We start from the raw sequence: 282,520 nt of genomic DNA, 5'->3' as shown, positions 1-282,520 counted from the left end.
TGGGACACATCCCTGGCCCCCTCTGTTTCATCTAACTCAGCTCTGTCTGCACCAAGGGGTGGAGGGAGGAGCAGACTGGCCAGACACACCCTTCTGGGCCCCCGCTTGCCCCTTTCTTTCCTCTTCGCGGTACTCAGGGATGAGGCTGGGCTGGTTGAGGCTATGGCTTGGTGTGGCTCCTTCCTCACTGACAGTCCCAAGCAGCGGGCTCTCGCTACGTTGACACGTGGTCCTGCTACCCAGCACCTGCCACACCAGCCCCTCCCTGCCTGCCAGACCTAGTTCCATGGAGTCAGACTGTCGTGAACACACCAGGGACCAGTGGGCACGAGGTGCTTTGAAGGTGTCCTGGGCCCTGGTGAGGGGTGAGGAGGCTGGAGAAGGCTCGACACTGTCTCCAGGAAGTGACCTGTGCAGGCTCCAGCCCTTACCTCCAGCCACGCGCCTGGGGCTTGACCGTTTTACAGGCTGCTTACACGTCCTGCTCCTGGAAGGGGTTCAGCCCCCGTCTCCAAGTGTTCCGCAGTGTCCGCCATTCAGAGACTGTGACGTGAATGGTGGTCCTGGAGCTGTGTGTGTGGTGGCTACTCATGGCTTGGTGTGTGTGTTGGGGGCAAGGGGGAGGCTGAAAATCCCTCCTTGAGGACTGAGACCAAGAAACAGTATCAGAGGCTGAAGCACTCAGCGAGCGTCTATCCCAGGACGGGCCCCTCCCAGGGCTACAAGGGTGCTGGCGTGCCCAGCGCGCCAACTTCCCGTGCTCTGATCACACGTCACACCCTATTTAATCATCAACACGCTCCATGGCGCTGGAGTGCGTACCCCGTCTCCAGATGAGAAGCCCAAGGCCCTGAGAGGGAGGTGACCGGCCCAAGGGCGTACACCCTGACGACACGGGCCTCGCGCGCCCGTCTCCGGCTCTGAGCTCTGGGCCACCCCCAGCAGCTGACCCCTCTGACCAGGTGGGAAGATGGCCCTGAGCAGGTCCACGGTAGCTTTGCACAGGGAGCAGTCTGCGGCTTGCGTGAGTCCAGGCATCACTGCAGTGTCGGAGGGTGGAGGGGTGTCAGGCTTGCTTCCTGTCTGTTTGCAGCAGCCCGGCTGGCCCAAGGAGGCCCTTGGGGACCCATGCTCTGACTCTGAGTAATGGCTTCCCAGGGCTTTCCACTGTCCCAAGAGCAACCCCTTACAAGGGACAGGGAGCAGGACCTCTGCTTGCAGGCCCCTGACCCACACACTGAGCAAGGGCTGGCACTGGGGTCCCAGGCCCAGCTGTGCCACTGCTGTTGTGCTCTGTGACCTCAGGAAGCCCCAGCCTTACTGAATCTGTGTCCCAGGAGGAGACAGACTCACGAGCCTTTTCTGTCTGGGAATTCTCACTGGAGCTCCACCCACCCCCCACCATCACCCTGTGGAACGACATTTGGTCTTAATCATTCTCCTGTGTTTTTCCAATGGTGGGGGGTGAGGGGAGTGGTGTCCCCAGTGGCGGCTGGGCCTGAGCTGTCAGCCTAGGCAGGAGGCAAACAACCCATGACTCAGGCAGGACGCGTCACAGCTGGTGGAAGGAGGGGTGCACCCTGTGGCTGGGGGTTGCTCTGGACACAGGGAACTCCAGCTCCTGGCTCTCAGCCGAACCCAGTGCCCCCAGCCCTCACGTGAAGCTTGGTCGTGGCTTCAGGGGCCTCCCAGGGCTACCTCTGATGACAAAGGCATTCTGTCCCATGTGCCGAGAGCAAACCAAAGACGGGGGTGCAGAAACACCCAGCTGGAAGGTTGAGAGCCCCACCCCCCCATAAGCCCTGCTGCACCTTCAAGCCCTCGGGGCTGAGTCCCATCACAAGTGACTGCAGCTGCACTTCAAACCAGAAGGTTATACAAATTAGTTGTTTATTTTGCCTTTTAGTATGACAATTCCAAAATTTAACTTGAAGATAAGCACAGAAGCGGCTGTGACATAAAGAGAGTCAGTTGGCAATGCCCCAAGTCCTCCGGTGCTGGCATCCAGCCTCCCGCCTGCAAGGACGGCCCCAGGCAGGCCCAGCTGCCCAGAACACATACAGGAAGGCAACACCATGCAAAGTGAGGAGCAGGGATTCGTGCAATAATATATTTAGTTTAAAAAAAAACAAAACAACATACTGGCTATTTGCCTGGAGTACTTCCTATATCAATATAATGTAGAAAGCAGAACCGTTCCCAGCCGTCAACAGTCTTGTCTGCTGCTGGACAGCTGTCAGCATGCCTGCAAGTAGCCCCGAGGCCACCTGGGGTAAGAAGTGGGCCCACACATACATAAGGGGACGTCAGGGACGGCCAAGGCCAGAGGTCAGAGATGGTGCAGAGGTGAAGAGCGATTCCAGAGGCTCAGGTTTACATAAATACAAGGGAGTCATGCACACAGAAGAACTGGTTATATAAAATAGATGTACCTCATCTAGAAAACCTTCATAAAAATAGCCTATAAAAATATAAACTGTAGTGAAAATATACAAAAATATTAACAAATGTTCAACCCACATAAGACAAAAACTCACCAACATGGATGCTGGCAATTTCCACCTGGTGTGATGAGGGCGCTGGTGTGTGTGTCTGGGAAGCAGGCTGGAGGCTGCCCCACCCCAGGCTGGTAAGGAGACAGCACCTGTCAGAAGGGCCCTCCCCATGGGGCCAGTGGGGGGGCACTGGCGGGTACAGAGCAGCTCTTTCCTCAGCAGCACACGCAGAGGGGAAAAGTTGGCTCAAAATAGTGGGACCAAACCCTACAGCTTTGGAAGGAATCTGCTCCATCTTGTCTCCAGTCTGGAATCGGGCCAAGCATTCCCTCTCCTGCCCTCTGGACACCCAGTGCCTTATTCCAGAGAGGAGAACCTCCAAACAAGTGTTCCCGGGCCCTTCCTTCATGATCTCTCTCTGCTCTCCCACACCCACCGCCTGGCCACTGATGCTAACAGCCTGGAAATGCTAACACACCACTACCGCTCAGGGCACGGCCGACACCACGGGCACTGGCCACACACGGCTAGTCCCCGGGCCCAGTTCAGGTGCTTTTAAGATGAGTCTTTTCAAGGTAAAACAGACAAAACAAGCCTATTCCTAAAGGCAGCATTTTAGCCCCGAGGATGTGGCGGTTCCAGGGGGAAATCAGCTTGGAATCGGAAGTCTCAAGGAAGCTGGAGCTGATCTGTGGGGCCCCAACCCTATTCCTGCTGCACCTCCCGGGCTGCTGCCCCCCGGGCTGACGGCAGGTGTGGGAGATGCTCCTCTGGAGGGTCTGTGCAGAGCAACGAGGCTGCGACCCAACTCACAAGGCAACTTCCTGAAGACACAGGGCCTCAAACAGCTGCTCCCAAAGACCAAAACAATGATAAAATACATGTTTGATACCTGAAAACAAAGGCTTTTGGCTACACATAGAGGCCAGCTTTCTGTACACAGTAAAAAATCAAACTAACCAACTTAACCGAAGACAGGAAAGTTCGTCTAGTATGCTGAAATGCCATCCTAGCTATGATACCACTAGAAGGTTGACAATAAGAAAAACCACGCTTATGAAAAAAGCACTTCTTCAGATTACACTGCTTCAAATAGTCTGAGTGTGTTTAATATCAACTAAGGATTATTCCCAGTTTTTTCCAGGTCGTGTCAAAAAACCCATTTAAATTTTTCTTTCCTATTTGAGTAATACTGCCCAGGAAACACATCTACACATCAGGGATAGTCCACAGAGTGATGAAGCAAAAATGACCTTCCTTGCACAAAGCCTCTTTCCAGGCTTTCAAAAAGGTAGTGCTCTAAGTCCCACAACTACCTGGGCAGCCTGACACACGGGGAACAATGGTGACCCCACAGGGGAGGACAGCTGCTGAGAACTCCGTGTGGCAGTGGGGAGGGGACACATTTGGGGGGGCTCACCAAAGCTTTAACTTCAAGGGAAGGCGTCCCAGCCCAGGCCCCGGCAGCCGGCCTCCTGCCACCCCAGCCAGGCGCACTGGCTGTTTCCAAGGAAGCCACGGTTTCCCGCTGCCCAATGGTGTCCATTCTGCAGCTGCACCATTGCTCTGAAAAGCACCCCCCAAAAAGCTTCCTCCACCCCCTCATCCAAGGCCGGCCCAGAGGCGGGCCTGCCCTGTAGGAATGAGGACCCCCAGTTTCCCTGCAATCCCATCCACACGTGTACAATGAACCACAGGTCAACTCACAGATGGAGATAAGACCTTTGCACAGAGCCTCGTGGAGCTGTGCGGGCAGCGAGTGAGTGTGTGGTGTTGGAGAGCCAGGCCCTCTCCCAGCAGGTTGGAATTTACTGTTTGAAAGGCTGTGCGTGAAAGGGCAAAAGCTAATCCAGAAATGGGGCATGGCTGCACCCTGAAGCCACCAGCAGAAGGTCTGTGGGCTTTCCATAGCCCATTTCTGGAAAAGGAATGTGCTTGCTTTCCTAAGGAAGTCCCTTTTCTCACACAAACTTTATGTTGCGCAAAGCAGTCAGACTCTGGCCCAGGAGCGTGTGAAGTGCAGTGGGCATCTTCTACAGCAGCCGTTCAGGACACTGCCCATAACTGCCCACTACATACAAGAGAGGACGCAAGGGGAGATGCCCACGTACGGTTTTCTAAGTGCAGAGACACCAACACAGCGGACAGATGCGGTAGAGAGGCTCTTGAAAACGGCCAACTATAAACCTAGCGATGCAGCGGTCAGGCGGAAAGCGTGACTTGATATGAGAAACCACATGCCACGGCATGAAGATGGCTGTAAACAGACTAGACCCCCACCCCGCGTGGAAATGAGAACGTGCAGCGTGGCTTCGGACATCTGCCCAGCAGACATCCAGAGACCACAGGTGTTACATTCTGGCGTTGGCACACTTTGGTTGTGAAGGCAAGGAGAGCAGCGTCATGGGGTAGGGGTGAGCAGCACTCAGGTGTCCTCCTCCTCGTCGCTGACCAGCTCACCCTTGTCAGGGCTGGTGTCCCGTTCACGCAGGAAGTCTTCCCGGATGGCCTCCAGCTCCGTCAGCTCCAGCCGGACCTTCTCCAAGTGGTAGGCGCGCCGGTTCCGGATCTGGCGCAGGGGAAAGGGGTTCAGGTCCCCAAAGGAGATACCGATCAGCTTCCTGGCAGGACACAGCACAGAGACAGAGGATCAGGGGAGCTGAGGCAAGAGCTCACACACAGCTCGCATTTCAGCCCAGCATGGAGGCCTGGGGGTGTGGAGAGGCGGACCCCGGACACCACACGGAGGGCCTGATGTAGGTATGTCCCTCGGAGGCCAGTGCTCACGCAGAGGCTGCAGGGGCAGGCCCTGAGTGACAGCCTGGGTCCAGACGCCAGCTCCACCACGCGCTCCCAGTGCGATGTGGAACAGCGGAAGTCACCGCCTCTCCAGCCCCCAGTTCCTCCTCTGTGCCGCCTCCTGGGCATGGGGTTACTCGACTTGCTGCACGAGGATGGGGTCTGGCACTTGCTCAGCTGTGGTGGGGGCCACGGGCCTGAGTCCTGGGAGCCAGCAGGAGGCCTGGCACAGGGCGCGCCCAGGGAGCCTCTGTCACTGGACTGACGGGGAGTGAGTGAGTGCACAGATGTCCGAGCAAACCTGAGGGTGACTGTAAGACCCCGTCGGCAGTGTGACAGGTGTCAAGACGCAGTCTACGGAGAAATGTGCAGTTTATCCCCAGGACAAGGCACCCATCGACAATAAACATTTAAAAATCATGGTACCTTGTCCCTAACCACTGGCCAGCAGTTTAATAAAAAGAGGACTAAAAGGTGCCTGAGGCCTGGCTATGGACTTTTGGCACTAATCACACAGCCAGAGCCATCTCTGGGGTCATCACAGAAGCTGGTTCCTCCCACACTAAGCCCCCGCCTCCCTTCTGCAGGCCCCAGCAGCAGGGACCTAAGGCCCGATACTCTTACCGACCCCAGGATAGGCTGTGATGAAACAGAAATGTCACAGGACTTCCACCCTGACTCTGTCAGAAAACAAATCATTTGCTCCTGTTACTCCTCAGTCACGTGGGCTGCTTTACTATAAGGTGTACATAAGTAAGAACACACATGCCCTTAGCATCCCTCACTCTTATATATTTTAATTAATTAATTTTATTTGGCTATGCCGGGTCTTAGTTGCAGCATGTGGGATCTAGTTCCCTAACCAGGGATCGAAGCTGGGCCCTCTGCATTGGGAGCGCAGAGTCTTAGCCACTGGACCCTCTTATATTTTTAAATACTCACACCTTAGACATGCCTCATTCCAAGCCAGAGGATGCCCCTGCAGGGAGGTAAAGGGTCAGAAAGGCTGGCTTTAAGAGCCATGCTCCCCAGAGCATGTTCTAGAACTTGTGAGCAGGAGAGGTCACTGTGCAACAAAGTGCTGGCTGGGGACTGGGAAGCAGGCCTGCGTGACCAGCCCCTTTCCTCCAACAGCTGTCAGTCACAGGCTCCATACGTCCGAAATCCAAGTGTCCAGGCCCTTCCTTGCTACAGAAAACACTGCATTAGACTGACGTTGTTTGCTGCCTGCGGCAGGTGGTCACTGCGGACTGAGGCCAATGAGCGCAGGCTGGGGCAGCACGGGAGACTGCGCACCACTCTGCCTCCGGCCTGGATGAGAAAGTGCCCCGTGTCAGCTAAGTTCAGAAGACAATGCCTGGCACACGAAAGGTCCTCATAAGTTCTGATTCAGAGAGCGGTCTCATCTTGTTTCACCCACGTCCCCTGACCACATCTAACTCAGAATTCCCTGCCTCCTCCTTCGTAGAACCAATCAGTACACTGCAGGGTCCAGGTTCCTTGGAACCTCTAGTCTGGGAGCCTATTAAAATACTGGGGCTCTAGCCCAGAGGTGGGGCCAGGGCATCTGCAGGCCTAACAACACCCTGAGGTGATCCTGCTGCATAAGGAACTCCAGGCCCAGTGGACTCTGACTTCCTGCAGCAAACTGTCGGGAAACTGTACGAAAGCCACTCACCAGGTGGCGCTGCTGGAGTGTGCGGGACAGACTGCGACCCAGCTCTGCCTGTGACAGCAGAGGGACTACCACCAGGCCCGCCACCCCTTGTGTCTCTGCCACCCGGCAGCACTGACAACCCGCACAAAACTGTCAGGCGCTGAGCAGGATGCCCTCCACACGCATTAGCTGTCGGAGTGAAGTTCACTTAACGCTCTTCTTGTCATCTTGACCTGCTGTGAGAGTAATAAATGCTCTCAGGGTTCACCCCAGGACTTAGCATCAATCTTTCACAGGCAAACATTACTCTCGGATATCCTATTGTTGTTGATACAGCAAAAAGCCTGAAAATATCTTAAAAATCCTCTTTCCAAGTAAAAGATCCTAACAATAGTAGTGGCATCTAAGAAAGCCAGGTATGGGCTCAGCCAGCATCTTCTCCCAACGTCCACTTCCCTGGTTCCCTGGCCTCACTCAAGAGAACCACAGGGAATGGTCCTCATTCCCCTCTCTCTGGCCCCACACGCTCTCCTGCCTCAAGAACCCCCGCAGCACTGATGCCCTCAGCCCCTCCTGGCTGACCAGAGGCCTGGACACTGCCCAACTGCCTCTCACTACATCAGCCAAGAAGAGAAGCCCTCCCTCCCCATCAGGTGAGCATCACGGGAGGAAACTGGAGTTTGTCAAGTAGTTTGTCACCCATCAGTGGATCAAGGAGTCAACTTAGTGGAATCACGATGAGCATTTTAAATACGCGCTATACAGCGTAATTAGAAACTATCAGCGGGTACCGCGCAGGCCTGTAGCGAGCACTGGAAATATTTCAACACACAAATTCTTTTGTTTCAGTTACATAGGCTCCCGTATGTGTGTCCTAGGTTGTGAGATAAAAAAATGTTATTAGTGGGATAAAAAAAAATAAGTGGGACCTAATGAAACTTCAAAGCTTCTGCACAGCAAAGGAAACGATAAGCAAGACGAAAAGACAACCCTCAGAATGGGAGAAAATATTTGCAAATGAATCAACAGACAAAGGATTAATCTCCAAAAATATATTAACAGTTCATCCAGTTCAATATCAAAAAAACAAACAACCCAATCAAAAACTGGGCAGAAGACCTAAATAGCATTTCTCCAAAGAAGACATACGGATGGCCAAGAGGCACATGAAAAGCTGCTCAACATCACTGATTATTAGAGAAATGCAAATCAAAACAACAATGAGGTATCATCTCACACCAGTTAGAATGGGCATCATCAGAAAATCTACAAACAGTAAATGCTGGAGAGGGTGTGCAGAAAAGGGAACGCTCTTGCACTGCTGGTGGGAATGTAAATTGATACAGCCACTGTGGAGAACAGTATGGAGGTTCCTTGAAAGACTAAAAATAGAGTTAACATATGACCCAGCAGTCCCACTACTGGGCATATACCCAGAGAACACCATCATTCAAAAAGACACACGCACTCCAATGTTCATTGCAGCACTATTTACAATAGCCAGGACATGGAAGCAACCTAAATGTCCATCAACAGATGAATGGATAAAGAAGATGTGGTACATACATACAATGGAATATTACTCAGCTGTAAAAAGCAATGAAACTGGGACATCTGTAGAGACATGGATGGACCTAGAAACTGTCATACAGAGTGAAGTGAGTCAGAACGAGAAAAATATATCGTATATTAACACATATATGCGGAATATAGAAAAATGGTACAAATCAACCAGTTTGCAAGGCAGAAATGAGACACAGATGTAGAGAACAAACATATGGACACCAAGTGGGGAAAGCAGGGAAGGTTGGGGGGGAATGAACTGGGAGATTGGGATACCAAATTGTACACTCTAAATATATGCAGTTTATTGGCTGTTAACTGTATCTCAATAAAAGTTCTTTAAAAAAATGTTATTATGGGTGGCAGTCAACAGAGTGTGAAAAACATTAATAAGCTCCAAATGTTTCTCAGTGAAAGGACTCCTGCGGTTGCCACGAGGCCGCAAGTCTGCTGCAGGGATCCACTCCCGTGCAGTACGGCCGGCTCCCAGCACCTCGGCAGTGAACGTTCATGCTGCCCCCACAGTTCGCAGGGATGTGTGCCCTCACTTACCCCACCAGCAGCAGGTCCACAGAAATCCCCTGGAGAACACAGCCTCGGCCGCCAGGGCCAGAGCACCTGCCAACTGTAGTTCGGGGGGTGTATGGACAACAAGGGTGGCTCAGAACAGGCAAAAACTGTGTGGCTGGGGAGCAAGCGGGCAAAGCAAGGAATTCCTGAACACTCGGCTGCCCAGGCCAGAAAGCCAGGGCCTTCCAAGCTCAAATTCCTCCCCCACTCCCTTCAATCTGCCCTCTCTTTTCTGTCTCTAGGGGCACTCTGCTCCAGGCTACCACCTCTCTCACCCAGACCCACTGGTCTCCTGCTGCCAGTCCAGCTCCAACCTGACATGCCCTTTTGGTGTCTAACCCTGCAGCAACTTCCCAAAACTCAGGATGAAGCACAAGGTCCTGGGCAGTGTCTACAAGGGCCTTAACAGTCCAGCTCTGCTCCAGCCTGCCCTCAATCCTTGCCACACCAGCCCCACCCTGGGCGAGCCACTCCGGCAGTTCCCCCAGACGCACTGTGCTCCCACAGCCCTGTGCGCATGGCTCCTGGGTTCCCTCTGCCCAGGCTGCCCACTCCCTGCCACCCCTGCCTGGCCCAGGTCACCCAGCCTTCCTCCTGCACTTGGCCCATCCCTGGGCTTCCTCCACCACAGCTCTGAGCAAACCATGCCACAACACTTCCCCACAAGTGCTTCAAGGACAGGGTCTGTTCCCCACCTACCATGCTCAATGCCTGAGCTTGCCGCATGGTTGATACTCAGTAAGTGCTCATTAGACAAATAAGAGTGTGCTTTGGTTGTTGGGATTTATGTTTGTTGGATGAAGGATAAAAGCATCTTTTATCTTAGTTTCTCCCTAGTCTCTGGAGGCCACTGGGTGTTCCCACTCCTTTCCCCCGCTTCTCTGGAAGGAAGCACCCTCTCTCACTGCTGCACACCTGGAAAGGCTCTGGGTTTGAGACGGCGGGACAGGCTGTTCTCAGGGAAGCAGAGGTCAGGATCCCTGCCCTCCTGGACATCTGGGGATTCCCCCAAGGACTCACCTAGCATCAAGGATAGTGCGAGTGAAGTAACGGAGATACTTGAATATGGACATCGAATCTTGCAATTTCAGGATCTCCTCTTCCTTATATTTAAAAAGTGCTAGGGCAAAGCGGAAGATAACCTGTGGAAAGGACAAGAAAACGTGTGAGTAGAGAAGCATCGAGGCTCCAGGCACCAGCTCCAGGGATGGAAGGCCTCCCTGGGCCCTGGAAGCAGCCTGCACAGCCCGCCCTGAGGCAGGCATTTGACCTGAGGCACAATTTCCACCAGCGCCTTTCTTAATAGAAAAAAGTTTTCAACTCTCTGGTAGTTTTTAGCAACACAAACCAAAAATTTGCTTAAGGAGTAGAATCTTTGTGGAATCTTTCCACATTCAGCTCACATTTCTAGTCAATAAGCTATACTCTACAGAACCAGAAATAATTTTTAAATTAAATCAAAATCAGGGTCCTCTGATTGTGAAACTCTTAGAAAGCTCCACCTCCAGAGGCAGTTTGTATCTCCCCTACAGAAACTAGGGTCTGAATTACTGACTTCTGAATATGGTGAAAGAAAATAATTTGTTTTTAAACTGATTTGTTTCTGGGTCACTGTGTTGAGGCCAGAGGGAATGGCCTCCTGGTGGTCCTGCAAGTTCAAGCAGCTTTGGAACAAACTGCTTCACCCACATCTAAGGGCATTGGCTGGACTGCACCAACCTGAACTTTCTCTTGTTTAAAAAATAATATTTACAGAGTTTAAATAGATTCTTTCTCTTAACATCCCTTCCTGTGGCCCAATAGGAAACACTGTTTAAGCCCTGGTTGAGAATTCTTTTTAATAATAACAGAGTAGATTAAGAAGTTGATAACGTACTATGCTGGACAGAGTGTGGGGTAATATACACAAACTCCGCCGGTGGGAGCAGAAATTGGTCAGGCCCTTCTGCAGGGCAATCTGGCATTCCTGATGAAAACTACAGGGTCCTTTGATTCTGGATTTACCCTGGACCTAGCGCTTCCACTTCTAGGACTAAACTTAATAGATGCACTTGCACCTATAGAGAGATGATTATTAAGGAGTCACTGCCGCACAGTTTGAAGTGGCGAAGAGACTGGAAGCAGTGTAACATCTGGAAACACCTGTCCATCATCAGGGGACTGTTATATAAATTTTTGGTTCATCCGTAGAAGGAGATACTATGCAGAATTAAAAAAAAAAAAAAGCCAGATCTATATGCGCTGATATGGAACTATCTCCAATATATAATCAATTTTAAAAACGTATTTTAGATATACATAACATATCTTGAAAAAAAGATATAGTACATTGGGTAAAACAGCTAGGCGACTGGGGAATCTCTTTCCTACTGCACACCCTTAGTTATATGATTTGAGTTTATCATGTATTACTTACTCACAAACTGATTTTTTTTACAACATAAAACAGACTGGGTGGGAGGCTTGTGGGCAGCGGGGCTCTGAAGTTGGCCCCGAGTTTGCCCCGATCCTCTGCTTACTCCGGGCCTCTATCTCCTCATCCACACAGTGGGGATAATACTGCCACCTGTTTGACAGAGGCTGAGGCTCAGATTGCAAAATATCAAAGCCCCCGTGCCTGGCACAGGGGCTGGCACAGACTCAACGTTTCTGATAAACGAGCAAGTGACTGCAGTTTCTTGCGACCCCGGAACAGCCTCCAGCAGCACCCAGTGCTGGGATCGCTCTGCCCCTCGGTACCCCTCACGTATCCCAGCTACGCCAGCCACGCTGCTGCCACTGCTTCCACTGCTGCTGCTCACGGAGTCATCCAGCGAGCAGACCTACCTTTGGTCCCTCATAAAGGAAAGAGTCCCATATTTTAAAGAGGATGTCACTAACGACGCTATCCACAAACACCACCAGAAACCAGTTGAACGTGATGAGGGTGTAGTCAACTTTGTACTGTTCAAAGTGGGCGTGCAGTCGAGGCAGCTTCTCGCTCATGAGGTCTCTGAACACCCGCTGGTCCACCTGCAGAGGGAGCAAAGGGGAGAAGTGTGTGGGGGCCGCCACAGCACCAAGCAGGCCATCCGGGGCTCCGGCGGGCTGCAGGCCATCCCAACGCACAGCAGTGCCACTGTTCCAAACGCGTGGCGGGCTCACCCCGGAGCGCACAGCTCTGCACCCGGGAGCAGCTGGCTTCACACACTGCAGGTGCTCACCAAGTGCCCACCGACTGTGATCCCTCCCACAGGGCATGAGGGTGAGTTCTATGGCCCGAAAGCCACTCCTATACTCAAAAGGCTGCCTGAGAACGGGCGGCAGCAGAGGTGGCGGAGGAGTCAGCCTTGCTGATCCACGTGGGATTGCAGTGGGTGCTGCTCCAAGAGGCCACAAACCCGAGGCCCGGGCCGAGGAGGAAGTGTGCTGTCACCACATCCACTCACCACACGTTTCCATGGCTGTGCAGGGCAGTGGGGGAGGAAGGACTCCAGAGTCAGCTGGACCTGAGGTTGGCTCTCAGCTCTACCACCTTCTAGCTGGGTGGCCTAGGGCAGATTATGTTCTAGAAGCTCTGTGCCTCATCTGGGAAACAGTTCATGATCTCTCTCTCCCAGGGCTACTGTGAAGATGGCATGAGACTTAGGTAAACACCTACCAAAATAGGTGGCTGTTACCTCTCCATGCTGTGTATCAGGCAGGGGCCAGTGCTGGGCAGAGAGCTGAATCAGATTCAGCCCTGACCTCTAGGAGCTAAAAGACGAGTGGGGGAGCCCGATGTATGGACTGTTATGACAGCTGTGATCAGGGCTTGGTAAAGACGTGTTCACGGAGCATTACAGAGCCCCGGACGGGTCCCAGCCACGCCTGGAGAACAGCCCTACAGCAGGAACACAGGATTCCAGGCCGAAGGGGTGTGAGGGAGGCAGCTCAGTCTGGCAGAAGCACCATGTCCCTGAGGGGTGGACCTCATCTACAAGCCGGGGGCTTTTCCAGCCTTTGTCTGTGACCCAAAGATAACATACGTCAACCATCACCTAGTCTGTGTGCACAGAACAGAAACAAATGTTTCACCAACAATACTTAATCTCACATAGTAGTACACACTTTGATGCTTCAACTCTACTCTATTCAACTTAATTTGATGAGAAAAAAAAAAGCTAGTGCCAACCGACTATATCGATGTCTCATGTCTGAAAAACACAGAAGGCAATGAAGGAGAAGCATTAAGAGGCTTTAAGCAGAAGAGTGATGCAGATGGATTTGTACTTTAGATCTGCCTCTCCACCTGCAAGAGCGGGGCTGAGCTGAATGGGAAACGAGGCCCCGTGGAGGCCCCACCACACCCAGGGCAGAGGTGATGAAAATCTGAACCAAGGAAAGGTGGTGGGAGGAGAGGAGCACCTGGATCAGAACTATGTGGAGGTAAAGTCTGGAGAACCTACGGACCCCTCTGCTGTCAGAGGTAAGCAAGAGGGGCTGCTCAGAATACACAGGCTTCCCACGGGGGCATGGAGAGGGCAGAGTGTGGTCCCTGAGGCCGAACCACAGGAATGAGGGCTGGGCTTGGGGAGACTGGGACACGCTGGTGCCCCAGGGCCACTCTAGCAGGATAGCTGCAGCTCACCGGAGACCTGAGGCTGAGGCTCTACGGCCTGGGTGGAGCGAGGTCACCACGGGTGAGTGGTGAAAAGCACGAGGAAGAAAGAGACCAGCAGAGGCAAGCAAGCCACAGGTGCACAATGGGCCAAAGCCAAGCTGTCCAGCGGTGAGGAGGAGCCAGCTGCACGGGAAGGGTGTGCACCTCATTAGCGTTCCCTGACCGGGACACTGTGATGGGGGTGTGAACCAGCCGTGTGGGAGGCCGATCAGGCACCACCAGAAAACGGGGAGACGCATCCTACAGCAAGTCTGCTCCCAGAAACGGATCCCAGGAAAACCTGCCAAACTTTCACCTGCCTATCAGTCAAGACAGAAGGTGTGATAATTCTTGGGATTATGGGATACTAAAATAACTAGAAACAACCTAGATAAATGTGAAAATGACACTTTAAATGTCCTTTTTTAGGACAATCCAAAACTTTGAAAAACTCAATTGTGTATCCTTTTGGGAAGGTTTTGTTTTTTTTTTTTTTTCCTTTTTTTAACATAGAAGCCATTATAGTCAAAAATGTTTTTTTAAAAAAGAATGTTACATAGGTTCAAGTAGGTATCATTGGTTGAAATTCTAAATTTTAAAAGGCAAAGTAACTTTGAAAAAGCTAAAAAACATTATTTTTTACAGAAATGATTCTAAAGCATTGTAAAGTCACCCTCAGGTGCAGAGGATGAAATACATGAATCATGGCTGGAAACATACATTTTTGTCCAGGTTGCTTTCTGACGAGAAGAGACAAAATTTTGAAGATCTAAATTGGCTGAAGTGAATTATAATTAAATTTTCTTAGAAGACTTAAAAAACAAAAGTACATAAGAAGTTATAAAATCACTGCAAAAAGTATCAGCCTCTCCTCTTCTCACCCACATCCACTTCCCACCCCTGTAAAATTCTGATAGGTGGACCAAACAATGAAAGGCAAGTTGTAAAAGCATCCCATGAGTGCACGTGCAGTAGCCATGATGACAAGCCATGCCTGGACGTCTTCTTTGGTCAGTTTTCCTAGAAGCCTGGCTCCTCCCACTAGGCAGGGTCAGCATCACTCACTCGTGATGGGTCTTATTTTCTGCTCGTGCTATTCCATCCCTCAACATTTAAACAACGACCACATATTTGCACACACTTCATGCTTTGCACTGGCTAGTGCTGGGCACGAGAGACAAGAGAACCAGGTGCTGCCTTTAAGGGGTTATAAATGGGCAGAGGAGATGGACAGCTGACCACTGGACCACGTGATGGCAATGTGATGCACTCTGCCCGGAGGGACTGAGCTGAAAGTGCCTGAGAGGAAGGGACCAGTCCGCTGGTCTTGAAGTGGGAAAAGACCTAGGCACACACCTCTCCTCCCAGGTAGGTGGCAGATGGTGCCTTGATCTTGAGGCTGCCCAGTGCTTGGCAGAGGGCTGGTATGGGGCAGGCTGCCAGGGGACACTTGCTCGGGCCTCTGTTCAGCCCCTCTGAGCTCAAGAGGACGTGGGATGACTGTATTCATCCCTGTGTCCTCAGCGTCTAGCAAGGTCCTGGCGCAAAGTGTGCACTCAACGTAGGGGATGGATGGAGAAGTTGCCGAGCGTCTGGACTGCAGGGCAGCGCGCGGGGCTCGGGCACTGGGCTCTGGCAGAGGCGGCTGGCGGTGATTTACAAAGCACAGCGCTGGGGGCTGACTGCACACACAAAACTATCCCCATTTTACAAGTGGCCTTACACAGTGTCCATCATGGGAGAATGGTTAAACACCTCATGCCCATTCACCCGATGGAATACTACAGCCACCAAATATGATGGTTAAAAACTATATTATGATAGGAGAAAATGCTCATGCTGCCATGTGAACCAGCCAGGACAATCAGTCTCTCAATCTGGACACCTAAATGTATTGGGAAAACATGAAAAGTAAATATATCAAAATGTTAACTGTGGTTCTCGAGCTGGCAGGATAACAGGTGATTTTTCATTTTCTTAATATATATTTCTGTATTACCTAACTTCGGTGAACATCTATTACTTTTAAAGTCGGGGGAAAATGTCTTCTTAGAGTTTACATTTATTATGTAACAATGTGAGGTAAATTTTATCTTAAATTCTCATACTTAAAACAGGTCTTCCCCGTCTGCCTATAATAACACTATTAATAATGATTTTATTGAGTTTTTACCATGTTCTAAGCATATTAAATTCTTTTACTGCATCATCATGTGAATTCAACCTCAGACACGCTATAAGAGGAGAGTATGACGCTCGCCTTACAGGTGAGGAAACAGAGGTACTAAGTGATGTGGCCAAGCCCCCACGGCCCACAGGAGAGGGCCTGGCTTCCGACTCAGCCATGCAACCCCAAACCCAAGCTCCTCACCAATGTGCTCAACTACACCTCAGTGAAATTAAGAAAAATCAATGCTTCATTTTCCTCATTCAGAAACTCTGAGTCACCTGAGATTTTGAAGCTACTAGCTTCCAGGTGTCCATGAACACATAAAACGTTCTTTACTGACCTCTTTATTCACACCTGACTGTGCCTGGAGCCTCTTCCCACTGCTGTTCATGTCCTACTAATTTACCCACGATGTTAACAAAAACTAATCTCTAGTTTAATTAGCAAAGTGAAGCGATCACGGGGAGACCAGATGGGCTCCTCCCGGGATCAGCTGACATCCATGAACCTGGGACAGGGACGCGGGGGAGGAAAGCCAATTCTACGGGAAGGCCAAAGCTCAGCCCTCCCACCATCCTCCTGGGGCACTCTAGGAGGCAGTGACAGGGCAGGGGGCGAGCTTGGACCCAGAGCCACAGAGGTCTGAGTCCAAACCCCAGCTTGGGCCCTCAGTGGTGGCACCTCAGGCAAGATGCTTAGTGGCTTTGATCCTCAGTTTTCTCCCAAGTAAAATGAGGATAGCGATACCTCCACTCACATGGCTTTGTGCAGCTGTGTGGCTGCTGGCACGCGGCTGGGGCTCCCCTTCCCTGGGCAAGAGCTCACGTAAATTCAGACACTCACTGCTGGGTGCAAGAGACACTAAAATGAACGGCAGGGCTGCAACCTTTAAGCTACAAGACAAGCAGGCACGTGGGACAATCCAGGAAGATAATCACTGTCACCAAGGCCTGGGCCAGAGCAGTAGGAATGGGAGCGGGGCCCTGAAGTTGGCCTTGGGAAGGCAGCAAAGTGTCACAGAGGAAGAGGCACACGGGTTCAGGCTGAGCAGGAGCTTTCTAGAGAGGTAAGCGGGGCAATGGGGCCTAGGTAGCAGAACTGTATTCAAAAGTACACAGAGAATGGGGCACCGCCAGAGGACAAGGGCTCGGTCACAGGGCACAGTGCTCCCAGCAGGCAGGCAAGTAGGTCAGGGTGTGGAAGGAGGCTGGGCTTTGAGAGGCCTGGGTCTGGGGCGGGGACAGGGGGAGGGTGCCGAGGACGTGGCTGAATCTGTGAGTGAGACGGATGGAAGGACTGAAGGACTGGGAGAGTGAAGGCAGGAAGAGAGGAGGCAACTGCGATGATGCAGGAGAGGGGATGGTGAGTGGACGAGGGAACAGCTGACAGCTGTCAGGCAGGTGGCAGTGATCAGAAGCAGCAACTTCAGGGACACCCTCGCAGAGGAGGGAGGAAGAGTGCAGGCGGACTCGAGTTCCTGGCCTGGGGAGACAGCGGGTGAGGGGGCAGTACAGGTGGTAACAGAAGGCAGTGATGAGGATCCCTCCAAAGGCAGAAATGCAAATACAAAGTAAAACTCAGGGCCCGAGCAGGCAAACAGAAGCCACACTAAACATTTATAACAGGGATTGACCGAGGGCAACGGTCACACTGGTGACAAGAGCTGAGAAGCCAACCAGCTGACGGTGAGGCAGCCCAGGGGCCAGGGCAGGAAGCCACCCCTAGGCTGGAGCAGGGAGGTCCCTGCTGGCATGAAAAACCTGCCAGACCAGGAGCTGGCGCCACGGAGGAGACAGTCACAGGCGGACGCAGTGCCCATGACGGAGAGGGAGAGAACTGCCTTCGGCTCCCCCTACCTCCTCCAGTCTTCCGCCAGTGCCTCTGCTGGCCGACAGGAGGGCTGGGAGACAGCCCGCGGGCCCAGCTGTCAGGACAAGAGTAGAGCAGGGAGGGCGAGCCGTAGCTGTGAGCAGGCAGGCCAAGCCAAGCACTGGCACGAACCTGGAGAAGAGGAGGCAATGGAGCACAGACGTAGGCACAGTTGCAGCAGAGACAGAAAGGCTCTTGGGCAGGACTGGACCAAAGGTCAGACACAGGAGGAGGGCTGCCAGCGGAGAAGCAGGGAAAGGCCATTACGGAAGCCAGCAACGGCAGCAGCCCCAGCCCACCACAGGGAAAAGATGCCCTGGCTGCAAGGGCCACGGGTCTGGTCCAGAGCCAGGACTGTCCCAGGAGGAGACAGAGCCCCTGGGCTCTCCCAGCCCACATCCTCCCACCCACCCCCTGGCTTCAGACTCCAGGAGCAGCGGGCGTGAACTGTGCCGCTCAGATCTCCTGCTGCGGGCGGTGCTGACAGTCCCCAGCGCTGCCCCTCTGGACCCATCACCACGTTTGTTTACAGAAACCACGTCGCCCCCACTGCTTGCAGCCAGTGAGTGAGCAGGCAGGGGCACTAATGCAGCCCATTCCCGTGAGGCGTGTGCACCTTTAACAGGTGACGTTGGCTCGAGGACTCCGCACTGGCCGGGCCAAGACTTTCTCAGAACCGCACAGCAGGCTGGGATCTTTCCCACCACCCAAACCTCCTCCCTTCCCTTGGTCGGGGGTTCTCTGGGCCTTTCCCAGTCCCTCCCCTCGATCCTTCGCGGGTGCTTCCCCTCAGAAATCTCCGGCACGTCTGCTTCTGCCTTGGCCTCTGCTTCCTGGAGAACCTGAGCAAACACACCAGTCTCCCCAGGCACTCCTGGATCATGGCTTAGCTGGCCAGGCAGGCCAAGCCCAGGGGAGACAGTGCTGAGCAGTGACCACAGAGCAGGTCTGCAGGCCTGGTCTGTTTCTCTCTGGATGTAGCAATCCCTCTGTTGGCTTCCAGGGCTCTGGGTGAGCCCAACCCGACACTCGTTCACGAGCGGCCCGGCCCAGTCTCTGGGGCAGGCCCGGCCTCAGGGTGCGCCTTGTTCAGGGGTCCACGCATATGGAGCCTCCCCACCAAGGCTTAATTCAGGTCACATTTTCAGCTATAATTCTACAAGTTGCTGACTGAAGCACAATATTCTTGGAAGTACCTGGGATCCTAAAAGAGTCTTTGTGTAGTAGTCTCGAGGCATGAAAACTTCCACTATGGTGACTAAACACCAGAAAGCGTCTTCTTGTTCTAGGTACAGGAGGGCCACTGCCACCAACCTACAAGCAAACAGAGAACAAGGTGAGCGCCAGCCCCTGGCCGGGACCGGGCAGCACAGCCCTCCTTCACAGAGCCCCTGCAGTGTGCCCTGCTCTCTCAGGGCCACCGCGACTTCCGCTTCTCCCAGTACGCGTTCCTTGGTGAGGGAGGCATTTCCTAGTTTGAGAAGCAAAGCTACATCCACCCTCCCCTTCATTTGGTTTTTGTTTAAAGAGGATGACATTGTTTCCCAATGATCAGCCAGCCTCATTTTAAAAAATGTTTTCATGATAAGATTTTTGCTAATGCAGCAAATTCTTTGAGTTTTTTTGTTCAAGAAGTTCCAACTAATCCTTTTATGCACAAAAAATCCAGGGGTGATTATAAGGGACACAGAACACATGATGATTTAAAAACAGCTTTCTTGCTACCAGTTTACTTGAAATGGGGCTTCAGACAAATGAACCACTGCAGAGGGCTTTCTCAAAGAACTGCCCCCACGGCACGCGCGTGGGGTGGGAAAGGGGACCATGTGTGTCACCTGTTATGTCGCTCACAATGGAAACTCTGGTCCGGCTATTCACAACACTGTCACCACTGAGAGGCTACTCACCCAGTAACGCCAGGTTTGGCTCTAAGTGGGCATTTAGGGCAAAAGGGCGGAAAGGAAATGGCAAGAGAAAAGCCCCTCTCTAAACATCCAAGAATCTCTGCTCATGATCTGAAGCTTCTGTGTATCACTTACAGGAAAACCCTACAGTCACTTCTCAGAATTTGTTTTTGTTTTCTTCCTTGGATAAAATTATAATGAAATCTCAAATTAAAGGGTTAAAAAAGAAAAGAACTGGGAAGGGGACACCTTGAGTAGGCATGAATGGGACGGGGAGCAGAAAAGTTACAACAGGTAGAAATGGACAACAGGAGAGAAAAACAGGACATGTACAGCACCTGAGGACACCAGAAGGGGTAGAGAGACTGAAATCAGCAGAGCCTTTGAGGACATCACTTTAAGTTAACTGATGTTCCAGATGACAGGCCTCAATCACTTAGAAAAGGCTAGCGTTCTTCTGCTAAAGTTCTGGGTTTGCAGTTCTGTTCTCATGTACAAAATAATGTGGAGAAAAAAAAATTCCAAAAAATGGTTAAAATTTAGAGGCCCTAATGGTGATGGTGCAGAAAAAGCTTTAATCTTCTGGGCAGTGTCCTTAAGTGTGGAAGAGCTGATTCCATGGCAATGTCAGATAAATGGGGTGTTACTGCACCCCTAACAGGAATGCTGAAGTCCTCGCCAAGATCCCTTAAGTTGCAGAGGTTTTTAGCTTCCAGGAATTTTTAGACTGAGTATACAATGTGAACTTTGCATGTAAGCAAAACAAGGCTGCTTTGTTAGGCAACACCTTGTTTACAGGCTTTTTTATTCTTTTTTAATGAGGACCGTCGAGGAGCAGCCCAAGTCCCTATTACTTTTAGGGCACAGAGAGGGCACACTGTCCTGACCACCACTGAGGCAATGGCTTCCTGGAAATCACTGGTTTCAGGTCTTAACCAACTAACATTCCGGTTTAAAAGCTCTTCTTCCTGCAATACTCTCATTTCAGATGCAAAGAGATAGCTGTTATCTAGAGGTCAGTATCCAGCACAGATGAGGATTAAAAAGGCCCAAGAGCTGCCAGAATAAACGTCAGCATTCAAAACTCAACGCATGCACTTGACTTACAAGAGAATTGCTAAAGATCACACATGGAGCTTCTTCATTCTCTGTCCGTATTTCTAGCAAGCTTGGTTACCTACTTTGATTACACAGACGACTACAAATGGACTCGAATGACAGCAGTGAGCAGAAACAGCAGAAGCACGCCAGCTAGGTAAGAGACAGACAGGAGGTAAGAAACAGCCACAAGCACTCAAAGTCCAGTGATGGGCAGCAGCTTCGTGGAGAACAGACCTCCGTACCTCCCGTGGCCTCATCCCGGCACAGCTCAGCTCAGAATGAGGAGCCTGGATCATTAAGAGAAAGTGAGAGGCTTTTGAGTGTCCTCTGCCTATGGAAGCAGGAAAGTATGCCAGACCTGCAGAAGGCTACAGTCCAAAAGAAAACAAGTTTGGGCTCTTCAAGGGCTAGGTTTCAACCAGCTGAAAAATTGTTTGGAGCAACCTCTTGATTGACAAAGATCCTGCATAAGCAGGGAGTGGCCTTATTTTCATATTACATGTTATAAATGAACGAAAGCAAACTTCTGATCAAAACCTGAGTGTGATGAGAACAACAAGGAATCAAAACGAGAAACCTAGTTGTTTAAATAGTTTGACTTTGGAATACCTTCCGAAAGCATGTTTGTTTCTCTTAATTATTCTAGAATTGGGGATACTGCATAATTAAAACTACCTTACTGTAGCTATTGATACATTTTTCCCTTAGAAGACTGGCTTTTCTTGGCTCACCAGGAGGGGAGGGGACTGTCAGGCAGTGCCTGAAGGTACAAGTTATCTTAACGGCAAAGGGGAGCCGTCTGTGGGCTGGGCACACACCTGTTGAGGCCCTGACAGTAGCCGATGTCTGGGTTCCGCCAGGAGAAGGCGAGCAGGACGCTGCGCAGCTTCTGGATGCCCTCCGAGGTGGGGCACGCGTAGTGCTTGTTGTTGGGCAGAGTCCTCAGCAGGTCCAGCTCGATCTGCTTGGAGGCCGGGTTCTGTTTCTCCAGCGCCTTCTGAAGCAAGGTCTGGAAGTAACCAGGCTTAGTGCTGTCCTTGAACTTCCTGGTGTGAAGGTCCACACACCACTTCCACACCTTGGAACGGTGCTCGTGGGGAATGCCCGCACGGATCAGGTTCTTCAATTCTGGAGAGCACATCATCTCCCTGTTCACTGTGCTCGCAAAATAGTTTTCCCACTTGACCCCAGTGGAAACCTCCTGGTTTTCCGTGAGGTAGAGGGTCTTCAGGTCCAACGCTCGGACTTTGGCGACCAACTTCTCCTCCTCGTCATCCTCTGGGACAGTCCTAAACCCATAAATGTCATATTCACTGTTGAGAAAAACAAAAGGAAAAAATTAAATGATGCAATCTGGCAAAAAGGGCAATGAAACAGAAAAAAGAACCTAGAGATCTACTCATGTGTAAATGGCACTTTGATATACGACCAGGCACTTCAACTCAGTGAGGAAATAATAAACTTCTCAATAAACAGGGTGAGAATAACTGGCTATCTATATGGGGAAAAAATTACATTAAAACAATAAAAAATTATGTTAAAACAATAAAAAATTATCTCTTGATACTATACAGAAAAAAAAATTCTAGAGGAAGTGCTAAATGTGAAAAGCACAGAACAAGCAATACTGCAAATACAAAGCTGATAAATTTGGCTACGTTAATATACATGTGCATGTATGTTTATATATTATACTTATACACACGCATAACACTTATGCTCGAAAAATATTCGTAAAGGACAAGGGAGAAAACATCTGTAAGATATTAGGGATGAAAAACAATTAAGAGTTTTTTAATTCTTGAAAAGAAAAAGAATTATTCTGCTGTAGTAGGCAGACGTCCCTGGAATCTGTGAACATGTCACGTTACATGGCAAAAGGAACACTGCACGAGGAATTATGGTTATAGAAATTAAGACAGGGAGATTATCCTGGGTTACCCAGATGGGACCACAGTTATCACAGAAGCCTTGAAAGTGGAAGAGGAAGGCAGAAGAGTGGACCGGAGAGATATGACAAAGGCAGAAGAGGCAGGAAGAATGTGAAGTGGGAGAGGGCCTGGACCCACAGTTGCTGGCTTTAAAGATAGAAGAAGGCAGCCAAAGCCAAGGAATGCAGGTGGCCTCCAGAAGCTGGGAATGGCCACACCTGACAGCCAGCAAGGAAACAGAGACCTAGTCCTACAACCAGAAGGAACTGTATTCTGCCAACAACTTGATAAGCAAGGACACAAACTGTCTCCTAGAACCTTCAGAAAGGAATGCAGCACTGCTAATACCCTGATTTTCATCGAACGAGACCACGCTGAGCAGCTGAGCAACAGAACTGTTAGATAATAAATATGTATCACAAACTTAGTGGCTTAAAACAATAATTTGTTATGGCAGTCATAGAAAACCAATGCAAAGGCCTTTCACACACTGCTGCTGAGTGTGTAAACCTGTACGAGCACTTTGGAAATCAGATCCAGCAGAACTGAAGCTATGCATTCCCTATAGGTCAGGAATTCCACTAACAGCCTACACCCTGGAGAAACTCTCTCACACAGACACATGGACACATGGATACACGTACCACGATGTGACACATGGATACATGTACCACGATGTTTACTGCATCACAGTTCGTAACAAGGAAAAATGGAGCCATTCTAAATGTTCACCACGAGAGAAAGGAATAAAAATGTAATACGCTCACAATGAAGTTGTGTGAGGCAGGTTAAAAAAATGCTCAGGAGCTATACATATATCAACCTGCATAATTTCATAAAACAGTGTTGAAACAAATAAGTTGCAAAAAGGTATGAATATGGTAGGATTAGCATATTAAAAAGTGTCTTCAATTAGAGGTACATATTGAAGTGTTTAAAGCTGAAATGACATGTCTGGTACTTGCTTTAAAATACTCTAGGAAAAACAAACAGACAGACAAACAAAACTCTGGAGGGGAAGGGTAAGAAGAAACAAGATTAGCAAAATGTTAATAATTGCTAAATTATTGGGTAACAGTTGCATATGGGGGTTGTCATATGGTCCTGTTACTACTTTGTATATTTGGAATTTTCCATAATGAAGAGTTAAAAGTAAATCAATATACACAGCTATTGTTCTACTTATACATAAAGCCTGAAAACATACAACATAAATAGTAAGAGCCTAAAACACCCTAGGGAAGAAGACGTGGTGCCCTCAGGGCAGACTGCTAGGCCACACTCGTGGGAGTCCCTCCACCACCTCAAACACAGCAGGAGCGCGCAGCGTGGAGACAGCGCTCCTGGCCTGGGAACCCAGCTGCCCAGACTGGGGTCCTGTCCTTGTCCCTCACCAGCTGTGTGACCTGGGTAAGTTACATCACCTCCCTAACCTCAGCTTCCACATTTGCTGAGTGAGGATAAAAACACACACCTCACTGAGTGTTAAACACGAGCCTGCATGTGAGGCCCTTGGCGCAGCTCCCGGCACCCACACCTCAGTTAAGAGATGCGGAACAGTGGTGTTGGTCGCACTCTGACAGCCTATTTTGACCCGTCATTTGAGTAACGTGGACAAGGTGGGCCAGTGCTGTAAGCACAGAGAAGGGAAAGAGCAGGTCAAGCTGAAGCCAAGCTTCCCCTGGGGCAGGGGTGGGGCAGGAGAAGCGAGTCACAGCAGCAAGCAGGGCCTCGACACAGGGCTGCCAGAGCAGCAAGGGGGCGGAGACTGGACTGAGCGGATTTGCAGATTTCTCCTGTGCTAATATTTCATGAATCTCATTTTTTAGAAACTAGGATATCCAAGACCCATCACAGGCTTCCAGACTCTGTGATCTTCTGAAAAATATACGCAATACTGTGTGTCCAACTGCATGCGTGGCCAAGTGTGTCCACGGCTTGTATCAGATCCTCAGTGAGTCCTGAACCACTGAACCAGGTTACCCAAGTGTGCTTCCCTTACAGAGAAGGCCTAATTTCCCACTTACGGGCCCCCTTTGCTATCAAACTATCCACGGGTGCAGCTGTGTCTCTGGAGAGGGTTCCACTCCTAAAAAGACTGGTTCCTCTTGCAGCAGGACTGGCTACCATCCACGCTGGGAGAAAGGTCTTGGAATCAAAAGACTTGGGCTGAACCCCAGCTCTGTTACTTGATTATTACAGGAAGACTGATGAAATTATCTGTTCTAATGACAGTCCTTGTCATGAGCATCAAATGAGACGTGGAGAATTGTGTAAAGCTCTCGGTGAATGGCTACTGCTGTTGAAAGAGGGGCTTAAGAAATGGGTCCCACTATCCCCAACAGTCACTAGCACCTTTACCTGACAAGATGAGGCTTAACAAATGCTTGCTCCGGGTGCTCCGGGCTCTCAACCTGCAGAGCGTCCTCCAGCAGCTGGGCTATGACATCCCGAGAAGGCCCCTGTTCTTCTGAGCAAACTGGGGTCTTCATTTCTTGAAGCAGTATCAAGTATTTGCTTTCTATCTGGCAGAGCTTGGCTTCCAGGCTAGAATACTGCAGAGAATGTGGTAGTTACCTCCATCCGACCGAGACACAAGAAGAGCAATCCTCGAGTATCTCAAGCAATCAATGAACGACAAGCCCAGAACCACTACAGAGTGAGCCAGAGAGAGACTATATCAAAGACAAGAGATGAATTTATGCCACAGGCCACCTGTCTTATTTAAATGGCCTGCATGGGCCCCCTTTTCCTTCTCGGGGGTAGGCACAGAAGTACTGGTAAAAAGGCCTCTGCACGTCAACACACATATCAGTTCTGGACAGGGTTGCAGTGGGCAGCAGAAACCAGGCCACACACCCATCACTGAGGTCACGCTGAGTGCCACTTGGCACACAAGCCCCAAGCAGCCATCCGACGCTACCCCAATACTTTCTTAGGACGCTGTGCCCCAGGACTAGCTCCCATCTGCTCCCTTATCAAACAAATCAATACACCCCTGGAAAACATGCAGAAACAAGGTTTGGGAAGATATTCTGAGGACTGTTCAAAAGGTATATGAGGCATATAACAGCCGTTGACACACTGTCATTGAATTTCATTTGATTGTAACTGGAATGTCTGTGATGTCTTTACACTCTGCAAAGCCTTTTCCAGCCACAATCACATCTCTCAAACCAACTCTATCGGACTCACAGAGGAGGCATCATCCTCACCATCCCCCTTTATAGATAAGAAACTGATTCACACAACTCAATGGCATAAATCAAAATCCAAATAACCTTAATTTGGGGAAGCTTAGAATTGTATTTAACTTTTTTTCTGTAAACTTCATTTTAGGTGGAATAAAAGCCACATCTCAGGGCATTTCTGTTTGTCTTCATCACAAAGTGAAATGAAACACGGTGCTGTGCACTTTACATATTTTAAATACAATTTGGTATCAGTAACCACATCCCTCCAAGCACAGGGGTTGAATTGATTTTAAAGCATGTCCATTTTTAAATGGTTTCTAAATCATACCTCCCACCAGATAATAGAATATATCCATCCTGACCCACCTTTGCCATCAGATCCCTCTCTCTTCTTTCTGCATTTCTCCGTAGAGCTGACAGTTCCAAGATTTCCTTATTTAGAAATTTATTTTGGGTTTTGTACCCCTGTAGATTATCCTATTGGAAAAAAAAAAAAAAAGGCCATCAATTCACATTGGTTGAATGTCAATTAATTATTCTATATAATTAATATTTTGCTGACCCACCAATCAAATAACCCTGCTAAGTTAGAGCAAGTTCTAAGGAACTGAAAACTGATTATTAGCAACTTTCTGATTAAACTTTGTGGTCACCCTTGGCAGGAGAAGGAAGGCAGGGACTACTGCTGTGATGAAGGAGATGGGGAAATAAATTTATTTAATGGTGGTGATTTTTTTCAACTGACCTCAAGAGAAGTACGTAGAACTGATGTTCTAAATCTATGCAAATATTTTATCTACCCATATTCATTGAGGTGGTACAAAAGGTAATGCCTTACATTAATTTTGTTTTTCAACTAAAAAACTGAACAAATTTTCTGTAGATTCTTATTTTTAGTATCCAGTTTATGTAGAAATGGCTACACATATACACAATGCCCTTAACTAAAGAATTACACTTAATAATGAACACCTATAACCTACAATGTACAAGACACTTAAAAGAACATGTTCCTCAACTTTTCTACATTAAAAAATTTCAAACTTATGGAAACACTGAAAGAAAAGTACAATAAACACAATATACCCTTCACCTAAATTTGCCAGTTGTTAGCTTTGCCACATTTACTTTGTTTTTAAGAGAACATCACAAGCTGGTGTCAAGTTCTGCCAAGTCCAACTAAAAGTTCAGGTCTGGCAGAAGTGGATGTCACATGTGAGCTTCAGCCCTTGAAATTCTGAGCAAGGAAAGTGAAAGGAAACCTTTGAGACAATTAGGGCAGTGATTTCTAAATGCTCCCTACCAAATTCAGTCTTCTACAAATGTATTTCTCCCCCTACTCTGTTTGAAGCTTCTGAGGAATTTCTCTCCCTCAATCACAGCAGAAACTGTTCACGACAGCTCTAAGGGCAGGTCAGGGGTGGTCAAGAAAGGCACTGACTCCTGTGCTGTCCCGGACAGAAACCCTGGCCACTCCCCAGAGATGTGTCCAGAGACATGCCCCAACCTCCAGACTAGAAACCACCACGGCAGTATACAATTTCCCCTGAAAATACAGAAGAACTGAAAATGTTCCAACAGTCCCTTTAATCACTAATACCTACAGAGCACTTGCTATGGGGTACAGCTGCCCAGTGCTAGGCACGTGAGAGCCTCAATCTCATTTAAACCTCACACCTCTTCGGCAGCTGCTCTTGTCATCTCCATTCCCTCGGTGAAGAGCTGAGCCACACACAGGCAGGCTGCACAACTACTAAGCGTTGGGTGGGGAGCTGGGCCTGCTGGGCTGTGGGCCCACCTGAGCTCTGATACACATCACACTTTCTCAGTCTCAGCAAGACCGCACGGCATGACAAGCACTCGAGACAGCGGCTGTCAAATCCCAAGTGAGGTCCAAAGACCTCCTCTTCCCATCTAAATCACGATGTTCTCCTTTCTGCTGGCGTCCTGAAGCTCTCATACTTGGAAACAATGAACCAACACGTTACTAAAAGGCAGGCTGTCTGAGGGAAGGTGAGCTAGAGGGCGACTGAGGAGTACCCTGGGCCATGACGGACAGAGATGGAGCGACACAAGGTAGGTCGGGGGCGCAGGACCCCACAGTCTGCCGCCTGTGTCTCTAAGCTAGCCTTTGCATTACAGTCCAAGGAAGTCCTGATAAGAATCTCAAGGACTCTTTCTTTCTCAGGAATGATGATCGCAGCAAGTTAAGACTCTACGAGGTGCCAGGTGCCCTGGGAGGACTCAACGTGGAATACCTCTGTGAACCCTTACAAGACCCTATGAGGTGAGCGCCATTTCGCAGATGAACACGGAGGCAGAGAGGTGAACCGGCCTGCCCAGGGTCAGAGGTCATGAGTGGCAAAGCTGGGTTTGAACTCAGCCAGGTCTGGCTCCAAAGCCCATGCTCAGTCTAAACCACCACCCCATACTGGGCCACATCCCCTTCCTCACTGGCGTTTATTACAGTTGTGATTCTGCTTTTTTTGTTTTTGTGCTTTCTAAACTAAACTCTGAGCTCCGGGAGGACAGAGACGCACCCTTTGTGCAGAGTGCAAAGCCCAGCACGTGGCTGACTGAATCAATGAGAGTCTGAAGAAGGAAAAGCTGTATGCATGAAGATATTCATGAAATAACAAATCACAGGAAAGAAGACAGAGGCTGGTTAAGTAAATGATGACAGAGTCAAAAGATGGACAAGCTGGAATCATTAGCGACAGTAACACAGAAAGTGCCTGGGCTCTGAGGCTGAATGAAATCAAAGTCTACTCCAAAAATGGATGAATTATGTAAACATGGAAAAGGCCTGGAAGGAAGTATGGAAAAAACATTTAAATCATTAGGGTGGTAAAATCCTAAGACCAATATTTGCTCCTGCCTTAAAATACTACAGGAATAGAAAGTAACCACGTATTAGACCAAAGAAGAAATGTTAGCATATTTTAAAAAGAAGAAATCTTTGTAGGTCATACAATGACTATAAAACAAGAAACTGGATAGTAACAGTAACAGTAAAACAGATAGCTTCTCCCCCCACCAAAACGCACAAAAAAATTTTTTTCCCCACCTAGACATTTTAAATTTGGGGTCAAACGAAGAAATCAGTATGGAAGCCATGTGGGATCTAGACATGAAGAGCAATGAGATTCTTCACTCCAGTTCTCCCAGGGCCACCGCAGAGGGCCTTCTGCGTGGCAGAAGACATTCTGACTGTGCATGTCTTCTGCGTGGCGCAGGGAATGCCCTGGCACTACCCAGCCTGGGCAGAGCAGTGTCAAAAAACACGAGGTCGCCAAGCCGGGCAGGACTGACTCAGAATGCACGGGCCACACAGAGGTCCGTTAACAACCATTCTGCCTCTCCAGAAGCTGTGTCACCACTTAGCCAGACTGCTGTGGAATTTTGGAGCCACAGACTTTATAAATTAAGTTGAGAAATGCTGGAGAGAAGAAAATGTCACCTGCTACCCTACAAAAGGAAAAGGTTGAGAACTCAGTCTAATTCTGATCAGCTCTGTCAGGTGTCTCCAAAAGGAGCTGTGTGGAGCCACAACAAACCCACACACTCTCCCACACACCCTGACTCAGCCCCCCCGGAAACCGGGCTCCCCGAGCGCCCCCACTGCTGAGCACTGGGACCTGGAAACCAACCGAACGCCCTGACGTCATTCTCCAAACACTACAAAAATCGACATGCTTGCAAAATATAAAATTCAGTTGACCTTAAATAAGTGGTCGTAAAATGTGTATCACCGATGGGATGTATATTTAGGGTCAGGTACACTCTAGGTTGTGTATATAAACAAAACTGACTTTTACTGGCAACACTAACCAAGACCTTTTTTTTAAACACAGCTATTTTTGTAGTAGGTATAATTATAAAGTAATGAGATTGAGGGTTTTGGTGGTGGTGTTGCCCTTTTGGGTTTTCTCACCAATAAATCCTTTTGGCCTCATATATCTACTGGGTGCCATCACTGAGAAGTCGTCACTATGGGAGACCACATACATATGCTGACAAAGTCTCCACTATTCCAGTGTTTTAATTTCCATTTTGGAATTATCTTTAAGGCCCAGGCATGTCCATCAGTCATCCAGTCTACTGACACTGCATGACAGGTACTGCTAGGCAGGAAGCAGGCTCAATAACAACCTCAAAAGTGGCAAACCTTTACCCTTCAAGGATAAACTGTATTTTAGGGGCAAAAGCTCCTCGGTGCCACATTATTTGCAAAAAGAGGGTAGCCAGGTGAGGAAGACTTTGGGGCCAGGTGGGACTGAGCTGCAGACCTGTGTGGGGTCAGCTGGGGTCTGGGCTATACTCAATGCCTCATGTCCTAGGGGACACTTCTCCACCTGAAACTTCTCCAAATTGAGAACTGGTGACAGCAAAACTTTTGGGACCCTCGCTGTGGCCTGACTGACAGTAGCCCAAGGCCATTCAGCTCTCCCCTCAGGACCCGCACGCTTCTCTGCGGGCACAGAGTCAGACTCCCCATGCCTCCCACCAATGCTGTGTGCTCTTCCTACCTCATCAGCTGGTCACCACCCCAGGTATGACGGGGAGAGTCACCTCTGTTCAGGAACCAGCTTCCCATCCCCAGGGCCAGCCCACAGAGGGGCAAGGAAGAGAGCTCTGCCCTCCCTTCTAAGTGTCAGGAACCTCCTGCCTTAGGCACAGGGGGCACTGACTCTGAGCAGGCCTTCTTCCCAGGCGTGCCTGGGAGCCAGGGTCTGCTTCCCACCTGACCCCACACTAGCTGTTGGGAACAGTGGTCCCTCACCTGGCCTCCATTATGTCCTGAAGCAGGCTGTGCAAATGATGCACAGAGAAGGCAAGAACAAGCCTCTGTAGGTTATACGGAATAATGAAGTTCTAAGGGTGTAAAAATAGAAAGAGAAGTTGCAGCTGCCCGAAAGCAAGGGAGGGGAAAGATCTGAAACTGTTCTGAGCTATGGCAACATCGATGGACTGAGAATTTCATTTTTCAAGGAAGCGTCTTAGAAAACTAGTAATTATCTAACTGGAAGTCCTGTGACACTTGTTTAAAAAAAGAAAAGGCACAGCTGCTCTGCTGTCATGCCAAATTAGCTCACTGAGGCTGGCAGCTCTAGAGCGACATCAACGGACAGGCTGTCAGCAGGTTCTGGATTTCTTGTCCCAATAATGGGAGCCCACACCCTGCTCTTACTTTCAGCCGGTCCAGTTCCAGCTGGTCCCTGGCTGTGGGGGCCAGGCCTGGAGGAGAGCCGGGCATGGAGGTGGGAGAGGATGCGCTGCCCTCGCACTCGCTGAGCTGCCGGGAGAGCTTCATGATGACCTCGTCCTTGGCCTGGATGGTCTCCATCAGCATCCCCAGCTGCTCGCTGAGCTCGCCCACTTTGCTCTTCAGCGTCCTCACTTCCTGCTGAAGACTCTCTTTCTCCTGGTTGAACCTCTCCAGCTGGCTAGTGAGGCCCAGGATCTGGTCATCCTTCTGGTGCAGAAGCCCCAGTGTGTCCTGTGGGACGCCCTCGCAGAGGCGGCTGCTTGTGAAGTACTTGTCATACTGGGAGGACCGCACTGTCTGCTGCAGCAGCCGCACAAGCTCCTGCGAATCAGGGGAGGATGGGGGGGGGGGCAGGGACGGGAGGGGGGAAGCAGAAATTCTGACAACTCTACATAGAGCAACCATTGGTATCTGAGCAAATGTAGAAACTTTACTGGAAATATTTTAATACCCAACTTCCTCTTGAAGGATCTCAAAAATAGAGAAGGAAAAACATTGATTCCATAAAGCCTGTCTGCAGAGAACAATAATAGGAAACAGGAAATAGTGAACAGGCAGACTGCAGTTAGCAATCGTTCCCAGTAAATCTTCACCCGTATTAAAAAATCTGAGCTCTAAATTCATTGACCTGCTGAGGAATTAAGTATAATTAGGTGTGATCCGCTCAAAAGGAAGCTGCTGTTTAACAGGATGTGGAAACTTTTAACAACTGTTCACGGGCTTTGGGCGGAAGCTCCGCTCAGAGAGATTCGATGTCAGGGCAGGAGCGGGCAAGGTGCAGACAACACCCTCCCTGACCCACTCGGAGGGGTCGTCACTCTTGTCAGAATTTCAAACGTCTGTGAACAAACGACCAAGCAGAGCAGCAGTGCCCAGGTCAGTGACCACGGCAACGTACAACCCTTAGGCAAAAAGCACCTTCTGGGAAATAACGGAGTCAGAGAAATATGCAAATTGGGTTTTGCTCTCCTGGTCCCTGGCCTGCTTACATGAGATGAGACAGAAATGCGAGGGAGAAGAATTACCTTCTGGGACTTCCCTGGTGGTCCAGTGGTTAAAAATCCACCTTCCAAGGCAGGGGATGCGGGTTCGATCCCTGGTCGGGGAACGAAGATCCCACGTGCTGCAGGGCAACTAAGCCCGTGCGCCACAACTAGAGGGCCCATGCGCTCTGGAGCCCAGGAGCCACAACTAGAGAGAAGCCCGCGTGCCACAAAGAAGAGCCCACCCACCGCAACTAAGACCTGACGCAGCCATAAATAAATAAATAAATACTTTAAAAAAAAAAAAAAAGAATTACCTTCTGACTGGATAAGTCTTTCCTTAACCTTTCCAGCTCTTCCTGCTGGTTCTGGACCTGCAGCTGCATCTCGGAGGCCGGCCTGCTGGTGTTACCACTGCCCGATGACCCCTCGGCTGAAGGGTCACCACTACTGTGGCGATTTTTGTACGATCCAATCATGTCTTTCAAAGGGCGCTTTCCTTTGTAGGGAATACGTCCAAAATCAAAGGGAAATCCTGAGCCAGTTACTCCTACATAAAAACAAAACCTGTTTAAGTTCAGGCCAAAATTTCCCTTTCAGAAATTCCAGTAAAATGCATTAACATCTCACCTATCATCCTCTAAGGAGTTCTGCAGGCGTCACTCTCTGCTCCTACTTCATTCTTGATAATAACCAAGCTCAAAACCAAAGATGACCTTTCATGTGGTCACTTTTAAAGAAAATTTTCTCTATTTGCTCAATTTTTGCATTAAGACGGACGAAAAAAGTCAGACTGTAAATTAGCACTAATGAGGAATTTATGAAAAAACTGTACTATACCTCTCTCAAGATTCTTTTGTAACGTTAAGTTTATCTTCCAAAAGATCCGCTCTAAGCCTATATGTTCACATCACCATTTTCCTATTTCAGGTACTTTGAGGAACAAAGGAAACAGAGACACAGACCAGCAAAGAACATGATTGCTCCAATTTCCTACAGCATCCTGAAAACAAAGTGTCCCCTCCTCAGGCACCTTAATGAGGACAGGTCCTGCATTTACAAAGTTAGAGGGTAGGACTTAGAGATATACTAGGGATCCCTGGCTGCTTATTTTTTGCTAATCTGTCCTTACTAAAAAAAAAAACAAACCAAAAACCCCCAAATTTTTGTTTTCTTAATTGTAAACACATTTTATTCTCTTCCTGAAAAATGAGTATTTAAAAATATTGAGGGATCCAAATAAATTTTAGTATGAATGGATTCAAATATATATTAAAAATAGAGCAGAGTACATACTATATAGATTCCATTTACATAAATTTAGAAAACAGGCAAAACAAGTCTCTGATGTTAAGGATGCAGGACAGTGGTTTCGGGGGCAGGGGGTGGGAGGTGAGGTAGTGACTGGAAGGGGTTTGGGGATGGAGGCTGACTCCCGTACTGTCCTGTTTCTTCAGGTAAGTGCTGGCTACATGGATATGTTCACTTGGTGAACATCCACTGAGCGATACATTTCTGACTGCGGGACTTTTCCGTATGTATGAAGATGAGCTTACTTCCCATGAATAACATGGATAAGAAGCTGGCAGGCTGATTCTTGGCGCTATTACAGGAAATATCCATGAATCATCAAGATAAAAATCCAGAGACATCTTTGTCCTTCCATGTCTCTCACACAGGCTCCCTCTCAAAGGGATGAGGGGCTGGGCAGAGGCTGAGAAGGCTGCTCCCAGAAGAGAAGCTGCTCTCCAAGGGTGCTGGGAGTTTCTTGCCCTGCCTGAGTCATTAAGCCTCACTGATTCTCCTTCCCAATCTTTCTACGATTCACTCTTCTATTTCATTCCCAGAGTCTCTGGGGAGAAATCAGAGCCAACAATGTTTATCTTCAACGATCCAATTCCCCAGCCCAAAATCCCTGTTCCTCTAGGAGGCAGTCCCAGTTCACAATGAGCCCCTCTCCTGGGTGCCTCCACTGGCTCCACTGGGGTCACGAGGCACGTCACCCCCATCTTCACCACGTCACGCTGGACCATAGGGTTCCACGCTACCGTCCTGTGGATCACAAGCAGACTCCCCACCAAAGCAAGTCATGGTGGTCCTTTCCCACGGGACAGAAAAAATACTTCCTTTAGTAAATATGTGCTCTCGGTAAAGATTTCCTAAAATCCTGCCTCCTCTTCCTGCCAGCTCGTGCTAGAATCAAGCATAAGGCATTTGCTGTTATTTTACATTTAAAACATCAACATTCCCTCAATGGATTTTAGGACCATGATGGATGTCGGACCATGAAGTTGCCTTTGCTTAATGCATCAGGCAAAACGCCGACGGGGAGATGTATGAATAGGTCAGGCTGACACCCTAAATCCTGACTGACCTTAATATCACAAAAAGAAGGAAAACCAGATATGATGTGGTTCCAGATGTGATGCAACTAGACATACACAGCACCCCTAGCCCCCACCCCACCCCAAAATATTCTTGTCATAATTAAAAGTCAACCGTGAATGCAGACAGGCCTCTGCTCTAGCGACAAGTGTACAGGAAATACAGGGACGGAGGAGCATATTCTGTGACCCCGCAGAAACACAATCAGCAAAATCCAGAATGTGGGCAATTCCTTGGCACGGAGACCCTGTTTCTTTGACAAGCATGGAAGGGAAATGGAAGGCAAAAAAAAAAAAACGGAGAGCCGTTCAGACTGAAAGGGACCTAAGAAGACGCACAACTAAACATACTTGGCCTTGAGGCCTCGTTAGTGCCTCATTTGCTCAGACCAAGTGAGAGCAAACATTTATGGAACAACTGGGGAAACAGAAAAGAAGGATTTACTGTAAGTGTTTAGGGAATGATAAAGCTGTGGTTCTTTTAAAGAGTCATCTCTTAGAGATACATACTAAAATGTTTACAGATGCAATGGATTAATATCTAGAATTTACTTTAAAATAACCCAGCTGGTGGTGGGTGCCAGGAGGGGCAGGAGCTTAGAGGAGATACAGAGGAAAGAAGAGAGGCCATAAGTTCAAAACTGTGGAGTATAACACTACATCTTCTACTTTTGTATGCATTAACAAATTTCTATAAATAAGAAGTTTTATTTTTTTTTACATCAGTATTTCTGTAAAGAGCATCATGACTTCTGGATCTTCTATCTCCTGCAAAAGTTTCAGAACCACAGGATTGCACAGTTATTTATTTCTTGTGACATTGCATTTTTAAGCCTTGATGTTTTATTTCCCACAAAGAGAACACAATTCCCATGGGGCCTCACGCTCCCAGCAATACCTGCTGCCAAAGGGTCTCCCACATCACCAGTGGTTAACAGATGGCAGCGGAGAGAATGACAGACAACAGGAGCCACGTCCATACCTTTGTTTCCTTCAGGGACCTGCTTCTTTCTTTCTTCTTGTACCATGGACTCCTCCAGGTCCTTAGGGCTTGGATCTAAAAGCTCCCACTCTTCATTGGTATAAAACACACTCCTCCGACTGTCGTTATGCCCTCTCCCAGGACGAAAAGAAGACATTGAATTTCTTTTGGGAAAAATCAAAAATTTTTTTTAATGGTAAAGCAAAACGTAATGTCATATACATACAATTGGCAAAAACTAAAACCTGATAATAGCAAATGTTGGTAAGGATATGGAGAAATGAGAACTCTCATACACTGCTAGTGAGAGTATAAATGGGAATTATTACCAAGGAGAAAAATTCAGCAACACACAGATAAATTGAAGAGGTTTTTGCCCTAACACCCAGCAACCCAGCATTTCTTAACTTCTTCAACATGTGCACAAGGAGACACAAACAAGAACATCCACTGCAGCACTATTTATATTAGCAAAATCCACCTAACAATCTAAACACCTATTGACAAGAGAATAAACTGTAGCATATTCACATAAATACAATACATCACTTAAAGTGAATTCATTCATTCAACAAATATTAATTGCCTACTATGTGCCAGGCACTGTTCTATGTGTTTGGGATATGCTAGTGAACAAATATTCTTGTCCTTGTGGAATGTTCATTCTATCTAAAGCTACACAGATCATATGGAAAAATATTTTTTAAATGCTGAGTAAGAAAAGAAAGAAAATTGAAGAATGACACGTACAACATGATATTTTTAACTCTTCAAGATAATACTATTAATAGATATAATTTATAGATACATACATATGTAGTAAAACTATTAAAAATCCACATAAGAATGATAATTATGAAATACAGAATACTGGTTACCTCTGTGAAGGGCAAGAAAAGAATGGGATCATGGAGACGAGAGAGGATTTAAACTGTATCTGTAATGTTTTAGTTTGTGTTTTAAAAAGTGCAGCAGAAATACAACAAAATTATATAGTTTAGTAGTGGCTACCCAGGTAATCAATGTTCTATACTCTAAACTTGCCTGTGTGCTAAAATTATTTCATTAAAACTTTTCAAAAATTGGTTGGGATTTCTACCTCCAGTGAAGATGGACTAAGAGGGACTGGATTTACAGTCAACTGAAACAACTGAAAAACTGAACAAAATATAGGAAACAATGATTTTCAGATACTGGGCATCAGGCTGCACAGGACAGTGATCCCTGCAAGGTGGAAAACAAATGAGGTGAGCCCCCTTCCTGCCCAAGCTTACTGCCTGGAGACTTTCCAGGCCATGGTGCAGGCAGGAGGAACCCAAGTGGAGCTCTCCCATGAATTGATAAGACAGAGCTGGGAATCCCAAGACAGGTGGAGTTCACAGGGCACAGTAATGGAGAGAAGAGAGCTGTACAGAGAGCTGCAGAAACATCAGAGGGTTCCCAGATCTCCAGCTGAGTACTATCAGGCTTGGGTGTAAGAAAGCTATCCAAGAATGGGGAAAGAATCTGCTGAGAGGAGCAGAGGGAACCATCCCTGGGGCTCACACATGTCTAGTCCCACTAGCCAGAGTGGAAAACCTCACACGTCATGGGACATCAGGTAGCATACTCAGAAAAAGGTTACTGACATTATCCTTAGACTAAAGGCTGCTCTCATACCACCTAAAAAAGCTTAAAAGTGAACTTCAAAAGTATCAAACTATTTGAGTAAACTACATTCTGAAACAAAGCTTAAGAATGCATGTACAGGAACATACACAAAAATCTGGCACCCAAAAAGGTAAAACTCATAATGTTGGGCATCCAATAAAAAATTATTGGATGCAAAGAAGCAGGAAAATACAACTCATTATAAGGAGAAAAATCAATAAACAGAAACAGACTCAAAAATGACAAATAATAAAATTAGTAGACAAAGATTTTAGAAGTTATTATAACTGTTTCCCCATGTTTGAGAAGCTAGAAGAAAGACTGAACATGTTAAATAGAGATATGGAAGATGCTAAAAAAAAAATCCAAATCAAAATTTCTAGAGATAGAGGAAAACATAGGCAGAACCCTCTTTGACATAAATCGCAGCAATATTTTATTAGATCCGTCTCCTAGAGTAATGGAAAGAGCAAAAATAAACAAATGGAACCTAATTAAACTTAAAATCTTTTACACCGCAAAGGAAACCAGAAATAAAATGAAAAGACAACTTACAGAATGGGAGAAAACATTTGCAAATGATGCAGCCAAGAAGAGATTAATTTTCAAAATATACAAACAGCCTACACAGCTCAATATTTAAAAAAAAAAAACAAAACCCAACACAATCAAAAAAATGGACAGAAGACCTAAATAAGACATTTCTCCAAAGAAGACATATAGAAGGCCAACAGGCATGTGAAAAGATGCTCAACATTGCTAATTATTAGAGAAAGGCAAATCAAAACTACAATGAGGTGTCACCTCACACCAGTCAGAGTGGCCATCATCAAAAAGTCTACAGATAATAAATGCTGGGGGAGGATATGGAGAAAAAGGAACCCTCCTACACTGCTGATGGAAATGTAAGCTGGTTCAGCCACTATGGGGAAAAGTATGCATGTTCCTTCAAAGACTAAAAATCGAGTTACCATACCACTCCTGGGACTATAACCAGAAAAGAAGAAAACTCTAATTCAAAAAGATACATGCACCCCAAAGTTCACTGCAGCACTATTTACAATAGCTAAGACATGCAAGCAACCTAAATGCCTGTCCACAGATGAATGGATAAAAAAGAGGTGGTACACATATACAATGGAACATTAGCCATAGAAAAAAGAATGAAATACTGCCATTTGCAGCAACATGTTTGGACCTAGAGATTACCATACTAAGAAAAGTAACTCAGACAGAGAAAGACAAATATTATATGACATCGCTTATATGCGGAATCAAAGAAACTGACACAAACGAACTTATCTATAAAATAGAAACAGACTCACAGACATAGAAAGCAAAGTTATGGTTACCAAAGGGGGAAGGCGGTGGGGAGGAATAAATTAGGAGTTTGGGATTAACATATACACACTACTATGTATAAAACAGATAAACAGCATGGACCTACTGTACAGCACAGGAAACTATATTCAATATCTTATAACAACCTATAATAGAAAAGAATCTGAAAAAGAATATATAACTGAATCACTCTGCTGTATACCTGAAACTAACATAACACTGTAAATCAACTATACTTCAATTTAAAAAATTCTAGAGATAAAACTAAATCTATGATGAAAATACACTAGATGGGATTAACAGCAGATGAGACACTGCAGAAGGAAAGATTAGTGAACTTGATGGCAGTGCGACAGAAATGATCCAAAATAAAACAAGAGAGAAGAAAGACAAAGGAAGGAAGAATCAACGAGCCATGGGACCATGCTAAGCATGTAATAATGCCAACTGATGTTCAACGAGGGTGCCAAGAAATTCAATGGGGAAAAGACAGTCTTTTCAAAACGTGGTACTACAGTTGGTTATCTGTATGGGAAAAAATGAACTTCAACCCTTACTTCACATAATACATAAAAATTAACTTAAAATATGTAAATGAGTAAGAATTAAAACCATTAAACTTCTGGAAGAACACAGGCAAGAAAATATTTATGACATTGGATTAAGCAAAAATTACCTACAAAGAACACAAAAAAGCATAATCTGTAAAAGAGTAAAGTGATAAAATGAACTTTTATCAAGATGTGAAAGTTTTCCTTTGAAAAATATTTGCAAAACCTATATCTGACAAGAGGCTTACATTCAGAAAATATAAAGAACTCTTACAACTCAAGAGAATAAACAACTCAGCTAAAAAGTGGGTGAAGGACTTGAATAGCAATTTCTCCAAAGACATACAGATGGCCAACAAGCACATGAAAAGATACTCAACGTTATTAATCATCAGGGAAACGCAACTTAAAACCAAAGCGAACCACACCCACCACAATGGCTAAGGTGAAAAATGCTGGCAATGCCAAGTGTTAGAACAACGTGAAGCAACTGCAACAGTCACGCACCGCTAACGGGAAGGCAGAATGGTGCAGCCACCGGGAGGACAGCAGAGCAGTATCTTATCAAGTTGAACATACACCTAACTAAACAGCTCAGCAATCCCAATCCCACATATTTACCCAAAGGAAATGAAAACATGTCTACACGTAGGACTTGGATGCGAATACGCAGAGCAAGCGTTATTCATAACAGCCACAAACTGGATGTAAACCAAAACTCCGTCAATTGGTGAGTGGATAACCAAATTGTGACATATCCATACTTACTGCATGAAAACACTCAACAATATAGATGAGTCTCAAAAAGATGGTGCTAAGTGAAAGAAGACAAATACAAATACAGTATGAGTCCATATGTATGAAATTCTTAAAAATTTCATGCAAAGGGGCATGAGGGAACTTTGTAGCTGGTAGAAATGCTCTATATCTTAATTATGGAGGTGTTTACATGACTACGTATAATTTCTAAACTCCATCAGCTGGTACACCTAACACAGATAAATTATACTTCAGTAAGGTTATTAAAATAAAAAAAAACAGGGACTTCCCTGATGGTGCAGTGGATAAGACTCTGCGCTCCCAATGCAGGGCGCCCGGGGTTCAATTCCTGGTCAGGGGACTAGATCCTGCATACTTACTGCAACTAAGAGTTCACATGCCACAACTAAGGAGCCTGCCTGCCGCAACTAAGGAGCCTGTGAGCTACAACTAAGGAGCCCATGTGCCACAACTAAGGAGTCAGCAAGCTGCAACTAAGGAGCCTGGCGCACCTCAACTAAGGAGTCCACGTGCTGCAACTAAGGAGCCTGTCTGCCACAATTAAGACCCAGCACAACTAACTAAATAAATATTTAAAAGTAAAGAAAGAAACAAAGAGGAGAAAAAAATGTGCATCATTTGGAGTTTCCTGAGGTAGATTAAAGGAAGGGGGGGAAGGTAGCTTCATCTCTAGTATGAATCAGATGACATTCTCATATAAAATAGTCATTTTTCAATGTTTTATGTTTTTGAAAGCATGATTTTTTTTTGCTTTAGTTGAATTCCATTAAAGTGCTTTAAGAATTTAGAAGAATGCAGAGGAATTACTTAATACACTTAAGTTCCCACATTCTAATTGTTTTAACAAGGAGTCACCCAGAACCTGGCAATTATACCTGCTTATATGTTTACACCTGATAAAAGTTTTCTTATGGTTTATCTACTGAGACCAAGAGTGAGTTGGCAAACAAACAATGTAAAACATGTTACATGTGCAATTTATTTCTTAAGTCTCCTCTAGTGCCTGGCAACCATGCTACACATCTTCCCAGACAACTGCATAGAGGAATTCCAGTAAAATCCCCAATATAACCCAATGAGCAATGTTGAAGTAAAGTCAGATTTTATAAAAATTACAGAATTGTGGAGAAAGCTGTTTCAAAATAGTTGCTCAAGAAAAAAAGAAACTTTCACAAATGCTTCATATAGTTTTGCTCGTTTCTTTGATACAATTAGCTGAGTACACTGGAACTGCTACACTATAAAGTTTCACTGGCCCTGCTTATGGCCAGGGTCTCACTGCAGACTTCACTCACATGTGGCATGTTACTACCAACACCATCGATTTGGGGAGTTAAATTCTCCTGGTCATTTGGCTGAGCCTTCAAAGTGTGCTACTCAGCCCTGGTCCTCAAAGGGTGGATGCAGGAAGCAGGAATGAGAGAAGAGGGAACAACAGAACATGCCTGGGGAGAGAGAACGGCGATTTAAATGACTCAGAACTTCCACACACCCTCTTTCTCCCCAACATGGTCTTGCCATTCCTACCTTGTCTTGAGGCCCACCTGCACAAAGGCCATGCTCTCACCTGTGGCTGAGGGACTGAGCCCTGGCTGGGGGAGGTACCACCTGCCACACCTTAGGTGATGAAGAAACCGGATTAGGCTCAAAGCGAAAGCCTCTTTAAGCTGAAACACTATAGAGCCAACCCTTGCTTTAGATCTTATGTGATGAAACCCAATTCTGTGACTGCCACACGGGGGTCAGTAAAGTACACGCTTCTCCAACTGCTCATGCTATCCACTCCGGTGAGCAGAGGCCTCTGCACTGACCAGGTGTCCTGCCCGTGTACTACTTAGAGCTCACAGCCAATTTAAATGGAGTTCTGCTGGCTGATGTTCAAGGCCATTCTCGTACAGTGCTTGCTCTTTAAAGAACCCACCGTCATCTGAAAAACCTTTGAGAGGAACTTCTGTGTCCTTCCGGGCACTGTGCTAGATGCCTGCTGTTTTGCTCAACAAACACTCAGCTATACTGATCTTAAATGAAAAGTCAGAGACCAACAGGCAGCCAAATGTCACCTTGACAGCTGCAGTGTTCAGGCTGCACTTCTAAAAACACACATCAGCAACAACACTGTGCATCAACTACACTCCAATACAAATTTAAAACCCAGCCAACCAAAACCAGCAATCTACGTAATTAATAAGAAAACCTCTGTTTCTAGGTTTACATATTTCAGTTCGATTTCTCCACATACAGTTAAAATGTCCAACTTCATTTTTTTCAACATTCATTTCAACTCTGATCATCCGCTAGAATTTTCGAAGCTGACAGGCTGGAAAACGCCCCATCAAATCCTTCAAAAGCTCACAGCTCTACCAACACCCTGCACAGCCAGGTTTTGGGCTCTACCACTACTTTGTACATGTCCGGAAGACAGGGGCAGAGGAGAGCAGGCTCCCTTCAGGGTGCCCAGTCAGCTCTGTCCCTCCTGACTACAAGCCCCATCAAGAGAAACGAAAAGCGGGGCCGGGGGGGCTCTGACTGGCAACAGCTACCCTAATAAAGATGATGCAGCGTCTCCTCTTGCACAAATCAACTCTTCAGATAGATTCTCACAAGGACACAGAGACACATGTACAAGGATACCAGGACAATGCTATTTGAAATAATTAAAAAAGAAAAAAAAAAAAAGGAGCAATAACCAAACAGGACTTGCAGATGTGATTTTATTAAGAACTTGAGATGAGATTATCCTGGATGATCTGAGAGGGCCCGAAATGTCATCACAAGTGTCCTTATAAGAGGGAGGCAGAGGAAGATATCACCATAAGAAGAGGAGCAGGCGATGTGATCTGGGAGGCAGATTAGAGTGATGTGGCCATGGGCCGAGGAATGCTGGCAGCCACCAGGAGCTGAAAGAGGCCAGGGACACATTCTCACCTGGAGCCTCTGGAAGGAACCAGCCCAGCTGACACCTTGACTTTAGCCCAGTGAGACTGATTTGGACTTCTGCCCTCCAGAACTCTAAGAGAATGAATTTGTGTTGTTTTAACCCACCAAGTTTATGGTAATTTGTCAGCAGCCAGAGCAAACAAATACAACCACTCTCCAATAAGCTACTGCCCTTCAAACCATCGGCTTTCTGCAAGACTACTTTTTGTTACAGTTCATATTTCAACAGGCATTCAAGTTTAGAGCACCATGTCTAAAGTTAAAATATAGTTATTGTTGACATAATGGGAAAGAAATGTCATCAGAAAGGCCCTTTCCAAAATATCCTATACATTTAACATGGATCATGAGTCCACCAATTCTAAAGTCATCAGAACAAACATCTAATAAAATGTGCACTGCCTCAAAAAAAAAAAAAAAAAGAATCAAAGTAAAACTAATCTCATCATAGAATTTCCAGGCAGGTACAGCTCTACCGGCTCCCTGTTACCCAAAGGACAGACACTGCCCAATCCCTTCACCCTGGGCCTCCCAGCCTCTTCAGCAACTCTTCCATCATCACCTCCACTCAGCCCCCTAAGCTCCCAGCACATGAATTTGTGAACTCATGAAACCCTGTTCTGACTTCCAAACCTTTGCATAGGTGAATCTCTGCACTCGCCTTTCCCTTTGGCAGGTCCCACCTCATACTTCAAGTCCTAAGTTAAAACTCACCTTCGCAGCACAGCCTACCCTCCCCAACCTTCCCCCCCACTACCCCCCTCAGCGCACCGGGGGAGGCATGACCTGCTGCGTTTGGCCCTCACTGCACCCTACAGTGCAGCGTGACACAACTCCTTCCCTGCCCATCTGTCTCCCCTGAGGACTGTGAGTACCTCAAAGGCAGGGAGGGACCACCTCTTATCCGCAGGAGCACCCATGGCACAGAGGAGGGGGGAGAGGAAGATGCAACAATGACTGGGGCGGGCGCGGGGGTGGCCACACAGCCAGGGGCAGCCTTCGGAGCAGTGCTTCTCAAACTGTGGGTGGCAACCCCTTAGCAGGCCAGGGGATTGAATTAAAGAGCCATGAAATCAATTTCAAGGGTCACGATGGGAATGTTTTTTAATCCATTGGAAGAGAAAATAGTACTTAGCTTTACTAGATGTAACAGTTAAAATTGTATGAAATTTCTGTTTGTTTTGTGTGCCTACAAACAGTATGCATTTATATATGAATGTATATTATTTGCTGTGGATTTCCAGTCAAAAAGGTGAACAACACTTCATTAGAAAGAAACCCCTTCCCAAGAGGCCAAACAGAAAAGATGGCACCTAAGGAACTGCAGCCCCTGCCAAGAGGGTGTGGACAGTACCACCCACACGTGTGCACACGGTGAGGACAGACAAACCCCGAGCAGCAAGAACAGAGTATTTCTGCCCTGGGAAGGGTAGTGAGCCCTTCACTCATCATTCCTTCCTCAAGCAGGCTCCAGACACCCACCACGTGCCACGTACCATGTGAGGTGCTGGGGATACACCTGGTCAGGACAGACAGGGTCCCTGCCCCCCATGGAATCCCCAGCCCCATCAGGGAGGTAGACCACAGAGAAGAACACAAAGAAACACAATAATTACAAGTGGTAGTAAGGGCTGCAAAAGAAAAGCACAGGGGTGGGTGGAACGAGGCTCCCCTGAAGGGTGACCAGGAGTCACCAGGAGGAGAGAGCCCTCCCAGCAAAAGGTCAGCTTGAGGCAGGGCCTGTAGGGAAGGCAGTGCGTTTGAAGAACTGAAAGAGGCCAAGCAGACCTGAGACAGGGGAGATGAGCCCACTGGCCCCCTAAGGCCACGTTCAGCAGCATGCCCTGTGGCCTAAGGCAATGAGATGCCTCCTGAAAGACTTGAACTAGTGGCAAGAACTGATTCGAGTCACTGAGAGTAGGGTCCCTGCCACAGGTGGGCCCAGGACTGGCAGACGGTACAGGGTGCAGGCAGCTTCCCCTTCCCAGCTCCCATCTCCAAATACGACGGCAGACATGGGCCAATCACTCCCTTCCTCGGTGGCCCTGAACAAGGCACCAGAGTTCTCTGTGCCTGTTTCGCATGCTGAGTAGGATAACCACACATCCCAGCCAGGGTTATGAGCCAAAGCCACTGCTCCTCTCAAGAATGCAGCGATTTTCATGGAGCAGTGTCACGCAGCCATGGCCCTTCTGATTCGTGGGCCCCCAGAAGTGTGTGGCCAGTGGAGGTGGAGAGGACTGCTGGGGCAGAGCTGCTGAGCACAACTGCCGCTCCCCAGGGAGCTGTCGGAGATGACTGGGTGCTAATTCAGCAAGGCGCAAGCAGCCCAGCCAACTCCCATGACCACTGAAACTCCATCAGCCAGGCAGCTGGTCACCTTTCTCTGTGGTTCCCTCTCTAGGAGGCTTGGCTATAAAACATCAGCACAGGGCAGTAGCATGACTAAATTCTTTCCTGGTACAGACAGAGCTGTGCCTTACAAGGAAAACCACAAATAAATACCATGCTACAGGTACTGGGCATGAATGACTTCCCCAAATTCACCAACTATCCACCGGCTTTGTCTGGGCTGGACCCTCTGCTACAAACTGGGGGTAAGCCACCAGGCATGGTTCCAGCCAGCAAAACCAGAACAGTCTCCTAAGAACACCAGCCATGCACACAAATAACTGTATCTACCTGGCCTGAGGGGTCAAGAGGGAAGCAAAAAAAACAAAGGGTCAGAGCAGGGCAGCGGCTAGCAGAGGCAAGCCCAGAAGGATAAGCACACCATCCCAGTCAGCCCAGGCTTCACACCCATCCTCTAGAAAGGCACCCTCTACTTTGTTTATGGATAATAAAGATCCACTTCACTTACTGGCTCGATGGAGGCAGGATAACAACAGTGGCAGCAATACCAGCAGGACTGGATAGTGTAACCACTCTTTACTGAGCACTTACAATGAGCCAGACACTGAACGAAGCAGTTCTTATTTATGACCTTAACGCTCACACCCACCCAACAGGGAAGGGTATTCATACATACACACACACACACTCACACGCCAATTTACTAACGGAGAATACAGAGCTCAGAAAAGTTAAGTTACTGGCTCACCATCACACAGCAGGGCTGTGATTTCAAAACCCAGGCTGACTACAAAAAGCACTAGCCACTGCGTGACCCCACTCCTAAAAGAGGTAGAGCTAGACCCTGGGAGCTGCGGGTGTCAGGCACAGCTGAGCACCCGGCAGTGGACTCACAGGCCAGGCCCACAGAACCACAGGGCAACGCTCACTGCCGTCACATAACCTGCAGCACGGCTGCAGCCTAAGCACACCTCCCACGCACACCCATCCTGCTCAAACTCTGCACGGGCTCCACGGCACACCTCACTCTCCCACCCCCAAGCACGCACACTCACCCATGGACCAGCCAGAACCGCACACGAGAGCTAATGCTTTTACCTGAAGTGATCTGGACTGTTAGTAGATTAATGAAAATGTTGGTTAAAGCAGGAAATCATTTAACAGTAAACTTAAACACATGTACCTACAAAGGCACAAGTAAGTGTGCACTGGTGTGCCAGCCTCCTAATGTAGGCCAGCCAAGGCTTCTTCTTGAGTCTGCTGACCACAGTTCCCTGGTATTTTTTTTTTAATAAATCACACCCATAAGACATCATCTAACTTTTCCAAATTTGTTTTGCTTCTTTTTAAAAAGTAGAATAGGAGCTTACAGTTATGAAACAATCTAAGTATAGAATCTTTACGGGTTTTGAACAATTTTTTTTTCTCCTATCTTTCACAACTGTGTCACCCACATCCTGGCAATTTTTAGTGACTCACCTTTATCAAGTTTCCCCCAAGCGTTCAACTTACTTTTCACAGAAAAAAAAGATTCATTTTAATATGTTATGGGTTTACTAAGTATTTCACTGAATTATATAATTATAATAAGTACAACAGGCACTAACTAACTAGGAACAAAGCCATCTGACTCTTGGTAAGTTTGCAGCTGGCTGGTGGGAGCAGAGGCACAGGGTGTCCCTGCAGTAGCCCATTATTCTCGTGCAGTCATTGTGGACCATGGCTCTACAGAGGGAATTTAAAATGCCAGTTATACAGGGGAGCTGGTGGAATGGAAGCTGGTTAACAGAGTTTCAACTGTATTAATAAAATAAAAGCATAGCAGACAAGCATTCAATTATCCCTTAAGCCATGACCACACTCTAATTAAAACACATAAAATATATGTAATTTTGAGCCATTAACTTATTTTTTAAAAAATACTTATTTATCTATTTGGCTGTAGCAAGTCTTAGTTGCAGAATGTGGGCTCTTTTAGTTGCAGCATGTGGGATCTAGTTCCCTGACCAGGGATCAAACCTGGGTCCCCTGCACTGGAAGCTCAGAGTCTTAACCACTGGACTGCCAGGGAAGTCCTGAGCCATTACTTTATAATATAGAAATATTATTTTAGGGACTTCCCTGGTGGCTAAGTGGTTAAGAATCCACCTGCCAGTGCAGGGGACACAGGTTCAATCCCTGGGCCAGGAAGATCCCACATGCCTCGGAGCAATTAAACCCATGTGCCACAACTACTGAGCCTGAGCTACAGAGCCTGGGAGCCACAACTACTGAGCTCACCCACCACAACTACTGAAGCCCATGCGCCTAGAGCCTGTGCTCCACAACAAGAGAAGCCACTGGATTGAGAAGCCCGCACAGCGCAATGACAAGTAGCCCCCCACTCGCCACAAGTAGAGAAAGCCACGGACAACAACGAAGACCCAACGCAGCCAAAATGGGTAAATAAATAAATAAATCTTTAAAAAAAAAGAAATATTGTTTTAATATTTCTATGGTCATTAAAATCTCTCTATGCACCTAAAGTATTTTATTTAAACCTTTGCCATAAGTAAAATAAAAAAACAAAAAACAAAAATAAAAATCATAAATGCCTAAGATCCATATGCCAATGAATAAACCTCAGGGTTTCTGCAGAAAGTGGCCCCTGGGCCTCCGTGGGGGACGGCTTTGCCATGAGCTGCGTCTCCCCCAACTATCTTCCTCGACGATGGCAACAACTAACCCTCGTCTAGTCCTTAGTGAGGGTCAGGTGCTGCCCCAAGTGGCTCATACGCATTACGTTCTCAACATCATGCTGATCTCCCAACGTACGTGTGATTATTGCCCCGCTTGACAAGGGACACTTAAGTAATCTGCCGAAGTTATCCAGCTTCCAAGTCGTAGAGCTGGGAACCGAACTCGGATACCTGGCTCTTAATCACTGGGCTACAGTGAGAAGGCACAGCTGACAGAAGATAACTCCTAGTGACCTTTAACCCTGAACGTCAACTGTCAGTTGTTACAAGCAAAGGTGACGTGCTCACTTTCCTAGGCAGGACACACTCCATGATCAGGAAGCCCCCAGTGTCATGGGTCTGTCTCCCTCGTTCCATCATCTAACTTTGAGGGCAGGTGAGACTAGTTAGTCATGAACATCTGGCAAACCAATAGTTTCTCAAATATATTCTTACAGTGAGAGGTGGAAGGAACGCTGGGCTCCAATCAAGGCACCCAGGGTACCTTTCAGATCTACCACACACCTGCTATGTTTCTTGAGCGAGTCACCTTACTGATAGGAACAGAGCAAAGGGACAAAGTAGGTGATTAAATAGTTAATTCCTCTAAAGGGTCATAAGTAAAGAAAAAAGTATGGGAGACCCCCGTAAGTTAATGATCACCCAAGAAAGCAGGCCTACCTAGCAACAAAACCACACAACAGAAGGATGAGACATGCTCCCAAAACAATAAAACAATGGTGGAATGAGACCCATAACCTGCCCAGGGATGTCAGTAAGTTTATGACCCCTAAGACATGCTCTCTGCACACATAAAAGCAATAATTTGGGAAAGGTGACATTTCAAGGTGAAAGACCCTCATTACACTGAGACCTGAAATACTTTTTCCATAGCACCATGACAGTCCCAGATGGGCCCTATAGGGTCAAAAACTCCCCGCCTGGCATGTAGGAGGAGTTAATGATGGAAGACTCAAAGAGTGAGGAAGAAGGTGGTCTTCCCCCCTCCCCTCTTTTCCTTTGATTATAAAACTGTAGCCCACTAAGTTCTTGGGGTGGTACCCTCCTGCCAGCCCACTTGTAAACCTCACAAGCATCCCATATTAATAAATCGCTTCTTATCTATCACTTTGCCTCTCACTGAATTCTTCCTGCACTGAGACATAAAGAACTGGAGCTCCTCAGAGGCCCCCAAGATGCATGTCTGTAGTTTCATTACCTCTCTTAAGCCTTAATGTTTTAACCTGTAAAATAAAGGGATAATCTCTTGGTGGCTTTATAACATCTTTAGGAGCACAGAACCCTTTCTTTAAGAAGTCCAACAGGTTGAAATCAATGAAAGCAGTGCTACTCTAGTTGCAAGCACCCAGGGAAACAGCCCCACCTTGCCTCTTCCCTCCCACCTTCCCTCCTCCCTCCCACCTTCCCTCCTCCCTCCCACCTTCCCTCCTCCCTCCCACCTTCCCTTCGGTGCTGGCTGGAGAGAGACTGAATCAGGAGAAATGGGGCAGAAGGACACACCATGAGAGAAGGTCCTGGGTGAAGAGCAAGGTACAGAATGGCTGGAACACAGCAGCTCAGGAAGTGAGAATAGGGGGAAACAGTGCGGTTCAGGGAGGGAGAATATGGGGAAACAGTGACCTAAGGAACAAGCCACTCCTTGGATACATAAGAGAGGGAAGGACACAGGGCAAGTTGCTACCCCCAATACTGGAAAGACAGGCCGATACAGGGAGTCACAGCTTCCTGGAGCAGAGAGTCGCATACGGAACCAGTGCCAGGGTAGGAAAATTCACCGCAATTGATGACTCGCTGAAGGCTCAGTACAGACAACTCTGCAAGTTAAAAACTCCAGGGGGCCCCATCATAGGGGAGCCCACAATACTGTGAGATTTACTTCCAGGATTTCAACCAGGTTCCCACAGTGAATACCAGAGAAAATCCCTCTGGCTTCTGGCAGGGAGAGGAGAAAAGGAATAATTTTTAAATACTCCAAAGCACTCCGTTCTTAACAAGGCCTACCTTCCAGAAAAACTATTCACCAGAGCCTAACCTGGGTATTATCAAAGCCTAACTGACCTGTGGGAAGGGAAATACTCAACCCCAGCCCATTCTAGGCAACCTGCCCCACCTACAGGGGAATAAAAATACTGAGAAACTTGTGAAGTTCAAACTCCAGAGGCACAAGCTCACTAAAAGACTAAGCCCTAATCATAGGACTATACAACATTTCCTCACCTCCCACAAACGTCATCACCATATTACTAAAAGCCTATTCACAGCAGTTCCTTTTACCTAGAACATCATGTCCAGCTATCAACAAAAAATTACACGGCAAACCAAAAGGCAAAAATTTCCACGGTTTGAACAGACAAATAAGCATCAGAACCAGACATGGCATGGATGTTGGAAGTATTAGACCAGGAATTTAAAACAACTATGATTAATATGCTCAGGGCTCCAACGGATAAAGTAGACAGCATGCAAGAACAGATGAACAGTGTAAGCAGAGATGGAAATTCTATGAAAAAAACCAAAAAAGAAATGCTACAGATAAAAAACAGAGCAAAAAAAGAAAAAAGAAAAGAAAGATGCCTTGATTGGCTTACTAGTAGACTGGACACAGCTGAGGAAAGACTCTCTGAGCATATGGATATCTCAATAGAAGCCTCCAAAACTAAAAGACAAAGAGAACAATGACTGGGGGGTAAAAAGGAAAGAAAAAAGAACGAACATTTGACGACTATGGGACAACCACAAAAGATATAACATATGAATAATGGGAATATCAGAAGTAGAAGAGAGAGAAGGGAAAAGAAGAAACATTTGAAACAATAATGGATTATTACCCCAAACTAATGTCAGACACCGAACTACAGCTCCAGGAAGCTCAGAGAACACCAAGCAGGATAAATGCCAAAAAGTCCATACCTTGGGATATCATTTTCAAATTACAGAAAATCAAAGATAAAAAATTCTCAAAGAAGTCAGAGGAAAAAAACTACCTTACCCATAGAGGAACAAATATAATTACATCTGACCTCTCCTCAGAAACCACGCAAATAAAAGTAGACTGAAATATTTAAAGTGTTGAGAGAGAAAAAAAAAAACAACCCACCAACCTAGAACTCTGTAAACTGTGAAATTATCCTTCAAAGGTGAAGGAGAATTAAAAAAATAAAGCCTTTCTCAGACAAAAAAAAAAAAAAAATTGAGAGAATCTATTGCTAGTAGATTTGCCTTGCAAGAAGTATTAAGTTCCTTACAGAAAAGAAAAATAATACAGGTCAGAAACTCAACCAACATAAAGAAAGGAAGACTACTGAAGAAGGAATAAGTGAAAGTAAAATAAAAACTTTTATTATCCTATTCTAATTGATCTAACAGAAAACAGTTTGTTCAAAATAATAATACCAACAATGTATGCTTATGTATACATGTTATGTATGTTACGTTGAGGTATGTTTTATACATGTGTAAGCTTATGTTATGCATATATTATGTATGCATATGTATATATATTATGTAAATATGTGCTATGTATGCTTTATATATAAGTGAAATGTATAACAGCAATGATATAAGGATCTAGAGGAGGAAATTAGCATTATTTTGCTGTTATAAGGTACTCACGCAACCTGTGAAATGGAATAGTGTTATTTCAAAGTGGACTTGGATTAGTTGTAAACATATATTAGAAACTCTAGGGCAATCACTAAGAAAGTAAAAAAAAAAAGTCTAACTGATATGCCAAGAAAGGAGAGAAACGGAATCATATAAAATGCTCACTTAAAACCACAAAAGGCAGTTATGAGAGTGGAGGACAAAAACAGCAACAAAGAACAAGGACAACAAATAGAAACCAATAACAAAGACCGTATACATTAATCCAACTACATCAATAATCACTTTGAATATCAACAGTATCAATATACCAATTAAAAGACAGAAATTGTCAGAATGGATCAAAAATCTGCATACAACTATATGCTGTCTACAAGAAACCCTCTTTAAAATCATGACACAAATAGATTCAGTAGACAGAGATATATTGTGCTAACACTAATCAAAAGAAAGCAGGAGAGCTATATTAAATTCAGACAGAGTGGACTTCAAAGTAAGGGAAGTTATCAGGGATAAAGAAGGGCATGACATAATGATAAAGGGGTTAATCTTCCAAGAAGACATAACAATTCTTAATGTGTACACACCTAACAACAGAGCATCAAAAACTGACAGAACTGAAAGGAGAAACAGATGAATCCACTAACACAGAGGGAGACTTCAACACTCTTCCATCTGAAATAGACAAATCCAGCAGGCAAAAAAATCAATAAGGACAAAGTCAAACTCAACAACTCCATCGATCAATTTGAGGTAAACGTAAATGACATCTATAAATTACCTCATCCAACAGGAGCAGAATATACATTTTCCTCACATGAAACATTCATCAAGATAGATCACATTTGGGGCCATAAAACACACCTTAACAAAGTTAAAGAATAGAAATCATACAATGTCTGCTTTCAGACCACAATGGAATTAAACCAGAAATCGATAATGGAAAGGTAATAGGATCCCCAAGTATGTGGAGATTAAACAACACATTTCCAACTAATACATGAGTCAAAGAAGATGTCTCAAGAAAAATTTTAAAATATTTTTAACTAAATAAAAACATAAATTATTAAAATCTGTGGGATGCAGCAAAAGCAGTGCTTAGAGGGAAATTTATAGCACTGAATGTATATACTAGAAAAGAAGAAAGATCTAAAATCAATAATCTAAGTTTCTACCTTAGGAAACTAGAAAAAGAAGAGCAAATTAAATCCAAAGTAAGCAGAAGAAAATAAATAAGAATTAGGGCAGAAATCAATAAAATTGAAAACAGGAAATCAATACAGAAAAAAATGAAACCAAAGCTCGTTCTTTGAAAAGATCAATCAGTGTGATAAGCCTCTAGCCAGGCTAAGGCAAAAAGAGATGACACTAATTACTAATATCAGAGATTAAAGAGGGAAAAGTCATTACAGATTCCATGGAAATTAAAAGGATAAGCAAGAAATACAATGAACAACACTATGCCCATAAATTTTATAACTTATATGAGATGTACCAATCTGCTGAAAGACACAAACTGCCAAAACTCACACAAGAAAAAATAAACAATCTGAATAGGCATTTATCTATTTTTAAAATGGAATCAATAATAACCTTCCAAAATAGAAAGCACAGGCCCAGATGGGTTCACTGATGAATCCTACCAAACATTAAAGGAAGAAATTATATTACTTTTTAAAAAATATTTATTTATTTATTTATTTGGCTGCACTAGGTCTTAGTTGCAGCACACAGGATCTTCACTGTCATGTGCAGGAGTTTTAGTTGTGGCATGAGGGCTCTTAGTTGCGGCATGTGGGATCTAGTTCCCTGACCAGAGATTGAACCTGGGTCCCCTGCATTGGGAGCTCAGAGTCTTAACTGCTGGACCACCAGGGAAGTCCCAAGAAATTATACTAATTATCTACAATCTCTATCAGAGGATAGAAGCTGAGAGAATACTTCCTAACTCATTCTGTGAGGGCAGCATTCCCCTAATGCCAAACCAAAGACAGTATAAGAAAAGAAACTACAGACCATTTTCTCTTATGAACACAAATGCAAAATTCCTCAACAAAATATTAGCAAATCAAATTCAACAGTGTATAAAAAGAACTATACTTCACAACGAAGTGAGATTTATCCCAGCTATGCAAGACTCATTCAGCATTCTGAAATCAATTAATGTAAGCCATCACATCACAGACTAGGAAAGGAAAATCACATAATCATATCAATAGATGCAGAAAATGCATCTGACAAAATTCAACATCCATTCATGATAAAAAAAACTCTCAGTAAACTAGGAATAGAGGGAACTTTCTCAACTTGATAAAGACTATCTACAAAAAGCCTACAGCTGGACTTCCTAGGTGGCACAGTGGTTAAGAATCTGCCTGCCAATGCAGGGGACACAGGTTCGATCCCTGCCCCAGGAGGATACCACATGCCACGGGGCAACTAAGCCCATGTGCCACAACTATTGAGCCTGCGCTCTAGAGCCCATGAGCCACAACTATTGAGCCCATGTGCTGCAACTACTGAAGCCTACGTGCCTAGAGGCTGTGCTCCACAGTAAGAGAGGCCACCACAAAGAGAAGCCCATGCACCACAATGAATAGTAGCCCCCATTTGCCACAACTAGAGAAAGCCCGTGTACAGCAACAAAGACCCAGCACAACCAATAAAATAAATAAATAAATAAATAAAAGCCTACAGCCAACATAATACTTAATGGTAAGAAATCCAAAGAATTTCCACTAAGATCAGGTACAAGGCAAAGATGTCCCCTCTCAGCACTCCTTTTCAACTCTACTGGAAGTCCCTGATAATGCAGTAAGGCAAAGAAAAAAAATTTAAAATATTGGAAGGGAAAATATAAAACTGTTCGTAGATGACACAACTGTCTATGTAGAAAATCTGAAAGAATTAACCAAAAAACTCTTGGAACTAATAAGTGACTATAGCAAGGTTGCACAGTATGAAATTAATATACAAAATTCAATTGTTTTCCTATATACCAACAATGAACAAGTGGAATTTGAAATTAAAAACACAATATCATTTACATTAGCACCCAAGAAAGCAAAGTACTTAGGTATAAATCTAACTAGGAAAACCACAAAACTCTGATGAATGAAATCAAAGAACAAGATAAATGGAGAGATATTCCACACTCGCGGATAGAAAGACTCAATATTATCAGTTTGTCCCAATGTAATCTATAGATTCAATGCAATCCCAATCAAAATCCTAGTAAGTTATTTTGTGGTTATCAACAAACTGATTCTAAAGTTTACATGGAGAGGGGAAAGACCCAGAATATTCAACACAATACTGAAGCAGAACAAAGCTGGAAGACTGACACTATTCTACTTTGAGGCTTACTATAAGGCTGTGGTAATCAAGACAGTGTGGTATTGGCACAAGAAGGGTCAAATACATTAATGGAACATAGTAGAAAATCCAGAAATAGAACCATACAAATACAGTCAACTGATCTTTGACAAAGAAGCAAAGACAATACAATGCAGCAAAGATAACCTCTTCAACAAATGGTGCTGGAACAATGAGACATCCACGTGCAAAATAAAGAATCTAGACACAAACCTTATACCCGTCACAAAAATTAACTCAAAAGGGATCACAGATGTAAATGTAAAACTCAAAACTACAGAACGCCTACAAGATAGCACAGAAGAAAACCTACACGACTTTGGGTATGGTGATGCCAATTTACAATACCAAAGACATGCTCTTGAAAGAAATAACTGATAAGCCAGACTTGATAAAAATTAAAAATTTCTGCTCTGTGAAAGACAACAGCAAGAGAATTAGACGACAGCCACAGACTGGAAAAATATATTTACTAAAGACACATTTGATAAAGGACTGCTGTCCAAAATACACAAAAAACTCTTAAAACTCAATAAGAAGAAAACAAACAACCCAATTTAAAATGGCCAAAGACCTTAACAGACACTCCACCAAAGAAGACACAGAGGTGGCAAATAAGCACATGAAAAATGCTTCACATCATACGTCATCATATGACAAAAATCTGACAACACGAAATGCTGGCAAGGATGTGGAGCAACAGGAACTCTCCCTCGTCGCTGGCGGACTGGTTGGCAATTCTCTTATAAAACCAAACATACTCTTACCATATGATCCAGCAACCATGTTCCTTGGTATTTACTCAAAGAAGCTGAAACATTATGTCCATATAAATACTGCACACAGATATTTATAGCAGCTGTATTCATAGTAGCCAAAAAGTGGAAAGCACCCAAATGTTCATCAACTGAAGACTGGATAAACAAAATGTGGTATACCCACATAATGGAATATTGTTCCTCCATAAAAAGAAATGAAATACTAATACGTACTATGACATGGATGAACTTTAAAAACGTCACGCTCCGTGAAAGAAGCAAGACACAGAGGATCACATACTGTATGATGTCATTTACATGAAACATCCAGAACAGACAAATCCACTGAGACAAAAAGTAGATTAGTAGTTACCAAGCACCAGATAGGAAGGGGCTTGGGGGAAAAGGGAAGGGACTGCTAATGGGTGCTGGGCTTCTTTCTGGGGTAATGAAAACGTGCTAAAATTGATTGTGATGATACTCTTTCAGCTCTGCAGTCTGGGAGCCTTGTGACCTTAGACAAGGACTCTTCCTGAGCCAACTGCTGTCTCTGTAAAATGTCAACTATGAGACCTACCTCACAGAGTCAAGCAATTAAATTAAACCATGAGTGTGAAAGTGTTTCACAGCATCAGGCACGTAACAGGCGTTCTGTACAAGCTAAAAAAATAACGAAGGATGCGAAAGTACCTGTGACAAATACCTTCACAAATGTCAGGTGGTTTTACAATTTCATATATAAAAGTATACATTATCAGAAATAAGCTATTTTCAGTTTCACGTGCTGCTTTCCAAAGACTCACTTGAGCTCAGTGCCCCACTGTTTCAAAGAGAAGTTAATGGAATTTGGATGCCCTGGGGCGGGCTGATTTGCAGCTTGCTCTCCCACCAGCTCTCCAGGGGCAGTTTCCACAGCTAGGACATTTCTGGCTTTTTCTGCAGAAGCATTTGGGTGTGGGTTAATTAAATCTGAAAGAAAGGCAAACAAGTGTCAGTTACTCAAAGTTTCCAGAGGGAATTTGATATCCTATATAACACGCTACCTTGATATAGTATATAAAAATCTACATAATAAATATTATAGTATATTTTTAATGCGTACTACATAAAAATACAATCTGTGGGTGGCTAAGGTGTTCTGCAACCATTTTTATCTAAAGTAGACCCATATTCCTCAAAGGAAGGTTGTATATGCTTCAAACCACCAAGTGTTAATAGCATTGGCCCACGGAAAGAAGTTAGGGCTCTCCTCCGCTGTCTTGTATCAGTAAATCCAGTATAGAGCTGTGATCATGGTCCACTCCCCTATGCTGATAAGGAACAATTTCCAGGATAAACTGTTAGGTTAAAAAAAAGCAAAGTGCAGACCAGATTACACTAACGCCCTTTTCTGTAAGAAAGTGAGTGGAACAGTAAATATACATACTTGCTAATCGCAAATAGTGACACTGAAAAAATAAGTTTGCATACAAAGGATAGCAGCTCAGTAAATTCATAGGCAAATGCACTGATGCTAAAGCATGATCAAATTTCAGAACATATCTTTAAAAATGTAAGCATTTGAAATATTTAAGATTGCAATGATACGATGCCCAGAATTTGCTTCAAGATAACATTTTGTTATTTAACAAATAAATAATATTTGCCTCAAATAACATGTTATTTGCTTCCAAATAACAAAATTAAGCAGGTAAGTATATCAATGAAACAAACTGGGTCATGAAATACAAATTGTTGAAACTACCTAAGAAACATGTGGGTAATATTATGTTATTTTTTCTTTGCATAGTCTTAAAATTTCCCATAATAAAAACTTACTTTCCTAATGTGTTGATAAAATGTATCCAACAACAAATACTTTGTATTCTTCCAAACGATATAAGCCCTCTGAGAACATACCTTTGTAAACAGAATTTAACATTGTTTTACAATAATCAATTTGATCTAGGGTCTTCCCTTGTGGTCCAGTGGTTAAGAAAGGGACGCAGGGGATGCAGGTTTGATCCTTGGTCGGGGAACTAAGATCCCACATGCCATGGGGCAACTAAGCCCACACACCACAACTAGAGAGAAGCCCGTGCATCACAATGAAGAGCCTCCTCACTGCAATGAAAGATCCCTCGTGCCACAACTAAGACCCAATGCAGCCAAAATAAAAAATTTTTTTGACCTATACTCCTCTTGAATAAAGCATTCCTACATTGGCAATATCAACCATCACTTTCAGTGGAAACAGATCAGAATGGAATGCCAAACACTAAAGTCCATTAAAAAAATTACTTTCTAATCAGATGAGCACACAACCTAAGTTCACTTAGGACAGGTCACTGTGAAGGTCACTGAGCACTGGTAGAGAAGGCAGAGCACAGGGAATCCTGGACTCAGGGGCCCTTGAAAACTGATGTTCCAAACAAGAACACCTGGACTTCCCTAGTGGCGCAGCGGTTAAGAATCTGCTTGCCAATCCAGGGAACATGGGTTCAATCCCTGGTCTGGGAAGATCCCACATGCTGCAGAGCAACTAAGTCCGTGAGCCACAACTACTGAGCCTATGTGCTGCAACTACTGAAGCCCACGGGCCTGGAGCCTGTACTCCGCAATAGGAAAAGCCACCTCAATGAGAAGCCCTCATACCACAACGAAGAGTAGCCCCCACTTGCCACAACTAGAGGAAGCCCACGCACAGGAACGAAGATCAATGCAGCCAAAAATAAATAAATAAATAAATAAATAAATAAATAAATAAATAAAGTTCTTAAAAAAAACGAAATGAGAGCACCTTATGACAGGCTCACACTTTGTTGGCAGGTCACTAAGTTGACCACAGTCAGCATGGGAAGGGTTCCGCGAACACAATGGGAAAAGTATGCTGGGTGTGACACGAACTGACTGCCGTGTATCCGTGAGGGGAACTGGGGCCTTGCCAGGAAAGTCAACACCTGGCTCATGGTAGGGTTCTGAGTAGGAAAAGCAAGAGGGTGTGTTAGGAGACAGAAGAACTATGGGGTTGGCAATGGATTACAAGATTAAGTCAAAAAGGCCAGAAGTTACAAACCACCACTGATTCCTGATTCTTGGTTCAAATCACCACTGTTTATGAAGCACTAGGTGCTGAGGGTACAACAAACAATAAGACAGAGTTCTTGCCCTAAAGGAGAACACATCTAGGAGAAAGATATAAAATAATGAAATGTTAAGCTCCAAGTCACCAATGAATTGAGTCCCTGGTATCCAAAGTTTCCTCTGAGCCTTAGGGTCCAAGAGATGCCTTGGGGATTTTCAGAGGGAGAGAAGGAAGGAGTTCCACCCTCAGCTTCAACCACAGTGGTTCCTCTTTTCACTCTTTTATGCCCTGGAGTTCCTCTCGAGATTTCATTTGGAAAAAAAGAGTTCTAATAAACAAAAAATAAGTTCAAATACCACTAACCAGGTCCAGTTTCCCCTACCTACTTCATCTGTCAGGACACAGAAGTCCAGAGCCAGGGCTAGAAGGCAGTCACCTCCCCCTGAAGTGACAACCACCACATGGTGCGTGCAGTGACTGTACCTGGTAGAGGCGGGCACCCAACATTTGTGTGTGTCAGTCAGTGGACACACAGGTGTACCTCCTCTATTTCAGACCCAGGCTTCCTGGAAGCTGTTCTTTCACAGACCCCTCACAGGCAAAGCATTACAACTTTAAGCCAAGCCAGAAATAAATACAATGCACTTCACCTGTTTCAGTTTCAAGTGGAGTCCAGCCCCTTCTTCCTGTGTGGGTTGGCAGAAGGTGAGGAGCGGCCCCTCTGTGGGTGAGACTGTCAAGTGCTCTTGCACAGCCAAGCACCTGCTACCAGGACGCCCAGGCCCTGCAGCAGCCCTGGGCCCACACTGGAAGTGCTTCCTGAGGAACTCAGGCCCTGGGGGTGGGGTGCAGAAAAGGGACGGGAGGCCAGGGAGGATGTTGGCAAAACAAACCGTTTCTAAAAGTCATTATTTGGCATGAAAAAGAAGCCATTTCCCAGTTTTAGCTATTATTGTTTTGTCTGGTTTTTGGTTTTTAAGAGACCACGTGAGATTTCCTTAATTAAAAGCGGAGCTGCTGGCTTCTCCTCAATACATGTCCTAACATTAGCATTCAGGGAACTGCCTCAAGAAGGACACAAACTAGGACAGGGCAGTATTTCCTTGAAGTCTTTAAGAGGATGGATTGGATTCATGAACATGTGCTTTATCTTGCAGCTACAGTGGGGACAGAAAGTCTGTGCTTGAAGAGCTTTGGTGTTTAGACCTTCTGTTTTTTTTTGAAATTTTCAAATGCTTAAATGACACCTGTGAGAGAGTTTAGGACAACAAATTTTATATTTCCTGGGTTCTGATCCCCGCACATCCTCTATCATTCCACTATGGCCACTCCCAGATCTCCAGGCCCTCGTCCCGCTGACCGCCTTCTAACACCGCAAGGGAGGCTCCTGCGCACGCCTGGGCGCCTCCGTGAGTCTCCCCTCACCTGCCCCGAGCCCCACCACAGGCAATCTCGCAGAAGGCAGAATGGAGTTCCCAAGATGCAGTGTCATCCAAGAAAGAAGGGGAAAAGCACTCAGAAAAGGCCACTCCCACGTGTGTCAAAGATACTGCAAAAAAGAGCCTGCAGGTCCCCACCGGGAACTGAAGGAGGACACCCAGAGTGGGGTTAGCCTGAAAAAAAGCTTTTTTCCCTTTATCAAAGTGGGTTTAACTCACACTGTGAAGGAGTGGTCCGGAGCAGTAGCTACCTTCCAAGTGAGGGCACAGTGTGCATCTAACCCCAAAAGGAAGCAGCAGCAAGCTACCAGGTCTGTGTCCCCAGAGTGGGCCAGTCCACGTGTCTAGTTAATTACATGTCCATCTGCCATCTCCCATGCCTCACCAAGGATGCAAATCTTGTGACAACTGGACCCCGGCCTGATTTGCTAACAGCTGCATACCCAACAGCAGGCATAGAGAAGGGACTCGATAAACACTGGTAAAACGGCTGAAGGAGTGAATGAGAGACTGCCGTGGCGCGGCAGGGAGGGCCTTCTGCGGGCTGAGGAAATCGGGCAGGAGGCAGCAGGCCCCTGTGGTCCTCTAGGGAACTGTGCTCATCACCCCTCCTGGCTCCCCCCTCCTGCCATCTCGGCTCTGAGAGACCCCCTGAATTAGGGGTGGGGGAGCACACCTGACCCCACGGCTTCCCTCTCTTCCCCTCTCCCCGCTGCCGTGAGCTCCTGCACCCAGCTCAGTGTCCCAGCGCCCACCCGCCAACTTACTGTGCCCCATCCCACCCAGAGCCAGGCCCAGCCTGTCTGCATCTCCACAGGCACCACACTCCAGCCCACCATGAGCAGCCTCCTCCGGATTTTCTCCAGGAAGCTCCCACAGGCTCCCCCAGAGATACAGCTGGAACCTAACCCTGCTCATCGTCTCCCCCCTTTCACAGCCTGATGTTAGGAATCACAGAACCTTCCATCCAGAAGGAATCGGAGAGCATCTTGTTCCCAGATGGGGAAAGTGTGTGCATGTGGTTCCATAAGCTTTCTGCACATGATCAGGCTGCCTCTCAGCTACACGGCTGATAATCACCGTGACCTACACTTTAAAACAACACATGGCATTTTGCAGTATTTTACAAACAGGATAACATAAAAGCACAGCTTCTTTGATAACTTTAGGGAGCTGTGACATTAAGTGATCCCATGGAATTCCTGTGGCTCTGCGACTGCGGGGTCTGCGTCCCACCCCACGGTTTCCCTCCTGCCAGTTCCAGCACTTGAACAGAGAGCGCGCACACCGGGGGAGGACTAGGACGAGCGGCCACCTCCCCTCCCCTCCCCCTGCTCCCACACAAGCCACCAGCTCGGCAGTTACTCTCTCGGCTGCTTCAGAGGAGGAAATATGTGGTCATCCCTCAAACCGTCTTCACCATACATTTTCTGCAAGAAATCCTCCCAACCTCAAACAGGCACTTTGGCACTGAAGCCTCCTGTGATCATGAGGGCTTCTGTGCTCCTGAACTCTCAAGAAGTCTTAAAAACAGTCTTGCTCTCCTTGGCTTGTCTGCCTATTAGTTTACAAGGGAAATGAAGCAAACAGAACATGCTGGACATCCATCTTGTAATGAGGCTGTCGGCTCACTACACGCCTCCTCTGCATTCTGGCTACCTCATTCCCAACAGCTATGAAGGTCTGCAGACTCTTAATTTTATCTTTGCAAATTATTCCTTTGTGTTGAAACTAGGTCTTTATCTACCAAACAGGGAAGACACGCAGAGCGGTGTTTGAGGCGTGGCAGACACGCAGAGCGGTGTTTGAGGCGTGGCAGACACGCAGAGCGGTGTTTGAGGCGTGGCAGACACGCAGAGCGGTGTTTGAGGCGTGGCAGACACGCAGAGCGGTGTTTGAGGCGTGGCAGACACGCAGAGCGGTGTTTGAGGCGTGGCAGACACGCAGAGCGGTGTTTGAGGCGTGGCGTACTCTCAGAGGCCAGGCTGCAGGTGGAGGCAGACGGATCAGATAAAACGGAGACAAACTCATCCCACTTTCTAGCACTCGACGGACTGACACAGAGCTGCAAATTTCAGTCACAAAGATGAACAGATTCTTACTCTGGAAACACGAACTCTAGAAAACAAATTTAATGCAGGCGATTACGTGACCGTGCCAGCTGCCTATCCAATACCCAGTCCAGCTCTTCTTCACAGGCCCTGGTGTTGATGGTGGCCACACACTCAGCTGAAACACTTGCCTCCTCAAATTCCATTCCATCTAGGGGATGGCCCTGTGACATAGTTCTAGTTAATGAGGCACAAAGCAAGAGTTTCTGGGAAAGCTTTCTCCTTTTTGACACAGGTTTCACTCCCAAAGGCAGCTGGCACGAGGAGGGAAGCTGATACTCTAAGGCTGGAGAACAGAACGGGTCCCTCAATGGCACTGGGGCGGAGCTCCGCCAGTGATGAACTGCCATCATGAGACAAACAAATCTCTACCTGTAAGTCCCTATTAGGCTTCCTGTTACTGCAGCTGAACAGAATCCTAACTGATTCAAAATGATAATATCATATACGTATGTATACGTGTGTGTGTATATATATATCTTCACCGTGAACAATGCAGTTTCCCATCTGATCCTCATAACAGAACTACGGGGGGGTGGGGGCAGGTGGGAGACAAGGTTGTTAGTAGTATTCCTTCCAAACCCGTCCAGCCAGCTGCCTGGGCCTGGGACCTGGACAGCACCCTCTGCCTCCCTCTCCCTCAAAGCTAATTCCACCTTTTAATCCTCCAGTCCTCCCATCATACAATCTCCCAACTCTGCCCACTTTTTTCCATCTTCTCTGCTGCAACCCTACTCAAGGCTACTACGATTTCTAGGCTGGACCAGCCTTCTAACTGGTCTCCCTTCCTCTTGTCTTGCCAAGGAATCCACTGTCTCCCACTCAGCCGTGGTTAATCATCTCAAACGCACATCCAACCCTATCAACGGTTGTGCCTTTCCAGGTCGGGTCCCTGATCACCCATCCAGGTTTCTCGTAGTCACTCCTGCCCACCCTCTTTACCTTCGAGTCAGGCCTTGATCTCTAGGGTCTCCAGGCCTTTCCTTTCCCTGCTTCACAAGGCCGGCTTTTACCTGACCTTCAGGACTCAGTTCACCCATCTCCTAGTCCAGAAGGCTTCTCAGACACCACCAGCACCCTACCCTCCAACACCCACATGCAGGTAAGCTTTCTGTGCTCACCTCTGGCCCTGTGCTTACCAGACTGCATTGTGCAGTCCTCTTTACCTGTCTGGGTCCCTCACTAGACCACACACTCCTTGAGAACATGGTCCATGACTTATTTGTCTTTATATCCTAGGCACTGGCACAATGCCTAGCATACAAGGATGCCTGGAGTGAAAGACTGAACGAACAATCTCCATTTTACAGATGAAGAAACTGAGGCTCAAAAAGAGAGAGGTACGCTCAAGACATTATAGCAGGGGTCAGCAAACTTCTTCATAAAGGCCCAGACAGCAGTAGAGATTTTATACTGGTGAGCCAAAGGGTCTCTGTGACAACTATTCAACTCTACCACTAGTGTGCAAAAGCAGCCACAGACAACACATGAACAAATGAGTGGTGCTTCATTCCAATAAAACTTCATTTCCACAGGCTGCAGTCTGTTGCCCTTTACCAGAGAGAAAATGACTCCCTCAGAGTCCGACAAATAGTAAATATCAGAGCCAAGGCTCAAACCCAGGCCCACAGGGATCCTTCCACCACACAGAGCTGCCTTCCAAGATACAACTGCCTGTCCCTGGGAAACATTAATTCCCCATATCTTTCCCCATGTTGACTTTCAGTGCTAGGAGGGTACGGATGGGTGACACCAATCAGACAACAAATGAAAATGTTACCAAAAACTGGGTAACAAGGAGAGGACAGTTTTATTTTTTAATGTAAATGGGAGTGATAAAAACGTCTGTCTTCAGTCCTAGCTAGTTAGCGTGATTCAGGATAAGCTGAGCAGATGACTTCAGAAACATCACAGAGCACTGCTACATACCTTGACACACTTTATCTTTTAACCAATTTTTATCTAAAATGATGACTAAAAAAAAGAGAGGGGGACTAAAATCTAGCTTTTTCTTCTTGACTTCCTCCTTCAGACTTTCTGACTTCCTGAATAATTACAGTCTTACAAATGGCCTGGTCTTCCAAAGTTTCCTGATTTGTTCTTAGAAGCTATCTAAAAACTGGCAAACGTTCAAAATTACATTTGTTTCTGCACATAAAACCTTCCAAGGCATTCCACTGCGCTTAGGAGAGTCCACACCCCAAGCCCAGAGGTCCAGGCCCTCCCCTCCCTGGTCTGGGTGTGCCTCCAAGCTTAGCTCACTGCCCTACTGCCTTCCTCCTCTGGCCACACACTCCTTCCGGCTCCTGGAGGGCACTGCGCTCCTCTTACCTGGCCTGACACCTGGTCATCTTCAGGTCTCGGAGAGGGTCCGCACCCACCCCAAAGCTGTGCTCGGCCCATTCATGGCCCTTGGTATCCTGTACCTTCCCTCTCACGCGATCTCACTTCTTCTTCACGCGGCTTGACTAGAAACTCTGTGAAGGGGGATCCAAGCCCAGCACGGGCATCCTCTTGCTGAATACATGAGTAAATGCCAGAGGGCGGCAACTCTGAATCCCCATGATAGAGTCCCAAAACCAAATGCAGAGAACCAGACGGGGGCTGCAGTTGTTCTGCGGTCTCCCTAGCCTTAGCACGTCAGCTGTAAAGAAGGAAGGATGCATGTTATAAAGAGACAACAGGGCTAGGCACCATGCCTTTGGCCCTCCTCTCAGTCTCACGCCTGAGCCTCCCTCAGACAGCAGCACTGGATGTCCTCAGAACCAAGGAACCAAGGCAAAGTGAGCCTCACCCGTGCCAGAGGCACTAGCTGCCACCTTGAATGCTGCTGGTTTCCCGGCAGGGTTTCCAAATGTTCCAAGGGACTGATATGGAGTTATAGAGCTTCTTTTGATCAAAGCACTATAATAGTGGCTTTTAAAAAACTCAGTCATCAATGAGCAGAAGTGCAAACTAAACATAGAGGGCATTTTGGCTTGAAAACAGAGGCATCCCCTCAGCTCCTGCTGTCATGAGTGTTAAGACATTCATGAAAACAACCATGTTAAGAACTCTCACAGCACAGCACATCAAGAGGAATGAGGTACACAGAGTCATTTCTCACTGACCAGAGGGTTAACCTGCTGCTTGGTAAAAACAAGGCTGGCAGGAAAACAGGGACTTGGAGGAAAAAAATAATTTAAAAAGTCCAAGAAGGCAACGGACTTTCCAAATGCCTTCGTTTCCAAAACAAGTCGGCTGCACACATGCCAAGGCCACCACTGATTTACAGGGAGCTTGACTATAGCCTGTGTTCTCCTGAGCAATGGTCCCGCAGGTGTTACCAAGCTGAGACCACACCTCTTTACAGGCATGAGAACTAGCCCATACTGGCCAAATTCCAACGTGCACTCCTTCCATCCTTAAAAAATGCTGGTGTGGTGGCCTGGCCTTTTCACGCCTTACTTCAGGGCCCAGGGGTGGGCTTTTTCCGGGCCTGCTCTTTTCTCACATGAAGAAAGGGGCTATAAACACAGCCCCAGCTCCACAGTCCCTGCAAGGGCCGGGATGGGGCAACTATGTGAGTAACTGTCATGCTGCTCTTTTATGTAACAGGGCTCATCACAGCCACACAGTCATGAGACGATCACGGGGCTTTAATCTTTGATATTCAAATATAAAACCACATTATCTCCACACTGCAATCGGCCAGGGATTAGCATGAGTTACGGAAATACCACAGATCCAGGATAAAATGGAATTAGTGTCTGACAGTTAAAATATTTCCAAGAAGCATCACTGAATCACAGTGAGTGCTTTGAGAACATCTGTGCACAGGGCTGCGGGCGTGGGTGCTTCACCTTCAGACAGGGTAGAGAGCAGGCTGGCCCTGGAGCCAGACTGGACTTCAGCGCCACGACACGATACCACTGCCCTTAGGCGTACCATCTCTTCAGGGTGCTTAGCAACAGCCTTGCCTGGCTCCTGAGGTTGTCGTTGGGCTTGAATACAATGCTGTACAGGGAAGCAGAAGCCCTCAGCAACTATGGGATGCAGCCCATTCATAAGGGATCATCTCCATTATTTTTATTCTCAATTCCTCTGCTAAGCTGACTTGCTACATCAAACGGCGATAGACAAAGCACTGACACAGGTGCCCTCCATTTCTGACCTACCTGTGTTATCTCTGGCCACGAGACCCTTAGAAAAATCCCCAGGAGTCGGGGAGGTCCTGCTGTCCCACTTCACCATGTCAAGGCTGTTGCAATATTCCCATCTCTTCTGCTGAAGCTCTTGTAACCAGTACGTCATGAGCTGACGATTAGGGGCCTAAAAAGCGGGAGGGGAAAAAGTGTTATGGCCACCAATAACATAGAGAGCTTAAAAGAATAATTATGTTTTGTGAGGACAGACTGGACACCTTGCCACATGAACGGGAGAGTTAAGAAGAACAGGTCAAAGAAATTTCAATTTCAAGATTAGCAACTTTTGTTCACTACAATTGGTCAAGAAAATAGCAATTTTTACATAAAGCATTTAACCCAAATAATGAGAACTCTTTTTAAATTCTAAAATTACAGGATGATACGATATAACATTTTCCTCAAAAGGTTTTAGGAAGGCTTAATATTCCCAGTGCCCTTTCCCTCTGAGCACCTATAAATTCTATCTTAAGAAGTCAAAGCTCACATGGGAATGGATGACATCCCTGCCAAATCAAATCAAAGAATGGTACTTAGATCCCGTCAGCATCTGGGAGAGTGACCGATGAAAACCGCAGATTAAAAGCTAGAGGGAACATCTACTACGATGGCTAAAATTTTTTAAAATTGATAATACCAAAGGCTGGAAAGGATACAGAACAACTGGAACTTTCATTCAGTGCTGGTAGGAATGTAAAATGGTGCAGCTCTTTGGAAAACAGTTTGGCAGTTCCTGATAAATATACACTTACCAAGTGACCCAGCAACCCCACTCCTAGGTATTCACCCAAGAGGAATAAAAACATACATTCACACAAAAATCTGCATGCGAATGTTCAGAGGCTTTACTCATAATCACCAAAAAGCAAAAACAAACCAAACGTCCTTCATCTGGTGAACAGATAAACTGCAGCAAGTCCGTAACGTGGAATACTATTCAGCAACAAAAAAGGAGCAAACCACTGATTCACACAACGCAGATGAGTATTACATGCATATGTGAAAGAAGCCAGTCCCAAAAGGCTACATACCGTATGATTCCATTTACATGACATTCTTAAAAAGGCAAAATTATAGGGACAGAAGACAAATCTGTGGTTTCCAGGGCTTGGGTGAAGGGAGTGGCTGACTACAGAGGGGCAGCACGAGAGGATTTTGGGGTGATCAACCTATTCTGCATCATGACTGTGGGGGCAGACACATGCCTCTATGCATCTGTCCAACCTCAAAGAACTATATACCACAAAGAGTGACCTTCACTACAAGCATTAAAAAAAAATCAACCAAGATATAGAGGGAACCCAAAACAATGAACCTAGCTACAAACAAACAAACTAGATGGCAGGTTGGGTCACAGGTCTCCAGGAGTCCCAAGGAGAAGGATGCCATGGCACAGCACGGTTATGGGAATCAATGGCATCCAGTAAGGTGTAGAGACATCAGACACAGTGGTTTTAAAAATTATAAATTCTACCCCAGGGTCAGAGGCAATCTGGAAAACTGCTCTGTAGGCCCAAAAGCAAGTGACAAGCCAGAGACCAAATCTCTACTGTCCACAAGCAAAGGATGACCTCCAAGTGCTCTGGCTACAACCTGGGGTCTTTTTAGTGACACCTGCAGGCATAGCCCCGGTAAGGAAAACTACTCACTACATGATCTCTGGGCATCTTACGGAAAATCCCTCCAACTATCAGACAAGCCATCGTTTCATCCATACATTCAACCAACACTGACTATTAACATTTATCTATCAGGAACCTGGAATCAGGGCTTGTGAGAAAGATAGGAAAAATAAATCAGTAGTTTCAAGAGTGTGTTAAGAGGTCAGAGGGGGTGAGGTGGGGCTGGTGTGACAGGAGAGGGCAGAGGAGATGGGGCAAGGTTCAGGTACTGAAAGTTTAGGAAAACTGCTACCTATAGATTCAAAAGGTTCACAGTATTGGCTTAATGTCTCTCTTCTCCAGTAAACATAAACTCTGAGACTTCTCCATTTTTCTAGTATCAAGCTCAGTGCCAGACACAAATCTGCTGAATAAATGAGTGAAGAAATGAATGAACAAATAATCATGAGGTGATGCAGGAGCTTCGTCTTAAAGGGGAAGCAGGCCAGAAGGACCAGACAAGAAGAAGAAGCTCCAGGCAGACAGAAGAGTGCGTGCAAAGGCCCAGAGGCAAGAGGGCACAGGCAAGAGGAGGCTGGCAGGGGGATGAAGGGGCGTGGGGCTGGGATAAGCAGGGACCACGCCCACAAGAACTCTAGTGCCTTCCTGGATTCTTGGCAGGGCAATGATGAGATCAGACAAAGTCACTGCTCTTGAAAAGAGGGCGGAGGGAGGGTGGCCAGAGGAAGCAGGGGTCAGGTAGGGGAGGAGATTCACTCAGGCCCAGGAGCCCCAAAGCGCAGCTGGAGTCTGAGTGGCAATTTGGTTGCAGGGTGAACAGTTGGGGCTCAGCCTGGCTCTGAGGCAGACAAAGAGAACCCAGCATTCCCAGAGGAGGGGAGAGAGTGCCTGGAAGAGTAAGGGGCTGGGAGACAGGCAAATCAGAGACCAAAGCACACCTAATCCCCTCCCCCGCCCCGCTCTCTCCTTTCATAGAGTCCATACTGAGCCCCTAGTCTCCTGACCACCAGCTTAGGGGAAAGTGTGTGCATGTGTGTCCACATGTGTGCGTGTGCTCTGGTCCTCCCACGGGCTCCCCTGCCTGGCCCCAATCTCCATCCCAGGGAGAAGACCACGCAGTGTCAGCTCCATCACTAACTTCTCTAGCTGTTTCCTGCAATGCAGGCACCACAAGGAATCTGCTTGTTACAAGAAAGCCTTTTCCCTTTAAATCTCTGAGTGTTAAATTCTGACTGAGGAACAATTAGTAACCTCTTAATCATCTCTCACTAAATTCCTGGGACAAAAAAACTTTTAGATCACATGCTTTCAATGTCTGATATATTATTCATGTTACAGAAATCTGGTCAATAAGGCAGGCAAAACTACCTCGAGACTATGATTAACTGGGGTTCATTTCCTTTAAAAAAAAAACAAACTGGCAATCGCTAAAAGCACCTCCACGTCAATCCTCAAGCAGCTGTGAAAGGCTGCTGGGGGCACATGGCTCCGGGGCATGTGCTGTGATCAAGGAGGCAGAAAAGCCCCCAAAGGTCCATCCCTCAGGGAGCTGAAACCCAAAGACAGGAGCACACACAGGGTATGAGACAGGGCAGGATTAAAAGTAAAACAGAAAAATCAGCAGAAATCCACAAAGCCTCTGTGTTTCTTACCTGATATCTTTTAAACATAGACTAAACTGAGATTTGGCCTTATTCAGTCCTAATTAGATGTAGAATCACAAACTAGTCTCTTCATTGCCCAAGTGTTGGTTCGTTAGTCAGGTAAAGTTAGTCTAGATCTGCCCTGTCCAAACACAATAGCCACTAGCCACACATGGCTTGTGAGCATGTGAAATACGGCCAGTACCACATGATGAAATATAGATACATTGGGTTAAATAAAATATATCTATTAAAATTAATGTCACCTGTTTAATGTGGGTATTTAAAAATATGTATCTGGCTTACATTGTCTTTATTGAACAGTGCTGGTCTAGATCACGATGGCATACAAATTCCATTTTGAAGCCAAGGTGGGAGGGAGATCTGGCTAGGTGGGTAACCCAGCAGGTGGGCAACAGCCTTGGCGATGGCCAAGAGCATGCGGTTCTTGACAGTGTGGGGCAGCCAACATTATCCACCTCCCATAGGACTTTATGGCTCACATAACTTTCTTCTTTAACTAGCTACCTCCATATCTCCAACCACCCCACGCTCCGTTAATGTCCTTGGAGATGCCAACATTATTTGGGGCCCAAAAGAATGGGTCTGGCTGGTCTGACTGACGGCTCACAGTTTCAGTGCCTTCACTGTCCCCTCCCAAAGGAAGGCAAGTAGGACACTCGAATGATCTGGCTTCACAGACAGTATCTCAAGGAGTCTATCACCAGGGCTCACTCCACTGCGCTGCAGCCCAGCTGGTGACAAATGAGCCCGTCAGTTGCTGAAGCTTATCACCACCACCAGCATGACCCAGAAAGAATTAATATCTGCCCCACCCTACCCCTAATCACCATTTTAAATGCTTTAGTCCCACATTCTGGAGAGCCGGACAGACATTCCAATCATGCTGGAAGGAGCACAGACAAGGCAAAGCTTCACAGCTCGGCAGAGAGTCAGAGCAGATGCCAGTCAGGCATCCAACAGGCCAGTGTCAGCATCTGCTGTCTAATGTCTCACCGGGACCATATCCTGAGTCTCCCATAACACCTGACTCTCCAACTCCTACTCATTCTTCAAAACCCAATGCGAAACCCAAATAAGGTTTCCCTGAGCTGCATGTTCTTTCCACCCTTGGAATGGGGAGCTCACAGCACCATGTAGTCCAGGACAGCTTCCCATGGCAGTGGGGTCACTCCCTGTATGTTCTTCACTAGTCTAAGTTCTTTCAAGACAAAGGCAAAACCTGCTGGCCTCAATATGGCCCAAGATGTCTAGCACAGTGCCTGGAATACAGTTAAGCACTCAATTCTCATTCTCTCCTACGTTCAGCGACTGCTACTGCCTCAAGACTGGTAAAATTCTACTTCAAATATGGCACCAAAACCCAACATGAGAGACCATGCCAAACATCTTGGAAAGCCATTCCGGTTGTCCCCTACACAGCTGCATGAATGTCCTGGGGAGTTGGGGGCAGACAAGGACTGAGTGGGCACAGTCCTGATATGAGTGACATCTACTGCATTTAGGCGCCATGACATGAGGTGCCAATTCAGAGAATGAAAACCATGCCATGCCTCATCCAGCTGGAGATGGAATTCAGTCTTTGACAGCTGGCTGAGAAGGAACATGTGATGCTCCAGCTGTTCCCACAAGCCTTTGTGCCCAGACCTCTAGTAGCCCAAAACCCAGAAGTCCACTCTTAGGGAGATGGGCCCCAGACACCTGTCCCTTCTCTCAGACCCCAGGGACTTCCCTCTCTCCAAGACCAGCTCTTTCCTTGGTGCTCAGAGAAGTCCCACAATAAATTTCATTCATTTTAGCACACACTGGTTAAGGTCCCACGCTTGCAGTGCATTACTGGGGAGGGGGCTGGAGCCACCATCCTGCAGCACACCCAGGGAGTCAGGCCTCATCTCCTAACTACACTCTCGCTACACCAGCAACCCACCCAAGCGCTCTCATCCCCTGCGTCTCCAGCCCTTTGGTAAAGAATCTCTCTCTGCCAAGACGTAGCAGATTTTAGAAGCTCTAGTAATACTCATTTCCTTTGACCTAAAACTCCATTCCTGGGAATCTATCTAAAGTAATCTAAAAGAAGAAAAGGGGGAAAACAGCACATACACAGAAATGTTTGTTCATTTACTTGGCAAATATTTATTATGAAGAGCCTGACTTAGGCCAACGCAGCAGTCAACACTAGGGGTACAGAACTGGGTGAGACCCGGTTAGTTTTTGGCTCTTAGATCCTCCCAGTGAGCAAACCTTTCCTTTACACCAGAGCTAGAAACATGTTCACAATGACAATCAAAACACAAAATACATAGTAGGTATGCATTTAAGAAATCCTTACGCATTATAGAAACTTTAAAAAATCCAGCCAAAATTCTAAAAAGTTCTTCAAAGCACAGCAAAGAAATTATAAACTTCATCTGAAGTATAACCTTTGAGAATTCTGAAAAAAATAAATAAGGTGTGAGGTTTTGCCTTACCAAATAAGTAAGCATATTATAAAGCCACAATAATTAAACCAGCACTCTACTACCAGAGAATTAAAACACAGGGCTAAGTAGATATAAAATATTTATGTAGAACTTCAAATCAAATCAGTGGTAAAAGTATTAATTATTAAACAATGATATTAGGACAACTGGCTAAAAATTTGGAAATAAAAGTATTACGAATTACGACCTAGGTGTGAAACCTAGGTCACAATATAAAAGAAAATAAATTCAAGATTCATTCAGGATTGAATATAAAATAACAACCATTTAAATTAGTAGAAGATGCCTATGTAATTAAAATTAAGTTTCTGTCTCTTTCTGCATCTTGTAACAACAGCTGCGTAGATTTCTGCCAAATTTTAAGGTGCACAAGGATGATCTGGTTCTACACTGAACCATCCGCATAGCAGAAATTCACACGGAAGGTCTGTGCAGAGATCTCCTGAAGAGTTCACACTGAAGCGCAATCAGGGGCCACAGTGAATGCCCTGTGGGCCCTGAAGCTGTGGACAAGGAAAACCAAAGCTCTTTCATGACTGAGCCCCAAATTGAAAGCTCGAAGGGCAGATCTTCAGACTGTAAGCTACAGAGCTGCTTCTCACATGGGCAACTCTAGGGGGCTGACTTCAGGCTGAGTAGGAGCAGGGAGGCATTGATTTTCACAGGGTTGATTATTCACTCCAGCAACACGGAAAAAAATCTCTGCTGTAACGTTTCTATTCTCTTGGAATGTAAAAGCCTGTCTAAACCCAGAAAGACAGCAGAGAAAAACGTCTGTGTGTCCAAAAACACCATAAACAAAATTAAAAGACAAACTGAGAAAAAGTGCAAACAAATTCCAAGTCGCTAAACATAGTGTGTAATTCCACAGCTCTGCAGAGGCATCTCACTCTGCTGGCACTTAGAGAGCACCTGTTTGCCTGCAAGTGCCTGTTAAGCTGTAAAAAAAAAAAAAAAAAAAAAAAACCAACAACAACATATTTTAGACTTTTATTTCAAATAATAATAATAACCCACGTTTGCTGTGGAAAATCTGAAAAATGCAGAAAACCAAAGAAAAAAATAAAATGAACATAACCACATCACTAGTAATAACGTCAAGAGCACTTTGGGTACATCCTTTCAGACATTCTTCTTTCCATAAATACACGTAGCAATTTTCTTTATAGAAATGGAATAAAACTATATAGACTGTTTCATAATATATATGTGCATATTAGTAATAATAATAGATACCATTAGGTAAACAATTACTATGTGCCAGACATTGTGCTAAACACTTTATACATGCTATCACTTAAAGCTCACAATCTCACAACAGAGTATCACCCACTTGCCCAGTGTATTTACTTACTTGGACTCTGGAGCCTGACAGTCAAATCCCAGCTCTGCCATCTGCTAGCCATGTTAGGCAAGTCACTCAGTGTGCCTCGGATTTCTCACTGGTGAATTGTGAATAACAGGAACCTACTTCATGTGATGTTATGTTATGAGGATCAAATGAGTTTATGCGTGTTACGCTCAGAACAATGTTTGGCACACAGTAACTACTCATTAGGCATCAACTATCCATGTTATCACGATCACCAAGATCTCATAGGCAGTTGGCACAGTCAAAATTCAAACCTGGATCTGTGTTCCTTGCTATTAAGGGGAAGAAGGAGAAGTGCACGCCCAAGACAAAATCCATCCTCTCAGCATGTCAGCAAGAATCAGAAGTTCCTCTATAGTCTTTCTCAGACTGAAATGTGGATGACCCCAACCATCAGGCAAGTTCGATTTAAAGTGTATTGGCTGCATGGGCAAGGACAACTGCCACATCAGAGGCTGGTCTTTCTGAGAGTACAGAAGGTTCTCAGGACATCAAAGGGTGGTCAGCACAGCTTCACTGGGTTGGAGAGAGTATGACTATCAATCGGCTATAAGGTGCTCCCACTGGATGCTCTGAGCCACAATTCTGCTCTAAAGACAGCTCTTTAAAAACAGACTGCAGGACTTCCTAGGTGGCACAGTGGTTAAGAATCCGCCTGCCAATGCAGGGTACACGGGTTCGATCCCTGCTCCAGGAAGATCCCACATGCTGCGGAACAACTAAGCCTGTGCGCCACAACTACTGAGCCTGTGCTCTAGAGCCTGCGAGCCACAGCTATTGAGCCCATGTGCCACAACTACTGAAGCCCGTGCGCCTAGAGCCTGTGCTCCGCAACAAGAGAAGCCACCACAATAAAAAAAATAAAATTAAAAAAAGAGAGAAAGAAGCCACCGCAATGAGGAGCCCAAACACCACAATGAAGAGTAGCCCCCGCTCTCCACAACTAGAGAAAGCCCATGTGCAGCAATGAAGACCCAACACAGCCATTAAATAAATAAATTAATTAATTAATTTTTAAAAATACATGAAAAGAAGTTTAAAAACTTAAATTAAAAAACAAAAATAGACTGCAGTGAGCAATAATAAGACCACACATAAACATGGAGAAGAGAGGAACTATTCTTCAGCATAATAGGATCACCAGGTCTCCAAGTCTGAAGAATCCCTTTGTCAGTCCCTCAGATTCCTACTCCCTGACATTGTCCTGGTTCATCAACCTCAGGCCTCTGCAAGAGCATCCTAACTGATCTTGCTGTCCTCAGTCTCCTCTCCCCAAACCCTCTTCTTACATGTAGCCAGCGAAGTCATATGTATCCCATGCTTAAAACTCTCTGGTGGCTTCCAAGTGCTGAGCAATTTGGCATGGTTACCTGGCCTACAATGCCCCACACTCCACAGGACTATAGACCTTTCCCCACACGACAGGCACACAGAAGTCAGTTCCGCTTCAACGACCCCTGCTCCTACTGCACTAAACCCACGTGCAAATGCCTACTCACTCCTCAAGATCCTGTTCAAACCACCCATCTATGAGGTCATCTGATGTCCCTTACAGAACCAATAATGCTATATGGTGATGACACAGCACTTCAGTAACCCATTTAGGGTGTGAACTCTGGGCTCCTCCCCAAAGTTTCAGGGCCTACCATGTTTATAAGCCAGAAGAACAGAATAACCAATGGTCACAACAGAGCCACAAGAAAAAGAATACTGATGGGCTAAGTTTGCACACGTCACAGAAAGCAATTTAAACTGCATGGATAGTCTGACTCAGTCTTATCTTAAAAGGATGCAATGCCTGTTCATAATGAAGGAATTTTCGTGTGTTAAATCTAAAGAAGGATATCTAGGGGATTCCCTGGTGGTCCAGTGGTTAAGACTTGGTGCTTTCACTGCCGTGGCCCGGATTCAATCCTTGGTTGAGGAGCTAAGATCCCACAAGCCCTGAGGCGCGGAGAAAGAAAGAAAGAGAGAGAGAGAGAGAGAGAATCTGAATTTCCAAGGTAATTCTCTATAAAGCAATAAAAAGCACAAGAACACTGTAAACAGCCTGATAATACAAAACAAAACTCAGATGAAAAACAGACTACAACCTCATATCTGATAAATAACTTTAGGTTGCAGATTTTCTTCTGAACATTTCAAAATCATGGGCCTGGAAACAATCTCAAGGGATCTGGCCCAGTATCAATGAAAAAAAAAAAGTAATTTTTCCTTGGGAAGGTTTTTAAATCTTCTGTTTCAGCCCAGGGACAGAAGCTGAGAAGGGAAGTAATACTGGATCTCCTAGCTCCTCGCAAAATGGAGTGTAACTGCATGGACCTCCATTCCCCTAGCGAACACAGGAAGTTCATGTGTTTTGTCTTTTTAAACAACTATCCCAAAGTCAGCATTTTCATATAACTTATTGTGCAAAATGATTACATGAATTATAATCTAAATCCTTTTCAAAGGCTGAGCAAGAACCTAGACCCCCTCCCCCCCATCACTTTCTCTGGACAGCCGGGGAGGGGGGCAGCCTCTCCACGGGAAGGTGCCCCACTTCTCTCCCATTCTGGGAGGTAGTCTGAGGCGTTTTGCCATCTCTAATATTCAAGCATCTTCTTTTAAAAAGCGAACACCTTAAGAGCATACCCACTCCTTAAAGCCATCCTTAACGATTTAATGAAGATCACAAACTAAGAGCAAGGGACTAGGAGAAGAGAGCCTACAAACTGAACAGAGACAAGCAAATGTGTGTTCTAGAAAAGAGGACAATAAAGATAACTGGGCTTGTGAGGAGGAGCCTGGCCTAGATGACAGATTTCACCAAGACAAGGGCAAGGACAAGGCCACACTCTGGGCCTGCTCTTCCCTGCAGGAAATGTGGAAGCCTGTCAAAACGCTTTCTGTTTCAGAGGGAAGGGGAGCACGCGGCCTCCGAGTGACCACAGGGCTGCATTCCTACGGCTCCCTATCAGCTCGGCCATTGCACAATAAGAGAGCGCCAGGGTTTACGAGCTCAGGATAAATAAAAACTCCTTCAGCGACAGCCAGCAGGCTGGTGGACAGCCCCACGCCACCTCTGCCTGTGATGGTTTCCACACACCCTGCAGCACTGCAATGTTTTGGCTTGATGTTTTTTAACGTAAAAGTAGGACACAGGAATAACTGACTTAGTATGAAGTTTTATGAACTGGGGTTTGGGAGGGGCAGATTCCCAGGCCCCACCCATTGGAGATTAGGAGGAACACGGGAGCCTGGTACCAGAAATCTGCCTAACCTGTCAGTGAATTTACAGGAGTGTTTGGGAAGCATGTTGATTTCTAACAGTCTTTTAAGACAGAGCTGGTATCTCAAGGAAAGTGTCAGATGGTTCTCAATCAGTTATTTATCCCTCTCTGGGTGAAAAGCTGGGGCTCTGAAGTCCTTACCAGCTATTTGGTGGTGATAATCATTAAAACTCACTCTCCCAGAAATACCCTAAGGATGGCAAGCGAACACTATCGCCCTCCAGGAGCTTTCCTCTGAACGGTCCTGGAGGAACCCTGGCACAAGCTGGTGTGCCAGTGACTAAGTGATCAGCATGGGAGACAGAAACTTCAGGGCCATTGGGGAGAGGGAATCACAGGCCCCAAACCATCGCTCTGGAGCACAGAAACTCAGAATGCAAAGAAGGCAGCAGATATGAACCACACGGTGTCAACCTGAGGATAAAGGACTCACACTTCATGGGTCTCCACCCACGCAGTTTAGTTATTTCTAGTGCACTTAGAAAAGCATCCTCAAACAGTGCCAGTCTTTACAGCTGAAAAGAACAGTCATTCATGATCTGGAGGAGAGTGGTGTTTCTCAGAGAGAACCACAGAGGTCTGCAGCAGAAGGGCTGGGACGATGCGTGAGGAAGCAGTTTCCTGAGGCCCACCCTGGCCTACCCACTGAACCAGAGTCTCTAGGGGGGAGCCCCACAACGTGCATTTTAATAGGATCCCAGGAGGCTCCTTCCTTGCACCGATTTGAGAACCATAATTCTCAAGGATATGCTTCCCTTTAAAGGACAGAAATGAAAGAAAGCCTTATCAGCATGTTACTTCTGGGACAGTATATGTGAGGGAGCTGTGGAAACTGTGAAGCTTAAAAAACTGGTTCACGTCTGAGGCTAGAGGGCGTGGCTTACAGAGCAGCAACAGAAAATACACCAAGGGTCAGTTTTCCTCTGCACACCTCCAAAGAAGAAGGCTCCTGAACAGGGATGTGCAGGTCTAGTTCCTGCCAGGGAAACACCACTAATGTCTGTAAGCTTCCAGTTTACACTGGAAGTTTATCATCTATACTGCTAATTTTCAATCTTCATGTGACTAAACATCTTACATCTATGCTGCAGCACCAAAGAGGTAAATGTACAATTTTACAATCTGTGTACAACAACTAAAAACAGAATAAGCCTAATTTCCTATTAAGGGAGTAAGGTGAAAATATGAAGCAAACAGCATCAAACTGCTGGGTTTAAAATAGCTAAACGTCACTCAGGTGTCTGGGAGAGGTTTCAGCGCCAGAGCTGCTGCTAACTAACTATGGGACTCAAGTTTCTCACTCTGTCACACAAGCGGCAGGGTGGGCTGATCTGAGGGTCCCATCAGTTCTGACTCAGGGATAATAACCCTTGGAACAAAAACACTGAATGACTTCCTCCACTTCACAGAGCCACTTGATGACAGTGCCCTAATGACACCCCAGAACAGGACAGAACAAGCTCCAAGAGGCCAGAGGCAATGCCTGACCCCCGCCAGATTCCCCTCAGGGCCTTGCCCAACCAAGACTGTTAGGTGAATGGCTGGCTGGCTACATCAGATTTCCAAATGCAGGCCCCTTCTCTGCAAGCACAGTCTCTCCTGGACTTCACAGAGCTGGAAAGGGAAATGAAAACTGGGCTCACTGCCTAGAAATAATTCCTATAATCCAAGATCAACATCTCTGATAACACTGGCCTGTCCGCCTCCGGTCCACCACCAGTCCTGCCATCCGACGCCCAGACAAGTTCTCACCTGAGGGCAGACTGCTCAAGGGAAGTCTGCTCTTTCCAGGAGGGCTGGCCCTGGAAAGGGCCAGAGAGGAGGCCAAAAGATCTCAGCTGCTGACTGTCCCCTTCTCCCCCAGATTCCAGTTCTCCCACACAATCAATCAGAAAAAGTTAAGCAATGGCCAAGCATGCAAACTCGTGAAAAGATGCTGATTCTCATCGGACGGAGAACACTTCTTGCTGATCCGAAAGGAACTAAATCTTTGAACAGCTATACAATTAAACCAAAACCTAACTAGCTCCCCAGCTCATTTCTCCAGGGAGCTCTTCTCGATGGTCAGTCATACAGGACCTCCCCAATTCCACAATGCCCACAGAAATTATTGAATGAACCACAGATTTCTGGCTCTGGGCGATATCCAAATCAGTACTTTCCATTCAGGATTCCCTGCCCCCCTCTTCATTTACCATGGAGAGGTGCCAGACCTCCCTCAGAATCAAAGAACTTGCAGACATTTGATATTTACTCCCAACACTGAATACTACAGACAAATATGGTTTCTCTCCAAAGTTTTTTCCAAAGCTATCAGGTGCTAATCTATTTTTAAAGTCCTAACACTGTAGTTTCTTAAAAGAATGGAAAATTTTCACCGCTGTACCTACAGAAAAAGCATAATGCTTACAACATGGTGGATGCTCAAAAATATCTGCTAAAGAAACAAATGGACACTGCAAATCTCCCTCTGACCATGCAACAGGAACGTACCACACACCCACCCCAAGAGGACGTAAGGGTATTAAGCGTTCATCTGGTCACCCAGTACATACGGAGCATCTAATCCACGCCTGACACTCCGTGAAGCGTGAAGGCTGAAGTGGTGAACCAGGGACAGGACTCTGCTCTCAGGGAGCTAAAGACAGGTCATCAAGATGCTCAAAAACCAGAACAGGACTAGACCCATCACAGCGAGCAACACCACCCTGAATCTGTCCATTCGGGGTTTCCCACGCAGCTTGGTGAGCTACTGTTTACTGGGTGATCGTGAAAAATGCAGCCTCTCCAGGGACCACCTAAGCCTGCTGCCCCTCAAGGCCTTGCACACACAAGTGCCGGCATGTTCATTTTGCCGAGTCTCCAAAAAGAGTATTTAGCAGAATGCTAGTTAGAAGCATCACTACTTCCTAACTCACCATTCCATACGGCATTCCCTCTGTGAAAGTGAACAAAACCCACCGAGGACTGGGCCTGCCAGGATATAAGTAAACACCCACTCAAATGTCATTAAGATCCTAGAACATAAATCTCTAAAAGAACTGAAAATTCCTAATCAAAATGACTCTCCCCCAGCTGGAGAGTCATTTCCACAACAAGGGGGTTCTTCCCGTTCTCAGGAAGCAGGGCTATCACCTGTATCTCGTTCTGCCCGGAGGTGGGACGGCGGATGATGGCTGAAGGCACCTGAACAAGGAGACCCGTCCACCCCCCAGAAGCCTCAGGGAGATGGGAGGGCGGGTGTTCACGGCTCAACCCTGAATGCATGGGACCCCTCCCTCCACTTCTCAAGCCACAGTTGCCTCCAAAGGGGAAGGAAATTGGCAACATGCGTATGAGCAAAGCAAGAGGGACGTGAGAGAAGTCAGGGAAGGCAGCCGTGAGGAATGCTTCGGGAAAGGCAGTCCACGGGGTGGGCCGGGGCACGCTGCAGCCACACAGCCCTCAAGCCAGCAGCTCCCGCTCAGAAGCAGGGGTGCTTAAGAGGCACGGACCAGGAGATCGTCAACTCTGCATCTGTCTACTTTAAAACCTGTTTCCCAGTGGGCAACATACTAATATTTCAACTCTTAATACCCAAGACAAGACAATCCTCCAACATAATTAGATGCAAATACTGGACATAACACAACCATCAGTTTAGGAGGAAGAAAAAAAAACCCACAACTGTCTGTGAAACCCTGCGGAAAATTGTCTGCCGATTCCTTCGGCTTGGGCCCCAAGGCCTTCCCCTCCACCCCAGCTGCCAGTGGGGATTCCAGGCCCCTGCACACCTGGGGGTCTCTGCTCCTGGCCCCTCCTCTCCCAGAACACTCTACTCCCCTCTCCATTCCTCCAGCCAACACCGATGTGCCCTTGACAACTCAGCTCAAACGCCACTTCCTCAGGAAGTCTTCCCTGGCCCTCCCCCCTCCAAGCTAGATTAGGACCCCCTATCATACATGCATCCAGTCTCTTCCCTTTTAAACTTTACAGCACTGGTTGGTATTGATCCTATTTTTTTAATGTCTGTCTCCGGGCTACACAGAAAGCTCCCCAAGGACAGGAACTGTGTTCACCTTGCTCAGTCTAAGCACACAGAATGGGTGAATGAGCGAATAAATGAGAAGTGCCTAGGCCTTCCTAAAACACCAGAGCCAGTGAACTACAGCCTGAGGGCCACATCCAGCCTACTGCCTAATTTTACACAGCTACCAGCCAAGGAGAGTCTTTATGTTTTCAGATGGTTGAAAAAAATTCAAAAGAACAGTATTTTGTGACATGTGAAAAGTACATGAAATGCAAATTTCACAGTCTGTAAACAAAAATTATGGGAATACAACTACACTCATTCTACAGTTGTTTCTGTACTATAACAGCAGAGCAGAACAGTCACACAGTCGGCACTGGTGCAAGACCTAAAATATTTACTACATGGCCTTTTACAAAAAACATTCACTCACTGCTACACTCACTGTCCTCAGAGTCGAGACTGTGTGCATGAAATACAAGAAACCTGAAAATTAAGGACCAACGGTAATCCCTCTTTTGGATCCCTGATACCTGTCGTATTTACTGGGCATTCGCTGAATGGCAGCCACAACCATGACGTGTGGTGAGAACGTCATTTAAAACATTTGAGGACTCTGGCTGATCGCTTCTAAAGGGTTGGAGCTCACACCAAAACCAGCACTTACTGGGTGACCACCTTCTACTCACTGGTTCAACAATTGTCTACCTGGGCACCTACTTTGTGCAGGTGCTGTTTTGGGAGGCACAGATACAAACAGCAGTCCCTGAGGATCCTCCTGAGCAGGAAACTGGGTGGAGACTACACTACAGTGAGGACTGTGCAATAGGCAGTGGGAGATAGAAAGCCACTGTGACATCACACCTATGAGCCTATACATGTCTTTAAGGAACTTACTCATTGGGAAGCCATGACAAACCCATGAAAAGTTATGTCTTGACAAAAGAATTAAATAACATTTCAAGACCTCTAAGCAGATGCCCCAGGGAAGAACAGCTTAGCAGAACCACTTAGCCAAGAAGGCTGGTTCACCACATCTATTTTGTACTGCACACACTATGATTACCCAAGCTAACAAATGTTTGTCATTAAGCTGAGAGCAGTTTCAACACCAGAGAATGTGCATCCTTCCCACAAAAGTGGGTTAAGAATAGGGATGCATGATTGTTCCATTACGTGTGACTCAGAAACCAACACACATATCCATTTGCACACCACACGCCTTCAAGAAAGGGAGCAGAGGGGGCGAGGTACCACTGCTGACAGTCTGACGATGCTCCTTGCTCCGGGGACTGCAGAGATCTGACAGAGCAGGGTCACTCAAGCTTTACCCCCCCGCTAGTCACGTGCTCTCCCTCCCTAAGTGCCAGCTCACTTCAGAACTTTCTGCTGTACCTCAGGTCCCAGTAAAGCTCAGTGAGAAGCCTCCAGCACCTCTACACCACACACACACATACACACACACACACACACAGACACACACACACACACACAGAGGAAGCATCAGTTTCTGTCTGACACCTACAGCAGTTTCCAAATGCCTAGTAACAGGTGCCATAGATCCTGGTAAGGAATTGGTAGGTAAAATGCTCATTCCTTCTGCATGAAAAGGACAGAAATCAAATGCAATAAGGGAAAAACCACATCTTTTCTAATCTCAAACCACTGAAATCCAAAGTGATAAAAGGGAGACTTGTCAAAACCAATAACAGAATTAGATACTTGGCATTTTGGACCCTCACTGCTCTCAGAGTCTCCACTATCCAAAAGGGGCTGAGTCTATCTTCATGATCTCAGACAAATCACATCCCCTCTCTGGCCTCCATTCCCTCTAAAATAAAGCACTGGAACACATGCCTGAGTTTAGGAACAGAAAAGTTTACCAAGAAATTCCAATATCAGCTTTCATTAAGACTCAAGCAGTAAAACATTTTGGAAAAGTTCAACAAAACCACAGCTCCTCCAGAGAAGGCAGAAAGTCACTTTAAAATAAGAACCATATGATAATACAATAAGCAAATTGCTGATTTTTTTCTTTTCTTTTTAACCCGTCAAAAGGAATGGTATCTATAAAATTATATACAACTAGCTAAAGCTTGGGCAGGGTTTAATCCTCACTAACCTATAAACTCCCTTAGAAATCAGAGTCTGCCCTATGGCTGAGCAGCCCTAAAGGGAAGCATTAAAGCTTATGAGAATCATTTCTTGGATGTGAAAGGTGACAAGGAAGATAAACTGCTAACTTCCACTTTTACCACCATAAAATTTTTATTCCCACAGTTCAGAAAGAATCACCGTACACTAAAATTCACCCTTCTTAAAACACACCCCTACTCTGAAACTTTACATTTTTGACTGCTCCCTTCTTTTGAAAAGCCTTGCCTGTGTTTCCATTTCCATCGTTTTTACAAAGTGGACCCTCTGCCTTGGGCATGCTGTCTTATCCGGTGACTAATTCAAATTTACACACCAAAATATTCCACAGTCAGTAACCTACATGAAAATCGATTTCCCTTTTTTTTTAAAAGAAGTATTCTGAACATACAAAAAGATAGATAAAATAATATAACAAACACCACCCAGTGCTAGAAATAAAACACTGCAAAGACAGTGGAACCCCCACGCCGGGCGCCCACTCACTTTCCCCTCTCTTCCCAAGTGGGAACCACCATCCTGAACCGAGGGTTCATCACCCCCACACAGCTCTCCCACTCCCCATGAAGCTTATGCATTTACATGATCTTCTTAATCTTTACATATATGGAACCTCTGTATGCAACCGACTTGTAGCTTTTTCTTTCTCAATTTTATGTTTATGAGAGTTATCCGTGTTGACACCTATGGCTCTTACTCCTTTATGTTTGCTGCTGCATAATATTCCATTATATGAATGTACTACATAATTGGCCAAAGACACTACCTGTTGTTTCATACGGCTGCCATGCAGTGCCTATTCTGTGCCAGCCATTTTCCAGAATTCTCAAAACTAACCAATGAGGAAGGTAAGATTCTCATTAGACTGAAGAGGAAACTCGGACAGAGAGGTGGTATAATTTGCTCAACACCTGTGAGTGGCAGATTCAGGCTGCAAGTTCAAGGCCATCCAACTCTAAAGCCACACTCCCGACACTGCATCTCGTATCCCCACTTATGTAGGTATCTCCATCATTTAAAAAAATTTAATGAAAAAACCTGATAGAGGGCTCCAAAGTCAACTGAGAAAATGTGAAACAGGATGCTCTATTTTCTGTTTTAACAAACAATTCCACAGGAAATTCAGCTGTACACAGAGACAGTCCATGTGTACAGTGAGGACAAGCCTTTCTTTGGCAAAAGTCCCTGTGTGCTCACTTGGGTCACTCCCAAGTTTACACTAATGCTTCCTAAATAAGCCCAAATTGAACTGCAACTCTGCTTGGCTTCCTTTGGAGAAATAGGCTGCACCCACTTAAAGAAGGGATGGAAGAGCCTAAAAGAACACGGTAATCAGACTGCTTAAAACGGCAAGAACTGAGCTGACAAAGTTCTAAAAACGATCTCGGGGAGCAGCTCCAACTCTGCTGCTGGCTTCGGAGATCCCGGGAACAGCCCTGTGCTCACAAGGCCCAGGGTACTAGGCTCAGCCCACTCTGCTCTCTACTTGGCCAGCTTTGCTGAGAGTTTTCATACATCTCAGCCCAGCCCTGCTGCTCTGGAGAAAGCCCAGCTTGTAATACGGAAGAGAAGCGAGCGAGAGAGAGGCACAGAGAGAGAAAGAAAAAGAAAGAAAGGAGTGAGGGTGGAGGCTTACAGGAACCAGGCAGGGAGGGGGGCTGGGAGAGAGACCCGGCTCCAGGCCAGGGCCCAGACGCCAGGTGCTGGAAGCAGGAGGGCCCCTAGGAGATGATGGGACCCTCAAAGACAGGGGAGGCTCCTCAGCACCAGGACCAGGACTCCTGACTCTAGTCCCATGCTTCTACACACTGTGTTTCTCCAAAAAAAAGAGAAAAGATTAAGGAAGCTTCAAATGGGCAAGGCAGAATTGGTTGAAGCAGCACTTTCCCTCCTCTCCCAGCCAAAATAGGGAGGAAGCAAACAGGCTCTGCTACTTACTGGCTGTGTGACCTTAGCTGGAGCGTCCCTGTCCCTGCCCACTCTGGAGGGGACTGCAGTGGTTTATCTCTAGGGGCCCCATCATCTCTGACTCTCTCCGTCTATAGCCCTGAATGCGATAACATTTACGCGTGGTTAGAGTGTGTTTCATGTAATCCCAGCACACCCACGAAGTAGATACTACTGCTATCCCCATTTTACAGAAGAGACATCTGAAGAGACTAATAACTCACCCAAGGGTAGGAAGCCTACAGTCATGAATGCCTGGGAGGGTTACAAAGGACATCCATCCACAGGAGAGGGGTGGGGAAGGAAGGGGAGGAGAGGTGGACAGAGAAGGGCCCGAGGGAAGGCACAGAGGGAGATAACGGGTCAAGGCACTGAGTAGCCCCGAGACACTCTGGCTTAAACCCAGGTAAAGGGCTTGAGAAGGGGACACGGGGACCGACTCCGAGGAAGAAGCGGGGAAAAGGCAGGCAGACGGGCTTCAGAGAAAGGAGGATGGATGGAGAACGTCCGACGGCCAAAGGAGCTAGGCTGGGTGGGGGTCGGGGGCAGCAGCGCCAGGGCGCAGCGGAGGACACGGAGGAAGAGCGTGTGGGCGCGTTCCCGGGAGGCAGGTGCCGGCCTGCGGGGCGCGCCGTCCCACCTTGAGCACCGTGACGGCTCCCGCGCTGTGCACCTGGAACTGCGCGGGCGACTCCGCGCCAGGGTCGGCCGCCTCGTCGGGGCCCGTGTAGCTGAAGCAGGCGTCCGCGATGTCCAGGTGGCCGAGGGGCAGCGCGTCCTGCGGGCTCTTGAAGTAGTAGAGGTAGCAGCGGCGCGCGTCGAACACGAACCAGCGGCTGCGGTAGCCGCGCAGCGGGCCCTTGCCCGACAGCTTCTGCAGGTAGCCGCACAGCCGCGCTGGCTCCCGCCCCGGCCCTGCCCCAGGCTCCGCCGCGGCCCCCGGGACCGCGCCCTCGCCGCCGCTGCCCTCCTCCGCCCGGGCCCCGGGCCCCGGCATGGCCAGCCCGCGCGCCAACCGCCGGCGCCCCGGCCCCCAGCGCCTCGGCGCCGCCGCCGCCGCCGCCGCGCCCCCTCCCCTCGGCCCCGCCGCTCCGCACGGCTCGCGGGCGCGCAAAGCAGCCTGGGACTTGTAGTCCCGCCCCCGCCCGCCTCCTCCCGCCTCCTCCCGCCCCCTCCCGCCTCCTCCCGCCCCCTGGAGCGCCGGCCCCGAACCCAGGCGCCTCCGCGGGCGCCACGGAGGCAGGTCCGGGAGAGTTACCCCTGACTTCTGTGTCTTTGTGTAACCTGAGGTTCAAAACCCCGCTCTGCGGGAGCTGAAACATTGTTCTGTTTATGGGAGTGTGGGTTATTCGGGAGCATGCATTTCTCAAAACCCATCAGCGTGTCCCCTTAAAACTGTACGTTTCACTCTATGTAAAGTATATACCTCCGTGCAAAACTTGATTTTTAAATCTCTGCTCTGCCAGACTCACAGGCTAGTACTGCAAAAATGTGAGAGCCTATTGCTTGGCGCGGAGTGCGTGCTCAGTAAATGTGTATAGGATGCATGAATGAAAGCCAAAGCATTTCCCAGCTCTCCAGGTTGTTCACTGAATTAAACATTGACTGAGCGCCTTCTGTGTGCCAGGTATAGCTCCACACACGGGAGGACATAGCAGTGAACAAGCCAATCATTCCCCTGCCCTCATGGAGGTAATGGTCTAGTAAGTGAGAGAGAGAATACCCACATAAAAAGTCAGATAAATAATACATACAGTGGGGACTTCCCTGGTGGGGCAGTGGTTAAGAATCTACCTGCCAATGCAGGGGACATGGGTAGGTCCCTAGTCCAGGAAGATTCCATATGCCACGAAGCAACTAAGCCCATGCACCACAACTACTGAGCCTGCGCTCTAGAGCCTGGAGCCACAACTACTGAGCCCATGTGCCACAACTACTGAAGCCCATGTGCCTAGAGCCCGTGCTCCGCAACGAGAGAAGCTGCCACAATGAGAAGCCTGCTCACCGCAACAAAGAGTAGCCCCCATTCACTGCAAGTAGAGAAAGCCACATGCAGCCAATAAATAAATAAATATTTTTAAATAATAAAAAAAATTCCAGCTCAGCGTGAGGAATAATTTTTGACTCACCCTTGTACATGCTATGATGAAATTTTTAAAAGGATGGCCAGCTATATAGCACTTATGACTTGCCAGTGCTTTACATGTTAACTGATTTGAACTCTCACAATAACTTCAAGAGGCTAGTGCTATTGTTTCACAATAAAGCAAAGTAAGAGGAGGGGGGGGATGTGGGGCAGGGCTGACAGGCTATGTTCCAGAGAATCAGGGAGGCCCCTCTGAGGAGATGAGTTGGAGCAGAGACCTGGATGATGTGAGGGAATGAGCCATGCAAATTTGCAGGGGCAAAGCAAATACAAAAGTTCATTTTACTTGAAGGAAAAAGGAAGGTCATAGCTACGTTTGTGAAAGGGCCAAATCAAAACAGTATCTCACCTTCTTTGTTTTGCATAGGCACACTAACAGACACCGGTGGAAAATCGAGCTTTCTGAGATGGACAGGGACACCAGATTAGACTGCTTACTTGGAGACAGGTAGAAAGAGTGAGCTCACCCAGCCAGCCAACCAGCTATGAGCCCTATGTTAGCTGCCACATGACCACCCCTTTCCCAGGGCGCATCAAGGATCTGGCTGGGTGGCCACAGCAAGGGTGTCTCCACCTTAGTGCCCTTTCTTTGAGCCCAATACAGCGTCATGTTAAGGGCTGGGCTCCGGGTACAGACTGATGGAATTTATCTCCTAGCTCTGCCACTAACCAGAGGTGTGATTTTGGGCAGGATATTTTACCTCTCAAGTCTCTTCATCTATAAAATGGGGATAGTGCAAGTAGGTACTTCATACCATTGTTCTTGTAAGGATTACAAGATCATGTGAGACTGCTTAGCATGGTGCCTAGCGCATAGTAAGAACTCAGTATATCTATTATTATTATTATTATTATTATTATTATTATTATTATTATTATTATTATTATTTACAGGTAGCGCTGATGTCCTCTGAAATCATCAGATTCAGCAAGGGGCTTCAGCAGGAGGCTCCAGCAGCCCCAACGCATGGGAGACCAGAGAACGCACTGCAGGGATGGAATGCGCCACCCTTGGGAGTGAGGGAACCATGTTTAATTCGGGTCTTACCCTGGGTAGGAGGGGCAGTGACTAATTGGCCTGTGGGGGAGGCGGCCAGAGTAGGATGTGATGGGGAAATCCTATGGAAAGGGGGAGAGCTGGGAGAACTGGGTCTGTACAGCTGTCGTACACAGCTACACACAGGAGGTATATGGGAGGCCGCAGGGCAGAAGCGGGGTACCGCCCACCTCCATCCTCAGCTCTGTGTCGGTGAGTTGTACAAAAGTAGGGGTGGCCATAGACTTCTGTCCTAGAGGACGGAACTAAGCCCCATGGGGTATCTGGTGGAGGCAGACATCTGCTAGGCACAAGGAAGGCATCCTTCACAGGTGGTAGGAGTAAGCCCCCCACCCTGGGGCAGGAGTCTGGCCTGGCTGGCTGGTGCTGGGCAGGTGGTGTTAGACAAGGGACCTCTTCAGTCCCTGTCAGAGCTGGTGTCTGTGCTTCTCAGGGGGCAAGCTGGCCTCAAGCCTCACCCTCCTGCACTTGAACTTCCACTCTCGCTGTCATTTTAACATGCTCACAGGCCCTGCCCTCTTCCTTATGGAGGCCACACCGCACATTATATCAAACATATTAAAATGCACCACATCCCATAGTAAACATATTCATAATTTTCGTTCTAAAAATGTTTGAAGGAATCTAGAATTATGCTCTGGAATCGTATCTGGCTATTAGGAATTCATTTTAATTTACGTCTGGCTACGATATCTTGGCAATCATCTCGTCAAATGGGAATCCTGGCTGAGTGAGAGAAAACCCAACATATAAATTGTTTTCAAAGGGAGTGACATTTTTATGATGACTGTGAAGTTGACATAATGTTACACTTTGCAGACATTTAATGAAATGTTTATTAACTTTAATTTTCCTCTTTTTCTTGGATTTTGCAGCCATTATCTTTTTCTTAGGCTAAAAACCTTTCCTCGGCCCCCTGAAAGCTGGCAGGCCCAGGTGCTGGGCCTACACTATCTAAAAACTCCATATCCATAAACTCTTCTGGCTCTTGCCTGGCTCTTGCCAGGCTCTGGCCAGGCCCAGAATGTGGCCCTCTGTGGAGGCTGCTCAGCCACAAGCCCAGAGACCCCAATGAGAGAGCAAAGTGTGGAGGCCTCAAAGCCGGTGGCAGCATCTCAGCAGGGGCCTCTGGAGGGCCCCGCATGTGCTCGCTTCGGCAGCACATATACTAAAATTGGAGGGCCCCGCATCTTTGCAGAGCCAAGCAGAAGTGGCCCAAGGCTTCCAAGGCTCCAGGACCAACCCCAACACCCTCTGGACCCTCCAGACTTCTCCCAGGCCCCCCTGCCCTGCCAGTGCTCTCCAGGCCACCCTTGGATGCTGGTTATTTCATAAACAGATCCTGCCTTGTCTCACCCCCTGTTCCTAAAACTCCAAGCTGAAGAGGGGCTAGACGGCACACCTTCACCTTGTGTCTCTTAGCACCCCTCTCCATCTTTATTTTGGACACGTTTTTATATTTTATGTAAAATGCTAAACAAATGCAGCTTCATTTCCACCCCTTTTCTAACCAGATCACCCCCTTCAAGGCCCTCCTACAAGGACATTCTGGGGCTGCCCGTGGTGGTTCCTAATTCCTTGGCACCCTTCTTCAATGGCTTACTGACATTTTGCAGTTTCCAAAGTCTCTTAGGTTAAAGGTCAATGTCCTGTGGTCAGACACCAGCTTTACACAGCCTGTGTGCCTGCCCTGTGTCCAGTACGGGCAAACTTGGTACCAGAGGGTCTGCCCTGCCTGCCCACGTGAGCCCCTGCCCCCTCAAGCCTCTCCAGAACCCAGCAACCAGAAGGAAGTGGCCAACCCAGGAGGAAGTGGCTGCTGTTCACTAAAAAGAGGAAATTTGGGCAGTGAACTTGCTCCCACATGGCCAGCCTCTGGGCAAACCCCAGGGAACACAGAGCCAGTGACTCATCCTAGCCCAGTTTCTCCGGAGAGGGATAGGGAGAGAGGCCTCTGATGAAGCACCCAGCCACACACTGCCTTCGCATCTGTCAGACCCCAGGGGACAGAGCTGGCTAAGACACTGACCTGCCACAGGAGGAGCCCACAATCCTGTGGGGAGCCCAGAGAGGAAAGATCTTACCACCTGATGTGCTGTGTGTCTTTTGGAGGGCCTGTGCCCTCTCTGGGCTGCAGTTTCCCACGTATTCCACGGGGGAATGGATGGCAAGGTGATCTCCAAGGTCTCTGCCCTACCTGCTCTGAAATGTATCAGTGGCATGAGACACAGCGGTGCGGGCCTGTGGTCATTCCTCCTATAGCTCCCCGGGACAGCAGAGGCTCTGTTTTCTGAGTCTCCATGCTGAAAGTTCTCTTGATTCTTACAGCCATTACAACCGACCTAACCCTTCCCTTCAGGGCTCTATCTCATGCTGCAGGCTTGGCGGCCCACTCTGGTTAGTGCAAGCGTTACCACTTCTCCTCTTCCCTGGCCCTGCTGGAGAAGCTGCCCTCACCACCCCTGCCACACACAAATGGCATCAAAGGAGGCCTTCTGTGCCTAAGGCAGAGAGTACTGGCAAAGATGGCTCCGTTATTTGGAGGTAGAGGACACAATGCAACCTTGGTGGGGCCTTGCTCAACCCGGAGCACATCTGGAGGAAGATGGGGAGGGGATGAGGTTGGGGTACTGGAGCTGTGAACAGGCTGAACGCTGGAGGGTGGGTGAGGGAACAGGGAGAGCCAGACTGTCTTCAGAGCAGAGGCTGCACTGACCAGGGTGGACAGCTCCTACAGGGGACCCCACCACCACCAGGGAGAGGGCTGTCCACGTGATTCCACACAGCCCTGTACCACACCACCTACTCTGACAGGAGGTCAGTGGGAGGAATGGACGGGGCTGCTGGAAGCAGTGGCAGTTGCGGGGTGGGGGGGGGGGGATCCCAAATAAAGGAGGGGCTATGTGACATTGGGTGGATCACCCAGCCTCCCTGTGTATCAGTTTCCTCATCTGTAGAACGAGGCATAATAATAGCATTTCCCTCCTAGAGCTGTTGCGAGGCTTCAACGAGATAACAAATGCAAAGTGTTTGGCACAGTTCCGGATGGGTGGTAAGGCTTCAGAATGGTAGCTGGTTCATTCAGCAAACACCGTCAGCCTCTGCTCTTTGCCTCCGCCTAGTGTTGAGTGATGCTGAGACTCCAAAAAGAGTGGGCCTGGCCCCTGCTGCAGAAAGCTCTCCGTCTAGGCAGGTGGGGAGCTTCAGACAGAGGAGCCCCTCCAGGGGACCCTTTCGGCCTGGATTTGCCATCTCCAGCTTCCAGGAGGCCTCATTTCCCTACCAAATTGGCAGGCAAATCGACAGACCTGTGGTTCTCTTTCTTGGAGGGAAGGCATCTTGGATGCTGGTCAGGTTCCCAGCCCTGGGGACCAGGGAGCCAGGGCTCAGATAGGTAGAGGCCTAGGTTCTCCAAGGAACTGTTAGAAGGTAGAAGGCTTGCAGGGCTGGGTGCCAGGCAGGGGAGGCCCACATAGGAGTCAGGGAGAGCCACGTTACCCAGGGAGCAGGTGAGAACTGGACCCCAGGGGAAGCAGTGGGGCTGTAGCTGCAGAACGCCTGTCCTTTTTGGTCACTGTCCTGTTTCTGGGCCTGGCACTGTGCCCAGGACACTATAAGCCCTTCTGCCTTCCTCATTCACCTTTCCCAGCAGCCCTCTTGCCATCCCCTTTTCCCCCATCTCTCAGTCAAACTTGAGCTCAGATTCTTCCTTCCTGCTCACACAGGCACTAGGACTGCAGCCCCCACTGTGAGGCCCAGCCTGGGAGGTGGGGGCATTTTAACTGAAATCTTGAAGAGATGCCGTTCTAATGGTAGAAGTTTAGACAGCATCCTGGTTGGGTAAAGTGGTCTCCAAAGGAGTTTAAAAAGTGCTTGTGCAAGCAAAGCAATAAGGGGACGAGACCTTGGAGGGAAGGTCCCAGAAGGCAGTCAAGATGTCATCGTGAGGAGACCCAGAAAGAGCTAATGTTGGACTGCAGAGGGGAGTATTTTAAGATCTGTTTTGTATTTTGAAGTTTGAATATATTGACAAAATATTTATTAATTTTGATTCAGTGCGTTTTTTGATACTTATAGAATTTGAGTAGCAAGGAAAGGAGCCTCAAGTAGGGGAGGTGTCAAGAGCAAAGACAAGGAAGGCAGACGCAGCATATATACAGGAATAGGGATGGGACACCCAGGTTCCGGTCTCAGCCCTGCCACTGACTTACTCTTTGTCTCGAGCGGGCCAATTCCAGTCCGAGTCTCAGTTTCCCATCTTTACGGTGGGGACAAATGGAGACAGGAATGCTACCTCGTCTACCTGTCATAAAGAGGAAAGGCAATTGCATGTATGTATTTGAAGTGTTTAGCACGTGATAGGGGCTCAGCATCATTACAGAGCTCCTGTGGCTTCCATTTCCCAGCTGTGAAGGGAGGGAAGGGGAGATGGCAACAGGACTAAGTGAGGGGCAGCCGCAGCTACCCAAGCTGTCAGGTGTACCAGGACCCCTGGCGGCCCTCTGGCCTCCAAGAAGCTATAGAACAAGGGTTCCAGCATATGGTCCTCAACCCCGGATCTTCCCAACAGGCCCTAAACCGATCCCTACATACCTGCCCCTTCTTTAGTTCTCACAAGCAAACGGCACACAGTTCTGTAGATTTTCATTTTTGCATAGGACTCAAAACTACGCACTGGTGAAGCCATATAATCTATAGAGAAATAGGTTTGTGTCTTGTTCTTGCTGCTAAAACTGAGAGGTACACCTGACGAGGGAGCCCCTCTGATCTGAGTGGTGGATCCCCTTTCCTCTGGAACCTATAGGCCCAGAGCAGGGGTGCTCTTTAGAGTAGGTGAGCCTGGCAGAGTTTTTACAAACTTGGTAGGTCCAAGGCACTCTTGCCTTTGGAGTCTACATCTCACTATGTAGCAAATCAATAAATAAATTTAATGACACAGACACATTTTAAATTTCAAAATTATATACAATATAATATTAATATTGTATATTATATATAACTATAATATTGACATTACATGTGTATTATATATGACATAATATTCTATATATCTTATGTATAATATTGCATATAATTTGTCTTTACTTTGACCTTTTTGGAAATGATTACTTTTATGATTTTGCTTTAGAATGATTTGGCTTTGAGAATTTTTTAATTGGCGATTGGCAACAATCTGTTGGCAGTTTTCCTGCACACTTGGGGATACTTATGAGGTTAGGGTTAGGGTTAGGGTCAGACAATCTGACCTCCAAACCATTTTCAGATATGATGAAACTTTTATGAATACTAAATGAAGCTGACACAACATTATGCTGTATAGACTTTTACTTATATATTTGTTGTTTTACTTATATATTTTGCAGTTTTCTCCTTTTGGATTTTGGAGCCCATACTGGTAGGGTTGTTTAGTTGTTGTTGCTGTTTTTCAGGTCTCAGACATTTTAATCAGCCCTTGTAAAGTTCTCAGTACCTAGCCACTGTCCTGTGAATAAAACAGAACTGCCTGTTTGGTGGGAGGATGTCTGTAAGGAGCATCTCTGGGTACCGCCCTCCTACCCCAATAGCCACACTCTATAGATGAAAAGACGAGCTTGCTCAGTGACACCAAGGGGCTGAAAGAGTCACAGTAAAATTGGTGACCTCTCTGGGTCAGCATCCGCCCCCTCCCAGTTTTTTTTTTTTTTGCAAGTTCGGGGGCCCCCAAATGTCGGAAGTTGGATATATTATCCATTCGTCTATTCATTCATTCATTCAATATTTCCTAAGCATAAATGACTACAACCCCTAAAGAAGGCAATTTGGCAACATCTGTCAAAATGACAAATGCAAATACCCTTTTGATTGAGCAATCTCTCTTCTGGGAATGTATTCCACGGATGTACTCACTCTTATGCTTAATCAAATCTGTATAACATCATCCATTGCTGCATTGTTGGAAATATAAAAACACTGGAAACAACTCAAAATGATCATCGGTAGGGGACTGGTTACAAAAATTGTGGTGCAGCCATGCAGCTGTAACAAAAAGAAGGGCATCCCTCTAGGTACTCTTATGAAAGGAACTCTAAGATATCTTACTAAATAGTTTTACACAGCAAGGTGCCGAACACTGCATAGGATTCTACCCTTATACAACAAAGGGAGGAAAATAAGCATATACATATTTACTTGAATATGCATAAAGAAACCCAGGAAGAACATTCAAGAAATGAATAACAGTGGTTCTTTGTGGGAATGAGATCGAGCTGGGTAGGTGGGGTTTAATGCCTAGAGGGAGAACATTTTTACTTACATCTTTTTTACACTTTTTATTTTTAAAAACCATGTGGATGTATCACGAATTTGGACGATAATTTTATATATATCTCTTGAACATTTAACTGTGCCATGCACTGTCCTAGGCACAGAATACCGTGCAGAATAAGGCAGACAATCTGAGAAAAAAGAAATAGAATCGTTCATTCTCCACTCACTACCACTGTGGAACAAATTCTAATGGAATAACTAACTAAGGGGCACAAAAATGCAGTGTTCATGAACTAAAATGAACATATGACTAGAATTTACTGAAAAGCCCACTTTGGCATTCTACCCGGGAGGCTGGCTGCCAGGAGCTCTTGGCCGTGTACTAGATTCCCACTGCTCAGGCTCAAGAAAGGAGTGGAAGTGTTAGTGCTGGGGTTCTGGCCATATTCAGTGGGCTTTGGTCAAAATGGCTGGAAAGACGCTGCCCCTGAGCATCTTTCTGGTGAAATCTGAGAGCTTCCCTCCTAAGAAGGCATGCCAGACGGAGCGCCCTCAGGAGAGAGTAATTTATTGGATAAGCCATTACCATCTATTGGTCCTACAGGAGAAGCATGAGCTTGATTGAGAACCTAGGACCGAGAAGTTTTGATGAGACAGGCACAGACCTAGAATTCTGGGGACTTCCCAGCAGGGGAATGAGTTAGAGCTGGGGCTGACATTTGTTGCATGTGCACCGTGCCTCCCCACCTCCCTTGCATCAGATCAGCTCACTGGATCCCCAAACGCTACCAGCCGTATACTTTTTCTCCCTTTCATTTTTACAGATAGAAAATGAGACCCAGTGAGGTGAAGTAACTCTTGCAAACTCACAAAGCCAGTAAACGGGGGAACCAGGATTCTAAGTCACTTAGTTTGACTGCAGAGCCTGAATCCTCTTAGCTCCTCTCTCAACACCTCTAGGGACCCAGGGATGGAGAAGGAGGGTGGGGCTGCTCCAGGGTCCTCTCTCTGTCCCAAGATCCGGCCCCCAGTAGGTGAGCACAAGTGATGGACTGAGCAGTGGGATGTGGAGCACTGTCAGAGGAAACCCACACCCAGTTTTTCACAGGGCTCACTTGATGCCCCCAAGCCTGGCTTCACCCCCTCCACACCCCCATTTCCTCTAAGTATAAAAATAGACTCCCCTTTATTTGACTAACTTTGGAGTCTTCACATCTGGCCCACAGCCATCCTGGGCTCCCCCTTCCAGTACACAAAGCCTTTGTCTTCTTATGCAAATGGCTGGGTGCTACTCATAAAAGTACCCCACCTAAAACGGAGGCGAAGAGAGAACACTTCATGGAAAATTATAGAAACATATTTCTTTGTATTTGAATACTTCCAGGACTTTGTATTGGCAGCAAACCAGCTCTGGGTCAGACCCCAGCTTCCTTGGTCTTTTTGGGGCCATGGACCTCTTCGGTATCTGGTGAAGCTCATGAACTTGTTCTCAGAATAATATTTTTAAATGCACGAAATAAAATACATAACATTACCGTGGAAATCAATCAATTGAAATGAGGTTATCCAACTCTCTGCGATGTAGTACTACGATGTGCTTCTTTATTAGCGTGTGAAATAACAAGATCCAGCATTGGGTCTAATTAATATCCTTCTGAGGTAAAGACGAGCAATCTCAGCATCTCGAGATGTCTGCAGCAGCTGCAGTGTGATATGAAAATATCTGCGATTTCCGTTAGTGACAAAGTCATGGGTGCTACGAACACGAATAAGCTTTGCTCTCTGCACTTGCCGTGGGAGGAAACGCTGAATTTCAGCTAGAGATTGGGGAAGACAAAGATGTCATCCACTCCTACTCCTGCCCCGCCCCAACTTAGGAAATTCTAGTCCTTTCCAATTTGGGCCTGGGATTTCCATGATGACCCCAGTATATTCCTGGCTTACATCTGTGACAGGAAGACCATTTCGCAAGTATGTGAATTCCTCTTGGCGTCCCCTGGCTGGAGTTGACGCTTCTCTGTCAAGGCTGGAAATCAACTGCTTATAAAAGTGGGGTTCCCAGTAGTGGACCCTCCAGAATACTTGCTACGTGCCCGTGGGCCTGTGCCTGTGTGCAGAGCACGACCTCTCACTCCATCGACAGGTGAGGCCGCGGGGGGCCTTGCGACCCTTTTTACAGATGTGGAAAATGAGTCTTAAAGACAGGGAAGGAGCTGCCCAGCTTGAGGTTGCAGGTGTGACTCACACCCTGGCCTTTCCTCTAAATCATATGTATCACACACTTGCCATTGGTATTTTTACCTTGATTTGAGATGACCATGTTGAAATTATAATAATGACAGTAATCACGGAAACAGGGGAGGACCCACTGCATTTCAGAGTCATTACAGCATCAGCAGCATCAGAGCAATAGCTAATCCTCACAGTTTAGGTTCCAAACTCTGTTCTAAAGACTTAACCCATTTTACCTTCCAAATTACAGGTCATGTCCTTGTCCCTGTTTCAAAGATGATGACGCTGAAGGCTAGAAAAGTGAAGTCATTTGCTCAAGGTCCCAAAGCTGGTGGGCTGGAATTGGAAGCAAAGAAATATGGCTGTAGCATCCTCATTTTTCACAAGTGAGCTGGTTTGTTGAAGGAGAACATGAACGTAGAAAAACGCATAGATCACGAACACAGAGCTCAGTGAGTTTTTACAGAGTGTACACATTCATCTAACACACCACCCAGATCAGGCAATAGAACGTGATCAGCACCCAGCAGCTCCTCACCCCTTCCTGGTCATATGCTCCCCAAGGTAAATATTATCCTAACTTCTATTGCCATTGGTCAGCTCTGTCTGATTTTGAATTTATATGTATACGTTCCCTCATTCTTAACCATTATGCTATCTCGTTTAGTTGTCATAATGACCCTAGAGTTTAGAAAGTAGCTTTTTAAAAATTATTCCCATTCTACAGATGAAGAAACTGAGCTATCAGCAACCACTTAGTAACTTCCTTGAGGCCTGTGCCCGTGTGATGGAAGCAGGATTCTAACCCGGATCTTTGGGGCTGTTTGCAACATCCCCTGCCTCGCTGTCAGCCGAGCCTGGACTTCTACTGTGAAACTCGGAAGCACATTAGAGATTCAGGGATATTGGCATGAACAAATATCCTGGGCCCTAACTGGTCCACTGCTTCCTCTCAAAGGCTTTACGGCAGCCCTTCTAGGGAACCCATCTACTCCAAAGGGCTCCCTGCTCCAGCCACATGAGCTTCTGGGTTGTTCTCTGCGATCTCCAGAAGAGCCTCACCTCACAGTCATTGCCCTTGCTCTTCCCCCTGCTGGGAGCAGCTCCTCTTTCCCCAGGCACCTGCCTGGCATTTTATTTTGCGACTCTAGCATCACCTTCTGGGCAAGGCTTCCCCCAACCCTGACCCTCTATCTGACCCCCATCTAAATAAAACAACCCATGCACTCTTCTTCCTCTCCCTTTTTATGGGAGTGCTTGTTACACATGACCCCATAGTCTATGTATGTGTTTGTTGTCTGTCTCCTTGCACTAGAACGTATGTGCCACGAGGCAAAATGCTGTTTTAGGTGCTGCATTATTTCCGGGGCCCAGATGTCCTCGGCACACAGTAGACAATAAATCTTCAGTGGAAGGAGGAATTAATCAGCACAGAACTTCACCAAGATCCAAGTGGCCTCCATGAAGGGAGGATAAGTAGAATTTAAATTCACCACTTTGCTAACAGTGGCCGTGCCTGGACTTTAGCCAGGGCCTGATCTTTGGCCGAGACAAAGACCGGAGGTTGGGCGAAGGGGCCAAACCAGTAGGGCAGCTCATCTGCTAGCCAGGAAGTCAGGGATCCCTCCCCAGCCCCTCTCTGGCTACTAATGTGACCCTCCCCCAAAGTCCCCAGCCAGCCAACGTGCCCCGCCTCAGAGCATCAGAGAGGACAACTAGCCACATATTGTCAGAGATGACAATAGGGCTCCTGTGTGCTGCGGGCAGGTGGAGAGGGCATGGACTCAGGCAAATGAGCTGGGACGCACACAGATATAGAAGTGCTCAGGTGGTCAGGGCTCGGCTTCTACATCAGTGCTCGCCAGAATGGAGGGCCACCTAAGACAGCTCAGCCTGAGCAGGGGGCCCGAAGGGGCTGGGGACTGCCAGGCCCTGGCTGAGCTGCAGGAGCTGGCCCTGAGGTGGTTCATGGAGACACAGGCCCCCCTCATTCTGCAGAACGGAGCCCTGCCCCCCTGGTTTCACGGATTCATCACCCGCAAGTAAGGCTGCCCCTGTCCCAGCATGGCCCACAGCCCCTCGGGGCTGAGGACTAGCTCCTCTCCCTGGGCTAGGCAGGGACCCCAGGAGGCGGTGTGTGGGGGAAGAGACTGAGGAGTGCCCAGTTCTCTGACAGCCACTTCTGTGGGTAAGGTGGGCGAAGGCATTGGCCCCCACTCTGAGTGTAGGGCTGGGGTGGCTAGGGCTGTCAGGCGGCCAGAAAAACAGAGAGGGGCAGGCTGGAGCCGGATGCGTTCAAGCTCTAGATAACTTGATGAACACTGTTAGTAAGTGGAGAACGTACTAGGAGAACTGTTTTAAGTGGGGACTGTCCCAGGCAAACCTGGATATACAGTTACTCTAGGAATAAAGGCCAAGATGTGGTGGCTGGCTTTCTGATTGGGCTGGATCTCCGAGCTGCCAAAGCACTAGCTGAAGGAATGACAATTGCAGCCAGTCATTATGTCCTCCTGGCCCAGCACCTGGCATTGAACCAGGGACAGCCTCACGGGCATTGACTTGTGTTATAACACAGGACCCTCTGCTCAGAAGGGCCCTAGTCTTGGCTGAATATACTACTGTCACCATGTTGAAATTCTTACTTTTTGAGTAAGGGGCTCCAGGTTTTCATTTAGTACTGAGACCTGCAAAATTTGTAATTGATCCTGCATAGAGCAGCCACTCAGTAAGTATTCAGTGAATCAGTGGGTGAGGAAATCTCTGGCCTATGTACTGCCAAACCAGAAGACAGCTGGAATTTTCCACCATGCCTCCAAAATACTTGGCATCATTTAGAACTATCCTTAGCTGCCTGAGGCTGAAGGGGACATGGAAGGGAGGGGGATGAGAACCTAACAGTTGCTATTGTGGTCAGGCTCCAGACATAACAACATTTTCTGCCTGCAGAAACTATTGTGCAGTACACATCCTGCTCAACTGTACACAGCAGTCCTGAGGCAAGGATCCCACAAACCTAAAAATCTCTAGCTAGATGGATTCCTTCTTGCCACAGGGACATTCGGATGGAGAGGGACAGTGGCTATTGTGCCTGCTGGTAAGGCAGTAGTGGGGGTGGTAGTGTATGTGACCTCAGAAGTCCAAGCAGCCAGCCCGAGACTGAGTCTTGAGCTTGCTTGACTGAGCCCAGACAGACCACAGAACCCACCGAGGGTCTGAGAGAGTTCTCTATAAAGAGTTGGAGGTGTGTGCACTGTGTCTGGGGCATGGCCAGCAAGGACTCTGAGGCTGGTCTATGTCAGGCTGCTCCTGCTGCTGTGGGGACCCAGCTAATGGCATGTCCTCTGCCCAGGCAGACAGAGCAGCTGCTCAGGGACAAATCTCTTGGCTCCTTCCTCATCCGCCTCAGCGACCGGGCCACTGGCTACATCTTGTCCTACAGGTAAGAGAGGAAGCCCTCTGCAAAGGGCAGGCAGACTCGGGCTCCCACAAAGCCAGCCTTGCAGACAAGCTCAGAATCTCCACCAGCCCACACTGCTGGGCTTTCCCTGGGCCCTGACTCCCTCACTCCCTCAGTCATCCATCCACGTCTATCAGACATTTTCTGAGCAGCACCAGCCATGTACTAGGATGAAGCCCCCACCTTCAAGGGGGTAAGTGGTGGGGGGGTGGCGGGGGAGGATGGGGGGGGGACAGGAGAGAACCTCCTCCTGATGGGAGGCTGGGGAAGGCTTCACAGAGGTGAACTTTGAGCCCAGGATAGAAGGAAGCACAGCAACTTGCTGGGCAGAAAAGGAGGTGTGATTGGGGTTTAGGAAGGCATTTCCAGTAGACCGAACTGCATGTGCAAATGAACAGAGACGAGGCAGACTGAGGTGCTTGGCAGCCACAAGTTGCTGGGTGCAGAAGGACACACGGTTCCGGTGGAGCAGTGCCTGGAGAGCAGGGCCCAGGGCAGTTCAAAAGGCCTTGGGTGCCTGGCTGCGTCTGTAGACAATGCAGGGTCATCTGGTCAGACCTGGGTTTTGCAAGGATCCTTCAGGCAGCCTGCGGAGGGAGATGCCGGAGGTGTGGGGGCAGTGGAGACCACTGAGTGGGGAGGTGTGCGCTAGATGATGAAATCTGGGCTAGGGTAAGGCAGTGGGCATAGAGAAGAGGAGACGAGACGGCCATGAAGTCAGAGGTGGTGATGTCAGAGCATGTCCCAAGGGTAGGTTGGGGTGGGGGAAGGCAGTGAAAGGAAGAAGTCCCTCCCTTCACCCCTAGTTAGGGAAGGAGGGAGGCCGGGGCTCCAGGGCAAATCTCAAAGGCCTAAGATTCAGATGCGAGATTATCATCTGTTCAGACTGCCCCAGTTCAAATCCTGACCTCGAGCAAGTTACTTTGCCTCTCTGCACCTACATTTCCTCATCTGTAAAATGGTTATATTGCAGTACCTACTTCATAGGATTGTTGAATGGGTTTGATGAGTCTATACCTTTAAAAGTGCTTGGTACAGTGTCCAGAACATAGTAATAAATAAATGTTAGTCATTATTAGCATAGTTATTGTTATTCTATGTGCCAGGTATGGTCCTCAACACGTCGAAAACTCAGCAGTTTTTAAACGTCTTTTCAGCATCAGGGTTTTTTTTTTTTTTTCCAAACATGATCTTAGGCGGAATGCCAAGTTACTAAACAGATCAAAGTGGGGCTGCTCAAAGGTATACAAATCAAGCAACAGAATCCAGAAGCAGTGCCCCACATTTGGTTACCTGATTTGCAGCAGAGGCACCACTCCAATTCAGTGGGGGAGCAGGGGAGGAGGATGGGAAAGCTGGTCTTTTCAATAAGTGGTACAGGAGCAATTCAATATCCAAATGGTAAAAAAAATTACCCCCACCTCACACCATACACAAAAACTAATTCTAGATGGATCACAGACCCAAGTGAGAAAAGCAAAACAACACATCTATAAAAGAAAACATAGGAAATATTTCTCATGACTTTGAGATAGGCAAAGATTTCTTAAAGGAGACACAAAAGTACTGACCATAAAGGCGAAGATTGACAAATTGGATTTCTTCAAAATTAAGAACTTTTGTTAATCAAAAGATACCATTCAGTGAATAAAAGGACAAGCCACAGTGCTGGAGAGGTTTCATATTGTAATACATACACCTAATAAAGGGCTCACGTCCAGAGCATATGAAAAACTCCTAAAAATCAATAAGACAAAAATGACAGGCAAAATAAAGGCACTTCCTAAAAGAGGGTCCAAAAGGACAGTAAGCATATTGTTCAGCAGCTTTAGTAATCAGGGAAATAGAAACTAAAACCACAACGAATGGCTACAGTGGAAAGATAGAGGCTACTGAAGAGTTGGTGAAAATGAAGAGCAACTGTAACTCTCATACTTGGCAATGATTTTAGAAAAACAATTTGGCATGATCTGCTAAAGCTAAACATAGGTGTATCCCTGACCCACCAATTCTCCTTCCTGGGATATTCTCAACAGCAACGAATACATATATTCAGCAAAAGTCAGGTACAGGAATGTTCACGTCAGCTTTATTTATAACAGCCCAGATGTGGAAATAATCTAAATGTCCATCAGCAGAATGGATAAATTGTGGATTTTTTAGGTAAATAGAACACTATCAATGGGGGAAAAAAGAAGCTAATTCTACATGGATGTGAATCAATCTCAAAGATATAACGTTGCATGAAAGAAGCCAAACACAAAAAAGAAATACTGTATGAGTCCATTCATGTAAAATTCCATAACAGGCAAAACTGATCTAAGGTGGTAGGGGTCAGAGTGGTGGCTACGTTTGACTGGAAGGGGCCATGAGGGAGTCTTCTGGGGAGCCAGAAATGTTTTCTGTTTTGCTTTAGGTGCTGGTTACATGGGAGTGTTCGTATGTGGAAATGCATTCAGCGGCACACTTAGGACGTGGGCACGTCGCTGTGTTTACGTTACTCTTCTATAAAAAAGGAAAATGAAGAGGGTGGGACTTTACAGGCTGGAGTGGAGATGGGAGCTGGAACTCCGTCTTTTCAGCCTGGCCGGGATTTCAGTGAGACGGGCGAGGCTGTGTTGTGCGAGGGAGGGGTCAGATCTCATCTTTAAGACTTAGATATGTTGTTCATCATGGATATTTTGGTATTAATTTTGACTTTCTAAAGTACTGCATTGCTAGTTATCTTGATTACTGAGTTCTGTGGCAACCCTTTAAATGTTGCATCTGAGCTCCAAGCTGAGTGCCTCACTCCCCCTGTTCCAGCCCTGGCCCTTTCCTCCCTGACTGATGCCAGGGGGTTGAAAAACCACTCCCTGGCTCCCCATCACCTGCAAGGCTGCATTTGTTGGATGTTAAGTCCCACTTTACAGAGGAACGCATCAAAGCCCAAGTGGGCAGTATGGCCCCAGGTCAGCTCCGGCCCTGGGCCAAAGCGGGGCTGCCGGGTGTCAGCAGCCCCAGGCCACAAGTGCTTGTGTTGCAGGGGCAGTGACCGCTGCCGGCATTTTGTCATCAACCAGCTCCGAAACCGGCGCTACCTCGTCTCAGGGGACACCCAGACCCACGGCACCCTGGCCGAGCTCGTGCGCCATTACCAGGAGGTGCAGTTTGAGCCCTTCGGGGAGACCCTGGCTGCTGCCTGCCCCCGGGTAGGTACCCCTCTTCCCTGGGGGGACAGGGGTTGGGGCAAGGTGCCCAGGCCAGGGGTGTCCACCAGCCAACCACATGCCTTTCCTTGCCTTCCCTATTTCCTGCCACCCAGGGGCACTCAGCACGGGGTCATGGTCCCTATCTGCAAAGGGGAGATGGAGGCAGCACTCTACCTGAGGTCAGGGACCTGGTGGGAATGTTTCAGTCTCTGGCCGGCAGTGTCTGGCAGGAGGCTAGAGGCCAGCCAGGGGTGCATGACCACACACCTGCGTGTCCCCACCACCTCCAGCTAGAGGACAACGATCTGTATGACGCCATCACCCCGGGCCTCCATCAGGCCAATCCGGGCCGGGGACATCCAGCTGCTGCAGTGTCCCCCACGGTGGTCCCAGACCAGGCTGCCAGCCCCCGCCCCTCCCCCAAGCCCCAGGTCTCCTTCCTCCACAAAAAGAACAGCCTGGATGCAAGTCCCTGGAACCTCTCCGAGGAAGAAAGCACAGAGGTGAGGAGGATTCTGGGCTACCCAGAGTCAGGGTTGCTAGACCAGGAATGTGGGTGCCACGCCCACAGGCAGGCCCGGAGAGGCCACACTGGCCAGCCCCTCAGGCTGCAGAGGGTGAGTGCCAGGCCCAGAGAGGAGTGGCCCTGCTTGGAATCAGCCAGCGGTTCACCCATGCCGAGGTCTGCGTCTTGCCGGTGGATTTGTTTCCAACCTGGGCTTGGCCTTTCTAGCTGAGTGACTTTGGACAAGTCACGTAACCTCTCTGAGCCTCAGCTTACCAATCTTGAGGTTCCTATGAGGCCTGAATGAGGAAATGGATAGGAAATGTCTGAAAAATCCATCTGTAAACTGTAGAGTGGAATGCCTGTGAGTCAATACTTAATTCTCCTCCATAGCAACCCAAAGGAGGGACTCACAGAGATTTTTCTTAATATATACCAGATCACAGATTGTCGAGGGCTTCTCCTCATGTTTAAAATACAATCTGAAATCTTCACTAGGGTCCACAAGAGCCTCACCAGGTGCCCTGCTACCTCTCCCCCTTCTTCACTTTCCTCTAACCTCATTGGCCTTGGGATCTTCCTTGAACACATCACCCTTGTTCCCACCTCAGGGCCTTTGCACTTGCTGTACCCACTGCCTGGAATGCTTTTCCCACCAGTTATCTGCATGGCTTCTACTCTCACTGCATTCCATTCTTTGCTTAAATGTCATCTCAGAAAGGCCCACCTAAACTATAGAAAATAGCCCCTTTCCCATTCTCCCTATCCCATTACTCAGCTTTGTTCCTCATCTTGCTGATCGTGAGCTGACAGTATACTGTCTTGTTCTATGTTATTGTATCATATATTACATCAACCACACTAACTATGCAACAGAGAGTATGTTGCCCATCTCCAGGTTAGAATGGAAACCCCCAAGAGGTGGTCTTGCTCACCACTGAGCCTCCGGCACCCGGGACAGAGTCTACACAGTGCTTACTATATATCTGTTGAATAAATACACAATTGATGGACTTGGGGGTGGACCATTCTGAAAGGGAAGGGAGCAGTGAGTGGGTGGGCTCAGGGTGCTCTGAGGGACCAGTGGACCACTCTGGAGGGGAGAGGAGCAGGGCAGGATGATCTTGGGTGGGAGGAAGAGCTCATGACCCCTGGCCTTGAATGCCAACATAAGAACCATACTCCTAGAACATGAAGCTGGCAGGGACCCTGAATGTCAACCAACCCTGTGTGTAACAATCAGGTAAACTGAGCCCAAGACAAGGGGCCTCAGCTTCTCTGAGAGAGCTTCAGTTTACCTGAGGGCAACTTAGTGACAGGGTAACCTCTAAGGGGTTCTGTCCCTCTCTCCCCAGGACCCTGTCAAGGTGCCTCCCCTCCCGGAGAGAAGGGCCTCCCTTCTGGACGAGTCTTTTGGAGGCCCCAACGACATCATCTATGCAGACCTAAGAAAGACAAACCAGGCACGGCTAGGTCTGGGCACAGACGTGTCCAGCAGGCAGGGGCCAGTTTCAGGTGGCAGCCAGGCCTGCTCCCCAGGCAAGGAGTCCCCTAGAAGACTCCCAGATGGAACCCAGAACAAGCCTGATGGCCCGGGACCTGCCCTCTCTGGGGTTAGCCCAGACCAGGGCCCTAGAGTGTCTCCTACTTCTTGGGGCCTCCTCCTGGCCCCCAGTTCTGAGGCCCTAGGATCCTCAGCTGCTACCTGGAGCCAGGGGTCTCCAAAACTGAGCCGTGGGGCTCAGCCCTGCTCCCAGGGCAGTTCTGCAGACACTTATGAGCTCATCCGGACAGAAGGTCTCTCAGAGGAGGCCAGTGATGTGCCAGACCAAGAAGGCGGCAGTACCTATGAGAAGGTAGAAGTCTGCTGGGGTGGCCCAGCCAGGTCCCCCTATCCTGGGACAAGTCCTACATATAGCAAACTTTCAGGGTCCACAGACTGTGGCTATGAGAGGATCTCAGGGGCCCCGGATCTCCCAGAGCCCAGGAACACCTATGAACAAATCCCGGCAGCCAGGAGCAAGGAGACTGGACGGACATATAAGGTGGGCTCCATGGGTGCGGTGGGGAGGCTGCCAGCCCTTAGGGAGTGCCTGGTGGTAGGAAGGACCTGAGGCCCTCAGACATGGGCAGGGCAGGTCACCACCACTGCCCAGAACTTTTCAGCCCTAACTTCTGCTTAGAGATGGTGGGAGAGGCAGATGTTGGGTTTGGATGTAAGATGGAGGCATCCAGGCCCTTCTGAAGTCTTTCTCTGTGGTAGACCAGGACTCCTGTCCCTCCCTCTTGGCCACTGCATCTCAGAGCCTCAGAGAGGTGGACAAGGGCCCTGGCTCCAGGTCTGACTTGCCTTGGCCCTTTTCATGATTCGGCCACCCCCTAGCCATGTGTCTTTGGGCAAGATAGTTTCCCCCACAACTAAGATTTTCAGATTTAGCAAGATAAAATACAAGACACCCATTAATTTGAATTTCAGATAAACGATTAATTTTTTTTTAGCATAACTATGTCTCCAATTCTGCAATTATTCCTTATTTATCTGAAGTTCAAATTTAACCAGGCATCCTTTATTCTTATTTAGCATCTACCCAGGACCTCCATTTCCTCATCTGTAAAATGGGCTGGTCCTATGGCTGTGTCCAGGGGTGGTTGCTCAGGAGATGATACTAGACATCCTTATGTGCTCAGGACACAGTCCAGAGATGGCTGTCAGTGTACAGCTGGTATTCCCGGGAATTTCTGATAAGGAAGGAGAAAAGGGGAAGCAGGGATCAGGAGGGCAGAGGGAGGTGGTCAGGAACCCCCCTGAGCCCTCAGCCCCAGCCTACTTGCCTACACCTGCAGCCATGGGCTGGGAGAGCACACTCCCTGAGGGTACAGCCTCAGATCTCAGGCACGTGCAGATCTCCCCTCCCGGCCTGAACAGCAAAATCCCGAGCTCCCAGCTGAACGGCCTTCACCAGAAGCTCTGCCAGCTTCCCCTTCAGGGCAGGGCTGTGCCCACGCACCCCAGGACGGGCAGCTCGCCTGCTGCAAGGCAGCCTCTGAGGTCCTGACTCCCGGGACCACAGATCCTGCCTGCAACAACCCTGCTAAGAACCACAGAAGCCACATCCCATGTCTGCTCTTCCTCTGGCTGCAAAGTCCTTCTGGGCCCCGGTGGCACCATGTACAACCCCACCTCCATTCTACCCAGGGCATGGCTGGGGCACAGTGTGCTGGGTTTGGGGACCCCAGGGGACCCAGTGAGGGAAGGGGGGACTTGGCTTTTCTTCTCTACTTTCCCTTAGCCTCCTTAGCCAGAGAGGGCGAATCCTTCATCCAAACCAGAGGGCTGGAGGGGAATTTCTGGCACTGTGAGGGGCAGTGGAGCAACTACCAACATTTCAACCTGGCCTTTCTCTGGCCTTGGGCCCCAGCTCCCAGTCACTGCCGAGGGACCCTCTGAGCCTGGCTCTCGCCTCCCTGTCCAGGGACCCAGGCTCCAGCATCTTCTCCCTCCTTGCAGCCTGACAAGCTCCGGAGGCTCTTCTTCACAGACAAGAAGCACAAATCCTGAGGCGGCCTGGCTTCCAGCAGCCCACCAGCGGGTTTCCCGGTACCTGAGCTAGGCCAGGGGTTACTGGGAAGCTCTCAGCTTGCGTGAAGCCACCCCTTGGACCCTCAGATGGAACCAGCCTGCTCTGGAACGAGGCTCGGAGACAGCCTAGGGGACAGGGTGCGAGGGGACCTTCCGGCCGCCTGCAGCTCAGGGCTGTGTCCTGCTTCCCCAGTGCCTCCCACTCATCCAGAGGAAATCCAGGTCTGAGAGGAGTGGGGACTGGCCAAAGGCAGGGGTCAGCACGCCCATTTCCAAGATGAGCCAGTGGGCACTTGCCGGCCATCCCTATGTGACCTGGTCACCCTGTACCCAGCCCTATGCCTACCACACGGTTCACACTCCACAGATGTTCACCGGAATGACTACCAGGGTGAGGGGAATGGAAACAGTTTTTACCCAACTTCTGCTCTACGTGGGGCTCCCTCAAAGACCTGGGGCACAGATGTGTCTTCCTCTTAAGGACATAAGCACTGTAATAAAAGTTGGTGCCTAAAGCAGGAAGACAATGCTTAACCCAGGAAGGTGAGGCGCTAATGGCAGGATTTCAAGGAGAAAAGGGACCAATGAACATTTCCTGACCTTGGCAGACACAGTGAACATGAGGACATGAAAATGTTTTACTACCAGGAGTTCACAGATCTGTGGACAGCACACACCAGTGAGGATTCCACATCCCCGGGAAGGGCGGATGGGGTGGTGCTCGGGACCAGGACAGAGACAGGGACAGAGCCCTTGGACTCACTGTTCACACAGCTTCACATTGGGAAGGGTCAAGGGAGAAGGAACAGGCGGGGCCGGGGTGCAGCCCAGCTGTGGGTTTTGGAGAAAGATTGCATAGCTCGTTAAACCTTGTCCTTTTTTTTTTTTTTTTTTCACTTTGCCCTAGGCAACCAGGTGCCTGCCCAGCACTTGGACAAGTCAGCACCCCTGCCCTGTTAGGGGTTCTGCCTTCCCCTCCCAGTAGGGACATTTCTGCTGGGGAGAGGACCAGGGTGTGGGGAAGGTCGGGGGACAGAGGGAGGGCCTGTGGAGGGACCACAGGAGGACTGGGAAGGGCTCTGCTCCTCACAGCCCTCCTTCCCTGGTTAAGGATTTTTTGCTGAAAGGGCCAAGGAAATGTTCATGGTGTAAACCCCAGAGGCCATCGCTCCTCTCCTGGGGAGCCTGGGGGTCCCACTCGGGTAGGCAGCGGAGATGGGTGGTCAGCCTCTGGCCCCTGCAACCTTGGCACTGCCCTCAGATCCGGATGTGGAAAGTGCTGGAAGGAGAGAAAGAGCAAAAGGGGGTGAGGGGCTCTGGATTGGGCAGGTAAAGGCTTTCAGCAGAGAGCCAACCAGGCCCCGTGCCCAACCCTGGGCAGTTCCTCCAGGAGGACGCAGAGGACACGAATAATCTATCCATACACGAGGGAAGGAAGGCCTGGAGGACCAGCCATACCCAGGGCACCCAACCCCCAACACAACCAAAGGGCCCCCAGGCCTTTATTCTTCCCCTGAGAGCTGGCCCTGCTGGGGACAGAGGCCTTCCCAGTCACACACTGAGGGCAGCTGGGCCTGGCACGTGACCTGCCTGCTGACCTGCACACGGCCTGCTGGCACCACTGCTCTCAGGAGCAGCGACAGGGCCTTTAGCCCCTCAAGATCTCCTGGCTGCGGCCCCCATTCGGGCCCACCCTGCCCAAGCCATCCCTTTGGGGCGGCACCTGAGGAAGTCGGGGGCCTTGGCGATCATGTCCTCAAAGTCAGCGAAGCCCAGCTTGCCGTCGCCGTCCAGATCAGCCTCCTCGATGACCTTGTCGCACACGAGCACCACCTCGTCCTCATCCAGCTCTGACTTGGTGAGCCGGGCCAGCGTCATCTCCAGGTCCTCCTTGCAGATGAAGTTGTCGGTGTTAAAGTCTGCGGGGCGGGGACGGGGATGCTCAGGCCACTCTCCTCCGAGCTTGTCACACCAGATACCTCCCTGGCCCCTCCATGCACGGTCTGGGGACACTGGATTCTTGTCCTCAGCCAACAGGGACCAGGAGTTCTCACTCATGAGGCTTCTCTTAACACCACAGTCAACAAATCCACATTCATAACCTGTGCAAACCCCCACCATGACGGCAAGCATAGCCTCGGCCTGAGACTCCTGGAATGTCCAAATCTGAGGTTTCCTGGGAACTTGGGGCCCAGGCCAAATGGCCCTCTTGGCCTTGCCCCACAGTGGACGCTGTGTTCCCTCTAGAGCTAAGGAAACCAAGGCCCAGAAAGGCCAAGTGACTGAATCAAGGTCAGATGGCTGCTTGGAGGGGAAGCTGGGATGCTGACTGGGGCCTGTTTGATGCTAAGACCCATGTTTTCTAAACTGCATCACAATGCCCCTGGCCTCAAGCCAGACACGGAGGCCAGAAGACTCAGAAGCCCCCTAGAGAGAGGTCCTGGGGTTGACTTTTGTGCACAAAGAGCAGGGAACATGGTTGGATTCTACTTGGGAAAAGGCACTACCACTGCCCACAGCACAGCAAGATATCTGTCAAGAGGGCCGAGCCACACACAGGCTCATCACAGGGAACTCGAACACACTTCTGACTGCTTCTCAACCCAACTATCAGATCTTTGCATGTGCTATTTCTTCTGTCTGGAGGGCCCTTCCTATTTATCTGTCCAGCAGACTCTACTCATCCTTCAAGGAAACTAAGGTCAAGGAAGTGGGTAATCCTTGCTAGAGGTCAGGCCCCAGTTCTCCCCAGCACCAAACCCCAGGTCCCAGTTGCCTTCCACCATTCCATCCGCCAGACCAGGGTGGTAGGGGAGCCCTGGTTCTCCTTTCACCTGTCCCCACGCCTGTGTGTGCCCTGCAATTCCACTCTCTGGCCAACTACAGCCCTTCCAGAAGCAATGCCGTGGGGTCCAATATTAGGCGGATGATGGGTGGAATTTGGAAAGCTTTTTGCTTGAAACTCTTGGGTGTAGTTTGTGGAGGGTAGACAAGGTGGGTACCATGCCTCTGATGTGCAAACACAACGTGGGTGCACACATGTATGTAGGTTAAAGTCCTCTGAAATATGACAACTACAAAATGAAAAAACAGCCCAATGGGCCCCATCGCCTTGGGATCCCCTGGCAGATCAAAGATGCTGGGAACATGAGGTGTGTCCGTGGCTCCTCTAGTCCAGGACAGGTTCCATCCCCTCCCTGGGCCTCAGGGCTCCCGTCTGAGCACTGGCTGAGGGTTTGACACCCGTCCCAACCCCTGGCAGGCTCACAGCATAGGAGCTCTGCAGTGTGACGTTCTCTCCTGTCGCCACAGGAGAAACCAAGGGCCGTGTGGGTGCTCGGCGCCCTCTGGCGGCCAGTGGGACAGCGGGTCCTGGGCTGGGGTGAAATGAGGCCACCCTACCTCTGGCAGCAACTGTGGGGGCGGTGGGGGGACCTAGGAGCCTCCCTCTCAGCCCAGCCTCGCCACCTGGCAGAGGCCCCCTCACCAGAACCCTGGCCTCTGCCAGTCTAGCTCCTCCAGTTTACACCTGCAGCGTGCCGAGTGATCTTTCTAGAACATAGAGCTGCCGAGCCTCCCCTGAACCCCCACAGTGGCCCCCAGACTCCTCGGCTGGCTCCTCGGAGCTCAGCCCCAATGACCCTTCCAGACTGACACCACCCTCGCCCCACCACGGTCGTCTCCCCGTCTTCCCACCACGCCCTGTGCTTCGTGCCTCCCCGAGGTCCTCACAGGCTGCTCCCTCGACCGGGGCGCCCGCCCCCATTCTCCTGTCGACAGATCTCTTGTGCTCCGAGGCCAAGCTGAAATGCCACCACGTGTGAATTCTCCCCATGCTGCCCGCCCTCCCGGCCTCCCTCCTCTGCGCTCAGGACCCTACAGATGTCTCTCACGCACGCGTTGTCCCCACCGACCCCCGCGCCGGACAGGCACTCTTCAGAGAGTCCTCGGCGTCCCCAGAGTCTCCAGGGTGGGAACCAGCGGTGACTAGGTGGCCTGTGGAACGTCACCACCCACACGCAGCATCCCAGCCCCTCCTCCAGGCCCTGGTTACCGTAGATCTTGAAGGCGTAGTTTGCCTTGAGCTCGCGGGGAGCTGACTCACAGAGCACGGAAAACATGTCGACAAAGTCGTTGAAGGTGAGGTTCCCCTCGCCATCCTCAGAAAAAGCCTCCACGATCCTCTCCTTGAAGGGATTCTCCTGAAGAAAACAACCACAGCAGGCACCATGGGTACAGGTTTACCAGGAGGACCCTGGAGCCTGACAGCTACAGCCTCTGGGACCTTGGATGAGTGACCTAATCCCTCTGGGCCTCAGTTTCCCCATCGTAAAATGGGGATAATAACTGTACCTATTTAATTGGGTTGTGAGAGGGCTGAGTGAGCTCTGTAAGGTGCTGGTACGAGGCCTGGCACCAGCGAGGGCTCTGCAAGTGTCATGTCCTGTTATACTGTTCAGACCAGCAGGGAGCGCTCAGCAGAGCATCACCTCTTCTGAGGCAGGAGCAGGGATCAGTCCCATTGCCCAGGGAGTACATGGAGGCTCCTGCCTTGACGTGCAAGAGAAAACAATGTTACCGGGTCCAAGCTCGTACTGCTCGCAGCAGGACAGGCCAACACGTCAAGAGATGAGCTGCTGGGGCAAGGAATAGCGACGGTATTCAGAAAGCCAGCAAACTGAGAAGGTGGTGGAAATCCTGTCCCAAAGAACCATCTTGCCTGAGTTAGAATTCAGGCTTCTTTTACATGAAAAGGGGAGGGAGTAAAGTCAAATATTTCCTGGTTCTGGTCAGCCTCCAGAGGGGTGTGTTAATTTCTTCCTCCCTGCAGTCATTCACAGGTGGGCCTGGGCAGGATGCTTCCTGTGAGCTAAACAAAGGTATTTTAGCTTAAACCCTGCCTAGGAGGCAGGGTTCCCAGAGATGGGCCATTATATATAATTTAAGTTTAGAGGCAACATCCCTTTAAGAATAGAATAAAAAAGGTTCTTCCCTATTACAACAAGAGCCCAGGGCCTGGGCAGCTCTCAGCTCAGACCGAGATCACAGGGGAGGCAGAAGTGGGGCTCCAGAGGTCGGATAACTGGGCCAGGACCAGCCGCAAGGGTCAGAGAGCCAATCAGATCCCAGGGCGGCAGTCACCCAGCTCCTATAAATTTTCCTAGACCAGCAACCAGGGAGGTAGGGAATTATACCAAAGACTCCTTCTGCTCATCCCAGCTCACTCAGGGCCCATGTCTCCTGGAGTCCTCCACCCGAGCTGGGCCAGCACTGGGCCACTCCACTCTGTGCCCAGCCTGGCACAGAGGGCTGAGAGACACCCCCACGGTTCCTGCCCAAGTGCTTCATACCCTCTAGTGATCCCCTGAGCCTGGGCTCAAGCCCCTCTCAAGGCCAGGCTGGACACTTGTCCAGGGCCAAGCCTGTGGCTTACTGTCCCCCAGGACTGAGGTCGTAACCAGGATACAGGCCACAAGTGGATGCCATGTGGACCCCAAGTGAACACCCTGACCCCAGAGTCACACATCTGAGGCCTGGCGAGGGGCTATTTGCAAAGACCCACCTTTTAGCAATGCGCCCTAAAAACCCAAATGCTTTCTTACTGTTGAAGTGCACTTTACGTGTATGATAGGTAAGGAGCTCGGGAAATGAAGCTCTTATGTCAGTATTTGTATCGTTTGAGGACCAGCGGTACCAGCCTCACCTGGGAGCTTGTTCGAAAAACAGAATCTTGGGCCCCACTCCGAACCTACTGAACCGGAGTCGGCATTTTGACAAGATCCCTAGGTGACTCCTGTGCACGCGGAAGTCTGAGAGGGGATGCTGTGGATGACCGTGCTGTGAAGGACGACAGTCATGCAAGGAGGAGGCTGAAAAAACTACCCTAAAAAGCAGACACAGGGACCTCCCTGGTGGTCCAGGGGTTAAGAATCCACCTTCCAATGCAGAAGATGGGGGTTTGATCCCTGGTCAGGGAACTAAGATCCCACACGCTGTGGGGCAACTAAGCCCACGTGCCACAACTAGAGAGCCTGCAAGCTGTAACTACTGAGCCCGAGCACCGCAACAAAGAGCCTGCACACGGCAAGGAAAGATCCCACATGCCGCAACTAAGACCTGATGCAGCCTAAGTAAGTAAGTAAATAAATAAATAAATAAATAAATATTTTTTTTTTAAAAAAAGCAGATACAAGCAAGGTCTGCCAAGGACAGCAGACGGGTCACTTCACAAAGAGGCAAGCAGCCAAGCACAGGCTGACAGCTCTGCGGACTGTCAGGCAGCACTGATCACAGCACCCTTACGAAGTCCCCACACTCATTTACTCAGAGGGCAGATGAGGACACTGAGGCACAGAGAGGTTCAGTGATCCATGCAGGGCCACACAGCCACAGAGGCGGAGCTGGGGTTCACCTCAGGTCTGGGTGCCTCTGCTGCCCTGCCCAAAGAGAGGGGCCGATTTCCCAAACCCCCGGCCCGCCTGCCTGGCCTCCTCTAGCTGCTTGCTCTGCTCCGCCTGGCAGCAGTGGCCTCTCACATACCCGGAGCTCGGGCATCTGGATGATGAGGCTCATGGGCACGTGGACGATGGGGCTTTTCCTGTAGTCCATCGGGACGAGGTTGGGAGCCAGCTCATAGAACCGCGCGTGGAGCCTGCGAGGAAGCAGAGAAAAAGGGCTGCAGAGGATGCCGTCCCCGGACTCTCAGAGGCCCCGTGCTGCCCTGCCCGCACCCCGGCCTGCCACGTTGGAGACCCACGTTGGCCAGGGGCCTGGGAACACCACCTGCTCTGTCCATCGGTGTGGGATTTGTGAGAGAGGCACGTTCTGCCCAGACCCCTGTGCTGATAACCAGATTGTGTCTTGGCCGTTCCCACCACCACCACCGCTGCTGCCAATGCCCATCCCCTCACCCACAAGGGCCTGCAATCTGTTCTTATTTTCTCCCCCTTTGGACTCTCGTAAGCATCTTCTATGTGCCAGGCATGTCACCTCCTTCATTCTCCTCCCCATGACTGTGCAGACAGATGCACTATGACCCTAGTTTACAGCTCAGCAAACTGAGGCCTGAAGAGGTTAAGAGTGATTTGTCTAAGACCACACAACTAGGAAGTCTCAGGGACCGTGGCTGGAACCCAGGACCGGAGATTGAGAGCAGAAACTCTTAAGCCCTCCTCTCCGTGCCACTCCTGCTGCTCCCCACTCCTGACCTCGTTGAACTCCTGGCCCAGTTTGCTACCCCTGCCCCCAAGCGAAGCCCTGAGGGTTGGGTCTCTGGAAGAGCTCCCAGAAGCCCTCACATCCGGGGAAGCCCCTGAGAACAGGGCATCCACAGCCCGCCTCTAGCTGGGAGCTGCTGGGATGGAGCCCACTGCCCTGGGCCTGGCCCTCCTCGCTGACGGGTCAGGGCCCCAGCTCCCTCCCATCCTCCCGCCTTGCTCAGGAGGCCCTGGAACACAAGCCCACCTACATGCTGCGTGGACCCTCAAGGGTGTGAGGCATCCTGACACTGTCTCAGTTGGAAGCCCCTCCTCCATGATTCAGTCCTCTTCGGCGCCGCGTCCCCGTTGTTCAGGTCACTGACACCTCAAAGAACAGCCCTCCCCTCCTACCCCCAGGCAGGTACAAATTAGGTTCAGGTGAAACTGTGCCAAGGAAGTGCTGCCAGACAGGGGCACAAGCGTCAGGGCCACTGACTGGGGGCCATGGTAGGTAACCTGACCAAGGTGAGGCCCAGGGCTGCTAGGGCCTGGACTGAGGGGTGACCCCACATCTCCTGGGGCCCACCTGCCCTGCTACCCCCACAGCCAGGTCAACCCCGGTCTTCTTCTAAGTGGCCTGACCCAGTGACACACTCCTAGGCCCACCCCTAGCAGGCCCTTCAGTACAGCCACCCAATCCCCGGTCAGGTTCCACCCAGCTCCTGTCGCCTGGCTGCCCAGCCCTCTCCAGTGGGGCAAGCGACGGCTTGCTCGGCTCACACACACGTCAGCCACTGTTTAGCGAACGCTCACTCTGCACCGGGCTTTGGGTTAATCCCGTGTGCACTACTTTACTCAGTGTAATCCCCAGCCACCTCGAGAGGTAGCAATTAGTACCCCACCCCTGTTTTTCATTGAGGAAGCTGAGGCTAAAGGGTTAGGCGTCTGCCCCAGCTTCCAGAGCCAACAGCGGTGGGGCCAGGCCCTCCCTGTAAGTCAGGCCACCCAGGCCAGCACACTGGCACCTGGTTCAGAGCACCCGCAGAGCAGATGCAAAGCAAACGCGGAAACACGGAGCTGGAGGGAAAAACCCAAACCCTGTCCTTTGGGTCAAAGGGGGAGCAGCAGATAACAGAGCGACAGGACCAAGCTGGGACCCTCCACAAGGGGGCATTTGAGGACTTTCTTTGCTCTTACTTTCTGCGTTGAGGAAGTTTGCCCTGTTTTTATAGTGTCCCAAACACGGAACCAGGTTTCATGTGCTTTCAGCAGGACCACAGTATTTGCGATGGTTACACTTCCCACTTGACTTTGACATTTGGGATGTGATGATGGGGTGTTTCTGAGGGTTGGCTCACACCTCCAACGTCATGTGGGGTGGCTGCTGCAGGAGCGTGACGCCAGACTGAGCCTGGAGCCCTGCCTACACCTCCCACTAGCTGCGAGGTCTTGGGCAAGTGGGTCAACCCAATGGAGAACAGACGTCCCTGTCAGTAAGATGGGGATTGTCCTCCCCTCCTCACACTTGTGAAAAGAATGACGGCTGCCTGCCGTGTCAGGTGCTCCCTGCAAGGGGGGAGGATTTGGGAGAAGGCCTGTGGGTATTCGTGGAGCTGAGGAGGTGTCTTCTGGGGTGGGAAGGCCAGCTTCCGCCCTGGGACACCGATGTGTTCTGACACTATGCCTATAGTGATACTGGACTTTTTTTTAAAGGAAACCTCAAGGAGAATTTGGAAAGATGAATCACTTTGGGAGACACTCCAAAAACTGTCACAGAACTGCATTCCTGTTACCCCTCCTCCCAAAAAAGGGCACTACTGAATTCAAGATCATGTACACGTTGGTCCTATCATAAGTCCCCAGAGCATAAACAATACCCATGCTACCTGAACTGCTCCAGAGCATGGGGCGAAAAAGTAGAGGCTCCCACTTAATTTTAGGAAGTTAATAAGAACCCTGCTACCAGAACCTGGTAGGTAGCATTCAAAATGGACCAATGGCACTTACACACACAGATGCAAAAATCTTATAAAATAATATTAGTAAATCAGGTCCAACAGCATTTGAAAGAGTAACACATTGGGACCAAGTAGGATTTATTCCAGGAATGCAAGGATGGATCAATGTTTGGAAATCTGTGACTATAAATCACATTCATAGGCAGCAAAAAGTATTTCGATCAACTTGATAGCTGCACTTACGACTAGATGGTTGCGTGCACACAGAAAAATATCTGAAAAGTGTACACCACATGTTTACACTGATGGCCCCTACAAGGCAGGAGTGGAGAGGCGTGATAAGAGAAGGCCACCTTTCACTTATTACTTTACCTACTTCTGAATTGTTCGAGGTTTTAGAGTATTTAGTAATAAAAATAATTTTAAGGTATATATTAATTTTTGTCAATAAAAACTTAAAATCCTTAGTCAAACATACACAAAAGGATACTCTCGGGACTTCCTAGCTGGTGCAGTGGTTTAGAATCCTCCTGCCAATGCAGGGGACACAGGTTCAATCCCTGCCCCAGGAAGATACCACATGCGTGGAGCAACTAAGCCTGTGCACCACAACTATTGAGTGTGCACCCTAGAGCCCGTGAACCACAACTGTTGAGCCCAGGGGCCACAACTACTGAAGCCCATGTGCCTAGAGCCCATGCTCTGCAACAAAAGAAGCCACCATAATGAGGAGCCCACACACCACAATGAAAAGTAGCCCTCTCTCATGCAAGTAGAGAAAGCCCATGTGCAGCAATGAAGACCCAACACAGCCAATAAAAAAATAAATCCAATAAATAAATAAATTAAAAAAAAAGGATACTCTCTACCTCAAATCAACTCCTAACGCTATGCTTAAATGATAAAGTACTACAGATGTTCCCATAAAAGTGGGATTCCTACCATCACCCTCATTATATAACATTTCCCCCATGAGTGCTAGTCAATGTGATTAGCCAGAAAGATAAAATAGTATATTTAAATATTGGAAAGGAGGAGGCAAATTATTTGCTGGAAAACCAAAAATAATTACTTTAAAAACTATCTGAATGAGAAAGAGCTCACTAGCTCTTCTACACAATAGTTTTTCTATCAGCATTCACCTATTCAAAAATATTATATAGCAAAAGACCTAATTCACAATGCAACCCACCCAAAACCCCCAAACAACTAAGTATAAAATAAATATGAAATGTGTACAAAGAAAACCATGAAACCTTACCAAAGGATGTAAAATATTTAGGAAGTTAGATAACTTTCCTAACTGGAAAGGTTTATTACTATAAGGATGGCAATCTTCATCTTCCTGGAAAATGAATACAGTCTTAATTGAAATCTGCAAAAGATTTATTTGAGAACTCACCAACCTGATTCAAAAGTTTGTTTGGAAGAATAAACGTAGCAGAATGGGAGGGGAACCCTGAAAAAAGAGTAACTGGGGAGATGTTTGTCCCATCAGACGTTAAAACATAGTTTTACATTATTACAAGTAAAACAATATGGAACAGACATTAGCATAGAAGAGGCAGACCCAAATATAAATGAGAATTAGTCCATGACAAACAGCATTTGAAATCAGTGGGGAGCAGACGGATTCTTCTGGAAGTCGCAGACCAGCTGGTGGTCTGCATTCATGTCTAGCTTTCATATAATGATTTAAAACGTTGTTGCCCATACTTACAAATTAAACAAGTTTACGTGAAAAACCTGGATCTGCCCAAGGTCACAGCCACCTGGGGCTCAGAAACAGCAATTTCTGCAGATCCTGGTCCTAAAACATTCCCATCGGGTTACACAGCTTCATTTATTTGCAGTGCAGGTTGGCCTCCGCAGGCGGCCGAGTCTGAGACCCTTGGGACAGTCAATAAACAATTTGGGAACAGAAGACAAAAAAGATGTAACAGCCAGTGTGAATGAGGAAGTAGGGAAATGGGGACTCATGCACGGCCGCTTAGCAATAAAAATCAAAAGCCTTAAAAATGTCCACACTTTTTGATCCAGAAATCTGTTAGAAATGTATTCGAAGGAAATAATCCCAGAGGCATAGGCTATATGTCATGGTGTCCCAAGGATGTGCACTGCAGTGCCAATTATAACGGTGAAACGCTGAAAATCTAAATGTCCAACTAAACGAATTGAAGAGGTGCTGAGATCATGTTTTGAATCTTATCTATTTTTAAAAGTTGCCTAAGGAAAAGCCATTTAAAGCAAATTACGGAACAACCTGATCCAAATTTCCGATAAACACACACAAAGGGAAAAATACTTGCACATTGTGTACCCAAAGGTTAAACATACTGTAAGGTTAACAGCCGTTATTTCCAGGTAGCAGGATTACAGATAATGTTTTGTTCTCGCTTGACTGGCTTTATGTTCTAATTTTTCTACAGTCATCAGGTATCAAAGGTGAAATAAAAAATTAAAATAGATTATACACAGTTTTTAAATGGTTGAGAAAATCAAATAGATGATAAAGTAACAAACAGGCAAACACCCCGGGGGAGCTAGCCGGGCCTCTCTGTGCTCCGGCGCACAGGCTAACGGGGGCCGAGGAGTTACCTGCAGCAGAGAAGGTGGCTGGGTGGGGGGCTGCCCACTCAGGCTCAGCGTCAGGGTGGACGCGCTGTGCCCTGGGGAGCAACTAGAGCCACCCGGGGGTGGGGGGGGGGTGTATGTGAGTACGGAGGAAGCGGGGACGGGGGGAGGGGAGAACCGCCCTGATGGGTATCTGTGACGGCATCAACTCGAGGCTGCCAGGGAGCTGGGCCCCAAGCTGCAAAGAAGAACCTGCTGCTCACGTTTCCTCCTCGCCATCTGGTCAGCGCTCAGGGAGCAGCTCACCCAGAAAACCATCCGGGTGGGGGTGGGGTAACAGCGCCGAGGCCTGGCTCTGCCGCCGACCAGCTCGGAGCTGCGGGCCAGGTCCTCGCTCCTGGCCCTCTCTGGGCTCCGGGTCTTGGTCACCCCACCTGGACCTGAGATGTGAACAGCGTCACTGGTCCCTTCCGCGTGGAGAGGGCTCGGCCGGCAGGGGCGGTCCGTCACACCGCCTCTTGCCGGGGCCCAGGGAGGCGGGAGGAAAGCGAGGGGGCTGAAACTGGAATGGAGCCATCGTGGCCACACCTGGTCCCTCCCGGGACACGTAATCCCCCACGCTGCCTGGCCTCATGACCCTTCTTGAGGGTGGATGGGTGGCCAGTGAAACTCCAAGCAGCCTGTGTTGCGCTGAAGGACAGTCGCCCCCGCCTCCCAGCCGCTGGGGTCTGTGGGAAAGCACCTCCGGGGGCACCGTCATCCCCACGCTGCCGAGGGGGCAACTGAGACACGGCCGGTGCTACAGCGGGGACCAGATCCCAGGGCTCCCGCTCCCAGTAGGGCTTTACACCCGCCCCCTCCCCACATGTTCACTTTGCAGAAAAAGCACCCGTCTGGTCCCCAACACAGAGGTGGGGCCTTGAAAGAACCAGTGACAGAGTAGGCATCAGGGGACCCTCAAAGGGTGTCCAGGTGCCAGATAGGGTCCTTTCCCCCCTTTGTGGACCCCAGGCCTGGGCTGTGGGGAGCCAGGAGACCCCCTACCCCTGCTCCGACCACCCACCTGCCTGGGGTTGATCATTTGCCAAGAGACCAGGGTCATCCCCAAAGGCTTAGCACACGGACTCCCATTCCTGGCCTGGCTTTTGAACCACCCTCCTCCCCCACGGGCAACTTTGCTGCTCCCGGTAAGACTGGGGATGGGGCAGGGGTGAAGCAGGTCTGTGCCCCTGACTCCACTGCTCCTAGCCTGGAATGTCCTCCCCTCGGCCAACCCTACCTGTCCTTCACCCACACACTCTTTGAGCGCTTATTGGTGCTGTGCCCAATGTCAAGCCCGGGGAGCCTGTGACCTGCCTGACTGCAAGTCCGGGGGGAGCTGGGCACCTGAGCCATGAGCCCACAGAGCCCCCTAAAAGGCTGCAAAAGCAGCTGTGTGAGAGCTGGGGGGCAGGGAGTTGGGGGCCCATAGAGTAGATGGCTCTGGAGTGGGTCTTGAAGGACACGCAGGAACGCAGCGGGAAGACAAGAAAGGCAGCAGGGCAGCCAGTGCAAAGGCCTGGGGACACGTTTTTGCTGCCAAAACAGAAAAGGTGGTGGGCCTCACAGCACGAGCAGCCTGGGCTCGGTGTCCACACAGGTGGGCGGTCAGGAAGGTGGGAGTTCCCTGCTACGGAGGACAGACGTGGTGAGGCTTAGACGAGAATTTGTGCCTAGAACTCTGAAAGGTAAGAGGTGCCGCGGGAATGCCAGGGGTGGCCGGTGCACGATCACAGTTCTAAGGACCATCTGGCCAAATGGGAAGCCCACCCCACACACCACTCAAGCTACAGACCAAGTTCCATTGATCAAACACCACACCCTGGTGTTCCTCCGCTCAGCAATACTGTGAGGGAAGGTACCATTATCCCCATTTTACAGAAGAAACAGAGGCTCAGCAAGGCTCAAAGCTCGTCCGAGGCCAGAGCTGGGAAGGAGAGCCCGGGTCTGCCGATGCCAAGGCCTGGGGCAGGCCCCTCACCCTGCCTCTCCGAGGTGGCGGGAGTGGGTGTCCCTGCCCACCCAGGGGCTAGGCTGGAAAAGCAGCCTGGGCCGAGAAGAAGGGCCAAGGGCCACTGTCTGAGCCGCGCGGTCGTGGCAATGACAGACCACGGCTCCCGTGGGACGTGTGACAGGCTCTAGCCCCAGGCTGCCCATCGACCTCCAGGGAAAGTGATCTGAGACCTTGCTGGCTTTTAGCGCCACCTGATAGCCCAGGCAGGGGCCCGGCAGGGCCTGTGGGGCCAGGTTTCCAGGCATTCTCTGCGTCCTGCCCACCATCCGGCCCTGGAGCTCGGAGGCCGCCGCCCCCCTCACTTCTCCTGTCTAGGCCCACCCCACCGCCAAAGACAGGGACTATCCTGGAAAGGGAAGAGACCCCCAGAGGACAGGTCGGGGATGGTGGGGCATTGCCTGCCAGGGCCCTGACTTTTGGACCTCCTAGTAGTGGTGGGACACCAGAGCCAGAGCCAGAGGGCTCTTGGGGATCCCTAGTCTAACAGACAGGGACTCCCTAGCCTGACAGGTCCCAGGGTGCAGTGAAATAGCAAGGAGCCTGGAGTCAGGGGCCAGGTCTTCAGTCCCTGGCTGGGCAACTTCGGCCAAGTTGCTAAGCCTCATCTGTAAAGGGAGGATAAAAGGATTCTCCTGTTACAAGTGTACAGTGAGGATGAAATGAAAATGTTCCTGAAACCGCCCACTGCGGAGCCTGGCACATAGTAAGTAGACGTTCTATTCCTGGCAGAAGGATGTGGGCCAGGGAGGTGTGGGAAGTGCTCGAGTTCACACAGCAGCCTGCACTCGGCTGCTGCTGAAGGTGGAAACGCTTGTCCTCCGCGAGTGCAGGACGCCCCCAGGGTCCCCAGGCCCACCCCCGCCCCAGGCCCAGCTCCAGAGGGGTGAACAAGAGGCACACTTACTTGAGGATGTCCTTCTTATTGAAGAAGGTGCAATCCTGTGGAAGGAAAACACACATACAGTTGGTTGTACGGGCCCCGGGCTCCTTCCTTCCTTCCTCCCTCAGAGCCGCACAGGAACAGCCAGCCCTGGACCAGGGGCAGCAGAGGCACTACCAGCCCCCCCTGCCCCAGCCCACTGCGGGCAGCCGTCCAGTGGGTCCAGAAACTGCCTCCTGAGCCAGGGAACTGAGTGCAGGGGGCGGGGTGCTGGGAGGCACGCGCTGGGGAGGGCGTTTGGGAGGCAGGTAGCGAGCTCAGAGGTGGATGCCACTGATTCGAGGGGCCAGGAGATACCCTGTGAGACACCCCAGGGGACGTGGCTGGAAGACAACTCAGGAGACAAAACAGGAACGAGGACTGACAGGGCCACCGCCCTGCTCCGCTGCAGGGGGCACCGTCCACACTGCAGCCCCCTGAGAATGCCGCCTCGTGGGGTCGTGGGTGGTGTGTGTCCTGAGTGGCCCCAGGCAGCAGCCCTGCGCTCAGAGGCTGAGAGTCCCAGGCACACAGCCTGGGGAAGCATCTAACTGGCATCTGAAGCCGCAGGAATAGATGAGGTCACCTAGGGAAGGCAGTGAAGAGGCTGGGGTGTGGGGAAAGAAGGGGCTGAGGAGGAGGGGGGAGGAGGAAGGCGGGCAGGGAGGAACTGGCAGCAGCTGGACAGAGGCCAGGGTGGGGGCTGCGGGGGGCCCCCAGGTAGGCACGACTCAGGGTGGGGGCAGCACTCGGGTCCCGAGGTCACCCAGATTATAGGCTCACCCTGGGGGTCCTGCCTTTGTCTGGATAACCCGCCTCCCACAGTCATGCCTCTGTCCACAGCTCAGCCTGCCTGGTGGTGGTCTACTATGCCAGGCCTTGTGGGAAGCATGGGGGTGAAAGGGACCCAGCACTTCGTAAAATGCGCAGCCACGGAGGGCTTTTGTGCTTCTCCCCTGCCGTATGGCTCCTCCGCCTTGGCCTGTGGTTGAAGCATGAGGGAGCCCAGAGCGGGCGGGGCCTCCTGGGGCAGTATGCTGGCTCCGATGAGGGGCTGATGGCCACCGCCCAGGCTTGCAGACAGCCAGGCTTGCACTGGGTGAGACCTGGAGCCCCGGAGCAACTAGACCGCGTGTTCAGGAGATCCCAAGAAAGGAGGCCGACAAGATGCACATCTAAGGTTTCCAGTAGGCGCCTGAGAAGAGCCGAAGAGGGGAGAGCTGGTGGCAATTTCCAGACCCCAGTTAGCCCCACAAGTCTGTCCTGAGCCACCCACTGGTCATGGCAGTTAGACTAAGGACCCCCATGCTGTCTGGCCCTTTTTGGAAATACAGGGGCTTCTCCTGGGGGGCTAGGCTTTGCTTTCAGTGACAGGTCCTCTGTAGGGGCCAGGAGAGGCTCAGGCAGGGAGGCAGGGCCCCCTCCCCACCCAGCATGGGCAGACAACTCCCTCCCCTGCAGGCCTAATACTCAGACAGGCTGAGGACTGCCTCGGCCGATTCCTCAGCAGACCCCAGAAACCTGGCGCAGGCAGCAAAGGCCACCCAGCTGGGCCTTCCAGGCACAGACCTCTCCCGCCCCCACACTGGGTTCTATGGCCTGAAGGTGCCAGAGAGAAGGGCCAGGGCACTTCCAGCCAACATGGCGGGGGTGTCGGTATAACTGGGGATGGGGAGGGGTCCTGGCTTCTGCTCTCTTTCCCCCGTCCTATCCTCTTCCCCCTCCCCTCTTCTCTCCTCTCTCCTATCCCGGGTTGGAAAGGAAGTATCTGGGTCCTGACCTGAGGGTTTTACTAGCAACAGATGTAAAATCTTCTCCCATGACCCTGGTCCCTTATCGCACTACTTACATCTGTCCACATCAATGGATCTCAAGGTGTGGTTCCTGGACCAGCAGCATCACCATCACCTGGGGACTTAGCGGCAACTTAGATTCTCCAGCTACTCTCCAGACCTACGATCAGAAACTCTGGGAGCGGGGCCCAGCAATCTGCATTTTAAAAAGTCCTTCTAGTGATGCTGATGCTTGCTAAAGTGTGAGGGCTTCTGTTCTAGTGCAGAATCACCTGGGGAGCTGTTTCAACTCCCTGTGCCCCCTCCCATCACCACCAACGGACCTCAGATCAATTACATCAGCATCCCTGAGGGTGGATTCAGGCATCAGGAGTTTTCAGAGCCATCAGGTGATTGCAATGTGCAGCCCAGGCTGAGAATCACACCACAGCCAGTCCGTGATTACCATGAGCTGGCCCATGAGGGTTCTGAACATTCAATTTTGTTTAATCCTTATCACTAGCTGGTGGGGGGGGGGGTGGGGCAGGCATTACGTCCCCAGTTTATAGATGGGAAAACTGAGGTTCAGCAAAGTTGAATAGCTTGCCCTAAGTTGCATACGTAGACCTGGGCTGGGCTGGAACTCAGGCCTAACTATGTGCTTCCTGACCACTGCCCATTGACTGGAAACAGAGCTGCAGTCCACCTAGGACTGTCGTACACCAACCACTCCACGTCCTGCTTCCGCTGTGTAGTCCCATATCTTGTACATGGTGTGTGCTCAATACAGACTGGTGGAATGATGCCCAGACTTTTCCATATAAACCTTCCACAACGGTCACATCATCATTTCACTGACTGGGGAATATCTCACTGAAGGCATTGGCCCTGCTCAACCTAACCTTTCTCATCTTTTTGAACATTTAGCCACAGCCGTTTCTAGGTTTTCAACATTACCAATAAAGCTGCCATGAACCTGCTCATCGACTGATGTTTTGCTTTTTGTTCTGTTGACTTACTTCCCTGGAATTCATCCCAGGGAGGCAGCTCACAGGGGAGGAACATGGCAGGTGCCTTAAAGGCTTCTCAGGGCTCTGAGTAGCCTGGCAGTGGGACAGAGGAAAAGGTTTAGTAGGCAGATTCAAATTCCCGTCATGCTTTGGACCCTCAGGCAAGTCAGTCTCCTTTTGGAACCTCAGTTTCTGCATCTGTAAAATGGGGATACTGCCTCTCTGAAAGGGGCAGTGAGAAAAGCAAACGAGATAAGGTGCAGGAAGCCTATACGCCACAGCTTCCGGAGTTCTCTCCCCCTTTCGTGCAACACCTCCACCCAGTACCCCATGTCCCAAAGGGATCCCTTCAGAGCCCGCAGCTCTGTGTCTGCTCCCACCCTGAAGATACCAAACAGAAACCCTGCCCCCCTCCATCTACTCAGCTGCCCAGGGAGCTACAACCATAGGTCTGTAGGAACTCTTCCTTACACTCCACTAAAAACCAATGTCCTGTCACTGCTTGACTCCTGACAGTTCACAGGGATAGGTCTTCAGGGAAGAGTCCCAGCGCAGGTTAGAGTCATGAGAGGTGAGAGGGAGGGAGGGAGGGGGCCTAGCCCAGAAGAGGTGGGACCTCAGGACTCTGGCAGCAGAAGACAGGGAAGGCTGGGCTTTTATAGTAGAAGCTCAGATGTTATGCCAGTTAAGGCTGGAGGTCCTCCTCCAAGCTTATATCCATCCTGTTCTCCCACCTGGAGAGCCTTCCCCACCTTGTCCAGCTTGTCCAAATCCTTCCCATGCTCCAAAGCTCAACTCAAGGGTACTCTGTCCAGGTAGCCTCCCTGCCTCCCATCTCCCACATGTCTGGTCTGCCTGTGCCAGAGGTCCCAAGTTGAGCCACAGCCAGTCCCAGCTGGAGTGGACTCTCCATCCAGCTCTGCCAGCTCAAGCCTCAGCACTGCCCAGCGGACCATCACACAGCTCAGCTGACCCCCACAAGAGCCCTGTGACATGAGCACAGCTGGGCTAGTAATTGTTCCCATTTTAGAGGTGGGGACACTTAGACTCAGAAGAGGCCGATGGCTTACGAAGGTCTACAGTACCTATGGCCCAGCCATGACTTGAGCCCAGGACTTCAGAATCCCTGGAGTTCTTTTCCCTCCTTAGAGCTGTGCTTTAACAAGCATTCATTCATTCATTCATTTACTCAGACAACATTCTCCACTGCCTCTTCTGTGCCTGAGCAGGGGACACACAGGAAGGGACATGGTGTGTAAATAGGCAGCAATGACTGGGTATACACCATTCTATGGCCACGAGAAGAATTCAGGGGAGGGCATCAGGGAGCCTGTCCCACAGAGGTGAGGCCTGGCACAGACAGAAAGGCCAGACTGGGCTGATGAAGAAGTGAGGGGAGGGCACCAGGAGAACAAGGCCAGAGGACTTGACTAGAAGCCCTTCAGTGTTCCTGGAACTTGGGGTGCCTGGGGAGGGACTAAGAATGAGGCTGGAGGTTGGCTGAGCCCAGACCAGGCCGGGGTGAGGTCTGCTCTGCACTCTACTCAGGCTATTATCCCAAGACACTGTGGAATTCCAGGGAGAGGAGAGGCTCATACCCATGTTTTAGAGAGATCCTTCACATGTTTGACCCTGCACTTCTGCTACAGGTGTTCATGACCTATATATGGACAATTCCCTAGGGTCTCCCACAGCAGTAGGGGATTAGATAATACACATACAATGCAACTCTTGGTTCAGGGATACTTTTTAAAGAAAAAATTGTTTTACAGTGGCGATGCACATGTGTCTGTTGAACGAAAATGGGAAAGAGGGAAGGGGATGGAGTGAGACACTGAGGGACTGTGGAAGCAGCATGCAGGTGGCTGGAGGATGCAGACCAGGGGACAGGGGGTGGAGGCAGCAGTTACACCTTCAGTTCACATGAGACTGAGAGGCCTGGCCCAGGGCCCTGGCTGTGGCGATGGAGGATGGGATCCCCGTGAGCCCTCAAATAGGCTGAGTTACAGAAGTCATTCTTGACTGAAAATACGTGCCACAGCAGAGCAAGGAGACCAACTGGAGGAGCAGTGGAGGGTCCTGGGGAAGGCAGTGAGCCCTTGCAAGTTTGAGGGGCCTGGGGATTGGATCTGGAAGGCAGAGACGTGGTCTGGGAAGAAATCTGAACTTTGGGAATCACTGGCACCTGGGGATCAGTTGGGGGAGGGGGTGGCTGTTACTTGGGGTCACCCCAGCTGGCCCTGGCTGGCCCTGGCCAGCTGGAGAGTCTCAGGGAGGGAGATGTGGGGCTCTCGGGTTTCACAGCTCTCTTTTCTCCCACCAAGCCCAGCCTCTAGCAGAGCATCAGAACCTAGCACTGGGCCTGACTCTCGAAGGGTAACTCAATGCCAGGCTGGACTGAGTGGGAACCCAGGCTCCCTACCCCCAGGAGGCTACACTTCTGAGCGTGGTCTACCTGCTTGCCTGGGCCCACCTCCAGGTCTTTACCCAAGGTGTCCCCTCTGCCTGGAATGCCTCCTTCGGGGCCCTGATGCCAAAATCCTACCTGTCTTTCCAGGGTCTGTGCAAGCACTGCACTTTCTGAACCTACCAGTCAAAGTAAAGCCCCCCCTTCACTCTGGGTCTCCCACTGCCCCCTAGTGCCCTCCCCCAGAGCACACTCATCCCCCGCCTCTCACTAGAGGCCAGGGTCTGTCTCTGCAGACAGTGAGGGTCTTGAGGACAAAGAGCACACACAGCCCCCAGCCCCAACAAAAGGAGTGAGCCTTGGATTCACAATTCAGATTGTCGTATGAACCTTCACTGCACAGGGTACTGAATGGCTCCTCAGCCTTTGTTTACTCTCCTGTAAAATGGGGCTAATAATACACCTTTGTGTGATGATCAAATGAGTTGATCCCTAGAGAGCATCCGTTACAGCGCTGGGTACACAGAAGGCGCTCCATGAATGTGGCACCCCCCACTCCTTCTCAGGGCCTCCCGTGGAGCTGAGAAAGCTGTGTTATTGACAACCAGCACTTCCAGGAGAAAAGGGGGCCTTTATTTCACCTGTGCCCACATCGGAGAACCCACACTTCAAGCTCGATTCCAAAATAAATATTCACGAAGGCAACAGGCGGCGGTGGAGACCCTGCTGGTGTCCAACTCCTCCAAGCACACACTGCACAGGCCACCACACAGTCCGGCCCCCTCTGCCTGGCAGGGTCAGGAAAGAGGCGTCAGAGTTGGGCCTGGGAGGATAAGTAAGGTCACTGGAGACTGGGGAGTGGCATCCCAGAGCATGGGCAAAGAGAGGGAGGAAAGAGCCTGGCGTGTCAAGGGAACGCAGATTGTTCTGGGGTGGCTGCAGTGTGCAGGGCCCGGAAGGCGCCTGGGAAGGCTGGCCAGCACTCTGGGCAAGTCAGGAGGTTGGGCTCCATCCTGCAACCACAGAAAAGTTTGTACATGGGCGGGAGGGCATTGGGATCTGATCTGGACAGCTCCCTGGCTCTGGAGGCAGAGGGACCTAGAAGGATCTAAGGGGGTGGCTGCTGGGGGCCTGAGGGACCTTGGAGAGGTGACCAGGTAAGACTGGTACCTGTCTTTCCTTCTTGCTCCAATTATTTCCATGCTGGGGCCAGACAGAGAGATCCCAACCCAGAATCGCATTTGGGAGCTGACGCACTTCACTCCCAACCCACCTAATCTCTGCTTTACAAAGACGCTCTCTTTGGGCTGCCTCACGGGTTTTGGGGGGTGGGAGGGCCTCCCCTCCAGCCTAGGTTTAAGGATTCCATCTCTGCACCAAGGAGGGCGCTGGGCTGAGTAGTCGGGGAAGGATTCGGGTCCAGCCTGGGGCCAAGGACAAGAAGTCTGCATGGGGGAGAGAGGAGGAGGGAGCTGGAGCGAGGCTCGTCTGCCAGAATCTTTTAACTGGAAAGCGCTCTCATTCCTCGGGTGGGGAAACTGAGGCTCGGAGACGTCACCGGCCCAAGGTCAAGCGTCGAGCTGAAGGCAGAAGCAAGGTTTGAACCCGGGGAACCGGCCACCGGGAGGCCTCGGCAAGCGACGGGAAAAAGAAGGGAGGGGCCGAGGGGCGCCGCTTCTGGCTCAGCGGGGCGGCCGGGCTCACCTGGTAGTTGTCCAGCTGCTCTTCGGTGAAGATGGTCTGCTTGTTCCCCATGGTGGCTGCCGCGCCGTCGCTCGCCCAGCCCGCCCGGGCGCCGCCTCCCATCAGCGGCCGCCGGAGCCCGGCGCCCGCGGCCCTCGCCAGCCCCGCGGCGGGCAGCTTCCGACGGCCGCCGGACCCGCCGCCCCGCCCCGCGCCGCCGCGCGCCGCGCCCCGCAGCCCACCGCGGGGGGCGGGGCGGGGGCCTGCCAGGCGGGGAGCCGACCCCGGGAGCCGCGACTCCGCCCCGCGGCGGGGAGAGGGCCGGCCTCCGGCTCCCGGCCGCCGCGCGCCCCGAGCCCGCCAGGGGGCGGCCTGGCCGCGGGAGGCGCTGCCCGGCCCGTCTGGCGCCCGCGCCCGCGCCGGCTGGGCGGACCCAGGAACTTCCGGCCGCCGGGAGCCCAGGTGGCGCGGGGCTCAGGGCGCTGGGCCCGGGCATCCATTCGAGGGGTGCGGTGGGGGCGACTGGGTGATCTTGGCGCCCCTTGAGCTGGGGCGCGGGGTGTCAGCGAGGAACAGGGGCAGAGCCCCGGACTGTGAGTGCGGGGATGCCGCTGGGGCCCAGCTCTGCCCGCGTCTCGCCGCCGCGCGACCTTGGGCCCAGCCCCTCCGCGGGAAGGGAGGGGGGTCAGTCGCGATGACCTCTGAGGCCCCTCCCGGGCCAGGCCCGGGGAGGCTGATCTGGCCTTTGACCACGGCCTGGGCGGAGTATCTCAGGCTCTCTGGGTCCCTTAGGGAGGAGGACAGGATTTGTTTGCCTTTCTTTGAGCCCTTGGATGCAAACGTGAGACTTGAGGGGATTTAAAGGACTGTGTCCAGAGACTTACTGGGACAAAGGCCGCGACGTTTCCTGGGACTTTTTAGCAAATGCCATCCACGGCAGCAAATGGAGCCACCGCTAACTACCTTTTAAGGGTCCAGCCCACACGTATGTTACTTCTAACCCCAGGACGGCTGATTCTATAGGTATTCTCTCCATTTTACAGGTGAGGATACTGAGGCTGAGTCATTCAGTAACTTGCCCAGGGTTTCACAGCTGGGAGGCAGCAGAACCTGAGCTGGACTCCAGCACTGGCTCAGTTCACACCTGGACTTAGATGAGGAGGCCGGGACTTCGATGAGGAGGCCGGGACTTCATGCTTTAAAATAGGTGGTTTGTCTCTTTAAGCACTGAGAGCAGTGCATCAGAATCACCTGGGAGGCTCCACCCCCAGAATTTCTGATTTAGTTCTGGGGTGGCCAAGGTGTGGCAGGCCAACCAGTTCCCAGGTGGTGCTGATGCTGCTGGCCCCAAGGCCCAGCTTTGAGAATGGTGGCGTAGGCTGAAGGTTGGGGGTTCCAACAACGGCCGGGGTCCAAGCTTGGCAGATGATCCCTGGTGTTTTTACATTTTCCTTTTATACCTGAGGTTCCTGGTTGGGGTTCTCCGACATTGTTTTGCCACCTTCTGGTGAGAATAGCAGCCATCAGCTAAACAGACAAGCCTCCCTGTTGATATTGCAAGAGGCATAATCAATTGCTATCAGACGGGCAGGAAACAATTCAAAAGCCCAGGGGATTGCTGACCAGCCTTCAGAGACCGCCTCACCATCCTTCATTTATATTGGACATTTATAGTGGACAGCTGTGGGAGAGAAGGCAGGCTGTGTGACCAGAGATTCAGAGAATGTGGAAAATTAGAGCAGAGACAGGCCTCTCTGAGATTCTTTTCATCTGCAGTTCCTCTTTCTCCCATATTAGAGTTGGGGAAACTGAAACCTTCTCCAAACCACACAGTCACTATTAACAAACACCTTAGATTCCCCATTGCCCATGAATAGGGCAGAATTCTGTGGGCTCAGGTCCTGCTCTGATACTCTTTTACAGTTGCTAACATGCAACTCATCTGCATGCCAGGTATTCTTGGCAGAAAAGCCAGAACTTCTGGGAGTCCCTCCTCTCACAGGTGATACATAGAAGCAACCAACCCGGCTAGAATATTCCCTTAACAAATCCTTTTTTTTTTCCTTAACAAATCCTTTGTGATCGATATTGCCATTGCCCTAAATGAGGTCCTCTCAAACTATTACAACAATGCGGGGGGAGAGGGGGAAAGTATACAATTTACAACTTACAGCTGACAAACCCTGGGCTCAGAGAGGCAAAGTGACCTGCCCAGTGCCACCCAGCTGGGAAGGGACAAAGCAGGACTCTCCTCTCTGATTCCAAATCGTGCTTCTGCTGCTCCCAGATGTTGGGTGTGGTCCCTGAGAAAGACAGTGTGTGTATTTGTTTGAGGGGAGAGTGGGCAGAGGGAGAAGAAAGAAGCATTGATTACCTGTTCTGCACCCAGGATTATGTTGGATGCTTTAAATTTACTGAATATGATTATTCCATGAACACCTCTTAAGTTTGTAGAGTTTGGTGTTATTATCCCATTTCACAGATGAAGAAATAATCTCAGAAAAGGTGACTTGCCCAAGGGCACACAGCTGGTGATGGGCAGATTTAAATCTGGGTCCTGGCTGTCTTGATCACACTGTCTAGGGGCAGGGGAACATATCGTTACTGCTGCTTAAAGAACGCCAGCTCCTAGGCAGTTGCAGTCTTTGTAAATGGTGTAACATCAGAAAGTAGCAACAAGCCGTAGCTTGGGGGTTCCTGGCACTTTGCAAAATTTGGAAGAAAAACAGGAGGGATAAATGCTACAAAATGCCCAAGGAATGAACTTGATAGGAGTTAAAAGGTCTGAGTAAATACAATAAAACACTGATTTCTTTCCTTCTTTTCAAGGTCTTCCTCATTGACTAGCTATTCTTTGTGTTGAAATGTCACTGATCTGCAAGTTGTTAGTCTAGGACTTAGAATCTAAGAGGATCTTGATGGCAGAGATGAGGTGCTCTGGGCCCAAGGCCTGGCCGGAACATCTCCTACAGTAAATCTTCCATTTAACAGCCCCATGTGCCCAGTGAGTCACTCTCCCGTCCTACACTCAAATCTTTTGCTAACCTACCTCTAACTTTATATCAGCTTCAGGCCACCTCCTAGTAGGACTTGCTAGCTATCTTGGCTCATCTGAGTTTTCTCTATCTTAGGGGCAACTTAAACCTCGTTCCTCCTGAAGTCTTATCTTTGCTTAGCATTTATCTTGGCCGCTTCTCTGACATAGCTGCTGTTTATATTCTGTGAACTGTTACGTAGTCAGCCTCATCTCATACACACAAGACATCTCACAACCCCTTTTTAAATCTGGCCTATATTCTTGCACTAAACAGCTTGCCTTGTAACTTTCCTGTATCTCCAGCACTTTATATAGAGTAGATTCTTCATGAATATTTTGGTGGATGAGTAAATACATAGCCTGGGGCCATCTTTTTTGAAGGAGGGATATTATTTCCTCTCAAATACTAAGATTTAGGAGGGCTGGCACCACATTTTAGTTGGTTCTATCCCCAGGCTCTAGGATAAGGTCTTAGTAAATATTGAATCAATATTCTTTAAAAGAATACATTTTCTGGACCTATTTACACATTGATTCAAGTGGCTCCCCAAATATTCTGACTTCGAATAGAGTTTCCTCCTGGAGGATAGAGTGACCAAGCCCTTTCTCTCTTCTCTCTCTCTCTCTCTCTTTTTTTTTTTTTTTTTTGTGGCTGCACCACACAGCATGCAGGATCTTAGTTCCCTGACCAGGGATCGAACCTGTGCCCCCTGCAGTGGAAGCACAGAGTCCTAACCACTGGACCGCCAGGGAATTCCTGACCAAACCCTTTCATACGGAACAAACAGTCAACCCCCAGAAGCTACTCTGGATGTGGGAAGTTCCCAGATGGCCTAGAATAAGACCCCAACCTGGTGGTGACTGTCCTGTTGTTGACGGAGGAGAGGTCAATCTCCCCCACAAAACTGTTCTCCTGCAGACTGCCCCATCCATCCTTTCAAGTGCCTTTAAAATCCTTGAAGGCATCCTCGATTCCTCTCTTTTCCTCACACCCGACACTTGGTCCATTAGCACAGCCTGTTATGTTTAGGACCCAACCACTCTGTAGGACTCTATCACTGTTTTGTGGTCCACGTCCCCCTCACCTCTCTCCTGGATTACTCTGGTAGACTACATCATGACACGACTAAGCCAGTTCATCGCATCTGGGTTCAGTGTTGCTGTAGATCTCAGTAATCTCCAGTAGTGAGTGGTGGATGAGCAAACCTTGCTGCTAGCAGGGGGCGAGGAGGCAGAGGGTGCGGAGGCGATGCAAGCCAGTCTCAGACTGAATTCTGTGCCACGGACCATTATTGATTAGCAAGCAGGTCCTCAAGTTACATAACCTGCTCTGTGAGCTCAGTGAAGGCCCAAATATCTGTCCTGGTGTTCTTGAAAAGATTTAGTCTAAGGCAGAAGCAACAATATTTGAGGAACAAGATTCAGGCAACCTTCAATTCAGGGTCAGGCGATGGCATCCTCACCCAGCGACTTGAACCCCAGACTAGATGAATTCCTAAGACTTAGAGCCCATTGGAGCTCACTAGATTCTTATTCCCTGTGGTGCAAGAGCAGAGGCACATGGACAGCACGTCACACATCTGGAACACTGCCTATTTGACCAATGGACAATTATTTTGGCCATCAGTTTGCTAATGAACAGACCCTTTGCTGAAATGGCATTAAGACAATTGAAGCACTTGGGGAAGTGCCTCTGGAGTGTGGCTTCTGGGTAAAGTTCCTGCTGCCTTCAGGGCAGCAGCTCTCAAAGTGTGGTCCCTGGGACCTTTCCAGAGGGTCTGTGAGGTCAGCACTATTATTATTTTCATATAATACTAGGACATTATTTGCATTTTTCACTCTCATTTTCTCCCAAGCATAGAAAGGAGTTTTACAGAAGTTACATGTGTAGTATTGCGACAGGTTGAAGGAAGAAGCAGATATGAGAATGCAGCTGTCTTCTATTAAGCCAGACTTTAACGATATTTGCAAACATGTACAGTGGTTTCTCAGGATCTGCCCTCATGTCAAAATCTGCGATGCTTAAGTCACGCAGTCGGCCCTCTGAATCCACAAGTTCAGAGGAGGGCTGACTGTGAAACAACGTCACTCTTCTCACTAAATATTTTTTGTTTTCAAAAATATCACTTTTCATAAAACTGTAAACCAAACTAACATACACAGTGGGTTTATTGTTTTTAAAAAACTATTTTATACATATTTGGGACTTCCCTGGCGGTCTGGTGGTTAAGACTCCACGCTGCCACTGCAGGGGGTGTGGGTTTGATCCCTGGTCAGGGAACGAAGATCCCTCATGCTGCATGGTGTGGCCAAAAAATTAAAAATTTTTAAAAAATAAAAATACATATTTAAAAAATACTTGTATGGGGTCACATGCACTTTTAATTTCTAAATGATAAATATTAATAATCTCTATTAACAAAATCTGGGATCCTCAATTTTTAAGATGAAAAATAGTCCTGAGACCAAAATGTTTGGAAATTGTTCTATGGTTCAATTCACCAAACTTTTTTCAGTTAAAGGCCAGATGGGAAGTATTTTAGGCTTTGCAGGCCATCTACTCACCTCTGCTGTGAAAACAGCCACACAAACAAATGGGCCCGGAGGTGTTCCAGTAAAACGTTACTTATGGATGCTGAAATTTGAATTTCACATGACTTTCATGTCTCACAAAGTATTATTCTTTTGATTTTTGTCAACCATTTAAACATGTAAAAGCAATTCTTAGTTCTGGCTGTCCAAAAGTAGGTGGCGAGCCAGATTTGACCCCTGGGTTGCAATTTGCCAACCACTGTTCTAGGGGTTTCAAACCAATAATACACACATATACATCGTGTTACTTTAGCTGAAATGTTCAGCCAACATAACAGCTTTCTCATTGTTTCCGCACATGACCCCTGAAAGCTACTCTCAACACAGCAGCCAGACTGATGGTCACATCTTGTCCCTCTCTGCTCTAAAGCCTCCAGTGACTTATCTCATTCAATAGAGAAGCCAAAGTCTGTCCCATGGCCTACATGATCTGCTGCCCCATCCCTCTGACTCAACTCCTTCCGCTCTCCCCCTCATTCTGCTCTAGACTGTTCCTTGAAAAAGCTAAGCCTGCTCTTTCCTCGGGGCCTTTGTACTTGCTGTTTCCTCTTCCTGGAATGTCCTCCCCCCAAATAGCTACTTTACTCACTCAAATATCTGCTCAAATATCACTTCTCAGTGAAGTCTTTCTTTTCTTTATAAAAAAGAAAAGAAAGACTTCACCATGATCAGTTACAGAGCATTTTTCATCACTCCAAGAAGAAACCCCAGACCCATTAGCAGTCATACCCCATTTCTCCCCAGTTTCCTCAACCATCCCCACCAATCTACCTTCTGTCTCCATGTATTTGCTTATTCTGGACATTTCACAGAATTAGAATCCCATTAAATGGAAACAGACAATATATGCTCTATTGCAACTGACTTCTTTCACTAAGCATAATGTTTTCAAGACTCATCCATGTTGTAGCATATTTCAGTATCTCATTCCTTTTTAGGGTTGAATAATATTCCACTGCATGGAGATACTGCACTTTTATTTAACATCTCATCAATTAATGGACATTTAGATTGTTTCACTTTTTGACTATTAGGAATAATGCTGCTATGAACATTCATGTACAAGTTTTTGTGTGGAGACATGTTTTCATTTCTCTTGGGTAGATACCTAGGAGGGAACTGCTAGGTCATATGGTAACTCTGTTTAAACTTTTGAGAAAATGCCCGACTGTTTTCCAAAGTGGCTGCACCATTTTCTGTTCCCACCAGCAGTGTATGAGGGTTCCAATTTCCCACATCTCCAACACCTGTTACTACCTGTCTTTGGGATTACAACCATCCCAGAAGGTGTGAAGTGGTATCTCCCGGTTTGGACTTGCATCTTCCTAAAGGCTAATGTAAATAAAGCCTTCCTTGATCATCCTATTTTAAATGTCAACTCCTCTTCCCTTCTCTAACCATCCCCCCACCCCCTGCCACCCCCACTTCCCTGCTTTATTTTTCTATAGCACTTATTTCACTTGTTTGTTTATTTGTTGTCTCTCCTCTCCCAGGGGATAAACTCTAGGAGGGCATGATTTTTGTCTGTTCTGTGCTCTGCTGTATCCTCAAGGCCCACAGAAGCTCTGTCCAATGGAGACAGAGTGCGATCCACGTATGTAATGTCAAACTTTCTAGTAGCCACATTTTAAAAAATGAAAAAAGGACTTCCCTGGTGGCACAGGGGTTAAGAATCCACCTGTTAATGCAGAAGACACAGGTTTGATCCCTGGTCTGGGAAGATCCCACATGCTGGAAAGCAACCTAGCCTGTGTGCCACAGCTACTGAGCCCATGTGCTGCAGCTACTGAAGCCCACGCACCTAGAGACTGTGCTCTGTAGCAAGAGAAGCCACCTCACTGAGAAGACCATGTATCACACCAAAGAGCCCCAGCTCGCCGCAACTAGAGAAAAGCAGCAACAAAGACCCAACACAACCAATAAATAAATAAATAAATAAATAAATAGTGAAAAAAGGAGGAGGAAACAGGTGAAGTTAATTTTAATAGTATTTTTATTTAACCAGATATATCTAAAATGTGGTTTCAATGAGTAATCAATATAATAAATTACTAAGGAGATATTTTACATTCTTTTGTTCAGTCTAAGCCTTTGGAAGGGTGTGTGCATTTCACACTTAACACCCTTCTCAATTTGAACTTGCCACATTTCAAGTGCTTAACAGCCACACATGGCCAGTGGCTTCAGCACTGAAGGTGGGCCTAAAACATTAATTTCGTGACTGTATGAACAAATCCCTCTTAGAAACAGTTCAAATGGTCACTGCCCTGGGGACAAGGAGGACTTTCATAAACATATTTATGTGAGGTCTTGCATGTAAATGTAAACCTGGGCTTGGGTTTCCAATCCCTACTTGCTCACTGTGAGCTTGGTCAAGTCATTGTCCCTCTCTGAGCATCAATGTCTTCAGCTGTGAAATAATCTTTACGGTCCCTTCCAAGCTGTCAGTATCAGAGAGGAAGGTGAGGGTGTCTGTGGGATAAAAATGATGCTGAAATGCCTTAGATCGCACACTTTTTGAAGTCAGTTGGCTTTCACCATCACTGGGAGGAAGGCTAAATCACCCAGAAAGATGGTTCTGGAAGACCTCTTGGAGAGTCCTGGTGAGCTGGGGGTTTCTGTGGCGGTAAAGAGGCCCTGGGATCATGATTTATACAAAAAGAACTAAAGAGTCTGTCTGGGAACCCCTCACCCCTGCCAAGCGCCATCATCCTAACATGAGCTGTCTCCCAGAACTGTGTAGCTTCCCAGCTGTGTGTGCAGTCCTCAAAGGCAGGCCCTGAATTATCGAATCTTCATTTTTGCGTTTGAAGGATCGTTTGGAAGTCTGTGTAGGGAGGGTTCTGATTTAGTTCATTTCCCTGCATCTTTCTGATTAACCCAGGAGGATGGGGGGATTCAACAGGTGTTTTGCCAATTTGTTAGCTTCCGCTTGCTCAAGCACTTTTAAAGATGTTATAAGGTGTCACATTAATCATAAAATCTTCAGAACCCTCTGTGGGGTGAGAATGGGGACCAGGTTTGCCTGGGGATCTTTCCTCTGTTGCCCCGGCACCTTCACTGAGAGTGGGCACTGTCCCTTACAGAGTGGCCATGAGCTCCTCTGTCTACTGTGGCGACTGTGGGAACAGGTTTTCAAGAGCCCACGCCATTCACCTCACAGCCCACAGGCTGGATTTCTCTAGGGGGAGGTCTGTGCTTGGAGTCAGGATCTGCTTTCAGGGAAGCTTTATCACTGTTTACATAGCTTCTCTGAACTTAACCTATAGACTGGGGCAGACGGAGCAAAGCCAGGCTCCACAGTGTAAACAAATAGGAATAGGTCAGTTCAATTTGATTCAACCAACATCCCTGGTTTGCATTTCCAGGCCTTACTTCTGGAGAAGTAAGATACTATTCCCAGGCTTCCCTGGTGGCGCAGTGGTTAGGAATCTGCCTGCCAATGCAGGGAACATGGGTTCGAGCCCTGGCCCTGGTCTGGGAAGATCCCACATGCTGCGGAGCAACTAAGCCCATGCGCCACAACTACTGAGCCTGTGCTCTAGAGCCTGTAAGCCACAACTCATGAGCCCACGCTCCGCAACTACTGAAGCCCATGTGCCTAGAGCTCCTGCTCCACAACAAGAGAGGCCACCACAATGAGAAGCTGAGACGCCCGCACACCACAACAAAGAGTAACTCCTGCTCTCTGAAACTACAGAAAGCCCGTGTGCAGCAGTGAAGACCCAACGCAGCCAACAAATAAAAATTAATTAATTAATTGCTTTAAAGAAAAGATACTATTCCCAAAACAGACCTCAGGGGGACAAATCTTTTGAGCAGAGTTCATTAAAAAAATAAAACACTTATGAGTAAATGTATGTATATGCGATGGCTCCCCATTACCGAGCAGGACAGATTCCAAGCTGCTTCCTGTGACAGGCATGGAAGGATCTGGACACTGCCTCTTCTCCAGTCTCTTGCTGCGTAGCCCTTTGGGCTCTAACTCTTGTATTTCCCACATACCTTACGGATGGTCATTCACCTCCAGGCCTCGGCTCATGCTGTCCCTTGTGCCTTCTCTTCTTTCTGTCTGTAAAATTGGCCTCCTTTAAGTCTTGTCTGCTTGTAGCAATGTCTGCTTTAAACCCCCAATTCCTGAGATACCCCAGGTTTGGAGCACCCACAGACCCTGCAATCTGTATTATAGCACACGTTACACTGGGTTGGGATCCACTGTTTGAATATTGACCCTCTAGACCAATGTGCTTCATGGAAGGGATATTGCTTCCCAAGGAATGCTTTGAACTGCGTGGGATATTTTGGTGGATGCAGTGACAGGAGGGTGCTATTTTCATTTGGTGGATAGGGGGTCGGGGATGCTGGATGTCCTGCGATGCTGGGACAGTCCAACCCTGCGGAGAATGTTTCACATCCCACGGGATTGTGAGAAGTCCAAGCAGATGCTCCTGTAGGTAACACACCTGTTGTAATTAAGTGAGCTTGGAAACTAGCTCTTTAACATATAAACTCAGCTTTTTTTTTTTTTTGGCATGGTTTGAACACATGCTGACTTTTCCAGGAATGCACCTACTGTGTAAATCAAGGGAAGACCAAGTTTCGCTTTGCTCAGAGATTTAGCAAGGATTTATCACCATTTTGGAAAATCACATCTGTGATGGCAACATGACTCATGATTGGGAAAAAAGAAATTCACCCAGATGCCTGCTGGCAAGTCTAATTGTTTGAGGATTTTGCTTGACCATGGGTTGAGTCCCCAAACGACACGCCTGGATCCGTCTGGTTTGTTGACACTGCTGTCACCGTGTTCCATGGTATATAAGATTCTACTTTTTCGGCTCTTATTTTCAAATGCCAAAAATAAAGTATTGTCTGACTATCGTCTTACCTCTCTTACATCCAGACTTCTTTGTTCTAAGTAGGTGCAAGCACGTGACTGCTCCCTTACATCTTCTGGTGTATTAGACCCGAGCATTTACAGACTGAAACACATTTTATTCTAGTGCTCCTTTATTTCCCTTTTATATTATATTGATTCTGTCTCTTCATTACATGTATAAGTGGGTTATATTATCCATGAATTTAAAGAGGATATTCAAAATATTTATTACAAGGGGGGCGGGGGGAGTCCTACCCGACAGGGTTGAGAACCATGCTAAAGACCTAGAGGGCAGGGACTTCGCCTCCTTGTGTCACTGCTTTCTCCCCTGTGCCTAGCCGTGGGCCTGGAATACAGCAGCTGCACAGAGAATCTCTTCTGAATGACGAAGGGGTTGAGGGTGACACCTTGGCTGAGATGGAGAACAGAGGAGGGAGGGCAGTTTAGCGGGGAGAGTGATGAGTTCAGTTTCCAGTGCAGAAGTTTGGAGATCCCTGGAACTTCGAGGGGCAGTGGCTGTGCAGGCCCAGATTGCTCTCCAAATGCCACTGAAGAGTGGGAAGTACAGTCAGAGTGTCAGTCCATCTGTTTGGTCTGTAAACATTGTGAGTGGTTCCACGTGGGATGGACACATCAGCAGGGGCTGAGAGGCCCACAGTACAGGTGTGTGTCTCCTTTTGTGGTGATTTGTGTACCTGTCCAGAGCCTCAGAGGGCGGGGGCTCCCCTGAGGTAGGGGATGGGACGCCATCTCTAGCCCCGACCTGATACAGCAATCAGCAATGGTGCTCCTTTCTGTTTCCTAGATGGGATATTGTCTGATTCATGAAACATTGAATACAGTCAATTAGACCTTCGAATTTCCTCAGTTGAATTTTGTATTTTGGCATCATGATTAGAGCTTGGAATTTTCAGCCCTCCTCCCCATTCTCTTAGGAAGGAAGAAGGGCTAGAAATGGAATTGATGATCCACCACGCCTACGTGACAACACTTCCATACAAATCCTGAAAGTGTGGAGTTTGCAGTTTCCAGGTTGGTGAACGCATCTGTGTACCAGGAAAATGATGTATCCCAAACCCACAGGAGCAGAAGCTCCTGTCCTCGGGACCCTCCCAGACCTCACCCTGTGTGTCTCTTTATCTAGCTGTTCATCTGTACCCTTTATCATATCCTATAATAAACTAGTAAATGCACATAAGTGTGTTACAGATTTCTGTGAAGCCACTCCAGCAAATTAATCAAAACTGCTGGAACTTCAGTTTTAAAAGTTCCTATGAAAAGGTCATAGGAACTTCAGATTTAAAGCCCATGGGTCGGAAGCACAGGTGACAATCTGGACTTGCCATTGTCATCTGAAGTGGGGTGAGAGCAGTCTTGTAGGACTGAGCTCTTAACCTGTGGGATCTGACACTGTCTCAAGGTATATAGTGTGGGAATTGAGTTAAATTGTAGAACATCCAGCTGGTGTCACAGAGAATTGCTTGGTGCGAACCTCCCTGCCCCCGCCACACACACATTTGACTAGAAGTGTCTGTAGCGTTGTGAGCGTGGCAGTGGTGTAAGAGCTAGAAGAGACACAGGAGGAAAAGAACTGAGGTTTTTCCAATACACAAGGATAAATCTTGAAAACATTATTCAATTTCTAAGTGAAAGAAGTTAATCACAAAAGAGCACACATTGTATGATTCCATTCATATGAAATGCCCAGCGTAGGCAAAGACATAGAGACATAAATTAGATTGATGGCTGCCAGGGTCTGGGGTGGTAGGGAGATGAGGAGTAGCCGAGGGAGCAAGCCATGTGGAAGAGCATTCCAGGCACTGAGAACAGCAAGTGCAAAGGCCCTGAGGTGGGATGAAGTGTGGTCTGATCAAAGAACAGCAAGGAGGCAGTTGTACCTAGAGGAAAGTCATGAAGGGGGCAGCGGTGGGAAATGAGCAAAGAGAGGGGGTAGTGAAACTGAGTGGGACCTGCATTGGCAGGCCGATTCTTAACCACTATGCCACCAGGGAAGTTCCATGGAAGGCTTTCTGTGTCCCCCATTCCTTGTTTATATGGAACAGACTCCAGCCTCCATGACCTTCCCTGAGTTCTAAAGGGCAGATTCGAACAGTTGTTAATCAGGGGAGGAAGAGGATGCAGAGACAAGGGAGGAAGAGCCAAGAAACAATGGTGCGCACTTGGGGCAGGGTCCTGGTTCCACCGCAAGGGATACACATAACAATATCTTTAAGCTCTTTGCAGAACTAAAATGCAACAAATGGAAAGATGTCAGCACTCTTCACACCAGAGAAGACCACCTGAGGACACATTAAAGCAACCAGAGAAGCTCATCAAAAGATTACCTGAGAGATTTCTCTGGTAGTCCAGTGGTTAAGACTTCACGCTTCCATTGCAGGGGGTGTGGGTTCAATCCCTGGTCAGGAAACTAAGCTCTCACATGCTGCACAGCCAATATAAAAAAAAAACAACCTGAGACCAGATAAAAGGAATGCAGGCCCTGCACACACCCTAATCTTATCAGCAACCCCACCCTTGAACCATTTCTATAAAACTCCTCAACAAATCTTTCCGGGTTGGGACACAGTTTTCAAGGGCAGGAGCCTGCTGTGTCACCCTTTGCCGGGCAAAGCAATAAAGCTATTCTTTTCTACTTCAACCAAAACTCTGTCCCTGAGACTCGATTCAGCATCAGTGCACAGAGGCTGAGTTGTTGGCATTAGTAGTAAGACCAGACTGTGTAGGGCTTTATGGGCCACTGTCAGAGTGTCAGCTTTTACTTGGAGGGAGACAAGATGTCACTGGCTATTTTGAGCAGCAGAGGGGACATTTGTCTTATGTTTTAACAGAATCCCTAAGGCAGGAAATGGACTGTAAGAAGGCAAGGGTGGAAGCAGGGAGAGAAGTGTGGAGGGTACTGCACTGATTCAGGCAAGAGATGACTTTGGCTTGGACCAGGGCAGGAGCAGTGGAGGTGGGAAGAAATGTCCAATTCTGGATCTATCTGGAAAATAGAGCTTACCTTCAAGTCCTGTGGTCTGAGCAACTGGGAGATTGCAGCTGGATTTTATTGAGTGAGGGAAGACTGTGGGAGGAAGTAGTTTCCCTGCTAGTCTCTGCTCACATATAGAAAGAAGTTATAGCAGAGCAGAGAAAACATTTTAAATTCGGTATTTTTTTCCTGAACACTAAACCATAAAAACCAAGATACTAAAGAGTCTTCATAATGATCACTTTTGAGGGCTGTGTGGTGTTCCATTCAATCCATACCCTAAATTATGTAATCATTTCCTTGTAATTATCTAGACTGTTTCTGTTTTAATTTTTTAAATTATAGATAATCCTACAATAAATATCTTTGTGCTGATGACTGTGGATTTTTCTTAGGAGATTTCTCAAGGGATTAATTCTCAGGAATGGATTTACTAGGTGAAAGAGTAAGAACACTTAATAGCTCTTGAGATACATCTCTAAACTGTTTTCCACAAAGATTGCGGCAGTTTATAAGGCCAGCCAAAACTTAACAGTATGGCAGTTTCACCATAAATTAGATAGTAGAGGACATTAGCATTTTATTTACACTTTCTAATAAAAGGAGTAAAAGCTTCAAATTTAAAGTATCTTTGCATGTACTTGATTATGGTTAAGGTTGGACATTTTAAACATTTATTTGTGTTTCTTTGACTATGAACTGATTATCCAGGTCCTTTGCCCATTTATTTACTAAAGTCTTAATAGTTAGGAAAATCAATTAGGGAAATCCTGTTGAAATAAAGTTGTGTTCCTTTTGTAAAAATTTTAAAAGCCTTTGGTGTGTGAATAATTATACTCCTATTTTGCTGACTGATTAATTTAAAAATTGCCATCTTGATTACAAAAAAAAAAAATTCTTAGAGTGAAGCACACCTGGATTGGGTAGTGCTGTAGTCACAAATAAGGGCACACCTTCTAGATCCTTCTCCTGAGTGACAAAGTTTTCCCACCATCTGGGCCAAACATACCTCGCTGATGGGATCTCTGGACACTACGAAGTGCAAGGGACAGGACAAAGGGGCTTGTCCAGAGAAGAGTGACCTCCACGTTGGAGAAACTCTGGAACAAGTATGAGGGGTAGTGGCTGGCAGTCCTGGACTCGGGCAATGGGTCCCAGCTGAAGGGGAGGTAGCTTTCTGTCTCCCCAACGTCCCTCCAGCTGCTCTGGCATCAGGAAGCACCTTGTGGGAGTTAGACTAGGAAACCTCTGAGGTCCTTTCAGTCCCAAGAACCTGAGCTTCTGAGGATTTGACACTTCCCTGACTCAAAGTCTTTGCTGGCCCCGGTCCCTCCTCATGGCCCTATCTTAGGCTGCTGACCTCTTCACGGACTGATTTAAATGCCCTCTCCATGGTGGAGTCTTCCCTAACCAACACCCCTCTTCCGCCCCGTGCGCACACACACCAAACTGTTACAGCACCTATCACTGGCTGGATTTCTTCTGTGTTTCTCCCTCACTAGACTCCGAGGGTAGGGCTGGGGCTTATTTATTTCTTTGTCCTCACAGTGCACCTGAGAGGGACTCTTGGGAAGCCTTCGTTGAGCTGAATGACCTCCCTCCCCAGGGGAAGCTTAGCAGTTAGGAGAACTGCCTTAGTAATTAGAAGCATCCTAGTACAATGTCAGCATCATCACTTACTAGTTGTACCTCAGTTTCCCCATGGAGCTGTTGTGAAGATTAAATGGACCTTGGAGAAAGTCATCTTGCATTTGTTTTGTAATCACCGAGCAGCAAGTACTCTCGGAGTCTATATTCCAGAAACAAAGACATAACAGATTGTCTCTGGGCTTGAGGAAGATCTCAGTGGTACAGAGCAGGGGAGAATGTGATAAGGTTCCTGGGAGAGGCGAGAACCAAGTGCTACGGGGCTCTGAGTAGGGAGAAGGAACATGTGGGTGAGTCTGGGGGCTTCCCAAAGGAACCAACATCTGAGCTGAGTCTTGACAAGTGGCTTCAATTTCAACAGGTGGAGATGGTGCAGGAGGGCACTCAGGCAGAGGGAATGGAATGAGCACAGGGCGGGTAAAATATGGGAAGCATTTGGGGGCTGGCCAGGAGCCCTACTTGGCTGGCGCTCCAGGACTTTGGGGCTGGAAGGAGTGACAGAAAATATGGCTGAAAAAAGACAGTGGTGAGAGATGAACGCAAGAGAGAGCCAGAAGGTTTTAGGGCCTGGATGGGCCCTGGTCAGAGCTGTGAGTGAAGAAGAGTACTGTGTGCAGAAAGGACTGGACGTGGCAGGTTGGCGGATGAGGACGCTGCTGCAATTGTCTGGGCATCAGATGGCCAGTCCTGAAGGAGGGTGGGGTGGCAGTGGGGATGGAGTGGAGGGGGACTGGGGAGAACACCTCTGGGTGGGATGGCCAGGACCTGATGAGAGGAAAAGCTTAGGAGAAGAGACTGATGAGATCCCTGTATCCTAGCTGTACTTTATTACCTCATGGAAGCCACGGGCAGCACTTCTGCACCTAATTCACCACTTTTCTGGGTAGATGGGTAGCTCTTCTCTGGAAAGAACCTTTTCCTGAGTGGGGTGGGGGGAGACTTGGTCTAAATCACCCCAGCACCCAGCTAGGGGACCTGTGATCAGCAGAGCTTCAGGACTGTGGTTGCTGAGGAGAGGAGGAGGAGGCAGGGGCGTATGGGTGATAACGTCCTCAGAAAGGCCTTCTCTGGCCTCTCTGTTAGATTTGAACGTTCCCTGATTTTACCTTCTCATTGCTCCTTGCACTTTCCCTTCCTGACTCTTGTCACAGTATTAATTCACATATTTGTGTGATACTCCATAGGTGCCTGTCTTTCCTACTGGACTGTAAAACCCAGCACTTAGAACAGTGCCTGGTATCTAGCTGTCACTCAGAAATATTTGTAGAGCTTTAAAGACAGAAAGCAGATCAGTAGCTGCTGGGAGTGACTGCAAATGGGCACAAGGAGTGTTTCCACAGATTGTGGAGATGGCTGTGCAACTGTTTACATTTAATGAAAATCATCGAGAAATTACAGTGAGTGAATTTTAAGGTATATAAGTTGTACCTCAATAAAGCTGTTAAAAAATAAAAGCAAATATTTGTGGAGCAAGTAAACGATCTATCTCCTTCCCTGAGGCCGTAAACTCCGTAAGAGAAGCTATATCCTCCAAATCTACAAGAGTGACTGGCACCTAGCAGACGCGGAACAAACCTCCCACCTGAACAGCGAATCTATGAATGAATGGGGAGAGGAAGGACTCTTACCGGGAGATCCCGGCCAGCGGCTTCCGGGTCGCTGCTCAGCGCGTCGCCGCGAGACGAGCCCGGCGATTGGCCTGCGGAGCCTGCGGCCCGGGGAGGGAGCGGGAGCGCTGTCGGAGAATCCCTCAGGCGGGCCCGCGGGGCGGGGCTCCCAGGGGGCGGGGCCAGGAGGGGGCGGGCTCCCGGAGCGGGCTGCGCGGCTGCGCACTACTGCCGCCGCTGTAGCCGCGGTGAGAGGAGTGGATGCGATGGCTGGGCCCGCGTGGATGTCCAAGGTGAGCGCCGGGCCGGCCGGCTTGTGGCTGCCGGGCGGGCCAGGTGCTGGGCAGGGGCAGGCGCGCGGGCCCCGATGGGGAGGCGGCGGCGCGCGGCCGGCTGGGGACAGTTAGGGAGCCTGTCCTGGCAGCCTGTGCGCCTCGCTGCGTGGCCCGCGTGCGGTTGTGTAGGCAGCCCCGCTCCCGGAAGGTCGCGCCGGGGGCGGGGACGGTATCAAGGTCAAGTCGGGGGCCTCCGGTCCTGCCCCGGGCGACATCCCGGTGCCACGCCGGCAGCTGCCCCGGCCGCACCCCAGGCCACGCGCGGAGCCCGGGAAGGTCACCGGAGCCGTCGCTTCGGCTCCGCCATCCCGGCCGCTTCTGAGACTCCGGCCCAGTAGCCTGCTGATCGCGCGGAGAGCCCACCCCAGTGCTGCCCGGGCCTCCCCCCGGTGTCTGCTCCGGCCCGGGCCGGGTAACCTCCCTGGCCCGGGGCATGTGCGTCGAGCTTGTGAGGTTTTCCCAGGTGAGGGAATCCCGAGGTCATTTTCCTGCCAGATTTTTTCTCCCTTGGAGCTCTTCCCAGTCTGATCGTGTAGTTATTTCCCCTTCAGAGGACACAGGGCACCTTGCACCTTGGAATTGCCACCTGAACACTGAGACCGGGAGAGGGAGACCAGCAAAGCCCTCTCCTTCACCATTTATGGGTGAGAATCCTGCGATCTCACCTTGACAGCTCTGATGCCTGCCGCAGCTGGAAAGGGTTTCTGACCATCCCTGCAATTCCTTGGTAGCTCAGTGGAGCTAACTGTCCCTGAAAACGTAATTGCTCAAGATCACACAGGAAGTCCACCTCAGAACTGGAAGAGGAACCCAGGTGTCTCCTGATTCCGAGTTTCAAGTCCCATTCTGCCTGCTCTGTGGCCAAGGTCACACAATGAATACAGGTAGAGGGAAAAATGGGCCTCAGGTCTATTGTTCTTAAAGAATGATCCCCTAGAAACTTACCGTAAGCAACTTAATTTTTTTCTATAAAATTTGATACTGTACTTCTCCTTTGTTTTGAGTTTAAAGGGAGGTCCACATGCACTGTTATTTAGTGAAAAGCACTCTACACTGGAACTTAGGAGTCTTAGGTTTAAATCTTGGCAGTACCACTGATTGGCTCTGTGACCCTGAGCAAATTACTTAACATCTCTGAGCCTTAATAAGCCATCTATAAAATATCTATACTTGCTTCATGGAGTTACTTGAGGATTGAATAAAATAATGTGAGAGCACCTAATACATGCAGAAGGAACACAAAAACCTGAAGCTTTCCTAACTGTCAAAATGCTTGCCTTACAGTCTTCAAGAAGACAATTGGGCATCAATAGCTGGGTTTTATTTAGTAACTGGGCTCTGCTTTGTTACTCTCTTCAGACCTGGATTTGTGTAGGATGATAACTTATTTCACATTGGCTCCTGAAGGTAAAGCAACTTTTGTGTCATTGTCTAAACAGAAAGCAATCCTTTAATCACTGTGCTTACACTTAACATCTAATCATCTTTGGTACATACGTTAAGGCTTCAGAATGAGGGACTGAAACAGCTAGTAAATGTGCTGGTAAATTTGTTTGTCTTTAGTGTGGTCTACAAGAAAAAAAACCACATAGCAGATATTTAGAAAGTGTCTGAGGACGAGGTTCTCCTCTGACATGGACTCCCTGTGTGACCTTTGGCAGTCATTTGACTTCTGGACCAGTTTCTCACACTAGGGACTGGAGTAGACAGTGCCTTGGAAGCTGATGTCCCAGAATTAGGAGAATGCTGAGCTGGATGTGTTTCAATCAGAACAAGTCCTCTGTTAGAGTTACATTTAAGGTTTTATTTGAAAAAAAGAGATCTGCAGCTTAAATTTTTTTTCTAAAAAAGCTTTATTTAGAGAAAATAGTGGGTTTCTAAAGACCTTTCTGGCTCTCAAATACTATAATTGTAACAAGGCAATTCCCCCATCAGCAAGCTTTTGTTGAGTGAGTACCTGCCATACATTCTGCACTGTATTTATATATTTTTAAGTTGGAGGATGAAGGTAGAAAAGGAAATGAGGTGCTATAGATGAAGATGGCCCAAGAAGTCAGAAGTGCAGTCCATATTCTGTGAGCCTGGCCTTGGTCTCCTTGTCTGAAAAAGGCTACCAATACAATCTCTCCAGGGTTTGGGGTTTTTTTTTAAATAAATTTATTTATTTATTTATTTATTTAATTTGGCTGCATTGGGACTTTGTTGCTGCACACGGGCTTTCTCTGGTGGTGGTGGGCGAAGGCTACTCTTCGTTGTGGTGCGCAGGCTTCTCGTTGCTATGGCTTCTCTTGTTGTGGAACTCGGGCTGTAGGCACGTGGGCTTCAGTAGTTGTGACATGTGGGCTTCATAGTTGTGGCTTGCAGGCTCTAGAGCGCAGGCTCAGTCGTTGTGGCGCACCGGCCTCGTTGCTCCTCTGCATATGGGATCTTTCCTGACGAGGGATCAAACCCGTGTCCCCTGCATTGGCAGGCGGATTCTCAACCACTGTGCCACCAGGGAAGCCCTCTCCAGGTTTTATAAAAATAAAATGATGTAATATATGTACAAGTGTATTATAAAGTAGAAGTCAGTCTGTGCTTTAAAAAATCTTATTTTACTTAAAGTTCCGGGTCATTCTAATGATTTAGATGCAATACTACCTTATTCTAAGATCATGAAGAAGAGATGACAAACACAGAAAAGACTGGTTGTTAGGGAAAATCATTGCAAGCATTAAAGCTATTTGCTGGAGTGGGAACTCCTCAGATACAGAGATGCTTGAGGCTGGCCTCAGTTTTTCCAAGAATATTCTGAGCACCTGCTGTGAGCTAGGCACTGTTCTAGGTACTGGAGATAGAACAGTGAACAAAACACGAAAATCTTTGCCTCATGGATTTCCATTTTAAATTAGTTATTTTGGTTGCATCTTTTGTCACAAAGACATGGTCCAGTTTTTTGGGGTTTTTTTTTTTTTTAATTTTTATTGGAGTATAGTTATTTACGTTGATTTACAATTTTGCATTCATTTCAGGTGTACAGCAAAGTGAATCAGTTATACATATAGCCGCTCTTTTTTTTTTTCGAGGCAGTGAGGGAAGATGGGGATATGTGTATAAAAACAGATGATTGAACTTGGTGTACCCCCAAAAAATAATAAATAAATAAAATTAAAAAAAAAAAGATTCTTTTCCCATGTAGGCCATTACAGAGTATTGAGTAGAGTTCCCTGTGTTATACAGCAGGTTATTATTATTAGTTATCTATTTTATATGTAGTAATGTATATATGTCAGTCCCAGTCTTGACATGGGCCTGTTTTGAGTGAATGTTTTTTTCTCTCTTTCTGGGGGGTGGGGAGAAAGACTTATGCAAAATTTGTAACGTAGCCTTTAAATGGTCTACCTTCCAACAGCCCATTTGCTTGTGGGTGAATCACGTCCTAGGATGAAGTTTTTGGCCAGTGGTTTTGGCCTAGCGTATTCTTTTGGGTCTCACCCTATCTTTTATTGTCAGTCCAGAGAGATGACTTGTAGATGCCAGGTTAGAGGATACAATTCGTTCACAGCTCCTTGGCTGTTGGTTGGTGTGTCTTTAGTAGATGCTGATATTACAGCAAAGGTTCAGGACTTATAAGAACTGTCCCCCAATACAATTAATTGATCACAGCCAGTTACAGATTTCTTTGTTCCTTCTCCACTCCCATTGCTTCACTTGACTAGCCTAAAAAAAAAAAAAGAACTGCCCCCCAAAAGGAAGCCCAAGGATATAACAAATGTATCTTTGCTCATGTATCTAGCATAAAAAAAAGTTAACCTTTAAAACTTTTAATGAATTTTAATTTTAATACCTTTGGTCTATGTACCCAATTTTTTTGGATTATATTCTGTTTATTATAATGTAATATGTCTTTGTACCAGTTTTCAAAGACTGAATTATCAAAGTTCAAAATAACCTTTTAAAATTTATATTGCTGGTGTGTCATAGTGTTAAGTGGAAAAAAAAAATGTACCAGTAGTAATATCTTGGGGTCGTGGGATTAGTAGGTCACTAATTTGTTTTCTTTTTTTTTGGTATCTTTCTCCTGTCCCAGCAATTAATTTAAAATCTTCATTCTGTATGACACAGGTGTCAAAATGGTATTAAATAAACTTTGTTAGATTTTTATTATGAAGTGTAATTTCTTAATATTCATAGGAGAAGAATAGGCATAATTGTAATTGGAGGAGCCTGGACTAGGAGTCAGGAGACCCAGATTCTGGTCCCTTTGTAGTCACTCTGTGACCCTAGGCAAATCCCTACTCTTTGGACCCAGTGTCTCCACTGTATAATGAATGAGTTGGGCTCTGGAATTTATTAAGACCCTGCTGGCTCTTAAAATTAATGATGGTTCTCTTAGAGGGTGTGTTATCCCCAAATTGACCCAGTGGTCAAGAATGTTGACATAAAACCATCCGGATCATCTGAAACAAATCCGATGTTTGAGCTAAAAAAGTAGAGTTTCATTCCAGCTTCAACATCTTTTGACTACTTATATTTGTAAAATCGACTTTAAAAGTACATATTGGTACTGACATCCTCAAAGCAAAGGTAAACTGAATATTTGTTTTCAAATCTGAGAATGCTTGCTACATTGAACTAATACATAAGGAAAATATTCCTGAATATATCTGTGCAAAGTTGCAGCCTTATCAGCTGTCAGAGATGGTTCCATCTCTACCTTTTAACTACATGTGGCTTAATTCTGTGCGTAACAGTTCTTTGTTGATATTAAATGTAGGTCTCTCGGCTGCTGGGGGCATTCCACAACCAAAAACAGGTGACCAGAGGTTTTGCTGGTGGTGTGAGTATAATTATGTATTTTTTTTTTTGCCTTTTAGAAGTTTCTCAAGAAAGATGCTCAAACACATTATATAGCATTTAATCTCCACTTATTTAAAGTTAGGGAAAATTGGCCATATTTATAGTGTATATTTCAATTATTAGTGAACATGCATAAATCTATTAGGTCACTTGCATGTTAAAAAAAATTGTATTATAGCTGGCTACGTAAGCTATAATACATTAATGTCTTGAAGGAGCCTTGTTAAAAATAGATAGACATTACCCTTGAGCCTGTTGCTTTATTTCACAGTCTCATTTGGGTAAGACAGTTTTTTTCCAAACTAGTACAAGTTGAGAGAAAATTGTTGAGAAGCTTCAAAACCTGCTTTGCATTTTTATTTTGTGAGCTTCCCTGAAAACAGTAGATTGATGGCCGATTAGGAATGCCTCAAACATCTATAAGCCCTGTAGGCTTATGTGTATCAATACTTTCCTTACGTAGTCTTCATAGACTCTCATGTTAGCAGATCATCTATTTCTCATTAAATCTGCTGCTTTTAGAATTCCCAGCATTAGAGTTCTGTGCTTTAAAAGCTGATACCACATTTTTAGAGCATTCTAAGACTGTGGGTCAGTGACTTCCTATAAGTTTTTATTTTACCTCCTTCTTACAGAATCTGATTTGGATTTCATAATTCCTATACTCCCATATAACATCTTGAGGGATTTATAAGACCATCACACACCTTTCTTCGTTTACTTTCTGAACTGTGGAAGTAAAGTAGACTTTTCTGGTGGCCTGATGACATTTGTTCTTACATGTTGGGAGAACAGGAAGAAGAAGCCAAAGGGGTTCTTTTGGCTCTGCTTTTGCTGCAAAAGATGCAGAATGAGGCTTGCACTTCAAGGATAGTTAAGCTAGCATTTCAAATGCATTCTGAAAGCTAGTGAGATGATCATTGCTCTCTGCTACTATTTAATTTTCAGGCTATCAATTAAAAAATATATATTAGCCTGGTGGGGAGGGGGTTATATTTGAAAGAAATAAGAAGAGAAACTAATTTTTTAAAGAGATTTCTTCAGTTGTACAGAAAAATTCAGAAATAATTAGTCCATGTGCTTAGGGAGCATCACTGGAAGGTAAAAGACCAGGGAAATGTGAATCAGTGATTTTTAAAAAATGTAGCCCAGGCAACTGGAACTGAAAAAGGCCAGGGACTGTTGTCTGCCAAACTTCTAGGTAGGGGAAAGTCCCCAAATAATGACATATATAATTTCCAAATGGAAATACTCATTTAAATCCTCTCATCATTTCCTTTACACATTTTTTTCCCCCAAGTTTGAAATGCTGGCTTTATGTTGTTTGAAGCCTTTGAACTAAATCGTTGATGTTACGTTATAAATATACTTGTCATTCTAAGTGTAATTTAGACATTGCAGGTATGATCACATACCCTATTCTTCCTGGCTCCAAATAAGCTTTGCTGAGCTTATTTGGCTTACTTTTGTCATCAGGAGCCAATTTTATAAAGGAACTGAGGAAAATGGAGACCTTCTCTTGACATGAAGTCTGATTTTTGGAGTGCCCAAACAGACCTCAGCAATACTCTGGAAGTGTCTGAGAGTGTTTTGTAAGACTGAACGAGTTGCACGAGAAACCAAACTTTCTAGGCCCCCGGTGGAGAGGAAAGTGCTTGCCTTGGTGGGAAACCCTCTAAATTTTAGTGAGAGAATGCTGTTGAAATGTTTTGCTCTCCTTGGTTTTACAGACTTGAGTTAATTGGTCTCTTTGTAGTTAGTCTGAAAAGAAGTATCGATTGGGAAGTTTACCTTGTAGTTTATTTTTGTTTTATCTGGAGAACATCACTTAAGTTCTTTTTAAAATCTCTGGACTCAGCTAGGGAGTAGAGTTGTGGAGTCTCTTGATTCTTGCCTCCACTTTGATGAGCCTTGGGAGGTAGGTCTGTTTTCTTAAAGGCATTTCTTCTGAGTTAAGAAAACCCATAAACTGGATTTTTCTGTCAATGATGTTCTTTTCTAACCCTTCAAAAATCGATTCTGACTGTATTCTTTGATGATTTCTTATATTCAGGTTAAGACAGTAACTTTAATTCCAGGAGATGGAATTGGCCCAGAAATTTCAGCCGCAGTTATGAAGATTTTTGATGCTGCCAAAGTAAGTGGGCTTAAAAAATACTTTTGTTCATAATTTGTAGAGACGTTTTCTTAGCCAATTGGAGACTGTGAACTCTTAGGATGAATTTTGTTCACATTTGTATGAGGTTGGCGAGATCTGTGTTAAACTTCACAGATTCTGACTTTAAGAGTGTTGTTTGCTTCTGTCATTGTCAATAGTTTAAGCTCCTGCATTGGCATCAGTTATACATAAAGTAATCCAAGCAGTACTGTAATCTTTGTGGATTTTTGAACCCAGCCTGGATTTAAAGTCTTTAAGCCCCGCCAAGTCACCTCTATCTCATTCTTCCTTCCTGCCAAAAAAAGAGAATAGAATTGTTATTTCAAAAAACTATATGGGAGGTTTTAAAAGAGTCTTTTTTTTTTCTTTCCTGGTGTGGTAATATCAAGTATGAGGTATTATTACCCAACAGCCTAACCTTCAATGCACGTAGATATTTTAAAATCTAGAGAATTTAGGAAACTTGAACTTTGTTTGACCTGTTGCTTCATTCTTACTGTTTATAGCTACTAAGTGAAATAATGTTTAAGATTAAATCAGTGGTTGTTATGATACCGACAGCTATAAGTCAAGGAATTCAATTTGTTTATACTAAACATACATTGTTTTTCTACATGAGTTTCTAATGAAAACTACAGAGGAAGTGATGCTTATACCATAGCATTCCCCAAGGGAACTGAAACATGATCACGCTCAGCTGTAAGCTCCTTGTGAACCAGGGCCAAGTCTTGCTCCATGTTCCTATTCCTAGTGCATGCCCAGTTGGCTATCAGATGTGTGTGTACACATTGAAGGGTGTGGGTGAAAAGAAAGGATAACGCTGGTTTATACCTTAAAACTGTTGCTTTCATAGATACATATGTAATGTATCTTTTTTTTTCCTTAACAGCTTTATTGAGATTTATTTCATATACTGTTCAATTCATCATGTAAAGTATACCGTTCAGTTCATTCATAGAGCTGTGCAACCATCACCACAGTCTAATTTTGGAACATTTTCATCACCCAAAAAGAAACCCCATACTCATCAGCAGTCACTCCCCATCACCCTTCTCTCTCCCACCCTACCCCCTCCCATCACCAGCCCTAGGCAACCAGTAATCTACTTTCTCTCTCTGTAGATTTGCCTATTCTGGAAATTTCATTATAGAGTCTTAAAATTACATGGTTTTTATGATTGGCTCTTTTCACTTAGCATAATATCTTCAAGATTCATCCGTGTATCAGTACTTTGTGATATTTCTGTGAATCATATTTCTCTGCTCCTTGTAATATTCTAATTATAGCCACGTTAAGAGTGATTGTGAGAAAAAGAAGTGGGCAGGTGGCAGCTAGGAGTGATGACAGGACAAGGGTAATGTGGAGAATCCCTCTGGGCATGCTAGAGCATAACATCTCTTCTTGCATGCCAGGAACTTTCTGAACCTTTTTTGTATGTGTTTTCACCAGTCGCATCCAAAGTTGAAGAAGTTTGTTTATAACTGTAGTGTGAATGTCAGTCACGTGTAGGTCTTTCCAGTTCACTGTGCTCTGTGGTGTGGCATCTAGGCACCCATTCAGTGGGAGGAGCGGAACGTCACCGCCATTCAAGGACCAGGAGGAAAGTGGATGATCCCTCCAGAAGCCAAAGAGTCCATGGATAAGAACAAGATGGGCTTGAAAGGTAGCACTGAAGTGGATATGATGGTTATTATTGATTTCTGCTATAGGTGTTATATTTATCTTTACCTAGATTTATCTTTTGCATAATTTTTACATTTTTGTTAATTTTAATTCATACACGCTTCAGGTCATGATTCAAAATACTAGCATGTAATAGATTGGAGTTCAGCACAGGCTTTAAATCCAGACAGATTCACTGTGAATCTCACCCCTGCCACTTACTGGCTGAGAGGCTTGGGCAAATTTCTTACGCTTTTTTTCCCCTTCACCTTTAAATGACAGCAATAGAGAATTCCCTGGCAGAGCAGTGGTCAGGACTTGGCACTTTCACTGCCTGGGGTGCAGGTTTGACCCCTGGTCAGGGAACTAAGACCCTGAAAGCCAACGCAGTGCAGAAAAAAAAAAAAAAAAAAAAAGTCAGCAATAGAGTTAACACCTCATAGAGATATGGTGTCATAGGATTAGCTAATGTCAAGGACCTGATACAGAGCTTGGTCCTGAGTCAGTAGGTGCTCAATGCAGTTGACATTCCAGAAAGCTTCATTGAGGAAATTTCTTCCTTCATCTAAATCTGAGAGAGAAGGTCAAGTTAGAGGCAGAACACATTGTACACGGTAGCCCAGGTGGGTCTGTAGGTGGTACTGGGGGTGGACGCTGACTGTTGCCTGAGAGTGACCCGCCACGGATGGACTCATTTACGATGAGGAGGACACCAGACTTGGAAACAGGGCACCTGTCTGTCCTCTCAAATGCCCTTTGTTCTGTTATAAAGGTGTCCCCTGATTCATGAAGTGTGTGTGTTAGATGTGTCACACAGCTCCTTGATGTCCAAAGAAAGGATCCTAAATATAGCTCTGATGGAATAGTGGAAAAAATAAAAATTGGAATTTCAAATACAGTCGGCCCTCCATATCCACGTGTTGTGCATGCGTGGATTCAACCAACCGCGTATTGAAAATGCTTTTTTAAAAAAAGAAAAATTCCAGAAAGTTCCAAAAAGCAAAACTTGAATTTTTTTCCACTGGCAACTATTTACATAGTGTTTACATTGTATTGGGTCTTATAAATAGTCTAGAGATGATTTAAAGTTTACAAGAGGATATGCATAGGTTATATGCAAATACAGTGTCATTTTATAATAAGGGACAGAGCATCCGTGGATTTTTGTATCTGCTGGGTCCTGGATCAGTCCCTCCCTCCCAACCTCCCAAGCTGAGGGGCAAGTGTCAACATTATGTACTTGTGTTTATAAAGAAAAAGAAAAGAATATATCCTGTTGTCATCTGGATATTCTTCTTTATTACAGGCCCTTTAAAAACCCCAATAGCCGCTGGTCACCCATCTATGAATTTATTGCTGCGTAAAACATTTGACCTTTATGCAAATGTCCGACCATGTGTCTCAATCGAAGGCTATAAAACCCCTTACAGTGATGTAAATATTGTCACCATTCGGGAGAACACAGAAGGAGAATACAGTGGAATTGAGCATGTGGTATGTTCATTTGGTTACTTTTTCATTCTTAGTTGGGTTGCTGTCTATGCACTTGGGACCACTGTTCAAACGCCCAGTTGAAAATATTTCCCAGAGACAGTTCCCTTTCACTCTGTGAGGAGTTGTGGATGTTTGTCTTGTCCCAGGTCTCTGGCTGACAGTACTCAAATGGAGGCCTGGGCAAGGGGGTGCGGTGCTTCACAGCACGGGCTTGGGAACGTGTCCTCTGTTTGAATTTTGAATCGTCAGCTGCGTAGGTGACCACCTCTGCACCCCGGCCTTCCTCATCTGTGCAGGGCTTATAATACCCGGCTCCTAGGGGTGAACGTGGTGAGCCTGCCCGCCCTGCCGCAAGCATGATGCTCTCCTTCGCGGGCGCCTTGCAAGCCTGCCACAGATGGTGTCGTCTGCGCACCGCTGGTGCTCTTGGACCGGGTTGTTGCCACACCCTTTCAGCGAGACGGGACTTCCTGTGTTTCAGATCGTGGATGGAGTTGTGCAGAGTATCAAGCTCATCACCGAGGAGGCAAGCAAGCGCATCGCGGAGTTCGCCTTTGAGTACGCGCGGAACAATCACCGGAGCAACGTCACGGCCGTGCACAAAGCCAACATCATGTGAGTCCCTGCGGGCGGCGTGCCCTCCGTCTTTGTGGGCGAGGAGCCGTGACAGGGCTTTCCTTTCCTCTCACCAGCTTGCTCATTGATTCCGGATAGCGCTGGAAAGCGGCCTTGTAGCCGGCCAGAGGGTCAGGCATTTCTCTTGTGTCAGAAGCTCCTATTTAATGTGCTTCACTGGGTGGATACTGGAGTAGGAATTCAGGTCCTGGAAGTTTAAGGAGGGCCTGAGAATCATTGGGAAGGAAGCCGGAGAGTCTGGATCCCCAGATGCTGTGGCCAGCTAGCGAAGGCCACATCCGTAAAAGGGCAGTCGTTTCTGTGTCGGGAGTGAAATAGCAGGCATGTTTCTGAAATGGCCACCTGCTCAGGGGCTTAAAATAGTGCTCACAGTGCTAATACGACCTGATGTATCATTCTAGCAGTGTGGATTCCCCTCAGCCCTAGTGTACTGAAGGCTAGCTCAGTGTATTAGGAAGCAGGTTTCCTAACCTAAGAAAAGTGTTGATCATGTAAAATAGTAAAACCATTTAAATAATTGAATGAGTTAACCTTTAAAGGCAATCTTAACATTTTCTTATTAATCGATATTTCTTAATTCTTGCTGGTTAACACTATAAAAATATAGTCTTCTTTATTCCGATCAAACTATATGACATTCTTTACCCTTTTGTGCTTCTAGAAGTATCCTAAAACATTTAAGTTTGCATTTTACTGATTGCCAAAAAAAAATAATTTTACTGTAATTGAAATCAGACATCTTGGCTTCTGGAACTTAAATTCCTTGAACTTACTTTACTTCTCTGATTTGATCACTTTCTCTCTGCAAGTCTTTGCTTTCAATAATTTTTATTTGATTAAATACAGGCGAATGTCAGATGGGCTTTTTCTGCAAAAATGCAGGGAAGTTGCAGAAAACTGTAAAGATATTAAATTTAATGAGATGTACCTTGATACAGTATGTTTGAATGTAAGTATATATTCACACTTACCTGCTACTTTTTGTGGTGTATGGTGTGGACGTGTGGTGCACAGTTTTTGATTACTAAATGTGCACATGCATTTTTCTTAGATGGTCCAAGACCCGTCCCAGTTTGATGTTCTTGTTATGCCAAATTTGTACGGAGACATCCTTAGGTGAGTCTGGCTGTAGCCTTTTAGTGTACAGTTTATTTATAAATGTCCTAAAATAAATTGTGGCTTAAGAATTTTAATCAAGTATTATAAAATAGAGCATTTGTTATAAGATACGAGTTGAAGTCTACCATTTCAGGTGGTGATGTCAGTGGTTATATGTTGGGCGGCGTATTCATTCATTTGCCAAATCAGCTCTGGGCTCTTGCTCCCTGACCATTAGTTCCCTCTTTCCATTTTACGGATATTTTATTGGTTGGTTGATTGATTGATTTCAGTGTTTTATCATGTATAACTAGGTAGGTGGGTATTCATTTTTACAAATTTTTTGTAACTTTTGGTATAATTTGAGACTTACAGAAAAGTTGCAAGAATGGTGCAAAGAATTCCCATGTACTTGGCACCCACATTCACCAAATGTTAACATTTTACCAGACTTACTTTATTACTACCCCCCACCCTCCTTCTCTCCCTTTCCCTTCCTTCATCTTCCTCCTTCTCCTTCTTTTTTCTCTCTTTGTCTCTACACACATACATGTGATGGTGGCCAAATGGTGCTTTTCTAAGTCCGTCATTCCTTCTACATTTATTAGTTGGCATTCTCCTGTAAGGATGAGGTTTTCCTTCTCTCTTATTTGTTTACTTATTTATCTATATCAGTTTGGACTCTTGGTTACTACTTTATATCTGTCACTATTATCTTTTATATTGATGCTTACGTTGTGCAGACTTGGCCAGTGGGAGTCCCTTTGAGCTATCTCTGTGTCCTTTTGACACAACCCATCATTTGCTCTCTGGCACAATAAGGTGCTTCAGGCTCATCCTGTATTTTCCTAACTGTAGTCCTGCAATCAGTCATTTCTCCAAGGAGCCCAGGTTCCTTATAGTGGAGAATAGTTTTTAAAGATGGAAGTCTGGGTGCTAGGTGAGATGTTTCGCTTTTCAAAATATCCTTTGAAATGCTTCTCTGCCCCCAGTGACCTGTGTGCGGGATTGATTGGAGGTCTTGGTGTGACACCAAGTGGCAACATTGGAGCCAATGGAGTTGCGATCTTCGAGTCGGTAAGGACTCTGGTGACACCTGAAGCAGAGTTCAAGCCAGAATGACATGAGAACCCAGGAGGGGTTATCTGCATAAATATGTTTTAACTCTTGAGTTTTTCCAATTGTCAGAAGAAAATGAAGCTTTGTTTAGCTTTTCACATACGCTTGGTTTATTCATTCGTTTTCTTATTTCTTTTTTATCTTTATTATTTATTATATATCCTTCCTCAGTTGAAATATTTTACCGAAAGTTGACTGGATAAGATTGTTAGTCCATGTTTTTGGACTTAAAAAAAATTACTTAAGTCTTTATTTTTCTGAGGCTTCATTTCTAAGACATGTGTCCGAGCAGCTATTCAGTAGTTATTTTCATCCGTGAGGAAAGCTGATTAAGGGCCCAGCTTCCCTGGAAGAGGGCTGTTTGCTCCTGTCTCCCTCCTGACTGTGCTCTTCCCCCCCTACCCCGACCCGGGCAGGTTCACGGCACCGCCCCGGACATCGCGGGCAAGGACATGGCCAACCCCACAGCCCTCCTGCTCAGTGCCGTGATGATGCTACGTCACATGGGGCTTTTTGACCACGCTGCAAAGATTGAGATGGCATGTTTTGCCACAATTAAGGATGGGAAGGTATTGGTAATTTTGCCATACTTGTGCTGGGTGAAGTGCATTTCCTCCTTGGGTTTTATGTGTGTGAAGGACAGATGATGGTCCTTCTGAAGAGGGCCAAAGGATTGGATGTGGAACAGGCATTCCTAACGCGGGCTCCCTGGGTGAACTCAGGCATGTGCACACCTCCTCCTGAAGGCAGGATTCACGTATTTCATCAGGGAAGGGCTGAGAAGCACTGAAGTAGGGTGACCAGGGTGCATTGGGAAGAACAGTGGTGTGGGTGTCAGAGCAGTGCAGGCCTAGTTACCCTGTTGTTACCCGTGGGATCTTGGCCAAGTCCATTAATTTTCCTCAGTAGCTTTTTCCTCTTCCCAGCAAACATCTATTTTGTACATTATAGGGTACGGAGAATGTAATAAAATGAGGAATAAGGTAAGGTCTCAGGCCTCAAGGAGCTTGGAATCTAGCAGTAGGTACAGATGCAGATGTGTCTGTAATAGAGTGGTGCAGTATGTTATACTATGTGTATCTGTGATATAAAAGTAATAGAAATTTTATAGAATGGCTGATATTAATTGAATACTTACATTTTATATTCATTATATATATATATCATCTCAGCAAATCTCTACTACTCTGTGACCTAGATACTGCAATTAAGCCCATCTTATAGATGAGGAAACCAAGGCACAGAGAGATTAAGTAAGAGATTAAGTAAGGTCTCGCAGCTCCTAACTGGCAAAGTTGGAGTTTACACCTGGTCTGGCTCTTACCCAACAAGCTGCACCATTTCCATAAGCAGTTGTGGCCTATAGGAGGGTGAGGATCAATTATTCTGAACGTGGGAGGAGAACAGAGGAAGTCGTGGCTTTACAAGGCTGGGCCTGAAAGGCTGATCCCTAGTCGATGTCTCTTCCTTTTTTAAAAAAAAATTATCGTTTTAAAAAAGGATAGGGGCTTCCTAGGTGGCGCAGTGGTTAAGAATCCACCTGCCAATGCAGAGGTCACAGGTTCGATCCCAGCTCCTGGAAGATCCCACATGCCGCGGAGCAACTAAGCCCGTGTGCAAAAAAAAAAAAGGATAAAATATACATGGTATAAAATCGACCATTTTAATAATTTTTGAGGTACATGGTCCATAGGTATTAAATATTGACATTTTTCACATTGTTGTGCAGTCTTCACCACCATCCATCTCCAGACTTTTTCATTTTCCTAAACTGAAACTGTCCCCATTAAACAGTGATTTACCTATTTTCTGCCGTTCCCCCAGGACCACTGGCAACCACCATCCTACTTTCTGCCTCTATGAATTTGACTGCTCTGGGTACCGCATATAAGTGGAGTCATATACTATTTGTACTGTTGTGACTGTCTTACTTCACTTAGCATAATATCTTCAAGGTTTGCTTCTTTTTAAAAAATTCTATAATTTGAAATTCTTACGGCCAAAATATAAGAAACCCAAGCTTGTTTTTAACAGCCTGATATAGTGATATTGAGGGGCATATGATTATATATATTTTTTTATTCTGACACTGTATTTGAGAAGCTGCTCATAGAGCCCAGCAGAGAGTTGCCTAAATTACACAGTAGGCCCTTTAAATTGCTTAGGATGCAATGGGACAAGAGAATTAAATATATTGAGTTACATTTGGGAGTAAAGAGAGCATAAGCTGGTAGGAAACAGGGAATATGGGAGGATTTCTTTCCCAAGGATGGGAGTTTAAGAGTCAGTGATTTAAATATTTCTGTAGAATTTGTTTCTCAGCCTCCAAAAATAGGTCAAAATGTGTCTTAAAAAAAAAAAAGAAATGAATTGGGAGATTGGGATTGCCATATATACATTACTAATAAGAAAAAAATATCAAATTGTACACTTTAAATATATGCAGTTTATTGTATGTCCATTGTATCTCAATAAAAGTTCTTCAAAAAAAGAAAGAAAGAAAAAACTTTTAAAAGTTCCCCAAGGGATTTATGCAACCTCTTGTTTATATTCACTGTCATTTAAATGTCCATAATCAAATGCTTCCTTAGGGACAGTTTTGGAAAGCCTCCCTGCTTACCTTTGTAGCGAGAGCGTCTTATTCTTCCAGAGTGTTTCTGTGTACACTATCAAATTAGCTTTTCCACGTCCTCCTGGGATAGGTAGATGGTGGTGGAGCAGGTCTCACTTTGAAATGATGAACTAAATGAAAGAGGAGCCAGGTAACTCAGCTGGTATCTCACCAAGGGGTTTAAATAAAAACATCCTTGCTTTGGTTTAATTTGTGGGTACATTTTTTATCTTTGCTTTTTCCTTTTCTCAGAGCTTAACAAAAGATTTGGGAGGCAATGCAAAATGCTCAGACTTCACAGAAGAAATCTGTCGCCGAGTAAAAGATTTAGATTAAGGCTTCTACAGATGGTATTTGGATCAGTCACTCCTAACGGACGCCGTGTCAGCCTGTATTAGAATACCCCCCCATTAGTATTCATTTGTGCATTCGTTGCTTGTTTCTTGACAGAGTACACTTTTAGAACCTGGCCTTTTAACAAAATCTGTGCAAGGAGGCAAGTGATGTCCCTAGGCCTGCTTTCAAAAGACTTTTTCCAAGTGCTTGTTTTATTTATTAAATGTCTATCTGGTACACATTTTTTGTAAACTCTAAGTGAACTGTATCATTTGCCATTGTTAACCATTTTATGCTTCAGTTACAGCAGTTTTTCTTTAACTGTAAATATCATGATATGGAACTAATAGGAGAAAACATCTATCTTTTTAAAGAAAAACACTGATTTCCTTGGTTTACGAAAAGTATAATGGAAATAAAATAGAGTGTTGACGTAACAGCACAATATTCTTATAAAACTATATGGACACGAGAGATTTCCTGGGAAAGTTTACATCAAAAACAGTGAATATGATATATTTCTTAGTGATATGGAAATTAAAGACTGATTTGTACTTTATATGAATTACTGAGTGTGAATAAAGACTTCAGATCCGAGAAATATATAATGAGAAATGTAATTTTTGTTAATAAGATATGGGTAATATATCGGGTACAAAGACACAAATGCATTGTGTTTTCAGTTATTTTTGTTATCTTGAGATTTACTATTCTTGGCAAGAGCTTTTAACGAGGGGGTGGTTTTTCCTTTTCATTGGACATATATCAAGCATTGTGCATGATACAGCCCTCAGTCCCCCGTGCGGACCCTGAGTTGGACGTAGGAACCAACCATTGTGTGCGATCACTCTTCCCTAAGCGTGTCTGTCGTTGTCTGGAAGTGGACAGCACTCCTGCCGATACCGCTAAGAGGCCTGACCATATAAAATTTGACTACAGTTGAGGAACCTGGGGTGCTGGCTATCGATTTTATATTTCAGTGGCTACCCTTTCCCTAAAACACCAAATTACCCCCCTCTGCCTCAGCACCACCAGTTAAAGATGAGTTGCAGAGTCAGCCTGAGTTGATTCACAAAATCATGTCACCCTGGAGCTTGGCTCAGCTTTTGACCTTAAGGTACTTCCCCAACCCTCCTCCATTCCCCATCCTTAGCATGATTTTTCTTTAATCTTCACACACTATTTTCATGAACCCTTTGGTCCCACACCAAAGGCAACTCATGTCCTTCTTGGCCCTTGTGTAACAGTGCAAACCTGCAGCTTTGCGTTGTGTTCCCTGGTCACAAGGGGATTTCTCAACGACAACACATACCCCTGCCTGGGTCCTTTATCAGGCTGGTAACCAGACTTACAACGTTAGATGTATTTTACTTTGTTTAAACTGCTGCTTCTTTTGTTTTATTGAAGTGTGCTAATTATCAGTTGGGTTTACACTAATAAAGAATTCCCAAACAAATTGAGGTGTATGCTTTCTCTACTAATATCCCATTTAGACGCCTGGGTTATTTTGGCTCAGCCTGCTGCTAAGAATGGCTGCTTGTCCCGAGTGGGCAGGGTGAGGGGTCACGAGTTCGATCCCTAGTTGGGGAACTAAAATCCCACAAGCCGCATGGCTCAGCCAAAACAAACAAACAGACAAAAATCAGAGTGGGCAGGGTGGCATGGTGGTGACAGACTGGCACCAGTTGACTGCTTTCACTGGAATGTACCGCTTGAACCCCTCTCACACCTTTGCTTATTCCAGGGCACTGAAGGTCACTGGCATACCTATTGCACACTGTTCTGTGGGTTAAATACCCACAACTCTGGACTGGTCTGCTCAATCGACAAAAAATCAGGGACTTATTGATAGTTCTGTTAAAAAGTTTAATTTCAAATTTCACATTAAATACAATCACATAGGCGGCAGCAGTTTTAGGAAGCATCAAAGTCAGTGGGCGTGTGCATGGTGGAGTGCCTGGTAATGCGATGATGGCGTCGGCCGTGTCCAACAAGATTCCAGAGTAAGTCAGGCATTAGGTGAATTACAACTGAGCGCTTACCCTGCGGCCCGCTGGTTATCTGAGCCATCTTCCCCCTCCTCCCTCCCCCAACACCCAGCCTCGCGCGCTGGCTGGCCTATTAAGTGAGCTAGCAGCCTTTTAAATCTACCTGTAACGAAGGCCAAAAACTCTCAGCACTTTAGTTCTGGAAGCAGAGCTGATCTCATTTGTCACCCGAACAAAAAGCAATACCTTTAAAACTATCCACACATGAAGCTTCTCAGAATTGTCGGCTAGTGTTGGCAATAAGACCCAGCAAATGTAGATGTCAGGACTGTACCCGACCCGGAGAACCTAACAGACTTGCCAGACATCCATGTGCCCGGACTGAAGAGGACCTGGGGGCCAGGAAAACGCTCAGCCTGCCATCTTCAGGAGAAACCGGGGAAGGATAACCCCCTGATTACTTTTTTTGCTCTTGGTAAAAGGAATCGATGATATCTTTGTACTTCTCCAGGACTGTGAGCCGTTTCAGCTTCATCGTGGGACCTAAAAGAGAGATTGGGAGACATGAGTGAGGCCTGGGCCCTGAGATGTCTGGGAAGGTGTGTGGTAAAGATCTAGACATAATGAGTCCCGTAGCTCTAGAATTAAGCCAGACCAAGTAGCCGTCCTCCAAGATGGCTCATGGCGATCCCTGCCCCTGGTGGTCACACCCCTGTGTGGCTCCTCATGCTGTACCAGGGTTGGTCAAAGTAGCCAGTAGAATACAGAGGAAGTGGGGTGATTTAATGACAATGACTAATAGGGAAATCATCTCTGCATTTCAATGAACGTTCGTAGGGTGTTGGGCATTATGCTTTGATTGCTTGTGATGGGAGCAGGCGAAAGCCCTGGTCAAGGAGGGCCTCTGCCTTGGTCTTTATGAGAGGTCTTCCTCATACCACTTTTCTTGGCCTTGGTTCTCTCCTCTAATGCCAGGTTAAAAGGGCTCTGATTTGGGTAGCTTCAACTCCATTTTGTGCTAACTCACACTAGACTGTGTAACTGGAGACTTCAAAATCAAAAACATTTACATACACTGCTTAGAGAGGACATCTATCTGGTTGACCTTGCATTCAATTTGTTAGCACCAGACAACCAGATAAGCTCCGGGTCACTGATAGCAGTTCAGCATTACTGAGGATAGTTGCGTCTGGGTTCAACCTTAATGGGTTGGAGGGAATCAAACTGAAGAAGCCATTTCCACCCCCCACCTCATGCCATGAACACCCCGAGATGCTACAGCCAAGACTGACTTCATCCATCCAACTGAGGCTACACCAGAGGCCTTTTCTGGTTCTGTGGAACATGGCCCAGAGGGCTTCATCCCTTTACCCTTTGCATGAGCTGATTTTACAGAAGATTTTGGTGGTCTCACTTCCTAGAGCCAGCTGACTCCACCCCAAATACTAACAGGGCCTTGGTGTCTGCCTGGTGGTCCCATTGTGATTTCAGGGGACAATGGTTCCTTAGTCAAAGCTAAGTTAAATGTATGTTCAAATTCATGAGTTCCAGCACACATCTTGTACGTTGAACAGGCTCTACCCAACCACAAGCCCAGGCACTGAGCAATCAATGTCCTCCCACAGGAAGGAGGTGGGTGTCATTCAAAGTGCCATCAGGGACCTTCTGTTGGGCATGGCTGCTTCTAGTGGGCACCTCCCAGGCTCTGCCATGGCCTCTGCCCTCCTGCACAGCCCCTGCAATGGTGTGAAGAAAACAACCTACCCAACTCTCCACCCGAAATGGAGAAGTCCCTCTCGAGAATGGCCCACTTCTGGATGTGGTAGGGTCGAGCAGCTGCATTCATGTTGACTCTCTGGATCCCCTCTTCAATGGCCTGGTACACGGCCTCGTCCTTCTTCCCCACGACCTCAGATACTGTGGTGGCTTTGCTGCCCACCCTCTGGCAGAACTCCACAGCTTGTTCTGTCAGATTATCGGTTGGGTCAGAGGTATCAGGATCCAGAGTGCACTGAAAAGCCAGAGATAGATCAGAACCCAGCCCCACCCCACAAGATGCATGCCCTGGTCTTGGAGGAGGTCTCACTGGCGATCGTCAAGGATGTGGAACAGAACTGGGAGCTCTGTTTCCAAGAGACGGTTCTAGAATGAGTAGGATGCTACCTGGACTGCTGTTGAGCCCCCTGGTGGGGTGGAAGGAAGGGAGGCCTGAGATTTAGATGACCTCAGCCAATGAGATCATCATGTAAAATAGGGACCATATATAGAAGATCTTATTTGCAGAGCAGAAATAGAAACACAGACGTAGAGAACAAATGTATGGATACCAAAGGGGAAAGGGTTAGGGGGTGGGAGGAATTGATTGACACATATACGTTATGGATACTATGTATAAAACAGATAACTGATGGGAACATACTGTATAGCACAGGCAGCTCTGTAGTAACCTAAATGGGAGGGAAGTCCAAAAGGGAGGGGGTCGCTGTATGCGTATGGCTGATTCACTTTGTTGTGCAGTGGAGACTAACACAACATTGGAAAGCAACCATACTCCAAACAAACAAACAGACAGACAGGGACTATAACTCTGGCCCCATCTACTACCCCAGTATCAGATACCAGCTCCCAGGCTGGGTATGTGCTGAGGGGATTGAAGGCAGCAGCACTTTGTAAGCTGGACTGGAACACGCAGAAGATCATGAGGGCAGCGTATTTTTTTTTTTTTTAAAGATTTTTTTGATGTGGACCATTTTTTAAGTCTTTATTGAATTTGTTACCATATTGCTTCTGTTTTTTTATGTTTTTATTGGTTCTTTTAGCCACGAAGCATGTGGGATCTTAGCTCCCCAACCAGGGATTGAACCCACACCCCCTGCGCTGGAAGGCAGTCTTTGACCCCTGGACTGCCAGGGAATTCCCATGGCTGTGTATCATGAACTACACCACTGGGGGCAGAAAGGATTTCCACGCGCTACAGCGGTCCCTTAGTGCGGGCAGCACTGACGAGTGATTCCAGAACACAGTCGTGAGATGCCCACGTGTCCTGACCGATCGTGGCCTCTGCCGGGGCCAGACCCACAGTCGTGAGATGCCCACGTGTCCTGACCGATCGTGGCCTCTGCCGGGGCCAGACCCACAGACCAGCCCCTGGCTGCCCCTCCAGAAGCAGACCCCACCCCCCCGCACCAGACACACCTTCAGGGTGAGCAGCATGGACAGGAACTTCCTCTGGTCCCCGATCAGCATGGCGTTGCTGATGATAGGCAGCTCTGTCTTCACGGCCTCCTCAAGGGGCACGGGGGGCACGTTCTCCCCACCCGCTGTGATGACCAATTCTGGGGAGGCGAGACCAGGCCCCAGGCACAGGCTGTAGTCCAGGTGCTCAGGCTCAGTGCACCCAGACTCTGCCTGGAGAGCCGGCCCTCCAGGCAGGACCCAGGCTCGATCACACATCTGCCTGCATGATTTCCAGAACGGTGTTTACCCACTCACCAAGCCTCAGTTTCCCCTGAGAAATGGGGGCCTGTGATTCCCACAGGGATGCTGCGGGCACTGTATCCACGTGGGCAAAGTGAGCAAAGCACGTCTTCCCCAGAGGCGTCCCCAGCTTTCTTCCCTGGGAGAGCCAAGCTGTTCGTGGGGAATTTTTTTGAAGTCTCATGCTTTATTTTAAATTTTATGTCCAGTTTGCGTTCTACTTCGCATCATATCCATGTTTGCGAATGAAAATACATATTATGTCCTTAAATTTTCTGGAAAGACTTGCCCTGTTTTTCTAGGCAGTTTGAATCCCAGCTCTGTCATTTAGTAGCTGGATGACCTTGGGCAAGTTACTTAACCTCTCTGGTTATCCTCATTAGTTAAGTCGAGGTAATAATAGTATCTTTCCCGTGGGAGACAATAGTAAGTAAAACGATGTCATTCAAAGCGCATGGCACTTAATAAGGGCTCAATACTTGTAGTGGGTATAAATAACGGGTGGCCGTATAATTGCTCCCATGTCCCACCGCAGCCTTGAACCCAGAAGGCGGCACACACCTTTGAGACGCCCGGTAATGTAGAGGAAGCCGTCGGCATCCAGGCGGCCCATGTCGCCCGTGTGCAGCCAGCCGTCAGCATCGATGGCGTCACACGTCCTGTCCTCCATGTTCAGGTAGCCCATGAAGATTGTGCGGCCCCACAGACAGATCTCTCCGATACCCTCCGCGTCCTCATTCACCAGCTTCACCCGGCAACCTGGCACCAGCTTGCCGGAGCTGGGGGTGGAGGGGCCAGGAGGCATGATCAGAGGCAGCAGGTTCCTCCAAGCCCTGGATCAGCCCCTGCGGGGAGCCCTGGAGTTCCCAATCTCTCAGTCTTCACTGATAGCTAGAACATCCCCTCCCAGAACTTTTGTAGTTTAATAGGGTCCACGGAGCTGAGAGGTAGGGCCCATTAAAGGTTTTTAGGTGAATGAATGAATGAATGGGCGAAATCCTAATGGGACAACTTCAAGCACTGTGATGGGCAGGCGGGGGGGTAGATATTTAACTTCAGCTCCCTCCTAAGAGCTGACTGCCCCCACCCCCACACCAGGGGACTGGCCCAGTCCCCCCAACTCCCATCCCTAATGGAGCCTGGGTTATCAGCAAGGCTGGGACACCCTCGAACGCACTCCGCTCTACTGGGGGGAGAGGCCAAAGGGAAATTCCTCCATCAGAACCCTGAGCAGGGAGCTCCTGGGCTGCACGGCTGTTTGCAACCACAGACCCATGTGACACTGTCGCAGAGACCACCCCCACGAGACTCAGGTCCGGCCAAGGGACGTGGCCCAAGACAGAGCTGTTGGCACTCGGGGATCCACAGTCCAGTGGCGCAGGCTTGGGGACCTAATCAGCAGGTGGGCGCCGAGAGGAGTCAGCAAGGGCGTGCAGGCCGTCATATGTGCCGACACCTGGGCCGCACCTGTAGAGCCGGTAGTTGCAGGGGCTGGACATGAAGTGGGGGCCCGAGGTCTCGCTGAGGCCGTAGCCCGCATACAAGCGGATGTTGAGGCCCAGGAAGAAGTGCTGTGTCTCCGCGGTCATGGGGGCTGCTCCGTAGAAGTTCTTCTGACACTTGGCAAAGCCCAGTGCCTGGCGGACCTTGGTCAGCACCAGGTAATCTGCCAGTCGGGTTGTGAAGGGCTTCAGATCACTGGTGGGAGAGGGAGAATGGCTTACAGAAGACACACACACACGCACACACTTGCATTAAAAGCGGGGCCGGGGGGAGAGGTGCGGATGTTCAGTGGGTACCCTGAATGGCAATTCCAGTTATCTATTCTGACCGATTAGTGGCAATGCTGAATCCATTGCTAAATATTTTTAATATTGGCTCTGCCTATGCATAGGTGTGTACATGTAGTTATGTACAAATACGTCTTAAGCCAGGAAGTTAGAGAAACAGATTCAGCTGCGTATAAGGGCACGGACAAAAACACAGATGCACACAAGTGTGCACACACAGTGATACACACATGCAGAGACTGAGGTGTATGTGCATGGACACAAGCATGTGTCTCATCCCATTTGAAGCTCTTGGATGGGTCATTCATGAATATTCACTTTTCATGTCTGTGCAAATGAAGCCCTAGGTGCACAGACACGTGTACATGTCTCAAGAGACATGATGTAGTTTCACAGACACACTGGTAATGGAAAGTATTTCTAAATTAGAACAGGCCAGGACTTCCCTGGTGGTGAAGTGGTTAAGAATCCGCCTGCCAGTGCAGGGGACACGGGTTCAATCCCTGGGCCAGGAAGATCCCACAGTCTGCAGAGCTGCTAAGCCTGTGTGCCACAACTACTGAGCCTGTGCTCTAGAACCAGTGAGCCACAACTATGGAGCCCGTGTGCCACAACTACTGAAGCCCGCGCACCTAGAGCCTGTGCTCCGCAATAAGAGAAGCCACTGCAATGAGAAGCCTGCTCTCTGCAGCGAAGAGTAGCCCCCACTTGCCACAATTAGAGAAAGCCCAGCAATGAAGACCCAACGCAGCCAAAAGTCAAAAAAAATAAAAGAGAGAACAAGCCAGATTTATACCATTGACCCTCCCACAGCACTGATTGGGAATTTAAAAGCAATCGAAAGGCTGTGGGCGAGAAATGAGTGGTCACTTGGGATGCTGAGAAGGCTGGAAAAGCCCCCATCACTGTAGCCCCTTCTCTAGCCACACTGAAGTCAGGAGACCCCTCAGGAGACTGTCAAGAGCTGCTCCCAGGGAGGTAAATGCCACCCCAGAGGGAGAACATCAGTCCTTGTAGTCAGAACCCAAAGATGGGGTGATTGTTTCCTGTGGGATCTGGGAAGAGAACAGGGGCTCAAGCCCAGCCACTGACGGGGTCTCCGCGCAGGGGCCTGGACAAACCTGGCCTCTCAGATCCTAGGCTGTGTCCTGGGGTTATGACCCAGCCCTGCTGCCTCCCCAGGCCTCCTGCCCCCGCCCCTCTGTACCTGCTCGGGCAGGTGAGGTTCTGCTCCAAGGTCACCGACATGGCCCACAGCAGCATCTTGCGCCGGATGAAGCCAGACTGAGCCGCCACCTCCTGGATGTGCTCCATGATCTTCTCCCACACCCGAGGCACCCCCATGTGGGAGGTGGGCTCCACCTCCCGCAGCGTGTTCACCAGGCTCCCCTGTTCACCGCCAGTGAGAGACGGGTCTGTGGTTCAGAACCAGCCGGGGGCCAGGAGGCCCCTGTCACCAGAGTCAGGACGCGTACACACAGGCATCCTGCACACAGACGCTCACACAGGTGCACACACACCCCATGTGCTACCCATGTCACACACTGTCTGCTACGACTCAACGGCCATCCCCTCGCTGCTCTTCTTTGCTGACAGAACCTTGACGTTGCTCAGGTACTAGGGTGGCCAGATGCTTCAGAAGTACCTCCGTCGCCTCCCCGTCCTGGGGGCAGTGACTTTTTATCAGTCTAACTCAAACATGGTAATCCCATTCCCCTAAGCAGTGACTGGTTGAGGAATGGACATGAGACAGCATTTGGGCCAATGCAGGGGAGGGGGAGGTCTGCTAGGTGGCTCTGGGGACGTTTTCCTCATGGTTAAAAGAAAGATCCTGTGCACAGGTATAGTTTATGAGACTGGGATGCAGGACAGGGCTGTGGTCATCTGTGACCACCCTGTGATCTTACTCTGAGGGTGGCTCCTCCTTGATGGTGCTGTGGACCCACGAACCACTCTGACTCAATTTTCCTTATGTAATATCATCAATTTCCCTTCTTATTTGGTCACGTGACTCAGGCTGTGCTAATTGCAGTTGAAAGGATTCTGACTGATAAACACACAGGGGACCGGCACGCTCACAAATGGAAGCACAGGGCCCACGGACACAAGCACGCACTCGGGCAGGCCCGTGAACACACACTTGGACACCCACTTGGGCAGAGAGGCGGACTGACCTTCAGGGCATCAGGCTCGGCAAAGCAGACCTGGGCCCCCCACTGGATGCCTGTCCACAGGTCATAGATCTGGGCGGCGATGTGGCTGAGGGGCAGGTAACTGACCACCACCTCCTGCTGGACTTCTGCGGGTTGGATGTCACCAGCCTGGCTGCCGTAACGTGCTGTCCACGTGACCTGAAGGACAGGCAGATGGGCCCTGGCAGTGTCTACAAGCCAGCCCTGGAAGTGTTCACGCCTGTGGCCAGCCTGGGGGCTTGGGCTACTTCTTTGGAGTGTTCTTTGAGCACCCCTTGAGGTTGTTCATCCTCCGGGGCATCTCTGCAGGAAACCCCTTGGGACAGGCCTTCCCTTCCCATCCCCTTCCACTTTTCTGGGCTGAGTCTGGACCGCAGACTTACGGGCTGTCCTGCTTATCCCAGCTCCCTGAGCTGAGTGGTCAAAGGAGCCTCCCCAGGGGCTGCTGGGGCAGGGCCATTGCCCAGATCCACCCACAGCCCTCCCACACCCATCTGGGCATCTGTCCTACGTTGTCCTGACTCAGCATCACGCCCTTGGGGTTCCCAGTGGTGCCTGACGTGTAGACCAGCACGCAGCACTGGTTAGGCTGCTGGGCATTGATGATGGTGTCCAGGGCCTCCTCGGGCACCTCATTCCCCAGATCCATGAACTCCTCCATCTGCGGCCAGGTGGAAGAGTGCAGGCAGTCCAGGTGAGCTGCGCAGGCTCACACAGGCCCCACCTACCCCCCCCAGGGGTGCTCTACCCATACCGTGTATACGTTGGCCATCTTTGTTGGAGGAGGTTCTCGGTATATCACGACTGCCTTCAGATGTGGCAGGTTTTTCCAGATCTGTGTTGACAGGAAAAATAAATGTGGTTTCATTAAAAAAAAGTCACCTCTTGAGAAGAACCCCATCTCCAGGTGTTAGCCTGGCAGGCACCTGGTGGCAAAGGTTGTGGGTCCCGAGCTCTGACCTTTGGCTCAGAGGATACTTGCCACCCTTCGTGCATGATTTCCCATCATGAGAACTCTGGCGCAGCAAAGGCAGGATAAGCAGGGAGCAGGGAATGACTTCTACTTAAAGGAAAACCAGACCACCTGCGGCCTGGCTGAATGCAACACAGGACTGTGTAACTGCGGAAGAGAGAAGCAGAGAGGGAGGGGAAGAGGGAAATCAGAACCCAGTCATCTCACTGAGTTGAGGTGTCAGAGGTCAGAGTTCAGGAAAGCCTAGAATCTGTGGGAACAGAATACCAGACAGGAAAGAACTATGCAGAGAAAGAGTTCTAGAAATCTCTTTAGGGGTCCTCTTGATTCTTTGGCACAATACCAGTCTGCACAGGCATAAGTGAAACTCCATGAAACTAGAGGAAGAACAAATGCTGGAGGAAGATCAATGCCTGGGACTAGAAGACAAACAAGAGCATGTACGGGGCCAGAACTGTTTGTGTCTTCGTCAGCCAGAGTGTAGAGCCCTCAGGAGGTGTGAAAGAGAGACCCCAGAAGGGTCAGGTCTTAGTTATGGGGCTAAATTAGCCTTAGAGAAAAGGCTATCTAAGCCTGCCCTCGAAAGGCTTAATTAAGCGCAAGCCTCAAAATGAAATTGATAGAGGGCTTCCTAGGTGGCGCAGTGGTTGAGAATCCGCCTGTCAATGCAGAGGACCCGGGTTTGATCCCTGCTCCAGGAAGATCCCACATGCTGCGGAGCAACTAAGCCCGTGTGCCGCAACTATCGGGCCTGTGCTTTAGAGCCCATGAGCCACAACTATTGAGCCCATGTGCTGCAACTACTAAAGCCCACGCACCTAGAGCCCGTGCTCCGCAACAAGAGAAGCCACGGCCATGAGGAGCCCGCGCACCACAACGAAGAGTAGCCCCCACTCACCGCAACTAAAGAAAGCCCGCGCACAGCAGAAAAGACCCAACACAGCCAATAATATAAATTAATTAATTAATTAAAAAAAAAAAAGAAATTGATAGAAAAAAATCTGGAAAAAATTAACCTGCGGGAGAAAACTAAGAAGCCTAACCTACATGTAATTGGAGTCCCAGGAAATATTTTCTTTAATTGAAAAAAGTCTGAGAAATTTCCAAATTTGATTAAAACTATAAATCCATCAATTCAAGACTCCCAATGAACCCCAAGCAGGACAATCACAAAGAAAAACCACACCAAGGCACAACATAATCCAACTGCTGAAAGCCAGCAATAAAGGAAAAAATCTTAAAAGGGGCCAGAAAAACAAGATACACCATGTGGAAAGGAACAAAGATAAGAAATTATAGACTTTTTATCAGAAGTTATGCGAAGTAGCAAACACTGAGATGGAGTCTCTAAAGAGCTGAAAGAGAAAAAAGAAACCCTGTCAACCCAGAACTATAAACCAAATGAATATATCTTTCAAAACATGAAAGCAAAAATGAACACGTTTTCAGACAAACAGAAGCGGACAGAATGCATTGCCCTCAGACTTGCATTGCAAGAAATGTTGAAGAAAATTCTTAAGGAGGAAGGAAGACGAACCAGATGAAAACTTGGGGTCGACATAAAGGGATGAAGAGTGCCAGAAATGGCAGCTATGTGGGTAATAAAAAGACATTTTTTCCTTCCTTTAAAATTTCTTTGAATGATACTTGACTGTTTAAAATACTGCACTGCAGGGGTTACAACTTACGTTGAAGTTAAATATAAATGACAATAGCGCAGAGTATGGGAGGGAGATGGAAGTACAGTGTTGTAAGATTTCTACACTATATGTAAAGTAGTACGATGTTATAACATTATTTGAAAGTAGACTGTCACGAGTTAAAAATGCATACTGGAAGCCCTAGAGCAAACAGGAGAGGGAGAGCTAATAAGCCAGTGGAATGGAATACTCAAAAACGAAACAAAATAAAAACAAAAAACTCAATCCAAAAGAAGTCATGAAAAAGGACAAAAGGATCAAAGAATGGATGGGACAAATGGGAAACAGCCAACTGGTAGTTTTATAGACAATTTTGTCAGACTGGATAAAAAGGCATGGCCCAACTACACGCTATGTGTAAGAGACTTGCTTTAAATATAAGGACACAGGTAGGTTAAAAGTGAAACAGTGCAAAAATATGTACCATGCAAACATTGATCAGAAGAACTCAGAGTGGCTATATTAATTTCAGACTAAGTAGCTTTGGAAGAACGGTTGCCAGAGATAAAGAGGGATATTTCTTAGTGATAAAGGGGTTAATTCTCCCAAAGGACATAACAACCTAAGTATGTGTACACATAACAGACCTTCAAAATACATGAAGCAAAAACAGATAGAACCGAAAGGATAAATAGATTACCCACTATAATAATTGGAGATTTCAACACTCCCTTTCTCAGTGTTAGAACAAGTAGACAGAAAATGAACAGGGATGTTGATGACTTAAACAACATTAGAACACTGTCAATCAAGTTGGCATTATTAACACGTATAGACCATCCTATCCAACAACTGCAGAACGCACATTCTTTCAAATATGTGTGGAACAGTCTCCAACATAGACCATTATTCTGTCTACCACACCTGCTCTGTACAAATGCGGTGCTTCCAGTAGCAAAGAGCGCCAGGTGATGAGAGAAAGTTCTTCCTTTGGAGAAGAATCCCAGCTGATCAATCAGAAAACCAACTTTTTCCCATCGCTCATGAAATAATTAATTCAGGCAAAGATCATCAGTAGAGAAAGTTTGATGGGGAACGTCGTAGTGGATGAGCAGGTGGGAATCCAGGAATGAAGCTCAGCTTCACTGCAAGAGGTACCACCAGACATCATACGCCTCTTGAGGCTGTGCAATGGGAAGTACACAGCGCCACCTAGGGGGTGTTCTTGCCAATCACTGTCTAATCTAAAACGCATCAAGGCTTGAGATCTAATAGGAAGTGCAGAGGTTAGAGGCACGAGCTGAATAACAGCCCAGAACAGCTGACCTAGTTTCTGTAGCATGTCGATGAGAGACTCTCACACTTGAGCCTGTATCAGAACCACCAGGAGGTGTGGGCCCCATACCCTGAGTTTTGGAATCAGCAGGTCTGGGTGTGTTCTGAAACTAAGGTCCCAGGTGATGCTGCTGGTCCTGGACCACATTGGTGTATGGTACGGGAAACAAAAGGAAGGGGCTTTGTTTTGAATTATGAGACTCTTAAGAGACACCACCAAATGCTACACATGGGCCCGGTTTAGATCTTGATTCAAACGTAGCAACTGTAAAAAAGACATTGTTGGTATTAGATGATATGAAAGAACTCTTTGACTTGTGTAAATAAAGGTGATGAAGTTACTGTGATTAAGAAAAATGTCATATATTTTAGAGGTATTGAAATATTTAGGGGGTGAAATGCTGTGATGTCAGAGATTGCCTTCAAATACTTCAGCAAAATAGGTAAATTGATGAAATGAATGCGACAAAAAAACACTGATGATTATTAAACCTGGATGATCACTCTGTAAGGGTCCACTACAGTCCTCTCTATTTTTGCTTGTCTGGAAAGCTTCATAATACAAATTGTAAGTAATTACCTAGGGTGGACATTTCTGATTCAGTAGGTCCTGGCCTCAGTTTCTTCAGTGGCAACATGGGGCAGGGGGAGGGCATTTGGATCAGATCAACCATCTATGCAGAGGGGGTTGTCTCCCTGAGGGATGGGGCAAAATCTCCTGGGGGGGGGGAGCTTTTCAAAGCCCCACTTCCCTCCCCACCCTGGGATTCTGACATGATTGTCCATGCTGAGGAGTTTGTGACTCCCTTGGGCGAGGCTGAAGAGGAGAGCTCACCATCACTACTTGGTATCTGAGGCTCCTGCCAGCTTGGCTTTCAAGGACTCTTAAACCAGTGGGGCCTTCAACCAAAGCTGGCCTGGGGGGAGCCTGGGTCAGAGGCCTCTGGCATCTAGGAAGCCTTCAAACCTAAGGAAATCAGGGCCCTGTTGAGTCCTAACGGGCTGGGGGCGCGGGCCTGGGATACCCCTGCTGCGTACTGTTCTCTGAACATTTGTCCCTTTTCTATGAAGTGAAGGACCTGAGTGTTGGGGGCGGGGGAGAAGGGGGTGCTGAGGACCGTTCAGGCTTGCCTCGGCCTCTCAGAGCAGTTCCCTTTGGGCCACCTCATCTGCACATCTGCTCTCCCAGTCTCAAGCATTTATCCAAGTCAGACAGAACGGAGGCACTCAGAATGAGGGAACCCTGAAAACGGGGTTCAAAAGGAATGGAGACAGAAAAGGACTTCTCCATTCAAGCTGAGGGAAGGCATCTGTTCTGGCCCATCTGGGGATCCGGCTCCCACAGTCCCAGGGTTGGAGACCACTTCTCCTGCCCTCAGGTACAGGTGGGGAGCTGAGGTCCAGGTGATGTCTCCTGAACTAGGGCCAAACCAACAAGTCACCTCGGGGGTCTCCTTTGAGATGCAGGGAACCGTGGAGGGCCTTGCAGGCTTCTGGATGCAGCTGGGGCACAGAGGTATCTTCAGGCCACTGCATGCCAGCGTGGTACACGTGGGGACAGAGCCAATCCAGAAGGGGCCTTCAATGAATCCGGAGGCATCAATGCTCCAGAAAAGACCCAACTGCCCCAAGAGGCACTTTTGAGCTCCTGCTGTGCCCTCTTATCTTTAGAAGACACTGCAGCTCTTGCTCTGGCTTGGCTCCAGCCCCACCCTGTGGCAGCCCACACCCCCACTTCCCACCGAGCCTCAGACTTGCGTGTCAGAGCCCTGAACCCCGCTCAGGGAACACAACCCTTCCCTGAAAGGAAAGCCACAGGGGGCAGCGGGCTGACTGGGGGAGGTGGGGTATGTCCCTTGGACTTTCTGGGCCTCGATTTTCAGGCCTGGCAAATGGGTTGGTGGCCACTGCCCTGCCTTGCCCTATGTGAGCATGTGGCGGGGAGGGCTGCTGTTGAAGAGGACGGGGGACTCTGGCAGGGAGGGTGGACAAGCCTTTTGTAAGCTAGAGATCTGTGAGGATGCCCAGCCTGAACCCCGTGGCCACTGCCCCTTTTCCCCAAACCTTCAGGATCTTTTCCAGCTGCTTCTGTGTGTCAACCATGATGACGTTGGCCCGGCAGTCATGGGCGATGTACTGGCAGGCCTCAGGGGAGCTGGTCGTGTAGATGCCGGTAACGATGCCACTGTAGGAGACCCGGGAGGAGGCGTGTCTGGGCAGGTGCAGCGGGCCACCCCTTCGGCCCAGCCCCCTGCCCAACACACCCCCAGCCCCCAGCCCCCAGCCTCAGAGAGCTGCACGGTCCACACAGGCAGCTCAGGACAGCTGCCCCGGGGAGAGGGGGACAAAGGCGGGTCAGGAGAGGGGCCCAGGGAAGAGATGGGATGTTGGAAGGGGATGGGGGCCCCTAAAAAGAGATAACAACCCTCTCTCCACTTTCTGCCCACCTCCAACCCACTGGAGACTCTGCCCCTCCCTCAGCCACTCACCCTGCGAATACTGCACCCACTGCCGAGAAGAACCACTCCGGGGAGTTGAAGCTGAGGATGGCTACGCTGTGGGCCCGCTCCAGGCCGAGCTCCAGGCCAAAGGCAGACAGGCCGGGTCAGCCGGCAGGGAAGGGGCCTCTCATTCTCAACAAGTCCCCCTTTCAGGCCACCGGGGACCCCCCGGCCCACCTCAGGGACCACCCTCCCAGGGTCCCCCTGGGGGACCCGTCACTCAACAGCCCTTGCTGCCTCCCCAGGGCCTTCCCGGGGAGCCCGTCCCTCAGCCCGGTGCACCAGGCTTCCCCGGGGCCTTGAATGGGATGACAAAGGAGAAGCTTCCTGGCACGTGGCAAGGGCCCAGTGAACATAAACCCGCAGCACCAGGCCAGAACGGACTGTTAGCTCAATAAATGGGATGCTGTTTGTAGTTATCCTTTCTAAGGGCTGGCCTGGTGGGGCATCGGATGAAGGCCTGTGAGGGCCAGATCTGGAAGGCAGGGCTAGGGAGGGGAGAGGCCGTGCCCTGAGGGGCTCCCTCACCTTCAGGAAGCCCTTGGCGGCTTTGCGGGCCAGCAGGTAGTACTGGTTGTAGGAGATGTGCTCCCACGTTCCCTGTTGCTTGAAGCCCAGGGCGCTGAGGTCCCCGTACTTGTCCAGAGCCTCGTAGAACATCCGATGCACAGTGTAGGGAGTCTGTGGGCAGCTGGGGTCTATGCGCAGGCGGACGCGCCCATCAGCCTGAGTTGTCCACAGCATCTCTTCTGCAGAGTTGGGGAGACCATAGTTTGGATGGTACCAGCCTGGGGTTGTCCCCAGGGGACCCCTGGTCCTCCCCTGGGCAGAGCTCTCAGGCTTCTGGTCCCGACAATGGGCACCGGGCCATGGAGGCTGGCAGACATATCAGGAGGCTGCCTGGAGGAGGAGGTCTGACGGCCTTGAAGGATGGGCTAGTCTTCAAGGAAGAGGAGAGGGAATAGCTGGAGGGCAGAAGAGGCCTTGGGGACCCTAGACATTTTCCTGCCTTCATGCCAGCTGGTATTTGCCCTCTGAGGCTGGGCAGTCTGTAGTGGATTTGGGGCTGCCCCAGAAGAGTGGGACTGTCAGATCCTTTGGGGTTTCTACCCTTCCTCTGCCTCCTGAGAATGGGTTGTGGACAGACCCAACTGGACAGAAGGTCAAAGCATCAAAAAGAGCAACCCTTCCAAGGAGCTAGAGGAGACTGAAAACCAGCAGGCTCTGATCACTAGCCTGGAGAACTTCCCAGTCCCAGGAAAAAATCTAACCTGCCTAGTGCCCGCCCGCAGGCCAATCTCCCACACGAGGGTCTCATCCAGTCTGCACGTGGGTCTGGTGTCCCTGTTTACAGCTGGGGCAGCTGCAGCTCGGACAGGCTCATTTTCCCAGGGTTACACGGGGGAAAGGTATGTCTGATGTCACCGCCCACACCTGAGACGCTGTCCCGGGCACCACCTAGCCTTTAAGTTTACTGTGTGCAGTAGGTGGGAACGGAGCTTTACCATTTACACATGAGATGTGGGATGAACAATTAAACCTCTGAGTCTGTTTTGTCAACGGAAAGGTGTGGGTTTAGTTCGCAGGGATAATATGAGGGTCAAAGACATGAAAGCGCCTTGGCATATAGTTGGTGCTCAATAAGTGCACACTTTCATTCTTCTTCCTTTTTCTAAGTTCTCAGATCATTTGCAAAGGAGGCTTGGATGGGAGGTCTAGACTCTTTTGTCCATGAAGCCACCTTTTGGGGCCACGGTGGCCATTCTAAGAAAGGTGACCCACGGGTAGGGGAATGAGTGCTAAGACCACAGGGGCTACCCTGCCACCTGCCGGCCAGACCAGTGCTGAGATGGAGAGGTCCCACCTCCTTGGATGTCCACCTTGAGGCGGGACCAACGGGGGGTCCTGCGACCGGCACGTCCCCGAGGCAGCTGATGGACCAATGACCTTGTCCCTCCTGTTCAGCACTCTAAGGTTTCACGTGGACCCTGAGGTTGGCAGAAAGAGCTACAGGTCCTGGGGCAGGGACAGGAGAGCCCCTCCTCCCTCCCATGGAGGCCAAGGATGCGGGACAAGGGGACATATTCCAGCCCAAGCCGAAGAAAGGAATGTCTGAGGCAGGGGCATAGCAGCCTGAGAATGCGGGCTGGGGCAGAGAGGAGGTCCGCCAGCGCCAGGCCTTGTGTACTGACGGAGGCCAAAACCACACCACACTGGCTGGCATCCACCACCACCTCTCCAGACTGCAGCCCACCACCTGCCACTGCCGGAGCCCTGCATCCCTGGGGGGAGGCGTGAGCTGGGGCCGCTGGGGACCCCTCTCCCATCACTCCTCAGACTTCTCCAAGCCCCTTCCCCGTATCCTGGGACCCTAGCCTGGTAGACCCCAGGGATCAACCTCTTTAGGGTCTCCAACCCCTGCACTTTGTGGAAGTCCATTCACACGAGCAGACCACGGCAAAGACATGGGCTGTGACGTCAGGTCAACCTGGGTTCAAATTCGGTTCTGCCACTCCCTGCTGCGTGACCTTGGCAAGTCTTTCTCCTCCTAGCTCCGTTTTAATCATCTTTAAGTGCAAGGGGTTGGCGAGGGTATGGAGATACTGGAGCCCTCATGCAGGTGGCGGGAATGTAAAATGGTGCCGCCATATTGGAAGACAGGCACTTTCTTAAAAAACTAAACATAAATCTACTATACAACCCAGCAATTCCACTCTTAGGCATCTATCTACCCAGAGAAATGAAAACACACATTCCTGCAGAGACTTGTACCTGAATGTTCACAGCAGCATTATTTACAGTGGTCAAAGAGAGGAAACAACCAAATGTCCATCAACTGGTGAGTGAAAACTAAATGTGGCCTCTCCATACAATGGAATACTACTTGGTTCTAAAAAGGAACAAAGTACTGATACGGGCAACACCATGGATGAAACTCAAAAACATGTTTGGTGAAAGAAGTCAAAAGCAAAGGACCACATATTATCTGATTCCATTCACATGAAATGTCCAGAGAAGGTAGAAATGATAGAAGGCAGATTAGTGGTTGCCAGGGTCTTGGGGTGGGAATGGGGAGTCACCACAAATGGGCACCAAGGATCTTTCTGGGAGGATGGAAATGTTCTAAAATTGGATTGCAGTGATGTTTGTACAATTGTAAATTTGCTAAAAGTCATTAAAAAATCACTTTTTTCAAAGAAAAAGTGAAAAATCATTACACTTAAAGTGGGCAAACTTGATGGCATATAAAGTACACTTCAAAAAAACTGCTTTTAAAAATGGGAGGAAGGGGAATTGCCTTGTGGTCCAGTGGTTAGGACTCCACGCCATCATTGCCGAGGGCATGCGTTCAACCCCTGGGTGGGGAACTGAGATACCACACAACCTGCGGCAAGGCCGTAGAAAAGGGGCTGAGCAGGAAGAATGCTGACACACGACACCCTCCCCCCCCAAACTGGCACAAGCGTTCTGTGAGGTGGCCCGGCCAGCATGCCCAGGCCTGGCAAAGTCTTTTCCCAGGAGCTGGTAGCTCTCTTCCCTTCCCTAATACAGGATGCTCTTGGTGCTTAGAACAGAAAAGGCAAATTTTTCCTGTGGGCACTTCTAGATGCTCATGTTCCACTGCATTTACCCGTTCCCCCAGGCTTGCCAAGATCATCAGATGTAAGTCTTCTGATCTGTTGTAAAAGCGTCCTTCAGCCAAAAGTTTTAACTTTAACTTATCATCTTTTAAGTTATAACCTTTCTAAAAAATCACAAAACAATACATATTTGTTCTAAGAAATAGGAAACAATTTAGAAGTGCATGATATACAAAGGGATAGGCCTTCCTTAATTCTACCTAAGTAACCACTGTTAACATTTGGTGTATGTCATGCTTACACAAATATATATACAAGGAATTCATTTTAATTTTGTTGCTGCTGTTTTTTTTATCCAAAGGAAAAAAAAAAAGAATCATGTTACTATTGTATTAATCAAGAGTAGCAAACCCAAAATGCCCATAGGGGACAGGTAGGTAATGTATCAGCATCATAATAAATAATGTATAAGAGTAAATAATAAATCAGTGAAGTGCCCTAGGATTTGCATATGAAACACAGAGGCACAGTCTTCATTTTCACAAAGAAATAGGCTCCCTCTCATTCTCCTTGAGACACGTGGCTCTTGTAGCCCACCTTTTGTTTCTCTGTTTCTGATAAAGACAAAGAATGGTGCAATGTTTTACGAAGGAAAACTGCACTCCAAGCGAAGTGATCACTGCACCAACCCCAGCCTCAGAGCCAGGGAGGCAACGTGGAGGGGTGGGGACTGGCGGCGGGGCACACACTTCGTCTAAAGGGGGCAGCTGCTCCTTGGCTCTAGGATTTGGTGCCCAGGAGGAATGGAAACCAAGAGCTACGTGAAATCTGGGTGTTTACGTGTAACAATCTGATTGTTAAATATTGGCTCACACTTTAAAAAAATACCATGTGGACCTAATCAAACATAGCCATTAGCCAAATCATCCACCTTTAACTTTTGTGACATTAATATCTCTCTCTCGCTGTGTGTGTGTGTGTGTGTGGCTGCATAACACTCCGTTAGCCATATCATAATTTCATGTCATAATGTGCATTTCACAACCACTTTCCCATTGAACGACACTTGGATGATTTCCAGGTTTTAGCCCTGTTCTAGGCTTTCCAAAGGATAGATTTCTAGAAGTGGGACAATTGCATCTGAAGAAAAAAGCACTTACATTTTTGATGATATTTTAGACAGAGCTCTTTCATCTGATTTCTTCGCTCCCACTAACTACGTGGTTCTGCCTTTTTCCTGTGTTAGTTTTTTATCTCTTGGTGCCTATGCTTCGGGGTTAAGTCACCTCACACCCTTCTTGGAAGGAGGAAAGAAGGAACGGACAAGGGAGGGAAAGGCAGTTGGTCTGTGAGTTCCGTCTCCTCTGATCCCAGCTGCTTTGTGACAGGGATGAGAGTCCCGGCCCCCGGTGGACCCACACCCTTCAGGAAGGGTGACCAGGCAGCGCAGCTCCAGCCCAGCCCTTTCTCTCTGCATTCACTGCACAGGCTCAGCTGTCTGAGCCCCCAGACCAGCCAGAAGAGAAGACTTTGGTGGGAAGGGGCCTGCCCCTGCCCCCCGGCCTCCCAGAGGCCCAATCATTCTCTTTCCCCTGAAGGTCCCAGCTCCCATGTACTGGGCACCCTCCTCGTGCCAGGTGGGCTGCGTGCCACCCTGTTCTGTGACCTCCCGTTTAACCTTCTGTCCTATGAGACTCAGAGAGGCTAAGTCCCTGCTGGCAGAGCTGGGGTCCCACCGCGCAGTCTGACTCCCAAATCCACGCAGGCCACGCTGGGGTCACGGTGGGGCTCTAGGCGGACCCCAGCACACGTCTCCCCCGGGAAAGGACTGTCATGCTTCCTGCCCAAGTCCTGTGCTGGGGCTCAGGCTCGGTGACCCTGGCAGCCATGACCTTCAGCCACTGCCTCTTCCTACATTCCCGAGGTTCCCCGAGAGAACTTTCTGAACCCAAATCTGAGCTGTTCAAAAGCCTCCCACCTCTCCCCTTGACCAAAGGTTAGAAGGCCAGGTCTCAGCTATCAGCGAGGTGGGCAGAGCAGTGAGAAGGGGTCCCTTGCCCACGAAGCACCGATTCTAGGATATCCTCCCTGCTTCCCTGGCTGCAGCAATCAGACCAGAGCCCCACGCCCTGCACGGGGACCACAAGGTCCCCGTGCAGGGCCCTGCCTCATAGGAGTGCTCCTTGTGGGTGGTGACTGATCCACTCAGAGCCTGCCTCCTGCAGCGCTGGACTGTGACTTGCAGTGATCACGACAGATCCACCGAGATCAGGGGATGGCAGGAGTCCTAGCGCGGTGTGGGGAGAAGAGAGAAGCAGGCCGTGGCAGCAGGGCAGAGAGGGGCTGGGTCTGAGCAACGGTGGTTGTCACCAGAGTAGGGAACCACAGAGGTCTATTTCTTCCCATCACCACTGGCCACTTTCTAAGCTTCCTTCCTTCCCTACCTATCCTCACGACAACTGCCATCAACAAAAGCCATCTGAACTCACCAACCTGCCTGCCCACCTTCCTACCTATCTACCTACCTGGGTTTCTCCTAAAATCAAAGAACATGATGTAGGAAAGACGTAATTAGACAAACAGACAACACCCACTGTTGGCAAGGGTACTGTGCCATTTGGAAGTGTGAATTGTATGATTTTCTTGGGGTCAATTTAGCAATAAATATCAAAAGGGCATAAAAAAGGAGTAACTTCGGACCCAGCAATCACACTTCTAGGAAGTACCCATGGGAAACAATCAGAGACACATTGAGTGAGAGCAGGGAGACGGATATCTCAGCAGCTCTGTTTCTATTAGCAAAATTATTGGAAACAACCCAATGTCCAATAGGGGACTGGCTAAATTCATTAGGATAAATCCATGTTATGGATTCATAGGCTGTCATCAAAATAGTATTTAAAAAATATTTAATGACACAAGGAGATGTCCACAATATAACCTCAAGCGAAAAAAGGGAGTAAATAAAAGTGCATATAAAAATGCTTAGATTAGGGACTTCCTAGGTGGCGCAGTGGTTAAGAATCTGCCTGCCAGTGCTGGGGACACGGGTTCAATCCCTGCTCCAGGAAGATCCTACATGCCGCGGAGCAACTAAGCCCGTGTGCCACAACTATTGAGCCTGAGCTCTAGAGCCCGTGAGCCATAACTATTGAGCCCATGTGCTGCAACTACTGAAGCCTGCACACCTAGAACACGTGCTCTACAAGAGAAGCCACTGCAATGAGAAGCCAGTGCCCTGCCATGAAGAGTAGCCCCCACTCACCACAACTAGACAAAGCCTGCACGCAGCGACAAAGACCCAACGCAGCCAAAAATAAATAAATAAATAAATTTTAAAAAAATTTAGAAAAAACACTTAGCACATTGTGGGTGCCTAAGAAATCTCTCTCTGTCCTTTCTGACTAGACTCTGAACTTCTGATGCAAGCATTGGACTTGCAATAAATATTTGCCAAAAGAATAAATAAAACTAAACAAGCCCATTAGGGATATAGACTGAGACCTCAGTGGCAGGGGAGGGGTGGGAGGATAGGGCATCCTTGAGAAGTGGGGTCAGGACATTCTGACACATAGTACCATCAGAAGGAGAAGAAACTGAGTCTCAGAGGGGGAAGGGATGGCCAAGGTCACAGCAAGTTAGGGGCAGAGTTGGGACTGACTGGAACAAGACCTTAGTCAGTCCCGGCAGCTGCCTAGTATCCAGTGGCTAAGAGGCTGGTCAGTGAGTGAGGTTTAGGCTCGGGGTCCATGGTCTATTCCTTTGGGGATGGTGTTGGTGGAAGAGGAGAGCGGTACCAGAGGCCCCTGACCCTCTGCCACAAAGTGGGCTGCTCAGAACTGAGCAGGAGGGAGGCATCAAGAGCGGGCCCAGGGCTGCTGTGGTACCTCTCAGCCTGCCTCCCTGAGGGTGATTCCCTGGGGGACAGCGGAGATGTAAGAAATCAGGATCGGTCCCATACCCTTAAATTTGTCCCCATCCCCTCACCTGGAAACTCAACAGGGGCATAGGTCTGTCCCATGCCCAGCCAAGCTCACTGCTGCAATAACAGCCAGACAGGCCCAGGACCCAGCAAGGCACCCAAGATCCAAACCAGACCTTATTCCAAAAGGCAACCCGTGGTTAGACCTATGGTTAGATCTACAGAGCACCCAGCTAGCAGGCAGCCTGCAGCCGAGAGCCAACAGCCCCAAGCACACACCCAGAGAATGCCAGCTGAGCGCTGGGGGTGGGCTTTCCCAAGGCCCCCCTTGCACTCTGTGCTGCCTCCCCCTCCTCTCCCTCCCCCTCCTCTCCCTCTCCCTCCCCCTCCTCTCCCTCTCCCTCCCCCTCCTCTCCCTCTCCCTCCCCCTCCTCTCCCTCTCCCTCTCCCTCTCATGATGCCCCAACTCGTCTTGGCCTGACCCCAGCCTGTGTCTTATCAATCGTCCATTATGCCGGGGGTGGCGGGGCAGGCAGGGAGCTGTGTTCTCTGGAATAAAGGCGTCTAAACAGCAGAGGAAGTCACTCTCAATTAGCTGGGAGAGGGAGAAACACGAGCGCAGAGAGGAGAAGCCCAGGGTGTTTTCTGCAGCCTGTGGGAACGGCCTTGGAATGAAGCTGATTAAGCAGAAGGAGGGAGACGATGACCCCGGGTACACACGGTTCTAGGGCCGGGACAGATCTCTCTTTAGGGCACTGGTCCTGCAGGCCCTGCTGCAAAGGCCTGTCTGGGACGAGCACCAGGAGGGTCCCTCTTCACACAGGGACCCCTTGCTAAGGGTCTTTGGAACCTGCTTAGCCCCATGCCAGGCACTCTGGGGATATATAAGGGGAAGAGGCCACGGTGGCTTCAGGACATGATGAGAGATGAGGGTCAAGGCCTGTCAGTACCAGAACAGTTTGTCCAGGCTGTGGCACACCTGTGGCTTGACCGAACTGGACATTTTGACTAGGGAAACGTTTTTACAAGGATCCCCAGAGGCTCGGCTTTTTTTGACTAGCGGGGCTGTGATTACCACCTGTTCCCATTTCCTCTGAGCTCTGGGAAGTCCTTCCTGCCTTCCCCTATGCCCACTCCCACCCAAGGCTGAAATGACAGCACATCCTCTGCCTCACACTGTCCCCAGGGCCCCTCCTAGCCCCCCAGCCGCAGGCTCTGAGCGACATGAGGACAAGGGTAGTACCCGTCCCCTTCCAGACGAAGCACCGAGCGTGCCCTTGAAACGTTTGGGAAGGGTAGGAGCGTGGGACAGAGGGAGGCCTGGTGAACGCGCTGGGCTCGCGACCTCCAGCTCAGAGCCCCCCAGTGGCAGTGAGAGCTTCCTGGGGAGAGTGGGTGTGGGGAACAGGCCTGGCCAGCACTTCCACCAGCCCCATACCAGGGGCAGCTGTGCCCCTGGACCCCTCCCCTTTCCCAGTGGTTTTGATGTTGCTTTGATCCAGCTGGGGTTCATGCTTAACCCAGCAAGGGCTAGAAAGAAATGTATGTCTAGGCCCGGCACAAGGCTGCCTTTGTATGGAGGTCAAATCCCGGCTGTTCTGTGGCCCGACTCAGTGGGGCTGTCCTTGGGAGAACAGCCAGCTGGGCAGCTCAGAGCCCAGCCTGGGGGCCAGAGATCAAGGGCCCTCCAGCTTCCTGGAAACTCAAGGAGATCCAGGTGAACCCTGATTCCTGCAGGCAAGGCTCCAAGAGCTCCCCAGAGGGGAGCAGATAGGAGGCAGAGCCTGGCCAGGGCATGCAGGAGGGGTGGAGACCACACCTAAATGGTGCCGAAGAGGCAGAATGCCAGTTAAGACTTCCACATCTTACTAGCTGTGTGACCGAGAAACCCACTAAACCTCTCTGTGCTCGGTGTCGCCCTACCAAATGAGAACGATAAAAGTGCCTACCCCACGGCTGCCATGAAGAGAAGATGAAAGAATGCAAGTCAGTCCCTTAGCACAGAGCCTAGCACATGGTACACGTTCAGTAAAAGTTGCTCTTGTTAAGGGGGCAGATGTGTGGGGAAGGACGATTTAACCCCTCTCGTAATCCCCCAAAGCTCCTGCCCCCAACAGTCTTTGGTACAGAGAGTTGCCTTTTCCCAATTTTATGGAAATGGCAGCTTCAGGACCCTTCCCCACAGGTGGCTGCTCCAATATCCTCCCCCACGTGGAAGCTGGAGCCTGGATTCTTGAGCTGCTGGGGAGTGGTGGGAATAAGCGCCAGGGCCAGGCCAGGACACAGTGGGCACTCAAGCCACGGGTGCATCTAGATCTTACTGCAGCTGCCCTCTTACAGCAGAGCCTCCCCTCCACCCTTCCAAACCCTGGAGGCTACATGAGTTGGAGCTGGGCAGAGTGGGACCCACAGGCCAGGCCTGTGGGAGCCCATGAGGCCCGCTTGGCACCGCCCTGGGCAGTGCCTGGGGCCCCTGGGGTCATGGCGCCGAGAAGCCCCCTCAGCCACTCCCAGATTGCCCCTTTCTCCTTATCACCCGTCCTAGACGTTAAACTCCCAAGAGCAGACCGCTCCGCTCAGGCCTAGGCCCAGAGGGAGCTCCAAAGTCTGTGGCTCGCTAGACGTCCTCCTGAGGTAGCAGCTTTCTTCCTCACTCTCTGCGTGCCCTTCACCCAGAGCCTGTCTTCCCTCAGGCTAGGAGTTCTTCGAGGGCCGGAGGCAGTCCGTCTCGGGATGCCCAGGAGCCGAGCCCTGCACAGAGGATGCAGGGCCCAGGTGCGTCCCAGCCTGGCTGTTCCTACCAGCTTCCCGAAGTCCTGATACACAAGAATGGCCTCGCTGCCTCCCCTAGACTTGGTTACTCCCTCCCCACCCCTCCTTTAAAGCTGGTACCCCCCGCCCCTTGCCTGGCCCCTGGCTGCCAGCCCTCTCTGACGGGTCCCTCTCTGGGATTCCCGACCTGCTTGTTTGAAACCTGCCCATTCTCTGTGCCTCACTGCTGCAGGGCTGCCAGACGTGAATTCAGATGAAGCAACTGAGGCCCAAGGGGCTTGGGATCACGCGTGCCTCCTTGGAAGCACTCCGGACACCGAATGTTCCAGGGGCAGGGTACACTGAACTTGCACCACACTGGCTCCCTTCCTGCCCCCTCGAGTTGCAAAATACCAATGCCATCACTCACAGTCAGGACTTCTGAGCTCCAGGGCTCTACTGTGCACAGTCCCCGGGTGCTGAGAGCTGCTCTTTGAGTGCTACAGACAAGGAATTATCAAGACTTAGGGAAGAAGGCCTGAGCAAGCTGATGGCACCTGCCAGAGGCGACACAGCAACACAGAAGTTCAGTGAGGTGCCCTGGCTCTCAGGAGGAGGATGTGGGAGTTGCCTGGGCCCAGTTGGCCCTTCTCCTGGGCTGTCTTGGTGCTTTTCAAACCCTTCCCCTCAGAAATCGGTCAATCCTTTTCTTGATCCAGGTCCCTCTTCACCTCTAAGGAAGAGCAGGGAGGCAGAGTCCACACCAGGAAAGTGCACACCTCAGGCCAGATCGCTGCCAAGGCCACCCTGAGACACCCAGCCTGGGAGAGGGGCAGTTCGTCTGATGGCACTGGTGAGCACCGCTGGGGGAAGGGGGTTGGAATTTGGTTTCCAAGGGGCCAGGCAGCCTGGGGAGCAGGGTACCCAGAGACCTGGCCTGGCGTCTCTTTATGTCTCAGCTTCCTCATGGGTGATGGGCATGGTGACCTTGGCCTAGCTTTCTGCCCTGCAGTCCATGACAGTGCTTGTGACAGAGCAGAGAGGTCCTGACTCTGTTCCTGCCCTCACATCAGGCCTGTCCTCTGACCAGGAAAGCCAAGTCAGAAGAAACTCTGAAGGAAGAGGCCTTGGAAGAAAGGCCCCCCCAGTCCTCTCCCCCTTCCTCCTGTCCCTGGTTCTGGCCTCTTTACTGCCCCACTCAAGAATCCTTGGAACTGACCTCCCCAGCTAGTCCCACTTCAAACGCTACCACCAGCTCCCCTAAATCCACAATCCCTTTCTAACCACGAGGAAGACACCAGGCCTGCCCACATTGAAGAACATTGTACAAAATACACAACCAGTTCAAACACTACCACCTAATGGTCAACTTGCCACCTCCCCCAACCAGCTCTCCCACCCAAACACCCAAGGGAGCAGGGGTGACCTCAGGATCACCACCTGGCTTCTCTGAGGAGCCTGCCACTGGCAAAATTCATAACCAGGAAAAATCAACACCTCGAGGGAAGCTCTCCACCCCTGAGAGGTGACACAGATGAGCGACAAGACAACAACAATGTACCATCCCAAGAACAGCACAAAACCCGGAGGCAGTGACCCTCTGTGCCGGGCACCGATGGCTGGCATTTTTTAAAACATGTCTGTTGTTGCTACAGTATTGTTGTACAGCCAATAAAAACGAACAAAAGCTGTGTTATCATTTTGATGACTCGTCGGGGTAAAGGGTAACTCTGCCTCTCTCAAGTTGCAATTATCTCGAAGTGAACATCGTCAACAGAGCACGTGGCCTCCCAAGCCTCCAAAACCAACTCTGCCAGCTCCTGCCGGCCAGCCTGCCCCTCGGCCCAGTCAACCTGCTTGGAAACTCCAAGGCCTTGCTTACCTGGGCCCCCTCCCGTCCTTCAGCAGCCCCAAGCCGAGATCCCAGGTACCGACAGCCAGCCCAGATAAGGCCCCAGCTCTCTGTCTCTGACCTCTCTCCTCCCCACACTTCTTGAAGAAAAAACCTCCCTCCCACTACCTTCCCGCAAGCTTGGCCCTGATGGCAGTGAAGAGGGAAAGGGGGTGATGGGGTCCCTGTGGGCACGTAGATCCGCAGGATTTCCACCTGCCTTGTCCCCCAACTTGCTTCATCGTGTCCCATCAACCCCCTCCAGCACACCCAGCACAGCTCCATCCCTGCCCTGGCCCACCCGGCTCTGCCCAGCAGCCCCCCAGCTCGCTCACCTGAAGAATTCAGCTGGGTATCCTTCATCTTTGCTGGGGATGAGAGCTTCAGAGCATTGCTCAGGGGCTCTTTGGAGAGTGTCTGCCCATCAGTCAGGGAGCTAGAAGGGGAGGGGAAGACAATCGTTAGAAGACGGTAGACTGGCCTGGGCTCCTGACGCTGGCCCAGAACACGTCTCAGCGTCCCCAGGGGTGACGCTGGCATCTCTGCCTCCCGGGGGAATCAGGGGACAAGGCCTTAGTAGTTGCAGGAGCTAACCTCGCCCCCACACCACCCTCTCTCTTCAGGTTCTAAGGGCTCAGTAGAAAGAAAAATCAAGTCCTGTTCTGCTCTAATTTGCTGTGTGACTCTGGGCAAGTGCATGCCTCTCTCTGGGCTCAGTGTCCCCATGTGGACAAGGAAAGGCTTGGGGTCTGGCACTGGAGGATTCTGAGCACCACTCTAGCAGCCTGCAAGTTTCCAGGGTTGGGAGTTACCCCCAGCCCTTCACTCCCCACACCCACCAGCCCTCAGGCATTGAGAGTAGCTGTGCTTAGAAACTCAGAGTGGAGCTGGGGACACTCCTACAGCTCTTATGGGTCCTAAGCAGGCCCACGAATGAGGACCTTTCCTCCTCAGTGGTGTCTGTGACTGTGCCCTGTGTCCATTCCCTGATGGAGAGAACAAGCATGGGCCCAGGGCAACCTGGGGCTCTTGCCATCTGTCTTCAATCCCGGCCCAGATCCCCCTGGCCGCCCAGGCTTGGTGGTCCTGGACAGTGAATCTCCTCTCCTGGCCCACACAGCCCATAAGATCACTGGGGCTCTGTTATCAACTCAGCCTCACTGTTCCTTGACATGATTCCTCCTCAGGGTTCAACATGATTCCTCCTCAGGGTTCCACCTGTCTCCTGGGTGGATGAGCAGACGGGGTTCAGTATACACCTCAGGGTCAAGCAGGGCTACAGCATTACTCAACTCCAGGGACATGTTTCACAGTCATTGGCTATGTAAGCAGAGCCTACTGGAGTTGTGCAGTGTGCAACCTGTGAGGCTGGTCTTGGCAGCCCTGAGGGCAGGACCCTGGCTCCAGGAAGTCCCACCTGTCTGTCAGGGAGGGGCTGGTCCCATCCCTGCCTAAGTCCCCAGGCAGCTGGCTCAGTTACCTGCTTCTCACATTCGTCCTTACTCCTTGGTGGTACCGCAGGTTCAAGCTAAGTTTGCGAACGCACCCAGGCCCGCCTGGTGGCAGTCTGTTTAAGAACCTGAGGTAGGTTTTAAAGCAGAAGACACCATGAGGTTATGAAGGGAGGGAGGCGAGGAGGAGGGGGATTAGTGGGGTGTCAAGCTGGTCCCCTTCTTGGGAACTTTGTGAGCAAGTCTGGGCCACAGGACTGCAGCAGCCCTTTTGTTGCTATGGTGACCTGCTCTGGGGAGGCTGTCAGAAGGACTGAAAAGATGACAAAGCATGCTTCTGGGGTGAGGCCTCTGTGCCAGGCAGAGGGAAACGGAGGGTTCTGAACACCGTGGGACTTGTCCTGCTGACTTTGGATCACCGGTTACTGCCATTACTCTCTTGGGTTCCTGAGTAGAAGCTGCCTCCACTTTGGGGCAAAGAAGACTGTAATGTTACTAAACAGCCCCTGAGCTCTGGGCTCAGACGATCACAGGGCGATTGAGGGGACACGCACACGACCAGGCTGTGGGCCCCACACTGGGAGCATCCAGACGAGGACTGTGAACTTGGTGGAACACCCACGCCCTATCTCGGGCTCTGTCCTCAAAAGATGGGGCTGCCCGCAGGGTAAACCCAGTGCTTAAAGCCAATCAGCTTTTGAAATCACCAGCTGTGGGCAGCCACCCCCAGGTTAGCTGAGGACGGCATTGGCTGTAACCTCCCATCATCTTAACCGTTTCCTCACACACAAGCCCTGGTTTTAAACCCTCACCCCCAAAAGGTACAGGCAGCATTTCTGCCACCTAATAAAATTTGCGTAAACTGGTTCTGGTTTTAAAATAGCTAAACAAAGACGAAATGAAAAGACGCCTCGGGAAGCGTAAGCATCATGATTAGAACCTTCTGTTAACAGGGAGGAGAGACTGTTGGAAACAGCTTCCTGCGGAGGCCTCTCCCCAAGCGTCTGGCACCCCACTGCAGCAGCAAGCCTCTTGTGGCTCCGTCACCTTGGCTGTCCCCTCCCTTGTCCTGTCCTCCCCCTCCCTCTTGTCCCCCTGCCTGTACTTGGTGTGACAGAGAACCCCCCACTTACCCTTGAGGATGGCCCATGGAGGGTCTTATTCAACCCTCTACGCCCTGTGCCTGAAGAATACGGGATGCTTGATTAAGAGAGGGTCAAAACCTGGTTATCCCCCACCCCGTGTCCTGGGACGAAGTGAGAGAGTTGCATTGACATATATACTCTACCAAATGTAAAATGGATAGCTGGTGGGAAGCTGCTGCACAGCACAGGGAGATCAACTCGAGGACTGGTGATGACTTAGAGGGGTGGGGTGTGGAGGGTGGGAAGGAGTCACGGGAGGGAGGGGACATGCGGATACATGTATACATACAGCTAATTCACTTTGTTGTACAGCAAAAACTGGCACAACGGTGTAAAGCAATTATACCCCAATAGAGAGCTTAAAAAACAAACAAGACAAACACAAAACAAACCTAATTATCCAAAGGAGGAAAGTGTGCTCGTCCCCTTGGCTCAAACCTTTAAGATTCAGTCCCCTTAGTGGGAGGGCACCCTTGTCTATCATTTGAAATAGAACTTGCTGCACCTCCCTATAACTTTTTTCCTGCTCACTCAGGGTCATGGTAGTAACAGACTCTACTGGTCTGGCTTGTAACACAAAAGTGAGCCACGGGGCTTCCTAGGTAGTGCAGTGGTTAAGAATCCACCTGCCAATGCAGGGGACATGGGTTCGATCCCTGCTCCAGAAAGATCCCACCAAGAGAAAAAAAAAAAAAAAAAAAAGTGAGCCAGACTGCACTGTGTCAAGGGCCATCTTCCCTGTCCCAAGGTGGCTGCAGCCTCACACGCTCATGTGTCGCTGTTGGCCGCGGTCATCTTTAGTTTTTAATCCTCGCCTGCATGACTAGTGGTCACTTCCTGCCACTGTCACTGTGCTGGCCTCTAGCAACTCACCTCCCTTCTACTTTACAGGGTTTTTTGGTAGCAGACTGGGAAAGAAAATAGCCAAGCTTGTTAGAATTGTCAATTAAATCAGAGGAGATGGCTTCCAAAGTGGAATCTATAATGTTTTCCTTAAAGAAAAGAGATTTGGGGAGCAATCCCTCCTGTTTCGACTCCTCAAATGCATTTTGGGCCCTTTCTGACTCTTGCTGCTGTTCCAGAAGGCACAAGTGGCCGGTAAATGACCCCAGCAGGTGAGGAACGACCGTTAAAGCCAACATGATGGGTCTGTCAAAGGTGATTCACACAGTGTTCCTGTCATTCTGGAATCTTAGCCCCCTCCTGGAATGCAGCGCTCCAGAACCTTGCTCAGTCCCAGAGGCAGAAGTTCCTAAGTAGCAGAATGACAGTGATGGCAGGAGAATGGCCCCAGGAGGCTGAATTGCCTCTGCTTTTCTCATTCCTAGGAGCAAGAAGATCCAAAAAGGATCCCTGATGAGGACAGGAATTGCTCTCAACCCCAGCTCACTCTCTCTCTCTCTCTCTCCCTCTCTCTCTCTCTCTCTCTCACACACACACACACACACACACACACACACACACACACACACACACACTATGAGCATCTTGCCTTACTCGCTTTCACAGAAGCAAAAACTTCTTTAGCACCTGCCCAGAAGCACCGGGAGCAAGAAAACACTTGATGGGCACGTATGAGCAGATACATTGTGAGGTGCGTGATGCAGGCAGAGGAGTCTGGGAGAGCCTGCATGCTCCTTTCTCTGAACTGGCTCTCCTTTCTCCTCCAATCCTGCCAGAAGAGCCAATGGGAACCATTTAAAGACAGAGCCTGCCAAAAGCTTCCTTCAGCTCCTCCAGGAAGTCCTCCTGAATTATCCCAACACCCTCTCACCCTTGCAGCCCTCAAACACTCAGGTTTGCACTTTGAAGATCATACGTGGCTTGGGAAATCTTCTTGAGAGCAGGGGTCATGCCTGATTCAACCCTGTCCTCTGGCCCTAAGTATTCTCTGGCATGCAGTTGGAACTCGGTAAATGTTGGTTGGATCTAATCATTCTCAAATTGTTTCTATACATGTGACATTTAAGTTCAGGAGAGCCTTCATTTTCCATGTGAACCCCTCAGGGATGGAGATCCATCTCCTCTTTATTTCTTCCCAGTCAACCCTCTGCTCTGTATGCAGTAGGTGCTCAATAAATGCTTTCTTGAAACAATAGAGCATTGAGATTTACCAGAGTCAGCCTGCCTGCATTTAAGTCACTTTAATTGCTGTATGACCTTGGGCAAGTCACTGTACCTCTCTGAGCCTTGGTTTTCTGCCTAAAGCCTATGGCTATTGTGAGGATAAGAGGATACACGTAAAATCTTTAGTATATCATCAGCTCTCATCCTTTCTGGTGGACTCTCATGTATCTTTTGGGGAATAAATGGGAGGAAATTCTTTGGTGAGATTAGGACAGTGACTAAGTAGGGTAAAAAGTCCCAATCCAAGTCTGGGGGTTCAGGCACCCTGCCAAGCCTGGGTACTCTCCCTGGGGGGCAGCTTGGGGGCCGGGAGGTGGAAAGAGGGTGGGATCCTTGTTCCTTACACTGTCCTCAGGATGGAGCTGGCAGACCTGAGCAGGAGTGCCTCTGGCATGGTCCCCAAGGGGTGGCCTCCCCCTGCGAGCTCACCCAGGAGAGAGCGAGAACCTCAGAGAGTGTGTCCCGGTGTCCCCCTGGAGAGCCGCATCAGCCCCAGAGAGGCCCAGGGCCACCAAACCGCCCTGCAGTAGAGACACAGTGTGAGTCACCTCGCGGCCTGGCTGGGGCAGGGGGCAGCTGCCCTTCTTCCTGGGCATGACTCACTGGCTCCTGGCCTTGGTAGCTGACTGTAATTTACCGCCTCCCATCGCATCGGGAACAACGCAGCGTCGCAGGAGATTTCTGCCTTCGGGGTCTGGGCTCTCTAGTCCCCAGGACCCATCCATTACCAGGATGAGCAAATACATCAAATTCTCGGGCCTCCTGCTTTGCAAAGACTCCTGCCCACTGTTGGCAATGCCCGCCCCCGCGCCCCATTCCCTGTTACTTGTTCTGGTTCTCACCCCTCTCTGCTCTGGGGGCAAAGGGAGAACCCTCCTCCTATCCGCTGCAGGATGTTTTCAATGGAGGGCATTGCCCAAATACGTCTCCAAATCCTAAAAACCCCAAGCAGGGAGAGAAGCAGTCCCACGGCCCTGGCCACACAGGCCGGTCCCTCTGCACAGGCTGGAACTCTCAACAGCAGCAACCTGGTCTTCAACGCTGCTTCCCACTGGCTTCTGCACTCCCCTGCCCGGTGGACCCCATGCCCCTCACTGCTCCTTAGTCTCACCTCGACGATCAGGCCCCCTGAAATCGTTCTTGTGATTCCTGATTCCCAGCCGGAAGACCCCCACTGAGGACTTACAGTGGACTGCGAGCCGGGGAGGGTCTGGCTGCCCCAGGACGCTCACCTTCCTCCTTGGGGCTGGCTGGCACGGGGCTTAGTATCCCCTGTGCTCCTTCAGCTAAGGCACCGTGGGTGTGGGAGCCAGTGCTGCCAGGTCCCCTGGTTCCAGGTGAGGAGGCAGTGGGGCTGGGCATGAGTGGGGACCCGCCCCAGTCAGCCCCGGGGCTGCGGGTGAGGTGTGGCCCCAGGTGCCTCTGACCCATCTAGCACAGGTCCTAGCTGCCCACCTGTGAGGCTTACACAAAGAGGTTTGGGAGGCAGGGGAAGGGCCTGCCAGTGCAGGTGGGTGTGTCATCCTTGGTAGAGCCACAGGCGGACACTGCTCTTGCCCCTGGGCCCTCCACATGGAGCCTGCCCCGAGCCCCAGGGACCGGGCAGGAAACTTGACTTTTTGTTGTTTTGTTTGGTTTGGTTTTAACTTTTCTTTACTAAATGTACATATTGTGCCAAGTGCTTTACGTGCATTAGTTCTCTGCATCCTCCCAACAGCCTAATGCGGGATGCAGTAATAGTCCCATTTTGCAAGTGAGGTGACAGAGGCCCAGAGACCTTTATACTTGTTCAGTGTCACACACCCAGCAAGAAGAGGCAGAGATGGCATTTAAAATCCAGGTCTCCATAACTGGCCCTGAAACCAGGACACCACATAAGCTACACCTAACCATTATTTGCATCATAAAACTCAGCCAACAGCTCCATCTCATGTCGCCTCTGGCAAGCCCCACTTCCATGGTAACAATGTCTCTGCACGTTGCCCTTTGTCCTCTAACACCCCCTCCACTTCCACCTCATTCCAGAGACTCTCAGGTTTAAACCTGCAACATCTAAAACCTGGGCCATACTCTCTAGAAACCCCCTTCCCAACCACTGTGCTAGTTCGCCTCCCCTCCCATCACCCCAGAGTCCCCTCCCAACCTTAGTTTTCACCCTCCAGCTGCCTTGGGGTGAGTGGGGATAGGATGAGGTTAAAAAAAAAAGGGAGGCAGTCCCACTGGGTGTTAGGTGGAATTTAAGCCCTCATTTGAAGGCTAAGGTGCAGGGCATAGTAAGCAGGATGGGGCAGGGGTTATTCTAAGGCCCTCCAACCCAGTCAGATGGCAGATGACGCCCAGGCTGCTACACCACGCTGGCATGTCACTATAGCATACCACCGTCAAGAGAATTCTGCCCTTTCAAATTCCAGTTTCTTTCTTTTTTTTAATTTTTTGACTGCACCGCACAGCATGCATGATCTTTAGTTCCCTGACCAGGGATCGAACCTGTGTCCCCTGCAGTGGAAGCATGGAGTCCCACTGGACCACCAGGGAAGTCCCTCAAATTCCAGTTTCTTAGCAGCCTTTTCCCCAGCGACCCTTGCCCACTGCCACCTCAGAGCACCCTGACAATTCGGGTCCGAGGTGCTGCTCCTGAGTGTCCCGCGGGTTATGAGCCCTCTGAGAACATCCCGGAAGCCGTCCCCTTGCGCCCTCCTCCATCAATGTGCCCAGATGCTCTCTTGCAGTCTCAGGGTGCCCAGGGGGTTTTGGAAGCCCACGCTATATTAACAACCAACCCAGTGAACCCCAGAAAGGAAAGCGGACTCTCCCTCTGTCCTGAAGAGGATACGAGCTGCCCCCCTCTTCCTCCTCCTCCTCCTCTTGCTTTCCTAGCAAGGACAGAGCATTGTTGTTGGTGATGGGAGCTGGCACTGGGGGTCGATGTGGGTGGGGGATGGCAGGAGAAATGTCCTCACCGCGGGGGCCAGCAGGAACACAAGCCCAGATCCCTCAGCCCCTCCCGGGCAGCTCGACAACCACTCTGGATGTAGAGTTTCCCAGCTGGTGAGGAGGCTGGGCAAATGGGCTTATTCTAAGCAAGAAGGCTTGGGAAGTGTGTCATCTTCCCTTTCTATCTCCTCTCAAAAACCACAAGCTTGCCTCCCTTGGCAGAAGCTTCCAACTGTTCTTCAGACCTCTTCTCCTCCAGGAAGCCCTCTGGGAGGGACCCCCAGCTCTCCTGTTTCTTCCTGGAGCTTCCCTGGCTGAGTCCATCCCAGAACACTTAACATTTAGAGGCTGGGTGTTATGTTTTAAAACATGATTGTCTACCAAGAAATAAAAATGTTAAGCCCGTATTCTCAGCGTTGGAAATGATCTCTCGCTGCCCCATGACGGACAGCTCCGCGAGGCTCCTCCTTCCTGCTAGGATTATTGATTAATTTCCTCCTCTGCAGACACTGCAGGGGGCCTGGGGACAGCCTGAGCCTGGTCCCTGCTCAAAGGCTTAGAGATGATGGGATTGACAGTCAATAAACAAAGATGCAGTCGAGGTCACTGTGGAGTCACCAGACCCAGGCTGGGGTAGGGGGTACAGCGAAATTAAAGGGGGAAAGTTGGATAGGGGTGAAGGTTTATTTTAGGTGAGGCAGAGGGCAAGTGTCACAGGCAACGGTACAGCAGGGGAGGCTGGTGCAGACAGGAAAGGGTCCAGGGCCCCGGTCACAGACTCAGGCTGTGGACCGTCCCTGGCCTTGGTCCCCCAGCTTATGGGGGGACCCGGGCCAATGCAGGGATCTCTTGGGGAGCCATGGTCTCTCAGAAAGGATTAGGGCAGGGCAGGGGGTGTCTAAGACATATCCCGCCAGATCCACCAGAAGGAATATGTTTGGGGCAGGCACCCAGGGGCCCTTGACTGTGACTGAGGCCCCAGTCCAAAGGCCCAACAGCAGAGTGTTTGCTGAGAAGCCAAAGGCTAGTCCCAGCTTCACCTTGGCTCCCACCATGATGTGTGGGACCATCCCATCAGCCAGCTGACTTTAATCCAACTGACAGTGGGCCAGTATTGAACCCTGTCCAGCCGATCACATAGACTGCACGGTCACACCCAGCTCCCCTCAAAGCCTGGAAAGAGCCCAGCCGGTCATGCCTTAGACACGTCCCCGGGAGCTGGGACACCTGCATTCTAGCCCAGGTTCTGCCTTAGTTGGGTAACCTTGGGCAAATCCTTGGTCCTCTCTGGAATTCAGTTTCCTCAGGTAAGTCACAGACGGAAGGCCTTCCAGTTTGGTAATTTGGGGGCCTGAGCTGAAACTCTGCTGCACCGGGCAGGGACAAGACTGTGAGGTTGGGTGTTACTCGGCTCCCAGGCCTGAGGGGCCAGGTGGAAAACAAGGCAAGAGTGATGATAGTCATGGCTAATAGCTAACACGTATGCAGCACTAACTGTGTGCCAGGCAATGTTCTGTGCTCATTTAATCCTCACAACAGCCCAGCGAGGTAGCTCCCATCACTATCCCCACTTTACAGATGAGGAAACTGAGGTACAAGGAGATTACGCACCTTGCCCAAGGTCTTTCGGTTAGCAGAGCAGGATGCAGATTTGGACAGGTGGGCTTCAGTGTTTATGCTCTTAACCAAGAGGCTGTACTCAGTAGTCTCAGGCCTACTGAGGTGATTCGAGTGGGTGGGGCAGGGGCAAAAGGGAGGGAGGCGTAGAAAGATGGGCATCCCATCATTGGACCCTTTTATTATACCCTTCCTCCAAAATTTTGAAAAATTTTGTATATAGGCAAGGTTTAAACCATCAAACCATTTTCTCATGTTGCATGAAGGACAAACAGATAATTGTCAATTGGTGTTTTGAATCATAATTGAGAGGACAGTATGAAGCTTGGAGTTGACATAATTCCAACATAAAGCAAAGACTGCTAGAAGATTGCCATCTCCCAACACTTGCCATTTTTATTTGAAGTACCACAAGTCTGACTTTGGGCACACTTCTTTTCCTATTAGGGCTTCAGTTACTCCATCTACAACATGAAGGGGTAGAAGGGATGGTCTCTAAGTCCCAGCTCTGATAATGGGTGGTTTTCCACTTTTCTTCTAAGGAGATAAGAGGAAGGAAGAACACTGCCCATTCCTCAGCCAGAGGAACTTCATGGTGTCAGGTTGGGGGCAAAGCTGGGGGTCAGACTTCTACCAACAGGGGTGTCGTGCCCCTGAGGCACATCAATGTTGGCTTCAGACTTGGTCCCTGCCCTGGAGGAGCCCCCAGTCTAAAGAGGGAGGTGAAGGAGAGATATCTGTGAGCATGGCAGGCAAGGGGGTCACACCGTGGGGGCACAGAGCTGCGGGAGCTTGGTCTTTTAGGGGAACATGGTTTCACCTTTTTAAAAGTGAGAACTAACACTTACTGAGCAATTAGCATGTGCCAGGCACTGTTCCAATTGCGTTACATGTGTTAACTCATTTACTTATCTCAACAATCTTATAAAGTAGGTACTAAGTTCGAATCCTCCATTTAATTGGAAATGGAAGCACAGAGGGATGAAATAACTTGCCGAAACTTATACAGCTTGTAATTGGAATAGTTGGGATTCAAATCCAGGCAATCTGACTGCAGATTTTATGTTCTGAACCACCATTCGCACTGCCTAAAACTGGATGAGGCTCCTTATCCCTCTCCCCACACTTCAGCAACAGGGATTTCTTAGGAGCAACGGACTCAGAAAGGCAGAGCATTGTAGCTGAGACTCTAGTTTAATGCACATGTATTTTTAAATTCTTCAAATCAACACATTCCTGACATATCATCACAATAACAAACATATAACAAAAAATGATCAGACATCTGAAAAAGCAGGAAATGTGAGCCAAAATTAAGGGGGAAAACAGCCAATAGAAACACACTCAGGTATGACACAGATGTTGGAATAAATACACAAAGACTTAAAATCAGCTACTAACACGTCTGATCATTTAAAGAAAAAATTATGTAACTGATGAACAGATGGAGACTCACCACATAAAAATAGAAAGTATAAAAGCGTAATCCCTGAAATGAAAAATTTACCAGATGAGCTTAACAGCAGATTGGAAACTACTCCCTCCTACCCCCCCCCCAAAAAAAGTTCATACACCTGAAGACAGAATAATAGAAATTATTCAATCCAAAGAGTAGAGAGAAAAAAGATTTTTTTAATTGAACAGAATGAAACATTGATGAAAAAGAAATTAACAAAAAGCTAAGCAAATGCAAAGTCATCTCAAGATCAAGAGGCTTAATATTGTTGAGATGGCAATAATAATATTGTTAAGATGGCCAAATTGATCTACAGGTCAACATAATCCCTGTCAAAATCCCAGCTGTCATTTTGGCAGAAATTAACAAGCCAGTCTGAAATTACTATGAAACTACAAAAGACCCAAGATAGACAAAGCAATCTTGAAAAAGAATAGAGTTGGAGGATCCACACTTCTTGATTTCAAAACATACTATAAACCTACAGTATGTCCTACAGTAATCAGGACAAAGTGGTACTGGCATAGGATAGACAAATAGATTAATGGAATAGAATATAGAATCCAGAAATCCACCTTCACATTTATAGTCAATTGATTTTCAACAAGGGTGCCATGACAATTCAATGGGGAAAGTATTCTTTTCAACAAATGGTGTGGGAACAACTCAACAACCACGTGCAAAAGAATAATGTTGGACCCTTTCCTCACACCACACACAAAAAAGTAACTCAGATTGTATCAAAGACCTAAATGTAAGAGCTTAAACTTTAAAAATATTAGAAGAAAATCTATGTGGACTTGAGCTCCCTGACCAGGGATGGAACTGATGCCCTTGGCAGTGAAAGTGTGGAGGTGGAGTTGAGTTAGGTAGATCCTTCTTAGCTATGACACCAAAAGCAAAGGTAACAAAGGAAAAACAGGCAAATTGGACTACATCAAGATTAAACCTCTTTGTGCTTCAAAGAACACCATCAAGAAAAAGACAACCCACAGAATGGAAGGAAATATTTGCACATCATTTATCTGACAAGTGAATGGTATAGGATATGTAAGGAACTCTAACAATTCAACAACAACAATAAAAAGACAAAAAGAAAAATAACCCAATTAAAACTGGGCAAGGGATTTGAATAAACATTTCCCCAAAGAAGATATACAAATGGACAACAAGCACATTAAAGGATGTTCAGCAGGCTTCCTGGGGGGCGCAGTGGTTGAGAGTCCGCCTGCCAATGCAGGGGACACGGGTTCTAGCCCTGGGCCGGGAAGATCCCACATGCCACGGAGCAGCTGAGCCTGTGCGCCACAGCTGTTGAGCCTGCGCTTTAGAGCCCGTGAGCCACAACTATTAAAAAAAAAAAAAGGATGTTCAGCATCATCAGCTATTAGGAAATGCAAATCAAAACCAGAATAAGATAACACTTCATGCCCACTAGAATGGCTGTATATAAAAGACAGATAGTTGGTGAGGATGTGGAGAAACTGGAACTCTCATACACTGCTGGTAGTAATGTGGCTGCTTTGGAAACAGTCTCCTAGTTCCTCAAGAGGTGATACATAGTTATTATATGACCAAACAATTCCACTTATAGGTTTATACCCAAAAGAAATTAAAACATATGTCCATATAAAAACTTGTACATAAATGTTCATTGGAGCATTATTCATAATAGCCAGAAAATGAAAACTCAAATGTCCATCAACAGATGAATGGGTAAACAAAATGTGGCATGTCCATACAGTGGAATATTATTTGGCCTTAAAAGGAATGAAATACTAATACATGATACAACACAGCTGAGTCATGAAAACATCATTCTAAGTGAAAGAAGTCATTCACAAGAGATGATATATCAGTTCATTTAGGTGAAAGGTCCAGAATAAGCAAATCTATAGAAACAAAAAGCAGATTTGTTCTGGGGCTGGAGGCTTGAGGGGAAATGGAGAGTGACTGCTAATAGGCCTAGGGTTTCTTTTGGGGTGATGAAAATATTTTTAAATGGACTGTGGGGACTTCCCTGGCGGTCCAGTGGTTAAGACTCCATGCTTCCACTGCAAGGGGCAGGAGCTCATCCCTGGTCGGGGAACTAAGATCCCACCTGCTGCATGGCACGGCCACAAAAAATAATAATGAAGTGGAATGAAATAAAATTAAAAAATGGACTGTGGTGATGTTTGCACAGCTCTGGGAATATACTAAAAACCATTGGATTTTATACTTTAAATGGGCAAATTTTACAGCATGTGATTTATTTCTCAATAGAGCTATTATATTTAAAAAATGAACAGAGCCTCAGTTACCTGTGAGACAACATCAACTATCTTTCAAAAAGAAAGTGAATATAAAATAGATAACCAACAAGGACCTACTGTATAGCATAGGGAACTATACTCAATATCATAATAACCTATAATGGAAAAGAATCTATAAAAGAATATATATATATATGTGTGTGTGTGTATATATATATATATCTGAATCATTTTGCTGTATACCTGAAGTTAACACAACATTGTAAATCAACTATATTTCAATTAAAAAAGTGAAGTAATATTTCATTTAAATGACAGATGGGGGGATTTTTCGCCAGCACACTTCTGTGATGACTTGAAGTCGTGTCTGCAAATTCTTCACACTCTTCCCATCAACAGGCTGAGTCTTATTCTCCCCTCCTTGAATATGGCATGGCCTTAATGACCAGCTTCTAACAAATGCAATGTAGTAGAAGTGACACTATGCAACTTCCAAGGCTGGATCATAAGAGGTGATACAGTTTTCACCTGACTCTCTCAAGACACATGCTTTTGGGATCCCTGACCCACCATGTCAGAAGTCTGGCTACCTTGAAGCCACCATGAAGGAGACCACGTGAAGAAGCCACAGAGAAATAGAGATGCTGAGGCTCCGCAGCTGCTCCCAATCCCAGCTTCTTGAGTCTTACCTCCTCAGGCATCAGACATATGAGTAAAGGAGACTTTGAGGTGGCCCTGGGCCCAGGCACCAGCTCACCGGCTGTCAGGTCAAGAGGACACTTAAGCCGTCTATAGAGAGGTCCACTGCCAAAACTACGGTCTCTGGCCAACACCAGTGTAGTAAGTTGAAAAATGTTCCCCCCAGATATTCATCTCCTAATCTCTGGAAACTGAATGTTACCTTACATGCCTCCCCTCAAAAAAGAAAGAAAGAAAGAGAGAGAGAGAAGGAGGGAGGGAGCCAGGAAGGAAGGAGGGAAGGAAGGAAGAAAGGACGAAAAGGAAGGAAGGAAGAAAGGAAGAAAAGAAAGGAAGGAAGGGAGGAAGGAAGAAAAAGGATTTTGCAGATGTAATTAAATTAAGGATCTTGCGACAGGGACATTATTCTGGATTACCCAGGTGGGCACTAAATACAATCACTTGTATCCTTACAAGAGGAAGGCAGAGGAAGATTTGCCACACAGAGAAGAGAAGGCAATATGACCACAGAGGAAGAGATTGGAGTGGTGCCAAGGGCAGATGCTGGTAGCCTCCAGGAGGTGGAAGAGGCAAAGAACAGATTCTCCCCTAGAGCCTCTGGAAGGAGCACATCTCTGCTGACACCTTGATTTTAGCCCTGTGAAACTGATTTCAGACTTCTGGCCTCCAGACCTCCGAAAGAATACATTTCCGCCTTAAACCACCACACCTGCGGTAATTTGTTAAAGTGGCAATAGGAAACTAACACAGCCAATGAGGAACAGAGGTCTGCCAACAACCTTGTAAGTGAGCTTGAAAGAGGGTCTTCCAGTTCCAGGTGAGTGTTAGTTACCCTGGCTCACATCTTGGCTGTAACCTCATGAGAGACCCTGAGCCAGGACAGCTTAACTAAGTTGCCCCTGAGTTACTGGCCCATAGAAACCATGAGAGGTAATAAATGATTATTGTTGGTTTGAGGCACTACAGTTTTGAGTGATTTGTTAAGCAGTGAGAGGTAACTAGAACACTTTCACTATAAGAAATGCAGTAAGGATTTATTCAGGTTGATAGGAATTACACCAGATAGAAACATGGATCTACAGAAGGAATGAAGGTCACTGGAAATGCTGAATACATTAGAAACAAGGCAAGGATGCCCACTCTTAATACCCACTCTTACCACCTCTATTCAGCAGTATATTGGAGGTCCTAGCCTGTGCAATAAGACAAAAAAAAAAAATTAAGAGGCAAAATGATTGGAAGTAAGAAAAGAAGTAAAACTATCTTTTAAAATAGATAACAAAATTGTGTATATTAAGAACTCCTAGGGGATCTATAAAAGAAGAACTAGAATAAATGAGTTTAGTGATATCACAGGATACAAGGTCAATTTAAAAAAAAAATCAGTTGTATTTTTATATAAACAACAAATGATTAGAAAATTAACTTTAAAATACAATTTACATAGTATCAAACCCTATACAGGAAAAAATGTGTAAGACATCTACACTAAAAACTACAAATCATAGTTGAGAGAAATCAAAGACCTAAATAAATGGAAATACACACCACATTCACTGATCAGGATATTCTCCCCAATTTGAAATATAGATTCAATTTATTCTCAGTCAAAACTTCAGCAGTCTTTTTTGTTGAGACTGACAAGATAATTCTAAACTTTGCATGGAAATACAAAGGAGTTATTGTGTTAGGAACCTATTTTTCCATAACAAGTATCCGCAAATGTAGTGACTTTTAAAGATCAAGCATTTATTATCTTACAGTTTCTGTGGGTTAGACATCTAGGTGTGGCTTAACTGAGTGCCTCTGGCTCAAAATCTCTCATGATATTGTCATCAAACTGTCAGCCAGGGCTGCAGTCTCATATGAAGATTCAACTGGGAGAGGATCTGTTTCCAAGCTCACTCATGGGGTTGTTAGCAGAATTAAGTTCCTTGCAGGTTGTTGGGCTGAGGGTCTCAAATCCTTACTGGCTATTGGCCAGAGGTCTCCCTCAGAGACCTTGACACCTGGGCCTTTTCCTCAGAGCAAGAAAGTAAGAAAATGAGGGAGGGAGAGCAGTAAAACTGAAATCACGATCTTCTTGTAACCACATCTCTGAAGTGAAATCCCATCACTTTTGCCATGTTCTACTCGTTAGAAATGAGTTGCTAGGTTGGCCCAGGTTCAAGGGTAAGGGATTACACAAGAATCCAGAAGGTAAGAATCATTGAGAAGCATCTTAGAGGCTGCCTACTGCACCCAGGATGGCCAAAACAATCTTAAAAAAAAATAGAAAAGAGGAAATTGGAGGACCAACACTACCTGATTCAAGACTTAATATAAAGCTATAGTAATGAAGACAGTGTGGTGTTGACATGAATATAGAAAAATAGTTCAATGGAAGAAAATCCAGAAATAGGCCCTGTCTGACATATGGCCAATTGACTTTTTTTTTTTTTAAACAAAGGAGCCACAGCAATTTAATACTGAAACAAAAAATTCATTTCCAACAAATGGCACTTGAATAACTGGATAAATAGGTGGGAGAAAAGAAAATATTAATTTGGATGGATCATAGGCCTAAATGTAAAGGCTAAACCTATAAAGCTTCTAGTAGAACACACAGAAAAAAGTATTTTTGACCTTGACCTTAGAACAGGCTAAGATTTCTTAGAGAGGACACAAAAGCACTAACCATAAGAGAAAAATTAGATAAATTAGATTCATCCGATGAAAAGATGTCTGCTCTTCAAAAGACACCATTAAGGAAATGAAGATAAGCCACAACCTGGGAGATAATATTTTCCATACAAGTATCTAGTGAGGGGCTGATGTCCAGAATATACAGAGAAATCTCTGCAAATCAATAATAGAAGGATTAAGAACACAATTACAAAATGGTCTAAAGGTCTGCCTAGAGGCTTCACAAAAGAAGATATAGAAATGGCCAATAAGCACGTGAAAATAAGCATAACATCATTATCAGGGAAATTAAAATTAAAACCACAATAAGATACCACTCTTCGCCCACCAGAATAGTGAAAATTAAAAAGAGTAACAATATTTAGTGTTGACAACATGAAGAGCAACAGAAACTGCGCTCGGGGATGGCACTTCGCAAAACTTCTGGTGGCTTCTTTAAACATATACAACAGCTGTATTTCTAGGGTCTTCTCCAAGGAAATGAGTATATACGTCCACAGAAAAACCTTATACGAGAATGTTCGTAGCAGCTTTACTCATAAAATCACCAAACTAGAAACAACTCAAATGCCCTCCACAGAACGGATAAACACATGGTTATCTAGCTGCACGGCAGCATTCTCCTCAGCAATATGAAACAATGAACTCCTGAAACACTTCACAGAATGGAGGAATCCTGCACACATGATGAGTGAAAGGAGCCAGACGCAGAAAAGTACATACTGTGTGATTCCATTTACACGATGGCCAAGAACAGCCAGAACAGTGGCTGTTCAAAACCGGTTGCTTAAGGACACGTGGCGGGTGAGAGTTAACTGGAAGGGAGCATTCTGGGGTGAGGAAAATGTTCTATATTTCGTTGATTAGAGGGGTATATACTTTTTGCCAAAAGTCATCAACTTATACTCATAGCTACACATTTCACTATATAAAAATTTTACTACCATTAATAAAAAACATACAACCTATTACATTTTGCAGATGTAAATTCTTATTTTACAGCTTCTTGGGTCTAGAGTCCAAGCTAGGTCCTGGATGTCCTTCACATGGTTGTGACCTTTGCAGTTTCCAAGGCACCTTCCCAGCCCTGACATTAAATGTTCCTCACAGGTTCCTTTGCAAGGAGCTAGGGCTGCCTGGGGAGGAGGCTAGAGCCAGGACCCAGGGGGCACTCATGGAAGCCGGTGTGATACAGGACTATCTCCCACTGCTGCTGCCCATGTCTTTTGCAGGACAAAGTAGTAAGTAGTGAGTTCCTCATTCCTGGAGGTATTCAGGTCAGGCTAGGTTGACAATATGTGAATGTTGTGACAGAGTGGGTTAGACTCAGTGATCTAAAAAACCCCCACTGGCCTGAGAGTCTACCATTCAGGGACTTGCCTGGGGACAGAGTGAGTCAGCTTCCGGCCCAGCGTTCTGACTCCGGGACAGCTTGGGCTCTGCTGTCCCCAGCCAGCGACTCTGCAGCCCCTGCAAGGACTCGGCGCTGGCCTGGGCTGACCTGCATCCTGAAGGCACCCAGATCTGTATTCAGATGTCTAGGACCAGGGTTACTTTGCCCAGGGACTCTAACTTTCAGGATGTGCCCTGCCCTTTATCCTAGACCCTTGACCTTGCCTTCCTGTGGCACTTATACTCCCACGTCCTCTGCCCTGGGCCGACTGGCCTTTTAGTTTCTCAAACACGACAAGCTCCTTCCCACCTCAGGGCCTTTGCACACGCTACGCCCTTTTCTTAGAAAGCTCTTTCCCCACCCAACTCCTACTCATCTTTCAGGTCTCAACTTCCTTGCTTTTCCCAAGGAAGACTTCCCCAATCCCCGAGTCAGACCTTAAAAAATGAAAAATTTTCCATTTTAACAATTTTTAAGTATACAATTCAGTGGCATTGATCACATTCGCTCCTTTTCCCCCTTAATTCTTTCATGGTACCTTTCACAATTATACTTTAATAAGTAATTGTATAATTATTTGTCTGTCTTTGCTACATGTTAATTCCTTAAGTTAGGGACTTGTTTACTGTGATATTCTCTCAGCACAGTATCTGACATATTCAACAATAAATAATTTTGAATAAATGAATGTATACTTACAAAAACAGATAAATAGTAAAGATATAAAATATGAGGGAAAAAGCAACTCTACAATAACCATTTTGCATATTATGGGGAAGTGAGGGGGAAGAAGTTGGGAAAATTTGAAGGCGCTGGATATTCCATATTCTTAAGGATGCCTGTATCATTTCCATAGCATTTGCATTAGGGTTTTTTTGTTCCTCCCAGGCTTGCATACCCCAGAGATGGGGAGCTCACTCCCTATCATCCTTGGAAAGCTTTATCAGTGAGAACAGCCTTCTTCACTGGGCTTACAGCAGCCTCCTGTGCCTGCCCCACACCCTTGCTCTGAGGGGGCACCTCTCAGCACCCAGTCTTTGAGCAGGCAGTGCTGGGAGAGGCAGCTGGGAGCCCAGGGGGTGTACGGACAGTTCAGAGCTCACCATCCTTCCCCAGGCCAGACTCGACTCTGCAGTCTCCCTTCTCCTGGCGTCTGCCTCCAGCCCACCCAACTCCAGCCTGTATTCACCGCTGCCAGAGTCACCGCCCCACACAAGCTGTCCTTCTGCTTCTGCTGCTTCCACGCCTCCCAGGGCTCCTCTCTGCCTCTTCCTCTGGCTCTGGCAACCCTCATGCCTGGCTGCCCTTAGTCCAGCCACAATGCCCTATACAGACCTAGGAGCTAGCCCGGCCCAACCCGACTGGTCTGACGGCCACCTGTAACTCCTCCACAACCACATCTTCAGTCCACAGGAAGCCCCTGCCTGCCACCAAGGCATCCATGACCTTTCAAATCCAGGATGAACTGTCCCCTTCTCTGGTTCTTCTGAAGCCCTTCCTCCAACCTGGGCTTCTTCAGGCTCAGGGAGGCTGGTGTCCCTACTGGACCAAGCATTTAACAGGGCTCTGGGCATACCCAATGGGTACCCTTGGTGGACGGCATGGTCTACAGCGCAGTCTCAAAGGACACAGAGCACGAGCTCCCAGATCAGGGCCTGACCCATCCCAGCTCCAACCCAGCAGACAGACTCAGCCTCTCCTGGCCCAGCCTGGCTCCTTCCCTCCAGCCCTGCAAGTGGTGTGGCACAAAAGGGAATTCATGTGGGTCAGCCTGGCACACAAATCCTCCTCTGCTACCAGTCTTCACCTCCCTGATTTCCGGCCTCCCCTCTGCAACCCTGGGAAGATAAGGGCCCTCTCAGGGTATTAGAGGAATGCAGGCCCACCCTCCCCCCAGGAGCAGCAGCCCGCCTGTGGTTACAAGGCCAGGATAGATGGGCAAGACTCAGTTGGAGCCCTTTGCTGCTGGGACCGACCTGGGGGGGCAGAGAAGTGAAGAGGGGCATCACAGCAGCTGTAACAGCCTCTGACTTTAGACCAACATTAAACAAGGGTTCAAAGTTATTTCCTCACGGCTGCTCTGCAAGGCCGACAGAGTAGGCATTATGCCCCACTTGATAGATGGAGAAACTGAGGCTCAGAGAGGGTGACTTGCCCAGAATCAGGGTAGGTCTGGAGCAGAGCTGGATGGGAACCCAAGGCGTGAGCCCCCTAGCCTGCTTAGAGAATTCCCAGGCATTGCTAGGAGGTTCGCTATGCCTGTGAGGGGTGGTCCTTGTGCCTTTGAAAGCACTTCATGCACACAGGCTGATAGAATCTGTCCAGATTTTCTGCAAGGTCAGTAGTGGTCAGGTGTTTTGTCTTCATTTGTACAGAGGGTGATATCGAAGCTCAGAAAAACTAAATAACTTACCCACAGTCGCTAAGCAAGAAAGCAGGGGGACTGACCCGCTGAGGTTTCAGCCCTCCCTTCTCGCACAAGGCCCCTCACCTACCCACCCTTCCCGGCTCTGCCCCAGCCTGAGGCTCTGCTGCCTCCCTTTCAGAGAGTCTGCAAAGCAGGCGCAGGCCTCTGTGAGCCCATTCCCCAGGGTGAGGGGTTGTAGCCAACTCGCCTCGAAGGTCCTATTGACCTTCTGTATGTGGCCTGTGTCCAGGGAGAGGGCTGGACCTCACGTTCTTGGAGGCCTGGCCGATAAGGAGCCCCTGTTTCTAGAAGGACAGGAGTCCCCTCTCGGTTCTCTGGAAACCCAGGGCAGGGCCCAGGCCCCCAGCCCTGGGCAGGACCTCTGCCTGTGAGGCCCTTCAGCATCTATTCCGTTTGCTCCATCTTTGCTTCCTCATAACCCCCCATTGCGAACAATGGCCATTCACTCTGCAGCTCAAACACTGGCAACTTCTCCTGCTAGGGCTCAGACCCTGGCATTTCTCCCTTGTGCTTCTCCCCTCCGCACTCCAGCCGCCCAGGCCTCTCCCTTGCCTGAGTTCCCTGTCTTCCCTCGTATCTCCTCCCCATTGCAATGCTGTTCCCTCCACCCGCGTGGCCTTTCCTCTCTGACTATCAGTCTCCTCCTGAGCACCCAAGGCCTGTCTCAAGAGTCTCCTGTTAGAAGCTTCTCTCTCTTCCTCTTGGTCTATGCTCTTCCTGGGCACAGACCACAGGCATCTGGACCCTAGGGTTCCATGTGTCTGCCTTCTCCCTGCCTCCTGGTTGGAGGCTCCTGGGGCCAGGACTGGGTCCCTGCTACTCAGGATTGCCCCACTCCTTGGATGGACAGGGCACCAGGCCCGAGTGGGCACTGGTGGATGCTGACAAATTGAACCCGCTTCCTCCGAATTACAGATTAGTAGAATGCATACAGCAGAAGGGCTTTGGGGAAACTTCAACCACTGCATTCATGTACAGACAGGGATGTTGCAGCCCAGAGAGGGGCAGGGACCCACCAAGGTCACACAGCAAACTGGAGCCAGATCCTCTGGCTCCTGTCTGTCCTTGTCTGTCATTGACTCCACATGCCCAAGGCCCCCCTTGAGGAGACAGGGAAACATTCTCATTGACTGAAATCCTCTTCCTCCATCCAACTGCAGCCCCCGACTCATGCCCTCGTTCTTTGGTTGCGCCTCTCTTGGCCCTGCCGGGGAGCAGACAGTTCCAAACGACACATACCCCCGTGAAGGGCTCATCCCGTTTAGAAATCATCCAGAGCTTTCCCTTCATTCCGCAGATGAAGAGACTGACGCTCAGAGAGCGAAGCAGCTTGCCCAGGTTCACATGGCAGAGTCAAGTCCAAACCTCGGCCATAGGCTCAGTGGACAGAGGCCCAGCCTCTGACTTACCTAGTTCCCAAGTTTTCTTGGGTGGTCCCCAGGCTCGCATCCAGCCGGCTCTCCTGTGGGGCTGCTCTGCTGTCCGGCATGCTGGGGTCCTGAGGGGGGCAGCTGCGTCCGGCTCCAGAACTGCGAGGCACCAGCCGCGGGCACCTGCTGGGGAGAGCAGTCTCCCACTGCACGAGAGGCTGGCCTTGACGGGGTGGGGGGGAGGGGGGGCGGGCCTGGGGAGGCGGTGACTGGAGTGGCCCAAAGAGACCCATTTCCTCTCTATTTTTAGAAGCTCAAAAAGCTCCTCAGCGGTGAAGTTGCTCAGGATTAAAACTTTCCTTTTCTTTGTGATTTTGTTTCACCCAAGATGAGGAGAATTTCAATGAAGCCAGTGTTCTTTTTCATGCAAATCTGCTCTGATTCTCCCAGGACGTCTGGCCAATGGGCTCAGGGCTTCTGGGCCCCCAGAAAACCTCCTCACTGGCTTTAAAAGGCCCCGTGGGAGCCCAAGGGGGGTCTCAGCATCAATCTGGACTCAGACCCTGCAGTGGCTGCTAACCTCGACTGCCCGCATCCCACATCCTGCAACCTTGCCTCACCGTCGGCTGGATGACGCCCCGGGAAGGGGTTCCACCGCTCAGCCCACCTCCCCCAGGCCCGTCTCTGGGCGCTGGAGATCCGAGCAGGACCTGTGGCTCCTGCCCTCAAGGAGCCCCAGTCCGGGGGAAGGAAGGAGACATGTCCAACACTGAGGACTATGATACAGTTGACAGAAGCATTTGCACTGCAGCAGATGTGACAGGGGACCTAGGAGAGGGATCACCTACGGGCACCTAAATAGAAGCGTGGACCTGTTCCTTCAGCTAAAGGAAAGAAGAGTGCTGATGGTGGGTCTGCAGGCATCCATAAACAGATGTGGAAAATTCCTGTAGGGCAGGGCAAAAGGTGGCGGGGGCTTTCTCTGAGTACCAGAACGCTCCCCCCTTAGACGGCGTATCAGTTCCCTGCTGGAACAAAGTACCACCAACTGGGTGGCTTAAAACAGAAATGTACTCTCTCACAGTTCTAGAGGCCAGAAGTCTGAAGTCAACGTGTCATCAGGGCCATGCTGTCTCTAAAAGCTCTAGGGAAGAATCCTTCTTTGCCTCTTCTAGCTTCTGGTGGTTCCCAGCAATCCTTAAGCTCCTTGGCTGGTAGATGGGTTGCCTCCAGTCTCTGCCTCTGTCTTCACATGGCTGTCTTCTGTCTGTGTCTTTGTCCCTATTTCCTCTTAAGGACACCAGTCATTAGACTAGGGCCCACCCTAACCCGGTATACATCATCTTAAAGAATCAGATCTATAAAGATCCTGTTTTCAAATCAGGTCACATTCTGAGGTGCTGGGTGGGCATGACTTTGGAGGGGACACGATTCACCTGAGGGTAAACTGTATACAGGAGGCGTTGGTGGAGCGTCTACGAGATGTCCCCAAAAGGGGTCATTAGGTTCAGCTGGGTCACAGGTAGTGCTGTCTTCACGGGTGGAGGCAGGTGGCTGAGAAAGAGCGTGCCTGAACCCACAGAAATCCAGAGCATGGACCCAGGATGCTGCCTCGCAATACACTGAAGGCACATTAGACAGGAGGCCGGGAGTCTGGCTTTGAGGCCCGAATCGTCCACTGACCCCTTGTCCCCGTGAACTTAGGCAGGTCTCTGCCCCTCTCCGGGCCTTACGTTAACTGTTTGGATCGTGAGGGTGGCGGCTTGGAGGCTGGCCAAGGTGGCTGCCCGCTCCAACTGGACATGAGAAGGTGACGGGGAGAGCCATGCTCATGGGCTGATCAGACGTGCCCGGGGGGACATCATTGTGAGCGATGAGTGGTGAGCCCGCAGCCAAGGGGAAACTGAATCAGAGAAAGACACAGAATTCTTGACTTTGAAGTTCAAAAGCTTTGGTTAAGATGAAAGCCTGGAAAGGTTTGGAAAGATGTATAATGAGACAGAACAAGTTCTCCCTCCCCCAACCCCATCCCTCAGATTCTTAGGGACCCTGGGAGTTGGAAAGGGAAGAGCATTCAAAAAGGAAGCCAGGACCTGGGGGGACTTGGAGAGGGGCTCCTGAGCAGTAAGGAGGGAAGAAAGTAAAGGGGCCTGAGGCTTCCCAAGAAAGTGACAAGGCCCTAGAGTATGCAGTGCAGGCCACAGAGGAGGAGCTGGTTCCAGGGCCAAGAGGGCCTGGGCAGCCCCCTTCTCAACGCAGGCAGTGGACCAAGGGTCCACATGAGGAGAGGGCAGGGTCGGCAGGCTGGCAACAGAGGCTGACGGGAGCATGGGTACTCACTGCTCCCGGCGTGGAGGGTTGACCCCACCAGAGGGCCAGGACCACAGGTGCATCTCATACAGAGGGCTGATGCTGGGACATGGTGCTGAGGGGAAGGATGGAGCTGCTGAGTCTGATTTAGCTGAGGTTTAGAAATAGTTAACTGCCTTCATTTGGAACAGAGTCTATAACCATGTGCTGGTTATTCTGCCTCTGCTCTCCACTGCCTCGGTCCCCTAAAGCTGACCTTTTGTGGGCATCGCCGGGGCCCCTGGCCTCTGGTTGGGTTAGACCAACACAGACGGCAGCAGGAGAACAGAGGGCGGGTGGAAGGAGTTTGGGAGTCTGGCTCCTCTTGCTCCTGTCCTGCTGGCTGCCCTTTCTGCGGCAGCTTCGTTCTTGTCCTGACAGCTGAAGCTCCTGTCCCAAATCCCACCAGGCTTGGGGCCACAGGAGTGGTCCAGCTCCCTGCTGTTGCTTTGCCATGCTTTGTGGCTCCCTAAACCCTGCCCTCTCCTCTCTAACTGCCCCCTGAGTGGGCCATCTCTTTCTTGTCGGGGGTCTCACTGATGTAGCAGCAACACGTAAAAGGTATGAAGGGGGTTGATTTTTAAAAGGGTACAGGGCTTCCTTTTGGGGGTGATGGAATGTTTTGGAAGTAGATAGAGGTGGTGGTGGTACAACCTTGTGAATGTACTAAATGCCACTGAATTGTGCACTTTAAAATGGTCATGTTATGTGAATGTCACCTCAATAAAATTTTTTTGTTAAAAAAGGTAGAGAACTTCACAGTAAAAAGTAAAATTTTCCTCCCCCTCTTCTCCCTTCTTCCCTCACCCATTTCTTCTCCCAGAGCCACCACTGTCAAAAGTTGCTTTTGCATCCTTCCAGAAATATTCTGGACATATACAAATGGTAACACAGTATATACAGTTCTGTACCTTGTTTCTCATACTTGGCAGTGTTCCTCGGAGAGCTTTTCCTATTGTATTGAGAGCTTCCTGGTCCTCTTTTGGGGATGGACAGCATTCCACAGAAGGGCTGGCCAGCAAGCACTTAACCCCATCCTGTACAATGAACATCGAGGTTACTTTCAGTTTTTTGCTGAAACAAACAGCCTTATTCCTGCACTGTATGCACTCAAGTTGGTCCAGCTCTAGGATAAATTCCTGAAAGTGGAACTGCTGGGACTTGACTTAGTTTAAACTTGAAAATGACAGTTTTTGTGAAATGGACACATTAATTATTCTGCCATAGGAGGAAAGGAGGAGAGATTTAAATAATTCATGGCCTTACAGAAAAACAAAGTTGCAGTTTTGCCAGTGTGAGTTTGTTGACTGGGAAATTCTGTTTCTGCCTGTGTGTGAGGCCAGAATGTTTTCTGCACCAGCTGGAGGGCTCTCCTCTTGCTCAGGCTGTGTGGGAGGGACAGGGTAGAGTGGGGAGGGGTTGCTGGCTGGCAACAGGACTCTCTAGGATGCATTGTGACAAGGAGGGCCCGGCCCACGCAGTGCTCTCCAGAGAGACAGCCCACAGATGGTATAGGTGCTCTTACCTGGACTCTGGGAACCCCCTGAAGTCACAGACAACGTTTTGTGTGTGTGTGTGTGTCTGTGTGTGTGTGTGTGTCTGTGTGTGTGTGTGTCTGTGTGTGTCCGTTTGTTCACATTTTTCTAAGAGAGAGCTCCTAGCTCTTTGTGGAGCCTCAAGATCTGTCTCTAACAGTAAGGAACCACAGGAAGTGGGAAACCCAAGCTTTGGATTGACACAGACCTGGGTTCAAATCCTGCTTCTTCTGCTTATGAGCTGAGTGATCTTGGGGAAGGGGCCCAATCCCTCTGAGCCTGAGCTTTGTCATAGGGAGGGGGTTAATAGTCGCTGCGTCTTGGAGTTGTGGGTAAGGAATAAACTAGAAGACTGGGGCGATGGGGGCCAGTCGGCGCTTCCTTGTGGCACTGCTGTATCTCTGGTAGTCACCTGGTTTTCTGCGTACCTCGGCCTCCTTCCCTCCACCCTGTGGGGGCCACATTCCCTCCACTGTCCACAATGAGGCAGAGCAGAGGTTCCCAGAAACATCTGACCTAGCATGTGATAATGCAAACATGCACCCAGAGCCAGTTTTTCTTCCCCGTGATTAGATAAAACGGGGCTTGGAAAGGAGAGGGGTGGAGTGAGTGTTGAAAGGGACAATGAGGACACGTGGGGACGGGGAGAGTGAGGACATGGGAAGGGAGGAGACTGGAGAGACTCAGGACAGCATGTGCTGAGGGCCGAGCCCCTGCATCTTCAGGTGTGGACAACTGGCCTTCCCAATCTTAGCCCCAGGGAGCCGCCCTGAGCAGAGTGGGTCTTGGCTCCCCTGGCAGGGCTGAGGCCTCGAAGGCCTTGTTCCAGCTGATCTCTGAGAGCACACGGCTGTCTGCCAGAACCGTCTAAGGGCTTCCCTTATCGGAGCAGTAGCCAAAGTCCTCGCGTTGGGCCACAGGGCCCTCTGATCCGGCCCTGACCATCTCTCTCAGCTCACCTCCTACCATACCTCCCTCCTGCCTCCCCCAGCTGCACTGGACTCCATGCTCTTCCCACAGCCTCTGTATGGGCTGTCCCTTGGCCTGGGACACGCTGTCCCCATATATTGGTTGACTCTCTCTTCGCTCCCTCAGTGTTTACTCAGATATCACCTTCTCAGTGAGGCCTTCCCCAACCACCGCAGCTAAAACCACACCCCCACCCAGCACTCCCCACCCTCCTTCTGTCTGTTTTCTCCATGCTCTCACCATCAGCTAATTCCAGGATGTTCTGTGTGTTACTATTTGTCTATCCACTAGGACACAGGCTCCTGGAAGGCAGGGATTCTCTCTCTTTAGTTCCTTCCTCAAAAACAGTTCCTGGCGGGGGGGGGATGCTCTATAAATATTGGTCAAATGAATGACTTCGGACCTGTGGGTGTAGACGGGGAACAGCCGTGGACCCCAACAGCCGCGGCGTAATCAACAGTTCCTGGGTGTCTCCAGGTAAAAAGGCGCCCTCCAGGTAACAGGCGGGATGACTCAGAAGATGGGTCCACCTGAAGATATGCTGTTTGGTGAGTGAGAAAAAAAAAAAAAAAGGTGATTAGGAACACCAAGAAAAACAACTTGCAAAAACAAACTATGGCACCATGATGACCGTGGAAGGATAGTAAACGATTAATTGGAAGAAGACAGAGTCGACATGTGTGTTGGGCTGTACGCCGCAGGCCTGCAAACCTGGTGGTTGCCCAGCCTCGAGACCAAAGAAAGAGCCCAAAGACAGCCACAGAGACATCAGTGGTCTATTGGACAAGGGATCTTACGTGTCTGAAACAAAGTGTCCTGGGGTGACGCCCTTCCGTGGATGGCAGCTGGTAAGCAGGACGTGGCAGCCATCCGCGCTCCTCGGGGGAGAAGCAGGCTACCGTTTTAGGGGGAATTGACATCAGGTGGGCTCATCAGTTACCAGGGACCAATTAAACCCTATCATTAAGAGGATTGGATAGTCGTGAGAGTGCAGCAGGGCCGGGTCTAGCAGGGAGTGTACAGAGAGCAAGAAAACAGCCACCTTGAGGGGCCTGACCGTACAGTGTCCTCAATGCCTGCACGTTGCTTGGTGTGCAGCCCAGGCTCTGGGGCACCAGCCTGTGGAAGGAAATATCATCTCAGCTTGTGCCGGGCTTGGCAGGGGAGGATACGTACTCTCATAGCAAAGCAATTGCTGTGCTTTCTGGTTTTTGACTTTGAGAATCAAAACCCGTTTTCCAATCACTCTTAGCCCCCTTCATGATTTTTCCCACATCTGCATGCCTCGGGTATTGGACATCATTTGATATTTTTTTCACCTTGACTCAGTTTTAACTTTTAGGAATTGACTCTAGCTTCATCTTAAACAATTAGATTTGTGTAATCATATGTGGAAGGACTCATTATATACATGCATACATATATATTTCCCAATGCATATTAAAATGAATATAAAACTATTTTGTAAAATGTTTGTCCATGTACCACCTATAATATTTGATCATAGGACACTTTTGGAATCTGTTATAGAAATAGTCGGGAAGTTTCAATTTTGTTTTCATTAAAGAATGTAAATGTTATTCACCTGAACAATGCCAGAGTTAAGGCCTGGCTGAGAGAAGACACAGGAAAAATGGGAGTAGGGGTCGCTCATCCCCTCATCTTACACTGAGGGCTTTGAGATACTGTGAAAAGTACATGGAACAAGAGGTAGAGGGATAAGATGCTGTTTAAAGGTACAGAAACAAATAGTAGAACCCAAAATTGAAGCAAACCATCAAGCATTGGAAGGAGGTGGGGAGGAGAGCTCCGTGTCTGAGCTCAGTCATTGTACACAGGTGTTATTTGTGGTGGTAAATCAAGATCTAGAGAGAGAAACACATGCTTTAAACCGTGGAGCCCTCTCAAGAGACAGGTTACAGATAAACATAGAAATGGTTATAGATAACCAGCAAGGATTTACTGTGTAGCACAGGGAACTATATTTAATATCTTGTAATAACCTATAATGGAAAAGAATCTGAAAAAGAATATATATGTGTATTACTGAATCATGAAGCTGTACACCTGAAACTAACACAACATTGTAAATCAACTATAATTCAATTTTTTAAAAAGCTAAAAAAATGAATAGAAACAATTTCTTTTTAAATAAATTTATTTTATTTATTTTTAGCTGCATTGGGTCTTCATTGCTGTGCACAGGCTTTCTCTAGTTGAGGCAAGTGGGGGCTACTCTTCGTTGCGGTGCATGGGCTTCTCATTGCGGTGGCTTCTCTTGTGGAGCATGGGCTTTAGGCACACGGACTTCAGTAGTTGTGGCACTCAGGCTCAGTAGTTGTGGCTCGAGGGCTCTAGAGCACAGGCTCAGTAGTTGTGGCTCGAGGGCTCTAAAGCACAGGCTCAGTAGTTGTGACACACGGGCTTAGTTGCTCTGGGGCATGTGGGATCTTCCTGGCCCAGAGACCAAAACTGTGTCCCCCGCATTGGTAGGCAGATTCTTAACCACTGCGCCACCAGGAAAGTCCCTAGAAACAGTTTTTTTAAAAAATCCAGGTGGTTGTACTTGTTAATCCCATGCCCCTAATTTGTCCCTCCCCACCCCCCTCCCCTTTGGTAACCATAACTTTGTTTTCTATGTTTGTGAATCTGTTTCTATTTTGCATATGCATTCATTTGTATTTTTTTTCAAGTCCACATATGAGTGACATCATACAGTACTAACACTATATGGTAAATCAACTGTACTTCAATATAAATAAATAAATACAATACAATACAATAATACAACACAAGACAACCACCCCCCCCCCCCCCCCCCCCCCCGCCCCGCCGCCCAGGTGCCTCTGGGGCTTGGGCAGGGGGAGCATTGTTGTATGTTTTCAGTATCAGCTCCTCTGGGCCACCTTTTTGTTACCATGTGTGTGTATTACTAGGACGTAATTTTTTTTTTTTTAATTTTGTAATGCTGCATCCTGGGGCTCTGGGTTGAGGCTTCATGGGCCCAGGGCTCAGAAGGGCAGGAGAACTTTGGGCCTCTGCTGGCCCCTGCTGGCCATACCTCCTCCCACCATCTCCTTTCCCAAGAACCACAGATCTTGCCATCACCACCACGACCCACAGAAAACACCTTTCTCCATCCCGCACAGGATACCTGTGTCAGCCACTATGGTGTGCCCTGGACATCGGGGCCCAAGGCTCAGCTGCAAGACCTCTGTGCACCTGAGGGCGCCGTGGCCCTGGGCTGCAGCTGTGTCCTCTCGGGTCCCTTTCTATGGTGAACGGGGCAGGGGGCGGGGGGAGTTTGGGTCCCGGGATCAGAGCTGACTTTCCTCCAGCTGTAGATAGATACCAGGAATTTCTGAGGCTCAGCCTCCTCTCCAGGGACTCAGATCCTCAGAGACTCAGGCCACCAGGGTAGAACTTTCCTGAGAGCAGAGGCAGAGGAATGTGGGTGCATAGAGGATTCTAACAAGCGGGGGAGGACTGGAAGGGGGTAACAGCACCACCCAATGGCTCCACCTTTGGTGGAACAAATTAGGGCAGAGGAGAAGGAAGGAAGCAAACCCACGTCTGCAGAGGAGACACCTTCTCCCCTCACCTGGATCTTCCCTCACCTGCAGAGGCCTGTATCGAGGGCCGTGTGCCCTGCATGCCCAGGATCTGAATGGAACAGGCCAAAGTTGAGCACACTGGTTTTTGGATTAGCCATCTGACCCAGGCCGAATCACCTTACCTCTCTAAGTCTCAGTTTCCTCATCTGTAAAGTGGGGACTCTTGGTTGCAAGGGACAGAAACCCTAACTGAGACCAGCTTAGGCAACAAGGCAACCAAATGACTCATGCAATCCAAGACGAGCTTAGCAACTAAATATGGGAGGATAAGGGGTGAGGGCTGGGACCCGGATCTGGACGGCTCTCACCTGTCCTGTCTCCTTCCCGGCCACTGAGCTCCTCACTCTGCACTGGCTCCCTCTTGTGGACCCACAGGAGAGGCGATGCAGTGAGTTCCTTCCCTTCTTCCCCTCAGTGAAAAGGTCTAAAATCCAGAGCACACGGCCTGTCCAGATGTCCTCTCTGGGATGTAGCAAAGAGCTGTGTTTTCCTGTGGAATGGTGGCCAGCTCAGAAATGCTCTTGCTAACTTGTACTTGCCTTCCTCCCTTTTCTGTCTTCCTTCCTCCCCCACACCCACCCCTTACTTTTGTGCCCTAAGATGCACTCCCAGCAAAGCATTAGAGCATAAGCTTTGCCTTGGGCTCTGTTCTCTAGGGAATCTGGGAGGAGATAGCCGCTTACAAGCTGTGTGACCTTGGGCACATTACTTAACCTCTCTGTGCTTCAATGTTCTCATCTGTAAGATGGAGTCATAATAATTTCCTAACTCATAGGATTGTAGTGAGTTAATACACAGAAAGCCCTTAGAGCAGAGTGGAAGCTTTCCATAAGAGCCAGTATTTGTTATTTTTGTTACCCTGAAGCCTGGGAAAGCTCTCTACATGGGGACAGAGGCAGGTCATTGTGAGAGGAATAGAGGTTTGGACGACTTTCAGTGACAGAGCCTCAGGGCCGAGGGTGCTTGTTGCTGCCTGGGCTGTACCTCCCTGGGCTGGCGGCCCCTGAAGTTGGAGAAGTGGCCCGGGGTGGGGAAGGGGCACTGGACTTGGTTTCAGCCTGCATGACCCTAGAGGAGACCTTCACGTCTCAGAACCTCCGTTTCCTTGCCTGAAGGGGACTGTGTTGACCTATACACACCTGTCTCTGAGGGCCCTCACCTGGACAGGGGCCAAAGATGGTCTAAAAGTTTAATTATTCAGAAACCCAGTGAGCACTCCCTCAGGTGAGGTCTGTGAATCTCAGACCTGAAAGGTCTGGAGCCCACATCCTTGAGACCGCTGCCTCCATTTTACAGATGAGGAAACTGAGGCCCAGAGAGAGGAAATAACCTGGGCAACGTGAAGGAAAGGGCCTGTGGCACTGGACAGGAACAGATGGGTACTCTGGGGCGGAGGGGCACACAAGTCCTCCTCTCTGAGCCTAGGAGCTGGCCTGGGCATACCCTCCTCTGATATAGACCACAACATCAGGGAGTTGGCAGTGCGGTCTCCTTTGAGTCTGGGAACCTCTCCAGCGTCTGCCAGGGCTGGTTGCATCCGTGATCTCCCCAGGGAATGGCCAAGAATGGGGAGCACAGTTAGCCAGGGCCTCAGTGTCCTGGCGCGTGGCCCTGGCAGCCAGGAGCCAGGCCCGGGCAGGCTGGGGCAGGTCAGCGCTGCTCCCCAGGGGGCCCAAACACCCAAGCATGGAGAATCTGCTCCCCGCTCAGACCCAGTGTCCTTCTTAATGACAAACCTCCAAGGCCAGGCCGTGAAGGGTAAAGAGGGAGCATCTTTTCTCTCCCAGGCTCTGCTCCTTGATGTCCAGAGGGCACGAGTTGTGCCCAGAGAAGTTCATACTCAGGGATGAGTGGCAGCTTCCTGATGGGTCTGGGAGCCTGACCTTCCAAAACAAGGGCAGGAGGGAGGTTACAGGGGTGCCGCATGTGCCCAGAGCCATGCCAGGCATCCACATCCAAGGTTCACGTGTGCCTCATGACAGCGCTGCCAGGAGGCATTGGTATAACCCACATCCTACAGGTAGGGATGCTCTGAGGGTGGGACATGCCGAGGTCCCACAGCTAGCCATCATAGACGTGGGGCCGGTACCCAGGTAGTCAAACCTCTGACCCAGGCTTTGGTCTCCAGAACCAAGGCTGTGCGTGGGAGCTCAGAGGAGGCTTCTGTAGCCACAGGGTGTTGAGGGGGTGCAGTGACCCGGGGAAGAGGGTCTTCCCGGCTTGTTCTCTAACAGCCCAGAAGAACTCACCGTGCAGGGCACAGTTACAGCTGAATAAGCTGGGACTCTTTTCTGTAATGTTGCCCAAGTATCTAGAAAATGATTTTTTTTCTTTTCCCAAATAGGAATCTGAACACCCCAGACCACTCTTGCCTGGTAGGACTTTAGGAACTCCTTACTTTATGGAGGTCTTTCTGAGGCCGGGCCCAGACAGACCTCGACCCACCCACTCCCAAGAAGGCCTGGGGGAAAGAACCCCCCCCAACATGGCTGAGTGGGAACAGGTGAGTCCACCATGATCAGCCCTTTTTGTGGACACCTGGTCACAGAAGAGCCGTGTCAACCCCAGGGACCTTCTCAGCACCTATAACTGACTTCTCTTGGGCTTTGCCACCATTTGAAAGAACATTCACGCTGCGGGGCCCAGGAGGCTGAAGCAGGTGATGTAAAGAGGCAGAGGAGTGGGGAGGGCAGAGGTAGAGAGTCTGGCAATCTCCTTGCTTCTCCTCCCTCCAGGCTTCCCACACTCACCTTCTCTGGGAAGCCTTCCACCCCTACATTCTCCAACTCTCTTTGGTATGTTCCATGGAGACATCCCCTCTGCCACTGACATCTAAACTGCCACTTCTGCTCAGCCTGGAGCCATGGGAGCCTGCTTGTCCTGCAGGCTGGCTCCAAGGGTCTGATCACACACTCAGCTAGACAATGGCAAATAAATGTGCCACGCGTCCAGCCCTCCATCCCTCTGATGCAGATCCACGAGCTTCTGTGACTGTGCCAGGTAGACCCCTTGGGGGCACAGGGATGAGTAACACAGGTCTCCTTATGATTTACAGCCCAGCTAGGAAGGCAGCCTTGCACATCAGTAGCAATGGAAACAGGACCATTTTTCTTAATTGGAGTATAATTGCTTTCCAATGTTGTGTTAGTTTCTGCTGTACAATAAAGTGAATCAGTTATATGTATACATATATCCCCTCCCTCTTGGACCTCCCTCCCTACCTCCATCTCACCCATCTAGGTCATCACAGAGCACCGAGCTGAGCTCCCTGTGCTATACAGCAGGTTCCCAGTAGCTACAGGACCATTTTTTAAATCAAGCTTTTATTGCATACCAGGCTCTGTGCTAAAGCATTTTATGTACATTGTCTCTTTAAAAAAAATTATTTATTTATTTGGCTGCATTGGGTCTTATTTGCAGCATGTGGCATCTTCACTGAGGCATGCAGGCTCTTTTGTGGTGGCACGGGCTCTTTGTTGCGGCATGTGGGCTTCTCTCTAGTTGTGGCACATGGGCTCAGTAGCTGTGGCACACGGCTCTGGCTCAATAGTTGTGCTACGCAGGCTTTGTTGCCCTGCGGCATGTGGGATCTTAGTTTCCCAACTAGGGATCAAACCCACATCCCCTGTATTGGAAGGTGGATTCTTAACCACTGGACCACCAGGGAAATCCCACACTGTCTCATTTAATCCTCATGCAATCTTATAAAACCACCACTATTATTATTTAAAAAATTTTTTTAAATTATTTTATAGATGAGGACACTAGGACACATAGACGTTAACTTGCCTAAGGTCACACAGGCAGCAAATGACAGAGCCAGGCTTTGAGCCCAAGCTATGCCACCTGTCAGAGCCATCATTCTTGTGTGACTCTGGAGAGGAGGCCACTCTCACCTAGGGGGTCAGGAATGGCTTCTATGAAGCTGACTTTTCAGTGGGGCCTTGAAGGAAAGACTGGATTAGAGGCACTGAGTTTTGGGGTGTGAACATTCTAGGAATGAAGGTGTGGGAGGTAGAAAAGTGCCAGGTGTGTAGAGTGACCGAGGAGGAACATGTGGGCCGGGAGAGGAGGGTGTAGGTGTGGAATGAGCAGAAGGAAATGCAAATTCATAGGTTTGAGGCCCTGACTGCCAGGCTAAGGGTTTGGGGCTTGTGATTGACAGCATCATGGCTGCTGAAGATGTCCGTGTCCTAACACCCAAAACCTGCAAATATGTTACCTGTCAAAAGGCACTTTGCAGATGTGATTAAGTGAAGGATTTTTGAGATAGGAAGATTATCCTGGATTACGCAGGTAAGGTCAACTGTAATCGCAAGGGTCCTTGTAAGAGGGAGGCAGGAGGGTCAGAGTGAGAGGAGCTGTGATGATGGACGAAGAATCAGAGAGAGAGATTTGAAGATGCTGTGCTGCTGGCTTTGAAGATGGAGGAGGGGACCACAAGCCAAGGAATGCAGGCGGCTTCTAGAAAAGACAAAGAGCCTCTAGGAGGATCCAATACCTTGATTTCTCCCACTTAACCCATTTTGGATTTCTGACCTCCAAAACTGGAAAAGAACAAACATGTATTGTTTGAAGCCACTCAGTTTGTGACCGTTTGTTACAGTGGCCATAAGAAACGAATACAGGGCTGTAAGCCGACCACAGTGTGGCGTACCAGGGCTTTCGGCAACATCGTCCCATTGCCATTTTAGAAAGCTGGATTCAATCCCACAAATATTTACTAAGACCTCCCACATATAGGCACCGCACTTAGCCATGGGGAGATAATGGCGAAAGGAGCTATGCAGCCCCTGCCCTGAGTGGAGCTGCAGTGTCATCTGAAGTTGCTCCAGCCCCCACACTGGGTAGAGGCTGGTACAAGATGAGCAGATTATCGCTAACCGGCAGACTGAACAGAACCAGGTCCCAACTGGCTGTTGCGGGGCTTTTGTTTAAGGGGAGTTATCTGAGGAGAGCGCTTCTCAGCAGATGTGCCAGAGGCAGCCAGGGCAGCCGCTTGGCTGCAGCAAGCTTGTGCCCACTGCTGCCTGCCACCACGTCTCCACGGTGCAGCCTGAGAGTCTCATGGGCAACAGTGGCGGAGGGGTGTGGGAGGTTCCCACAGGGGTTTTCTCAAAGCACCAGGCAGGAGTCTCTATGGTGGGGGGAGTGTGCTGGGGGGGAAGGCAAGAGGGTCAAGCCACCCCCAGTCCACTAGGAATTTCAATCCTAGGGGTGTACCCAACACAAGTGTGAACATACCTGCGCCAAAACACGTACACCAGAATGCTCATGGCAGCAGTGCCACAGCCCCTGGCAACAATGCAAATGTCCATCCATAGTAGAATGGATGGCTAAAGTGTGATATAGTCACACACTGGAACACTACACAGCAATGAGAATGAACGCACTATTGTTAAACCCAGCAACACTGATCATTCTCACCAATTTAATATTGAGCAAAAGAAGCCAGACACAAAAGAATACCTATTATATGACTGCTAATACAATGTTCACAAAGAGGCAAAAATGGATTCATTTTAGAAGTCAGATCAGGGGTTCCCCTGGTTCCCCCGAGGGTGGGGAGAGGGTACGAGTGTATACTGGTTGAGAGGCAGCACAGGGAGATCTGGAGTGCTGGCAGTGTTCTAATTCTGGATGGGGGTAAAACAGGAGTGTTCACTTTGTGATAATTCATTGGACTGTAGACTGTGATTTTTTTTTTTTTGTATTTTCTCTGGGTATACTATATTGCAATGAGAAAGTTTATTTTTAAATTATTAATTTTAAATTATTAGTGAGCATAGTAGAGTGATTGGGGTATTTTGGTGGCTGTGTGAGGATATTGGCTGGGAGTGACAAGGCAGAGGTTCTAGCCTTTACCTGCTTGGACTCTGATGCTGTGTGACCCAGGGCAAGCTGTGGCCCCTTTTCAATTCTCAGTTTCCTCATCCAAAAATCACAAGGGAGATGGAGGGATGTACCATGTTCTTGGATTGGAAGAATCAATATTGTGAAAATGACTATCCTACCCAAAGCAATTTACAGATTCAGTGCAATCCCTATCAAATTACCAACAGCATTTTTCACAGAACTAGAACAAGAAATTTTACGATTTGCATGGAAACACAAAAGACCCCAAATAGCCAAAGCAATCTTGAGAAGGAAAGATGGAGCTGGAGGAATCAGGCTCCCTGACTTCAGACTATACTACAAGGCTACAGTGATCAAGACAGTATGGTACTGGCAAAAGACAGAAATATAGATCAATGGAACAGGATAGAGAGCTCGGAGATAAACTCATGCACATAGGTGCACTTTATCTTTGACAAAGGAGGCAAGAATGAATACACAATGGAGAAAAGACAGCATCTTCAATTAGTGGTGCTGGGAAAATTGGACAGCTACATGTAAAAGAATGAAATTAGAACACTTCCTAACATCATACACAAAAATAAACTCAAAATGGATTAAAGAGCTAAATGTAAGGCCAGACACTATAAAACTCCTAGAAGAAAACATAGGCAGAACACTCTATGACATAAATCAAAGCAAAATCCTTTTTGACCCACCTCCTAGAATGCTGGAAATAAAAACAAAAATAAACAAATGGAACCTAATGAAACTTAAACGTTTTTGCACAGCAAAAGAAACCATAAACAAGACAAGAAGACAACCCTCAGAATGGGAGAAAATATTTGCCAGTGAAGCAACTGACAAAGGATTAATCTCCAAAATATACAAGCAGCTTATGCAGCTCAATATCAAAACAGCAAACAACCCAATCCAAAAATGGGCAGAAGACCTAAATAGACATTTCTCCAAAGAAGACATGCAGATGGCTAACAAACACATGAAAAAATGCTCAACATCACTAATCATTAGAGAAATGCAAGTCAAAGCCACAATGAGGTATCACCTCACACTGGTCAGAATAGCCATCGTTAAAAATTCTAGAAACAATAAATGCTGGGGAGGGTACGGAGAAAAGGAAACCTTCCTGCACTGTTGGTGGGAATGTAAATTGGTACAGCCACTATGGAAAACAGTGTGGAGGTTTCTTAAACAACTAAAAAGAGAACTACCACATGACCCAACAATCCCACTCCTGGGCATATACCCTGAGAAAACCAGAATCCAAAAAGATACATGTACCACAATGTTCATTGCAGCACTATTTACAATAGCCAGGACATAAAAGCACCCTAAATGACCATCAACAGATGAATGGATAAAGAAGATGTGGCACATATATATAATGGAATATTACTCAGCCATAAAAAGGAATGAAATTGAGTTATTTGTTGTGAGGTGGATGGACCTAGAGTCTGTCATACAGAGCAAAGTAAGCCAGAAAGAGAAAAACAAATACCATATGCTAATTCATATATATGGAATCTAAAAAAATGGTACTGATGAACCCAGTGGAAGGGCAAGAATAAAGATGCAGATGTAGAGAACGGACTTGAGGACATGGGCAGGAGTTGAGGGGGGCAAAGGGGAAACTGGGACAAAGTGAGAGAGTAGCATTGACATATATACACCACCAAATGTAAAATAGATAGCTAGTGGGAAGCCGCTGTATAACACAGGGAGATCAACTCGATGATTGGTGATGACTTAGGGGGTGAGATAGGGAGGGTGGGAAGGAGTCATGGGAGGGAGGGGATATGGGGATATATGTATAAATACTGCTGATTCACTTTCTTGTACAGCGGAAACCGGCACAACAGTGTAAAGCAATTATACTCCAAAAAAGAGCTTAAAAAAAAATCACAAGGGTGTGTATGTGAATTATAGGATTTTTGCAGAAACTCAGCAAAATGCTTGAACTGTGGCTAACCTGACTTCTCATAAAAAAAATAAAAAATAAAGAATCTAAGATTTTGTCAGAGTTGGAGCTGTTTTCCTGTTTCATTGTTAAAGTGATCATGTGAAGCTGTGGCCCCATTACTAATGGCCCAGCTGTCTGACCTTGGCCACAGAAGCAAGTGTGAGGTGGCCTGGAAAGAACTTGGTGGGCTTTGGGGTCATTCAGTCTGGGTTACAGTTCTGGCAGAGTCCCTGTCTTAGTTGTGTGTGAACTCGGGCAAGCTACTTAACCTCTCCGAGTCTCAGTCTCCTCATTGGTAAAATGAGGGTGAGTGTGAAGGTATAATGGAGCCACATAATAGGTATTCTTTTGTGTCTGGCTCCTTTTGCTCAATAGTAAATTGGCGAGAATGATCAGTGTTGCTGGGTTTAACAATAGTTCATTCATTCTCATCGCTGTGTAGTGTTCCAGTGTATGACTATATTACACTTTAGCCCTCTCTGCTGGGCAGGTGTGAAGGTTAAGTAAAAAATCTCCAAGGACTTCCCTGGTGGTCCAGTGGTTAGGACTCCATGCTTCCACTACAGGGGGCACGGGTTTGATCCCTAGCTGGGGAACTAAGATCCTGCACGCTTCACTATGTAGCCAAAAAAAAAAAAAAAAAAGGGTCCTGCCCTTGGTAGGCAGGGCTGATTTCCCTATAACCCGTGAGGTCCCTAATTTAGGTGGGTGTCCTGCTGGGACCAGGCCAAAGAAGATATCTATCGGACCATTCTGACACTATGCTGATCCAAACTAAACAAAGCAACTAGAGGTGGCTGGGGAGCCCTGGGGGAGCAGAGCCCTCCTTTACAGGTAGCACAGAGACCACATCATGGGGGCCTCCCTACCCAAGTGCTTGCCTGTGAGGCCTTGGGAGGCTGGGACTTGGAGAGAGATCAGAGTAGAGGGAGGGGCACAGGTTAGTGTTCTGGGCCTGTCTTCACTCCCTCTGCGGCCTTCCCAGTGCCTTGTGGATGTGCTAACAGCAGGTGCCGGGGGAGATCTAATCCATCATGCTGTGCTCAGCTCTGGGCCCCTCTGTGAGGGGCTATTGACAAACAGGACTCTGAGGAAGGGTCCTAGGGAATGGGGAAGGATTTTTTAAATCAATCAATTAATTAATTAACTAATTAATTAATTTATTTTTTGGCTGCATTGGGTCTTCATTGCCGCACATGGGCTTTCTCTAGCTGTGGCAAGGGGGGGCTACTCTTTGTTGTGGTTTGCGGGCTTCTCATTGCAGTGGCTTCTCTTGTTGCAGAGCACAGGTTCTAGGCACACAGGCTTCAGTAGTCGTGGCATGTGGGCTCAATAATTGTGTCTCGTGGGCTCTAGAGTGCACACTCAGTAGTTGTGGCACATGGGCTTAGTTGCTCTGTGGCATGTGGGATCTTCCTGGATCAGGGATCGAACCCATGTCCCCTGCTTTGGCATGTGGATTCATAACCACTGTGCCACCAAGGAAGTCCTGGGGAAGGATCTTGACACACGAGGGACAGCTGGAGAAACTGCTGGGGTGGGGGCAGTGTAGCTCAGGGAGGACTCTAGGGGCTTAGGGTCATCGCTTTTGCTAATCCAATGGGCTCTCTGAATTTCCTGGCCTTCTGTGTGGAGGCTAATGTTTCCCAAACCCTGACTCTCTCAGAGAATCCAAATCTCTGAGAGAGTTTTATTTTTCAGTGACTTATTTTCTAATTACACGTACACACACACACACACACACACACCCCAAACCCACACACAAGCACATACACAATATATGTTCATGCAAAAAAAAATTGAAACACATAGGAAAGCAAACTAAGCAAATTAAAATCACCGGTAATTTCATCATCAGAGATGGCTGATTTTTGTGTATATCCTTCAGATTTAGATAATAATAACCAGATATATTTTATCAGTCAGAGTTTTTGGTGGCAGGCAACAGAAACTGGCTCTGGTGATCTCTATTAGTTACAGTATAGTTAGCTTCTGTATTAGGAAAATCCTCGAATTACAATAGCTTTAAACAGCAGAGATTTATTTCTTGTTCACATAAAGCTCCAAACAGCAGTTTCTGAGGGGTGTGGAGGTGTGTGTGGGAAGCTCCACTTCACACAGCCATACAGATACCCAGACTGAAGTTTGCTCCATCATTCTATACATGGCTTCCAAGGTGAGCAGTCAATATGCAGCCAGTGGACAGAGGAAGACAGAGTGGAGGATTATGCAGGAGGATTTTGTGGGCCTGAAGTGGTGTCCATACCTTCCCTTCACTTCCCATTAGCCGGGATTCAGTAATGTGGCCCCACCTAACAGGAAGTCTGTAGGAGGACTTATACAACTGACAGGATGCTGGGACCCCTGCCTTGAGACTGAGAGGTGTTTCAAGATGCTCCAAGGAGCAAAGAAGCAGGAAGTGATAAACATGGTAACCACCTCATAGCCAGGCAGGCTGGCCACTGCCACCTCCACCATGGCTGTCAAGAATTGTCTCCAAGAGATAGGATCAAGATGGTGGAGTAGGAGGACTTGCACTCACTCCCTCTTGCAAGAGCACCAGAATTACAACTAACTGCTGAACAATCATCAACAGAAAGACCCTGGAAATCACCAAAAAAGACATCCCACATCCAGAGACAAAGGAGAAACCACATTGAGACTGTAGGAGGGGCACAATTGTGCTAAAATCAAATCCCATAAATGCTGGGTGGGTGACTCACAAACTGGAGAACAGTTATACTGCAGAAGTCCACCCACTAAAGTGAGGGTTCTGAGCCCCACATCAGGTTTCCCAACCTGGGAGTCCAGCAACAGGAGGAGGAATCCCCAGAGAATCAGACTTTGAAAGGCTGCGGGATTTGATTGCAGGACCTCCATGGGACTGGGGAAATGGAGGCTCCACTCTTGGAGGGCACACAAAAAAGTGTGCTCACCAGGACCCAGGGGGAAGGAGCAGTGACCCCATAGGAGACTGAACCAGACCTACCTGCTGGTGTTGGAGGGTTGCCTGTAGAGGTGGGGGGCATCTGTGGCTCATCGAGGAGACAGGCGCACTGGTGGCAGGGGTTCTGGGAAGTGCTCACTGGTGTGAGCCCTCCCAGAGTCTGCCATTAGCTCCACCAAAGAGCCTGTAAGCTCCAGTGCTAGGTAGCCTCAGGCCAAACAACCAACAAGGTGGGAACACAGCTCCACCCATTGGCAGACAAGCAGATTAAAGTCTTACTGAGATCCACCCACCCAGCCCTACCCACCATCAGTCCCCCCCCCCCCCCGGTCAGGAAGCACCTGTGAGCCTCCTAGACAGCTTCCTCCACAAGAGGACAGACAGCAATATCAAGCAGTATCAGCAGTATTTTGTCTTATGGAACTGAAAACCACAGCCACAGAAAGATAGAGAAAATGAAAAAGCAGAGGACTTTGTACCAGATGAAGGGACAGGATAAAACCCCAGAAAAACAACTAAATGAAGAGGAGATAGGCACCCTTCCAGAAAAAGAATTCAGAATAATGATGGTGAAGATGATCCAGGACTTTGAAAAAAGACTGGATGCAAAGATCGAAAAGTTTACCAAAGACCTAGAAAAATTAAAGAGCAAACAAACAGAGCTATGCAACACAATCACTGAAATGAAAAATACACTAGAAGGAACCAATAGCAGATTAACTGAGGCAGAAGGGTGAATAAGTGACCTGGAAGACAGAATGGTGATCATCGCTGATGCGGAAAAGAATAAAGAAAAAAGAATGAAAGGAACTGAAGACAGCCTAAGAGACCTCTGGGATAATGTTAAATGCACCAACATTCGCATTATAGGGGTCCCAAAAGGAGAAGACAGAGAGAAAGGACCCGAGAAAATATTGGAAGAGATTATTGAAAACTTCATTACATGGGAAAGGAAATAGCTACCCAAGTCCAGGAAGCACAGAGAGTTCCAGGCAGGAGAAACCCAAGGAGAAACATGCCAAGACATATAGTAGTCAAATTGACAAAAATTAAAGACAGAGAAAAGTTATTAAAAGCAACAAGGGAAAAACAACAAATAACATACAAGGGAACTCCCATAAGGTTAACAGCTACTTTCTCAGCAGAAACTCTGCAAGCCAGAAGGAAGTGATATATTTAAAGTGATGAAAGGGAAAAACCTACAACCAAGAATACTCTACCCAGCAAGGATCTCATTCAGATTCAACAGAGAAATTAAAAGCTTTACAGATAAGCAACAGTTAAGAGAATTCAGCACTACCAAATCAGCCCTACCACAAATGCCAAAGGAACTTCTCTAAGAGGGAAACATAAGAGAAGAAAAGGACCTACAAAAACAACAACAAAACAATTAAGAAAATGGTAATAGGAATATACATATCAATAATTACCTTGAATGTAAATGGATTAAATGGTCCAACCAAAGATACAGACTGGCTGAATGGATACAGAAACAAGACCCATGTATATGCTGTCTACAAGAGACCTACTTCAGACCTAGGGACACATACAGATGGAAAGTGAGGGGATGGGAAAAGATATTCCATGCAAATGGAAATCAAAAGAAAGCTGGAGTGGCAAATACTCATATCAGATAAAATAGACTTTAAAATAAAGACTATTACAAGAGACAAGGAAGGACACTATGTAATGATCAAGGGATCAATCCAAGAAGACATAACAATTATAAATATTTATGCACCCAACATAGGAGCACCTCAATACATAAGGCAAATGCTAACAACCATAAAAGGGAAAATCGACAGTAACACAGTAATAGTGGGGGACTCTAACAACGCACTTACACCAATGGACAGATCATCCAGACAAAAATAAATAAGGAAACACAAGCTTTAAATGGCACAATAGACCAGATAGATTTAGTTGATATTTATAGGATATTCTATTCAAAAGTGGCAGATTATACTTTCTTCTCAAGTGCACATGGAACATGCTCCAGGATAGGCCACATCTTGGGTCACAAATCAAGTCTCAGTAAATTTAAGAAAATTGAAATAGTATTAAGCATCTTTTCCGACCACAACTTTATGAGATTGGAAATCAATTACAAGAAAAAAAAACCTGTAAAAAACACAAACACATGGATGCTAAACAATTTGCTACTAAATAACCAAGAGCTCGCTGAGGAAATCAAAGAGGAAATAAAAAAATACATAGAAACAAATGACAATGAAAACACAATGACTCAAAACCTATGGGATGCAGCAAAAGCAGTTATAAGAGGGATGTTTATAGCAATCCAATCTCACCTCAAGAAACAAGAAAAATCTCAAATAAACAATCTTTTTAAAAAATGTATTATTATTATTATTAGGCTGTGTTGGGTCTTCACTGCTGTGGGTGGGCTTTTCTCTCTAGTTGTGGCAAGTGGGGGCTACTCTTCATTGTGGTGTGAGGGCTTCTCATTGTGGTGGCTTCTTTTGTTGTACCGCATGGGTTCTAGGTATGTGGGCTTCAGTAGTTGTGGCTCACGGGCTCTAGAGTGCAAGCTTGGTAGTTGTGGTGCATGGACTTAGTTGTTTGTGCAGCATGTGGGATCTTCCTGGACCAGGGATTGAACCTGTGTCCCCTGAATTGGCAGGTGGATTCTTAACCACTGTGCCACCAGGGAAGTCCCTCAAACAAAGGATCTAACCTTAAACCTAAAGCAACTAGAGAAAGAAGAACAAACAGAATCCAAAGTTAGTAGAAGAAAAGAAATCATAAAGATCAGAGCAGAAATAAATGAAATAGAAATGGAGAAAACAATAACAAAGATAAATAAAACTAAAAGATGGTTCTTTGAGACAATAAACAAAATTGATAAACCTTTAGCCAGACTCATCAAGGAAAAAAAAGGGAGAGGATTCAAATCAATAAAATTAGAAATGAAAAAGGAGAAATCACAACTGACACCATAGAAATACAAACGATCATAAGAGACTATTATAAGCAACTATATGCCAATGAAATGGACAACCTGGAAGAAATGGACAAATTCTTAGAAAGGTACAAGCTTCCAGACTGAACCAGGAAGAAATAGAAAATACAAACAGACCAATCACAAGTAGTGAGATTGAAACTGTAATTAAAAATCTTCCAACAAACAAATGTCCAGGACCAGATGGCATCACAGGCAAGTTCTATCAAACATTTATTTATTTATTTTTAAAAATTATTTATTTTTGGCTGCTTTGAGTCTTAGTTGCGGCATGCTTCTCTCTAGCTGTGATGCGTGGGCTTCTCTCTAGTTGTGGAGCACAGGCTCCAGAGCATGTGGGCTCAATAGTTCTGGTGCACAGGCTTAGGTGCCCAGTGGCATGTGGGATCTTAGTTCCCCGATCAGGGATCAAACCTGCATCCTCTGCATTGGAAGGCAGATTCTTTACCACTGGACCACCAGGGAAGTCCCTCTATCAAACATTTAGAGAAAAGCTAACACCTATCCTTCTCAGGATCTTCCAAAATTGCAGAGGGAAGAACATTCCCAAACTCACTCTACGAGGTCAACATCACCGTGATACCAAAACCAGACAAAGATATCACAAAAAAAGAAAATTACAGACCAATATCACTGATGAACATAGATGCAAAAATCTTCAACAAAATACTAGCAAACAGAATCCAACAACATGTCAAAAGTATCATACACCATGATCAAGTGGGATTTATCCCAGGGATGTAAGGATTCTTCAGTATATGCAAATCAATCAATGTGATACAGCATATTAACAAATTAAAGAATAGAAACCATATGATCATCTCAATAGGTGCAGAAAAAGCTTTTGACAAAATTTAACACCAATTTATTATAAAAAAACTCTCCAGAAAGTAGGCATAGGGGGAACCTACCTCAAGGTAATAAAGGCCATATGTGACAAATCCTCAGCAAACATCATTCTCAACGGTGAAAACCTGAAAGCATTTCCAATCAGGAACAAGACAAAGATGTCTACTCTAGCCACTACTATTCAACATAGTTTTGGAAATCCTAGCCATGGCAATCAGAGAAGAAAAAGAAATAAAAGGAATCCAAATTGGAAAAAAAGAAGTAAAACAGTCAGTTTGCAGATGACATGATACTACACATAGAAAATCCTAAAAATGCCACCAGAAAACTACTAGAGCTCATCAATGAATTTTGTAAAGTTGCAGGATATAAAATTAATGCACAGAAATCTATTGCATTCCTATACACTAACAATGAAAGATCAGAAAGAGAAATTAAGGAAACAGTCCCATTTACCATTGCAACAAAAAGAATAAGATACCTAGGAATAAACCTACCTAGGGAGCAAAAGATCTGTACTCAGAAAACTATAAAACACTGATGAAAGAAATCAGAGATGACACAAACAGATGGAGAGATATACCATGTTCTTGGATTGGAAGAATCAATATTGTGAAAATGACTATACTACACAAAGCAATCTACAGATTCAGTGCAATCCCTATCAAATTACTAATGGCATTTTTCATAGAATTAGAACAAAAAATTTTACAATATGTATGGAAACACAAAAGATCCTGAATAGCCAAAGAAATCTTGAGAAAGAAAAACAGAGCTGGAGGAATCAGGTTCCTTGACTTCAGACTATACTACAAAGCTACAGTAATCAAGACAGTATGATAATGGCACAAAAACAGAAATATAGATCAATGGAACAGGATGGAAAGCCCAGAGATAAACCCATGCACCTATGGTCACCTAATCTATGACAAATGAGGCAAGCATATGCAATGGAGAAAATACAGCCTCTTCAATAAGTGGTGCTGGAAATACTGGACAGCTACATGTAAAAGAATGAAATTAGAACACTCCCTAACACCATACAGAAAAATAAACTCAAAAATGGATTAAAGACCTAAATGTAAGACCAAACACTATAAAACTCTTAGAGGAAAACATAGGCAGAACACTCTTTGACATAAATCACAGCAAGATCTTTTTTGACCTACCTCCTAGAGTAATGGAAATAAAAATAAATAAGCGGGACCTAATGAAACTTAAAAGCTTCTGTACAGCAAAGGAAACTATAAGCAAGATGAAAAGACAACCCTCAGAAGGGGAGAAAATATTTGCAAACAAATCAACAGGCAAAGGACTAATCTCTAAAATATACAAACACCTCAGGCAGCTCAATATCAAAAAACAAAAAACAAAAAAACAAAAACCAAACAGCCCAATCAAAACATGGGCAGAAGACCTAAATAGACGTTTCTCCAAAGAAGACATACAAATGGCCAAGAGGTACATGAAAAGCTGCTCAACATCACTAATCATTAGAGAAATGCAAATCAAAACTACAATAAGATATCACCTCAAGCTGGTTAAAATGGCCATCATCAAAAAATCTACAAACAAGAAATGCTGGAGAGGGTGTGGAGAAAGGCAAACTCTCTTGCATGGCTGGTGGGACTGTAAATTGATACAGCCACTAAGGAGAACAGTAGGGAGGTTCCTTAAAGAACTAAAAATTGAGTTACCATATGACCCAGCAATCCCACTCCTGGGCATATACCCTGAGAAAACCACAATTCAAAAAAACACATGTACCACAATGTTCATTGCAGCACTATTTACAATAGCCAGGACATGGAAACAACCTGTGTCCATCAACAGGTGAATGGATAAAGAAGATGTTGTACATATATACAACGGACTATTACTCAGCCATCAAAAGGAACAAAATTGGGTCATTTGTAGAGATGTGGATGGACCTACAGTCTGTCATACAAAGTGAAGTAAGTCAGAAAGAGAAAAACAAATATCGTATATTAATGCATATATGTGGAATCTAGAAAAATGGTACAGATGAACCTATTTCCAGGACAAGAATAGAGACACAGATGTAGAAAACAGACGTGGACACAGCGGGGGAAAGGGAGCGTGGGATGAATTGGGAGATTAGGATTGACGTATATACATTACCATGTGTAAAATACATAGCTAGTGGGAACCTTCTGGATAGCATACTGAGCTCAGCTTGGTGCTCTGTGGTGACTTAGATGGGTGGGATGGGGGGGCGGTGGGAGGCGGGTCCAAAAGGGAGGGGATATATGTATACATATAGCTGATTCGCTTCATTGTACAGCAGAAACTAACACAACATTGTAAAGCAATTATACTCTAATAAAATAAAAAAATAAAGAAAAAAAAGTCCATCATCAGGATAATGGATAAACAAATTGTGGCTATCCATACAACAGAATTCTTCTCATCAGTGCGAATGAACTACTGATACACATACAGCCATGGATAAATCTCAAAAAAAAATACATAATGAGCAAAAGCAACCAGACCAAAAAATATATATACCATATGGTCCCATGGATGTGGAGCTCAATGGTGACAGCTTAGGATCCAGCCGTCGCCCCTTATCCACAGGGGCTACGTTCCAAGATCCCCAGGGAATGCCTGAAATTACAGATAGTACTTAGCCCTACATATACTATGTTTTTTCCTATGCATACATACCTATGATAATGTTTAATTTATAAACTAGGCGCAGTAAGAGATTAATAACAATAACTAATAATAAAATAGAAGAATTATACCAATATACTGTAATAAAAGTTATACAAATGTGGCCTTTCTCAAAATTTCTTATTGTACAAATTTCATGCCTTTTCCACCTTCACTAAGCACTTAGGCACTGTGGCCATAACTCTTGCAGTTTGAAGTGTGACAGCAAAACTAGCTCAAATTTCTTTGTCCTTCTTCACAATTTCACAGATAGAAGATTCATTCTTACCAGAGATCTTAGCAATCTCAGCATACAATTTTTCTTTCCTTATTAAGTCAAGAACTTCCATCTTTTCACTTAAAGGAGGCACTTTACAGCTTCTCTTTGGCTTATGTGAACTGTCAGCATCACTACCCTTGTGCTTTGGGGCCATTATTAAGTAAAACAAGGGTTGTCTGAACACAAGCACCTCGGTACTGTGACAATCGATCTGATAACGGAGACGGCCACTAAGTGACCAGCAGGTGCGATACGTAGAATGGAGCAAGATTTCATCATACTACTCAAAATGGCACGCAATTTAAAATTTACGAGTTGTCTCTTTCCGTAATTTTCTATTTAATATTTTTGGACTTCGGTTGACTGTAGGTAACTGAAACTGTGGAAAGCAAAACCATAGATAAGGGGGGAATACTGTAATGAGGAAACTTTCTGGGGTGATGCAAATACTCTCCACCTTTCGATCTGGGTGGTGGTCACATGGGTAGACACATGTGTAAACTCATTGATCAGTCTACTGGAGTTCTGTGTATTTTACCATGTGTAATTGATACATTCATAAAGTACTATGAAAATCTAAAAACGATAAAGGTTGGCCTCTGTGGGGGTTACGATGGTCCCTCTCGGGTTAATGCTGGGATTTTCTGAGTTCTGCCCCCTGGCTCTGGGTGTGTAGGGAGATGTGCTCTCTGTGGCTGCTGGGAGTGGGACTTGGACCCGTGTGGGACACCTGTCGCCTGGTTTCTGGGAGGCCTGCAGCAGTGGGGGGGGAGTAGTGGCATGGTGCTCTCTCTTTCCACTGCACAGTGACCAGAGGTTTCTGTAAAGACTCAGCCTCCCCTGGTCCTCACTGGCTAACAATACACCTCGCGGCTGTTTTAATTTGCATTTCTTTGATGAGCAGCGAGGTTGAACTTCTAAAATATGGTTACTGGCCATTTTCGTGTTTTTGTTCAGAGCCTGATGTTTTCCAGGCCCTCTTCCACAAGCCACTTGTCAGCTAACCAGAAAGGAAAGATATATTTCTGACAAGCAAGCATTTCTAAAGGAGCTCTTTTTGCAGCAGAATTGTGTTCTTTCTTCTGTGTTTCTCCCAGGAGGGAGCATCTTTTTAGAGGGTATTTTTTGGTAACAACAATGGTGATAATTAGAAATGGGACCAGATGATCATTCAAGTAGGTAAAATAGGCTCACACCCCCCAAACTCGACAGCCTGTAGCATTCCAGAGCTCTCCCCACAATTTCTATGCCTCCCCAGAGGCTGAGGGTCCTACGGTCTTCTCTGTATAACATGCTCAACCCCTCCTTTCAGATCTACTGTACCCTACAAACACTCACACACACACCCCTCCCGCACACTGCACGCGTGCACGTACACTCACTCACACCTCCCACCAAACGTTTGTGAGTTTAGCAGACTAAAGATGGGCTGGGATGGGGGTGAGGAGACCACGGAGGGGCTGACAGCTCCCCTCATCCGAGCCTCTCTCCATCTTGCCAGCTCTCCCCTTTCCTTTCTTCTCATTTGCCTCCATAATTCTTCCTCAGGACATAAATTCCTCTTCTGTGTTATGCCAGGCAATCTGCCATCAACTTATAAGGCCCTGCCCAGAGAATCTCAAACTCCTCTCCAAAGTGTTAACTAACATATTTTTTCCAAAGATGGTTTCCACTCTGAGAACTCAAAGCCAACTACTTAGATGTCCATGTCTCTTTAAATGTTACTTCCTGTCATCACAATAGAATTGTGGTGTCTCTGCTTCTGAACAGATTCCAGGCTTGTTCTCCCAAGTCCTGAGCTGGTGAACAGCACTGAGCTATTCCGACAGTGCAAATAAGGGTTTTGAGTGGGACTTGGAGCCAAGAAGGGTGAGCTGGGTTCAGAACACGGAGAGACTTCAATGCCAAGGGAGAGAATTTGGATTTGACTGTTCTGTTCATGGATCTATCAAAGGCTTTAGAGCCGGGCTGTGACTAGAACAGCACTGGGCTTCTGGAAATTTCACCATCTGTCTGCTGCGTAAGTAGCTGGCATGGAAGGAGAGTGATCAGAGGCAAGGAGGATGATGGCTTGTCTTGAAGCAGAGGACAGATCTGGGAGACTTTTCGGAGGAGTAGCCACAGCCTCCGGTAACGGGGAAGGAGAGAGAGAGAAGAATTGATGACAGCCTGAGTGTCTAAGGGTGACGCCAACTCCTCCCTCCTGGTCTGGGATAGTCTATAATTTGCTAGGAACCATACTTAACATAAGACAGGACCAGCCAAGGACGTGGACCCATCTGAAGAAACTATTAGTGCAGCATTAACTAGGCACACAAGGCATCCTCCAACAGTGGCGTCATTAAGGAGCGTGTCTGAGCTCAATTCCCCTGGAGAAGGGAGAGAGATTATAGCCTTCCATCCTACTTGGCTTTTTGTATTTCCCAATGTGATACTTCTAGGCAAATGCATTTACAGAGCTCTTTGCATCAAATAACAATGGCCAACATTTATTGCATGTTGTGCCAAGTACTGTCCTAGGGGCTTTTTATTGGATAATTTGTGTGTGTGTGTGTGTGTGTGTGTGTGTGTGTGTGTGTGTAATCATATAATCTTACATATGCCTCACAGGTCCTATGAGGTAGGTACTCCTTCACAGAGGAGAAACCGAGGCAGCCAAGTTAAGTGACCTGCCCAAGGTCACACAGCTAGGGAGTGGCAGAGCCAGCATCACGCCCAAGGGTGCTGATGGGTTTATTTCCCGGAAAGAACCAAATTAGGAGACAGCAGACTAGGCTTCCAGGCTCAGCTCAGCAGCTGACCAGTGCAAGGTGGAGCAGGTCATCTTTTAAATGCACGCTCTCTCATGAGGGTGGGGAGTGGTGGATGTTTGTGACCTTAAGGTGATAGTTTCGTAGGTATAAATATATCTCAAACCTTGTCAAATGGTACACTTTATTATATGCAAGTCGTCGTATGTCAATTATACCTCAATAAAGCTGTTTTAAAAACTGGGAACAATTATACGATGAAATTAAAATGTTTGTAATGTTTCTACAGGAACTCCTCTTATGCGACCCCACGGCAGTATTTGAACACGATGTGTAAAAGTCACCATTCACTTCTGAATCTGTGTTGCTTTGAGAATTTTGTTCTGCCTCAGAAGAGCAAAGTGTCTCCAGATTAAAAGAGCCACAATGACTCAAGAAATGTTTTGTCATCTGGCATTATTGAAAATAGAACACAAAGTATGCAATGAGGCTGTTTATAACAATATAGCGATCTTGCTGAAATAAAGGAAAACAATAAATATTATGGAATAAATATACAGCAATCTCTTAAAATGCACCACGTAAAGCCCTTTGGGGGCTTCAACTCTTAGACGCCAACTCTGCCCAGTGGTCCACACCCCACTCCATCTCTGTTCCAGAAACACCGGGTCTTTGAAGTGGTCATGGTCTTACACACTTCAGGGCCTTCACTTATGCTGTTGCCTCTGCCTGGAAGACTCTACCGCAGACCCTGCAGAGCTGCTTCCTTCTCAATCTCTAGGTCTCAACGTGAACAACACACACACACACACACACACACACACACACACACACCCTCCCTGACCACCCAGAACGCAAGAGAATACTCTTCCTTCGTGGCTCTTGTCAAAATGAGGCATTAGATGTTTATTTCCCCCCTGCCCCAGGTGGGCTCTGTTTGTTTCCAGACATGCTCCCAAGCCTCTCTCAGTGCTGGGACACAGAACAGGTGCTTTCCTGACATGCTGAAAGGATGAACGCATGTCCTGTGTCTGGACTCTACAACCTCATGAGAGAGGTGCCCTGATGGGAATGCTGTCTGTAAAGTACAAATATGCAGCAGGACGACCACTCCCTCACTTTCTCAGTTCTTTCTCCCCCAGTGGGAGGCATGCCCGACATCTGGGGGCAGCCACTCGGGGTGAGGGCTTAGTTCCAGGAGGAAGTGGGCTCTCAGAGACCATGCCCTCCCCCACAGAAACATCACTGAAGCTTGGGTTTTGTCCAGGCAAGATGGCAGTGGAAGCCACTATGGAAAACAATTTGGAGGTTCCTTAAAAAACTACAAATAGAACTACCATATGATCCAGTAATCCCACTCCTGGGCATATACCCAAAGAAAACCATAATCCCAAAAGAAACTTGTACCATAATGTTTATTGCAGCACTATTTACAATAGCCAGGACATGGAAGCAACCGAAATGCCCATCAACAAGTGAATGGATACAGAAGATGTGGCATATATATACAATGGAATATTACTCAGCTATAAAAAGGGATGAGATGGAGCTATATGTAATGAGGTGGATAGAACTACAGTCTGTCATACATAGTGAAGTCAGAAAGAGAAGGACAAATATTGTATGCTAACTCACATATACGGAATCTAAAAATGGTACTGATGAACTCAGTGACAAGAATAAGGATGCAGATACAGAGAATGGACTGGAGAACTCGAGGTATGGGAGGGGGCGGGGGGTGAAGGGGAAACTGAGACGAAGCGAGAGAGTAGCACAGATATATATATACTACCAACTGTAAAATAGTCAGTGGGAAGTTGTTGTATAACAAAGGGAGTCCAACTCGAGGATGGAAGATGCCTTAGAGGACTGGGGCAGGGAGGGTGGGGGGGACTTGAGAGGGGGGAGTCAAGGAAGGGAGAGCATACGGGGATATGTGTATAAAAACATATGATTGAACCTGGTGTACCCCCAAAAAATAAAAAAAAATAAATAAATAAATAAATAAATAAATAAATAAAAGTGGCATAGCATCTGAAAAATAAAAAATAAAAATAAGTTGAACACTGAGAAAAAAAAAAAAAAAGATGGCAGTGGATAACTATTTCAATACAAGTTCTTGGAAAAACTCCAGGGGCTGGAGTGCGGGCAAAATGGGCCATGCTGGCGGTTACCCCGCGTGATTCAGATACTCAGGCCTGGCCAGTGTGTGAGCTCCTCCAGGGCAGACTCGGCCTGCATCCAGCACTGTACCGCTGGTGCCCAGCACAGAGCCAGGCACACAGCACATGCACGCCGACCATCTGTTGTGGTGCAACCAAGAAATTCCATCTTGAGAGTGCTGGCTGTCTGCTAGACACAGGTTAAACGCTTTATACATGTTGTCCCTTTTAATCTTTACAATAAACCCATGAAGCCAGTGCTCTTTTCCCCATTCTACAGAGGTGGGAATTCCCTAGGAATAGAATATTCAAACAATGGCCTGGAGTGACGGAGTGACAACTGTTATTTTAGGGGCCAACAAATTAACATCCTCCCATTGCAGAAACCCTATGACACCCCCCTGCCCCCCCGCAAGCACCAGCTGCACTGTTCCTGGCCTGGGTGCCGCCTGGGCACTGGCCCTCTGCTCCCTTCACCACTCCAGCCTCTCATGGTTTCGGCTCCTCTCCACATTCCTGCTGCTCTCGCCTCTCTGATGGCTGTTCTTCCCACTCCCACTTTCTAAAGGCAGGTGTTCACCATGGCTTCTCCTTGGTGCTTTCTTCCTCCCTCTGCACTCTCTCTAGGCCAGCCTGTCAACCCCATGGCCCCTCTTTGGAGGGGCCCTCAAATCTGCACATCCATCTCAGACCTCCTCTTCCAGCCCCTGGTGACAGCTACTGGTTATTCCTCCCAGAGGTCGCTCCTGCGCTGAGACCTTCAGTGGCTCCCAGGGGCCATCAGAGGAGGAACAAACTCCTCCCCGAGGCATTCAGGGCTCTCCTGTACCTGTCTCTGCTTCTCTCCCAATTTAGAGTCTTCATCCATGCCAGCACTGTGCTCTCTGCCTTTATTCTGCTGTCCCTTCAAGCAGGACCCCCTCCCTGCCACTTCTGCTCCAGGCAGCTCTCACTGCTTGGTCTACGGCACATACCCTCCCCTTGGAAGTCCTTCCAGACCCCTTCCCCAGTCATAGGCAGCTCTCCCACTTCAGTAGACTCCACGAGAACCTGTTCCAGGCTGGCTTTGCAAGAGCTATTTCTGTGCTTGCTTGGACTCTCCTTCCACCCTAGGTCACAAGGGGAGTCTGGTACTGGGAGTCAGGGAAAATGCCCAAGCTTTGTCTTTTAGTTTTGCCTCCTCATCTAGAAGTCCCCTGGGCTGTAAAGTGAGGGGGTGGCATTCGATCAGCACTTCCCTAGCTCCCAAGTACTGCCATTTTCCCCCATCCTTGTGCCACCTGTACTATCATATACTTACTTATTTACTCATTTATTGGCTGCGTTGGGTCTTCATTGCTGCGCGCAGGCTTTCTCTAGTTGTGGCGAGCAGGGGCTACTCTTCGTTGCAGAGTGTGGGCTTCTCACTGCAGTGGCTCCTCTTGTTGCAGAGCTCAGTAGCTGTGGCACACGGGCTTAGTTGCTCCGAGGCATGTGGGATCTTCCCAGACCAGGGACCGAACCTGCGTCCCCTGCATTGGCAGGTGGATTCTTAACCACTGTGCTACCAGGGAAGTCCCCATATACTTATCTGTAAGTATTACTTACCTTACATATTTATCTACTTTTTTAAAGATTTTTTTTTTGGATGTGGACCATTTTTAAAGTCTTTATTGAATTTGTTACAATATCGCTTCTGGTTTATGTTTTGGTTTTTTGGCCATGAAACATGTGGGATCTTAGCTCCCCGACCAGGGACCAAACCCACCACCCTCGCATTGGAAGGAGAAGTCTTAACCACTGGACTGCCAGGGAAGACTCTATTTACTTTTTTAACGTGAATAAAAAGGAAACTTTACATTGCCTCCTGTGCCTTGAAAACCAATGTCACTTGCAATAAAGGTTGCAATGAAGAAAAAGTGAACTATGAAAATAAACACAGAACTGATAAAGTAAGAAATATCTGTGCACAGCCTCAAATCCTCCCATGCATAATTTGAGGAAACAGTGTCCTAGAACATCAAAGGCTTTGGCAAAGGTAAACAAATCTGGACACCAGCTCAAGTGGTAAAGAGAGATTTTAATCAGTAATAACTATTGCAACACGGAAAAGAGACCAGGGTGAACTGAACTCAACTTTAATTTGCACAGAAATAGCTGGGTATTTTAAAGTGCAAATGAAGGAAAAGGGAGGGAGGCAGGTGGGGGCTCAGTAGTCAGAGAAGTGAAAAATTACCAAAGGTCAAGTGTAAATGCAACTTGGCCAGTGGTGTCTGCTAGCTGGTATTACTGAAGTTAGAATTCTACTTTCCCACAGAGGCTGGGAGACACAGGCCCTGTCCTCAGGTGTTGGCTGGAACAAACAGCTAGCCAAGAATGTTGTAAAAATTTTTGGCATCCTTGAGTTTTCTCAGGCAGGCACTTTGCCTGGGAGGAGGTGTGTTAAAGTCATCGTAGGGAAGCAGCCTTGAGCTGTTAGAAACCATGCTAGTGGTTGTTCAAGTCTTTACAGGCCAAAGATGAGGCCTAGTCAAGAAGAGGGCTCAGAGCAGCCTGGCTAGAGTTTCATAAAGGAGAGAATCTTTGTCAGCTTCTTCAGCTTAGATAAAAGTAAAAGAACAAATTGCACCATTGTGTGATGAGACTATGTGTCAGGTGCTTTGGGAAGTTATGAGGTAGATAGTCTTAATATCATGCCCATAAAAAGGTTGAGGAATCTAAGGCTCAGAAAGGTGAAATCATCTGCCCAAGGTCAGGCAGCCAGAAGTAGCAATCGGAACCTAGGTCTCACTGGTTCCAGAGTTCAGAGCCCCATTCTATGCGTCCAGGCTCTGACCACCCACGTATGCCCTTCCTGCCAGTGTCACTGGTCCAGACTATTGAATCTGGACTTGTGTGTGGTGCAGGGCAGTGGTTCTTAGCTCTGGCAGCACACTGGAATCACCTGGGCAGCTTCGAAAGTACTGATGCTTGGGTTCCGCCCGCAGAAGTTCTGATGCAATTGGTCTGGGGTGCAGCCCTGACACAGGAAGCTCCCAGGTGATCCACTGTGCTAGATAGAAGCCTTCACAGCGCCCATCCCATGCGATCCTTGCAAGAGCCCTGTGAGGAAGGCCGGCAGGCAGGTGGCGATGACCATGTCCTGCTGATGAGGAAACAAGCTCAGAGAGGCTAGGGCTCATGTAGTTAATAACATCTGGGTATGGAATCAAGTTTGTTGACCTCCAGCTCTGAGTTCTCTGCCAAAGCTTACTGCCCTCCAGCGGTCTGAGAGGGAAAAAGCAATGTCTCCAAGAACAGAGATGAGTAGCTTAATTTCTCTCCGAAGTTCACAGTCGTTTCTCAACTCCACTGAACAGGTGTAGGAGGGGAGAGTATTTGTCTCAGCCACAGGACCCAAAACGAGGCCAAGGGATCCCGGAGAGGTGAGCAGTGGCCTCCCCTCCCTGACAGCGTTCCACTGGCAGAAGCCAAGGCTGGGCCAGAACAGAAGGCCTGCAGTTCTCTGATAGTGCTGTCTTCCACGCCCACGTTACTGCAGTGGGTAGTGATCCTGACTACCAGGCACCTACTGGGAGCTGGGCATAGCGGAAGGAACTCACAGACCTGTTAGTGTACCAGGCAGTGAGGGTCCTGCTGCAGTCTCCAGAGCCACTCTCCCACCCACCCCCACGCCCACTGCACTCATAAGGCTGGTCCAACCTTCCTGCTTCGGAGGGGAGGGGGCACTGCCCACCTTTGGGAGACCTGGGGTACGTCGCTGCTCACATCTAACGGGCGTCACTGCCCATATCTGGGGAACTTCAAGAGTTCCCAGCTGTGGGCAGGTGAGAGACCACTGTCCATAGCTGGGGCCAGCACTGTACGAATCTGGAAGGGCTGAGGCTCACCTCAGCCTTGAAGATGCCCCGGGGAGCGCCAGCAGCTGCAGGACCTCGGGAAATGCGGCCCCAGCACGGTGGAGGGCCCCTACCCACTCCAAACCCCTCAAAAATGCAACAATCCGAGGCAAGCCTCAGGGCTCATCCCGGCCATGACCAAACAGACGGCGGCCACACCCCCGGGGAGAGGCCGGGTGGGGACCGCGGGGCGCAGCCCTCCCAGTGCAACCGTGCGGGGCAGGGTTCCCGCCGACGCTGCTCTCCAGGCCACCCGATCCTCGGGCCAGCCGGACCCACGGACCCACGGAAGGGAAAGGCGACGGCCCCGGGGCGGCGGGACGGCCGTCGGAAGGCGCCCTGCACGCCGAAGCCATCGTCCAAGCCCCCCAACATGGCCCGGGGCGGCGGTCAGAACTGGAGCTCCGGGGAGTCAGACGGGTGGCCGGAGGAGCAGGCGGCCGAGGAGACCCGGTGAGCCGGGGGGTCCCGCCCACTAAGCCGCCGCCGCGCCCCAGCCCGCCAGCCCCGGGCGCCGCCCGAACCTCCGCGAAGGTTCTGGGCCTTTGTGGCGTCACTGTCTCCTTGCGGAACCTTCCGCCGGCGCCGAATAAAACCCGCCGCGGAGGAGCCGGCGGCTCGAGTGCGGCGGTGCCGGGCGCGCAGGTCGGCCCGGCGCGGGCAGGCGGGCGGGAGGGAGCCCCGGGCGGCGGCGGCGGCGGCGCCCGTGGCCGTGACCGTGACGCGCGGGCGGGCAGAGGGGGCGCGGGCCAGGGGCCCGGCGGGGGCGTCCGGGTCGCGCTGACGGTCCTGCCCGCCCCGCCCCGCAGAGACAAGATGGTGAAGGAGACCCAGTACTATGACATCCTGGGGGTGAAGCCCAGCGCCTCCCCGGAGGAGATCAAGAAGGCCTATCGCAAGCTGGCGCTCAAGTACCACCCGGACAAGAACCCGGATGAGGGCGAGAAGGTGCGGGCTGGGCTTGCGCGGGGCCCGCCGTCCGTTACTCAGCCCGGAGCTCGGGGGCTGTGAATTATTGAAGGCGGCGGGGAACCCGAGCCGCGTTTGTTGGGGAGGCGGTCGCCAGGCGCCGCGCACCCCGCCGCGGGGCCGGGCCGGGGGGGAGCGGGGGGCCGGGGGGTGGCCCGAGGCCGAGGGGCCGCGGCGCGGTCAGGCGGCGGGCACTTCGCCGGGCCCGGGCGTCGGGGCGGGTGCCGGGGCGCGAGGCGCCGGGCCCCCTCGTGAGCCCCCGCCCCGCGCAGCCCATTCATTCCTCCTTTGGCTCCACAAGTGTTTAGGGGGCCCCTCCGAGCGCCGAGGGGGGCCAGGACGGAGACGTGGGGCCCCAGTTCTCCTAGGGTTTGCGGGCATTCCTGTCGGAAAGGCAGCCAGCAAGCCGGGAAACTGAGGCACACGCGACCAGAAGTTGTGTACTTGCTGGGAACGACCGGGATTGAATTTTTTTTTTTTTATACTCACATTCCCTGTTGATGTATAAGCGCTAGAGATGAGTTTCTTTCACCTGAGCTAGTACCTTGGACAAACCGGGTGTCCCTCTTGAGAATGGCTGACTGGATTTGTTCTGTGTGCCTATCTCCTGCCTGATCAAGGCTGTCAGACATTGAGTAATCACCTTTTCTTTATTAAACAGGGACATGGAGATCTTTAACCTGACACATCATTTTATATGAACATTCCAGGTTTTCTGTGACAAATGAACCGCAGCTGATGCTAAGTACCAGTGATAGGCTGAAACATGTTCTGCATCATAGAAGCCTAAATTAAACTTTTTCATCCTGTTCATAGGAAAAGAGTGCTTTTTATGCCCAAGGAGGCGCATTACCCACCAGAACAGGTGATTAGAAAGATCAGGCATTGATCCTCGGGAAAGCTTCTTAGCCTTCCCACTCCTTTGACTTCTTGCCATTTTCTTATAAACCCTGGGATGTTCTAGATGGCTTTTGGAAGGTGGGGCTTTTGTAGTTGCTGACAGCAGTGACACCTGGGCCACTTTTGAAGCTGTAGATCACCTGTCTAACATTTAGGCTTGCGGAAACGGCGCTAGTCTCGAAATACCTGTCTGTGTTAGCTATTCCAAGCCGGAGAAGGCTGCCTAAGGAAGGTTGGCCGGGTGGCAGCAGTGATAGAATATTTATATTTAGCCACATGTGCCGAGTGTGGCTGTCACAGGTTTAAAATGCTTTCCTGTAAGACCGTGTGTCTGTTACTTGTGTTGTTTCTCATCTATATTTAGGTGGCTTACTGTAGCATTTGAAGTCACTGGCTTTCTCCGTGGTGTTGGTGATTCATAGATGTGCTCTCTAAATTCATTGTAGGCTGTGTCTGAGAATATCCTTTAAGGAGGGCACACCCAGGCTTCTAATTTCACGTTTCAGGGGCGGTGTGTGGGAAAGCCTTCTGACCCTGGTTCAGGTCAGATCTCATAGCACTCTCCAAGAGTAAGTCGTGGCTGTGTGCCATTGGAGTGAGTCTGCTCTTGGTGCTCTGAAGCTTTTTTTAAATTGGACTTGACCTGTACTACATTTCTGTAGATGCTGCCCTGCGTATATCTGTCTGAGCAGAGGTGGTTGATTTGTTTTAAACCAATATTTATTTATAGCCAGACACTGAATTAGTGTCACATAAGTGAGGTTCTTGAAGTGTCTGGCAGGTCCCTTTCAGCCTAGGGGTGGGGGTTTCTGTGATATTCCAAGAATACGTTTCCCTTCCCACCTTCCACGAAGGGGGTAAAACCCTTTTAGTTCTCAGCTAAAACTTCTTTCAGGGGACCGCCTTTGACCACAGGCTGAACCACTGGCCTGGCCCAGTCCTCATCCTAATTTAATTATAATTCCTTGTTTGCTGTCCTTATTTCCCAGAAACAAAAGGGGTTGAGGAGACTGGGAACACAATTTACAGAAACTCTGCTGTGAAGTTTCCTAGAGAGGACTCATTCATTCATTCATTCACCAGATACCCCCTTTTTGGTTCTGCTGTGCTGGGCACACTCTGTAGGCCTTTTCTTTTTTGTGCAAATTTGTGTGTAGTTTTTGTCCACTTTATCTGTCATAGGTGGAACCTTTTCTTCCCCCCCCAAGTTTGTCACTGTATTAATGTCTCTTCAAAAATAGACTGAGCCAGTCCGTTCTCTCTTGCACTGGGGCAGCTAAGAAGGCTGTTGGGGTGTTGGTCTTTGTTTTGTGCCCTGTTGTCCTGTGTTGCTAAGCATTGGGCGGCCTGTGTTTGTTGTCAGGTGCTCTGTATGGAGTCCACTTTTCTGCAGCTGGTTTTCTGAAAGACACATGGGCAGTGGGTCAGTAAGCGAGTCCCTTTCAGGGGCCGTGATGGGGGTATATTCTTGGCTATTAACCCCAGCTGGCTTTTGAGATGAGTTTGGTCTTTTGGCCAATTTTACTGTGACTTTTAGTTTGAATAATAGATTATTTAGTTAAGAAGTCATTAAAGAGAGCATAACAGTGCAGAAAATTTCAGAATATGGAGGAAAACCCACCAAGTACACGTCACCATAACTGCTGTCCCTGTGTTTCTTTCCAGGCTTTCTCCAGGGTGATTGTACATGGTCATCCTGGCACGTAGGTTTTTGGTTTTTCTTTTTTTCTCACCACTTAATATTATATAGAGAATATTTTTCCAAGCTGCTGCATAGTCTCCAGAGCCATTTTTCCAGCTGCGTAATAATCTTATTCAAGGTCCTGTGGGAAATGATTGCAGTCTGAAACCTCCACCTGTGAGATGGGGCTCAGGCAGGGCGCTGCATTAGACTGGGGAGTGCGGAGGCCCTCCAGGGGGGTGGGAGCCCCTCCCTTGTGAGGTCTGGCCTCTGGTCGAATCCCCCCAGTGACAGGGCATTCCTTTTCCTTTTTAGATTAATCATCCATTCTGTTACGTCCACGTGTCTTTCAAGTATTCAGAGTGTTTCTAGTGGACATTCTCATAAAGCATATTTGTCTAGTACAGACGGGCCCAGAGACTCTCTGGGGGCAGCCTGGCCTGGTTGCTTTCTGATCTTCTGTACCAGGCACCTAATCCCTACACCTTGTTTTTCTTCTGTGAAAAGGCGTAGTAGTGAATGATACCTACTTCTTTACAGAAATGGTATAAGAATCAACGTATCAAAAGACCTAATTACCTTGAGTATGATTCTGATCATTCTAAGACATTTTTTTAAAATTACCCAGTTAGCTGTTATTTATTAGTTACTTATTAGCGTTCTATCAGGAATCTATAGTACAAGCAAGAGAAAACCTAGTGTCTCTGTTAGTTTCCATATTTGTATTTTCAAAGCACTTTTTTCTGTATGTTCTGTATTTTTTTTCCCCCTAAACCGTATCTCTGGAGGGCCAAGACCCTATCTCACTTACTCATTTCTCAATTCCCAGAATTGAGCCATGCATATAACAGATGTTTACCAAGTGACTTCTACATGCCAGACAGCGTTGTAGGTTTGGGGATATGGTAGTGGACAAAGCTGCCCTAACTCCCTGTCCTCACGGAGCTGACATCGCAGTGGGGGACACAGTCCCAGCAATAAGAGCTCTGGTGCCGGGGAACAGCAAGGAGGCCGACGGAGCGCAAGCAGAATTGTGGGGAGCTGGAGGCAAGAGGTGTCAGCTTAGGCTTGTAGATCAGAATAAGAGCTGGCTTTTTCTTCAGGTGAAACGGGCCCTTTGGAGGGCTCGGGGCCGAGGATTGACATGATTAGCTGGCAAGTTCTGGCTGCTGTGCGGAGAAGAGACTGAAAGCTGAGGTGAGGGTGGAAGATGGGAGTCCATTGAAGAGGTTACTGTGGTTATCCAGGCCAGAGCGGGTGGCCTCCGCCAGGGCAGGCATGGTGGGGGTGGGGGTGAGAAGGGATGGATTTTGGATGTTTTATAGTGTTTTGATTTTATGTTAAAAACGTCCATATATCTGCAGGAAAGATGAGAGTGGTACAACGAACACCTGCATCTCTTTCACCTGCCTTCACTGATTATAAATGTCACCACATTTGCTTTCCCTATATTATTATTATTTGCTAAAGCTTTTGACAGTAAGTTGCATGCATCATAACTTTTCAGCCCTAAATATCTTAGGGAAAATAACATCCTTGTACATAAGCATAGTACGTTTATCAAATTTAAGAAGTTTAACATTGAGAAAAAAACGAATTTTTCCAGTTGTCCCAATGTCCTTTGTAGCAGTTGTTTTCCCCAGTGCAAGATCCAGTCCAGGATTCAGTCCAGGGTCACACATTGCGTTTAGTTTTCCTCTCTTTTAGATTTGCAGAATATACTTCAATTTGGGTTTTCTGATTCTTTTCTTACAGTTGGATTCCAGGATACATTTTTGGCAGGAGTGTGGCACATGGGGTGTTCTGTCTGTCTTAGGGTACTGGAGGTGGACATTTGAAGGTAGCACCAGAAGGATTTGTTGACAGATGAGATGTGAGGGAGAGGAAAGGAGGTTTTGACATTGCTAATAAATGAGATATGGGGGAGACTGTGGGAGGGGCAGGACTTTGGGGGGGAGATCAGGACAGATTTGTGCACAGTGTCTGCAGCCTGCACGTGGATGGGTGCTCACAGATGTCTGTAGTTGAATTTCATGCTAGTAAACTAGGAAAGCAGCCCTCCTGGGCTGGAAAGCAGCCCTCCTGGGCTTTATCCGGTTGTGGGTTAAGCCCTGGCCTGGTCTCACTGCATCTTAGCTCCATTCCACTTATTCCTGTCAGGTGCAGCCTGAGGAGGGGGAAACTCCTACCTACTGCTCTGTATCCTTGTTCTCTGCAGTGGCCCTGCCTCTCACCCCTTAGTAATGTTTGCCATATGTATCCCACTGTACAAGGCGATTAAATGGAAAAGTCAGGTTCCAGATAATGTGTAGACCTGCTAGTTTGGGGGGTTGGGTGCAGAATCCCTCTGTCATTGCATGTATATGGTAGGTTTTGCTTCGTAAACAACTCAAACCTTCTCTTTTTAATCTTTGTTTCTTTTAAAGTTTAAGCTTATATCCCAGGCATATGAAGTGCTTTCAGATCCAAAGAAGAGGGACATTTATGACCAGGGCGGCGAACAGGCGATTAAGGAAGGAGGCTCAGGCAGCCCCAGCTTCTCTTCCCCCATGGACATCTTTGACATGTTCTTTGGTGGCGGAGGACGGATGGCTAGAGAGAGAAGAGGTAAATGCTTTGAAGGATGTTAAGCAAGTTTTATAGTTTCCAAATCGTATGTGTTACTGGAATCAGGACGGATCATGCCTTAAAAGGGTGTGGTTGTCATGTCTGGGGATCATTAGCTTTAAATAGTTCATCACTTGTTTAGTATCCAGTCTACCTGAAATCTCTTAGTGCATTTAGCAATTAGTTGCCTGACACCCTCCCAACACCACACATAAAGGAGCACATGGGGAATTCCCTGGTGATCCAGGGGTTAGGACTCAGCACTTTCACTGCTGGGGTCCAGGTTCAATCCCTGATCGGGGAACTAAGATCCTGCAAGTGGCATGCCCGCTGCCCGCGAAAACAGAGCAAATGGTGGTAAGGAGGAAGGAGGAACGTCCAGTTCACCTTGCCTTCTTTCTCTCTTTTGCTGGGGTCAGGTTCCTGCGTGTTCTAAGGGACGTAAGTGGCACCTTCTGTGGTTATTAGTGATGTCTCTGCCGAGAGTGCCCTCCTCCGCCCCGTGCCTGCTGGCATGGGTCGGGGCCCGTGGGCTCTGTATCTGGTTGGTGCTCTGCCATGTGCAGTGTGGCCTCATTTTCTCAGCCTGCTCAGGAGATTTTCTAGGTAACAAAATTTACCCCTTGATGTTTGAATATCTTTGTAAAAGAAACCACCTTACCTCTCTCTTCAGAATGCATCAGGACCAGCAGCTTGGTCCCAGCCTCTGTTTTTGAGTTCTGGGGTTCGTTCTTCCTAATTTTTCTACCCCTTACCTACTGCCAGGCTCTGGGCTGTCACCTCTGACTGTTACCAGTGGTCTCTAATAGCCCCTTTCCCCTGCCCGGCTTACAGTTGATACTCTGCTTTGGACCTCAAAACCAGATAAATGACCAAGCTTGTTAAAATCCTGGATGAAATCAAAACACATAAGCTCTGCATTGAGGTTTAAGAAGAGTGGTTTTGGGTCAACAAGAGGCCCCTGGATAAATAAGGCTGTACTTGCTCTCACATTATAATTGATTTTGAGCTTTGAAAAGCTTGGCTGTCAATTCTGTGAATACAGTGTGCTGAAAATCACCAAGTGTTTATTAGGGAAAAATCCTTACTCTGTTGTTTGGGTATGTTGCCTGCTCATATAATTGACAGTGCGGATGTGATTAAAACCTTGGGTATCCTCTTGCCCAGCTCTCTCACTGTCTTGAGATGAACCACTTCACGCCCTTAATTAAGTCTTCTCTCACAGTTGACAGCCAATAAACAAGGACAGCATCTCAGTGACCTCAAGAGCCCTGTGGGCAGCAGAGGGGGCCCTGATGCTGTGGGTCCTGACAGGCTGTCATGGCGCCAGAGCAGACAGACTCCCACCCTGGGGATGAAAGGCCACTGTCCTGGATGCACAGACAAGATTTCCACAGATGGAAGTTCTCACTTGGCCACAAGACATAGAAGGGCTCAAAAAGTAAAGGGCGTTAGGTTCAAGGAAGAGTTTCAAGTAAAAGTCCAGAGACTGACGTTATGCATTATCTGTAAGGAGAGGGCTCCTTACATGGGGAGGATCTAGTTAACCAGTCTCATTGGTTAATGTTGCCTTGGGTTTCCTCATTGATCTCTCATTCTCAGATTTGTTCTTAGAAAATAAAGACGAAAGTCTTTGTTGACATCTATAAATGATTGAATAATTAGCTCATAGCTGGAAAGGGTATTAGTTCTCACATTGGCAGAGCCAGAAGGATGGGCCAGGTGTAACAGGAGCATTGCTTCCCATAGGGAAGGGAATGAATGACACCGGCACAGCTTGAGACTTCATACGACTAAAGGTCATATGGGTGGTATTTAATAGAGTGGTATATTTAATACAGTGTTACTAATTGTCTTTTTCCCCCCTTGGTAAGGCAAGAATGTTGTACATCAGTTGTCTGTAACTCTTGAAGATTTATATAATGGAGTCACAAAGAAATTGGCTCTCCAGAAAAATGTAATTTGTGAGAAATGTGAAGGTAAGAATTAATTTCTGAATGAGTCTCATAGTTCTGGTCCCTTAGATCTAGAAACAATTCTTACTGTTTTACAAATCAGAGAAGAATAATTTATCTTTTCAACTGTAAAGGTCAGAGATTGCAAACAGGTGACAGTTTCATTTGGCCCTGTGCATTTTTTATTTGGACTGTACACTTAATATGTTGACAATTATTTTAAAAATATAAAAATCAATATGGTTCACCTGACCTAGGGGTCAGCAAACTTTTGCTGTAAAGGGCCAGATGGTATTTTAGGTGAGCCATGCAGTCCCTGTCGTAGCTATTCAACTCTTCGTGCAGAAGGAGCTACAGGCAGTAAACAAACATATCACGTACCTGTCTCCCAATAAAGCTTTGTTTACAAAACCAGGCGGCTAGCCATAATTTACTGTCCTTGACTTAAATGTAAATGTAATTAATGTAGTTTTTAAAAATCTGAATTTTTAAGAAAAGTCAGATCTGGTGACTTGGTTGCACATTGTCCCACAGAGAAGTGGCTGGGCTGGGTAGCCACTGCTGTGGACAGGGCTGTTCTCCAGTCTGCTCTGGTCACACATAGGCATGGGTGTTTTTCCACCCTGGGGTGGAAGAAAACAGTTGGTGACGTTAAAGCAATGAATTTGACTTGGTACAGCCCAAACCACAAATGTCTGCGATCACATGTTAGTATCTGGATGTTGTCTGCTTGGCTGGAATCATCCAGGCTCTTCCACGTGGCTTTTCATGGTTGTAAATAGTCAGAACTCAAACCCCGGGGTCCAGTTTCATGGCTCACTGTCATTCTGCGGTGGCGCCCAGCAGGGACGCTTCTAAGAGAAGAGCACAGCCTCGTGCCTGTCTCCCCACAGGCGTTGGTGGAAAGAAGGGATCCGTGGAGAAGTGCCCGGTGTGCAAGGGGCGAGGGATGCAGATTCACATCCAGCAGATCGGGCCAGGCATGGTGCAGCAGATCCAGACCGTGTGCATCGAGTGCAAGGGCCAGGGCGAGCGCATCCACCCAAAGGACCGCTGCGAAAGCTGCAGTGGTGCCAAGGTGATCCGAGAGAAGAAGATTATCGAGGTGCACGTGGAGAAAGGTGAGGCTGCGCAGCGCTAGTGCCCCCCGCTGGTGGACATGCGTCTCAGGTGCTTATTGTGGGGCACACGTGTTAGGTTGCAGGGAAGTGAGACATAGTACGACCGGTATTCAGGTGCCGTTAGAGTGTGCCATCAGGTCTTCTGATTTCCAAGGCATCTTCCGTTGGCCCTCCCTGGCTTTATTCCCATCTGTGTCACCTGCCAAAGTGTTCTTGCTGAGGCCTGCTTCTTTGAGATCAAAAACAACCTCCTTTTAAGGTTTTCCAATGCCCTGGAAGTCACTTGACCTTAATTTTGGTTAATTGCCCTCTCTTGCCATTCTCAAACCATTACTTTAGAGTCCTTTAGAGTGTTGTTTCTTACGGCTTTTGTCGCTCGGCCATAAAAGCTTCTGTGAGTCTTCGTAGCTGTGTGTCCCTTTCCTCCACACATTTCCCCTCTGTTGCAGCAAATTCTCCCAAATCCAGCACCTTCCCCTGCTATTCATTTTGCCTGGAGCCATCATTTTAAGGTATTTTTCCCTCTTAGTTGTTCCCGCTGATTATTCTATGGCTTCCTAATCCAGCGGATGTGTTTTAGGTGAGAGATGAGACCAGAGTACGGAAATCAACACCCAAACCAACACCCAAACCAACACACAGGTTGAAGTGCTTAACCCTGTGCCTGTGTGCACAGGTACTTCTTAGAAGCCCCCCAGAGCCCAGCGCCGCCTGTGTGTCGAGAAGCAGGCGGTGACGTTGTGCTCACGGTGCAGTGGCAGCTGTGGCGTCACAGGACCTGGGAGGGTGGGGAGTGCGCCGTGAACTTGCGATGTGACAGCCTCGTTTCCCACTCTCCCTGCTGCACACTTGTCTGAGGACCCTCGCTATGCTGAGGGGTGTGAGGCCTCTTGGTCAGTGTTAATCCCAGCCCCGGGCCTGCACGAGGTTGGGAGGCTTGATTAATAAAGAACCCCCGAAGGGCTCTGTGAGCCTTCTTCAAAAGCTTTGTTGAAAGTATGGTTTTTAAGAAAAATGGCTAATCAGAAAGGGATGATGTTTCATAGGTATGAAAGATGGGCAAAAGATACTATTTCATGGAGAAGGAGATCAGGAGCCTGAGCTGGAGCCTGGCGATGTCATAATTGTGCTTGATCAGAAGGATCATAGTGTCTTTCAGAGACGAGGCCATGACTTGATCATGAAAATGAAAATTCAGCTTTCTGAAGCCCTTTGTGGCTTCAAGAAGATGATAAAAACACTGGATGATCGAGTCCTTGTTATTACATCCAAATCAGGTAATGTTTCAAATGTGTTTCGTTGTAGTTGTTCTGTATGTTTGGCATAATGATACTGGCAACTTAGCCTGGTTTCACATTCAAGGTTGGTTTCTGTTGCAGAAGTTAGCGTGACTTGATTTTCTCTAAATTTAAAGTCATCACTAGAGACTCAAGAATTCTGTGAATTTTAGTCTCCTTGAAAAAAATTCATAGTTGGGGAAAGAGCCTCAAAACAGGAATCTTGATCTAAATGTCTACCTGGAACCTGCCAATTTAACTTAAATTTTTTAGAAATTAACATTTGTATAATAGAACACAGCTGACAGTAGGTGGGGTTTTTCTATCAAATGGTGATCTGTGCTGATTCATCCACGTTTCTCTAGCCTCTGTATTGTCAGTTACACGTGGGAGACATTTTAAAATAGAATTTTCCTGAAAAAAAGACATAGCCTGCCAGCTTCCCCTTGGCAGCTTCTGGAGGACGGCCTGTCTGCACACACACGGAGCTTGAGGAGCTGCCTCTGGGCCCACAGGGCTCTCGGAGGCCTGAGAGCTCAGCCTGCCAGCATGTGTGCGGATGCCAGGCTCCCAGGAGGGCTAGAGTTCCCTGCCGTTGAGTCCACGTGGGCCCCAGAGCACCTGCCTGGAAGGGGCTGCGGGCAGGCCAGGCATATTGGAGAAGGGAGAGAGGCGAGGCTGGGGCCCTCAGTTTGAAGCTGCCTCTGAATAGCACTTCCGGTCAGTTGTCCATGTCAGAGAATGTCTGCACAGGTGTGGTGGCCAAGCCACCCGGACATCCTCGACCCCATCACTGCCCATGAGCAGTGCTGCTCTGGTCGCCTTGCTGGCCACAGGGTCAGGGAGTAACTTTTCCTGTGGGCATCTGAGGTTTAAGGCTAGAGGGGTGGGTTCAGGGCTGGGGTGGGAGGTAACCAGCCAATAAACCTGTTCAAGGGCAGTGGTAGCTGGTAGTAAGAATTAAGACCCTGAAGTCCAGTGGAGTGAGCCACCTTGCCTCCCTAACCACCTTCCAGGGCTTTCCTGCCTCTGTGTCCATTTCTCTCTTCCCCTTTCTGGCCTGTTCTCTTTCTCTGCCACTCTCCTCTTTGGCTTTTTCTGTTCCCTCTTTTTGTGTTTTTTGTTTGCTCATTTTTTGTGTGTGTCCTCTCCTCTTCTTTCGCCTCTTCTTATTTTGGCTTATTTCTCTTCCCTTCATTTCCTCTTCTCTCTTCTGCTGTTGAAGTGACTTCCTCGCCAGAGGCCCTTAGGCTGTCTAGAGCATGGCCAAGAATCAGGAGGTTAAAGAGAAAAGTGCCTTAAGAGCTTCACCCCGACGGAAGAGCTGACCCATCGTCTCTTTCCTTTTCTTAACGTGTGGATGCCCATGCCTGGTGCCACGGTTTCCCTGCCCCCAGTGAGTTAGAAGCAGTAGCGTGGGGAGTTGTGCTGAAAGCAACAAGAAGTGGCACCTGATAGGAAAAGAGAGACAGAAAAGCTACTGAAAACAAAACAAGGACCCCAGCAGGCTCAGCGGCCTGGGGCCGTTTAGCTCAGGGGCCCCGTCCTGCAGTCAGCAGCTCTGAGGGCCACGGCGTGTCGCAGCCTTGTATGAATGACCCCCAGGGAGAGTCCTCCATGTGCTTTATTTTAAAGTATTTCCTGGGAGTTTTTAAAAGATTTCCTCTTGAGAGAGTTCACCCAGGGGAGTGGGATGCTGAGTAAATGAGTGTTCGGGCTCTCCCACCCCCGGTTTTCCTAAGCATTTCTTTCTTTGTCCATTTTCATTACTGAGCTGAAGAGCATACTTTAAAGAGACCCTTTTATCCCTTTTCATGTTTGGAAGGAAATAATATGTTTAGATTTGGGGGCGAACCAAGAGCTCTGAGGGGGGCTAAACTCCCATGATGCCTTTTGAAAAAGTGTAGAACGTAAGACCCAGTGAGCGCAAGCCAGACCAGCTCCAGCCCACCGGCGCGTGGAGGCTGCCCGAGGCCGGCGCCACTTTGCGCTCCCCACTCGGAAGGCTGGCTCTTCTGCCACGCGGGATCTGGCTGCACTCCTTGGAGGCCCATTCCTGCTCCAGGCTCTGCTGGAGTCTGTGAGGAGCAGACTCTCCTCCCACTCATGGGAAGGTTTTTTGTAATGACCTGAAGAGGCAGGCTGACAGGTATTAGCCCTGTTTACCCAGGCTGAGTGTTGATTCCTAGTTCATTTTTTTAAACCAACCTTATCGTGGGGGCTCCAGCCTGCTCCCGGATATACCGCAGGAGCCCAGCACATGGGTCAGAGGGTTCCACTCCTGCCCCCCTCCCTCATCCCCTTCACCCAGCTGGTTCCTCTCACAGAGATGGTTCTGGCTGGGACCAGCTTTCTGGTCAGATGCTCCGTGACCCCTGCCTTTGCCTGCTGCTGTGGGGGTGCTAGGATCTGCCCCAGGCTTTCCCAACAGGGAGACTGACTTCTCAAGGCTGCCTTCTGTCTTCCTGTTTCATAAGTAGACCTTTTCTGCGGCAGGTGAGGTGATAAAGCATGGGGACCTGAAATGTGTGCGTAATGAAGGAATGCCGATCTACAAAGCACCCCTGGAGAAAGGGACTCTGATCATACAGTTTTTAGTAAGTGCATGTGTTTTATTCTCATGGGACATATAATTAAATGCCTTAATTAGCAAGGGAAGAAACAACTACTCTTTCCCACCTCATCCTTTACAGGTTATTTTTCCTGAAAAACACTGGCTTTCTCAAGACAAGCTTCCCCAGCTGGAAGCTCTGCTCCCTTCTCGACAGAAAGTCAGGATTACAGACGACATGGATCAGGTGGAGCTGAAGGAGTTTAATCCCAATGAGCAGAACTGGCGCCAGCACAGGGAGGCCTACGAGGAGGACGACGACGGGCCCCGGGCCGGAGTGCAGTGCCAGACGGCATGACGTGGCCCGGTGCGGCGTGGCCCGGCCGGACTAGCACGTGGTGAATGTAAAGTTGGCACAATGAACATGGCGTCGCTTTAATGGCCTCGTGTTTGGGGTGTCCTGTGTATGTGTTCAGCATTCTCAACTGCTGAGTGTCTTTTTGGTTTTTCTTTTGGTTGTAACTTAAGTTATAGCTTAATTTATATTTAAATGTTTTAAGTGTAAATCATCTCTAGTCTGCATATGGAATCTGTTTATTTACATTTTCAGGATATTTTTGAGATGCCAGTTACCGCACTGACACTTTGAGCTTCTAGTGGCTTTGCCATAATTCAGTTCTACCAATAAAGCACAGCCCAGACAGCAGCACTCAGCCCCCAGCAAACCTCCAGGCCTGAAGTGGGCAACCTGGCCCACGTCTAGCTCTGCGGTTTCTTTCCCTCCCCACCTACCTCCCATGGCAAAGTTACTGAGGGCATGATCTCAGGGCTGCTAATGTGACATTTCTGAATCTAGATTCTAGATGATTCTCCTCAAGAATAAAAGCACATCTGTGGGTTGGACCTGGCTGCAGGTCCAACTTGGTTCTTACTGTCCTGTGCCCTTGAATGTTTGGAACGAGGTGTGAGTGTGTCCGACCAGCTCTCGTGGAAGCTTCCTGAACCTTCCATGCCTTGTGAGGACAAACCAGTGTTTTAAATGAAACACTGATTAAACTGTTTGCCTGTGACCCCTGCACCTTGTTTTTTGTTGTTTTATTTTCCGTTGACAGCCTTTGCCGTGCTCTCCCACCCAAGTGCTTACTTGTAAAGAAAATGAAACCATTCATGTCCCCAGCAGCCTCCGTGCAGCAACGGAAGCCATGGGAGATGCTGGTGGTTCGGCCCTGCGGCACAGCTAGCTTCCCTGTCTGCCCAGTGATCCTGGGCATCTCAGTGCTTTCCACTTCATTCTCCCAGATTCAGCTCGCTCCCAAAGGATGGTTCCTCTCCTTGCACAGCCATATCACAAAGGGCTTCCTGTTCAAGGGATCATGTTTTAGTGAGAACTAAAGTTCTACTCTGGACTGCAGTCTGTCTGGACCACCACTGTAAATGATAACTTGTTTGGAGGGATATCAGCCATTCATTTACTCCTGACAGGTAGACTACAATTTAAACTTAAGGTTACCTCAACCTTTAGCCATTACTGCTCCTTTCCTTCCCGCAACAGTCATGAAGAAAAACTGCTGCCTTCTAAGCTGCTGGGTTAAAGCAGAAGCCACTTTTCAGATCCACCCTTACTTGGTTATACAGAATCTGAGAGTTTGACTTAGACCGTGGACCTACCCAGGAGGGCCAAAGGGCAGATCAGCCCCATGGCAGGTAGGTCCAGCAGATGGACCAGGCTCCAGCCCAACATTGCTGGCTAGTGGGTGGGCATAATTTGCTCAAAATAGGTATAGAAAGAGCCCACCTGTCCCACTTTGGCCATTAGTTAGGAAAGATAAAACCTCTTCTTCCAACGAAGCCTATATGAAAATCAATTTACAGATGGACCACAACTCCAGGGTGTTCTGTTTCTGTGCTGTGACTTCCTAAAAAATTATTGCTAGAAAACGACTGTCTAGTTGATGATAAGGCAAAATTACAGTCAGCTCCTTGTCATGTAAATGGAATTTGGAGGGTGTTGCTTAACATTTATTCCACCTGTACATTTGTCACTTTAAAATTAAAACCAAGCTGGTATGAGAGACAGATGGTTTTGGTTTTTTTTAAATTTAATTTTCTTGAGCTCCAATGACCAGTGCTAAGTGCCAGTTTGCCTCCTATTGGTTGATATAATGAAGTTTCCACTCTCATAGAGCTTATACTTGGGGGGGGGGGGGGGGGCGGTGGGAGAAATACAAACATCAGGCAATGATGACTGCTGTGAAGGAGCGACGGGAAAGGGGCCTGGGGAAGGTCTCTCCTGGGAGCTGACACATGAGCAGCTACCTGAAAGCAGGGAGACCTCTGAAGGTCTGAGGAAGGAACATTCTAGGCAGAGGAAATGACCAGGGCTGTGTGATCACAGGAAGGTGAACACGGCAAAGAGGCAGGAGAGAGGAGCGAGGGGCTGCGGTAAAGAGCATGGGTTTGAGTCTACAGGCTGTGGGGGGTTGGAGGAAAAGCACAGGACCTGACATGAATCTCATGAAGTTACCATCAGTAAAAAGCAACCAACTTCGGAATGTTAGCTATTTACACCTTTCCCATTATGCGCAGACCATGTCTCAAGTGGGCCACTGAGGAGAACACTGAGGTGCAGTTACCTCCAGGCAGGAGGTCAACCAGAGCAGGTACAGGCTTGAGCCTGTAGACACTGTGAAGGCAGCAATACCCACCGAGCAAGTTACGGGCTTCTCTAAAAGTAACAGGGCGGAAAAGAGTGTGACGGGACATTTTTAACCTACCAAATACAAGAATGCCCAGGTAGTAGGACTACAGGACATCCCCACCCAGTCAAATATCCTGTTTCCTTCAGGACCCCATTCTGAAATAGATTAGCTTTCTCTCACAGCTTCTGCATGACTCACCCCCTGGAAGAGTGAGCCTGAATTTCTGTACTGGGAGGTTCAGAAAGTGCCTGGATGTGTTCACTCCTGAGGCAGATGCTCGCTTTCGCATAATGATGCCGATTCCTCTCACTGTTCCACCAGTAACAGGGCAAATGAGAACGAAGCATGTTCAAGAGCATGGGCGTTTGCTTCAAGAACACTTTATGTTAAAGTATGAGTGGCATTTCCAATAAAACATGAGGTTTATGCTGTATCTACAAAATTTAATTTTTGCTACAATAAATGCTATATTTCTTTTAAACAAGCTAGAAAGGTGAGGAATGTCATGATCATTTTATACATTCTTTTCGCAGCATTAGCCTGGAGGACTGACGTTTAAATTGGACAATCATAGATGTGAATTTCCTGGTCGTCTCCGACAGACACAATTTTTGAGCCATTTCCATTGTATTTTACTCCCCAGACCTGTAAATAAAAAGAAAAAAAAAATTCTACTAGCGCCTTTATTCTTTATGAACGAACATCCTTACTCAATTCTCATACTGAATCTAGAAAGACACAAGGTGAGGATGTTCTCGTGCTTTCTGCCTTTCCTCTAACCAGGCATCTTCTACTACTACTGTTTATCATTCATTCCACTCACCTCCCAACTCCAGAAAATTTCATTTCTAAACACAAATCATTTGTAGATATACAAACCTTTCAAAGGTTCACAATCTAGGAAGTGACCTAATGTTGTGGAGCTGGAACCCACAAGGGACCAGCATGGGGTCTCATTAATGTCTCCAGGAAGGAAAAGGGCCCAAAACTACCCTGAGGTCACTGCCTACCGGGATAATTGCAAACTGTGCTCCTCACCCACCTCCTTGTGCTCACCCCCTGCGGTCAGTAATTCTCACTCTCTTACTAGAGGCCTACAAAGCCTGCCTGTCCCCAGGAGCCAGACAACTTGGCCTGGCGTATGATTGATTTCATTTGCTATGTGTTGAATTAACAGATTCACACCTCCTTCCCGGACAGAACTGATGTGGTAGGAGTTTCATCAGGTCAGCCTGTCACCCCACCCCTGCATTAGGTGTTCTAGCCCTGATTTCAGTGTTGTGATTGGGCCTGGTGATGGCCTCATTTCCACTCCAAATGTCTTCCTCTGAGGACAGCACCACACACTGACCTTCACATGCAAAGCAACACAGCCAGCCAGGACTTACTCCCTGAGTAAAATGTTTAAATCCAGTAGTGGAATGTCAAGATTAAATCCCCTCAACTTTATTGGCAACAATTTAAGATTAAAGGTAAAAAAGCATGAACAATTGTTAGTTAACGTTAAGTTGCATTTCAAAGAGATTCTATGAGATCATCATAAGAACATTTAAAATATCTTTAAAGACAACTTTATACTGCCTGGGCATTTTATTTTTTATACTACTTCCCCAAGACCCTTGCTATTCAGAGTGGCTGGGACCAGCAGTGCTAGCCTCACCTGGTACTTGTGACAAACGAGAAAACTCAGGCCCAGGCCAGACCTACTGAATCAGCATCTGCATTGTTACTAGATCCCAAGGGGATTCCTTTGCACATTAAAGACTGAGAAGCCCTGCACCAGAATGCCTTTATCATTTCACATTCACCTTGGCAAAGATAAGAAGACTCCTGTGAGAACAGAGCCTCTTTTTCCTAATTTAAAGACTGAAACAAAAGTATATCACAAACATCAAACAACCTGTAAGAATTCTGGATTCAAGTATATTCGAAGGAAAAAAAAAAATTCACCTCACTTCTTTGGACAGCTCCAAAAGAGAAAAGTGATGGCTGTGGAATGGAATGGAAGCTTCTAGGGAAGCAGGTCCTTCCTGATCCAGCCAGGGCCCAGCTGTACCCAGAAAAGGGCCCAGGCACGCCCCAGGCACCAGCTGCAGCGTATGTTTCAAATAAGGCATTTAAAGGCTGTGCGGCTAGTACATGTTTTCCAGCCTGCACAGGGACATGTCATGCCTTGCAGGTTGCTACGCTGAGAGCACATTCCCAGCCTCTGCACCCCAGAGTGTGCACAGAACTTGCTGGATGGAAACTTAAAGCGGCTCAGCCCCAAGGGCCGACCAGTCTAGACAACCCAAGCAGCAAGGTTAGGAAGAGGAATGAGTTTTGGCACAGTGGTCAGACAATGCTGGCAATCCAAAGACAAAGGAATTTAAATGTTAATTATACCATACCTGATCCTGGTGATCAAAGAAGGTGTGAATACAAGTCCTTGTTCCAACATCCCAAACTTTTACACTTTTGTCAGATGAACTATTTTTAAAAAAAGGGAACATTAGTATCAGAAAAGTTTTCAAACTGGTTTGAAGTTGGGAAGAATCTGATCAAAAATTCCACACTCCTTCACTCAGCCTACCTGGAAGCCCCCTTGGTGCCTGTGTGCACAACTGGCCAACTAGGGCCCCAAAAGGTGGCCAAGGATGTTGGCATCACTGGTCGGCTTTTCCCACTCACAGAAATTCCCTGAATTTCTGATCTGCCTGGCCCTCATATTAAATGTTCTTATCAGGAGTCTCGGATGAGAGTCCTACATCCGGATGGGAGGGAGGCCTGTTAAAGCTTCAAAATAAAGACTCTCAGAGGCTTCTGTAAACCTCTGTGCAATGCTATTAAGCCACCCATCTCCTGTTTTTCATCTGTCTTGGCCATCCTGGGCCTAAACAACATTGGGGTCTCAGAGCACAACATTTTATGAACAGATTTTCATATCTGAAGTTACCACTGGAACACAGGTATCCCTTAAGTAACTGCAGGTAGAAGCCTAGATTTATAAGGAAGAACTAAGTGCTGAACTGTTCAAAAGAATCCACCTTCGCTCCAGCTAAGGACAATTAACTTCACAATTTAAAAAACACTGCAGAAAACAAAGGCTATCTGAATAAAAAAAGGGTTACGCCCTCTTCAAATTTTAAGGCAATTTGTACAAGATGACCATCTTCATCTTTCTAACATTTTAGACACTGATAAGAATCATAAGTACCTGGAAACAAAGTGTGTGTCATCAGGACAAAACGCAACATTCAGCACCCAGGATGCGTGACCACTCAATGTGCCAGCCAAGTTGGCGTGTTGTCTGAAACGGGAAAATTTCAAAGAAAGTGGAGATGTTAACTTTTGGAATACAGTCACTGAAATGGAAGGTATACTCTTAACTGCCTGTTTAATTGGACCAAATCTGCTATCTTTCTAATCACAGTATTAGTTTAAAATTCCCTTTTCAATGAAGTAGCATCAAATGCTGCAGAAAAAAATTTTCAACGGTATTAACCCCAAATATGTCAATGCCACCAAGAGCCAAGAATAAGATCCTGAACAAGCAGAGCTTAAAAGCTCAAATAAAGAAGGCTCAGCAAGCCACCTCCTAAGAGGAGGAAACAGAAACCGCAGGGGCAAGTAGGCCACCTCAGGGCAGTTGCAGGTTCCGACCCTGCCCACCCAGTACCCTTTCCCTTTGGGGCCAGTGCTTTGTGTCTAAGGAAGGTATCAAGATGTACTCTTTACAACAGATATGGCTTGGATAGAGCATTTTTAACCTAACCAAGAACAAGACAGGTCTAATTACTACAGTCATTTTCACTTTTTTTTTTTTTTCATTTTCACTTTTTAAAAAAGTGAAATGAAATCACTTAAGCAGGAAAACAATCCTAAAACCCGACTGAGGTCAGCAGTTTTACCTCTGAACCCAGCAGAGTAGAGCAGACCTCAGTTAGGAGGCCTCAGTGGAAAGCGGTGGGACCAGAAGAAGGGAAAAGTCCTGGGTGTTCATTCAGTATCAGCACCTTAGCTAAACCACAACCTCAGCCTGGGCTCCTCGCCTGCAATATGGGAACACTAATCTGCGCTGCCTCACCAGTTGTTGGGAGGATGATTAAACTGTAGCAATGAAACTCTTACCAAAGAAAGCTGGATACTTAAGGAATTGCTACTATTTTTACTGGCTCTGCTACTGACAGGCAAGCACAACCTGAGAGAGGCATCCTCCCCCCAGACCCTAACACCCTCATTCAGCTCTAATTTCAGAAGCTGCAGTTCTAATTCCATGTCTGTTTGACAACGTTTTGTTCTCTATAATCTCCCAAGTTTACACTCCTGGGAAATCCGCACAGGCCCATAAAAGGACATTCTCATAGGTGGTCATGGTTGTGGCACCCATCGATGGGGCACAGAGAAGTATAATATATGCACCCAGTGGCTTAGAATGCCACCTTCAGAAGCCAGGAATCAGAGGCACACTGATTGCAGTACTGAATCAAAGAATCACAGACACATGTCAAACATGTTATAGGGGAGACCTCAGGGGTTAGGGTTAGGACTGAGAAAGACAGGGGAAAACAGCAAGAGAAAGGGCCCTTGCACAGGCTTACAATGAAAGCTGCGAACTGAAGATTAACTCACTTCTATACTTGTGGTCGAAAACCAACAACAAAAAAGCTCCCTCATCTAGACCTGCTGCAAGCTGGCTTATGAACTGACATCTCCCTAACTAGAGCAGAGGAGTGCCTTCTAGAACAGCCACACCCCTAGAAGATGGATGTTCTAATTTTTTACCGTCACTCCAAGCCAGCTACAGCCCATGGCTCCATCTCCTCAACTGCACACTACTTACCCACCCAAAAGAACTTAAAATCAGTGGACCCCACCAGAGACAGGATGCCTGAAAAAAGTAGCAAGTATCTGATCCTAGTAGATAACCCATGCACATCTTCCTCCATAACATTCTAAGCTCAAGGCAGGGATGCTGATGGGGGTAGGAATGACTGGGGACACGAGAGTGTCTGACAGGACCTGAACACAAGTCTTTCCTAGACCCAGAGGGAGCAGCACACTTGCTGGTGCTCCTCCTAATGATAAGAGACAAAACAGGCATTGGTATTAAGTGAGACACCTTGACTCTCAACAGGTAACTTACACATCATAGATCTTGATGTAGCCATCATCTGAGGCAGTGACAAGGAGCTGCGAATCCGGGGAAAAAGTCAAGGAGCGAATGGGCATAGCATGGCCTGAAATTCACAAAGACCCTTGTTAATCTGGCAAATCACTGTCTCCTGTCTCCTCATACGGCTTCCACTATGTCACTTTCAATGACTGTAACTCACTGAGTTGCACTGCCCAGGTGCTTCAGTCAGAGAGGGAGGATACTGACTGGACCCTTCCTTCTAATGCTCTAGAAACATGCACATAGCCCAGGCCCCTCCTGCTGGAGCCATTTCTCCTCAGATCCTTTCCCTGAGCAACTGGACCTCAGCACACACTGCTTAGAAGAAACTCCTCTACCACAAGTATGGCCAAACATGGACATATGCATTGTTTTTGATTTGCAAGGTTGAACAAATAGGATGCTATTTCCCTACCAAATCCTTTGTGGTAGGGTAAAGGATACACTGAAGAGGTAATATGTTCTCTTGGTTAGAACTCAAAATAGTACAAAAGAATACAGAGTAGAAGTCTCCCTCCAACCCTTCCCCTGTTCTAGTACCCAGTTCTTCTGCCCAGAGGTCATCAGTGCAAAGGGTGGGCACAGCACTTTCCTTTACCTTCATATTATTGACAAAAAGGAGTTATTTTCTAATCACAAAGTTCTTTAGAACCAAACATGGCAGAAATAAGACACTCATATAGTTAGGATATATTAACACATAAATAAAAAGTAAGCTTGTTCACCAAAAGAAGCATTTAACACTGGTACAAGAACTAATATGTCTAGGTTATAACTAGCGACAAAAATGAAACTTCAGAGGCATTTCAGATTTCCAACTGAGATTGATGTTCTGCAAATCTAATGCTCATTTGCCATTCAGCAGCATTTTAATGAAAGAATAAGTCTTCCTTTGTGATCTGATAACCTATTTTGCACAAAATCAAACGATGACCCATACCTTCCAGCGTATGCAGAAGCTTCCCGGTTGCAATATCAAAAATATTGATGATTCCATCTATGGCTCCACTGGCCAGATACTTCCCATCAGGACTCTGTACAGAGAATATATGGAGACCATCTGAAACTCCATTTTGTTAAGCCATCCCCACCAAACACGAGCAATCTGGTGGCTGCAGGTCTAACTGGCTGACTGGCAAACCATGTCAGCAGCTGCCTGATGAGACCAATGTAGAATGTTTACCAAGGAATACAATAGGCTAGAAGAGTAAGCCAAAGAATCATAGAGAGAGAAAAGAGCAATGTTTCCTTACATATGCAATACTAAGGATGAATTTTCCTCTTGTGTCCAAAGAATATTCCTTTTTCCCACTTTCCACACCAAAAATGTTCACTTTCCCCACATGAGTTCCTGTGGCCAGATACTGGGAATCAGGAGAAAAGGCCAAAGTCCAGGCATCCACTGAACAGAAAAAAGAACAAAAAAAAACTATAGTGAGAAAAGATGGGACCTTAATTTTAAAAACTTTAAAGTTTTACCAAAAGATACTTTTTTTTAAATTGGAGGGATACTCTCCTGATTCAGAAAACTATGTTGTAAAGACATTAATTCTATACCCAGTTTAGTTTAAGTGCTTCTTAAATTTTTACTAAAAATGCTGACAGACAGGACAATACCAAATGTTAGCAAGGATGTGCAGAAACCAAAATCCTCACACAAGGGTGAGAATGTAAAACGGTACAGCTACTTTGAAAAACAGCTTGACAGTTTATGTAAAAATAAATACCTACCATAATACCCAGCAACTCCACTCCCAGAGAAATGAAAACACATGTCCATGCATAGACTTGTGCCTGAATGCTCTCAGCAGCATTACTCAGAACACTCAAGAGCTGGAGGGAACCCAAATGTCCATCAACTGGTGAATGGATGAACAAACTGTGGACCATCCCTATAATGGAATAGTTACTACTCAGCAATGAAAAGGAACAAACTACTGACACATGCTACAACACAGATGAACCTCAAAAACACTGTGCTAAGGAAAGAATGTATAAGACAATACAATTTCACTTGTGCGAAATTTTTCAAAAAGGCAAAACTACAGAGACAGAAAGCACATCAGTGGTTGCCTGAGGCTGAGGGTGGGAGCACAGATTAACTATAAATGGGCATGAGGGAATTTTGGAGGGGCATGGAAATGTCCTAAAATCCAATTGGAGTGGTGGCTGCACAACTGTGAAAATTTACTAAAACTTATTAAACTATACTTACAATGAGTTAATTTCAGAGTGCAAGTATAGAGGTGAAAGTCTACCTCAATGAAGCTGTAAATAAATGAAAAGGTACCAGAAATACTCTTATATAAAACTATAATATGACAAAGTATTTACCATGAATTAACAGAGTAAGGACTGGAAAGAGGCACTGTTTAAAAAAACAAAAAATCAACTAGTTTTTAAGTTATACCACACGACCTAATTTCAAGCATTCTATTCAAATATTATTTGTGTATCACAGTGTTTCTGTGTAAAGGTCTCCAGACTCATGGGCAGCCTGGGTAAGCACATGTGCTTTATATTTCCACCTGGACCATTGATAATATTTTAGCTTTTCTCTTCTCAGCTACATGAGAAACTCTTCATAGGCAATCCCATAGAGCTTTGGGAGCCTTTGGGGTCAGAGCCTAGAGGCCAAGGAATAATCTAGTTGTCCAGTGCTGGTCTAGGTCCCTCTGCCCATGCCCACTCTTATATGGGAATGTACCGTAAGTCCTGCCCGTCCTGCACCTGCCCAGAAACAGTGCTTGTTAGATCACAGGGAGAGGAGAGAAAGGCTCCTTCCCAAGTCACTCTCCTTATTCCTGGGGCAGGGGCTCAAAGAGGTCATGCCCTTCTCAGCCCATGGGAGAGTAAAGGCCTCTCTGACCTTGACTCATAGAAGACAGGGGCTCCTAGCACAGACGGGTCAGCACCACATTCCAGGGTGAGTGAGTTTTAAAATAAAAATCTCTCATAAATTGTAACATGCATATTCAAAGTAATAATAAATAATTTAGCTCTATCACTTTTCTTATGAAATATTTGTTTTAAAAAGGAAATTAACTTCAAAAGTGCTAATTAACCAAGAAGATCTGAAAAAGTTTTTATAATCAATCTCTCAAATAAATGCTTTTTAATATCTATCTTTACTCCATGACTAAAGCATTTTTTCTAACAAGATTATGTTTTCTTATTCCTATTATAATTAGCTGTTTACAGGCATGATGGTTATTAGAAAATCTGATTTTTATTCCTTGAAGTTTAATAAAATCACTTTTGAATTGTTTTTACATTTCCCTATTAACTGTTTCATAATATGGAACTTTTAGTGGCAAATATCCTTATGCTTAAGATTGAAGGAATTTTTATTTCTCAAACTTTGCACTCTAAAATTTATTTTAACATTTGCATAATACATATTTACTTTAATCACTAAGTTCCACCCCATCAGTGAAAAAGCAGCTGTTCTCTCACTGGAACATCCTGAACAACCTGATGCTGAGAGGCACCGGCGCTGCCACTTTTGTTCGTCCTCACTGTCAGTCTGCTGGAGCTACACGCTGGGTGAGGAGCTCTCCCCCTTCGTCTTCCCTTTCTTCTACTTCCTCACTTTTTTCTTCAGGATCTGAGATTTACTTTCTTTTCTTTTTCTCCTCCTTCTGTTCCTTCTTTCACATTGTCCAGGCATATATTCAAGATAGGTATAATGTAAGTGTTCATTTCCCTACATTCACTAGACCTAGACTTACTAGTTTTACCTTCAGATGAATTCAATTAATTGTCAGTAGCAATGCTTGCTTTTATTACTCACCCAAATAACTGCTGTTTAATGGTCTGGCATAGTTTTGTGCATATTCCTATCCAAAAAGAAAATAAACCCAACTCTCTACTCATTTCAGTATCTTTTTTCTTTCCTAACAGTAATGTTTCAATGATCATTTGCCACACATTGAACCAATGTGTAGTTTAAGGTACTATTTGTCAGGGAGGGCAAGTTGGATACAGATACCATCCTCTTCCTTGGAACCAATCCAGCAATCATTTCTTCAACTGTGGTGTGCCCGGGGCCACAAAACCACGCAGTGACCTGAGCGTCATGGGAGGGCTTAGGTGCCCAAGATGAAAAGGTAGCAACAGATCCACCTATTCCTCCTTTCCTTGGCTATACAGCAGTCCTAACAGAGTTTGTGGGCTAGTCTGGGGACCCAAGTCCTCTGTAAGAGATGTCAACAGGGCAAGGACACATGCAAAAACAACCATATGGGATGTCAGAGTGTCTGGGTAGCTTTTTTCAAATACACACCCCAGCTCACACACCCCAATAACTGTGATTCAGTGCATCCAAAATAGGCACTGGACACATGTATTCTTTAAAAAGCTGCAACAGTTAAGAATCAGAGACATGGAATATTGCCACTGAGGGGAAATGAACTCAGTTTCCAGACAACCCAGAGTCCTTAAAACCCTGGGATCATCATTCTTTCCAAAACAAGTACAGCCTATATGGGCTACTGAACATAACTGATGGGAGGCAAAGCCACCTGGGCCTCCAATCAAGGAAACCCCTTAGCAGCTCTTCTGTAATCAACCCACAGAGGGGTGTGCCAGAGAGGTACCAGGCTCTCTGCACTCTCTACCAGTCATCGCCCATCCCGGTAGAACAGGCTCTGCTCTGAATGCTACGCAGTCATTTACAAGTAAATATAAGGCTACAAGGAATCCTGAAAAGTCATGTTGCTTGTTCCACATGAATCCAGCCAACTGAAGTCATTAATTTTCATTACCTCAGATGTTTATCAAGGCTAATGGACAAGATTATGCTGTCCTACGGAACTTAAAAAAAAAATGGATTTGTTTTTTAGAAGTTTCATATATCTATCATATACTAGAAACAGGCACTTCAATCATAGTTAGTAGAGACTACCATGATACAAATCCATGAGGACACAGTGCTTTACACTCTAGACCTCTATAAGGCAGAGAATGTATCAATTCAGAATCTGGCAAACGGAGAACCTCTGGACCTTTCAAACATAGGCCCACAATCCAAAATCAGCAATTCTGAACCCAAGAGCAATGAAAACTATGAGTTTTTAAAAATAATTTTAGTACCAAAATTCATTTGGCAATAAAATCTGACCTGAACTGATGTGAAGCTATTTATATCTGTGTATCTCTCTCAGTATAAATACTCATGTTTAGTTGCTAAGATATTAGTATTTAATTAGAATGCTGCCCCCAGCCCCACTGAAAGTATTATATGACATACAGTCCATGCACCTATATTACCAGTCTCAAATCTAGAAAATTCTGAACTGTAAAATATATCTATTCCTAAAGGTTTCAAAAAGGGATCGTAAACCTCTAGTATCTTCTCTAAGAGTAAAACTCTTACCAGGTCCTGCATCTATAGACTTTATCTGTTTGCCGTTTTCCAAGTCCCAGAGACGAATATGAGCATCAAGAGAGCTGGATGCAGCGACGGGCAGGGTGTGGCTGATGTCCACAGACACCACCCCCAGCTGATGGCCCTCCAGACTCCACTGCAGGTCCAGCTTCTCATCACGCCTTCAATGGGGGACAGAGAAATGGATTTCTTCACACACAACACATCGTACCTGGCACTTGAAATTCTGGGCCCCTGAAACTATGCATTACCAATGGTCTGTGAAATGCAGAATCAGAGAGGAAATGAAGAGCCACAGAACACCAAATGCAGCCAACTTTTAACCATGGGACTTTTTTTTTTTTTTTTAACTATAGGGCCTGAACAGTGAATAATAGGAAACAAGTGAGAAAAAAATAATCTGCCTTTTTATACCACCATACTGCTATTGCTTTCTTGCTTAGAAAACAGTTAATACTTCTCTGATTGCAACTTGGGAGCCTAGTAGTAAAAATCCCAATTTCCAAGGCTGTCTGTTAGAGGAGAGAGCACTCACCACTTCCAGACCTTCACCAGGTCATCCAGGGATCCTGTGACCACGGTCTCAGAGTTTTCTTTCTTATTTGTCCCCCAGGCAACTGACCAAATGGCATCATCATGGGCTAGAATGGAAAGTGAGTCATCTTAAAACATCTTAAGACACCTTCACGCAACTTCTAAATTGAATATGCTAAGAAAAAGCTGAAGGACTTCCCTGGTGGCACAGTGGTTGGGAGTCCGTCTGCCAATGCAGGGGACACGGCTTTGATCCCTGGTCCTGGAGGGTCCCACATGCCGTGGAGCAGCTGAGCCCGTGTGCCACAACTACTGAGCCTGCACGCCACAACTACTGGAGCCCACGAGCCACAATTACTTAAGTCTGCGTGGCTTGGAGTCCATGCACCACACAACAAAAGCCACCGCAATGAGTAGCCTGCACACCACAACAAAGAGTAGCCCCTGCTTGCCACAACTAGAGAAAAAGCCCATGTGCAGCAGTGAAGACCCAATCAGGAAGGAAGGAAGGAAGGAGCTGAAATAGTGTTACAACAATTCTGAGGTAATATCCACCTGTATCTGCTTTATTGTTTTGCAACCTGCTTTCCCATATAGCTTTTATTAGAACTATGGAGGCAGATATGAAAACTGGAGGTTCTGAAGAAGCCACTTGCCCCAAATCACAGGTTTACCAGGTGTGATGGCAGTACCAGAATAATCCAATTATCCTTTCTACTTTAGCATGCTGTCCAGCATGCATTAGTTTGGAATGGCTCTCACTTAGCTAAAGTGAAATCCACCCCCAAAAGAGATCTAAACATTTTTTAAAAAATCTTATAGCTTTTATTTTTAAATTTTAAAGAGATCTAAACTTGATAAAAGTTATTTCTTAGAGATCTTTGGAAACCAGCAGGCAGATCAACTGTAAACAGTACAGGTCTGAAAATATATAACTAAAATAGCTTCCACACCTGAGTTGCCTTTGTCACAATGTCTATTATGCTTAATGGACCAGTTATTACTTTAACCCTTTTAAAAGTATTACCTCAATTAATCACAACAGCCCTATGAAATAGGTACTGTGAATAGTATCTTCATTTTACAAATAAGGAACCAGAGGCTTAGAAAAGCCTCGTAGCTCACCCAAAGTCAAAAGCTAAGAAGAGGCAGAGCTGGGATTCAAACCCAACCTCTTTATTAACTTAAGTCCACTTTAAATTCTAACTCTGCAAGTTGCATATCTGGTGGGCCATGCTGGTGGGTCTGCAGACCTGGTGCAGGAATATAAATGTGACAAGTGCATAAGGAGGTTTTCTTCACACCTGGCAGCAATTCTCCAGGAACCTTCCCAAGAGGCAAATAAAAGGGCATTCAATTTAAACAGCTGTGTTACATACAGCGTCATGTCTTCCGTTACAATCCCCACCTGACCCAAACCTGCTAGCCTGCCACCTGGATGGCATTAGCTTCTTACAAGGTAGCTAACTGGCATGCCTGACTAGCTACTAGTTACCTATGCCAGCTAGCTTGAAAGAATGCTTTTGACTTAAACCTCAGACTACCTAAATGTCACCTACTTAAAGTAGAAGAGCTTTTATCAGGCATTTCACAAATTCCTCCAGGCTTTACCTAACTCATCCACGCTGTGGTAAAGAAATAAGATACACGTGAATAGTCCACACACATACTCCTTTTCAGGTATGAAGTCCAGTGTCACTGGCCAGTTACCTTCCAGACTGAACTCCGACCTACTTCCTGCTCCCATTCCCACCAGTGCCACTGTGGCACAGCCCCCAGCCCATCCCCTACCCTCAGTGGTCTTGACAGAAATTCACCCCAATGTTATTATATCCTTCACTTTCACTGAGAGTCAAAGGTCCTCTGTGAGAGTCCCTGCATTTGTTGTAAGTGGCGGGGGGGGGGGGGGGGGGGGGCAATAAAGATCCCTAAGAGAATTTCTGAGTTCAGGGCCAGGCTCAAGTTTACTTCCCCAGATTAGCTGACACCAACAGATTTCTGACACTCAAAGCATTTCCTTCTTTCACTTTGATAGCTGGGAAGCTGAGTTACATCTTCCTCAGGTGGGAAAGCTTTCCTCAGCCTGGAGTACGCCAGTCTATCATTTGACTCCTGCTTTTTCTATTAAGTTAGTGGTTTGGTTGTTGTTGTTGTTTCTTTTTAAGTGTATTCATTTTCAGCTGCCTCTGCCAATTCTGCAGAGTATAGTTGCGAACTGCATGTCTGGTCAGCATGACAAAAACCTTAAGCCAGGGACAACAATTTTTCACAGGTGAATTTGCTTGAATAGGCAAGCTGCTTACCTTGCTCCTGTTTGAAGAGAATACTGTACTAGAAAAGAGAAGACACATTAAACCAATAGTCAGATTTCAGATGTGTCCCATCCCTTCCCTAAAACACTCCCTGGCACCCAACTCACCGCCCTGCCCCCCAGCAGATATAGTCACCAGTGTTAGCTACTTCCCCTAACCTCCTGTGAGCTCCCTGATTCCTGCTCATGAAGGTTTGTAGAGTCATATCAGAAAAAAATTAGTTCTTAAAGAAACTATAGTCTCTTCTCCCTAACTACTACTACCCACCCAAAAGGAGTAATAAATTACGTTTTTTTTTTTCCTGTTCTGATCACCAGGAAGCTCAGAGTCCAGTTTGCAGCTTAATTTTTGCAGCTATATAAAACCACACAGTCTGCATAACCTGTTAACTCTGCCCCTAATTTTATTACGAAGACATGTTTCTCCTTTTCTGATCTCTGTTTCTTTCTCGTTTTGGTATGCAAATTCTTTTAAGCTTCCTCAATCCCTTTGTAAACTGTGGTACAGACAGACAAAATAATCCTCCTCTTAGTGTTGTGCATTTTACTAGTGCCACCTAACCCTTTGGTAACTAGGTGCCCAGTGTCATCTTACTCTTCAGGAGAAGAGCAGGAATCAGATGCTAGTTTTCTGACTACACACCCAGACACCGTACTGGGCTCAAATCTGCCAAAGATACCAACTGATATTCTTCCCTCCATAGGCCTTACCTGGTTGGTCATTTCCTTAACCAAAGATGAAGGGCTAAAGGCCAGACAGCTCTGTGGAAACAACACCAGGGTTTCAGTAAGGGGGTGTCATCAGGACAGAGGGGGCTACAGGAGGTTCCCCTTGATCAAGAAAATAAGGCAACTCTTTGCCAGAACTGCCGTGACACTTTTCTACAGATTGGTCCCAAGGGCCCCCTTCACAAACCCTACCAGGTGACACGGTCTTCCTTCTTAACTAACACCTACCACCTCCCATGTTTTCTTCTCAAGTTGACTACAGAGAGGGACAAGTCTCCCTCCTTTGCTGCTCTTCAGAGAGAGAAAACCACAGGACCTTTTAATTTAAAATATTATTTATTCAAAATGCAGCAAGCAAATATGGGGCAGCAAAGTTCTTACAGTCCATGCAGGGATCTCAGCCAAAAATGCCTATAAGAGCCAGCAGACACGTAAATGAAGACATGAACTAGAGGGAGACACAAGTCTCCCAAAAGGCACTTAAGTCTTTAAGGACTTAGCTCAGCTAAACACAAACTATAGGAATAGGTTTAATTTCTCAGGCTATAATAAGGGTTCTTAATCTTTTTTGTGTATGCTATAGACTCCTCTAGCAACCGTGTAAGCCTATAAACCCCTTCCTAGGATGTTTTTAAATACATAAAATAAAATACATAGGATTAGAAAGGAAACCAAATATAGTCCATTCTTGTTATTCCAGGCAGTTATGTTCTGTAAAGTCACTGAACACCTAATTAGTGAACATTGAGCCATTGCTCCTAGGGGAAACATTGTGTTAGGTTCCTGCAAGACTCTGTAACATTTTTGGCAACTGATCAATAGGTAACTTCCTTTTATGCCTGTTTCTGTTTAAAGACACCTTATCTTACACTGGTAATTCATTAATATTGAACTCATGGCTAACAGAGCCGTAATTCATGCCTCTATGAAGTTTATCTACACATGTGTTTTCTCCATAAGGCACATCAGTCTTCCTGCACTTAGGAACACTAAGGGAGCACTTTAGCACTGTGCTTGGGGGCCCATTTTAAACAGTGAAATCACCAATAAAAGCACAAGAATACAAAAATCATGGAACAGACTGAAAAAAATGACACTTGTTTATAGCATGAGAACTAAAACAAGAAGACAGTGTTTCCTTGTTCAACTTCAGCTGAGAATGTGTGTCAGTTGATTCAAAATTTTCACCACCTTGCACATGTCCAAGAAAGACCACAAAAGTGCTGCAAGTACTGATTTGGGAGTTACAAATAAACTTTAGCATGTAGATGAATTTGCAAATACAGAACCTAAGAATAATAAGGATCAACTGCATACCGAAATAAAATTTTACTAAATACAAAAATTAAATTTGTGATAGCATAATATATGTGATTATTTACACATCACATAACAAAATCTAGTGGCAAGTCTAATAACTACCATAATTTCAAAGTTGTGATGAGTTTACACAATATTTTAACTTACAAAAATATCTGTGATTTCTATTGATGACAAAGTCACCCTGTTAATACTGTGGTTTGTTGACTACATTCATAATTGAAGGAAATGCTAAATTTCAGTTAGAGGTTAGAAAACATAAGGATGCAATTTTTCTTCTCATCCAAGTTTCTGGCCCCTTCAATTCTATCCATGGACAGAGGAGACCATACAGCTAAGACATCCAGGTTCAGGTTACTTGCTTTAAATTGCAAACCCAAAAAGGATACTGTGAAGGTCTTCCAAGGATAACAGAAAAAAAAAATGATTTCTAAAAAATCTTTGCCTGTGACTATCTCAATCAAGTTGGTAGTGCTTAATTCATTTGTGACCGAAGAAAAGTGTCTTGGCCAGGGTAGGAAAAGCAGGCAGGAGCTCAAGCCAGTTTTGCTGAAGTGAATGGTATTACAACTCTGCTTGGGCACTAGCCCGCTGCCCAGTGAAGCAGAGGCCTGTCCTCTCTCCTTCCAAATCCTGCCTCACATTCCTGCAACAGAAACAAATCCCTGCCACAGAGAAAAACAGAAGAGTAGGAAGGTTTGCAGGAACCCAAATTCCAAGAAGCCAGCCTCCTCAAGACAGAGGTGTGCTTCTATCAATGAATGCACGTTTCAGGATGTACCATGAGTCAGGCCCTGTTTTACATACTACACATAGATTAGCTCACTGAACTCTCTCACCCTGCTTAGTAGATATTCTTATAATCACCTCTACCTTCCTGATAAGGCAAGTAAGACTCAAGAGAGGTTAATGAAGCTTCCCAAGGTTAGTGTGACAGTTGACGGTGGGTACAAGCTATAGTATAGGCTACCAAGCTACATTACCTCTTACATCAGTTTCTTATCCTATAATAATTTCAGAGCTAAGAGCACCCCAAAGCCCTCTTTTACCACCTTCTCTCTTTAGACAACTTTCCTCCCACTTCCTAAGCAGAATTCATGGCCCCCTCCTCAGTGTTTCCAAAGAACGCTACACATGTCCCTGTTAAAGTACTCAGACAGGTCAGTAACCCATAATACTACGCGGTAGTAAAGATAACTCAGCCTGTGCTTGTACCTGTCCAGCTCGCTACCTAGAAAGACAACGTGGCCCACCACTAGAAAACTTCGGTTAAGACAGTCGTTCCGTCCACGGGCACTGAGACCTCTACTGCAGAGAAACCAGCGGCCCGAATCTCGAGGCTGCAAAGAACATCCTCAGGATGCAAGATGAGGCCAACCTACCCTCTCCCCTCAGGCCCCGCACACCGAGAGGCAGCCAGGGTAAACGGTGTCAAGGAAGCCACCACCCTCCGGCCCCACAGCCTGGAGCATTCCTGAGCAAACCCTCCTAGAGACAGCCTCGGGCCCACCCTCGCTCACTCGCCCTCCCGCCCGGGCCGTTACCGGCACTGACGACTGCCATCCCCAACGGCTGCGCAGACAAACTAACTCACCGCCTCCCTGCCCGGCCGCACTGCCCCGCGACTCGCCTGACGCGGGGCTCCGCGCGACGTCGTCGCGCGCCGATGACCTCACGAAGGGGCGGGGCATCTCGCCGGTCTCCAGGGCGCCGGCGCGCGCCGCAGCGCCCCTGCGGATGCTACGCCACGCGTGGGGGCGGGCGCAGAGGCGGGTAGGTGGGGACGGGGGGAAGGAGGCCACGCCCCGGTCACGCTGGTTTCCCCCGGGGGCGGGGGCCCCTGGGAACCCGCTTCTGGACGCGCGGTTTCAGGTTTCAGCAGCTGCGCTTGTGGCAGCTTGGGTTCCAGTTTCTTCATTTGTAGTTTGAGATTCGACTACACTGGGTGACCCGCAAGAGGTCTGTTGCTTCAAACCTTTTTCAGTGAAATAGAACCTTGCCGTTCAAACTGCAAGTCACAACCAGTCACCGTGACGGATATCAGTTTAAGGTCGGGACCTGCATTTTGAAGCAAGGAGATGGAAGGGTGGAGGCACACACCCCATCCTCGCAAAGCTGCCCGGCCGCTCATGGTTGCTGGTCACTGCCCAAGTCTTTCTGGGCAGGAGGGAACAGATGTTTGGGGGAGCGAAATGTCTGGGGGCGGCCCCTGAAGGGTTAAGCCTTCTTTCAGCTAGCCATGGGAGAGATTACAGTCTCTCCTGATTAAAACTGGCTTAGAAGTCCAAAAAGATTCTAGTAGAAGGTAATGATGGTATGTATGGTCACAGTGAATGCAACCCCCTGAAGTATCCATGTACTCTTACCCTATCCCGCCACCCCCCAAAGTTAGAGTTTCCCAGGATCTACTTTATTAGGACCATCTCGAGTTTTACGTTGTTTTCAGAAAACTGTTAGACCGAACGACTGTTGTCCATACACCTGGAAAAGTTCATCTTTGAGGGCTTTTTGAGGAGGCTGGTTGCCCCAGAGATCAGCTGAATACACTCACAAGTCCCCCAGGACCCATTCTCTGGTCCTCAGTAATCCCTTCAGTGACACCTCTGTCCATGGAAACTTCATCCAGCCCCAGTGGATCCCCTGCATGTCATAGGTTTAGAAAGTGTGGGTCAAAGTGAGCAGGGTTCAAGACTTACCTTGAATTGTCAAAAGTCTTACCTGGCATCTCGTAAAAGTCAAGTTATCCCTGTAACCATTCTGAATGTATTTGACCAGAGGGCATTTGCCCCTGAAGCTGAGGGAAAATGTACAAATTACATCTTCAGGCCAGCAAGCTTATCTTCAAACTGGAGTCAAATCCCATCACATTGACCTAAGTGCTGAGTGGACTCCAGTGTTCAGGCAAATTCAACAGAACATGATATACAGAAATGGACTCTGCAATGGCTGGGATCCAGGTCCCTAAAGTGTGGAAAGGACTTAACATCAGTCCCCAATGGTTTTTAGCAATGAAATGAGGAGTGATCCACTGCCTTCCTGTACAACTGGTTGCCAGTTTTGGCCAATCTTAGTTTTTGCCTCTTTATTTTTATTGGCAGAGCTTGTGGGTTTCTCTGGGTTTTGAAAATAGACTGATTATTATGTGACTTCTCCCTAACCAGGATAATTGGGCCATCTTTACTTACTCTTAGCTTATATGAAGAAGTATTTTTGAACACTCCTACTTTAAGAATGGTGAAATTTTGTCTAAAAAAGTGCTTACAGAACTTCCCTGGTGGTGCAGTGGTTAAGAATCTGCCCACCAATGCAGGGGACACAGGTTCGAGCCCTGGTCTGGGAAGATCCCTCATGCCACAGAGCAAGTAAGCCCCTGCGTCACAACTACTGAGCCTGCGCTCTAGAGCCTGCGAGCCACAACTACTGAGCCCTCACACCTAGAGCCCACGCTCCACAAGAGAAGCCACTGCAATGAGAAGCCTGCACACTGCATCGAAGAGTAGCCCCCACTTGCCGCAACGAGAGAAAGCCCTTTAGCAGCAGTGAAGACCCAATGCAGCCAAAAATAAAATTTTTTAAAAACTGCTTACAGCTATATAATTAAATGAATTTTAGTTTGTGTGATTTGAGCGTATGTGGATTTTTTTTCCTGCACATTAACTAAATATTCCACCTCTAGATTATTCTAAGAGCACACTGATCACTTTTATGCCTTTTATCTGTTGTCAAAATACTAAGACTTTCTCCCTTCTGTTTGCTTGATTCCAAATCTGCTACTATTAATTTCCAGTTGAAGCAAATTATTTTGGGTATTAATTTTTGTCAGCCATTATAGTTGTTCTGAATGAAAATTCAATCAGTCATCTCTCAAAAAATAAATAGAATAGATTACAAAAAAATAGAATATGTAAGCATGCATCATGCATTTAAAGATACGTCATGTTTTATAAAAAACTTGTTTCACATAGGCAGGTAATGGATCACAAAGGAAAATGTATTTCCTGTCATGAGTTGTGACCAAGAAATTTGAAAATATCGCAATAAAGGCTTTCTAAAGACCCTCCAGCTCTGTAATTCAATAATTGTGATAGGAACTCCAATTCATTCATTCAAAAAGGATGTATTGTGCACCTGCTTTCACCTGTAGAGCACCCCTAGAGCGCCAGCTACATGAGGTCATTGGCCTTAGTGAACTGTGAAGCAAGGATAACTGGCTTTTTTTGTGCCATGAACATCTTTGGCATCTCATGAGGTCTCAGCATAGTGTTTTTAAATGCGTCAAAACAAAACACATAGGATTACAGAGGAAACAAATTATATCAAAATAGTTAAAGTACTTGTGAAATAGTATATGTGCTTCTTTATGAATGCAGCAGGTCTAATAACTTCTGTAATTTCAAAGTGGCAATACACATAAACAACATTTCAAGTGATCTGCAATGGCTGTAATGTGATAGGAAGATAACTGTGATTTGTATGAGTGACAAAGCCACAGGTACTGCTAATACTTCTGGGGGTTATTGCCTACATTCATAATTAAAGGAAATATTAAGTTCTAGTTAGAGGTTAACGAAAATATATAATTATTTCCTTCCAAAATTAATTGCAAATGCAACTGCATGCCATTTAAATATCTATAAGCTGTGATCCTGCACATCAGGAGGGATGGAAAGAATTTTAGAATAAAATCAAGTGAAAATCCAAGCTCATTGTGAAATAACTCAGGTGTATAGCCCCTCAGGTGTATAGCTCTGCAGAGCATAAGGAGGCCTGTCCTGAAAGGCAGCAGCCCTGCAGGGATAGAGCTGTTCCCGGAGAGTGGCTCACTGTTTTTCGAGCCAGTCAGACCCAGAGAGAGGCTGAGGTAAGTAGAGTGATACAAGGTCACAGTGTCCCAGGACTTGCCCTCCACTCCTCTTCACTCTATACCTCTTCCTTTCACTCAGAGTCACAGGTCCGAGCATTTCAGAAGGGGATGAAGCCTTTCAGGTCT

General features: G+C 47.8%; 7 protein-coding genes across 17 annotated transcripts; 3 read left to right on the top strand and 4 right to left on the bottom strand.

Moving 5' to 3' along the window:
* Positions 1–1,877: 1,877 nt before the first annotated feature.
* TBC1D2B (TBC1 domain family member 2B) lies at positions 1,878–85,947 on the bottom strand. 2 transcript variants are annotated; one of them, XM_057723561.1, is made up of 13 exons: positions 85,536–85,947; positions 66,349–66,502; positions 56,381–56,546; positions 35,493–35,656; positions 32,444–32,676; positions 31,066–31,464; positions 26,241–26,351; positions 25,042–25,235; positions 21,568–22,062; positions 18,941–19,058; positions 11,911–12,096; positions 10,105–10,226; positions 1,878–5,116 (listed from the first exon to the last, which is right to left on the bottom strand). In XM_057723561.1, exons 1-13 carry the CDS (start codon positions 85,890–85,892, stop codon positions 4,921–4,923), a joined length of 2,895 nt encoding a protein of 964 aa, XP_057579544.1. In that variant the 5' UTR covers positions 85,893–85,947; the 3' UTR covers positions 1,878–4,920. The 2 variants fall into 2 exon arrangements, with proteins under 2 accessions (XP_057579544.1, XP_057579543.1); XM_057723560.1 differs by lacking the exon at positions 1,878–5,116 and adding an exon at positions 5,134–9,139.
* A 12,495-nt stretch (positions 85,948–98,442) lies between these two features.
* Positions 98,443–107,332, top strand: SH2D7 (SH2 domain containing 7). Its single transcript, XM_057725259.1, has 6 exons — positions 98,443–98,618; positions 99,926–100,015; positions 103,059–103,228; positions 103,519–103,727; positions 105,085–105,774; positions 107,238–107,332. The coding sequence occupies exons 1-6, from the start codon at positions 98,443–98,445 to the stop codon at positions 107,286–107,288; spliced, it is 1,386 nt and encodes a 461-aa protein (XP_057581242.1). The 3' UTR covers positions 107,289–107,332.
* A 162-nt stretch (positions 107,333–107,494) lies between these two features.
* Positions 107,495–129,079, bottom strand: CIB2 (calcium and integrin binding family member 2). Of its 2 annotated transcripts, XM_057725260.1 has the most exons (6): positions 128,906–129,079; positions 121,998–122,032; positions 113,850–113,961; positions 111,364–111,511; positions 109,033–109,228; positions 107,495–108,588 (listed from the first exon to the last, which is right to left on the bottom strand). In XM_057725260.1, the coding sequence occupies exons 1-6, from the start codon at positions 129,005–129,007 to the stop codon at positions 108,567–108,569; spliced, it is 615 nt and encodes a 204-aa protein (XP_057581243.1). In that variant the 5' UTR covers positions 129,008–129,079; the 3' UTR covers positions 107,495–108,566. The 2 variants fall into 2 exon arrangements, with proteins under 2 accessions (XP_057581243.1, XP_057581244.1); XM_057725261.1 differs by lacking the exon at positions 121,998–122,032 and having other exon boundaries at positions 128,906–129,018.
* A 16,767-nt stretch (positions 129,080–145,846) lies between these two features.
* On the top strand, positions 145,847–162,593 carry IDH3A (isocitrate dehydrogenase (NAD(+)) 3 catalytic subunit alpha). Of its 3 annotated transcripts, none has more exons than XM_057723722.1 (11): positions 145,847–145,931; positions 150,730–150,792; positions 152,866–152,949; positions 154,519–154,633; positions 155,939–156,126; positions 156,608–156,741; positions 157,609–157,711; positions 157,814–157,878; positions 158,853–158,937; positions 159,396–159,548; positions 161,843–162,593. In XM_057723722.1, the coding sequence occupies exons 1-11, from the start codon at positions 145,905–145,907 to the stop codon at positions 161,924–161,926; spliced, it is 1,101 nt and encodes a 366-aa protein (XP_057579705.1). In that variant the 5' UTR covers positions 145,847–145,904; the 3' UTR covers positions 161,927–162,593. The 3 variants fall into 3 exon arrangements, with proteins under 3 accessions (XP_057579705.1, XP_057579707.1, XP_057579708.1); XM_057723724.1 differs by having other exon boundaries at positions 145,876–145,931; positions 150,730–150,768; XM_057723725.1 differs by lacking the exon at positions 150,730–150,792 and having other exon boundaries at positions 145,897–145,931.
* Positions 162,594–163,773: 1,180 nt separating this feature from the next.
* On the bottom strand, positions 163,774–211,703 carry ACSBG1 (acyl-CoA synthetase bubblegum family member 1). The gene is made up of 14 exons (XM_057723721.1): positions 211,567–211,703; positions 190,303–190,403; positions 178,351–178,571; positions 177,811–177,899; positions 177,386–177,506; positions 172,128–172,208; positions 171,885–172,034; positions 171,356–171,532; positions 170,389–170,570; positions 168,859–169,089; positions 167,953–168,170; positions 167,110–167,249; positions 165,679–165,925; positions 163,774–164,457 (listed from the first exon to the last, which is right to left on the bottom strand). The coding sequence occupies exons 1-14, from the start codon at positions 211,644–211,646 to the stop codon at positions 164,372–164,374; spliced, it is 2,124 nt and encodes a 707-aa protein (XP_057579704.1). The 5' UTR covers positions 211,647–211,703; the 3' UTR covers positions 163,774–164,371.
* A 34,839-nt stretch (positions 211,704–246,542) lies between these two features.
* On the top strand, positions 246,543–261,516 carry DNAJA4 (DnaJ heat shock protein family (Hsp40) member A4). Of its 5 annotated transcripts, none has more exons than XM_057723541.1 (8): positions 246,543–246,785; positions 247,142–247,280; positions 252,309–252,489; positions 254,364–254,468; positions 255,338–255,565; positions 256,612–256,842; positions 259,339–259,439; positions 259,536–261,504. In XM_057723541.1, the coding sequence occupies exons 1-8, from the start codon at positions 246,706–246,708 to the stop codon at positions 259,749–259,751; spliced, it is 1,281 nt and encodes a 426-aa protein (XP_057579524.1). In that variant the 5' UTR covers positions 246,543–246,705; the 3' UTR covers positions 259,752–261,504. The 5 variants fall into 5 exon arrangements, 4 of the variants coding, with proteins under 4 accessions (XP_057579524.1, XP_057579528.1, XP_057579525.1 ...); XM_057723542.1 differs by lacking the exon at positions 246,543–246,785 and adding an exon at positions 246,908–246,977 and having other exon boundaries at positions 259,536–261,500; XR_009051463.1 differs by lacking the exon at positions 259,536–261,504 and having other exon boundaries at positions 246,558–246,785; positions 256,725–256,842; positions 259,339–259,438.
* A 940-nt stretch (positions 261,517–262,456) lies between these two features.
* Positions 262,457–279,196, bottom strand: SKIC8 (SKI8 subunit of superkiller complex). 3 transcript variants are annotated; one of them, XM_057723548.1, is made up of 12 exons: positions 279,075–279,090; positions 278,746–278,870; positions 276,193–276,243; positions 275,474–275,501; positions 273,172–273,277; positions 272,625–272,797; positions 268,501–268,649; positions 268,188–268,281; positions 267,218–267,311; positions 265,289–265,381; positions 264,483–264,561; positions 262,457–262,737 (listed from the first exon to the last, which is right to left on the bottom strand). In XM_057723548.1, the coding sequence occupies exons 3-12, from the start codon at positions 276,202–276,204 to the stop codon at positions 262,648–262,650; spliced, it is 918 nt and encodes a 305-aa protein (XP_057579531.1). In that variant the 5' UTR covers positions 276,205–276,243; positions 278,746–278,870; positions 279,075–279,090; the 3' UTR covers positions 262,457–262,647. The 3 variants fall into 3 exon arrangements, with proteins under 3 accessions (XP_057579531.1, XP_057579529.1, XP_057579530.1); XM_057723546.1 differs by lacking the exons at positions 278,746–278,870; positions 279,075–279,090 and adding an exon at positions 279,125–279,196; XM_057723547.1 differs by lacking the exon at positions 278,746–278,870 and having other exon boundaries at positions 279,075–279,155.
* Between the last annotated feature and the right edge of the window lie 3,324 nt (positions 279,197–282,520).

This window comes from Hippopotamus amphibius, chromosome 2 (assembly GCF_030028045.1).
Source record: "Hippopotamus amphibius kiboko isolate mHipAmp2 chromosome 2, mHipAmp2.hap2, whole genome shotgun sequence".
NCBI lineage: Eukaryota > Metazoa > Chordata > Mammalia > Artiodactyla > Hippopotamidae > Hippopotamus > Hippopotamus amphibius.
The sequence above is the reverse complement of the archived record's forward strand: the minus strand, read 5'-3'. Positions and strand labels throughout refer to the sequence as shown.

What these genes read in the sequence shown, in the direction of transcription:
- SH2D7 (XM_057725259.1), top strand. Translation starts at nt 98,443, where the DNA reads ATGGAGGGCCACCTAAGACAGCTCAGCCTGAGCAGGGGGCCCGAAGGG. An exon ending in GGCTACATCTTGTCCTACAG is followed by an intron (nt 100,016 to 103,058) that starts GTAAGAGAGGAA and finishes CTTGTGTTGCAG; the next exon opens with GGGCAGTGACCGCTGCCGGC. An exon ending in CCGAGGAAGAAAGCACAGAG is followed by an intron (nt 103,728 to 105,084) that starts GTGAGGAGGATT and finishes CTCTCTCCCCAG; the next exon opens with GACCCTGTCAAGGTGCCTCC.
- ACSBG1 (XM_057723721.1), bottom strand. Translation starts at nt 211,646, where the DNA reads ATGCCGGACAGCAGAGCAGCCCCACAGGAGAGCCGGCTGGATGCGAGC. An exon ending in AGATGGCCAACGTATACACG is followed by an intron (nt 172,035 to 172,127) that starts GTATGGGTAGAG and finishes ACCTGGCCGCAG; the next exon opens with ATGGAGGAGTTCATGGATCT. An exon ending in TGATGCTGAGTCAGGACAAC is followed by an intron (nt 171,533 to 171,884) that starts GTAGGACAGATG and finishes CCTGTCCTTCAG; the next exon opens with GTCACGTGGACAGCACGTTA.
- DNAJA4 (XM_057723541.1), top strand. Translation starts at nt 246,706, where the DNA reads ATGGCCCGGGGCGGCGGTCAGAACTGGAGCTCCGGGGAGTCAGACGGG. An exon ending in AATTTGTGAGAAATGTGAAG is followed by an intron (nt 254,469 to 255,337) that starts GTAAGAATTAAT and finishes GTCTCCCCACAG; the next exon opens with GCGTTGGTGGAAAGAAGGGA. An exon ending in TGTTATTACATCCAAATCAG is followed by an intron (nt 256,843 to 259,338) that starts GTAATGTTTCAA and finishes TTTCTGCGGCAG; the next exon opens with GTGAGGTGATAAAGCATGGG.
- CIB2 (XM_057725260.1), bottom strand. Translation starts at nt 129,007, where the DNA reads ATGGGAGGCGGCGCCCGGGCGGGCTGGGCGAGCGACGGCGCGGCAGCC. An exon ending in CTACGCCTTCAAGATCTACG is followed by an intron (nt 109,229 to 111,363) that starts GTAACCAGGGCC and finishes CCCGCCCCGCAG; the next exon opens with ACTTTAACACCGACAACTTC. An exon ending in AAGGCCCCCGACTTCCTCAG is followed by an intron (nt 108,589 to 109,032) that starts GTGCCGCCCCAA and finishes CTCTCCTTCCAG; the next exon opens with CACTTTCCACATCCGGATCT.
- SKIC8 (XM_057723546.1), bottom strand. An exon ending in TCTCTTCAAACAGGAGCAAG is followed by an intron (nt 273,278 to 275,473) that starts GTAAGCAGCTTG and finishes TTTCCATTCTAG; the next exon opens with CCCATGATGATGCCATTTGG. An exon ending in TACATCAAGATCTATGATGT is followed by an intron (nt 265,382 to 267,217) that starts GTAAGTTACCTG and finishes TTCCCGTTTCAG; the next exon opens with ACAACACGCCAACTTGGCTG.
- IDH3A (XM_057723722.1), top strand. Translation starts at nt 145,905, where the DNA reads ATGGCTGGGCCCGCGTGGATGTCCAAG. An exon ending in GGCCCGCGTGGATGTCCAAG is followed by an intron (nt 145,932 to 150,729) that starts GTGAGCGCCGGG and finishes TATTAAATGTAG; the next exon opens with GTCTCTCGGCTGCTGGGGGC. An exon ending in CCAGAGGTTTTGCTGGTGGT is followed by an intron (nt 150,793 to 152,865) that starts GTGAGTATAATT and finishes TCTTATATTCAG; the next exon opens with GTTAAGACAGTAACTTTAAT.
- TBC1D2B (XM_057723560.1), bottom strand. Translation starts at nt 85,892, where the DNA reads ATGCCGGGGCCCGGGGCCCGGGCGGAGGAGGGCAGCGGCGGCGAGGGC. An exon ending in TGGAACTGGACCGGCTGAAA is followed by an intron (nt 26,352 to 31,065) that starts GTAAGAGCAGGG and finishes TTTTTCCAATAG; the next exon opens with GATAATCTACAGGGGTACAA. An exon ending in AGACTCTTTTAGGATCCCAG is followed by an intron (nt 12,097 to 18,940) that starts GTACTTCCAAGA and finishes CTCCCTCTGCAG; the next exon opens with GTGGACCAGCGGGTGTTCAG.